The 250,748-nt window shown below is 39.7% G+C and overlaps 1 protein-coding gene and 1 long non-coding RNA gene across 4 annotated transcripts; one reads left to right on the forward strand and one right to left on the reverse strand.

Moving 5' to 3' along the window:
- Positions 1–45,749: 45,749 nt before the first annotated feature.
- Positions 45,750–51,763, reverse strand: LOC144579795 (uncharacterized). Of its 2 annotated transcripts, none has more exons than XR_013528208.1 (3): positions 51,622–51,763; positions 47,478–47,664; positions 45,750–46,685 (listed from the first exon to the last, which is right to left on the reverse strand). It is a non-coding gene; the product is annotated as an uncharacterized LOC144579795 (long non-coding RNA). The 2 variants fall into 2 exon arrangements; XR_013528209.1 differs by lacking the exon at positions 51,622–51,763 and adding an exon at positions 47,889–47,984.
- Positions 51,764–92,757: 40,994 nt separating this feature from the next.
- PAG1 (phosphoprotein membrane anchor with glycosphingolipid microdomains 1) lies at positions 92,758–243,546 on the forward strand. Of its 2 annotated transcripts, none has more exons than XM_035277424.3 (9): positions 92,758–93,284; positions 138,109–138,175; positions 182,770–182,863; positions 220,406–220,610; positions 222,490–222,541; positions 226,690–226,786; positions 229,030–229,631; positions 233,781–233,840; positions 236,868–243,546. In XM_035277424.3, exons 4-9 carry the CDS (start codon positions 220,486–220,488, stop codon positions 237,228–237,230), a joined length of 1,299 nt encoding a protein of 432 aa, XP_035133315.1. In that variant the 5' UTR covers positions 92,758–93,284; positions 138,109–138,175; positions 182,770–182,863; positions 220,406–220,485; the 3' UTR covers positions 237,231–243,546. The 2 variants fall into 2 exon arrangements, with proteins under 2 accessions (XP_035133315.1, XP_002759072.1); XM_002759026.6 differs by having other exon boundaries at positions 92,758–93,235.
- Positions 243,547–250,748: the final 7,202 nt, after the last annotated feature.

The following is a 250,748-nucleotide window of genomic DNA, read 5'->3' on the forward strand; positions in this document are numbered from 1 at the left end:
GTAGTTCAGAAGTCTGGTATGGCTTAACTGGGTCCTCTGCTTAGGTTCTCCCATGCCCAAAATTCAGGTATCAGCCAAGAATTCACTTTCTTATGGTTGTAAGACCAAGACTCCCATGTACTCTCTGGCTATCTGCTAGCATCCACACACTGCTCCTAGAGGCTGCCCACACTCATGTGGTCCCTCCCTTTTCAAAGCAGCAAAAGGAAGCTTCTCATACTTTGACTCTCTCTTGATTCCTGCATCTGCCTTTTAAAGGGCTAGAGTGATTAGATCGGGCCCATTTGGATAATCTCCATGTTTTAAGGTCAATTGACTTGGGATTTTAAATACAACTGCACCACCCCCCCACCACCAACACTACCTAGATAAATGTCTAATTAAATAACCGGGGGAATGGAATAGGGGAAAGGTGATGAGAATCTTGAGAATTCTGCCTACCCTCACTTCTAACTTAACCTAGCTGTATCTGCCCTTAATAAAAAGTGAAAGTGGGAATTATCCCACCTCCTTATAAATTGCTAAATGATAACTAAATGTCATAATTCATATAATATGCCGAACAGAGCTCCTAAGCCTTAGGTGAAATTTAAAATATATTTCCTTTCTCACAAAACTATAATCATTTTCAAAAAAATCTATATTCTTTTCCTATTATCCTTGACTGCAACTTACTACAAACTGTGTGCAAAAATAATCACTTTTTAATAAAGTTGAGTTTGCTTTCCGAAAAATCTGTATTTTACATGAAAAAATGAAGAATTTTCCAATGTAAATTTATATGTGGTGTTTTAAATATCATTTTTGACATATTTTTAATCTTTGGATAAAATGTCCTAGGTATAATTAAAAAAAACAAATAATCTTATAAGCTTCACCACCGGTAACAGATTTTCTAGGAAGCTTTACTGCTCCAATTAATTGTTAATACTTCCTGCTTTCATTATAGGGAAACTATAACTACTTTTGTGGTATGAACTTTCTTTATGCTAGGAACTAATTTCATCTCCTTAATACCTCCCCAATTTACTAAAGAATCTCCCGAGTCTTTGATGTGGAAAGACAAATGACCAACAGCTGTTCTCACCAGAGAGTTCCTAACCTCTGACATGGGTTGAGTGAGTTAATCCATAAAACAGTTGACCTTCTGATGACTAGGTTGGGGGTTTCAATGGGTAAAACACTTACAAAAGAATGAATTGGATATTTCTGTCTCCAAAAATTACCTCATTTTCTCATCAGGCCTTTGGTTCACTAATTACTCTATTTTTCATGTAAAAGGAAAAGACAAATCTCTAACAAGGTAACTGTGCTTTCCTGTTATTCTCAGTCTTCATCACATCCCCTTTTATGAAATAAGTTTGTAGGTCATGAGCAATTTATTTATTTATCTATTAAATGGTGACAAATTTATCTGTTAACTCTATAATCATATAAAATATTCAAGTTAATTTAAAATAAAAATACTAATAATTCACCTGGATTTTTTTTTTAAAAGGACACTTAGTATGCTTACATTGGTACAATTTTAAATAAATTTTCCATTATTTCATTTGGTCCTCACCACAACCCCTGTGAGAGGTCAGATGAATATTATTATCCACTTTTACCAGTGAGGAAATGGGCTGAGAGAGGATAATTAATGTGGCTATCTTCATGTTAGCTGGCAAAGGGCTGACCTCGGCCCTCTAATTTCATCTTGTGTTCTTCATCCTATGCAATGCTGAATTATATTTCAGAACATCTCCAAGTCGACAGGGTCCCCTTTAACTGTACATTATTTAGTCACATAATTTTAAAATTTGTTTTAATTTATCCTATGCTTTAGAATGTAGAAACCTAAAAAGAACACACACTGCAGAAAAACTATGGCATTATGTATAAATGTGAAATTCTAAAATTCTCTTTGTGATATACACTACTATTAAAATACATTCGTTATTATCTTCTCAAGGTAAATTGCAATCGCTGTTTTTTGATTTCCCCACTATATTTTAATTCTAATTTTGACAGCCTGACTTTTCTCTCAAAGTCCAGAACAATAGGTTCATCTTTGCTACACTAAGCATTATCATGTTGTCATGGAGGTTAATGAGAACTAAAGTGAACATATAATTCATCATCTAAACAAGGGCACGTTTGAGAGAAAAAGAAATGTTATTACTAATTGTGCTGAAAGAGCAGGCATCATCCAGGATGGACCCAAGGAAACCCAGGACATATAGTCACTGTAATAATAAACACCCCATCCTTGACATCAAAGATTTTCCATTTCTTCAGTGGAAGAAAACCTTTATCTTCATTACCCTCCACTTAAGCTGCCAACATTTAAGACTGTGCCTTGGACTTTGTTATCACTCAAAACTGCGTCATCTCCAAAATTTTGAGCTCCGAAATGTTCCCTCTCTGCCTGCCTTTCCACTGCCTCACTATTACTGATTCTGACCTTTCTCTTCCAGTTCCTGGAGCACCTCTGTTTTGGCAGCTCATCCAGCAAATGGCACATTTGCCTTGGACATGGATCACTCCCTATGGCAGGGGTTCCCAACCCCCAGGCCACTGACTGCTACCAGCCTGTAGGGAACTGGGCTGCATGGCAGGTCCTGAGCAGCCAGTGAGCAAGGAAAGCCTCAGCTGTACTTGAATCCTCTCCACATTGCTAGCACTACTGCCTGAGCTCTGCCTCCTGTCAGATCAGCAGCGGCATCTGATTCTCATGAGAGTGAACCCTATTGTGAATTGCACATATGAGGGAGCTAGGTTGCCTGCTCCTTATAAGAATCTAATGCCTGATGATCTGCTACTGTCTCCCATCACCCACAAGTTCAGGGCTCCCACTGATTCTACATTATGGTGAGTCATTTTTTCTTTATATGTTACAATGTAATAAAATTAGAAATAAAGTGCACAATAAATGTGAGACACTTGAATCAACCAGAAACCATCCTTCACCCTGTCCTGTGGAAAAACTGTCTTCCATGAAACCAGTCCCTGGTGCCTAAAAGGTTGGAGACTGCTGCCCTATGGGGAGCCATTTCAGTAAACCTCTCACGGAGAGCCTCAGTCTCCTCTATGCCTTATCCTTCCAATGACCCAAATTTTCAGTTCTTTACTCTGAGTATTTCATATTATCTCTTCCCCTTTTATCTTGAGGCTGTTGGGCATTGCTGAAGAAAGTAACAAAACCAAGCTTTTATGTTTTGTGGTTTGTTTTTCAGATTCATCCCATCCATTAGCAACTGGGTCCTCCCCTCTGTTTAGCAATCTTTTCATTTATCATTAATTAATGTCCTTTCTTTCACACTCTTCAGAAATCAATCAGACATCATTTCTGCCTTCAAGAAGAATACGAACAGTAGAACAGATAGATCTGGGTATAAAAAGTATAATTAAGAATTATAGATATAAAGATAGTGATATCTTGGGGTATGGTGGGGCCATAAATAAAGATAAAGAATAGGATGACTTGAGAAGGATAAAAGCAGCCATCGAAGATTGCATAGATGGTTCCTACTTGAAGTAAGTCTTGAATGAATAGGCATTTCTAAGTGGCAAGGCAGTGGGATAAAAGAATATTCCAGGCAGAAGGAGCATCATGATCAAAGGCACAGCAATGTGGAGTAGCCTGATGAGGACTGCAAGCATTTATGAATGGCTGGATTGTGGGTTCCAGTTAAGGCATGAGCTTGTGCAAATTCTTGGTCAGCTTTTCAGGGAACTCAACCTACAGCAGTTATTTAGGTTGACAGAGCTGGAAATGTACCACAGCAGTTATTTAGGTTGACAGAGTTGGAAATATACTATAGCCTTTAAGCCCCAAATAGATGACTGAGTTGGGGTGAAGACATTAACTGAGACCATTGGACTGAATGAGCTCACTTAGAGAGGGCATGTGAAGTGAAAAACAGAAGTTAGAGATCCTTTGGGCATTATTGACATTTAAATGACTTGTCAGGAGAAGACTAACAAAGACTAAGGAACAATGTTTAGAGGGGTAATAGAATCAAGAGAGGGCGCTATTTTAGAAGTCAAGGGACCAAGGAAGTGACCAACAGTTTGAGGGTGGGCACATTCGCTCATGCCTGTAATCCCAGCACTTTGGGAGACTGAGCTGGGAGGATTGCTTGAGGCCAGGAGTTTAAGATCAGCCTGGGCAACATAACATAATATAGAGCCCATCACTATGGTATTCACATGGTAGGTGCTCTATTCATACTTGCAAGGAAAGATTCAAAATGACTCAAACAGGAAAAGAAGTGGGGTATGTTGAGTCACTGAGGTGCCCACCACTGTCATTAAGATGTTATTTTGGGGGAAAAGTTGAAAAAATAGAAAAAGGAACTGTCATCTGCAGACAAAATAAGCTTATAGAACCAAAAGCCAGGCATATTGAGAGCCAGGCAGACTTGACAAGATAGCTTCCAAACTAAATCAGCCTTTTTGGTGAGGAACAAGACAGCTAATTAAGGATGTCAATTGGTCTCCTTAAGCAACCAATGGATGCAACCATTTGGCATATACTGAAGTATTTCATAGTATATGCCAAATGGGATCCAATAGTATTCAGGGTTTTGAAAAAGTTTCTTTGATTAATAAACATAGTTCCTAATAAACTAACATCTGATAATTAATCCTAGTGCATACAATTTATTTGTTATAATTTTCCTAAACCATACCAATTTTCTAGCTGAGATTTTGGTTAAAATTGTAGGGTAAAACTCAGAAAATGATTGTAACTTTAGCTTTCACCACAGTCTTTTAATATTTCCTTTCAAAAGTAAGTTCCAAATAATTGAGAGAGCATAGGAGAAAACCTATTCAGTGTCTAGAATCTCTTAAATATAAAATAAGAGTTAAGGTTGGATTCGCAATTCCTTTGTTGTTTTACTAAAATGTCTTTTCAATTGCTTCATCTCCAAAAAAACGACTCACTCTCTAGGGAAATTTAAATTGTCCATAGGTGAGTTTTCTTATTCATTTTCCTGTTAATGAGAATAAATTTAGAATAATCTTGCAAAATTTGGAGTATTTCACGCTGAGTTAATTTATTAGTGGTTAAATTCCCCTCTCGACTTGATCCTTCTGAGAGAACCCAAAACTTATGAACTTTAATTAAGTGTACATTTCTCCAAGCCAAAGTGGAAAAAATTCATTTTTTCATTTTGTGATTCTCTTGTTTATATCTCTCCCTAAAGAGGATAGCTGACATAAGAATCAAAACAAACATTTCCAATTGGTAAAACAAAAGAGTGATATTTGAAGTAATCAGTTGTGACAGGCCACGATGATAAATTAGGCAGCTAGGCTGTAAAAGAAATCAGTTAGCTAAAACAGAATAATTAGAGATACATAATTGGTGATGCAATTTGCAGATGAAATAAACACTTTTTACAAATCTTTTCAGAAAATTTTAAAAGTTTCTCAAATATGAACTAGAGCCATTTTAGGCTCTAAACCAAGATTTATAATCTTAATTTTGTTTATGATATATAGAGAACACTAATAAAATCAAAAATGATTAATGTTTACATTTTCAGTCTTGGGGGAAATATAACACTTTGAAATTTACTTATTTGAATTAAAATATTTATGAAAGTATAAAACTTGGTATGCATTAAATTTAGCTATAAGATATAGCTGCATGAAATATGTAAAAGCATTTAGTAAATTCCAAAAGAAGATAAATTTGGGTGCTGTTGCTTTACTTATGAGAAGACTTTACTAGAATAATTTAGAGGAGCAACAGTTGTAATAAAGACATGTTATCAGCCTATCTCTCAAGTTACCCACTTAGAGTTAGGTCCAAATTTAGGCTGAAGAAAGGCACCCATCACCCCTCTCTGTCCTCTCCACAAATGTGGAGAATATCTTATGCTAGAGCCACATGGCCATCAGGAACCAGCAACCCCTGCCTTTCTGCAGAGTCCCTCAAGAGCTCAAGACCTAGCTGATTCGAGAACAAATGTCTGTCCTTATTGTAGGACTGAATCATATGGGCAACAAATGAAAACACATTACCTATTAATAAGGTGAGAGAATATGCCTTACGACTAACTGCAAAGCACAGCCTGACTTCTGTGGCATTATGCGTGGGCACTCTGGATTCTTCCAAGAGGGCAGTCTCACGGTGGACTTCCTCTGAGCCCAAAAATTTCTATGCTACCTTACAGGCTGGAAATCCAGAAGGAGATACTGCTCCCAAGAGTCTGAATGACAACAGCTGATCCCTGGGAGCACCAATGGGGTATATTTCTACCTCAACATGGAGAAGTTTGTTCCTACTCTGGCTTCTACCCACACTCTAGACATGATCTCATTACCACTGAAAGGGAGACCTCAGTTGTCTTCCTCTAAATCAGAAAAAGAAGCAGAGATAGAAATGAGCAGGGTAGCAATAGCATTATCTGAGATTTCCATGAGGCCTTCAGAGAGCCGTTTCCTTTTTCTCTTGACTCTGCCTTGTCTTTAATTCCCTGTCAGCTGAGATAACCCAAAATCTGAAGAGGCTCAACCAGCACAAGCATATTTGAATCAACACACTGTAACAATTTTCCCTTCCTTTTTGTATTTCAAAGTTTTCTTGGCTTTTTCCAGTGATTTTTTTTTCCCTTTCTTTATGCAGAAAAATCAGTACCTATTTTTGAAATAAGAGTGCCCGGCATATCAACATTTTAATCCATTCGTGTTACCTTCATGTATATATTTAGTTTTTATAATGTGAATCAATAATCTAGAGTGAATTATATTCCCTAAATCGTATTTATTTTTTCAATGACTCTTTAGAAATTCTACTTCTCATCCTCCCTCTTTTTATTTCCTTATACCTTGAGCATTACCACTGGAAGCCTATAAATGCCCTTCCTCTTCTGTCTCCATTCTCATTCAGCTATTTTCAAATAATCTGTATGTGCACACTCTCATACATGGGGTTTTTAAAATCAATTTTTGTCCCACAAAAGTGGGATAATTCCATAAACATTTTGCTGCATCTTTTTTTTTTTTTTTTTTTTTTTTTTTTGAGATGGAGTTTCACTCTTGTTACCCTGGCTGGAGTGCAATGGCGCAATCTCGACTCACCGCAACCTCTGCCTCCTGGGTTCAGGCAATTCTCCTGCCTCAGCCTTCTGAGTACCTGGGATTACAGGCACGCGCCACCATGCCCAGCTAATTTTTTGTATTTTTAGTAGAGACGGGGTTTCACCAAGTTGACCAGGATGGTCTCCATCTCTTGACCTCGTGATCCACCCGCCTCGGCCTCCCAAAGTGCTGGGATTACAGGCGTGAGCCACCGTTTTTGCTGCATCTTAACTTTCTGACTGAATAATGGAAATTTAGCTTGTTGGATATGATTTAACTTACTTCTTCTTATGGTTACATATAATCCAATGAATGGATATAACGCAATATATTCAATTATTTTTCCGTTGAGGAGCAACTTGCTGACTTTCTTCTTCTACAAGCAATTCTACAGGAGGAGAATTTCTGAGTATATATTCTAATGCATGGAAACTTTTTTTTTATTTTTTATTTTTTTGTTGTTTTCTGTTTTTTTTTTTTAATTTTTTATTGGATTTTAGGTTTTGGGGTACATGAGCAGAGCATGCAAGACAGTTGCATAGGTACGCACATGGCAGTGTGCTTTGCTTTGCTTCTCCCCTTCACCCACATTTGGCATTTCTCCCCAGGCTATCCCTCCCCACCTCCCCCTCCCACTGGCCCTCCCCTTTTCCCCCCAATAGACCCCAGTGTTTAGTACTCCCCTTTCTGTGTCCATGTGTTCTCATTTTTCATCACCCGCCTATGAGGAAGCTTTTATTTTTATGTCATACCTTATAGGAAGAGAATTTCTGAGTTGAAGACTAGTATCTGGTAATAGATATTACCAGATTGCTTCACACTTATGCCAGAAGTCTATGAGAATACTGTTTCACTGAACTCTGTACATGCACTGAATGCTATCACCTTAAAAATTTTAATAATATGATGGATAAGAATTAGTATTTCATAGCTAAAATTGATTGTTTTTACACATATGTATTTTTGAAGTCACTTGGATTTTGGATTTTCTTTTCTATGAATTGTTCATTTATAACTTTTACCTATTTATATAATTAGGTTATTTTTTTATACATGCATATAAGCCCTTTGCTTATATCAATGTTTCTTGCAAATATTTCTCCATAGCTTTTATTTTTGTTTTTAATATATAATTTTCCAAACATTTAAAAATTTTGTGTAGTCAAAATACTTTATTCTTTTACAGCTTTGTTAGACTGCCTACTTTATTTAAATGACCTCTCCTAATTTTCCCAAAATTTGGATTTTTTTTAATATTTAACTCACACAGAATTTATTCTTCCAGATGCATCTAATAATTCTCTGTATTTCAATTGGATTAGCATGAAATATACACCAATTATTTGTTGTAATTGACAAGCTATAAAAATGTGAGCCTTCTCATCCAAAAGTAAACATATTTTTGTTTATTCAATTTTGTCATGTTTAAGGAGAGAAATATATAGTTTTATTCATATAAGCCCTTCCTTCTGGGTAGACTTTTACCAAGATGATTTCTAATTTTGTTTGTATTGTAATTGAGAATTTTTCTCCATTTTTTTTGGTCCAACTTACCATTACAGGTAAATAGAAAAATGGATGGCTTGGTAAATTTATTTTACAATCAATTACCTTAATGAACTCTTTTACTATATCTAATAATTTCTTGTTATTGCTTTCTTGGGTTATCAAAGTAAACAGCCATAGTCTTATAAAATGATAATCTTGCCTTCTTGGATTTCATAATTGTATTTCTTACTTATTTTTCTTGCCTTGTTGTATTGGCAGACTTATTAAAATGCAAATAATGATAGCTATCATTGTTTTGTTATGTGCTTTACGAGCAATGATCATTGTTTAGGCATTAAGCCACCTCTATTAAGAATTAGGTGGACTATTGCTTGAGCACAGCCGGATAAAGAGTTATAGAGGTTCTAAGTATAAAGTTATGATGCTGCCATCCAAAATGCCATCCCAAACAGAAACAATATTACACTGTAAAATACTGTCAAGAAATTCAACAATTTTGTTTTTCCAAGATGACTATTTCAGTTAGTATTCTGCATATACCAAATATCAAACTCTTTTGTTTTCTGTGTACATATTTATTTGGCTTATTGGAATATCCTGCACTGAACTTGAGATAAAATTCTTTGTCATATTAATAAAGAATCTTCCTATTTTAAAATAACTAAATGCTTTTGGTCAGAAATTGATGTCGAATCTTTTCAAATGCCTCTCCAGCATCTATCAAGCTTATCCTTTTTGTCTCTGATTATTGAGGTAATTAATTATGTTAATATATTTCACCAATGCTTTTATAAGCATTATTGCTTCCTCAATAAACAATGTGTAAGCATTTAAATGAAGATATAAATTAAAAATGTATCTTTATATATGTTCAAAGATTCTGTTTATTAGTAACTTATTTAGAAGTTTTAAATTTATATTGTTACAATAAATGACTGTTGGTTTTTGGGAGGCCCTATTTTCTGCAATCTTGTTTTAGCTTTGGTACAAATATTACAGGAGATATTTTAAATGAACTAACAAGCTTTTTATTATGTTCTATTTTCTGGAAACGTTTATATAATAAGTGAATTATCTGCTGATGCTCTGAAATGACAAATTATACGTAATTTATGACCTTTCATTAAAGGTGAATTTTTTTCTAATTCTATTGCAGTGGTAATCTTTTTGACTTTTTATGTTCTTTCAAAGCAGTTTGTAGTTTACTCAAAACCCAACTGTTTCGTTGATATATCTGTTGTGTTATTATCAAATACTTTTAGTATTTTTCTATATTAGGGCTAAATAAGTACTAGCCTTATTTTATTTTTAGGAAGCCATATCATAAATGTATTAATTTTAACAGTTTGTGGTCTACATTTATTAACCTTTATTTTTATTTAATTCTTTCTCAATGCTTTTTAACTTGAACACTCTTGTGTGTAACTTAAGAAGCACCTTTAGAAACTTAAGATGCTTCTTAAGTTTCTAAACTATTTGGAACAGCGTTGCTCTGAGATGTTTATATATATGTACTAAGAAAAAAATTTTCTCTGATCAAATAGTTTAGGAAACACTGAGTGTCATATTCCCTCTTACATCTTCAGAATGCTCATTATCATGCTACAGATATTGAGTGGTTCTCAATGTCTTAGCTTTTTTAACACAGCCTGTTCAAATAATTTTTTCCCCAGGAACACTTTCTATGGTATAATAATAACATCTTGTGAGCACGGAGTCATATAGGATACCAGTTTAGAAAATTCTGGCCTCAAGTCATTTGTATTCCTTTTTGTTTCTTTACTAATGATTTCAACAAAAAGAGTCAAACTCTGTAAAATATTTTAAGATATTAATTCTGGGACAAATATGAGTGACCGTGGCCTGTGATACAATCCTCAGAAGGTCCCGAGAACATATGCCTAAGGTGGTTGGGGTGCAGCTTGATTTTATACATTTTAGGGAGACATGAGATATCAATCAAATACATTTAAGAAATACATTGGTTTGGACCAGAAAGGTGGGACTATTACAAAGAAGGAGATGGGGAGAGTCCAGGCTATAGGTAAATTTAAACATTTTCTGGTTGATGGTTGAGTTTGTCTAAAGCCCTGGGATCCATAGAAAGGAAATGTCTGGGTTAGGATAAGAGATTGTGGATAACAAAATTTTATCATGCAGATGAAGCTTCCAGGTAGCAGGCTTCAGAGAGAATCGGTTGTAAAATGTTTCTTATTGAACTTAAAAGTCTGTGTTGATGTTAAGTTAATGCCAGAAAGATGTAATGAGGCATGTTCAACTCCTACTTCCCATTATGGCCTAAAATGGTCTCTCAAGTTAAATATTAAGAGCCCTGGCTGAGGTGGAAGAGCATTCAGATGACTGTGTTATAGGAAAAGGGTCCCCATCCAGACCCCAAGGGAGGGTTCTTGGATCTCACACAAGAAAGAATTCAGGACAAGACCACGGTACAAAGTGAAAGCAAGTTTATTAAGAAAGTAAATATACTTACTTTCATGCCTCCCTTTTTAGACCATATAGGGTAACTTCCCGACATTGCCATGGTATTTGTAAACTGTCATGGCACCAGTGGGAGCGTAGCAGGGAGGATGACCAGAGGTCACTCTCTTCAGCATTTTGGTTTTGGTGAGTTTGGCTGGCTCCTTTACTGCAAACTGTTTCATCAGCAAGGTCTTTACAACTTCTATTTTGTGCTAACCTCCTATCTCATCCTGTGACTTAGAATGCCTTAACCATCTGGGAATGCAGCCCAGTAGGTTTCAGTCTCATTTTACCCAGCTCCTATTCAAGATGGAGTTGCTCTGGTGCACATGCCTCTGACAGTTGCAGGGGCCTCAGAATTTTATTTTTGGTTTACAATCAAGGCATTTAATGAGATGAATTTGTCTCTGTGTATGTACTTCTATGACAGCAGTCCAATATGATTTAATATGTAATGCTTTCCATTGTCAGCTTCCTGAACTCTTTCATTAAAGAATTATATAAGAGAATTTTTAACGTTCAAAGTTAGCTCTTATTTTATACTTTTGTTATAATAAATAATTTTATTGCATATATAGTCTATATAACTTTTGCTTTAGAGAACTTATTGTGTTTTTTTGTGTGTGTGACCTAATAGGTGATCGGTTTTTTTAATATTCACAGATTCTGGGAAAAATGTATTTACAAAGAGAAAATACACAGCCTGATTTGGTGCAAGCTTCTTGGCATAATATACACAGATTGTATACATTATACACATGTGCTTCAATAAGTCAACATTATTAATTGCATATTATTAAAATTCTCTATATTACTCTTTATATTCACTTGTTTGAATTGTCAAAGAATGAGTAAAATGTATTAAAAATATAATAGAACTGTATTTCTGATTATTTCTCCTTACATTTCTATCAGTGCCTTTTAAAATATATTTAAATACATTACATTTTAGGCAAAGAAATTATTTAATCTTATTAAGTTTGCTTTATGACCTGATAATAATTTGTGATAAAGCCTAAAGGACCTAACCCAGACCTGGCATACAGAAAGCACTCTTCAAGCTATATATTGCCTGACTTTCTAGAATCTTTGAAAGGCTGGAGAATTAATAGTTAAAATTTTGTGTCAATCTTATATTTTGTGAAACTGAGTTTTCCCTGAAATTTATGATCTAGCAAAACTCCAGTCTTGCTCCACAGCAGTATGATTACCCATCAGGCTTTATTAGAAGCTTGCACCAAATCAGGCTATTAGAGCCAAATGGAGCCTTGATGAGGCATTTCCATACCCCCTGCCACTCTGCTCTTGACATCATGTCAATACAAATCTTCCTGCATTCTTTCCTTAACTCAGTTAGGCCCTGGGTTGACATTAGCATAATTGACCTGAAAATTATAGATAATAGCAACAAGAAGAAGTTTTAACAGGCTGGACAGCATTATTTAGTCTTTTACCAGAATGTCCTTTTTATTACCATTATGTCACTCTCCTTATTCTATTTACCACCCATTGTCAAAGCACTGAGGCATGTAAGATGCTATGAAGCTTTCTTTCCCCCAAAAGACAAGACTTCTTGTCTTGTCAATGTCATCACTGCTTACGATAACCTTCAAGGCCAGTGACTTAATGACCTTATGTTCCAGGGGGAAATGAAGACTCTGCATAAGTGCCCTTCCCAGGACAAATCAGATACACAGCTAGAGTCAGAATCCTGCACTTTTGACTCCTGGTTTATTCGACTAGAAAGTAGTGCATCATCCTGCTTTTAATTGTGGCCCGGACCATTCAGAAGGTAAAATGTAGTGTTGCGGTTATGGGCCTGAATTTCAACTTTAATAAATAGGCATGCTTATCATATATAGGTGGCCCCTCATTGGCCTTTGATCTTTCAACTTAGCTACACACTGAAGTTTACATCTGGAGAGAGTCCAGGGCACTGCATGGGATTACAGTAATTATAGGCTTTTTGTCTGGAAGCTTTGAAATTCAGCAATAATGGGAAAAATGCAAAAAGTACACTTCTTGCCATATGTGGAGCAGAATAACCTGGTTAATGAACATGGAGCCTGTCCACTGGCACGTAAGCATCTTGGGCCATAGTCCAAACACATCTTAGTGACTATCCAAGGTCAAGTTTTGTCAACACTTGGTGGAAATCATCCAGAGATAACCCCAGGTGTGGCAAGAGGTATGTTGATGATTCATTAGTTGGCTTTCTCCCTTCTGAGCCAGTGATTAACCCCAGCATGCTATTATTGGCGTTCTGAAGGCTCTGTACTTTGTATGGCTTTAAAACTAATCTCAGTCTATGGTATTGGTCATAAAGGTAGTAAAGAGAAAACAATTAATCTGGTTGGAATACAATTCAGAACTAATTGGCTACATAACTTCTGTTAAATTCTTTAGGATTCTCTATAGAAAACTTGTTTTCCTTAATTTCTCTATAAAATTATAATTTCCTTGAAAAATTAGTGCAGACATTACAGCTGGGAAGTAGCATCCTGACAGTGTTGTAAGAATAGTACTCTCATGCTGGAGAATTACATGAGTTTACCCCAAGAAAGAAAGCCACAAGTGAGTTGTTTGCAACAGAGCAGTAAGGTTCACATACCGCAGACTCTTGAATGGATACATAGACCCTTCTCTATAGTGAAAGGCATATTTCTGAAGAAATAGTGGCTGCAAATATGTATACCTTTTACAACAACATTGTTAGTATATATTCAGTATATTGATACTTACGTTTCTTATTTATACCTTCCTTTTATTGAACCATGAATTCCTGAAGTTTAGGACAATGTTCTCACCACTTTGCCTCTACAGAGGTTGAACGGGACAGCCATAGTGAGTAGCAACAGAAGCACAACCTGGTTTTCTTCCTGGTTCAGCCTCCAGATGATACCTGCTTGGTTAATATGGTCATGATAGTGACCCCTCAAAAGCCAAAATGGCAATTACATAAACTACTCTTATAAACTCAATAATTTAAAAAAATATATCTTAGCTTCAGAGCTAGAAGGGGCTTTAGAAATTACCAAGTTTATATAACTGGGAGCTAAGCTATGAGGATGTAAAAACATATAGAGTGATATAATACCACTGGGACTTGCTTGGAGGTTGGGAGAGGGATGAAGGATAAAAGACTATATATTAGATACAGTGTACACTGCTTAAGTGACAGGTGCACTAAAATCTCAGAATTAACCACTATGTAACCATCCATGTAACCAAAAACCACCTGTTTTCCAAAAACTATTGAAATAAAAAAGGAAAACATAAATATATGAAGCAAAAGTTCAACTATGAATAAGTAAGTATAAGAAATTGTGAAGTTCATACTTGAAGTTTAAGGTAGGCAAATTGAAGGTTTATCTGATTGCTCTTTCCTCAAAGATACTCCCTGGGAAATCATGAAGAGGAAATGAGGAGGGTGTATATTCCTGAGGACTCTTAAGAACAATAGCAGTGAAAAGAGATTTGCTCAGAGATCATAGTAGTCATGATCATAGACTACATGGTAGTCAGACTCTCCTACTGTGATGTCCTCCCTAGATCAGGTTTACCTGGATATTTCATGACCTACATCCCTTGAAATATGCCTGCTCCATCTCCTCTCTCCATCAGTACTGAGTAATAAACTAACTAATAGATTCTCTTTGGGAAATTATTTTAATCGTTAATAATGGCCTAGTATGTTATTTCCCTAATGTTCTATTTTTACAATTGTGATCTGTGTTTAGACTCAATGCTTTTTAAATTAACTTCCTTAAATGAAAAAAAAAATTTTTTAAAAGATGTTTACCTGACTCACATCCCCTTTCCCTCAGCACTAGGTATTAGACAAGACAAAGTTTGAACACGGAGCTACAATTTACATTTTTAAAAATTTCTGATTGCTGATTTTCTGTCTTAACTGGAATTATGTTTTATGATTCTCTAAATAATAGTCACCTTTTCTTAAATGATGCACATGATAGTCTCTTGCTTTTCTAATTCTTCTGAGTTATCTGTGGTTTCATTTGATTTCTTATTTGTAATGCTATTTCCTTGTGTTGACTGTCCATTTTTTCTTGATTTGACTTACCAAGGGTTTATGCTTCTATTCACTTCATTCCATAAATATTTTGGAACCTATTTTACTGTAAGTGGTTGATGCTACACTTTTATCCATTTTGTAATTTAATGTCTGCCTTTACCTTTATTAGTTCTACTTGCTGTTTTCCTTGAACTTAGTGTTTTATTGATGAATTTTGGTTTATACATTATTTTGTTTGATTGTCAATCTTTTTGCCTCTGTAATGAAAATGTTCAGTTCATATATTTCCTCTTTTTTAAACAATAACAGTATTCAACTTTATAAATTGATTTCTGACTCCAGCCCCATACTATACGCTCAGATAGGTAATTGACATGTTGGTCACTTGTCTCATCCTGCACATTATCCTTTTCTGCTAGTGCACCTGCACAGCCTCTAATAAGGAGGGACTTGTACACTACAGTGTCATGATTGGTCACATGAGATCTAATTAGTCTTAACTGCTTAGACCAGGCGGGGCATCTGATTCAACTGGACAAATCAGATTTTTCTCTACTTGAAGACCAGACTTAGAAAACAGTGACTTCGGTCAGTGTCTTATGAACTCCAAATGAGTTGTAAGAATAAAGTCAGGGCCAGGCACGGCGCCTCATGCCTGTAATCCCAGCACTTTGGGAGGTCGAGGCAGGTAGATCACAACAGGAGTTCAAGACCAGCCTGGCCAAGATGGTGAAACCCCGTCTCTACTAAAAATAAAAATAAAAAAAAATAAATAGCCTGGCTTGATGGTGTGTGCCTATAATCCCAGCTACTTGGGAGGCTGAGGCAGAGAATCCCTTGAATCCAGGATGCGAAGGTTACAGTGAGCCAAGATCATGCCACTGCACTCCATCCAGCCTGGGTGACATAGTGGGACTCCATCTCAAAAACAAAACAAAACAAAACTCAGAATTTGAGCAGCCATGCTCAACCCAAGACAAACTGAAATGAAAAAAACTAGGCTATAGATAAACTTGTGTATGAAAAGAGGAAAAACCAAGAGACTATGCAAAGAGAGAGGACAGAAAAGGTAGTCACCTTGATTTTTAGTTTCCTGTTTTTTTCTGCAGTTTTGCTTTCTCTAACCTCTAGTTTCTATTTTACTTAAGCTAGCCAGAGTTAGTTGTCTCACAACAAGATGATCTCTGATACGGTTATTTTATTTCATTAAAAATTATTATTATTATTCTTTGAGACAGAGTCTCACTCTGTAGCCCAGGCTGGAGTGTGGTGGCATAATCTCGGCTCACTACAACCTCCGCCTCCCAGGTTCTTGTAATTCTCCTGCCTCAGCCTCCCGAGTAGCTGGGACTACAGGTGCATGCTGCCACGCCCAGCTTATTTTTTTGTATTTTAGTAGAGATGGGGTTTCATCATGTTGCCCAGGCTGGTCTTGAACTCTTGAGCTCAGGTAATCCACCTGCCTCAGCCTCCCAAAGTGCTGGGATTACAGGCATGAGCCACCATGCCCGGCCTCATTTAAACATTTTAAAATGGCATTTTTGACATTATTTTAATCTTAGTGGGTTTTCAAAGCTTTTAAATAGTGAGTTTAGTACATATGCTAGCCTGTGAGAGAACTAGCCATTTGGTTCATAAACCTGCATCACAGTTTATCTGTAACAGCAACTTGACTTTTTAGTTAGTTCCTGGATTGCTCTGCTGCTTTCAATAACTTCCGTGATTCTTTTCAAGAAAGGAAGTAAGCTTGTAAATGGAAATGGCATATATTAGTTTCCTGTTGCTGCCATAACAAATTAACATGAACCTGGAAGCTGAAAATAACACAAATGTATTATCTTATGTTTCCAGTAGTCAGAAACCCAAAATAAGATTTATGGACTAAAATCAGTGTTGGCAGGCTGTTGTTCCTTCTGGAGGATTCTCAGAAGAGAATCTGCTTCTTGGCCTTTTCTAGCTTCTCAAGGCTACCTGTATTCCTTGGCTGTGGTCCCTTCCTCATCCTCAAAGCACATCACTGAGTTCTGTTTCCATCATCACATCTTCTCTCTGCTCTGATCCTTCTGCCTTTCTCTTATCAAGATCTTTTAAATTATATTGGGCCCCAGATAAACCATCTTGAACTGAATTACACCTGCAAAGTCCCTTTTACCAGTTAAGGTAACATATTCACACATATTCACATTCTGGAATGACAATGTAGACATCTTTGAGTGGGCATTGTTCAGCCTGCCATAAGCATTAGAGTAGGGGCTGTTTATTCACATGCTAGTTCTGTAATCAATAGCTCATTTTTCAAAAAAAAAATTCTCCACACCTCAGTTTCTAAAAGTGTGAAATGAGGGGCTGATACTAAATGAACTTTTTAAAAAATCTCTCTTCCTAGGCCAAAATTCTATGTTTCTAGGTTACCATAAATCACACATAAAATAACACCAAATTGTCAGCATAATTTTGGAAATGGTTATTTTTTTCTGAAGAATATTTTACTAATTTTAACTACTAGGTCTCTTAGTTTCATGAAAGTATTTAAATGTTCCCTCTCATTTGACAAGAACAGCATTCTGCTTCCCACTACATAGAATTATTTTGTTCTTTCTTAATAGCATTGTTCCTCCTCCTATTCAATACCTCCTTTTCTTTCTAATACTTCTCCACACTCCTTCCTGCTCATACTAACTGACTTCCTAAATCTCTTGCTAAAAAAAAAAGAACTTGTAAGACTCACTAATATGCTGTGACTTTTAAGAAAGCTTATTTTAAGTGAATACTCCTTTTCTCCATTCATTTTTCAAAATATATAAAAGTAAAATATGAGGCTTTTTATCTATTCCCTCTTCACCCACTCCCATCCCACAAAATAAAAAAGCTCTACTTAGTCAATAATTTAAGCCTTTTAGTAAAATGCTGTTTCATAAAATAACAACTGTCAGAAATATTAGGATTCACATCTACATTTCTCCTTTCCTTAAAGTTATTGCTCATTTGAAATCAGATGAGGTTCTCTGGTATCTCAACAACATTGAAAATTGGACTGGAGAGAAACCCTGGATCAAACAGAAGAAAGCTGAAGGCAGGTTGGGCACAGTGGCTCACGCCTGTAATCCCAACATTTTGGGAGGTCGAGGCAGACAGATCACTTGAGGTCAGGACTTGGAGACTAACCTGGTCAACATGGTGAAACCCCATTTCTACTAAAAATTCAAAAATTAGCAGGGCATGGTGGCGCGCGCCTGTAATCTCAGCTACTCAGGAGACTGAGGCAGGAGAATTGTTTGAACCTGGGAGATAGAGGTTGCAGTGAGCCAAGATCATTTTACTGCACTACAGCCTGGGTAACAGAGCTAGACTCCATCTCAAAAAGACCAAAAATAAAAAAGAAGAAGCCTAAAGAAATTCATCTGGTTACAAGATTAACCTTTGCAAAGTCAGTTAGAAAGGCAAGCACCCAGTGCTCAAAGGAACTCCTGATCTCAGATGTGACATGCACATCACATTGAGTGGGTCTCCTGGGTGAAGCCTGGTATCCAGCTGTTAGAGAGCAGGCAGAAGATGAGGTCAGGCATAAGGCACACACTGTCCTCATATGTCATGTATGGCGAAAAGCACAGAAGCAACCATTCTCTCCAGGTGGTAGACTGCAGCCAAGGCACAAGGTCGCTATTGCCCTGTGCTGTCCATTCCTAGCAATAATCACACCTGTGTGTGGAGTAGAAGGAATAAGGTCTAGCTCTTTTGCTCTCTCCTCACATTGACCCTCACATTGAAATGATTTATGTATTTCCCACTTTTCAGGATTGATTTGGGAAGAGAAAGGAGACAACAGGAAAGCAAAGACTGACTTTCAGGACTAGCCGTTCATTTCAGAGTGAGCTCCTACCTTCTCAGATCTTCCTTTTAATTCCAAACTGCACACATCACAGTATCCGGAGAAACCAAGAGTACTTAGAGGAATTATCAGAGATTAAATAAAGGACATAAGTGGCAATCTCATGCAGGAAAGAGAATACGCTTAAGTGAATATTTTTTACAATTCAGTTTATTGTTTTAGCCCTGTTGTCAATACCATTCTTATCGACAGAAATCAATATAACTATGCATTTCAAAGTTTGCAAGAGCCAAAATGAGCAACTTTATCTTTTGAAACCTATTTTCGATACTTTCATTATCCTAACTCTAAATTTGCCCTGAAAATGCATTCCAATTAATGTCTAACACCAGGCAACTTACAATGTGGTTATAGACTCCTCAGGGAACAGAATTAAACCATTAAATCCATTTTCTAAGTCTAGGTTGAAAGGTTAATGGATTGACTAAAATGCTAAACAAATTCAAAGTAGTATCCCTCGGAGGAAGAGATGAGGAAAAAAGTCAAGTGCTTGTCTTGCCAAATTTTTTCTCTATTCTTAAATGTTCTAAATACTATCAAAAGAACTGCAGAAAAACTATAGAGGCTAAAAAATTAAATAATGATGAGTCCTTTGTTACTGCCTTCCACCAAGAAATTTTTAGCAACTTTGAGTTTTTACCTTGTTTCCTTGAAGACATAGAATAGTAGGTCAACAGGAAATGTTATTTACATTTAGCAGTTGGCAGAGATGAGACTGCAAGAAAAATGGATACATGCAGCTTCTCAGATCAACAACAAAAAAGAATTATATTCAGAACCTAAGAATCCAGCTACATTACTTAGTACCTGGACTATCCTTTCTTTCTGAGAATTAAACATGTGATATCACAGTTGAATACATAAAAATTATTTTCCTTCTGAAAATCTAAGCTCAACTACAAATGCTGTGAAAGATTATATGATTGCTTAAAATTATTCTTTCTTCCTACCTACCTACCTCCGTAGAAAGAGTGGTCTACTCTGTCTTTGGACTTTGGGCTGGATACTGCAACTTGCTTTGACCAATGGCCCATTGACCGATATGACATCAGCAGGAGCTTGAAATGTGCCTGCACAGTTGTCTTCTTGTGACTTTGCCATTGCCATGAAAAGATTGCTTTGAGTACCTGTTTGCCCCAGGATGAAGACCAGAGCCAAACCTGTAGCTCAAAGTTGAGTTTCTTCGCTGAGACTAGCCCGGATGAGCTAACTCCCACCAACCAGCAAACTCATGAGAAATAAGCACTGATTGTTGAATGGCACTGAGATGTTACAGTTGTGCAGTAATAACCGACCAAACGATGAGAATTGTGTGGTCTACAGTCTAGGGTCTGAAGATAGTAGATTTCCTTTTAGCTCTGTCTCTGAGCTGCTTTTCCTATTTTTAACTCGTGAGCACTAACTCTCCCAGGCTAAGGTGATTTGCTCCAGCTCCCAGCCATTATTTCAATTTTGCAACTACATTTTGTTTAGTTTTCCTTGCTACAGCTGCAATATTTACAACTTAAATTACCATAATATTTGTGTACCATGTTGCTTGACTTTTTATGTTGAAGGAGTTCAGGAAATGCCACCCTGAAATATGCCATTTTGGACCTCAAACTGAGGCCACCTGGGGAACAGCAAATGCGGGACAGGGCTTTCTCTGAAAATCCGTTATCTACCTAAAGACAAATCCTCCATATGAAATGCAAATGTCGTGAATTCCCTGCCCAGAAATCTCATCAACCAGAGAAGCTCAAACTTGAGTTGCAGGTGAGTAAACTGGGTATCAATCCAATGCCCAGACAGATTTTGTCACCTTTTCTTCTGAGGGCCGATTTATCTTGTCCCCAAATCATTTACTGTTTCCTATGTTGTCTACATCCCTCGTCCCCTTTCCCCAGTGAAGAGAGGATATAAGCTTCCATATAGGGGATTTTGGGGTATTTACTTTTCCTTCCTGTGTTGCCCCCATGCACGTAATAAATTTGAATGCCTCTTCTCCTGCTAAGCTGGCTACTGTCAGTTTATTTTATAGACTCAATTATCAAATCCTCAGAGAGTAAAAGGAAAGTCTTTCCTCTCCTACACTGCTATTGCCCAGGGCAATCTGTGGAATCCCTGAGAAAGTAAATGGGCTTAAGGTATTTACAGATTTGGATTCCGCATATTTTTGCTCCTTTGCTGTATTTGGAGGAAGACAGCACTGAGGTCAGTATATCTTTGGTATAGGTTTTATCACTGTAAAAATCTTATTTGCATGTAACATTCAGAGAGTAACATTTCCTATCATTAGCTTAGAAATGTAATGTGTACCAATGTGAATACACAATTATCACTCCTATTTCATGGAATTATTTCCTAGGGTGGCCACGGAACCTTGGTCTAACAGTGCCAAATCAGATGAATGTCTGCCAGACTCTGACATTTGAATAGGGATATTGTACATGGAAATGTTAGAACTGCAAGGGTCATAATTTTATCCACTCTCATGTAGACAGTAAAGATAAAAAGAATCTAAACATCATTAGCTATCATCATTCAAGGAAGAGACAACTTCCCCAGCCTGCAGTAGAATGACCCAAATGAATTAATTTAATGAACACCCTCTCCTGGAAAGGCAGTAAAAAAAACTTTAGGTACATTTTTAAGTTATCATAAAAATAAGGGAAATCTTCATTGTTCAAAAGAATAAAAGCAGTAATCCAAAGAGATAGATAAAGTTGGTCGGCGTTTTCAAAATTTAAGTTTCATTTTTTTATTTTTGTTAGCTGTTTCTTCTTTCAATTTTTAAAGAAATTTTAAAGTTATAATTGATAGATTATATTTGTACATATTTATGTGGTACATGTGATATTTTCTTAAATAAATAGAATGTGCAATGATCAAGTCAGTGTATTTAGGACAATCATCACCATGAGCATTTATCATTTCATGTCTTTTTTTTTCTTTTCTTTTTTGAGATGGAGTCTCTCTCTGGAGTGCAGTGGCATGATCTCGGATCACTGCAACCTCCGCCTCCTGGGTTCAAGCGATTCCCCTGCCTCAGCCTCTCGAGTAGCTGGCTCTTTGAAATGTACAATACATTGTTGATAACTTTAGTCACCCTAACTACTACTGAACATTAGAACTTATTTCTTCTAGTTGTACGCCATTAACCAATCTCTCTTCATCTCCCCCTCCACACTCACATCCTTCCCCACCTCTGGTAACTATCATTCTACTCTGTCTCCATGAGATCAAGTTTTTTAGCTCCCGCAATGAGTGGGAATGCATCTTTACAATGATAGAATTTGGGTAGAATTCTATAAGAAATAAAGCTGATGGGATCTATATAACAATTGCTCTATGACAAGTCAAGTTTCATAGATATCTACTGATAAAATGCACATAATGGGATGTAGTTCAGACTTTCAAATTGCAGGGTTCTCAGTCTTGGCACTATTGACTTTTTTTTTTTTGAGAAGGAGTCTTGCTCTATCACCCAGGCTGGAGTTCAATGGCATGATCTCACTATAACCTCCCAGGTTCAAGCAATCCTCCTGCCTCAGCCTCCCAAGTAGCTGAGAGTACAGGCGCTGGCCACCACACCCAGCTAATTTTGTATTTTAGTAGAGACAGGGTTTCATCATGTTGGCCAGGCTGGTCTCCAACTTCTGACCTCAGGTGATCCGCCCACCTTGGCCTCCCAAAGTACTGGGATTATAGGCATGAGCCACCATGCCCGGCCAAAACAATTATTTTTGTGGGGACTGTCCTGTGCATGGTAGGATGTCTGGCAGCATCCCCAGCCTCTACTCAACAGATGCCAGTAGCACCATAGTTGTGACAAACAAAAATATCTCTAGGTATTTCCAAATGCTTGAGACAAAAGTAGTCCAGTTGATAGCCACTGAGTCAGAGGATGTTGTCCTAATTTATCAACTAAAGATACCGCTTTTCCCTTCTTCTCTATGATTTTGCCAATCCACCTGATCTTCTTTCTCTCTCTCCTCTCCCTACAAAGATAGCATGCTTTATGCAAACCTCTCATGCTTTATAGAAATGTCCCATTACATTAAAGTCCAGTTATAATACAGTGGTAAATGTCAAAGCAACATTTATGGAGACAAACTCTTACATAGACAGGGACTGGTGAACATAGCATCAGTTATGCTAACTTTTTGGTTCCAATATTGTATATTGATACCAGTCTGTATCTGAACTAGTTTATTACATAAATCTAGACATCATAATGACATTCATTAAAGAGATATTTTACCTGTATCTCATTGTTCTCAATTGCATAGTCAAGAGTAGAACATTTTTCTACCGATTTGAAGAAACTTTGTATGCCAACAGTAACAACTAGTCTGGTTCTTATAATTAGATAGTATAAGATTTCTTGCATGCAAACACCATAATCATATTTTGTTTTCAACAAAGGACCATCTGTTTGCTAAAGGATGTGCTCCCAGGCATGCACTATTTCATTTAGGTATTATGGCGCTGCTATATTATCCTTGCTTTGTGAGTTGTATCATTGCAGGTGTGAAGTCCACAAGCCATGGGTTGCAACAAGCTTATCTCCTTTTCTAATGTTAGTTTTGAGGCAGCATGTCAATAGTTTATGCATACAGTGACACAGAAAACCTGGGGAGTAAATAAAACAGTTCATGGTAGAGGCAGATGGTGAATGCCCTTTGACAGTGTTCAAGCACAGGCTACATAGTAAGGGCTGTTTGCTTGGAGTGGGCCATAGGCCTATTTAATGTCCGTGTTCCCTCCAAGTTAAATATTTTATTATTCTTATTTTTTAAACTTCAACTTCAATCAGTTAATTAACACTTAAACTATTTTTAGAAAGTAAATGCTGTGAGCTAAATCCTATAAAATGGGTATCGTCATCTCCATTTCACAGACTGGGAAAATAAGATGTAAAAAGAGAAAAGCACCCCCTTCTAACTCTATGTCAAAGCAGAGATTTAAGCCCAGATCCAGCTGACTACAGCGACTACCCTAAAGTAGGGGACTAGGAGTCAGAGCATATGATGAGTGTTTGGCCAAGTCATAACTTACAAGCCAGAGATTTTCACCACACACACGAAAATTCTTCATCTTTCTTAAAAGTCTGTGCCTTGTATCACTTATGATGAGATCCTATATTAAACAAAAAACTAGGCAATGAAAACAACTCTATTAATTAAAGTGTTCTGCTACAAGTGATACTTTGTTCTCTAGTTAAGTAATTGTATTGGTTCAAAATATAATTAAATTTTCTACACACACAGAAATTCCATTAGAAAGGAACCACAAAGCCACATCACTTTAATTCTGTTATTTCTTTTAAAACTGCATATACCAATTTAGTGAAATGATTTGTGTGTGCATGCCTGTGTGTGCAGAATTTTTAAGAAGTAAGCTTTAAGTCCTAGGTTTCATATTTGCACCATTTTACCCCAGACCATCAAAAAGATTTGTAGAGAAACACAATTGAAAATAGATTAAGAATTTTGTTTATGGTACAACTATTATCCTGATGGAAACCAGAAAATCCTAAAACAAGATGGTTTGCAGTATATATATTTGAAAACAAGATGAGGAAACAAAATGCCAGAAACATACACCAGAAATGCTATTTCTGTATAAAAATAATGAAATGTCAGGATCAAGAGGAATCCCATAAATCAGGGTTATTAGCTTCTGCTTTAGTTTATTACATGCAGCTATGGATCTGAGACCTTTTCCCTGTTAAATCTACAATTGACTAAATTGACACGATTTCACTCTCATAAAAAAGGAGAGTCCTATCTAAATTACATGATTTAGTTTTACCCATTATATGACCTTTCCTTTGCTCATATTTCCTATTTACAGTTTCAATCTTTTGAAAGCTGGCTTGACATACAAAGTGTTTTTCTGTGGCAAACAAAATAAACCAGTCCCTTCAGAACACTTTATTGTATTTATATTCCATCTTGTTTGAAAAGATAGAGAGGATTTACAAAATCATGTATAAGAATATGACAATATTTAAGGAGATAAAAGGTTAGAAATGAAGAAAACAATGAGAGGAAGCTTTATAATGTTATTTACTTTAAAAGAAAAGTTGATTAACCACTTGGTTGCTACTGCTCAAGATTGTAAACAAAATAACCAATGCCAGACGAACATGCTCTGCTGGTTTTACTTTACTAGGCCATTTCTGTTTCCTCTCACTTGTTTCATGTGAGGTCTTTCTGGAAAAACCCCAGGTTAGCATAGTATTAAAGTGACAGTGGGTACCATTTGTTGAGCATCTCCTCTGCACCACCCAAATCATCACTCATTAAATTTGGTCACATTCTAAGCTAAATTCAACTCCACCATCAGACATTTGTGTCCTGTTATTTCATGTTTTCCCACACAGGTATTTTTTATGTGCCCTCTGAGTATAAGTCCCTCAAGGGCAAGAACACGATATTTCACCCCTTTATATTGCTCACAATCCTGATTCCACTATGCTCCCCCAATATAAAAAAGTTTTATTATAATAGAGGTCTATGGGAAGAGCTATCTTTGCCCATCTTGCCTCTGTGTGTGTGTGTGTGTGTGTGTGTGTGTGTGTGTGTGTGTGTTTCTTATATTCTAAACTACTTATTACAGGTTCTGAATCTCAATCCCAAAGTCTATAAATAAAATGTGACTTTGCAAAGAGAGTTGAAGCATGTCCCTCCCCAAATTCACATGTTGAAGTCCTAACCCCCATTACTTCAGACCTTAGTTAGAGGTAGAATATTTACAGCGGTAATCCAGTTAAAAGTGAATTCATTAGGGTGCACCCTAAGCTAATATGACCAGAGTTCTTATAAGAAGAGGATATTAGAATTCAAACAGGAATAGAGGGAAGACAATGTGAAGACAGAAGGAGAAGACAGCCTTTAGCAAGCCAAAGGGAGACCTAGAACAGGGGTCTCCTTCATAGCCTTCAGAAAGAACATAACCTGCTGACACCTTGAGCTCAAATTTCTAGCCTCCAGAATTTTGAGAAAATTAAATTCTGTTGCGTACGCTACTCTCTTTGTAGGTACTTTGTGACAGCAGCACCAGGAAACTAACACAGAAGGTTTTCAGGGTTTTTTGTTTGTTTGTTTTGTTTTTTAACTTGCAGCAGCTAGGTATTATTTGACACTGTCTGAACTCATTGAGATAAGAATCATATACATTTTAGTCCTTGTTTTTACATATAGCAAACTACTAAGACTATATACACAGTGGGATCAATATCAATATTTAGTTCTACTCATTCATTGACTATGCTAAACTTTCACCAGTTTTTCAGGAGAATAGTATGTGTTCTGGTCCAGTCTAAATGACACAAGTTATAGTATCCTCATAATCAACAACATCATATTGAGGTTATACCCTGTGCCTATTACACCCATGTTAAATCTCTTGACCCTCACAAGAGAAAGGAAATGCTACTATTATCTCTGTACCTTACTGTTTTGTATACTACCTCTTCTTTCTTCAGGCCTTTACTGCTAACCACAGAAAGTTTAGCCTTAACTTATTTACCTTAAATTCTTTTAGGACCTAATGTTTGACAGCTCCTTTTCTCAGAAGCCTTTCATTCTATCAATTTATTCTGCCAGATGTTGGATATGAACAGTACAAGTTAATGAAAATTTTGTGTAATAACCCAGCTCCCTGTCATCCTGTAGCTCACCTACTTCAGAATCATCTTGACTACTTGTTTAAAATTCTCATTCCAAGGTCCAATTTCAGACCTAATGAATTAGTTTCTGAAGGTGGGGCCCTGACTACTATATTTGTAAAAAAACTTTTTGGATGATTTCTCTACACATTCAAATTTGAGAACCACGGCCTATTTTGAAAATGCCTTGCCTGGGTGCAGTGGCTCACACCTGTAATCCCAACACTTTGGGAAGACCGAGGTGGGCAAATCATGAGATCATGAGTTCGAGACCAGCCTGGCCAACATGGTGAAACCCCATCTCTACTAAAAATACAAAAAATTAGCTGGGCATAGTGGCTGGCACCTGTAATCCCAGCTACTCTGGAGGCTGAGGCAAGAGAATCGCTTGAACCTGGGAGGCAGAGGTTACAGTGAGCACTGCACTCTAGCCAGGGTGAGAGTGAGACTGCATCTCATAAAAAAAAAGAAGGTGAAGAAAAGAAAATGCCACCTGTGTTTTCACTCAATATTAGTTCAAGTATTTCATTAACTCCTTAATGGAGACCTTACCTACTAATCATATGGGAAGAAACTTTAAAAATTATGAAAGGTTAAATATAAAATTATAATAAAATTGTAAAAATCAATGCAAATTTAAAGCAGATTACATGCACACTGTTAGGAAGACAAGGAAAGCCAGCCTTAATACCCAACAAATGAGCCTGAAAACATCACTAATCCATCTGCTTTACATTCAATGTCTAATTAAGAAGGACAATTTTAGCATATGGTTACTGACCCTGTGGATTTCACCAATTATTCATAATACTGTAATCCAAGTTACAAGTTCCCACACATGTATTGACAATGAAATCTAAAGGACTGGAAAAAAGAAAAGAATTCATTATAAAATATATATTATTCTCATTATTTTCAAAAATCTTCCATCAATTTGATTTGCTAAGAATCAATAACTTGATAGAAAAGCCTAAATATTTCTAAGTTCCTGATTGGTAACAGAAAGAGGCATATTGCATAGCCAGCCTCCAAGATGGCACCCAGCAAGCCTGACCTCCTGGTTTTCATACCCTTGTGTATCCTTTCCCATACTGAATAGGCCTGACTAAACTCACTGAGATAAGAATCATATATATTTTACTCTTTGTTTTTATACATAGCAAACTACTAAGACTATATATGCAGTGGGGTCAGATATCAACATCTAGTTCTACTCCTTAGTTAATGACAGCAACCTTTTACCAGTTTTCCAAGAGAATAATATGTGTTCTGCTCCAGTCTGAATGATAAAATTTATATTATCCTCATAATCAACAACATTTTATTGAGGTTATACCCTGTGCCTATCCATCCAGTAGGATATTGCAAAAATGATTGAGTGGGATTTCTGAGGCTAGATTATAAAAGATACTGTGGCTTTTCTCCTGTTTTCTGTCTCCTATTACTCTGAAAGACTCCTACTGTCATGCTGCAGGGAAACTTAAGTAGCCTATGGAAAGACACTTATGAAGAGAAACTGCCTTCTGCCAACAGCTGGCACGAACTTTCTACTCATGTGAGTGAGCCATCTCAGAAGCAAAACCTCCAGCCTTGGACAATCCTTCAAATAACTGCAGCTTCAGCCACCATCTCGATTGCAAACTCATAAGATACCCTACACCAAAACCATGCAGCTAAGCCACTCCTGAATCACTAATCCACAGAAACTGTGATACAACAAATGTTTATTTTTGATTTTAAATATTTTGTTATGTAGCAATAAATACAAATTAACACAGATATAAATGCAATAATTCCAAAAATGCTTAAATGCTGGAATAGCACTTGATCAAATAATCTTCTCTACGAGGATGGTTTTCAAATCTTTTTTGTTTTCCAGCCCTGAATGTCTCTCCTAAGCTACAATATACAAATGGAAATGGCACTCAAACGTTTCCACATGGATGCTCAGTCAACACAGCTGCAACTGGATTTGTCTTCTTGTCATTAAAATTGATTGTCCTCTTCTGATTTCATATCTGTTAGTGGGACCATTCTTCTCCCCACTGATAAACGATCAAACTAGTTCTCCAACTCTTCACTCATTTTCCCTTTGCTTCCACATTCTATCATTAAATTCTGTGAATTTATGCTTCACAATGTCTTTAAAGTTCGCTGCTTCCTTTCATTTCTGTTACCTGACTCACAACCACTTCCTTGTGATGTGATCATTATAATAACCCCAGGAGGTGATAATTATAGTAACCACTGGATCTATTCTTCTTGACCTCCAGCACATCTTTTCTTCCATCTGTCATGCACACAACTGTCAAATTTGTCCTTCTAGGCATTACATTCTTCTTTCACTGAGAAACTTTCAATGGCAATTCTTTATCCTTAATTAAACTTTCCCAACCCCTTCTCCACTACTGAATTATTTTAATCCTCCTTAACTGAGCTGGAATTTTACTGCCATCCTAACATGTCATAGTTCCACCTCCATACTCCTTGTCCAGTTAATTCTCCACTGGTTAATGACCTCCTTAGTCTCTCTACATATTCATAATATTTAAATCCTTGCCATGCTTTAAACGCAACTCAAGTCTCACCTCTCTAATAGATTTTCTTTGTTCTCTCTGGTTCACAAAATATTGCCAGTATATGTATTCACAAGTATAATAAGTAGAAAAGAAATATTAATATGAAATTAAGATACTATCTATACAAGGTCTGTAATCACTATGATACTTGCATCTTGTTGCATTCATTTAGCAGTAAATAGTGTATACCTTTGTACTTTCAACCAGTGAAGAACTACCTCAAGAATCAGCTGAAATAGAATGACATTTCTGAAAATCTCTAGAAATCCCATAATTTCATCTGGAATTATGAATGCATGCTCCTCATTAATAAGACAGTTCTACCCAAATAGTGCCATAATTTCATCTGGAATTATGAATGCATGCTGGTCATTAATAAGCCAGTTCTACCCAAATAATGCCCACATGATTACATCAGCATAAATGTGTAGTGATTTAGAATAGAAAGCGGCACCACCTGGATTGTTTTCCTTGCCACTGTTCCACATTGTGCTAATGCTCAACTGATTAAATTATACTTTCTATACAACATTTTATTAGTAAGAGTGGGAATTGCTGTATTTCTCTTAAAACTGAACTTATTTTATATGTCCCAGAAATATCTTAAATGCTATTCTTAAGGGCCAAGCCCACAATGGTACTTCTCTAACAGGACCAACATAGCATATCTGCCCAAAGAGCACTACATTTAGCATTATGATTTATCTGACTCTAAAATACTGACAATATTATGAATTTTTTTCATTTTTATGAGTGCCTCCTCCCTCAATAAGTTGCTCACCTCTGGAAGTCAGAAAGCAAGCTCAATACTTTATTCAAAAATGTTTTCTGAATATCAGTTCATGAGGGATCTATTAAAAATTTTGAAGCAAGAATGTATGAGGCAGAGTTCTGAGTTGCAAGCAGCAGAAATACTCTCTGGTCAAATTAAAAAGGAAAGGAAAACAATATATTGAAAAGCTATTGGGTGGCACACAGATTCATCTGCAAGTCAGAGATCCAGGCTCAGAAAATAGCCAGGAACAAAGGACAGCTGGATCATGACATAAAACTGGTTGGGCAAGAGACTGAAGCTTTACATCTGACCTCTGAACACTGGAACTACCACTGCTACCTCCAGCACTGTGCTCTGGAGGCCACTCCTGACACTATTACCTTGGAGACTGGATATTTCTGCCACTTTTGGCTTTGGATTCTAATTCTGTAGCAGGCATATCTGCTTGGGCTATCACAGGTTATGCACCTCAGCTGCAAGAGGCTGAGAAAACAGTGGCGATTCTTGTTTACCTTCAAAAACAATAGGCAAAATAGGTCAATCAGGGAATGAGGTTGAGATGCTAGACAACAAAAATAATTTTCTAAAAAAAGATATATATTGACTACAATGTATTATGATCATTTTGCAGGTTAGAAAGGTTGGTGTTATAGTGATAACACCAATATTGAGAATAATTACAGAGAAAAAATTGGAGTTTCAGTTTGAAGCTGCATGCAAGACATGAAGCAAAGGGGATGGAAAGGAAACAATGGATTTGAGAGAGCATGTAATGACAGAATTGACAGAATCTGGAGACAAATTGCACTTGGTAAGTAAAGGAGGGTTGTCAATAATTGCTGTTAGATTTCTGGCTTGGGAGACCATGTGAATTTAAACAGAAAATTTAGCAAAAGAGTTAGGGGCATGTCGAGTATGAAGTGTCTGTGGCTGTTTAAATGTGGCCATAATATCTTTGCAGTTTTTCTTTGAAAAACTGCAAAAAAGAAAAAGATTCTTAATATAATTTGGATATTTATCCCCGCCCAAATCCAGTGTTGGAGGTGGGACCTAGTGGGAGGTGTTTGTCTTAGGTGATGCCTCATGACTTGGTGCTGTCCTCACAATATTGAGTGAGTTCTCATAAGATTTGGTTGTTTAAAAGTGTCACCTCCCACCCCTCTCACTCCTGCTTTGGTCGTGTGACGTACCTGCTTCCGCTTACACTCCACCATGAGTAAAATCTCCCTGAGGCCTTCCCAGAAGCTGAGCAGATGCTGGCACCATGCTTGTATAGCCTGAAAAACCACAAATCAAAAAACCTCTTTCCTTTATAAATTACCTAGCCTCAGGAATTCCTTTATAGCAATGAAATAATGGCCTAGAATGGAAAATTGGTACTGAGGAGTGAGGCATTACTATAAAGATGCCTGAAAATGTGGAAGCAACTTTATAACTGGGTAACAGGGAGAGGTTGAAAGAGTTTAGAAGACTCCGAAGGAGACAAGAGGTGAGAGAAAGTTTAGAATTTCTTAAAGACTGGCTAAATGGTTATGATCAAAATCCTGATAGCGACAAAGACAATAAAGGCCAGGCTGCCAAGATCACAGATGGAAACGCGGAATTTATTGGGAACAGGAGCAAAGATCACCCATGCTATATGTTAGTAAAGAACTTGGCTGTATTCTTCCCATGTCCATGAGATCTGCGGAAGTTGAAACTTAAGAGTGATGATTTAGGGTACCTGATGGAAAAAATGTCTAAGTCAAAGTGTTCAAGATTTAGCCTGGCTGCTTCCAACAACCTATGCTCACATGTGGAAGAAAAGAAATGACTTAAAGTTGGCATTTATATTTAAACAGGAAACAGAGCATAAAAGTTTGGAAAATTTGTAGCCTCATGGGATCTGGTTGCTTTAAAGTGTGTCACCTCCCCACCACCTTGCTCCTGCTCTGGCCATGTGAGATGCCTGCATCCCTCCTTCTGCTTCACCTTCTGCCATGAGTAAAAGCTCTCTGAGGTGTCCCCAGAAGCTGAGCGGATGCCAGCATCATACTTGTAAAGCCTACAAAACCATGAGCCAATTAAACCTCTTTCCTTTATAAATTACGCAGCCTCAGATATCCCTTTATAGCAAAGCAAGAATGGCCCAAAATTAATCTGCTTCCCCACTCCATGAAATATAGCAGGTCTCACGGTAGAAGTGATATGTGACTGGCAAGTCTCAGCCACAAGTGGTCTTGCAGTTTTCACTCTCTTCCTCTTTGAACATTGTGATCACCAAATGAAGAATTTCGAATTAGCCTGGACAAGGACCACATAGCCACAAAAAGAGGCTCAGCCATTCCAGCCTTCAGAGCTGAGGACTGAGGTATGAAACCTACTAACTTCCTGTAGCCTCCTGAGTGAACCAAGGTGAGACAAGCAGAAGAACCACCCAACTAAGCCCCACCAAATTGCAGAGCAAATAAATAATTGAAATTATTTATTTCAAATTCAGGAGCAAAGAAATAATTGTTTAAAACACTTCATTTTGAAATTGCTTATTGTATAGCAATAGAGAAATCATATATTGCTTATAGAATGTCCTGGAGGAGATGTCCATTTGAGAGTTAGAAATGAGTCTGGAGCAAATGAGAGATAATATGACCATCACGATGTCATGCACTGCATGCAATTATCCCACATAAGGTCATATTGTTTCAGTCATAGGCAAAGGTGATAATTTAAACCAGCACCTAAGACATGAATAGAAAAAAGAAATTAGTGAAGGAAATTGGAAAGGAGCTTCCATTGATGAATCAAGCAAATCTATTAAATAACTAGGAAGTCATGGATGACCTTGGTCAAAATTATTAGTGTTCTTTAAAGAACTGGTGTAAATGCCAGATAATATGAATGGAGATAGGTTTAGAAAGTAAAGAAAAACAGTAAGTCATGATATCTGTTTGAAAATAGTTTTATATGACTAAAAGCAAAATATAGGGTAGAAGTTGGAGGATTTTTTCAAAAGATGAAAAACATATCAGGATGTTTACAAAGTGGCATGAAACTTAAAAGAGATGATGTAACGTCCCCGAAGAAACAGTAGGGGAAGAAATTAGGCATTCTCATGTAAACAGATCAGCATTTTTCAGGAGGAAGAGCTGTACCTTTATGGACCCTGGAATAATGAATGGAAGGACAAGTACCAGAACAGTTGATTTGCCGAAGATGGGCCAATATTTGGGAATGGGAAGGTTCAATCTACAGTAAACTCGTTGCCAGGTAGGAGCAGGAGAGGGAAGTAATTTTTGCCTAAGCTCATCCATTTTCCCTGAAAAGTCAGAGATCATTTATCTTCCAACCATATGAATATATGAAAAGCTAGGAGATCCGAGGAGAGTGGCAAATATTGAAAAAAATAGGACAGAGTGTCTGTAATACAATATGGCCACAAATTCCGTCAGTCCTTCTTAGCAAACAGACTTCTGAAGTTATTTCCCCAACTCTTGAAATCAAGTTTGTTTTATGCCTGCTTTGACCAATAGCACATGGCAGATATAAATGTGACTGGCTAGCCAAATGTTCTGGGTTCAGAGTCTTCCTCTGCCATTTTATTAGCTGTATGACCTTTTAAAAGTACATGTGTTCATCCACTCATTCAGCATCCACTTGTTGAATAGCAAACTCTCCTTTGAGCCAGGGAGCATGCAAAGTATTAGATACATAACAGTAAAAGGAAAAAGATAGCAATATGATCACCAATTTTATGAAGTTTATAGTCCTTAGAAATCACATATGCAGTGTCTCAATTCTCATGTTTGAAAAATATGACTAAGAATTGTAACAATTATACTGTCAACAGCTAACACTTGCTGAATATAAACTATATGTGTGACACCATTCTCAGCCCTTACCTGTATTATGTCATTCCATTTTCCAAACAGCAGTAAGAGGTAGGTACTATTATTTTTCCAATTTTAGAGATGGGAAAACTAATATCAAGAGGTTAAGAGGTTAGAAATAAATACCTTAGTCTGGCTTTTTGGAAAGCAGAGTCTTCTCGAAAGGCTTTTGTGCAAGTACTAATACTTTATTGGAAAGTGTGACATAGAGGAGGAGGATGAGGGATAGAAAAAAGAAAACAGAGGAGAGAGAGTCAACACAAAATGCCTTATCAAGTTATACATGGCTACAGGCCCCACCAATTAACACATAATTGTTCAATGAAAATGCTACTGTCTCCCTACTGATTTGAGGTGACATCTCTCTTCTATGCTAAATTCCCTTTTTTATGTTAGACCTATTTATGGCCTATTGAATCCCATTGATATCTTTTTATTCAGGTATCACATTATTTTTATTTATTCTTTTTATTTATTTATTTTTTTATTTATTATAGTTTAAGTTCTGGGATACATGTGCAGAATGTGCACGTTTGTTACAAAAGTATACATGTGCCATGGTGGTTTGCTGCACCCATCAACCTGTCATCTGCATCAGGTATTTCTCCTAATTCTATTCCTACCCTAGCCTCCATCCCCTGACAGGCCCTGGTGTGTGATGTTCCCCTCCTTGTGTCCATGTGTTCTCATTTTTCATCTCCTACTTATGAGTGAGAACATGTGGTGTTTGCTTTTCTTTTCCTGTGTTAGTTTGCTAAGAGTGATGATTTCCAGCTTCATCCATATCCCTGCAAAGGACATGAACTCATTCTTTTTATGGCTGCATAGTATTCCATGGTGTATATGTGCCACATTTCTGTACTTATTCTATCATTGATGGGCATTTGGGTTGGTTCCAACTCTATTGCTATTGTGAACAGTGTGGCAGTAAACACACATGTACATGTGTCTTTATTGCAGAGTGATTTATACTCCTTTAGATATACACCCAGTAATGGGATTGCTGGGTCAAATGGTATCTCTGGCTCTAGATCCTTGAGGAATCGCCATACTGTCTTCTACAATGGTTGACTAATTTACACTCCCACCAACAGTGCAAAAGCGTTCCTATTTCCCCACATCCTCACCAGCATCTGTTGTTTCCTGACATTTTAATGATTGCCATTCTAACTGGCATGAGATGGTATCTCACTGTAGTTTTGATGTGCATTTCTCCAATGACCAGTGATGATGAGCTTTTTTCATGTTTGTTGGCCACATAAATGTCTTCTTTTGGGAAGTGTCTGTTCATATCTTTTGCCCAGTTTTTTTTTCTTGTAAATTTGTTCAAATTCCCTGTAAATTCTGCATATTAGCCCTTTGTCAGATGGCTAGATTGCAAAAATTCTCTCCCATTCTGTAGGTTGCCTGTTCACTCCGATGACAGGTTTCTCTGTTTGTTTGTTTGTTTGTTTGATTACTGTGCAGATGCTCTTTAGTTTAATTAGATCCAACTTGTCAATTTTGGCTTTTGTTGCAATTGTTTTTGGTGTTTTAGTCATTATGTCTTTGCCCATGCCTATGTCCTGAATGGTACTGCCAACATTTCCATCTAGGATTTTTATGAGTTTTGGTCTTACATCTAAGACATTAATCCATCTTGAGTTAATTTTTGTATAGGGTGTGAGGAAGGGGTCCAGTTTCAGTTTTCTGCTTATAGCTAGCCAGTTTTCCCAACACCACTTATTAAATAGGGAAGCATTTCCCCATTGCTTGTTTTCTTCAAGTCTGTCAAAGATTAGATGATTGTAGATGTGTGGTGTTATTTCTGAGGCATCTGTTCTGTTCTATTGGTCTATACATCTGTTTTTGTATCAGTACCATGCTGTTTTGGTTACTATGGCCTTGTAGTATAGTGTGAAGTCAGGTAGCGTGATGCCTCCAGCTTCGTTCTTTTTGCTTAGGATTGTCTTGGCTATGCTGGCTCTTTTTTGGTTCCATATGCAATTTAAAGTAGCTTATTCTAATTCTGTGAAGAAAGTCAATGGTAGTTTGATGGGAATAGCCTTGAATCTATAAATTACTTTGGGCAATATGGCCATTTTCACAATATTGATTCTTCCTATCCATGATCATGGAATGTTTTTGTTCTCTCTTATTTCCTTGATGGTAGTTCATAGTTCTCCTTGAAGAGGTCCTCCACATCCCTTGTAAGTTGTACTTCTAAGTATTTTAGTCTTTTTGTAGCAATTGTTAGTGAGAGTTCACACATGATTTGGCTCTCTGTCTATTATTGGTGTATAGGAATGCTTATGATTTTTGCATATTGATTTTGTATCCTGAGACTTTGCTGAAATTGCTTATCAACTTAAGGAGTTTTTGGGCTGAGACGATGGGGTTTTCTAAACATACAATCATGTCATCTGCAAACAGAGACAATTTGACTTCCTCTCTTCCTATCTGAATACGCTTTATTTCCTTCTCTTGCCGGATTGCTCTGGCCAGAACTTCCAGTACTATGTTGAATAGGAGTGGTGAGAGAGGGCATCCGTGTCTTGTGCCTGTTTTCAAAGGGAATGCTTCCAGCTTTTGCCCATTCACTTTGATACTGGCTGTGGGTTTGTATTAAATAGCTCTTATTATTTTGAGATATGCTTGATTAATACCTAGTTTATTGAGTGTTTTTAGCATAAAGGGTGTTGAATTTTATCAAAGGCCTTTTCTGCATCTATTGAGATAATCATGTGGTTTTGTCATTGGTTTTGTTTATGTAAGGATTACGTTTATTGATTTGCATATGTTGAACCAGACTTGCATCCCAGGGATAAAGCCAACTTGATCATGGTGGATAAGCATGTTGACGTGGTGCTGGATTCAGTTTGCCAGTATTTTATTGAGGATTTTCACATTGATATTTATCAGGGATATTGGTCTGAAATTTCCTTACATCACAAAATTTCCTTTCCATTCACAACATTTTTTGTTGTGTCTCTGCCAGGTTTTGGTATCAGGATGATGCTGGCCTAATAAAATAAGTTGGAGAGGAGTCCCTCTTTTTCTATTGTTTGGAATAGTTTCAGAAAGAATAGTACCAGCTTCTCTTTGTACCTCTGTACAAAGAGGCTGTGAATGTGTCTGGGCCTGGGCTTTTTTGGTTGGTAGGCTATTAATTACTGCCTCAATTTCAGAACTTGTTATTGATCTATTCAAAATTCTTCCTGGTTTAGTCTTGGGAGGGTGTATGTGTCCAGGAATTTATCCATTTCTTCTAGATTTTCTATTTTATTTATGTAGAGGTGTTTATAGTATTGTCTGAGGGTAGTTTGTATTTCTGTGGGATCAGTGGTGATCACCCCTTTATCATTTTTTATTTTGTCTTTTGATTCTTCTCTTTTTTCTTCTTTAATAGTCTGGCTAGCAGTATATCTATTTTGTTCATCTTCAAAAAACTGGCTTCTGGATTCGTTGATCTTTTTTGAAGGGTTTTTTTCTGTCTCTATCTCCCTCAGTTCTGTTCCAATCTTAGTTATTTCTTGTCTTCTGCTAGCTTTTGAATTTGTTTGCTCTTGCTTCTCCAGTTCCTTTAATTTTGATGTTAGGGTGTCGATCTTAGATCTTTCCCACTTTCTTATGTGAGTATTCAGTGCCATAAATTTCCCTCTAAACTGCTTTGGCTTCTTCCCAGAGATTCTGGTACATTATGTCTTTGTCCTCATTGGGTTCAAAGAACATCTTTATATTTGCCTTAATTTTGTTAATTACCCAGTAGTCATTCAAGAGCAGGTTGTTCAGTTTCCATGGAGCTGTGTGGTTTTGAGTGAGTTTCTTAATCCTGAGTTCTAATTTGATTGCACTGTAGTCTGAGAGACCATTATGATTTCTGTTCTTTTGCATCTGCTGAGGAGTATATTACTTCCAATTATGTGGTCAATTTTATAATAAGCACTGTATGGTGCTGAGAAGAATATATATTCTGTTGATTTGGGGTGGAGAGTCCTGTAGATGTCTGTTAGGTATGCTTGGTCCAGAGCTGCATTCAAGTCCTGAATATCCTTGTTAATTTTCTGTCTCATTGATCCGTTTAAGATTAACAGTGGGGTGTTAAAGTCTCCCATTATTATTGTGTGGGAATCTCTCTCTGTAGGTCTCTAAGAACTTGCTTGATGAATCTGGGTGCTATATTAGGTGCATATATATTTAGGATGGTTAGCTCTTTAAAGTCTGTTTTATCAGAGACTAGGATTGCAACCCTCCACCCCCTCTTTTTTTTCCTTTCCATTTGCTTGGTAAATTTTCCTCCATCTTTTTATTTTGAGCCTATGTTTGCCTTTGCATGTGAGATGGGTCTCCTGAATACAGCACACTGATGGATCTTGACTCTTCATCCAATTTGACAGTCTGTGTCTTTTAACTGGTGCATTTAGCCCATTCATATTTAAGGTTAATATTGTTATGTGCAGATTTTATCCTATTATTATGATGATAGCTGGTTATTTTGCACATTAGTTGATGAAGTTTCTTCATAGTGTCAATAGTCTTTACATTTTGGTATGTTTCTGCAGTGGCTGGTACCAGTTTTTCCTTTCCATATTTAGTGCTTCTTTTAGGAGCTCTTGTAAGGCAGGCCTGGTGGTGACAAAATCTCTCAGCATTTGCTGGTATGGAAAGGATGGTATTTCTCCTTTGCTTATGAAGCTTAGTTTTGCTGTATATGAAAATCTGAGTTGAAAATTCTTTTCTTTAAGAATGTTGAATATTGGCCCCCACTCTCTTTTGGTTTGCAGGGTTTCTGCAGAGAGATCCACTGTTAGTCTGATGGGCTTCCCTTTGGGGGTTACCTTGCCTTTTTCTCTGGCTGCCCTTAACATTTTTTCCTTCATTTCAACCTTGGTGGATCTGATGATTATGATTATGTGTCTTGGGATTATTCTTCTCAAGGTGTACCTTAACTGTGTTCTCTCTATTCCTGAATTTGAATATTGGCCTGTCTTGCTATGTTAGGGAAGTTCTCCTGGATAATATCCTGAAGTGTGTTCTCCAATCTGGTTCCATTCTCTTCATCACTTTCAGGAATGCCAATCAAATGTAGGTTTTTTTCTTTTCACATAGCCTCATATTTCTTGGTGGCTTTGCTCATTTCTTTTCACTCTTTACTTTTTTTTCTCTAATCTTGTCTTCTTGCATTATTTCATTGAGTTGATCTTCAATCTCTGATATCCTTTCTTCTGCTTGACTGATTCACATATTGATATTTGTGTATGCTTCATGAAGTTCTTGTGCTGTGTTTATGTTCTTCTCTAAACTGGCTATTCTACTTACTATTTCTTGGAATCTTTTATCAAGTTTCTTAGCTTCTTTGCATTGAGTTAGAACATACTCCTTTAGCTCAGAGGAGTTTATTACCCACCTTCTGAAGCCTACTTTTGTCAATTTGTAAAACTCATTCTTTGTCCAGTATTATTCCCTTGCTGGCAAGGAGTTATGATCCTTTGGAGGAGAAGAGGCATTCTTGTTTTTGGAATTTTCAGCATTTTTGCACTGGTTTTTCCTCATGTTCTACCTTTGATCTTTGAGGCTGATGACCTTTGAATGGGGTTTCTGTGTGGGCGGCCTTTTTGCTGATGTTGATGTTATTGCTTTTGGTTTGTTAGTTTTCCTTCTAACAGTCAGACCTCTCTTCTGCAGGTCTGCTGGAGTTTGTTGGAGTTCCATTCTGGATCCTTTTTGCCTGGGTATCACCAGTGCAGGCTGCAGAACAGTAAAGATTCATGCTTACTCCTTCCTCTGGAAGCTTTGTCCCAGAGGGGCACCCACCAGATACCAGCTAGAGCTCGACTATATAAGGTGTCTGTCAACCCCTGCTGGGAGGTATCTCAGGTCTGTTCCAATCTTAGTTATTTCTTATCTTCTGCTAGCTTTTGAATTTGTTCCATCTGAGGAAGCAGTCGGTCTCTTACCTCAAGTGCTATGCTGGGAGATCCACTGCTGTCTTCAGAGCCCATGGGCAGGAATGTTTAAGTCTGCTGTAGCTGTGCCCACAGCCATCCCTTTCCCAAGGTGCTCTCTCCCAGGAAGATGGGAGTTTGATCTATGAGCCCATAATGTCTTTCTTTCAGAGGTGCCCTGCCCAGAGAGGAGGAATCTAGAGAGGAAGTCTGACTACAGCTGCTTTGCTGAGGTGGGGTCCACCCTGTTTGAACTTCCCTGCAACTTGTTTTATACTGTAAGGGAAAAACCGCCTACTCAAGCCTCAGTAATGGCAGATGTCCCTCCTCCCACCAAGCTTGAGCACCCCAGCTCAACTTCAGACTTCAGACTGCTGTTCTGGCAGTGAGAATTTCAAGCCAGTGAATCATAGCTTGCTAGGCTCTGTGGTGGTGGGATACACTGAGCAAACCCACTTGGCTCCCTGACTTCAGTCTTCTTTCCAGGGGAGTGAATGGTTCTGTCTTGCTGGCCTTCCAGGCACCAGTGGGGTATGAAAAAAACCTCCTGCAGCTAGCTCAGTGTCTGCCCAAACAGCTTCCCAGTTTTGTGCTTGAAATCCAGGGCCCTGGAGGTGTAGGCATGCAGGGGAATCTCCTGGTCTGTGGGTTGCAAAGACCATGGGAAAAGCATAGTATCTAGGCCAGATAGCACCATCCCTCATGGGACAGTCCCTCATGGCTTTCCTTGGCTAGGGGAGGGAGCTCCCTAACCCTTTGTACTTCCCAGGTGAGGTGACACTCCATCCTGCTTCTGCTTGCCCTTTGTGGACTGCACCCACTGTCTAACCAGTCCCAGTGAGATGAGCCAGGTACCTCAGCTGTAAATGCAGAAATCACCCACCTTCTGCATTGGTCTCACTGGGAGCTGCAGACCAGAGCTGAGATTTAAAATGTGTTTAAATGTGTGAAGAACCTAGTTCTCTTTATGATTGCTTTTCCAGATTTTTCTTGGCTATTTTTTCTTTTTATTTTTTCATTTGAACTTTAGTATTAGCTTGTCATTGATTACAAAATAAAAATGCTGTTGCTGTTTTTATTGAATCAAATCTTTGTGATGTTGACTTTTCTTATCTAAGAAATGATATACCTTCCCATTTATTCATCTTATTTTGTGTTTTGTGGTAGCATCTTAAAATGTTCTTTATATAAATCATGCCCATCTCTGACACTTATTCCTAAGCACTTTATCTTCCTTGTTGAATTATAAATAGTCTCTTCTTCTCTTTTTTCATATATATGTATATAATTGACTTCTGTAGATTGCAAACCCACAAACTTACTCAGTTCTCTGATTCTGGTTGGTTTCTTTGATTTTTTTGTCATGAAATCTGACCTACATCTATATTGAATCATAGCTTTGCTAGATTTAATGTGCCTTGAAGTAAAGAGCTACAAAAATCCTTTGCATTTGATAAATGATACTATTTGAACCCAGGTCACATCTTCTATAAATGCATTATTTCATCCTGGTTTTGGGATATGAAGCAATGTTATGGTCAATGTTGATCTGTTTGCTTTTCTTCAATATTTAAAACAATATCCAGCTGTTGGTTTTTTATCGTTATCAAGTAATCCATGAAAGTCTTGGGAGAGCATTTGCTGTAATTTTGTACTTTATCAAAAGAGGAAATATGTGGCTTTTATTGCTAAAAGAAATAAGTTTCAATTATTCTGGAATATGTCTTCTCTCTTACCATGAATCATTAAACTGATTACCCACATGGGCCTCACACGAGACCAAGTACTTCTTTAGCAGCATAGTATCAGAAGTACCAGCTATTGGGAGCTAAGGATGTGAATACTGAAGAAAAGCTGGAAAGATCAAGGACTATCAATGATCCAAGCTAAGGCAGGTAGGCAAATTGATGTTAGCATGCATCTATATGTCACAATAGTCAGAAGCCAAGCAAGGAGACAATAACTGGTGGGTGAAGTTGGTGGCAGAGGGTGATTTTTAATAGAGCATGAAAAAAATCAATATGTAACTCATGAAAGACCAAACACAAATTGTCTAACAATAAAAGAAAAAGCTATAGAAAATATGTTAGGCTATATGCAGCTATTAAAATTATAACTCTGATTATTAGGTAGAAACATTGAAAGTATTTAAAAAATGAATCTAAGTAAAGAAAAAAATGATAATAACTACATATTCAGTATTTATTATTTCTAATTTAGAAATCAACTATAAAGGCAAAACAATGAAGACGGCAAAAATATCGGTTGCTGCCAGAGGTCAGAAGGGAGTGAAGCACAGAGAATTTTAAGAGCAGAGGCACTACTTTGTATGATGTACCCATGCATCACTTAACAACAGAGATACATTCTGAGCAATGTGCCATTAGGCAATTTCATTGTTGTGCAAACATCACAGAATGTACTTCTACCAATCTAGATGGTGTAGCCTACACATACAGCCTATTGCTCCTCCTCTACAAACCTAGGCATCATATTGTTATGAATGTTATACGCAATTGTAATGCAATGGTGAGTATATGTGTATCTGAACATATCTAAATATTGAAAAGATACAGTAAAGTTACAGTATTATAATTTTATGAGACCATTCTTGTATATGCAGTCTATGGGTGGCTGAGATGTTTATGCAACAGATATGATTGTACCATAATGTTGGATGTATTTCGAAATACATTTATCCAAACCCATAAAATGTACAGCACCAAGGGTGAACCCTAATGTAAACTATGGACTTAGGATGATAGTGCTATATTGATGAAGATTCATTAATTGTAATGGATGTAGCATTCTAGAGGGGAATGTTGATCATGCGGCGGGCTATACATGTCTCAGGGCAGGAGGCATATGGGAAATGTCTATACCTTCCACTCAATTCTGTGATCTTAAATCTGCTCTGAAAAATGAAGATTTTATTTTTAAAAACTTAACTATGTGTGGATAAATTTTTTGAAATAATATGAAGAAAAAACAGAGAGATGGGATTATGTTGTGATTTAGAATATAGACTTTTTGTTGATTTAACAAAAAAATTAATTCTATTATCAAGATATGAGCTTAAGAGAATGGGAAAAGTGATGACAATAAGAATACCTCATAACAAAGGCTGGCATTTGCTTTAATCAAGCAATGGTATATGACTCCCATTGTTATCATTAATAAGAGCTAATATTTACATATTATTTCCTGTATGCTGAGTCCTTAAAACAAAAATTAGTCCTCACCTATGATTAAAATCCACTTGTACATACCTTCTTTTTCATTCCTGTCCGAAATGGATAAAATGAAAGTATGCCACTGCATATGGAGAAAACAAGAGACATAGCAAAATAAAGGCATTTTTCTGCTGCTCACTATATAAGGATACAAGAGAAATATATGAGGTAACTCCTGCCCTCAAGGCCCTTAGAACTTAGCTGAGGGAAATTGTACCTGAAATAATTGGCAATAAAAGATATTGTTTTCTCTTGCCTCGAAGTGCAATAAAATATTTTAAAAAGAAAACAAATACATAAATACAACTCCACCAGTGTTCCTCAACAGAAGTTTTGTTAGAATTTGTGATATTTCTTCAATTGTGCAGAACTGTCTCATGCATTGCAAGACTGCTTACATCCCTGGCCCCTATCCTTTAAATGCCAGGTGTTCCCAGCCATTGTGTCAAATAAAAATGAATTTAATTTCAAATGCCCCTCACATTTACTTACAAATTAAGACTCTTTAGACCAAGCATTTTCAAACTGTAATATTCCAAAGAATCTTAGGTGCTTTGGTGCATTTTGTTCAACTTATCAATATTGAAAACCACAGTAAAAATAATAATGATAACATATGTAACCAAAACCCTTAGACATCTTTGACTTTTCTCTTCTCTCATCTTCTACATCAGATCAATCAACACTGCTCTATGTACGTTTAAAACCCCACTCATAGTCCAACCACTTCTGTCTACCATACCGCATTGTGCAAGCCGTCATCATCTCTCACCTGGATTATTGCAGTCGCTTCTTGTTGTGGACTGAATGTTTATGTCTCCCCATAATTTATACGTGAAGTCCTAACCCTCAATGTGCTGGTATTTGGAGACGAAGCCTTTGGGAGGCGATTAGACTTAGATGAGGTCATGAGGGTAGAGCCCTGGTACCATGGATTAATGTCCTTATTATAAGATTCACAAGACAGCACTCTCTCTTTCCCGCCTCTCTCTCTACCTCTCCTCATTCCTCCCCCCACCCATGCACACCCATCAAGGGAAGGCCATATGAACACATGGTGAGATGGTGGCTACCTACAAGCTAAGAGAAGAGGCCTCCCAATGAAGCTTACCTCGCTGGTCCTTTCATTTTGTACTTCACAGCCTCCAAAACCGTAAGAAATAAATGTCTGTTGTTTAAGACACACAGCCTGTAATATTTTGTTTTGTCATCCAGAGCCAACTAGTACCCCTCTCAACTACTTGCTAGATGTCCCCTTAGCCTTGTTCAGCCCATTCTAATGGGCTGATGTAATCTGATTTGCATTTTCATTTCATGCTGATTTCATTTCAGCATGGTGAGAATGATCCTGGTGAAAATGCAAATCAGATTACACCATTTTCTCCTCAGAACACATCCCTGGCTTCTTTCCTCATGAGCATTACAAAAAAAGGTTTTACATAACCCTTATGACTTGAGACTTGGGCCCTGTGAACTTTTTGGCATGGCGTTTTAATACCTTCCTCACCCACCTCATCCAGAACACGGGCTTGCTTGTCTTCCAGTGTGCCAGGTCTACTCTCTCTGCAGGGCCTTTGCACAGTCTGTTCCATCTCTGGAGAACTCCTCCTCCCTCACTCCCTCGACCATGAAATTTTTTATTCAGATGTCCATGGTCACTTTAGCTACTACTGCCAATGCCCTTTCATGCCACACATCCACTTCCTATCTCCTTCCTTTAATTTACTTTTCTCCTTGTCCTGTGCTGCTGTTTTTCTTTCCATAGCCCGTTATACATCTTACTGATTTATCTTGTTTGTTGTTAGCTCATCCCCGCCATGAGAATATCACCTCCATCAGGACAGGGGTTTTCTTTTCCATGTTGTTCCTTGCTGTTTTCCGGTATCTGAAAAAGTGTTCCTCATTATTTTTTTCATTATTTCTCCCCTAAGACGTTTTCAGACATCTTCTTTCCTAATCACCCCCCCATGAAATTTTAATGCCACAGATAGGCTGTATATATGTTTACATTTGAAGGGCCACACACCATTTCAATATATAACATTTTTCACCCTCAATAACTAGTATTTTCTCCCTTGGCATATTGAAGGTACATGATCTAGAATAAGGCCTTGGATGTAGCACATGGTAAATAACTATATGTTGAATAAACGAATGATTTAAATATATACACATCAAATTTATCACTGAATACCATCAACATATTAAATTATGCACTATAAAATAATTTATGCAAATTTCAGAACGTTTTTTCTATTGTTTCTGTATAATAGAAAATTCTGAGATTGAGATTGGGCATGGTGGTTCACATATGTAATCCCAACATTTTGGGACACCAAGGCGGGCGGATTACCTGAGGTCAGGAATTCAAGGCCAGCTTGGTCAACATGGTGAAACCCCATCTCTGCAAAAAAACAAAAGTTAGCTGGGCATGGTGGCCCATGCCTGTAATCCCAGCTACTTGGGAGGCTGAGGCAGAAGAATCGCTTGAACTCAGGAGGCGGAAGTTGCAGTGAGCCAAGATCCAGCCTGGGCGACAGAGTGAAACTCCATCTCAAAAAAAGAAAATTCTGAGATTAAAGAGTGAGCTGCTAAAAATTGTTAATAATTATAACTATTTGACTCTATGAATTATAGTTTTTTTAAGTACTAAGTAACCATAAAAAAATATGACATAAATTGCATGTTGAGGCTAAATATAAGACTACTATACTTATCTATACACCTTGATTTCCAACTTTATATTAATTGAAACATTAAGTCTCACTAGCTTGGTAGTTAAACTCTGTAAATTCAAATTTATATCTATAAGATTTTGCATGAGCACATTACTTAAAACTTTAAAAAGCATTGCATTCAACTGCCTGCTCCCAGAGGCAAGAGGGACTATGATTATCTGTCTTCATAATTCCACTGCCCTGTTGAGTACCTGGCACATAGCATGTGCCTAATAAAGACTGTTTGAATGAATATAGGCTGACTCTATTCAGGAGAAGTTTATGAAGAAGCTAGAACTTGAAAAAAGGCTAAAAACATATACTGAATTTACATAGAGAAAACATTTCTTATTTGAAAGAGCATCAGGAGGAAAGACTGTCAGTTGTACATTTGGGAACACAGAGAAGTCCACTTGGGTATATACAAGAAATTCAATTATGAAAAGCCTTGAAAACATGTCTGCGGAGTCTGGACTAAAAGCAAAAAGAAACCATTATAGGAATTTATGAAGTGGAGTTAAATCACAAAAGTTGTCTTTTAGAAAAAGTTACCTGGCAACAGTATGAAAGGTGAATAAGGAGGAGGAGAGAATGAGAGGGTGTAGATCAGTTAGGAGGTCATCAGTGATTGGATATGAATTAAAGAGATGAGGAAGAGTGGAGAGACTGAGGCTGCTTTCAGAGGACAAGGTAGACCCTTTTCCTCATTAAGAGCCTTGGGCTGCAAGTAACGCAAATGAGATTGAACAAGAAAAAACATTGGGTCCTACTGCTGGATATCCAAAGGTAGTGTCCTTTCAGAGACAGGTTTACCCCAATTTTCTTCCAGTTCCATTTCTCCAAGATTCATTTGACTCAGTGCTTCTCCATTTGTCAGCCTCATGCTCCAGGTGGCCTGAACCTGGTGACCTCAGTTCCATCGCATCCACACATGAACATATCCTGAGAAAAAGCAAGAAAAAAGAGAGAGAGAGAGAGAATTACTCCTGAAAGCTCTTTCAGAAGAGCAAGGAAGAACTTCCCTAGAATCACTAACAAATCTTTTCTTGAATCTCAGGGACATTAACTGGTTTGCATGCCAATTGCTAAACAAATGTGGCATGAGGAAAGGAAATTCTCCTTGGACCATCCTACTGCCTTCTTGGGCTTGGGAGGGAGTTTGATTTCTGAGCCACACGGGCTGCCTAGGGGAGGATTTGCATATAGTACCAAAATTGGACTTTCTTTAAGAGAAGAGGAAAGAGGTAAGGAGTGCTGGATGTGCAACTAACAGTGCAATAAAGAAGAGAACAGAATTTAAGATGAGGCCTGGTGTCTAGCTACTCGGCAGTATGACAGGTAAGAGAGGCCAGTTTGAGAGTCAGAGATAAATTTAACTCCATTTTTAGAGGCAGCATATTAAACTGCAAAATGCTACTCAAAGATACTGTTGCTTCCTTTTTAGTAATTGGATAGTCAGTGGAGGATGGCCTGAGCCCTTAGGGATATCTCAGAGCTGGAAACAGAAATTTAGATGTCATCCAAACAGAAGTGAATGAGCTCCCCAGAGAGTGGTTATAGAAAAAGGACCCATGATGAGTCTTATCCTCAGATTGGAGGAAGGAGGAAAAACAGATGTTACGAGATTAAGGAAAACAAAGAGCTGTCAGAGAGAGATAGAAGGAATGGTATATGTGATGTAATCATGGAAGTTGAAAGGAAAAAATAATTCATGATGAAGATATCAAATGTTACCTACAAAATATGAAGAAAGAGAGCTGACAAAGCCAAATTTGGGCTTTAAGGGAACAAGATGTATGTAAGGAAATCATTGAAAAGTTCATGAAAGATTTCCAAACAGCAGCAGACTGAATTGAAATTCCCAGCATAAATCTGCAATAGGCCAGGTCAATTGAGTCCCTTTCACAATCCAATATGCCTTCTGCATAGGAAAAAAAAGAAGAGTGATCTGCTCATTAAAGATGTATAGCTGGTTTGGAAAAAAATAAAGAGGTGAGAGAATTTAGAGTCATGATAAAGCAATATTAAATCATTGGGTATGGAATTTACGCTGTAGAGGGAATCTCAGCCAAAGGATGAGAATGGACAAAAACTCAGCCTTTGGTTCTGTTTCCTTGGATTTGCAATACAATGTAGCAGACTTACTAGCTTTGTGTCTTGGTTTGAGCTCCCTTGAAAGCACAGCTTAAACTAAGAGCTTGGGTACCGGTAGTTTATTAGAGAGGCAAGCCTAGGAAAAAGAATATGAGGAGTAAGACAGGGACGTGATAAAAACTGATCAAGTGGCCGGGCACAGTGGTTCATGCCTATAATCCCAGCACTTCAGGAGGCTGAGGCGGGTGGATCATGAGGTCAAGAGATCGAGACCATCCTGGTCAACATGGTGAAACCCCGTCTCTACTAAAAATACAAAAATTAGCTGGGCATGGTGGCATGAGCTTGTAGTCCCAGCTACTCAGGAGGCTGAGGCAGGAGAATTGCTTGAACCCAGGAGGCGGAGGTTGCGGTGAGCCGAGATCGTGCCACTGCACTCCAGCCTGGGTAACAAGAGCAAAACTCTGTCTCAAAAAAAAAAACAAAACACCCTGTAATCCCAGCACTTTTGGAGGCCGAGGCGGGCAGATCACAAGGTCAAGAGATCAAGACCATTCTGGCCATGGTGAAACCCTGTCTCTACTAAAAATACAAAAATTAGCCAGGCATGGTGGCACACTCCTGTGGTCCCAGCTACTCGGGAGGCTGAGGCAAAAGAATCACTTGAACCTAGGAGGTGGAGGTTGCAGTGAGCCAAGACTGCACCACTTCACTCCAGCCTGTCAACAGAGCAAGACTCCATCTCAAAAGCAAACAAACAAACTGATAAAGTGTGTTATCGATTTCAGCCAGCTATTGCAGACAGTTGAAAGTCTGCAATGTAGTTGCTGGAATCCCACCTCAAGCTCATGTGATGATGTCTGTTTCTCTGGCACAAAGCTTTCTTTAAAGCTCAGTAACAACACAGCCTGAAATTGCTGAGGTGTTAACAACTCTAGACAACCCTCAACCAGTGGGAGAAGGCAGGGTGAATATGGGTCTGCTGTACCAGTCAGTTACCACTGTAGGCAACTGAGACTCAGCCCCTCTGGAGACACAAAGACCAATTGTGAAAAAGGCCCTCAACATGGTCCCATCAAATAACAGGGAGGTTGAACCTTGGTTGAAGTTTCCCCCAGCACAACCCCATGTTGCACCTACACAGGTGTTTCAGAGAAAGCCCTAAGGCAGAAAAGCAAAGAGCAACTAACACATGGGCTTGAAGTGAGACACTAGTAATTGCATGCCACTGTCACCACAGCTGTCCATCACAGCTGTCCACCACAGCTGCTCAGAAATCAGTAGCCCAAGAAGCTGTGACATGGGCATCATACACAGCTGCTACACCAAGGTTTCTCCACCACAACACTACCGACATTTTGGCTTCAGTAATTCTTTGTTGTGGGGGCTGGCATGTGCCTTGTAGGATGTTAAGTAGCACCCCTGGACTTTCCCTATTACATGCCAGCTGCCCCTTGCCCAGTTGTGGCAATGAAAAATGTCTCTAGACATTGCCCAGGGTCCCTAGGGAGGCAAAAATCATACCCAGTTCAGAACCACTGTGCAACACTATGTAACCTTGGGCAAGTTGCTTCACTTCTCTAAATCTGTTTCCTCTTTCTTTCTTTCTTTCTTTCTTTCTTTCTTTCTTTCTTTCTTTCTTTCTTTCTTTCTTTCTTTCTTTCTTCTTTCTTTCTTTCTTTCTTCTTGAGAGGGAGACTCACTCTTTTGCCCCGGCTGGAGTGCAGTGGCACCATCTCAGCTCACTGTAACCTCTGCCTCCTGGGTTCAAGTGATTCTTCTGCCTCAGCTTCCTGAGTCTCTAGGATTACAGGCTTGCACCACCACACCCTGCTAATTATTGTATTTTTAGTAGGGACAAGGTTTTGCCATGTTGGTCAGGCTGTTCTCAAACTCCTGACCTCACGTGATCTGCTCTCCTTGTCCTCCCCAAATGCTGGGATTACAGGTGTGAGCCACCATGCCCAGCCCTCTAAATTCGTGTCTTATCATAAAATGAGGATAATAATACTACTGACCTCAAAGGTTTCGGAAGATGATTAAATGAAGTGGTGAATATTAAGCAGTTATCAGAGTAAATGGACACTTAGCACATAGTATGTGTTTAATAATAAGATAATAATAATGGCAGTACTGTAAAAAATAGTGATATATTTTTATGGCTTGAATGAATTCAAGGTTTAATTTCCCCTTATTTGATTAAAATAATAAAATAAGATACTCATTAAAAATAAAAATAAGGTATTTATTCCTAATATCTATTTCAGCAAATGAATCAAAGGCAGAATCTCAATGTGGATAAATCAAGTGAAAAAGTTTGACATCAGTCACTTTTCATCTTCTTTCATTACAAACATTAATTATGTTTAAGCATTAATTAATGCTCTTAAGTTAAACATGACCATGTATCATTTTGTTGTAGCTAAGTGAACTCAAAGTGTGAAGGAGATAAAAAGAACTCTGCTTAAAAAGTGAATAGGAAATTTGAATGCTGTGTATTTCAGAATAATCTTGCAGAGTTTACACCTCAGTATTTTATAAAATACAGATTTAAAACATACATTTAGTAAAACAAAATTTTTTTAGCATAGTCTGAGTCTGCAATCTCAGACTTAAAGACATGAATATTTTAGGTTTATTAGCATAAACTGAATACCAGCATGCAAACACTGAAATGAATTTAAGGAAATTGTTAATGATTCATTACATAGAGTAATTAGATTTTTGTATGATTGGAATAAATGCATTAGCAAAAACAATTATGCACTGACACCACTGATACAGTGAAAAACCACTCTCAGGAGAAAAGTCAGTGGTGTAATAAAAAAGACATTTTTGCAGGGCTCCTCCTGTACTTTCTTGACTGAATCACAAACAGCTGTTGCCATCTGCCAGGGTGAGCTGCTGGAAGAAAGGCATGACAAACCTCTGCCAAACCCTGGTCTGTTGAGTGTCCACCCCAGAGCTCTTAGAGACTGAGTATTCTTAAGAGATAGTAAGTGAATCTCCAGTGAAACTGGCTTATGTCATTCTTAAGGGACTATAGGAAAGCAAACAAGATAAGCAGAAAAAGCACATTTGTGAAGAATTGCCTTTGTGGCTTTGTTACTGTTACTTTAAATCTTTTAGAGGGTATACGCTTTTGCTCACAATGGAATCATTGTTCAAACTTACTACATGGTGTTAGTTTCTTAATGTGCATTAAACTGCTACAAGTGCCAAGACATTGTCATCTTTGTATCCCCAAGATCTAGCACAGAGCAGGCACTCAGTGAATAAATGAATAAAAGAATTGGTCCAGTCTGGGTTTGGTGGCTCACGCCTGTAATCCCAGCACTTTGGGAGGCCAAGGTAGGTATATCACCTGGGGTCCAGAGTTCAAGACCAGCCTGGCCAACATGGTGAAACCCCTGTCTCTACTAAAAATACAAAAATTAGCCAGGTTCAGTGGCTCACACCTGTATTCCCAGGTACTTGTGAGGTTGAACCGGGGAGGCAGAGATTGCAGTGAGCCAAGATCTTGCCACTGCACTCCAGCCTGAGCGATGGAAGCAGACTCTGTCTCAAAAAATAATAATAAAATATATACATATGCATACATATATATACATACATACACAGCATACATGTGTATTTTATATATGTTTATGTATGTGTATATATACATACGTTAAATATACACATTATATATCTGTATATATATGTGTGTATGTATATGTGTGTGTGTATATATATACATACACACACACACATACATATATATGTGTATATAGGTCCAGCTCACCGTGACTGCTGTACCAGGCTCCAAGATCAGTTGCAAATTTCAAATATCAATCTCAGCCTTTACAGGGGTATCTTAAGTACTGTACCTCAGAACCACTGAACCTTCTTATCATGTCTCAGCCTTCCTGGAGTAGACACAGTCTGAAGTGGCAGGAAATGAGGCAATGAGAGCCATGTGACATAGGCCACATCTACATCCTTGAAGAAAATAAGTTAGGCAATCTTCTAGATCATTGAGACAGAAAAGATGTTTGCCAGGAAATGCCAGACAACTCAGGCCAAGTGCCTTTTTTTTTCCTGCTTGATTTAATAGTATAATTGCCTCAGTTCTCCATTTGTCTATTTTTGTTCAGACATAGCTTCAGATCAAATAATTTTCAGCAAGGGGTCCTAGGGGAATAAAAGAAAAGGAGCCCAGAAACAAAGGAGGAACCTTCCAAACTAGTTCAACTGTGTCACAGAACAGCCTGAATACATCCAGGTGGCAGTGTGGAAATTAGGAAGTGAAACTGGATCTACGCAAATGATGAGGAAATGCTTATTTGAATTTCACAAATAAGAGCATTAGTATTTTCACAATGCAAAGCATGTGATTTTACCTTAATGTGTCAATATTTCAAAGGCAAGTCCTTGTAGATCAATTGCTTCTATTTCTTTTCTGTGGATGTTGACTGCAAAGAGGCTTTTCTATAAGAATTCACCTAGAAAAGCTCAAAAGAAATAGTGGTGAAAAAGAAATGGTTTTAAAAACTAAACTTAAATAATAATACTGTCTCCTAGGGAGTGATTTTGAATAATAATTTAAAAAATCAAATTAACTACTCTGAAGCCCTGGCTCTGAGATCACGCTAGAGGTGGAATCATATAGGAATAAGCATCTTTTGGGGCTCTCATTATCATTCTCTGTTATATTTCACTCAAGACAATTTATCTGCTTTTGCCCTAGCCATTTTTGTAGCTTCAAGTTTTAGATTATTAGTGATCACAACAGAGTTCTAAAGTCTGACAGAAAAGTAAGCAGGCACCTTATAAATTAAAATGCAATTAGATAAAGAAAGCTTTGTAAACTGCTAAACACCATGCAAATCTGTTATTATGGTACAGAAGGCTCATTGGAGCCTTTTGTTTTTCCTTTTAACAAAATGATGTGACTAATTATGAAGATAAACCTCATTAAATCTTTTAACCTGATTTTCCTCTCTAATTATTGGAAGCTTATATATTGTCTGAGAGTAAATTTCTTTTCTGAAACTAGAAACTAGCCTCTCCCCGCTTTGATTGGATTTCACAGGGCCCACTGTGATACATCACCTCTGGAACTGTTTGATTCAAAGGAAGATAGGATTAGTCTACCTGCATTACAGGAATTCACCATGGAAACCACGGAAGAGGAAAAAATGAGGAAGAGAAAAGCAAATCAAAATCACCATGACTATTGAACACAGGTAGTTAAAATTACAGTAAGGGTTCCCCTGCTTAGTTGGGATTCTATTCCTGAGCCTTGAAAAGAACTCACAGACTTTGAGTAAGACTTGGGGCATACAATGAAATAACTTTTATCTTAAGCTAAATGACCTGCACGATAATTTTATTTCCCTTCAGAATTAATTTTTTTGCAGGTGTAATAGTTTAAAGGCAATTTGTAAAATTGATATAAACTTAAACATAAAATGATAAATTCTCACACATTAAAAATATTAGCTCCAGAAGTAGTATCAATGAGACGGTTGTGAATGACATTGTACATCTAATTGTTGATGATATTCTTTGTTTGAAGTTTCTTTTTCACTCTAAAATTTTTTTCCCTTCAATGTTTGCTGCTTGGGAGAGGCAAAGGTGTACTTTTAGGCATCATCAGGTTAAATAACTTTAATCTTAAACTTTTTGAACAACTGATCTCCAAACTTTTAATTGTGTCTCCCTTTAATTTAAAAAGAGAGATCCACAATAGCGCTATATAAAAACATTGTAAAACAAAGATATTTTTAAAATGCTTTAGTAAATGTATTTCATCCTAAGAAGAGATAGTCAACCCCATGTCTCAGATATTTTTCATAATTACCTTTGATGGACTTAACAATAACACGTGCTATGTGGCCATTGCTTTGTTACTTGTTTTCTTTTCCTTCACCATGCCCTTGGGCTTTAATCACTTCTTAAATTGCTTCTAGATGCCTGTGTTGCCATCCTGAGTCCCACAGGGGAGATTCTCATACTTTGAACACATAATGATGCAGTTTGCAGCAATCTGGTCTCAGTAGAGGTCAGTTTTCCTAAGCAGGATCTAGTCAAATTCAATTTGAACAAAACTTAGTGGATTAATCAAATTCTCTTGACTACAATTTTGCAGAATTAAATATTATATAAAATGAGTGGTCTATTATTACATACTTAAATTTCTTTATTCAGAAATTCAATATTGCTCTAGTAATGTGTACTTGATAATATTATATCATTCTCACCAGTTTAATTTTTTTAAAAAACTTTAATCAGCAAAAAGATCAAAGAACCCACTATTATATTGATACTGGCGCTACAGATCTAGAAAAAGAAAATATTTTTAAGATGGATAATAAGGAGGACCAGAATTGAAACATTATCTTCTTTGCTATCGTTGTTGCTTTTTGGCACTTTAAACCATATCTAATAAAATAAATTCACTGAAAACCATTTATACAATGTTATGTGTCATTACAATAGGAAATAGTATGGGAAAATAATATTTCAAAATGATTCCAAGTGATCTCTCTCTCTCTCTTTCTCTCTCTCTTTCTCTCTCTCTCTCTCTCTCTCACACACACACGCACACACACACACACACACAGTGTTCATGATGTTTTTCCGGAGCCAAACTAAGAGGCTGTAGTAAGCTAGTGGTCCTACAATTAAGTTATCTTAGTAAGTTCAAAGGACTTGAATGAAACCTTTCATTCACATATGATTCAACCTCTAATCTCTGCTGTGAAAATGTATATAACATATTTTTTAATCCAGTAAAAATTACTTTTAAAGTCATGCAAACATTACAATGTTAGCTACATCTCACCTCCTTTTCCTTTCTGTGGATAACCAAGACTTGACCATATTTCTGATAAGTTTAGTTGGTCATATTAGTCAACAATTCAACTAAAACTTTTCAATACTTAGTCCTTTTAACTTAATGAATTGCTTTCCCTTTAAAGTTTTAGTAACAGCTGAATGAGGTGGGTGTAGCAGGGGGGCTTAGGTGTCACTCTTGTAATGAGATCATTCTTTCAAATGTTCAAATGTGCCTATTATTAGGTTTTATTCTAATTTAATAACATTAAAAATTAATCTTCTCTACTTTTTAGAAAAGTGGAAATTTTAGACAAATGATTGGAGAAAAGATGTATGTGCATATTTAATTATTTAATTATTTATGTCGGTCACTGCCACTAAAGCTGCAAATCAGAAAAAATGAGGTTTGGTGCCTTGTGGCATTTGCAAGTGATGAGGCATTTGCAAATCTGTAATGGGTGCTATAAAACACCGGTATTACCCAACATCTTTATCATAAGCAATTTCCTAGGGCAAAGGGAAGCCATCTTGGTAAAGGTATTTCATAGGCCTTTTGCCACAGCCAGTTTCATAATTTATTACACCAGCTTTGTTCATAACATGCCAAATATTTCCCTCCCTCCTTACTAACCAACCTCTCCTGACTTACGAAGAAGTAATCAAGGGAGATATCTCATTTCTTTAATTTCATCTGCTCCTCACCTCCCTTCTCCTCCAGCTCACCACCTCTTACAAGATCCTGCTGATACCTAACTACAGGCCTCCTTAGCCTAACTCAGAAAGCTGTTCTTGAAGTACAGGGAATTGTTCCCTTGGGTAGCCTACCCAAGTTCAAAAACACCCTCATCTACACAGTGGTCATACCTGAAATTCCACAATGATCTTTGACAGCATTTTCTCCCTCCAAAAATATCTTGGTGACTTTAGTAAATTTCTCAGAGGGAAAAATCTAGATTGGAGTAAACAACCAGAGATTAAAAAGCAGAAGTAGATAATCTGGATTAGAAAAATTACAGCTGCTGACCACCACATGACTGAATTCTCAACTGTTCCTGAGTAAATGGTGATAAGAAAGGTCATAAAGATTAATCATTTCTGACCATGAAGTAGGTGCTTTCTTTATTGGCAGCCAGACCCTTGTGTAATTATTTTCCTCCTCCCTTCTTCCACATTCCTATTTAAAAAAGAAGACATCCGAAGGGACGGACTGGGGCAGGGGCAGAGATGAGACTAAGTATGAAAAAGCTGTAAATTTCACGTTCTCATTCCAGCTGTCAGTTTTCTGTGTTTCTGTTGTCTTTCCCCAAACACTTCTCTATTTTACTGTAAGGTCGAATGAACTGGAACATCCTCTGGAGGATCTTACCTACCTCATAGGGCCTCTCTATAAACAGAAAACACTTCATCGTCATACAAAATAAGTATCAGTAAGATGATCAGGCTGTATACCTTTAACTTAAACTTTGTGACTTTGAGGGGCTTTGCAACACCTCCTCCAGCTGCCTGCTAGATTTTGTCTGATTGTTGTAGTACTAGTTGTTCATCAGAACAGAAGAAGATCATACTTCATATTCATTATTCATAGAAAATAATCATGGGGTGCCCTATTTATAGCTCAAAATTGTTGCTCTGTAGAAGAAAAGGGAAGAGGGATCATCTCATGCCAAGACCCTGAATCCAAGCAAGAGATGATTCTGTGCCCAATAATTCCAAGGATGGCATGATCGGCTGCGTGACTCCTTCCCTAATTATCTCGATTCATTTTGGTTGTCAATTCTGTCAGGAATTTTTGACAGAAAACCAACGCATCAGAGATAAGACTAAACGAATTAATTCTGGTCCTTTAAGCCTAAAATATTAACATAGCAACCAATCTGATGGAGAGGACTCAGTGGAGGAGGAGGGGATGATATCACAGCTGCACAATTGCATGTTGTAATCACTGCTGTTATCTTCTGTGCTTTATATTCAATAGTTCTCTGATAGTTCTCTGTGCTGAGCACTGCATATTGATTTGGAGAAAAGTAAATGAGTTTCTGAATACATAAAGCCTTTCTGATATACTTAGAACAATTCATTTCCCTTTTTATTCTTCTCTGATTTATTTTCTAACTTCAAAGATCATATGACTCTCTTATTTTTAACTTTTTTTTACATAATTTGTTAGGCAGGATAATTATTTGATGGAGTAAACATGCCAAAAAAATTTAAATTAAATTATAAATGATTTTCTTCCTAACAAGAATCCAGTTTAAACAGATTTAAAAGTTCTACCACGATGTGTGAAATATTCATGAAGATCTTCCTATGTAGACATCTAGAACGTACAGGAGGGAAGTGCTCTGATTCCAACACAAGGCCCTTCAGTTGTGGGGAAACCTCAGTGTTCTCTGATAAGAGATTTCAGGTGCGGACATGCCTCGAGATAGTGAGGGTTCCTGCCGGCTGCTACTCACGCCCCCTGACAGTTCTGCTCTGGTGCCAGACAAAAGGCTGGGTGGTGGGGAGTATTTGTCTAATGAGGTATTGGGTGCCCAACTCTCCATTAAGAGGGCTAGAGAGCAGGGACCACCTGTCTTGGGGAGCTCTTGTGCCCAACCCTTCCAATCTGGGAGGATACGATGGATGAGTGTGTGAATGTGCCCGAGCTTAAAAAGAGCAACTTAAGAGCTAAGCGCTCTCCTCTGAGATGGTAGGTAGCTTCCATATATTGAGTGCTAAATATGCCAGGCATGACATAAGAAGCCCATTCAAAGCTTTAACAACTCTTTGAGGCCCATTTTATTATTATTCTCATTTTAGACGTCAGGAGACTGAGGCTTGGGAAGGTGAAGTTACCAGCCTAAGTTCCCATGGCTGGAAAGAAGTAATGCTGATGTTCTAACTCATGCTCTTCCATAGACGTAACCACTGCTGCTCTTGACTGCTCACCAGGCTGCCTCCCACATGCTGCCATGTGCTGAGAAGGCAAATGCTATCAAATGGGATGACCCCAACATTTGTAGTCAAAGGCCTTCCTTGGCCACTTTCCAGTATGTGATCAATGTGTCAAACTGTTCCTTCACCCTCTGCTGGTAAAATGGGGAAAATTAGACTTATGGGAAAGGATCAATATAAGAAATAAATCTGCTTTCTAAGCAGATTGGTATATAACCAGTGCTCAATTAATGTTTGTTGCAATTGATTCTTGTATAATAAATATATATATTTGATAATAAAAATATATGTATGTTTTATATAGCTTCACATTAAATAGCAACTTGATAACATCTCATTTCATCTGTAATAGAAACTTGATAAAATCCAGGGTTGAATTTAAGAGTTTAATTCTTTACTTTGTCTTATCTTGTACATAGATACCCATGCATTTGCTTCCAAATTTAGAGCTCAGTTTCTCAGCTGTGCATGCACGCATACGTTGAGGAAGATGTGAGCACCTGGCCCGGAGCCCCCAGAGCAGGAAACTGATGGACAGGTGGTTGAACTGAATCTCAGGCTTGGCAGAGAACTATGCTACACCCATTTCCTGCTGCAACCTCTTGTCCACACAGGGTTCCTGCTCTTAGCTGTTGGGGGTTCCTCCCACTTACAGCCCACAGCACTTTACCATACTCACCTTAAGAAGGAGAAAGTGCTGCTGGCTGTGTAGCTGGGTGGGAAGATAAGTTGTATAGGTCCACAGGGAAAAAAAAAAAAAGCAGCAGCAAGAATCGAGGAGAGAGAAGAGGTACAGTGTGGACCAGAGAAAACCTTGGCTTCCCGGATATGGTGGGTCCCTTTGGATACAATGGGGTGAGGTATGCTTGAGTGATGCAAGATAGGGAACCCTGAGAACATCGCCAGCCTGAAACAGCTGCACACAATGCAGATCTCAAGACCTTCGCACATGCTCTTGCTCTTTGAGTGTCTTCTCTGACTTTTCTACTTAAAATAGTCACCATCATTCCCATGATATTGTAGCATCTTCACAGCACCTATTATGATCTGAAAGTAAATGATGTATTGAGTTACTTATTTTCTGATTTATCTTCCCCTTCAAAAATGTAAGCTCCTGACTCCTATCCCTACAGTGGTCAGAATAATGACTGACTGAATGCATATTTATCAAAAGAATGAATATTACCAGTAACACTTTACTCCCTTTTAGGCTGTTAATTTCTTCCTATTCCAGATCTCCACTCAGATATCTCATTTTTATTCAAAACCAAGCCTTAAAAAGTGGGCTAAAGTTCTTCTATTCGGTTCCCCAACAAGCCAAAATATTTTCTGTCTTGTGCTTTCGCATGCTGTTTCCTCTGCCTGGAACATCAACTACCTCCACACTCTCTGCTCCTCCTCAAATTCTGAGAGCAGAGGCTCTTAGAATGTTCAGTTGCTTCTCATCCAAATTCAGTGTCATTCTCCAGAAAGGATGTCCCTTATTGGTCAGTCATCTCTACAATTTTTTTTTTTTTTGAGATGGAGTCGCACTCTGTCACCCAGGCTGGAGTGCAGTGACACGATCTCAGCTCACTGCAACCTCCGCCTCCCAGGTTCAAGCGATGCTCCTGCCTCAGCCTCCTGAGTAGCTGGGATTATAGGTCTGTGCCATCACACCCAGCTAATTTTTTGTATTTTTAGTAGAGATAAGGTTTCACTGTGTTGGCTCACATTACAGGTGTGAGCCACTGCACCCAGCCTCTGCAGTATTTTACATTAGAGCAAACTAGGTTTCTTTTTTGATTTTGGTTTTGGTTTTCAGTTCAATCACTTACCTATTTACTTGTTTCTGGTCTGACTTCCCCACTAGGCTATAAGCTTCACAAGGGCAGAGACTGTGTATATTTTATTGTACAATCCATGCTCAGGGTGTAGCACAATGCCTAGAACACACTGGGTACTAAGTAAATTGTCAAATAAATAAATGAATCAATTGTTTAAAGTCATTCCATCTGTATTTAAATTTGGAGGTAAATCTAACTTACAAATTTTTTTATTAGTTGTAACTCTTTCCCTCTTTTAGTTTTTATTTAGATTATCTCTCTGTTAAAAGACAAGTTTTCACTTTGCCCATGAGGCTTCTCTAAACATTGCAGTCAGTCTCCTTTCCCTTCACTAGACCCTCATTCATTTCATTTACAAATGTGTTCCTAGCACTTTCTAGTGCTAAGATACATTGATACGGTCCCTGACCTCAAGGAGGTCTGAATATCTATCACACACTTTTAAACTTGACTCTAATTCAAATATGTCAAGTGAATAAATGAATGAGTTTAATTACAGCTTTGTTGACATCTCAACTCCTTCTCCTTATTCTTCGTGATATTAAACACAAATGTGTAGCTTCTTCCCATAATCTTCCTGGGAAGACTCAAGAAAGGTCATTCTTCCAGAAGAATCAAAAGAGAGTGATCTATTCCTGGTACAGACTAGAAGCTGAGAAATAAGTCGATTCTCAGCATCTCTAAGTCTGACTTACACTCTATTAATTCACTATAGTTAAATGGGCTTCCCAAAAAGAAACACCCTCTTGTTTTTCAATGTAAATATGGAAACATTTCCTAAGTCACAGGTACAAGGATTTTAATTAGCCATCTTAAGACGTGACTTTCTCTCATTGGCTCAGATAACTCTACAGTCGATATCCATGGGGGATTGATTGCAGGACCCTCCTCAGATACCATTCTGGGATGCTGAAGTCCTTTATGTAAAGTGACATAGAAGTTGCATATAACCTGCACGCTTCCTCCTATATATTTTAAATCATCTCTAGATTACTTATAATACCTAATGCAATGTAAATGTCATGTAAATAGTTATTATCCTGCATTGTTTTTACTTATGTTATTTGTATTGTTGGATGGTTACTTTTGTTCTTTGGGGGTTTTTCCAGATGGTTTTTATCTGAGGTTGGTTGAATCCAGGAATGTGGAACCCAAAGATACAGAGGGCCGACTGTATTCATCTCTTTTCCTTTTTCTCTTCCTGGTTTCCCAGGAGCATATCTGGCAGTATTGTAACGAGGCCTCACCAATTTGAAAACAAACTTGAAATCAAATTCAGGTTTTTTTACTTTGCTTCATCCATTACATCCGATCCTTTTTAAAAAGTTTTGTGTATGTAGTATACAAGCAAGTAGCTAAAACGTGGGAAATTGTGGGAAAATGTTGGCTGTGATATTTGCACAATGCTCCACTTAGGTTTAATGATTTTTCTCTGTGTTTGATAAATGGAGCTGGTTTTTGGCAGTATCTTGGCACAATCAGTATGCTACCAATTTCCTTTAACATTTCTAAGCTTTATTCTTTCGAAAGCTACTTTTTTCACTCTCAAATGCAGGCTACTAGAACTGCCTGTTTCTCCTCCATTCTGCCCTGCTTGCCTCAGCCACAGTGATCAAATTCCAGTACCGTTTTTACTGATAACCTCTAGATCAGTCTTCTTCACTATCGCATTGACTCAGACTTCTGAGTCAATCATCATCCTTCCTCATCATCCTTCCTCATGTATTATAACATTCTAGTTATTTTTCTACTTAACTAATGCAAATCTGTTCATATTTTCTATTCAACTGAAGCAAATCGCCTTCTGCCACTGACTTCCCAACTCAGTCGTTCAATTTCCTCATTAAATCTATCATCCAGACCTATAAGTTCTACCTCCCTAATATATCTGAACTCCACGCACTTCTTGCCATGCTCATTGCTACAATCTTAGTCTCATCTAAGACTGTATTTTTTCTATACCTTTATAACAGACTCCTTGAAGAGGCCTCTCTGACTCTTTTCTTAGACCACCTTCTGCATATTAACTGCAAGTGTGTAAAGCACCTTCTAAAACATAAATCAGATCATGGCACTTCTCTGCTTGTAATGTTGTAGTGGCTTTTCTTAGAGACCACAGTAAAATCCACGCTTCCTACCTTGTCCTGCAAGGACCTGTGTGATATGACACCTCCAACATTTTCACTTCTTGCTCTGTCCATTCATTCAAGGCACATAGGCCTCTTTGGCAAAATACCAAGTTCTGAGGGCCTGTGTTTCAGTGCATTTGAACCACTATAATAAAATACCTGAGACTGGGTTATTAATAAAGAACAAAAATTTTGTCTTACAGTTCTGGAAGCTGAATGGTCCAAGACTAAGGTGCTGGCAGGTTTGGTGTCTGGAGAGGGCTGCTCTCTGCTTCCAAGATGGTGCCTTGTTGCTGCATCCTCCAGAGGATGAGGAACACTGGGTCTTCACATGGTGAAAGGGGGAAGGACAAGAGAACCAAATCCTTCATAAAGCCCCTTTTATAAAGGCTTTGATCTGATTTACAGGGAGAGAAGCCTCATGACTTAATCACTTCTGAAAGACTCCACCTCTTACTATTATCATATTGGCCATTAAGTTTCAATGCTTGATTGAGGAGATACATTTGAACCATAACAATCTATGACTTGCTCTTTCTTTTGCTGTCTCTTCACATGGTTTCCTCCTTCTCATGACCTAGGTTTCAGTTCCAATGTCATTTTCTCAGAGAAGCCTTTCCTGGCTCCCTTGTTAAGCAACATCCCTCTTCTCTCTATATGATCTATCCACAGTGGTTATGTTCTTCGCACTCATCAGTGTGTGAAACCATCACATTTACTTGTATATTGAATATTGTCTATCTCTCCCCTTAGAACATATGCACTGATGAGTGCGAAGGTCACTGATGTGCTGCTTAAGGTCAGGTTTACTGTGGGTATTATTGACCAGCATCTCATATTTATCTCCAAAATCTCATATAGTTTAACATGCATTTCTTTCATTCCTTCCGCAAATACTTATTTAGCAACTACTCTATGTCAACCATTGTCTTGGGCACTAAGATATAAGCTGTGAATAGAATTGAAAAGATGCCTGTAATCCCAGCACTTTGGGAGGACAAGACAGGAGGATTGTTTGAGCCCAGGAGTTCAAGGTCAACCTGGGTGACACAGTGAGACCCTGTCTCTACAAAGAATAAAGAAATCAAAATTATCCAGGTGCGGTGGCAGATGCCTATAGTTCCAGCTACTCAGGAGGCTGAGGTAGGAGGATCACTTGAGCCTGGGAGGTTGAGGCTGCAGTGAGCCCAGATTACTACACTGCACTTTAGCCTGGGGCAACAGAACAAGACTTTTTCCAAAACAAAAAGAGAGAAAGAGAGAAAAGAAAGAAAGAGAGAGAGAAAGGAAGGAAGGAAGGAAGGAAGGAAGGAAGGAAGGAAGGAAGGAAGGAAGGAAGGAAGGAAGGAAGGAAGGGCAGAAAGGAAGGAGGGAAGGAAGAAGGGAAGAAAGGAAGGAGGGAAAGAAGGAAGGAAGGAAGGAAGGAAGGAAGGAAGGAAGGAAGGAAGGAAGGAAGGAAGGGCAGAAAGGAAGGAGGGAAGGAAGAAGGGAAGAAAGGAAGGAGGGAAAGAAGGAAGGAAGGAAGGAAGGAAGGAAGGAAGGAAGGAAGGAAGGAAGGAAGGAAGGAAGGGAAGTTTTTGTTTTTAAAGGGTCCATGTCATATTTGGGTGGAGCAGTGCATACTTCAAAAAAAGCAAACTTGTCAATAAACAACTAAATATATATGATATCAAGTGATAATAGGTGCTTTATAAAGTAAAGCAGGAAAGAGGAATAGGGGATGCCAGCAGACACATTCCCCGCCCTTCAAATAATAAACATGGTGAATTACTTTCCTTTGTTTCCATAGCACTTTAGACACACTTTCAAAATATCACATTTATCACATTTTATCATAGCAACTTGAAGAAAGTGAATTCATTTTGCTCTGAGTTCTAACTTAGTGATGGTGTTATACGTATCGGTCTTTGCATCAGGCATATAGGAAGACCCAGTAAGTGCAATTAAATGAAAGAATATGTGAATTAACAAATGTTTATATTTCTATTCTTACCTTCTTGAATGTCTTCCTTGCAAAACTTCCTGAAAGAGCACTCATAGGAGACCTGCAGAAATATTTGATCATTTAACCCTTCCTGTACACAACCAGGGCTGCATTTGGTGTCTCTGAGCATCAGTAAATAGAAGGACCACCCCATAACTGTTGTGTGTTTTTAATTTGTGAAGTGATTATCTGATCCTGGTCAGACTAAGATCTGCCCTTCTTTCCTTCAGCCCACAGCAGAGGGCTTGTGCTCAGTGGCCCTTCATGTGTCATACACTATATTTATTCATATAAAGCAGATACATGATACACATTATCACTAATTTGTTCCTTTGTTACATAGAATACAGTTACAGAGAAGATAGTGTGTATTTCGTACTTCTAATCTGGGTGCTTGGCGCCAAGCCACTCATCAAGGAAAAGTCCAATTTTTCTACAGAAATACTGTGATAAATTTGAAGTGCTTCTCTGCAATGACATTACACTACTTCCTAGATAAGCAAACATCTTTTTTCAGTGTTTCTAGTGCATTTCCATGTCAGAAGCAATAATGTATATAAGCTCATTTTTATTTGCAAAGAATTGGTTCCCAGTTTCCATCTATAGCATGGCTGAGGAAACAGTAGATAAAGAATTTAATGAAATCTGATACTATATCCATATGAGGAATATTAAAAGGAGAAGTAGGTTTTTCTCAGACACTTTAAATGCTGGAAAAGTACATAAAGAGAGCAAATACTTGAGTATCAGCGAAGCAGTTCATTTCCTGATAAAGGATACCTCATGTGCCCCTATAAGAAAGAGAAAAACAAAAGACCTATTTCTCTACTAAAAGAATATATGACTAATGTCAGAGGATAAAGAAGAAGAAGAGATAATTGTGTTGCATATTATTCAGGATTATAGGATTTCAAAATGCATGTGGTTTCCTGCCAGAAACGAAATTTCCAGTCTTGCTTTCCAAACTATGTAGACTGGGCCCTCGTTGACTTCCTGTGTCCCTCTCTGATAGTATACATGTAAAAATAGAAAGCAGGAAGAAAACACTTATCAGCCAAACTATATCATTTGTGTTTCAAGTGTCAACCAGCAGGAAAAAAAAAAAAAAAACTACATCATTGGTTAAATCTCTACAATGTGGTGGAGGTTTTAGTTTTTACATTCTGTCAGGGTGTGTCTCTAATCGCTATTGGTGTAGGGCGCTGGAGGCCCTTTGGATTGAGCACCAGTTTGGGAAGTGTGATCCACATACCTGGAGAAGCTCCACGTGTTGCAAAGCAATCAGAGAAAAATCAATGCAAGCGTGTCATCTACATAGGAATTGGTACAGAATCATTTTTGTTTAAGGCACTAAAAGGGCTACCATTTTATAAGGCCTGAAAATGTAGGTCGTTCATGCCAGTCTGACACTGGTGTGGGAACCACTGATGAATCCAGTGAATCATGTTTTAGCTGGCTTATAAATGGGATTCTTTGGAATGCTTAGCAAATAAAGCTTCCATTATTTATCCATCTTTGGCCATTGTCCACAGACCACATCTTGCTTGCTGTGCCTATGAAAAGAGGTTCTTAATGATGAACACTATTGTCAGTAATTTTTCATGTATTTGAAGTTTTAATTAGTACAGGTGTTTGGAGAAAAAAATTCTCAGATGTAGGCAATTATTTTTCTGCTATTCTATAGGTTAGATGGGATGCACACATGCAGAATGAAATTGCATCAAATCAGATTGGAATGTTTTGACAGCAAGCTACAGCAAATGATTAGGCTGGTATTATAAAGCAGGAGCGATTAACAAGTGATTTACAAATGGCAGCAGAGGCACAACCTTGAATTACAATGAACAGAGAGAGCTGAAATATAGTGGTTAGCAAAACTGCATTTGATCAGATGAAGATTTGGGGGGTTAGTTCTAATGAGTCACAGATAATAGTTCTAATACAAATGATTTCTTGAATGCTGATTTATCATACCCACTCGTTGACCCGTCCTACAGGCATATGTATAGCAGCCCAATAGAATTCAAACAGGTAAAATTGTAAAGAGAGCCCATGTCCATTTACATCAGGAAAATCCTGATTTAACAGATGTGCTTTATGTAATACCCTGAGGGACAACAGGTTCAGATTTTTCTGAATCAAAAGAAAAAACATTACAAAGCTTTGCATTTCTTTATTAAACTCTCTTACTCTCAGTCCTTAACTAAAAAGACAGTTCGAATAATACTATCTTAACTCAGAGTAAGACATCCTTCCTTAAGCCTTTAAGATGGTTGAATTGCAGTCTGAGAAAATGGCAGGCATGTGCTGCTTTCCCTGTTTTTAAAATGAGATGTTTTTAGAGGGACGAAAAAGAGTGCGGGTGGGTGTGATTATGTGTGAGATCAGATCCGAGAGGACGTCATTTGTAAAACAAAAGAAAATGAAAGTAATTATGATAGGGGGTAATGATGTTTTCAGAGTATTTTCTTTTTAACATTCAAGGTATCATTCGAAAGAAAAGGAAGTTTTATTCCCACTTTACAAATTGAAAATCAGATATTTAGAGGTAAAAAGAAACTTTATAAGTGAGTATAATGATCAAAGATTAGAAACAGTGCTTTCAGAAGTGCTTTTGTTACCCTTCAAGCATTGGCATTTCCTTCCAATAACCTTGATCATGAAATGTTTCTGGGTCAGCTGTAGAAACAGTCAAAGTGCTGTTCCGATGTCCCATTCACTCTGTCCCAACCCTCCCTTCAACCGTATCCATTCTTTCCCTGCCACTCTCCATCTCTACTTCCCATATTAGGCATTATGCACATGTGTAAAATTACAAAACACACAAAACAGTGTAATGGTTAAGGGGAAAATACATTTATGTTGATGTATTTAAGAAACATTTATGGTAAAGTCAGTAAAATGTGAAAAAGATCTTCATCTTCAATAATAACTCGAAAAATGCAAAATAAATGAGATACCATTTCCCCACTATCAGAATAACCAAAAATTTTTAAATTAAAAACTAGTTTCTGCAAAGATATGAGTAAAAAGGAGCCCTCATATCATACCCTGGCATAAGTATAAATTGGCGCAACTGCTTTTTGTCAAAATTTTGCCTCTCTCTCTCTATACACACACACACACACACACACACACACACACACACATGTGTATATATATTTTTGTAGCACTATTTTCTATGGAAGAAAAAATGCACAAATATGAAAAGATCATTTTCTTAAAAGATTGTTATATTTTTAATATAAAAAGTTGCAGAAAACAAACAGCTACATATATATGTAGTTGTGTACACATACTATACATATTATATATATGTATACACACGTATATATATATATATACATACTAAAGTGGTAATAGCAGTTATCTTTGGGGAGAGGGTTGTGAAGAAATCTATAATATATTTTTTTTCATGGTAGAATGAAAGTTAATTTTAAGTTCTTTGCATGTGTTCATATATTTCAAATTAAAACACAAGCACACAAACCATATTATGTCTTTAAAAAGTATATGTGTCATAAATTTGGGGATCAGACAGGCATAATTCAGGTACTGGGTTTACCACTTAATCATCTTAGATTCCCTCAACTTTCGTTTTCTCCAAAATTAAAATAAGATAAGAATCTAAAATAGGATTTTATTTTATAAAGGTGTAAGGATTAAGGAGATAATGCAGGATAATTTATAAAAATGATTACTATAGTAATGGATGCATTAAAAGTTTAATAAATATTAAACATTATTATTATTGCATTCAAATTCCAAATTCATCTGGCCTCTCGGATAAATGTTAATCCCTGCCTGTTCCTAAACCAGGTAAGGTCCTTGTCTCCCTGTTCTTTTAGAAGTTTGCATTTGTTTTTACATTCCATCTAGTTCTCCCCACCAAAAAGCTGCACTTTCCTTTGCCTTGCCTCTCCACCGGAAAGCTCTTGCCTGGAAAATTTTCCCAAAGTTTTTCAGGTAGAGCCGCCCCCATCAGCCTCTACTCACCAACTTCAGCTGATCTCACTGGAATTTTATCTAGGCCAGAACTCAAAACCATTCCACTCCTACTGCCTCTCTGTCCTTTGCCTCCTAACTGAATTCCAAGTCTTGCTTATTTTTTTATTTTAATTTCTTGGGTCCATGTGCAGGATGTGCATGTTTGCCACAAAAGTAAATGAGTGCCATGGTGGTTTGCTGCACCTATCAACCCATCGCCTAGGCATTAAACCCAGCATGCATTCGCTATTTTTCCTGATGCTCTCCCTCCCACCCACCGTGACCCTGTCCCCACCAACAGGCCACAGTGTGTGTTGTTCCCCTCCCTGCATCCATGCGTTCTCATTGTTCCGCTCCCACTTTTAAGTGAAAACATGCAGTGTTTGGTTTTCTATTCTGCCTTAGTCTGCTGAGGATAATGGCATCTAGCACCATCCATGTCCCTGCAAAGGACATCATCTCTTTCATTTTTGTTGCTGCTGAAGTTTTGCTTTTTTAATGAAGGGATGGGCCCAGCCATCCCATTATTTCCAAGAAAAACTTTTCCCTATGATAGCAATAACATGGAAAGAAATATTACTTTTCAAAAATTGCACAGAAAGCATCAATGTGACCATAGAAACATTATGCTCAGGTCCCATGATGGACAAATCAGCTATTTTTGGAGGACAAAGGGAGAGGTGGATTCTATTTTAGAAAATATTTTACTTTGAGTGTGTTCCTTAAAATATTTAATAGGGCAGTTTCACTGGTAACTAGAACACAAAACTAAAGTCTCCCAGTCTCTGCTGTCCATGGCAACTTAGGTGATCACAGGAATTGCCGCTCTTCCTGACTCTGCACGTAGACATTCTGTGCTCACGGGGAAAGAGCCAAGTGGGGATGTGAGGAAAAGTGCTTTTTAAAATCAGCAGACTTTTAACACTTTTGTTCTTCTGGACAAAGAATATTCTCTACAACTAATGATTTATCCAATAATTATCTCAGAAACATATGAGTTTTTTAATTTTCCTGGAGTTAGTAACTGGGTGATGTACAGACAAACACGTTTGCCTCCTGACTGTAGCAAAGAATAATCTCCTGATATGAAATAGTTCTTTTTACAGCAACAAAAAGCAAGAAAAGCAGGGCAGTAAGATGATGCTGTTAGTAGTTGATGTCCCTTAAGACCTTTAAAGGTAATAATCATTCTACCTTCCATTTCCGTAGTGCCTGATGGTTTGCAAAGTACTTTCACATATATTATCTTTCTCAAGGAAAAGAAATACATATTCTATAAGGGCCATTCCTGAGAGAAAATAAAATGTCAAGCAAATGTAAACTATTCCTAGATTGAATAATTCAGGCAGCTGCACTATCAAAATGGTGAACCACTTCATGAGAAACAGAGGAGACAAAAAATAAAACAAAATCACCATCACTGGCATAAATATGAAATGTATGGGGTTGACTAACTTTTTTTCATTATGTTCTTGATACAGGGACTATAATTTGTTTCATTTTTGTCAGAATTGGAAATAAGATGCTAAATAGGCATCCTAGCTCTTAGGTACCCTGTGGAATCTCAATGCCTTGCCACCTAAGGCAAAATACACACACACACACACACACAGACACACACACCACACACACACAGACACACACACCACACACACACACACACACACAATTTTGCAGTGTAATAACTTTCTTTTACCCTCTGATTTCACACAAATTTCCCTGCCTTACATGACACCTGCCCCACCGTTCTTGTTGTGTACCTTCTGCTCCAACCAGGCCAGGGTCTTCCTTTGACAAAAATGTACACATTGCTGCCTCTAAGCCTCTGTTCCCCACACCATTCATTCAGCAATGATTTGACGAAATCTGCATATGCACAAGACTTCGTGCTAGGTACTGGGAATAGAGCAACGAAAAAGACAAATGAGATCTCTCCCCTTAAGGAGTTGGGAACATTCTGGGTTGGGGGACAGATAATAAACACATTTTACACATTTTAGATTCTGCTAAGTGTTATAAAGCTCTAGAACAGGGTAATATAAAAAGCTGGCTGGAGAGGAGACTGATAGCTTAGTTTGGGGAGTAGTCAGGGAAAGCTTCACTGAGGAGGTGACATTCAAGCTGGGGCCTGAATGACAAGAAGGAGTCAGCCCTGAAAAAACAGGGGAAACAGGAAGAAGGGTGGTAAAGAGGAGAGTAAGCACAGGGAAGCATGCTGAGAGGCATGAAAAGAGGAGCTGAGAGGCAGGCAAGAGTTAGACCCTGCGTGGACTTTGGCTTTTACTTTAAGTGCACCGTGCACCCAGAAGCACGGGAGGGTTTTTTGCAGGAGAGTGGCAAAACAGGATTTGTGTTTTTTGAAAGATCTCTCTGGCTACTGGTCAGAGAATGGACTATGAGGGTACAAAGTTAGAATGAGGCAGACCTGTTAAGAGTCTATTACAGGTCCATGGGAGACAAAAAAGGTGGAGAGTTTGTGTGGGGAATATGGAGAAAAGTTGACAGATTTGGGGTCTCTTTTGTACATGAAGTCATTCAGACTCATGGGTAAGTTAAATGTAGCAGGGGAAAGAAACTCGATTTCATATTCTACTTTGTCATAATTAAACAATCCCCTGTGTGTTGTACATGCATTTCAACTAAGTTATAAATATAGAAATCAGTCATATTCTTCTACTTTTTTTTACTCAACTACAGAAATGTAGAAATGAGCACACAATAAAGACTTGCTAACTTGAATCCAATGAATATTTCTACTTCTATTGTGGGTCAAAAGTAGTCTAGTCCAACTGATCGTTGCAAATCCAAGTGTCTCCCTTCCATTTTCTTTTCTTCATCCTGCCATCTGTCCTTTCACCTCCTATTTTTCAGTGACTGTAATTCTCCCTGTGATTTCTTGGCAATCACCCTCTGATCATCAGATTTCTGCTTCCTCACTCATTTCACACCACCATTCATTCTGTGCAGCTTGCTCCAGCCCACTCCCTGTCAGGCCCTTGCCTGGGTCATGGGGACCCAAAGGCAAACATCAGCAGACATGAGAAACTTCACAGTATAATCTTCACACAAGAACTAGGAGGGAGAATCCTGGACCCCACAGATGAACATAAGAAAGAAAGGGAAGAATTATTCAGGAAAACACAGATTTGATTCTCTCCTTTACAGCTGGGCTCTCTAAGAGTTCCATAAAAGGAAAGACATCCTTGCTTCCCTGCCCCTTATCTCTCAAGCCTTCTGGCCACTCTATGTTTCGAGTTCCAGGAAAGGGAATCTTCAGTCTCTCCTTGAGAAGCAGAGGATTCCGTGATAATATGCCCAGAAATGTCTCTGAGATTCCTTAGATGATTCCATCTTTCTTCTTGCAACTCACCTCCTCACAAACAAATGTCTTCTCCTGCATTTAAGTTAATTTATTTTCAGTAAACATTCATCAAATGGCCACCATTTTACTAAGCACAAGACCTAGCAGGCTCCTAAAAATATAGTTCCTGTCTTCTAGACCTTTGAAGGAAAAACATAAAGTAAAATGAAATTCACACCAAATAGACATCTGAACCACAGAGTGTTTGAACACAAAGGTGATGCATTCTGAATAGATGGCTCAAAAAAGACACCTGCCTGAATATGGAAAGGAGGGTCATATTTTGAGAGGCTCAGAAGAAGAATACAGAGATACAGGAACAGAGTGGGGAAAAGGTCAGAGGCTTCACACTGCATTGAAACTCCAGACTATGGTGGAAAGTTGACTGGGGCTGGAAATAGAGATTAAGGAGAAATATACTGAAAATCAAGGTGTAAATGAAGCCGAGGTCAAGCTTTCAGAAATCTTCGATGCATGTTGGAGCACTGTTCTCTGGCCAAAAAGGAGTTTCTGAAGGCTTTTGAATAGAGAAACAACATGATCTGATCCAGAAAAAGGAAGATAATGCTGATGTGGTGGCCATGGGAATGTCACGCTCGGGCCTCCTTCAGGGGAATCCTCCCTAAGAGGAGCAGAGCTGACGAACAGTCTCTCCAGTAGTTACTCCTTTGTGACCACAATGGTATTTATTCCAAAGCTATCCTTTCTGGCCAGCATGGAACTTCTTAAGTAGTAAACTTCAGTATCTTAGGGACTTCCCGTTGGCTTGGCCAAGACTTTCGAAACTGCTGCGATCTGAGACTCTCTGTATGCAATTCTTCTTTCTCCTTCTCTTCTCATAGATGTCAGATCTGTAGAGCAGTCTGAAGCCTGTCTCTGTGGACTCCTACTCCCTCCTTGCATTCTCTACAGACAATGCCCCAAGTAATCCTCTTGCATGCTTGGCATCGGCTTCCCAGAGGGCCCAGACTGACACAGCTGGTAAAGCAGAAAGGATGACAGCCCTGACCCTCTTTTGGAGTAATATGCAGGGCAGCACAGAGTGCTCAGTACCAGCAAGGCAGAATTGGGACAGACAAGGGAAGGGAGAGGGAAAGGGACACTTTTAATTAAAAAAAAAAAAAAAGAGCAGGTTTTGTTTGATTATCTCCAATATTCTTGTGAGAGAAGAGATTGTGCCAATTATTTTGAAATCATCCAGTCGTCAACGGATTTTTCATATATGGTGAGGCAGGGTAATGGATAAATATTGGTGTTTTCTTCATTGCTGAGTCTTTGCCTATGGCATTTTTTCCCTTTTGTGTCCCTCTAGGTATGATAGAACTAGTCACTCATGTCAAGAAAGTTTTCTAATGGCAAGTTAGGAACATTTATGCCCTTTTTTTTGCTATCAATAACAATATTAAATAACATTTAATGTGATCAAAATGTTCTTTTTAAAAAATTCTAAAGCCATTTATTCATATGCTATGGGGCAAAACCTGAAGAGTAACTAAAGAAAAAAGAATATAGTTTGACTCACAATCTTCTTACTAATATTTCCACATAAGAAATTATGGCTTTACAATGGTGCTTAGTTTTTTAAGACAGCAATAGTTTATTTATTAAAGTAATCCTCCTCTATTATCTCAAAAGATTTTTAATGTTTAATAAGAGAATGATCATTATAAAGCCAGTCCATAATGTCCGAGCATTCTCTTGAGGTCTACGACAAGTCACTTTTGGTGTTTCACTTATGTAGGGTTTATGCTGAACTTCCTATTCTGATTTTCTATGTTCCAATTTATCTCCCTACTAAACATAAACATATCAACATATCAGAGTGAATGAATGTGAATTTGTAGATAAACTAAATATGGAATATTTAGCAGTAGTTCAGAGCTACTCTGATTTGATGTGGACAAAAAATATTTTATATTTAAGAAAAACTAGGCCAGGTAGGGGGGCTCTTGCCTGTAATCCCAGCACTTCAGGTGGCTGAGGCAGGCACTTGAGGTCAGGAGTTCAAGACTAACCTGGCCAACATGGTGAAACCCCATCTCTACTAAAAATACAAAAATTAACCAGGCATGCTGGTACACACCTGTAGTCCTAGCTACTCAGGAGGCTGAGGCATGAGAATTGCTTGAGCCCGGGAGGTGGAAGTTGCAGTGAGCCCAGATTGCGTCTGAAACTTTGGGTGACAAAATGAGACTCTGTCTCAAAAAAAAAAAAAAAAAAAACTGTATGCAACCATAAACATTATGGCCCATGGGAGCTGTATGACCATCTAATTAAAGATGTTTCAACATGCATAATAACTTGATAGTAATTATACACGTTTCTGTGAACACGAAAATTTATTTTGACTAAAAAGGATTTGTTTGTTCATCTCTTATGATCTGTTCTAAACCATGGTATGTAAACTACTTTTATAACTTGTTTTCATCTCCACATCCTGTGAAATGATTTTGTTTATAAGATTCTTTTTGAAGTCAAGGAAAGCTTTACAGATGAAAGAGATAACACAATCTTGTCCTTTCATATTATAAGGCAAGTAAAGCGAGTTGTTCATTTGATCAGTAGCTGTCCCTCTGAAACAAGCTTCCACCAAGTCCAGAATCTTGGAATTATCTGGGAAAGAATGGCCACTACGAACAACCCTTCTAAACCATAAAGAAACTTGCATGTTTACCTTTGGTATACTAGAAAGTCCATGTTCCTCAGCATAGTTTACAAGGCTGTTCCAAATCTAACTCACAAAGAGATGGCTTCAGCAATCTCCTAATATCTACAACCCTCTTCTTGCTTAGAAGAGCCTGGATTTTGTGTAGGAATCTGCATGCCTACATCCCAGCAATGGTCATAGTCAGACTAAGCCAATTATGCCATTCTGTTCTTTACACTTTTATCTTCTCTTGCAGCTAGTGGTAGCCAGTAAATGGCAACAGAAATCTGTTGTTGGGGCTTCTGGGAAAGTTTTGCCTTCCTGTGACACAGGCGCAGATGTCCTGCCATCGCTGTTTCTTCCTTCCTCTTGGCTCAAATGCAGATGTGACACCAGATACAGAGGTAGCCATTTTGCCACCATGAGAAAAAAGCCAAGAGAACTGCAGAGACACTGGCCCTGACACATTGAGCCACTGAACCAATCCTCAGCCTCCCATGTTTAGACATTCGTTTCAGAAAAATAATCCCCTACTTGTTTAAGTCATCATTACCCACTTCTGTAACTTGCAATAGAAAACATTCTTAACTGAAACAGACTGATGTCACTTGCTTTCATGTCCTGTACCCTATTCCTTAAACTACAAAAATCTATTTATCATTCTACTAATCTACTGGGCTACTTAATGACTGACACAAAAACACTCTTCCTCCAAAATCCTTTTCATCAAAATAATTCAGCTTAAATGAGAAACATCCCCCAACTAATACCCTCACCATCACCCATGCTCTTTAACCTCTGCACTAGCCTGCTGTTTGGCTGAAGGAGCCTGAGGCACTATTCCCAGTACCCAGCACAGTACCAGGAACACCAGGGAAAATATGTTATCTTTGTTAAATCTTACGTTTTCTAAACTACTTGAAGAGATAGCCTTGGTCTCATCTGCGACTTTTCACTGACAGGGTTTCCTTTGGTTCTAAGTGAAGCTGAATTCTCTCGCCACTGGGCACTCCCAGATAAGGGAGTCTGTTTCAGTTTCAGTCTGTTTCAGTTAAGAATGTTTTCTATTGCAAGTTACAAACATACTACAGAGGTCTTCCGAAGGACAATTTTGTAGTAACAATTAAAATGTTAAAGGTGTATAATGTTTGATCTAGCAGTTCCAGTACTAGAAAGTGATACCAGAGACTTATCACAAAAATGGCCAGAGATAACTATACCTAACTACTGATTAGATCATTGTTTATAATAGCAAAAGTTAAAAACAGGCCTTATGTCCACCAATAAGAGACAGGTTAAATAAATTATGGCACATTCATTTAAAAATTAAATGCTATGCCATTGTTTAAAAGAACCAAAAAATCTACACATGGTGACATACAAGGTCAGGGTACATCACTAAGGAAAATAATCCAGTTATAGAAGATTATATTTTATTCCTTTTCCATTAAAAAAATTATATCTAATGAACAAATTGAGATAAACTCTACTTGAAAATTAGTGGTTAAGTCTGAGGCTAGGACTTTTATTCTCTTAGATATCAGTTTTATAATCTACAGATTTATGTAATCAATACATGTACAATATTTATAATCAGAAACAAATTACTTAAAAAACAGATTTTCCCTGATATTTGTTTTCAGTAATGGAAGGAGGCCAGGAGCATCTGCAGAGCTGCAGCCCCTATGCAGAAATAAAGAAATGCAGAGACAATTTGACATGCAGCGTAGAAAGAGGCTAGAGGTGAGACAGTAAGACTGGAGGTTCAGGGAAGAAGAATACATGAATGAGTGAGCACATAATTAATCCAACTGTGCAAGCAAGAGATCTAAGAGTCTTCCTTTACAGCTTTCTCTCTGTCATTTTCCTAAGATTCCTACAACACATACACTTTTCTCCATCTCTACCAACACCATCCACATCCAGCTAACCAACTTCTCTGGCTTGAATTATCAGAATAACTTACTAATTGTATCTGTTTGAAGAATTTTGGACCCCAGACCTTTGCTCCTGATGTCACATAGGTAGATAGCTTAAGTTCCATGGAAAAAGGGACTGTGCAGATTTGGAAGAATGCTAGTCAATTTAACATACTCTCAGTTTATCATTAGAATAGGGAAAGTAGCCTGGAACATCCACATGAGCCCAATGTAGTCAAATGAACCCTTAGAAGCGAGCTGTCTCACAGCTGAAGGCAGAGGAGGAAGTAAGGGAGACATGACAGAAGGAGAAGTTAGAGAGATTGAAAGTGTGAGAAGGTCTTGACCTGGGTTTGCTGCCTTGAAGATGGGAGGGGCTTCATGAAAAGCTGGGGAAGGAAATGAAGTAGGCCAACCACCAGTGAGCTCAGATGAGAATCACAGCCCTCTAAAGCCATACCACCCTGAACATACCTGAGAATCACAGCCCTGGCTGACACCTTGATTTCTATCTTATTTAACTCTAGAGAGAGAACCCAGTTGATCTTTCTGTGCTCAGATCCCTGACTTACAGAAACTGTGATGTTTTAAGCCACTGAATTTGTCGTACTTTGTTTCAGCAGCAATAGAAAACTAATAATGCAACCCTTGCCCACCTCTCATCTAATCTTGCAACTATAATGACAGTGATATTTTTTTTCCAAAATACAGATCTGGTCATGATACCTCTGTTTACTTACAGCTTCCTAATGCTCTTTGGAAACACTGCAAACTCCTTAACATAGACTTCAAATCTTGCTTTGTCTTCAGCTGCTGTGAACCTCCCAGCCTCATTTTCCCCTACAGGTCCCTAACTACAGTTCAGCCACTCGAACCTTCTTACATTTGCTCATACTACTGTGCTTCCTCTTGCCTCAGAGCCTTTGCGCAAGCTGTTCCCTCTGCCTAGGATGTCCTTCTTTTCCTTCTTCAGCTTCTGGACATTACCTTTCCTCTTTCTATTTAAGTCCATGCACCTTCCTCCTGGAGACGTCTTTCCTGACCTCTCTGACTAAATTAAGCATGGAAATTATAGGCCTCTGTGGAATCATGTATGTTTCCTTCCAAGCAATTGTCAAGATTACAGTGGTTCATGTGATTACTTAACAATTATCTGTCTTAAGCTCCATAAAGACAAGATGATGTGTACGTCTTTCCTCACCATTATATCAACCGTTCCTAGTAAAGAGTCTGCAACATACTTAGTTCTCAAAAAAATTTGCTGTCTGAATAACTGAATGAATGAGTCACATTGAATTACTGAACCAGTGAACTGGTACTCTAGGAAAGAGTAGATGAGAAAATACCAGTCACCAGTAGAAGGCTGAGTCAAGTGATCAAAAGTTATCATACCAGTTCTCAGACTGCACGATGCTAAGCACTGTGTGCCCATGCAAAATTTGATAACTGTATTACCCAGAGAACCCTGTTTATTCCAGTTAAAATAGCTGCCAAAACACTACTTCATCACCTATATATATATATGTTGTCTTATGAAATAAATGTGATAAATATTTAATGAGTAATGATCAAGTGAAACACACTGTGTTACATATCCCAAGGGATAGAAACATGTCCTTAAGTATTAATATATTTGATTTATATATTAAACTTCATGCTTTATAAAATATACTTTTTCATATATTCTCTACTCTAACCCTCACAGTAACTTTGTAAAGTATTTGAATATTATTATAACTGTTCTCAATTCAGCACAGATTAATTCAGAGATTTCTGGCTCAGAGATTAACTGACTTGCTCAAATTTAAAACATCTGAAAGTGACAAAACTTCATCTCAGATTTTCACTCCATGTGCAGAGAGTTTTAACAGAATCCTAGATTTTCTCTGTAGAACCAAACCTCAGGATTCCCTATGTACACCCCTTCTCTTCATCCCTACTCCCTGGGATGTAAGAATGACCAATCCTGGCACCTCAGAAGTGGTCTGGGCAGGTGTCCCCAGCACCCTTAGGGTCATGTCTATCTAACCTGCCACTACACTTCCCAAAGATGAAAAAATGAAACAGTTGGACAACCAATAAACATTTCTTGAGTAGATAGTCTACTTTATCCTCACTCTTCACACATACACAAACCAACAATTATTCAAGTGTTAAGCTCCTCAAGTTTGAGAATATAAATCTCTGTGCGAGAAGCGTTCTATTAATTACTTATTATTCTTTTATTGGCTTGAGAGTAGGCCTCTTTTTAAATAGTTAATAGCTGGAGGGGAAAGTACTATGGAATTTCTGAGAGATGCACGTTTTTCTATGGATTTCCGTCATGATGCCACAGATTAGTGTGAAGCGGGCCTTACCAAGAAGGACTGGAAATTGGTTCATACCCAGATCAGCTCAAAGATAAATGTCTGCTTAATTGGAGTGGGTATAAGATTCCAATGATTTTGCTGAACACACTTGAAAATCCAGAGGAATTTCCAAAAACTATTAAATAATCTTTACTGAAATAAGAGTATAGTCTCATCTTATAATTACATTAAAAGAAATTAGTCTCATGTGCATCCTTTTAGTATGTTTGGTTTTTAAAAAGAAACCTAAGAGTGAAATTAATAAATCAAAGAGTACAAACAACTTCCTTACAAATTTAATTTTTTTCTTGTTAAATCCATGCTTATGTAGAAAGTACATAATACTATCCAGAGAGATATATACAATTTAACCTTAATGATCATTGTGCTACCTTGAGGCAAATATTAACATCTTGACACTTTTATCTCCACCATTTACCTATTTATTTTTCTTAGTTGAGATGTAGTCTATTTTTTCTACTTAGCATTTTGCATTTTTTTTCCACCGATAAAGCATTTGTTTCAGTGCTTTTAGTTAAAAGTACTAATTCTCTGTGTTACAATTCAAAAGCTGGCCCTGTTGATGTAACTACTATACAAATTTGGTATAAACCTTCCTTACTTGTTCCCTACCTAAACAACCATATACAGTAAGTAGATATATATATACAATTGCTGCTATTGTTGTTTTTACAAAAATGGAATCATACACATAACTCATTTTTTTCCTAATAAATCATTACATTTTCCTAAAATTTTGCTTATAGGCCTAGCTCATTTTATTAAGTAACTGCATTAGTATTCCATAAAGTGAACATACAATTATTTATTATACCATCTCCTAATAATGGACATTCAGATTTTTCCCCTTATTTTTTCCTATTCTAAGAAACATAGCAATAAAAACCATAATACATATATTTTTTAAATGGCACTTTTAGTTTTAGAAAATATATATATTTTTGCTATCGATTACTTATTTAACTGAAAAATACAATTGGGTTTTTTCCCATATTCTCCATGGAGGTAATATCTGCCTAGTGTATTGCTTTTTTACCCATACGGCACAGACTGTGGCATATGGAAAGTTCAAGTCAAATTTATATTTTTTAAATTGAACTAGACAGACAGCATTTTTGTGGGAGCTCTGAATTTACAAGTAGTCAATGTGTGATTTATGTCATGTGATGAATGTTGAGGGAAGGTACCAGAAACCGGCTTAACTAGGACATTCACAAATCCATCATTTGCATCCAGCTTGGCTACTAATGGGTGGTGTAACTTTCATCTCTTTTCATTTCATTTTTTTCTTTCTTTTTTTTTAGGGAGGGAAGGAGGACAGTAGGGAGGAAGGAAGGGATGAAGGAAGGAAGGAAGGGAAGAAGGGGGGAGGGAGGGAGGGAGGGAGGGAGGGAGGGAGGGAGGGAGGGAGGGAGGGAGGGAAGGGAGGGAGGGAGGGAGGGAAGGGAGGGAGGGAGGGAAGGGAAGGAAGGAAATCAAGCAATGAGAGAGACATTGCCGACCTGGATCTAGAGGTTTACAAGTTGATTTCTTTTTTTGAGAGAAGGAAAGAAAAAAAAATAAGTAAAGGAGAGGAAGAAAGAGGAAGAGAAAGAGGGAGAGTAAACGGAAATATTTCTTTATTCTGAAAAAAATTGGGTATTTTCTTTCTTATAAACTGGTTAAGCAGCATGCTCCTCATGTTGCATAGACATTTCCCATTTTAATATGCATTTTATTTTTGTCATGTGTCTGATAGTAATATAATGCAAAAGGGTTCATTTTAACATTAAAGTGATATATTAAAATTTCATGTTTGTAATTATGAGAGTATTTATTGACATGTTTTTATGGATTATTTCACAGGCAAAGGATGAAATGATGATTAAATTAAATTCTCTCATTGACTCAGCTTTAAAATATTCAGAGTCAAAGTGGGAATTTGTTCCACTAGCACATAGTCACCCTGAAAAATGCATGACACCATCAGGAGTAAGGAAAGAAGGCAATGCAGATGAATCAGTTTAATAAACCCATCTATTTGGGCAGGGAAACCAGAGGCCCCTTGGGGTAGTCAACAGCTTCTTGAATGTTGGAAATCAAGGATACTCAGTAATTAACACCTTTTTTTCTCTCACTTGTGTTACGAAGAAATTAAGACAGGAGATGGAGTTAGGCAGGTTGGAGGCCACAATATGGCATTTATCACCAATAAAGATGTTATGGTAGGATGTGACAACACATCTATGGGCAAGCCAGCATGTCAGCACAGCACCATAGAGTTAGGCAGGCTCTTCTTCTCTGCTGCAGGGAGTGCTGCACCAAGCCGTGTCTCTCTCTTCAGGAGCAGACCCAGCTCTTTAATGCAAACAGGAGAGAAGGAGCACTGTAGAAATGAGAAGAGGGGGCTGAAGGCTGTACATACCCTGTTTTTCCTTTCAACCCAGCCTATTGGATTGAGTCACCACCCTCCTGGGTAGGAAGGAGTAGGCAGGAGAAGAGGCTCCATGCATTTTACGCTAGTCAATACCATTTTACATGGAAGAAGATATCAAGTATGGAAAAGCAAGGCTTCTTCTCTTTTTGCTTGCTACTAAAAAATATATTTTATTTATTTATTTTGCTCCTATACATGTGACTGCCTTTTACAGAAATTTGGATTTTGAGATAGCAGCCAGCTTGTAGTGCAATTCTTGGACATCTTCACAAAAGACCTCACACAAACCATGCATGAGTACGAACACATCTTCCGCCAAAAGCACATGGTGAGGGCATTTCTGCAGATTGTCAGTTAAAAGGGGTCTTAATTAAAAGTTTTTGTTTGGTGTCTATATTTTAAATCCTTAACCAGTTGACAATGCATATTGAAATCTAACATCTTTCTTAGTTATGTTGAAAATGGAGCAAGAAAATTAGTTTAGTCCATGATTCCATTACGGTTTTAAATTCTCATAGTGTTATATATTTTTCTTGCTGATATCCCTATATTTTTTCTTTTCAATCATGTATTTATTGAAAGCATTTGTTGAATACTTTTAGGAATATTTCCGAGTGCCAGCAATGATCCAAATCTCATGAGGAAAGTATTATCAAGCCTATTTTACAAACGAGAAAATTAAGATGAAGATAATAATTTGTCTAAGGAGATACACAGTTAGGAAATAGAAAATGATATTTGAACCCAGGTCTTCCCAATTCACATAGGTGTTCCATCATGGTTACTTACCCAGTTGCCCGCCATCCTAGATAAAAATTCCTTGTGGCTGTGACCATGGCTTCTATTTATTCATTTCTTTTTCTGTCCACAGCAAAGAACACAATGCTCTGCACTTAGCAGGTATTCAGCAAGTGTTTGTTAAGTTTAAGTAAATACACTCCATTGTGCAACTCTAGATATGGAAAATGCATGGAAATATGCCAGTTTGAGTCTGGCCTTTTATGGTAGGAAAGTAAGGCCCAAAGAAAATCTCAAGTTTACCTAGCTAGGAGAGTACCAGAATCTAAGCAAAAATGTATCCATCCATGCAGAGTTTTGGCCCTTCCTGCTACCATTTCCCCCTCACCTTGGGAATCATGAGAGTGGCAAGTGGCTTGGTGTGGATCACAGTGGCTCACTAAGAGGAAGAGTCAGCTGCTGCTTTTCCTGGGACCTGAGGGAGCAGAGGTCATCGCTGTGTCACAGAGTTGAAAAAACTGACAGGAAGGAGAACAATAATAATAAAATATTATACTTACTTACTGGACAAGCAGCAGCAAATGGTGACTCAGTACATGACCTCAAGCCACATGGCCTGGTTAAAATGTGTAGAAGTAATCTACTTATTAGCTGTGTGATCTTGGACCGGTTACTTGCCTGTATGTGTCTCAGTTTCTTTATCTGTAAAATGAGAAAGGGTGCATCTCATTCTGTCTTTGTGAAAATTGAAGGAGTTACAGCTATAAAGTGTACAGAAAGCACCTGGCACAGGCCAAGTACTATATAGTGATAGTGAATTGAACATTTCACAGGTTCCAGAAATTATGCCAAGTGTTTAAAAACCATTAGGTCTATGATTAGCATATGTATTTTGCATATTATTAAATACTAAATAAGATAAGCCATTGCTACATTTTAAAACAAGGACTCTTAAGATATAGAGAGGATAAGCAACTTATTTAAGATACTAGCACCTGTCAGAGGAGGCATATAAACCTAGGGCACCTTCCACCAGAGCCCACATGTTGACCGTTGTGCACAGGGCTGAATCTCATTATTGGCTTGCTTTCTTATGAAAAAAGAAAACTATGCTTTGGGGTTCTTATTGAAGCAGATACAGGACTCCCTAACCAAGGTCACTCTTTTTCCTAACCAAGCCTCCTTCAATTCTCCTGTGGCCCCAGGAGGGTGGTCCTAAAGTGAACCATATCATCCCTAATCCAGAAGAGTCCAGATTGGCTAACAAACTGTTCTGGAAATCAGGAAGTTTATAATTACTATAGGTGGATCTCAAAAAAGAATTTATCTGGACTTCCCTGAAATTAAATGCCCTTGAAATAATCAAAGTCAGGCCAACTCTGAGACCTTCTTTTGAAAAGTCAAGTCTGTCTCTCAATCAAGAGCATACATGTACCAGAGCTTGTATGGAACAGTTGCACGTCAACATCTACCTGGTGTCTTTTGGAGAAAAAAAAAGCCCCATCCAGAGATAGAAAAGAAGGACCATGACTATTTCACTTAACTGCAAAAAGGCCACAAAAATCACCTGCTTTGTCTCAGAGAATGCATCCTGAATACGTGTAAATTTAAGACTTTGGGAAATAATAATTTCTGTCAGTGTTTGCCATTTAGATAAAGTATCTTGGGAAACTTGTTGAGAATCAGTCTATCAACACATATTTATTATTGAACTTATTATGTACTCAACACTGGGTTAAACAAACTGAAGTTTCCTATCACACGTTTGAGGGGAATTTAAAGCTAGCTCTTAATGGACATGATTACATATTGCCAAATAGAATGTTGCAGTAATGACTGTTCTCTAATTTAGTTGCTGTCATTTTTGGAGATTTGTCAGTAATCAAGTAAAAGTTTGGTATGTTAGAAAAGCGAGAAATTTCTTCTGAACAGTAACATTAAATCAGATAAAATAAAACGAGATTTCTCTCTCTGTTTTCTTGTCTGAAATAAATTGTTGGCTGTTATCCCCCGTAGTCATTACAAATGCCTCTGGTTGCAGAGTTACTATTTCAATTCTGATTTATGGAAGATTCAAAGAGTGAGTCCAGCTACAACTCAATAGGGCTAGTTACATTTTAATCTGCTGGATAAGTAACACAATTATTTTTATACTCAAGATGTCTTCTTTAAAAATGTTTCTTGTTTCTCTTTTTGTCAATGCTTTAAGTCTATTTTTTTGTCTTTTTAAGTGAGCATATCATAAATTAAGTAAGATTTCTAACCTTTTCTATCAGCACAAGTGATTCATTGGCTTAATTTGGCAAGAAGATACTGGGTTTAGCTGCTAGCACAAACATAAGCTAAAACAACTCTAAGATGAATGCCAAAGTACCTCCATGCACACCATGCATAATAGAACCTGATTCTGAACCTCAATGGCTGCTTCACTCTATCATCTTCCACATGGTGGTCAGGACCAGGCATGACCAGTAGTTCTTGATACTTAAGGAGGGTGTGGCAAGCTAAGTGATAGGCTTGGAAACACAGGGGAAATGGATTTTTAAATGTATGTCCAGTCCTGACTTTCTCTGAAATCCTAGGCAACACACTTAACCTATGGCTTAGCTTTTCCTGTTTGTGAAATAAAGAGACAAAAAAAAATTACTAATGTCCAGAGATATAAGACTATTCAATAGGCATGCAATGCAAGTTGAGTATTATAATTAATAAGTAGTTATTTGCATATCATCATATCAACCTTAAAACATTTCAGTAGTACTTAGGATTTTTGAAGACAATTCACAAGGCATAGATTGAGGTAAAAAGCTGTGGAATATGTAGGCTTGACTCCCAGAAGCTTGCAGTCCAGTTGGAGAGAGAGGGTACATATATTACAATTTGTTGATTTCTACATTCACCGTCAACTCACACATACAGATTGACTGGTATGAACCTAATCACCTGATATAATTGCTCTCTTATTCATCTTGAGATGGTGATGCTATTTCTGCTCTGTGTTAATCACACTGCAAATAGATGTTACAAAAACATGGTGTATTTTTAAATGCACAAAAAATGAAATGTTGTGTTCCAACATCAAGTCCCTCACACCAACTAGATGTCCTACAATTCAGTTCTTCAATTCTGACAGTCACTACCCGGTGTGAGAGTCAGGTCCCACAAGTTAAAGGGCAAGGTTCCTGATGAGACTACTCTTAGTTCGGACACCAGTTACACGCAGGGTCCCCAAACTACCTGCACTTCTGCCTGACTTGGCTACAAATTTGGGGATTTTCCCATGACCCCTCTTCAGTTTCAATAATTCACTAGAAAAATTCACGGAACTCAGGAAAGCACTATACTTATGATTACTGTTTTATTATAAAGGATACAAATGAGCAGCCAGATGAAGTGATACAGACAGCAAGGTCTAGAAAGGCGCTGGGTGCAGGAGCTTCTGTCTCTGTGGAGCCAGAAGGACACATCACCTTCCCAGTATAGCAATATCTTCACCAAACAGGAAGCTTCCTAAATCTCCATGTCCTGAGTTTTTTATTATGTAGGTATAACTGATTAACTAATTGGCCCTGTGATTGAACTTAACCTCTAGTCTCATTCCCTCCCCAAAAGTTGGGGGCAGGGTCTGAAAGTTCCAACTGCTAATCACATGACTGGTTTTCCCCCATTCATTAACATAAACTCAAGTACAGTCCAAGGGGGTTAATTATGAATAACAAAAGACACTCTTATCACTCTGGAAATTCTGGGAGTTTTTAAGCTCTGCTAGGAACCAGAGACAAAAGCCAAATATGTTTTTATTATATCACAAATGAATATGAATATTGCTTTATCAATCCTTAATAATAGTCACACTTCATTTCTACTCATTTGTTCTATAAACATTAATTGAGCAATATGCTAGATTTTCTTCATCTTACAAGGATCGGGAAATGAAAAGGAAAATTTACTTAAGGATATGAAGGGTCTGGAAAAGCATTACATTGGCTGGAATGTTCTATCTCTCTTCCACTGGATCTCTGCCTCTCCCTGTGTATCTGTTCCATTTTCCTCCCTAGACTGTTCAATCCATTCCATATTCTCTAGTCTATATTTCAGAGAAAGCTAGTTCTATTGGTTCAGCTAATTACCCCTACCCCTTAAGCCCTTTGCAGGTCACTCTTAGGATCGAGTGACAGCCCTGGTCCAATCAGTGGCCAATGTCAAGACTCAATGCAGCCTACAGTCACTTTCCTGAACAGGGAACTATAAACAGGCATAGGGAAAAAAGTGGTACTGAGATAGGCAAACGCAATGACTGACAGGACACTTTTCATGTCAAGCAACCTGCTATGAAAGGCATTGTAGCAAGAAAAATGTCCCACCAGACTTTCTGCTCTCCTATCATTTCTGCTTTCATAGATGAGCACCTTTTCTCCAACAATAGACTCAGTTTTTCTCCAGGCCTTGGGTTCAATCCTGTCCCTTGTCAGTGGGAGGTGGATACTGAAGAATCCTTAGCCCAGAATTCAATATAAATTAAATCTTAACACAAATCTAGTTCACATCTCATGCTTCAATTGTAGTAATTAGAATTCAATTTTTGCTCTTCAGATCAAGCCCTCACCCTATAATTCAAATGCAGTTAAGTATTTAATACATAACTATATAAACTTAGACAATCTGCCCAATGCTGCAATCCAAATGAGACTAGGTGCTGAATCACTGTTGCTCTGGGTCACGCCCGACTGACGGCTGCTGAGGACACCACGATGATGGATGAACACACGTCCATCAGGCAGGGCCAGGTCCAGGCACCCATGAGGAGGGCCTGGGAGACAGGCCCTGTGGCCCTCACATCAGCCCCTCTTCCCAAGGCCCTGATAGACCAGCGCCTCAGGTGTGGCTCTTACCGCATCCATCCTGAAGATGTGCAGCTGTCACTGTCACCTGGAGTCCTTTTGTGGCCAAGATGTGTATATACCCAAACTGGTGGGCATTCACTCCCAAGCAGGGGCGAGGGTGGCCTAGCTCAGGAGGCCAAGAAGGAGGGCCCTGTCTGCCTCCACCTCTGGGCACACCCCCTGCCCACCACCCTCCCTTCTAAAAAAAAAAAAAATTTTAGACTAGGTAAGTAATCACAGATAATTAGTTATGTCTTCCTCCACAAATCTACGCCTCTCTCTCCAGTCAACATGCTCATTATCAACATTATAAGCATGGACATGAGTAGAAGTCTTATGGCCACATGCAAAATAACTAGAGTTAAGGAGTGGGAGGAGGAGAGAAGACACAAAGAAGTGTAAAACTGAGTGCCTGCCTTCAGGAGCTTGCCATTTCATTGAACAGCAATAGGTATACTGATGTCCATAAGGCAAAGCAGTTTAGGAGAAGCGCCATGTGGATGATCCAGACAGCAGGTGTTACAGATGTTCCCAGGAGGAGACAATCTTTCAGCTAGGAAGATTAAGATCACCTTCATGGATGTGATGAGGTATGAATTAGGCACTAGAATGGGTAGTATTCTGAAGGATACATATGGGAGATGAGGACTTGAATTAAAAAAAAGTCGTGAAACAAAAGCAAGAAAGGACAAAGGAAAATGGATCTTGGAACAGTAAAACAGTTTGACCAAAGAAGAAGATTCAGGATGGTGTGTAGCGAAAGATAGAGTCGATGGCAATCATTCCTGTATGCCCAAGGGCTCTTTTAATCAAGAAGTCCAGTCATGTATTTTCAGAAAAAAAAATCCTAATTATTAATATGAACAAAGCAAACTGCTATGAGCTTGCCTATAACTGGGTTCAAAATGGAATAGTCTAGTATTTTCTGAAAAAAAAAAAAACTTTAGAATGTCACTGTGTTTGTTTGGATACTGAACATTCCTTGAATAAATTATTTGGACTAACTGTGTCAAAGGAAAAGATAAAATATTTTAAACTGCTGTTTTTGGCTCTACAGCTCAAAATAATGTCTCTTGGACTCAGCTGTCCCCTTGTATATATAAACAAAACAACCCTTACACTTTGTTTCTTTTCTAGCCAAGAGCAGTCAGGTTCCCATGGCTTCAGACAGCTGTCATGCCTTTTCCCGACTGCCGCCACATGTGCGTTAGGCTCTGCGGATCATCACCAACACTAACATCTGGCTCTGCTTGCTTTTTTTCAAAAAAGAGTTTAATTTTCCTCTAAGTTTCCAGAAACAGGAAATACCATGTGCACTTCAGTAGAATTTGGGATTAAATCTTTCTAAAAGCAACTGCTGTTTTTATAAGGCCTTTTGGAGTGATAGCTTATTTTATGGCTTTTACCTCTGCAAGTTCTTTTTTCTCTTTGAATTGCTATGAAATCTCCAAGGTCCCTTGACTTTCTATCAGGCTGCAATTGTGCTTTTATTCATTCCCTGAAGAATTTGTTTGAGACTCTGCTGAGGGTCTGACCACCAGCCACACAAGAAACATCTCAAACACCAGTTTTTGTTACCTGTTCAGATCCATGGGTTTGACCACTGGCAAGTGTACGGAAACTTTAGGGAGCCTGCGCGCTCACTAGCCCTCACTGGTATTGACCATCGACTCACTCTAAAAGGTATTCTCTTCTTTGGGAGTAGAGAACAAAAAAGAAGAGAGTTCAGCAGAAACTGAATGCTCTCCAGAGGGAAGCAGGAGTAGGTAAATGGCTGACTCTTTTACAAAATAATTGTATTATTTTCTGAATACTGATAGTATTTTCTGATACTATTATCCTCATTTTTCAGGTAAGGAACCTTATGCAAACAGAAGAAGAAAGCCATGTAAACAATGCATAACCTTCCACTTCTCAATGGGCTTGTGGCTTAAAGAGAAAGTCACTTTCTGCTGAATTTCCTCTTCCTGTCATCTGTTGTAGCTATATAACAAGAGACAGCTTCCATTTTAGGGTGACTGCAAGACAGAGAGCAGAAAAGTCAATTTGCCGAATAGGTATTGAGAGGGTGGGACTGGAGGGAGATGTATAACAGCAAAAAATGACAGAAATGCTTCAGCCACTACCTGTCTTTCACATCTTTCTGATGTTGGAGATGGTACAACTCACTTCTTTTGGAATTGAATTTCTCATTAACTTTATAAATCTTCCTTTCTTGATAATGAAGTTTTGCTTGTTGGAAGGCAACTGGTTGGCTGCTAAAGAAACGCACAGTTTTCTCTGATGCTTGCTTAAAATATGTTTATAAAAATTGTAGTATATTGAAGTGATAGAGGCAGAAGAATTAAAAGTCAACTTAAGGAATCTCTACCCAACATTCTGAGTATCTACATCAGTTTTACAGGCACAAACCTTGAGTGTTAATGTCAGAATGGAACTTTAAGGAATGTGTAAGGTCAGGTTAATAAAGGACAATGGCAATGTCCATTCTTTACTCTGTAATATAAAGACATGTCTTTAAAAGACTCTGTTTTCACTTTTGTAGCGACTGTCTCTAGCCACCATAATTTCTTTCTCCCAGTAGAAAGATCTGAAAGTGTCAAGTCCTTAAGCCTTGCCTTTTCCTCCGCAGTATAGTGTGAGGCCACAGAGCTACATTAGTAGGCTTTGCCTTGATCTCCCGTGAAAGCCTTTTCTACATGATTCACTTGTCTTCAGAGGAGCCCAAACGTCACTCTTAAGTCTTCTTTTGGAGAAGGAAAGTATTCTTGAAAACTACAGTCCATCATGGTTTACATTAAAATGATAAAATAGACATTAAGAGATGTCTAGTCTCAGATTTTAACTCTAGCAGAGATTCTTTTTTGTAAAACCCACCACTAAAAGCTAACATATTCAGAAGCTAATATATGCTTGAAGCTCTTGCAGCTACGTGATTACAGCTGATGGATGGAGATGCTGAGAGCTGGGGCCAGACAGCCTATGAGGTTCACACTGTGCAGCACGGACTCTCCCTCAGCTGCACTCTCCATTTATTAGTGGGCAATTTGGTTGGGAGAGAGGAATAAGTAACTCTTAGACATTGAAATTGAGTGCATATTTTGTAGTAGTTCTTTAAAGCATCTATCATGGGTTTTAAGGAATGTATAATCTATTTCTTAACCTCTGGTCCCTCTTTCCTACAGACAAAGTCACACATGAAATCCTCAGCACTTTAAGTTCAGGTAAGCTGTGAGTTGCCACAGGAGTCTTGACTGCTTGCTCTCTATTCTTGCTCACAGGCTATTGCCCAGCCTTCTCTCAGAAACTTCTGATACTCAGTCTCTCCCAGTCTTTGCTCCTCAGCAACCAAAGTCCACTTCCTGCCTTCCCTTTTCCATCCCTAAATTCCATCCTGTCCCAGCCCCTGACTCCATTCCTACCTTAGTCCAGCATCCTTACCCATCACCTATTTCTTCTCAGGCTCAGGGTGACAATTAACTTTCTATTAGCTTTTTTGTTAATAGAGGCATAAAAAACATGGAGCTAGCCTGAAAAATCCAGATTATTTATTATATTGACTGCTCTAAATTCTAGATGAGCTAACTTAGACATGAACATTTAAAATGCAGGCACTTCCTAAGTTTCCTGCATTAGGGCAAGAATTGGGCTTTCTAACACTTTTCCAAAGTTTTTCAGGAAAGAAGACAGGATGCTAATCTCCCCCGATGCCATCTACATCAGGAATTCAGTTAGAGTTTCCAGTGATCAGCTGCTGCATGTATTCAAACAAAGCAAACTTTGTAATAAACCGTGTCTGCAAATCAAGCACAACTTACACTAATTTTTATGGCAAGCTTATTTTTCACCAAGTGGATATAATTCCTTTCTCCCAACTGTCTCAGTCTTGCTAGTCACCTTGGACTCCCCACAGTTCTCTTATCTGGACTGTGTTTATGAAGTAAGTGAAGATTTTCATGTCAAGGAATCCCTTTGAGTGAAATGGATGAAGAAATGTAATTAATAAAGGTGAAGAATTTTTAGCCTAGGCTTTCCAGCTCAGTGGTAAGCCTGTAATTTTTAGCAGAAAGAGTTTAATAAAAATCTATGCTAGGTACAGCGTCTGAATGAGAGAAGAATAGGTTCAGTGGAGTCATTTGTGTCTATACAATCAAACATCTCACCACTAGGACTTTTAGAGGCATTGAAGGAAGGAATTCTCAGCCAAAGAGTAGGCCTTGCTGACCCATAAGGAATACAGAGAAAAAGATGCAGCTGTGATTCCTGCCAGACAACAATAGCAGCTGATGTGAAACAAATTCTAAATACAGAAACAGTCAATATCAAGGCACAGTCAATAAAGTATCAAGGCAATATTATATATTTCATGTATTTAATGCCAATACCAATGCTTCAAAATTCAATAGCAGTAGGACACACTAGTTATTGATAACTTTTTATTTTATTAAATCTTGGATTTCTTGAAATCAATACACAAATGAATTATGTAAATATTTTTATTGGAGTGTCAGGCACCTAAGAAAACAATGACAATGTTGGGTTTTTCTAAAAATGCCAACATTATTATTCTGCTACCTTCATATTTTAAAAGATATTTCTTACTAAAAACTGAACTAAGTTTTACAACCTGTGATGTACCAGCTCCTCCAGAGAATTCTCTTTTATTAGGAATTAACTTCATAATCACACTGAAGATTGGCTATAATGGAAGAGTTAGATAAGAAGTAAAGATAGAGGCAGGTAGAACATAGCTGGCAATATAGTATTCCTAGTCAAACCTCTGGATTTGAAGACTGTATATAACTATCACACACTTGCTTCCAAAACATTTCTCAGGCCAGGAGTATAGTCCATAGCATCTACCATAAGCATAAGAATTGATCCTGACATTTTTTGCTTCTCTATCAAGGAGTGGCTTTGAAATACATTTGGGTTCCAATTTACTGATGGCAAATCCTGGTATGAAAAATTTGGAAATGAAAAACAACCCTCAGCATGTTACTTGGTGAAAAGAGAGCAGAGGAAAAGCACAGAGGCCTGAGATCAGCTCCTGCCTGCATTAGTGAATTTGTCTAAATCACTTAGCTTCTGAGCCTGGGTAAAATGAAGATGGTAATTACACTTGTCACCAGAAAATGTGTCACCACCACACTCCACGATGAAGCCTGAACTGTGTAAATGCAATGTCCTAAGACTGGGTTACTCTTAGAACATTTTGCAATCCCAACTAGTGTAGCTGCAAAACTGCAATGAAGACACAAAATTTCCTTCTCATAAGAATGAAACCCTTCCTAACTCCAAATTTATGTACAGCCTCTAAAAGATGTAACTAGTAAACACAGAAACCATTTGCTTTGTAAGATCTGAATTGTCCTCTTCTCCAGTTATAGAAGCCAAGTCCAGCATTAAGATCGCTACTTTTACTCCAGTTCCACCATGAGTCAACTAATGTCCAGGGTGTCCTCTTTAATGTGTAAAATGGGTACACTTTTTAAATTCAACTTGAGACCACTGTGGAATTTCAATGAGGTAGTGTCTGTGACATGTTATACTCCATAAGCTCTTACACACCTGAGTTTTATACCATGCTCTGAAGCAGGAGGCCAAGTCTGATTCCTGGGTCCTGTTCCCCAATGTGATTTCCAAGCTCTAGGCTGAGTTTAAACTTCGTTTCCTCCCACATACCCTTCCGTCTGTGACACACTAACATCCTTTACTCCATCCCTGTCTTCCTTACTCTCTCTGTGATGAGGTTTATTCCCCAGCCAACTTTAAGCTCCCTTTAATATGTGTAACAAGTGTCCAATAGAGCGTATGTATGTATATTTAACACCATATATATGTTTTTTCCTGCTAAGTAATGCATCATAATTGTAGAAATTTGGGACTAGTAAGATAAAGCACCCATTGGTTTAGAATCCCTGACTTGAAGTCAGATGTCCTGAGTTCTAGACTTGGCTTGTCTCCTTGTAAGTGCAAAAGTCTATCTATTCCCAATTCCAGCTTGCTAGGGTAAACTTCAAGTCTGGTCCAAACAAGACCCCTATCAGATTTATTTTTAGTACTTATGCCAAATGGAATTCTAGAAGCCCACCTTTGCCCAGGGAACTGAACCAGAACCACTACCACTGGGGGTACAGCCTGGCCATTTGCTCTGCATTTTTTTTAGCCCCTTGGGTGACTGTTAGACAGTCCAACGTTTCAGAAGCTCTGCTCCAGGCTCTAGACCACACGTTGAGTAGCAAGAATGGGGGTCCGGACCTGCAGTATTGGCATCCTCTGAGAGCCTGTTAGAAATATCTCCCCTTCAATATCCCAGGCCTATCGAATCTGAATCTTGCATCTCAACACAATCCTCAGGAGATTGTGTTACACACTGAGGGTTTGGGAAGCACTGCTGTACCTCGGTGTCCTTCGATATCTACTGGTACCTGGGCCCCACCCAGGCATTGTCCTGTAATTGCTCTGGGATGCGGCTGGGGCAACGGCTCTTACAAGCTCTCCGCGTTATTTCAATGCGCAGCCACAATAGAAGAGTCCCCCAAATCGCAGCTCTTTACGGTTAAGCTGTAACCTGAGTTAAATTGGCTTTTGTGAGCTCCCCAGGGACCTTAAGACCGCTTAAACAGTGCTGTTTAAGGGACAATGGGCTCCAGAGACAAGTTCAACCTCAGAGCTTTGGGTTCCTAAAACCCGGGGAGGGAGACCTCCTGCATCTTCCCGCGAGCAAGCCAGGCGCCGCGCCGGGCCTCACCCGCGTGCACCCCCAGCCCAGCCCGGCCCGGCTCGACCCCTCCCGCGCCCGCGGCCCGCCTCTTCTCCCCCGTGACGTGCCGCAGCGGCCGGGATCATGCGCACTCGCGCCTCGCGCCCGCTGCCGCTGCTCCGCCTCGGCGCCTGTCATTCTCCGCGGCGCGGCGGCGAGTGCTGACTGCGGTACTCGCCCGCTCGCTCGTCCGTCTGCGCGCCCGCGAAGTGACCGACCGACTGGGGGCGGGCTGGCGGCTCTGCCTGCGGCAGCGCATCGGTTTTTCTCGTGCCGGGTCTCTTGTTGAGCCGTGATTCCCTTGGAGCCACAGACACGCACCAGGGGCTCGGAGCGCCGCACTCCGGGGCTGGAGGCAGCTGCAGCGCTCGGGTCGGCGCGGCCGGTTGCAGCAGCCTCAGTCGCCGCCGCGGCCTCACCGAGTCCTGTGCCCTGGCGAATGCCCGGCGCCCGGCACGGCTGAACCGAGGCAGCTGGTGCAGAGCGGCGGCGCCTGCTCCTGCACTCGCCGCTGCCGCCGGGCTGTGCCGGGGCGGCGGCGCTGCGCGCCGGAGTTTACAGAGGCTGCTTCCGAGCGCGGTCCCCCAAGAAGACTCCCTGCCTCCTGAGTCCCAGTAAGTTGACTGTAGTTTCTGAAGTTGGAGGGAATCGTGGAAAGGAAAGGTTCGTTTTTATCTTCTTGTGGGAAGCCGAGGGTGGTACCTCTTGTTAGCAGAGTTCCAGCTTGAGGAGGGAGTGCAGGGTGCCAAGAAGGGGACAAGGCAGCGGTAGGGTCTGGAGTCCAGGGGCTGGCTGGCCACAGCATCTCACGAATGTGCCAGTTGGAGATGTATTGGGAGACGACAGGTGTCCTAGGGTGTTTCGCCGGCTGCTTGCTAATTATTCAGTCTGAGCTCCTTGTCTCTGTGTGTACGTTGGGGGTGAAGGGGCTGGGCAGGTTCTTGTCACCTCCATCCTAAGACCTCAGGGGAGTGTAGCCAGCACTGCGAGGGATCTCTGGGCGAGCCATTCCTTTCAGGCCTGCAGGCTTCCCGCGCATCCCACTTTTCTCTTCCCTTAGGCAGAAGTTGCTAACCTTTTCATAATTGGAGCCCAGTCCTTTAGGGAATAAACAACTTATATGTCGACTCGGTGTTTTATGCCCTAAGGCAAATAAAACGAGCTCTGTGCGTGTGATTTCATAGACTTTAAGAATGTGGGCAAGTCCCGAGAAATAGGACTCAAATGATGACACTTGGGTTTCACCCTGATTGTCCTGCACCTCTTATGTAAGCCTCCAGGCTGGATAACTTTGTCTCTGCAGTGGCTGCAGCTGTGGCTCTCCATTCCATTTGTTTAAAGTCCGGCTTGAACAGTATTTAATGAAAATGCTGACATGATATAGTGGCCTGTGGTCTGAACAGAGTGCACTCTTCAAATTGGAGTGTCTTCTCCTAATAGGGAGCAGGGGAGGAACAACCCGTATATTTTTCAAGGCAGCTCCAGGAATTAGACCCATAAATCATGTTTTAAAATAGCATGCATTGTGTGGAGACCATGCAGAGGACCGCTTTTTGAACACATCCCCTTTGTTTTAGAAAAAGTGGAAATTGTTTATGCCAGACAATTGTTGAGTCTGAAAGTTAAGTGTACTGATGGGCCTAATTATCTTAATAAACAAAGAGCATGATTTATAGGTATCTGCAGTGCCCTACTTTGAAGGATAGAAATCTTTAACCTTGCTTTCTCAGCTGTCCCCAAGAGATTCCTTTTAAGCAGAGCAATGGATTATCATCATTGATGTTTAATATCTGAGTTGATTAAATTGTAAAAGGAATAGTACTTTGAAATACCATGAAGTACTGTTGTGTGCCTATTACACAGTGAATATTATAAATAAGAGGAAAATTTGGAGTATTGAGTATAGATGTCATTAGTTTAACAAAATAGATTATATTAAGACTTCCCTGCTAAATATGTATACACATACATAAATGTTTAATTTGGACTTGAAGTTACTGTTTAAACCAAAGCTCAGGGGTGTGTTTTAATGTAAGATTTATTTACACAGTCTTTAGAGAGAGAAGTGCATTTATTTATGGTATTTCAGCATACAGAACAAGATGAACTAGTTATAGACACCTTATTTAAAATGTAGAGAGGTTTTTTTTTAGGAATTCTAAGAAAATACACAAAATGTTATTTCAGAAGTTGAAAAGTTAGTCACATCAACACATTGCAGTTTGTGAGAGCATCCAGTGCTTATCTCTAGAAGAGATTACATCCAAGCATGGAGACTCAAACAGATAGACCCAGTAAGCACTATTGCATCCTGGTTAAGAGGACAGGCTGTGGAGCCAGGCTGCCAGCTCTGATACTATCTGTTTGAATCTAGGCATGTTACCCAAAGTCTGTGTCTCAGTGTCTTCATCTGTACAATGGGGGTGACAGTAGTAGTACCTACCCCACTGAACTGTGATGGTGATTAAATGAGCTCATAGACATAAAGCTGTTGGAACAGTATCTGGCATATTAAGCTTGTTCTGGGGAAAAAAATTTCATTGTTATGAAAGGAAATGCATCTTTGGATACTATGGACATTGACTTGCTGCTGATGAATGTTAACAGAAGCAGTTCATGTGTATAATAGGAGAGAGGGCATAAACATTTATTGGGTACGACCTAGCGATACAGATACCAACTGGTGTTTAACACTGTCTTGCTGAATTCCTCACCACAGTCCTTTGAGGTAGGTGGCTTCATCTGTACTTTAGAGATGAGAAAATGGAAGCTCAATGAGATCAAATAGAAATTAGAGCTGGCATTTTAACCCCTGTCTGTCTGTGCTGAAGCTGTGCTCTTTTTGACCCTGCTGCCTCACCTTGCAAATGTAGTCATGCATTATTATCCTCAATTTACACATGAAGAAATCTAAGCTTAAGGATTAAAGTATGCGAGGTGCTTAACAGCACCCACAACAGAAATGATCGTAATTGTTAAATAACTTGCCCATGCTTCTATAACTCCTAGTGTGTGGTAGAAGTACCAGGTCTTTTAATTAGATGTGGATTCTGTTGCTTTTTATTTTTCTATTCATATGTTCAGAGAGTCAAAAAAAGAAAAATTGGTATGATGTTAAGAGTTTACATACACTGGAGGGTGGTGTTCTCCATTTGGTTTCCTGCCTGCACGTGTAGCTGCAGCAATCTACACAGTCAAGGAAACCACCACAGCAGTGGTAATCAGTCCACGAACAGCATCATCCCTGAATATGAGTTCAGTCCCAGCTGGAGAACTCCCTTGGGCAGAGAGAGACCTTGCACTTTGCCTCATATTAAACTGCTTGTTCAGAAATAGAAATCATTTATCCTTTTCATTAAATAAGCATGCTCCCTTCAAGCCTTAGTACCACATGTCCTGGGAAGCAGATTCTGGGATCCTGTGTGAGTAGTACTTCCTTTAAGGTTTCCCTAGCTTGTTAGACATCTCACCTGGGTTCTGGAGGTTGGGAATAATTGAGAGGCCGTGGTATTTTTGTGGCTGTCTCAGGTAATCACCCAAATACTAGATAGTGTTCTGGCCTTTTGTAAGTCTTGTTTCTAGAGATTAAAATCTAATCGCTGTATAGGGCAAATAGATCACAGACTGTTCACAGTCTGATTTAATTTAAATAACAGACTGATTTAATGTTTAATGAAAGCTCTTAGCTAATGTATGCTAACACTGAAAGGTACTTCAATACAGATGCTCAAAGTTGGCTTGGAAAAAAAAAACAAAACTCTCCAAGAGTAAGCTTCCTGTAGGCTGCCCCCATGCACCTGGGGACACAATACCATAGTTGCAAAGTGCCCAGAAGAGCCCCTGCCACCGACCAAGTCATCTCACATCTCTCTGAATACCTTCTGTCTCAACTTTAACCCTCCTTTTCAGAGAACAGATAATCCTCTTTGCTCAATTAATAGTTTATTTCAAGTGTTCCCCTGCTCTGGGTTATTCTATAGTAAAAATCTCCCCTGATCACTTTTGTGACTTGAATGAGGTCCATGATTTATTATTCACTAACTCCTCAGAATAATCCATGTAGTTGTTTTATTTCCCATCTGTGTTATCTGTTATCTATTTAGTGGCTTATCTGTTTCACTTTTAAATCTCTGAATAATTTTCTTCTGATGTCCATCAGAAGATAAGTGTAAAAGAAAAGTAAACTAATTTTAACACGGATATACGTGAATGAAGATCATTGACAGTTATATGTACTGTTTTGAACTTCCTTCACTTTGGGCTTGGGGAGTTGAGAGCTGATATTTCTAGAGCTCCTGCCTCATGTATTGTGAGAGGTGCATTGGGAGGTTATACAAGTTATACACGCAAGCAGTTCATGTGCAACCCTGCAGAGACAGCCCCTGTGGGCTCGGTCATTGCTGAGTTCAAGGGCAAGGGGTAAGTGGGAGGGGAAGTATGCACAGCTCTGTGCATGACTTATGTGATCACATTTCTAGTCCTTATTGGTCCTCCTTCTGGATAAGAATTGGAATGAGTAGCTTACAGAGAGCATTACTGTGTGTTGGCTGCCATCCTAAGAACTTCCCTTCATCCGCAGTCACCTTGTTTGGTAGTACTTTATTCTCCTCTTTTGCAGAAGTGACAGCTGAGGCCTAGAAAGGTCAGGGCACTCGTCCAAGGTCACACTAGTGAGCTTCAGAGTAAAAAAGTGGAGCCCAGAGCTGTGCAAGGAGGCTGGTGATACTTATAGAACATTCTGCTGCCTCTGATTTTTGAGCCTTTGTGATAGCTAAACTCTATTGCATAATATAGGTAGAGTATATTATGCTTTTCAAAAGAATCCTATACTATCTTGCTTGGTCCCCAGGTGAAGGAATGGTGGGAAGACACATGCCTACCTTCTTACCCACCGCCAGCAGCAGGAATTGATGGCACAGGAAGTATCATCTCCATTATCTTTGTAGAGGAAGAGCTTAAGCTTAGTTCATGCAATGAGCTCAAAAAAGAAAACCACATGTCCGCTTTGTGAAATAGGAAGCATAAAGCCTTCAACTGTTAGTGGAACACAGTGGGGAGGCATGTTAACTTTATCTGTGTTTAATGGCACATACTTGCATCATTCTCATTAAAAAAAGAATTGTGGAGACCTGAGATTTTCTTGGGTGATTTAAAAAAAAAAAGTTTATTTAAATCTAAAAAAGTATCAGCATTGAATTGTCATGGGAGAACCACATTACTATAGCAGTGTCATGGGTCATCCCATGAGACTAAGGTTTTTAAAGGAAATAAACACTTACGTCTAACCAGTAATGCTTAAACGTGTTATCTTTTAGTAAGAACATTGCATCCAGTCTTCCGTACCTGTATCATATAGCCTAACGCCAGTCAAAATGGAGTTCAAATGGAATTTTAAAAGGACAGTTTTAAAACCATCTTGTAATATTTTCAAAGCCTTTCCCCTGAGCCCTACCTCCTCTGTGTTTTCTCGATGTCATACTGGAGCCAATACTTGTTCAATAAGTTATTCATATCCCCTGGAGTTTGAATTATAAAGGAACTATTATGATTATAATATTCTGGCATATCCTGTTGATGTTTTATTCACCCCCATCTTTGACGTTATAGGACTATATGATTTCTTAACCTGAGAAATGATTTAAAAAATAGTTTTCTAAATATAGACTGTTTATTGCAGAGGACATGGAAATTGGCCTGACTGGGACATTAGCTAAAAATAGAGAGCTCTTGAAATCCCGTGAATCTTATGGAGTAAGCAAGTAAAAAGAAAAAAAAAAAAAAAAACAGAAGAAGAAGTAGTTTTAAGATTGGTCACTAGGCAGAGTGCGGTGATTCATGCCTGTAATCTCAGCACTTTGGGAGGCTGAGGAGGGTGGATCACTTGATGTCAGGAATTTGAGACCAGCCTGGCCAACATGTTGAAACCCTGTCTCTACTAAAAATACAAAAGTTAGCTGGGTATGGTGGCATGTGCCTGCAATCCAAGCTACTCAGGAGGCCGAGGCAGAAGAATCACTTGAAGCCAGGAGGCAGAGGTTGAAGTGGGCCGAGGAGATCATGCCACTGCATTCCAACCTGGGCAACAGAGGGAGACTTTGTCTCAGAATAAATAAAACATAAACAAAATTGATCGCTAGCAGCTTTGTACTTTCCTCTCCCATTTCATAGATGTCCCTCTAATCCAATCCCTAGGTACCATATCATGTATTCATTTGCAAGTAATCAGGTTCTCTTGATTTTCTAAAAGTACCAAAAGGTGTGACTAAATCAGTAGTACTGTCATCTGCCATCTTCGTGTTGAGAGAGCCCTAGGTTTGCATATGTAAGCTTTTATGTGAATTTATTCTTTGAGGAATGAAGGTTGATCAGATAAGTCCTCAGGCATTTCGTCTCACTGTGTTTGTGACTCCATCATTACTATTAAAGTTACACTTCCGCCCACTCCATCCTTTCACCCCCAAACCACACCCGTTCCTTCATCACTCCCATTGTGGTGGAACATGGTGAAACTTCTGGGAAACTCAAGTGTTAAGGAAGCTTATGTTCAAAGTCAGAGGAAAAAACACATAACACAATAATTTTTTCTTTAAAAAAGAAAAGCCAATCCCTAACATAGCTATACACAAGAACACCTCACCTTCTGCTTTGAGCAGTTGAGAATCGCAACCAGAGTAGCCTTCTTAATTTTTCCCTGATGCTTTCTAAGGAGGGCTGTGAGCCTCTAATTCACACATAATCAATCACTAGGAGCTTTGCTGTGTTTTGAGTCAAATTTAGTCGGGGTGATATTTATTCATTCATACACCAGATATATATTAATTAATATATAATAACAGGCACATTATTAAATGATAAGACCTCAAATACAAGAAAATCCCTCTCTCTGCCCTCAAGAATCTCAGGTTCATGAGGGAAGGAGACACTGAGCAGCAGTTGGAACCGGTGCTTAAAGCATGCTGGGCTCTGTCAGGGGTGCCTGACTCCAAGGGGATGACTTTCCCTAAAGCAGCAGGGCTTGATAGAATCTGGAAGAGCCAGAAGGAGGGTACCAGGAGGCTGAGGGTGGGTGTGGGCAGGGATAAATTATTCTGAGAGAGGGAAAAGGGAATATGGTGCAACAAAGGTACCGGAGAGGTGGGTTGTGGAACAGCTGGTCATTCCATGTGTCTCCTCCCTGGTGCACAGTGAGGGTGGGAGATGAGGCAGGAGGTGTAAAGCGGAGGCTGGAGCCACTTTTGGAAGGGTCTTGTGGGCCATATTTAGTCTTGTAGATGAATTTGAGGACTTTTTTAGAATGATCACTCTGGGTGTATTACACAAAATGGATGGGGTAGGGGACAGAAAAGATAAGCAGTGCAAAAAAAGGCTCTTGAATCTTGGTGTGGATTTAAGGCCTGAACGCCCACTGATAAGCATGGGGACATTAATGGGAGAAGCAAGGAGGGGATGATGACTTTAAGGATGACTCCCAGGTGTCTGGCTTGGATAACTGAATCAACAGGGGTGCCATTGGAGATAATGGTGAATACAGAGGATGGAGCAGTTTGCAGGAGAAGATGACAAGTTGTGGATTTATGCACTGTGAGGCTTCAGAGGGACATCCAGGACCTGAGGTACAATTAACAGTTGTTCAGCCTGCAGTTCCGGAATTGAAGATGGAGGCTGAACTGGAAATGTAGGTTTGCTAGTCCTCCGTGTATTTGAAGTTGTTGTTTTGGTTGTGATCTGCTTGTGAGAATGTGTGGACTAGAAAAAAAAAAAAAAAGAGGAAGGCCAGGGTGGCTGTCAGAAGAAAAAGAGATGGCATAGTCGGATTAAGAGAGAGAAGTTTTTGACAAGTGCTTGGACACAAAGTGGCAGAAGCCAGAGGCAAAGCAGAATGAGGTGCTTGACTGAATGGGAACCAAGTGACAAAAGAAATGAAATTGAAATAAAAAGAGAGCAAAGGAACAGGTCTGATTGTTAACTTGCTTTTATCGACACAGATAATGGTGGCTTTTTCTCCTAGAGTTTTCAGTCCTGGTCAATAAATATTAAGACCTACTATGGAAGGTGGGTGGGGAAGGGGAAGGGGGAAGGAATAAAATAACAAAGCATGATTCTGGATCTCAAGAAGCTTATAGAATTGTTATTTCTTATTTTTCTTTTCCATTTGTTTTTTTCCTTCATTGACAGCAGGGCACAGGCTTCTTGGGAGAATGGGGAGAGTGAAAGAATCACTTTGCTGGTGCTTGAAGTGCCTCAGTTCCCCATAGCAGGCATATCTCATTGTATCCACAAAATAACACACTGAAAGAGAAAGTGATAAAGGACTCATTATTTGACAGATTATAAAAACTAAGCTTTTATCATGGCCATGATGTTATTAGAGGGTTTGGACCTTTGAACCAATGCTTATATAATTATTAATGAGACTTTCAGCTCACTGGATTATTTGAGGTATGCTGAGTACAATATCCTGTAATTTTCACTTACCTTATAAAAATAGGACACATTATATATAAGACTAACTAAAGTGTTTGAAGATGATGGAAATAATTACCATATGTTTTAGTTAAATATCATGCCTTTCAGTCCCCAAATGTTTGTCCTTTAATTTTGACCTGAAGGCAGAATCACTCAAGTTATACAGATGAGGAAACTGAGGTACAGGGTTCAGATGGCTGGGTGGAGGTAACACAGCTAGTAAGTAGTAGAGTTTCTCAGATCCAAAATGGGGTGTCCTGGGTTCACACTCCTCCATCATGTTGTTTGCATTTTTGTGAATAACTACTAAAGAATAATTAGGGGGTCATGTCAGTTTAAGAGATTTTCTTTATTAGTCTGCTCAAAGCACCACCAGTAGAAATCAGCTTCAATTTCTATATTTGATGGGCCACAGGTTATTTATGCAAATATGTGATTAAGTTAGACTGGGGAAAAATCTGTTTTTTGGGGTTGTTTTTTGCACAAAATGAACATCTTTTGCTTTCATTATCTCAAGAGTGCTAAAAAAGAATCTGAGTATAAATGCAAGGAATCAGTATTTTAACTTATAAAATTATTGTAGTTAAGCCTATTTGTGATACAGTGGGAATTTGTTTTTCAGCAATTGCAACGACTGTTGTCCGTAAGAGGCATTCTGTGTGTACACATATCTGTGTGTGCATGTATGGAATATAAAATTCAGCTGAATTAATTTTAAACTATTGGTTTTCCTGTTGTAATATTTTTGAATTCTCCAGATACGTTAAATGATATCTTGCTTGCTTTGTCTTGCCAAAGCGACTATTATGTTACTCATTTAATGCCAAAGTGTTAAAGCATTTGTCTTCTGTAAGCAGTGTAAAATGATGCAGGATGAATCTGAGGGATTTATTTTAATGTTACAACTTGTACTTTGGCTCCTGATAGTCTAAAATTTTGATTAACCTAATTTTGCTATATATTAAGGTGGATATTAGCTATTAATACACAGTAATATTAGAATCATGAAAAGTACATAGAATGTCATGGCTGTTGGAAAAAGTTTATGATGCTGCATTTTTTTCTTTCACAAAAAATATCCAGGAGGCATACTAAATTGCAGTTTCCAAATGAAAGCAATTTCTAGCAAGTAGCAAAATGCTTGTGCTAATGCTTATCCCTAAATCTCAATTTCAAGCTTCATGGTGCCCATTTTACATTTTAGCTTCTGTAGGAAAAGTTGAATCCAAAGGGGCTTATGCCTTTGTGACATTTGGTGGATTGCTCTTTTGTTATAGGTGCTGATTTTGTAAAATAACAATACATTTGTAAATTTAAAAAACGTTAGGCCACTATCTTAGTTCTGAGTGATCACTACACATGGTGTTTTATAGTAGCCTTAGTCCAATGTAGTTGAAAAATTACAATATAGGCATGTGAAAATTTAAATAACAATGTAAATTAATACAGTATTTTGTATTTAATTTTTATTGCACTTTATAATAATATGTGAGGAAACTCAAATGAGGTAAAATGAAGATTAATTTGGTCATTTCATGCCTCATGTGTCCCAATTTCATCCAAATGCAAATATGATAATCCAGGGCATAGAGTTAGTATTCTGTTCAGGTGATTTGACACTGCTGAATTTATCACTCACTACCAAAATGAACAATTAAACTGCATTTCCTACTCATCTTTCTATGAGTATATATTTTAATGTTATGTATTAGGAGTTTTCATTTTCTAAAAAGAGTGATTGCATTTTCTTCACCTCATTTTTCTTATTCTAACTGAATTTTATTCAGACATTTTTATGTCAGTATATAGTCGACATGATAGAACATGTCTAAATTAGTAATCTAATTTGAATACCATAATTATGTGTACAGTTAGAGCTTGATTGAATGGAGTGCTTTTGCACATCGTGTATGTTCTTTCTCTTAGTGGATTTAGGAATTATGTGCTTAATATTAAAGAGTCCTGAACCTGTTTATGTTTACCAGTAGGCACACAGAGCAAAATGTAAATATTTTTCCCGACAGAATTGGAAAGATATGCTTCCTTTTCAAGTGTTAGGAATTAACATGTAACTGTCTATGGTGGTTTTTTTCTTATGAACAGATTGCTAAGAAATATAGAAGTGGCTGAAAACTGGATTGGTGTCATTCATATTGCCTAAATTATTGGTGTTGAGCTTAGAAGTGCACTCCTCTGTTTTGCTAAATAAGAAATTAAGATGCTTTAAAATATTTCTCATAAATCCTAATAAATATTTGTACATACTTAGATAGTGTTGAAAAAAAATTCCTTCGCTTTATTACATAATGGTCACTTTGCTCAAAATGTACATCTTGAACTTTAGTATGAAATGCTCAGTGTGTCCAAGGTAGAATTGAAACCAAAACATTTGGAGTCCTATTAAAAAATAGAATATGGATTACAGCTTTTTAGTCTTTGGGCTGAGATATTTGGAAGAGGATTGCTAAACACTGTGGTCACTGAGAAAAATAAAATAAAGCACTGATGTACTAAACTTACACTTAATTTAATGGTTTCTGCTCCCACCGTCCTTAACCTTTCCAACTGGCTGAGTTATTTGCTAATAGTGGCATGTCACGACCTGAATTATACATCTTTCCTTTTAATACATATTCAATAGCATTTTCAAAATGTTCTCCTAGATACAATTCATAATAAACAGCACAGTGCTGGCAACAAGCATGCTTCTTTCAGACTGTTTTATAGCCACAGGCTATTTGGCATTTGGACACTTCTCTTATGTATTTCTACAGCTCCACATTTCCTGAAAACTGTCAGCCTTATATTAGAATTAGCCTTTTGCATCTCCACAGTTACATGGAGAATGAAAAGAATTTCTCTCCCTGTAATACACCAAGGCCTGTGGTCAGAGAATCATAATTTGCTAGTCATATGCTTTTTCTTTCTTGATGTTCTCATTATCTTTAGAAGCCATAGCATGAAAGGCATTGTTGAAATGCATTCACGTCAGTTTGGTTTGATCCATCTTAAACTTTTTCTGTCTAGAGCTGTGGTTCTTAACCCCTCAGAGGACATTTGGCAATGCCTGAAGACATTTTTGGTTGGCACAGCTGGGGAGGGGGATGCTACTGGCACCTGGTGGGTAGAGGCCAAGGATGCTGCTATACATTCCATGATGCACAAAACAGCCCTCTCCATGGAATAGTTTTCCACCCCAAAATGTCTATAGTGCTAAGCTTGAGAAACCCTGATTTAGAAGGTAGGGAATGTCTTTTGATGCAATTGAAAAGTGATACATGTTTCCGGTGAAGAAATCATTGCATTTAACATAATCATTTATTCAATACCTACTAGGCTCTGAGAATACAATGAAGAGTGTGACATGGTTCTTGCCTCAGGAGTATACCCTCTCTTTGCCAAAATGATTAGTAAATAAAATCAAACTGTTCGACATGATGCGTGCTGTGAGGTATGCATGGCATGTTAAAATAAAAGTAATTTAGATTTTACTAGGCAAATAGAATAGAATTTCTGGAAAGGATTGTTCTCTGACTAAATGTAGTATCAGTCATTTGTGGGTATAGAATTTCTCATTTTTCCTTGGTAATGAGGAATAAGTTTTATTTGTTGTCTTTTTACATTTCAGCTAGTATTAATTTGCAGTGTCAGGAAAGAAGGGAAGGTGTTGACATAAAAAGTGTTACTTTTGGAATTTAGGGAATTCGTTTTTTACCATCTTCATTGGCTTTTACATGCCATAAAAGTCTCCAATTTCAACTGAACAATTTGCTGATTTTTAGTAAACTTTATAGAGCTAGGGAACTGTGACCACAGTTCAGTTTTAGGACTTTTCTGTCACCCCAGAAAGCTCCCTTGTGCTGGTGTGCAGTTAATTCTCATTCCCCCTGCCAGCTCCAGGCAGCTACCAATCTTTCTATTACTTTCCTTTCTGTCTTTATACATTTGCCCTTTAGCAAATCTCTGGACATTTCATTTGGGATATTAATATTTACCAGTAAAAATGTAGTTTCTATCTTCTTTTTCAAGATCAGCACCATCTTGTATTTTTCATATTTCCTGTACCATACACAGGCTACAAGGCAGGTTCAGGAACTCCGAGTTATCAGAACTCTCAGACTAATAAAGTGAAATATGCAGCAAAGAAGAAGATAAGCATGCGTGTAAGACTGGAAGGTGTGCCTGTTTTTCAGCTTTGTCTTGCTCTGTCCCTGGGTCAACAGTGATCACCCCTCTACTACTTTTGTAAATCTATCTGTAAAAATAATGCTATAGAAATAATTGCAAAGCTGAAGTCAGATAAATACCTGCAAGATGGGAGGAAACTATAAAAGGATTAAATCTGGAGAACACGCCTGTTTGGGAGCTGTATTCTGGTCAACCATTACTTAGCCAAACCCTTTGGGGCCAAATTCTTTTCAGAATTCAGCCTTTAGAAAGGTAAGACAGTGCATACATTGTGTATTAATGTAATACCCCCATGGGATCCAGGCAACACATAGTAATTTTTGTAGCAAAGTGAATGAATATTCACATTTAGTTAGACAGGGAAAAACTCACCTCATGTCAGTTGAGGTCAGTTCGGGGAGCAAATTCATTTCATAGCAAAATAACAAAGAAATTATATTTTCAGAAATTTCTGCATTTCAAAATTGTGGGTAAAGGTTTATGAGACTGTCTCAGTGAATCCCAGGATCTTGCTTTTCAAACTATTTTATTTCAGCCTCTTTCCAGCTCCCCACCTTGCAATCCCCTCTCCCATAATCACACTTCATTTAACTTAGCCATGGATGTATTTGTCTTTCTTTTTTATGTTAACTTCCGATCAGACTTGACAAAACACCAAATTAGCTGTTCACTTTTGATGGATAAAAGCAAGATATGAATGTGTTATGGCCAGCTAGGTTTGTGGTTTGTGGTTCGCCTCTCTGCTAAAGGCCTGGATTGTAGCCATGTTCATCTGTTCCAGCCCGTGGGTTGAAAAAGAATAACATAATTTTTTGGGTCAAAAAGACACCCATGGAGAAAAATCCAAAGGTAGCAATGGCAGCTGCCATTCCAGGTAGCCCCAGGCTCATGCTCCATAGCCCTCTCACTTATCATGAAATCCTAGGCAGTGAGACTAGACAGCTATAGGAAGAGAGTCAAAGCAGGTAAGAGAATTCACTAGAGTAAATTTTCTTGAAGGAAAGATATTTCGAGTTCAAGGAAGATAAAGACATGAAGAAAACTATATGGGATTCTGTATTGGACCCACGGCTCAGAAATAGGATGCCATTCCAAAGCAAAACATTGAAGACTTGTTGCAAACTATTGAATTTTGCATAATCATCTTATGTAATTTGCCTAATGGTTCTTAGCAAACCCATTAGTCTTTTAATCATAAACCTAACATCTGTGTTAATTTCCAGATTTCCAGTGGTGGTACTTAGAAAACTATAACTGCAGGCCAGTGGGTCTTAACTGGTTTCCTGTGGCACTTCTGGGTTGCTATAGACCCATCATGAATCTAAATGAAGACTTTGATGGATGCGTAAAATTTGCTTTCTTACAAATAAAATGCATATTCTTATGGCAATATTAGTTAAGAAGAATATACTCTAGATTTTAGGACTCATTTATAAGCAAGGAGATCTAATTTCTGCAAATTATAAGAAAGGGCAGAGTATAATATTGCACCAGCATCAGATAAAACATTTATAGGAACATTTTCTTCTAAGGACTCAAAAGCATCATCAAGGCAGTACTGAGTTTTCAAAGAGCAACGTGATGCTTAAGGTCTACATGGGAGTGAGGTGGTAATTCTGGTTGCTTTTGTAGACACTCAGAAGCATGTACCAGGGAATACATTGCTACTGTTTATTACCTCTTTTTTTTTTTTTAAGTTCTTAATTGATTCAACTGTGCCACCAAAATCTCTGTCTGCAGGTGAATCATCAGTATGAAATTGAATCATTGCTGTTTGGTTGTGGAAGTATGTGCCCCGCTTTTCCTACCTGCAGACTTCTTTCGTAGGTGTCTTGGTGTACCCCCACCACTTCCTCCAGCCCCTGCCAATAATATGTTTTCAAGTCTTACAGGCTCTTTGCAGATATCATTTTTTCTTTTACCTCCCAGCTTTCAAGAGCTAAACTTGTCCTGCCTTAGTACTGCACCTGCCTCCTCTTACCAAGTGTCTTTCTGAGTTTGCACACATTCCTTCTTTTTACCACACTTCCTGTTGGTAAAAAGCTGACAGCCTCGCCTTGTTGCTGCTGCACCCCCTTCCACATTTAACGACATCCTCCACCCCTGCCCCTCCCCAGCTCTGGTGATGCTTTTTAGAGGGTGGTTCTCCATACTGGCTGTGATGAACGTCATCTGGGGAAGTTTCACATTTACCATGACTGATTACCAGGGCCCATCCCTAGTAATTCTGGTTAAAGTACCCTGGGGGTGGGGCCTCAACCTTGGTAGTTTCTGAATGCTCTCCCTGGGGATGCAGCCAACACTGAGAACCACTGGTGCATAGGGTGTAACACCTGTCCATCGTAGGTAATGAGAGCAATTGTGGAAAGTTTACCAGAAACTTTTGGAAAAGGATGAGAGGAGATTAAAAAACAAACAACTCTTCCTCATCCCTCTGTTTGCTCTCAGTTTCAGCTCAAAGGAATGAGTTCTGGTAAGTGGCGCCTGTGCCCACCTAACTGGTGTGACTTCTTCCCCTTGGGCCTGTGTTTTCATCAGTAAATTCCTGGCAGCCATGTGCCTCCAGCAGGCCAGAAACCATTCCAGGAAAGGCCTGTGCTTATCTCATCGTGAGGCAGCCTACCAGGGGCCTGCTTTTCCTTTCTTAACTGAGCATCCTATCCTGCAACCTAGTATTTTCATTTTTCCTTTTTGCAAGGCTCTGTAAACCAAAGTCATGCACTCTCCCAGCTCATCTGCTGTCAGTTCACTTGAAACTCACTAGCCCGAAGGACACACACAGCAGAACCCATTAAAGTTCTCAAGTGGAGATTTTTCACTTCACTTTTCACTTGCGGGAAAGATGGATGGCAGAGTCTTTGCTAGAAAACTATTGTGTAGAATATAATTTTGCTGAATTAGAGAGGGGAGGCCACAACCAAAATTAAACTGTCATTGTTTTTGAAGTTTTCTTTTCTTCTTAATACATCTGTGGGCCTCTAAAATCTCTTTTTATATATTATTAAGTCCAGGAATTGTGCAGAGATTCATTTGAACAGCCTTCTTTATATAGCAATCTTTGTGAAGTCTCTTCTCTAGGCTTTCTGGGGTCAGAATGTGTGTTCCTTTTCCAGAGGGCAATACACAAGGGCCATTGGCTGTGCTCCATGGCTGCAGAGTTTCTAGAGGAGCTGAGAACACTTACAACATGAGTGCTGTACAGTACTCTCTGGACCCCACTGCTTAATTATTATGGAATTATTTTTTTCCAAAGACAGTAATTTTATTTTTATTAGTAAGTAGGAAAATTTAAGTGAGGTGATTTTGGTATTAATAACAAGGATGCAGAGATGTTTTAAGGAAATCCAGTGTAAAATTTATGTGAATATCCAATTGTACAAAAATTAAGACAAAAGTGCTTTACTTGACAAACTTCTCCATAAGAGTTATATAAATGCCAGTCATCTTTAATGGAGTCTGTTTACAAAAGTTCTGTTTATTCATTCATTTTTCTTGAGCACAGATACTGCACAAAGCAAACACCACCCTGCTGTTGTCCTGTTGCATGGTAAGAAATGCAGCTTTTGTATTTGTCAGCCTTACACATATAGTATAAACCTTGCCAAGACTGGCAGTGGTGCAGTGCAGGCCAATAATTAATTAAGGGGGCATGCAGCATACATTTGTTGAGTACCTACTGTGTACCAGGCACAGGGATAAGTAGTACATATAGAAGTCTATCTACCCTTACTTCCTAGTGGAAGGAGACAATCACATAACCAAGGGATTATCAGTAGTAGATGTTTGGTTTTAGCAGAGAGTAAAATATATGTAGTCATTAGGAGTGGCTGGGAGGCTAGAGAGGGTCTCCCTGAGGAAGTGACATTTAGGTGAAATGTGACCCTAGCAACCAGGACTGCCATGAATTGAGACCACCCTGGACAGTGTACATGCAGGCTGTTGAAGGAGGCCAGAAGGGCAGAGTAGGGGTTGGGTGCCTGTACTCAGGATTGGGAAGCAGCATGGCCAGGTTTGTATTTTAGGAAGATAACTCTGGTAGTAGCACAAAGGGTGAATTGGAACCCAAGACAGGGATGCTGGGAACTCAAAACCAGGATACTTGCTGAGAATAGAACAGGCAGTGTGCTGACTTGATGCTGAAATGCTGGGCTCCTCTTTTGTCCTCTATTCAAACCCAGATTGGACCTCACAGCCCCGAGAGTACACTAGCCTTAATTAACTTGTTAAAATGCTTTTTAAAAGTGCCAATTTCTGGACCTGGTCCTCACCTAATGATATGAACTGGCCACCAAAGACTTCACTAAACCTTTGAGTGACCTGATACAGGGAGTTTATGGACCAATCTTTGAGAAATATTGTGCTAAAGACTGTACTTTTACTTCAATATTCCATTTAATTCTCAAAACAACCCTGTAAGAGAAGCGTATTTTTCTTAGCTTCCAGATTAAGAAACATGCTCAGTGTGATTAAGCATCTGGCTCAAGGTCACACAGCTGGTGCGTGTCGTGGCTGGCAAAGCAATCTGCTTCTTTTCATAGAGAATCCTGCCTGTGTGAAAATGGTAAGAAGAGCCCTGCAAAATTCAGAAAACCTTTGAGGGTTAATTGTTTCATGAGTGAACATGGTCCATCTCTCAGATACAGGACTTTATATATCCCATCTTGGGATAGAATCAGAGTGTTTATTTTTGCCATATTTCCATATTTTCTCTTTTCTGAAGAAGTTTAATTTTTTTTTTTTTCCTCAAAGCTAGAATTTTAAGTTCTAGGGGAAGTATATATATATTGCAAAGGAGAGCTTGGATCTTAATATTGGTGTTTCTGGGCCTCTTTTTCCCATAAAAGAAGTTGAGAGGGTCAAGGAGTAACATATTTTTATCACCCATAGCCGGAGAAGCCCAACCATTAGGCCTCACAGAAAATTATCATGCTTTCAGTTGTCATGAATCATTTATTTCTTAAGTGGCTCTTGAACCAAGAGTTGCAAAAATGATGTTGAAGAGGTGGAGGAGGGTTGCTGAGTGAAAAGCACACTGATAATTAGAAATCTTGTTTAAAAGCTAGCTTGAAAACACGTTTGCTTCAATAAATTACCTACCTGCCCCCATTCGAATGTGTGAGAAAGGTCCTAGCTTAATTTGCTCATGTGGACAAGGTATTGAACATATTTATCTGGAAGACTTAATTTCATAATAAAGTTTAGCCTGGTCTGACTTATAGGAAGCCATCCCTCCTAGGGTATAGGTAGAGAGGAAGAAGCTGAAACAACAAGACAAGAAAACGTTTTCTCAGGGTGGCCCCTGCTCCGCCATACGCTCTCAGCTGGGGAGAACTGCAGGGAGCTCTACCGCAGCATCCTCTAGAATGTCAGCCCCCGACCCCACAGCAGACTCCAGGGTGTGAACTGCCTGTCTCTCGCATGAACCCACTTTGAATGAGATGCCAGGAAGTGATAGAGGGACTGCACCTCCCCCTGAAGCCTGGCCATTATGTCCTACAGAATTGACTGGGGTGAGGCAGGCCTTTTTGTTTACAGACGTCATCACAATTGTCACAGTGTAGATTGCTGCTTTGATTATTTCAGAATGTTGGATGAACAAACCTTTCTGAGGTTATTTTCATCAGCAACGATCAAATTCAGTTGCTACTGTGTGTGGCTGATCGTCCAGAAAGGGTGATTTTTTGTGTACAGGTTTCCCTAGGAGGGGGTTGTGCTGCTTGGTCTTGGTGGTCAGGCTCACTTGCCACCATTTATGGCGTAAGGTGAGCTCAGGGCCACATCTGGGGTTATGGCATATAAGACATGATCATATTGTAAAAGCAACATGTTCCCCCCTTGTCTGTGCCCACATTTGTGTCTAAGTAAAAGAGGAACCTCCGTGACAGTCTTGAAAGGAAGACAGTTAACTGCCATTTTAAGAATGATGGATTTGCATGGGGGAGAGACGTTAGCTTTGTGATTGTAGTGAAAGCATTTATGTGTTGATTGCATTGATTATTCATAAAGTCTGGAAACATCTATGTTCTAGAACATATTATATAAAGTAAAATGAACCTACCACTAATTATACATGGGTCTTCATTGATTTCTAGACGACCCTCAGACTTTTAAAAATTAATCATGTTAGATTATCTCCCCAATTCCAGTTGCATCCTGGATTCATGGCTCATCCGCTGAAGGTAGATAGATGCCTTACCTGGGACAAATTCAGGTAGAGCATATAGTCATTCTGTTCTCTGTGCAGCTGATTGTGATGGTGCCAAGAAGGCTGGATGCCGTCAGCATACCGTTTTCTCTATTTTGTTGTTATTGTTGTTTTTAGCGTATGTCTTCACTTACTAAACATTTATTAAGGAACAAGTATTTTTTAAGCACAGCAATGTGCCTCAATTTCTACTTTGTAAGGGAGGAAATCTAGTTGAAGTGGTTGTATGACTTGCCTATGTCATGCAACTAAGAAGCTTTTGAGTTGAGATTTAAAGAGGGAGCTGATGGAAGTTGTGTTTTATGCTTTCCCTCTCAATTCTTACATGATTTCTCCTGTTAAAGCTCACCACCACAAAAAGTCGACATTAATTTTCACATCAGTTAGGGATTAAGAATGAATTATTGAATTAGATCACATGTCCTTTTGACATAGGTAAAATGGTATTATACACCGTGAACTTGAGAAACAATTTTCATTATTTTTTCCATATGATGTTGAGAAAAGCATCCTGCTCAATGAAGAACTTAATTTTAAAAGTTGTAATGCTGTTTCATTTGTTGAATCAGTTCCATAAAGAGGGATACAATTTTGGATCAAGCTAATAAGGCTGAATCTGTAGAGGAACATCGACATTTGATGGTTGCTTGGTTGACATTTAGAAACCCCTTCATTCTGAGATGTAAAGATTCTATGGATTTGTCGTATTTAACAGAGATCAAATTATATTCAGGATAAATGTCTTTCTTTACTGCTTCATTATAGAAAATGATATTGTCATTTTAATATTCACAAATGGATTTTTTTTTTGAGACAAAGTCTTTCTTCGTCACCTGCATTGGACTGCAATGGAGCAAACACAGCAGCTCACTGCAGCCTTGACCTCCCGTGCTCAAGCAGTCCTCCCTCCTTAGCCCCTCAAGTACACCAGGGTGCACACCACCCCTAGAACTACAGGTGCACACCACCATGCCCAGCTAATTTTTCCTTTTTTTGTAGAGATAAGATTTCACCATATTGCACAGGCTGGTCTTGAACTCCTGAGATCAAGCTATACACCCTCCTCAGCCTCCCAAAGTGTTGGGGTTACAGGTGTGAGCCATTGCACCCAGCCTGGATTTACTTTTATTCAGACAGATGTCTACACTAATATTGTCCAAGTTTTGTTTCTGTTTTGTTTGTTTGTTTTGAGACAAGGCCTTGCTCTGTTGCTGAGACTGGAGTGCAGTGATGCAGTCATAGCTTACTACAGCGTTGAACTCCTGGGCTCAAGCAATTCTCCTGCCTCATCCCTTCAAAAGATTATAGGTGTCAGCCACTGCACCTGGACAGGGTGTTTTTTGTTTTGTTTTGTTTTGTTTTTTTCTTCTTTCTTCATTCTGTGACTTAGGATGAGTTTATTGTAAATCCCATTGATAAAACTGATTTTTGACTGCTTGTTGAAGCTTTCATGGACTTTAGCATTTATCAAGTCTTGGTGTGAATTGTTTATTTATATATGCATATAGTCAGGCACCACTTACCAACATTTTTGTCAGTGATGGATCACATATAAAACAGTGGTTCCATAAAATTATAAAACCCTATTTTTACCTTATGTTTTCTATGTTGTGTTACAATGGCCTTAAGTATTCAGTACAGTAACATGCTTTACAGGTTTGTAGCCTAGGAGCAATAGACTACCCCATATAGCCTAGGTATGTAGTACACTATACCATCTAGGTTTGTGTAAGTGCACGGCATGATGTTCACATGATGGAATTGCCCAGTGATGCATTTCTCAGACTGTATCCCCGACATTAAGTGAAACATGACTGTATTCTCTACTAGATTGTAGGGGAAAAGAATTGTGTTTAGTGCATCTTTTGGAGAGTCCCTTAGGTGCCTGATAAAAAATGAATTTTTGCTATGTGATACTCTAACTCAGCATGTGCAAATAACCAGCTTGTCAGTATGCCCCAAGATGCTTCCCTCTACCACATCTTACATCTTTCTGTAGTCTTTGCCTTAGCATCTCCCATTCAATAGATGAGGCAAGTAAAACAGGAAACCACTCTTGATGCCTCTTCATCCTTCAAGGTCTATATGCTCTATCTGTAAAATATTGAATCTGCTTTTGATTTCAAGTCCTTCAGCCATTCTCTTAGTTTAGACCCTTATCATCTGGATGATATATGTTCCTGTATTAGCTAGTCTCCATTCTGCCAGATTTGGCTAGGACTGTATTATTAATATTTTCCACCCTCTGCCAGGGAGAATTTTCTAATATGCCAGTTTGCTCAGGTCATTCTTTAAAATCCTTCATTGATTTTTCTGAACATTGTCTCTAGGTGAGAGATCTAACTCCTTCGTGTGGCAAAGAAAGTCTTTAGTGATAGACCCCTGGTGGTCAGTCAGCCTCATTTTTCCTGCACTCTGCTGTGTGATCTGTGTTCTAGTTGTATAACTAACTCAGAGTTCCTCATGTGTGGCCCGAGGCTTTCAAAAACCACTTCCTTTAGTTCCTCAGCCTAAATTTTAATTGACTTCCCTCTTCAGGTATCCTATTCTCGGAGAAGCTGATCCTGATTGGCCAACCACCTCAATCTAATCTGGTTTAAATGTCCCTCATTTGCATTCCCACATGCTCTACTACATCCCCTTCAAAGAGCCTTTCACAGTCTGCTGTAATTGCTGGTTAGTGGTCTCTCTTCCAGTGGACTATGAGCTTCTTGAAGGCAGATGTCACATCTTAATGTTTATTTCCTCAGTGTCTAGCATTGAATCTAGTCTGTAGGAACCAATCACTTATTTGTGGTGTTGGGCAAGTTACATATCCTATCTTTTTAATTGTCTTCATCTAAATGACAGAATTTGTCTTACTGGGTTTTGTGAGATATGAAAGTGCTAATATATAGAAAGCATCAGGACAGAGTCTGGCACAGAATAAGAGCTCCATAGATGTGTTCCTGTCTTATAGTCCATCCCAGGGACATAGAGTACTCATTGAATATTTGTAGAATGCTATGGATTGATAAAGCCAAGAAAGAGTTACACAAATCACCTGAGAGAGAGTTTTAGAAAAATTGTGGGATATGTCATGGTTGCATTCCTATACACCAGGAAATTAGATAATTGTTTGAGATTGTTTTAATTATATAAAAATAACATTTACATTAGCAACAGAAACTACTCATGCCCCTTGGAGAATCACAGAACTATTGAAATGTATAAAAGAGCTAAGAGTAAATGGAAAGATATAGGCAGAGTTTATGGATTTTTAAAAATTAGTCTATAATTCTAATGCAGCTTCAATCAAAGTCTTCCCTCACAGGTTTGTTTTTGTTTTTTTAAATGAGTGGGCTGGGAAAGCGTTCTTCATGGTCTCTCACATTTCTGCCTGTTGTGTAAGCAGAGGCACTAACAACCCTTTTGTTCTGAACTGTCTTTTCAAGGATGTTTGCAATGTAGCTGTAGAAGATAAAGCTGTAGAAGCTAAAGATAGTGTTTCCCTCCAGAGCAAAGGGTAGGTTTGTTTACTGTCCAATCCAATAAAGATAATGTCGCCCAGCAGGGCAGGGCTCCATTATGAACAGTTCAAGTTCCCTAAACTCAGGGTTCTTTAAGTATGATACAGACCAACTACATGCACAGCATCTGCTACAAACCCACTACATGCACAGCCCCTGGTATTTGGGCACCAAGCAGAAGTGACTGAACATGAAACTTAATGCTATTAACTATCATGTAAGTAATTAAGTCCTTTGTCTCAGACCCAGGAGTTTTGTGTCTTCTTCTAGCATCTGTAAAAATGTTCAGGCCAACTTGTTAACTTGTAAGTTGGGTGAAATCTCAGATCTTTTACAGTTCTTGACAGAATTGTGATAAATCTCCACTTGTAAAAATCATTTAGCATATTGAACTACAGTGGTGAACAATAAGAATGTGGTACTATGGTTTCTTAAAAAGCTAAAGACAAATAGATCAGCTATTATTGACAGGAAAGAAATTGATTTACCTTTTCTTTCCTTAAGGATGTTAAATGAGCACCTTCAATTTGTCTAAAGCCTTTCACTTTGATATTTTCCATAACAACTTTCCTTTGCTCTTGTTAGAGTTGAGCATTTCTAGATCTTTCTACTGGCATGTTAAGCTAGCATCTTTTCTGAAGTTGTGTGGTGGGGTTAGCTTTCTTGTTTGTTCAAATATTTGTTTGTTTGTATTAAATAGACAAGGCAGATTTATTTGGGCTCTTTTTTGTGACTTAGTACTTTCCCACTATTTTCTAGGTCTCCTTACCCAGCTCTCTCTGATTACACCAAAGGATATTGTAATTATTTTGCTATTTGTCTATTTTGCATTATAGTCATTTTGATATTTGTATTATAGTCATTTTGATATTTGTCCTAACCTTATTTCTAACCTTAACCCCTGACTGTAACAAGGATAAACACATTATGGTGTTAAATGCAATAGAAAAAAATAATAATAGGAGAAGTGAAAAAAATCCCCAGTTAATGAAGATTATGGAATGCTTATTTTAGTGCAAGGAACAATTCTTTTGAAGGGTAATGGATTTTGGGAGATTAAAGATCGTATAAATAGCATTGATAACCAGTTGTAAATCTAATGAACTACTGTTGAAACACAATGCTCCACTTGTGTCTGGTACATTTTTTTCATAAACACGTAAATGACTCAGGTTGCTTCAAATCCTTTTAGGAAGGAGTTGAGACGTAAATAATACAGAATCAAAGCAGCACACCCAGACTGGAAGCTCTCTTGAGATAATAGATATTGAGGAGTCTTTTTGATTAAAAAAAATGAGGTAATTAGAGAGCACAAAAGTATTTTAAAATGACAGTAAATTTTGGTTCTGAGAAATCTTAAGCTTTAATTCAGTATTTTTTCCCCAACTGATCTTTGATATATATTTGGGAGGAGCCCAGTGATGCCTCAACTGCCTTGCCTTTCCTAAAATTGTCAAAATTCTTAAAATCATAGTGGACAACGTCCAACATGGCTTATTTGGGTCTCTGGCCCCAGTGCACGGTGTCTGGCCAGCCCAGGTGACCGACAACAGTGTAGCCTTGCAGCTGAGGGTTTGTTCTCCTGCAGTCACTGTACACCTATCCCTAAAACATGAGCTGGGCTTGTTCTATAACTTTGTGCAAGTCGAGTCCTACTCAGTGTGTCCTGTGACTTGCTTCTTTTGCTGAATCATTGTTGAGATTACAGTATGTTGCATCTAGCTGTGGTTTATTTTCATTGCTGAATAGGGTTCTGTTGTATGATTATTCCACAATTGACTTATTCACTCTCCTGTTGATGGACATTTGGGTTTTGTCATTCTGTTCTAATATTGACACAATGCAAATATTCAAGAGTTTCTTTAAGATGGGTCACCAAACTTTTTCTGTAAATGGTCAGGGAGTAAATACTTTAGGCGTTACAAGGGCACATATGGTCACTCTTGCTGCTGCTGCTTCAAGAACTCCTTAAAAATGTAAAAGTAATTCTTAGCTGGTGGGCCATGGAGCAGGGGTTGGCAAACTGACCCCTGCTCTCAGATATATACCTTAGAGTAGGAGTGCTTAACATCAGTCATGGACATGTACATTTTAAAGGGCAACGAGAAACTTTTTTCAATGTGGTTATATCAGTTTACTATTCCACAAGCAGTACATGAGAGTACCCCAATGCGCCTCCACACCATAACCTAACATTTCATTTTTTAACTTGCTAGTCTGGTAGATAAGAAATGGCATCTTACTATGGGCCCCAGTTAGCATTTCCCTGACTGCCAATGAGGTAGTCTTTTCCTACAATTATAAACAATGTGTGCTTTCTCTTATGAGAAATATTTGTTTGTATCTTTTGCCTGTTTTTTGTTTGTGCCGTTTGTGTTTTTCTTATCAATATGTAGGTATTTTTATATATTCCAGGGACTATTCCACTTCTGTATGTTTCAGATATTTTCTCTTTTATGTCCTGTTATTGCATCCTTTTGTACACACACACACACACACACACACACACACACACACGCATACACAGACACACACTTCTTTCCTTCTTCCCTAACAGTGAAAGTAAGAACTACTCATGTTCGCCCTGAACTACTTTAACATGCTCCTGTCTGAAGACGAAGAAAATGAACTAGATGACTTCTTTTTACAGTACTCTCAGCAATAAATTCTGATTTAGACTAAATATTCATTATTAAATAAGGTAAAATTATATTATGAAATAGCCTGTAAAAACAAGCCACAGTAAAAGTGTAACTACCTGCTAGAAGAATTAGAATTGTATATGAAAAAGATTCTAAACCAAAAAAACATAATTGACCAAAATGCATGCTATAGTGTTAAGCATTCGAAGACTTCAAATATTGACTGTGTGCTTAGGTTTACCTGACTATATTAACAATTCAGTTTTGCACATGAAAGACTTACTCTGACCAAACAAAACTCAGATTTATTCAGCATTATTTCTAGGTCTGAGGCAGCTGGAGATAGTATAGCCTTTGCTATATACCTCATCTCTGTAAGGAAGTGTCATGTGTCCTTTTCACATAAAGGGAAAATAAGTCCTCACAAAATCCTACATATTACTCTCTGTTGGTAAATTTACTTCTGTGGAAATAGGGTAATGCAGTATTTTTCTTTCCTAAGCAGATTTCACGGTGGGCCAGTGGGCTGTTTTGGACTTGCATATTGAATACAGAATGGACTCTTGTTATTCTAGTAATGGGCTTGGTTGATCACAGAGCACAATGCACCTTTTCATGATTTTAATGCCTGAGTTATTTAATTTTTTGTGCTACTTGTCACTTCACTGTTTAGTTTTCTTTCTAGGGTGCTTTTTGCTGGATTGGCTGTGAGTCAAGCTGGTTGATGAAGCTTAATTTTGCTAAATCTCCAGAATGGCTTGTTAATCCTTATTTTACATTTCACTGAGTACTGTACCATGCAGTTTCCTTCTGTTCAACGACAGAAGAGAAAATGGCTATACGAAGCAATAATGTGATGAATTTAGAGTCTAACCAGAGGAATCACCATTTACTTCTAATTGGCACATGGAGCATAGAATCAGAGCCCTGATTTTTCTAAGAATTATTTCAAGTAAAGGCCCAGCAACCATCTTAATTCACAGCTACTCCTAGATTGTTTTAAAGTGGCTTCATCAATTTGAAGAGTATTTTTATTTATACATTTCTTGCCATTTTTTGTATCTTATTTGACTCTGATGCTTTCAAATTTCTTAACAGTAACTTTTCATGTTGAACTGTAAAAAAAAGAAAATGGACTTCATCTTAGTGTATTTCACGTAGATTTCCATTTACTTTTCACTATGTTTTGTCTGTACATTTTACTTACAACAGAGTGTTGATTAAAGGAAAATAGATGTAATTTTTGGAGCTTGTCTGCTCTGATACAGTGACTGACACTCATAATGTACATTCAGTTCTCTTAAATCCCATAAAAAGCCATTGGGGAGAAAACTTTTGAGATAATATAAATATAATCATACATAAGACCTGTGTAACCACTTCTTATAGACAGCTTAGGAAAGAAAGAAGCCTTCAAATAATTACCAAAGTAGGAAGAAAACTAAAAACCTCTGGTATTAAGGGTAATAATTACAAAATGGCACCCACATAGAAAAATTCCCTTCCTTTCATTTTCTTGAAATATCTTGAAGCAAAAAGTTAATGAACATAATTTGGGTACTTTTAAAGAACTTTTAAAATACATTATTTTAAAATTGACTTTCTTAAGGGTTAAATACATGGTTTTGAAGTTTTTCTCTAGCTACTTTGAAAGTATTTTAAATTGATTTTATGTACACTTTTGCTACTATTGGATGTAGCCTTTTCAGTATAGCAAATGCAGTGTTCTCCATTTTGAGGCTTACTAATTTTAACCTCAAAATGAAATGAAGAATTTGTTTTACTTCCAGGTAGATGGAGTAGACATACTTTTCCCTGTTCTTCCCACTAAGTACAATTAAAATACCTAGACATTGTACATAAAACAAATGTAAAGACTCTGAAAAGTAGAGGAAAGATGGCAGAACATCAATAGACCTCAAAACCCAAGCAAAACGCAATGGGAGTTACCTGGCTTTTCTCCTTTTTGCATCATATATCACAGAGCCTGCATATTCCTTTTTTTTTTTTTTTTTTTGATATGGAGTCTCACTTTGTCGCCCAGCTGGAGTACAGTGGCACCATCTTGAGTCACTGCAACCTCTGCCTCCCAGTTTCAAGTGATTCTCCTGTCTCAGCCTCCTGAGTAGCTGGGATGCGCCACCATGCCCAGCTAATTTTTGTATTTTTAGTAAAGATGGGATTTCACCACATTGGCCAGGCTGGTCTTGAACTCCCTCAAGTGATCCACCCACCTCTGCCTATCAAAGTGCTGGGATTTCAGGCATGAACCACTGCAACCCGACTGAGATCCTGTATATTCCTGACGAAGAAGGCAGCAAGCAGCAAATACCAACAGACACAAATAAAAACAAATAAGTGAAAAATGAAAATCTGTTCTTTGTAACCAGAGGACCAGAAAAGGTAGAGCCTAGCAAAATGGAAAACTTAGATAATAAATGTTGTACTCTAGCCAAGCCCCACAGAAAAAAATGTGGCCTTGCCCTGCCAGCAAAAGCTGATAGGGAAGCCTAGACTTTCACCCTTGCCAGCTCTAAATTGAGGGCTGGGGTGCCTCAGGACACCTCCCCGCTGAGTAGTGTCACAGAAAACCGAGTAGGGAGCCAAGGCTTTCATTTCTGCTGCATAGTAACAAAAGCCTCCACCCCAACTCCATGTAAGTAGAAATCACATGTGGAACCTGGTTTCTACCCTCCCCAACTCATGACAGTAATGAGGGGTCCTTTTCCTCTCTGACTGGGGTGGTGTCAATGGACACCATGTGGGAACCAGTAACACTCCTTCTCCAAGCCAGGAGGTATTGGTGGAGGCCTGGTAGAGAGCCAAGACTCCCACCCATACCTAGCAGTAAGAATGTATCACCCTCAGGTATCAAGGGAGGTATAGTGGGGAACCTGATTCTACGCCAGTAATCAGGCTGACCCAGCAATAATAATACAGTCTCCCTTTCCCTTGTTGAAGTGGTAACAGAGGAAGTCAACTAAAATAGAAAGTTTAAGTAAGATCCAGAGTCTCACAGCATAATACTGAAAACGTCCAGATTTCAATGAAAAAAATCACTTATTATACCAAAAACCATACTGAATGAAGAAAAAAAAAAAAAGGAGGTCAACAGAGGCCAGCACCAAAATGGCAGGGATGTTAGAATTGTGTGCTAAGGATTTTAAAACAGCCATTGTAAAAATGCTTCATTGAAGAATTCTGAACATGCTGGATGCAAATGAAAAAATGGAAACTTCAGCAAATAAATAAGAAACATAATGAAGAACCTAGTGCGCATCTTAGAACAGAAAAATACAGTAACCTAAATAAAAATCTCACTGGATAAGCTGGACAACAGAATGCAGGAGACAGAGGAAAGAATCAGTAAAGAAAGAACCATCAAAACTATTCTGTCTCAACACTGGAGAGAAAATAGAATATAGAGCGTCAAGAACCTGTGGAACTATACTTAACATCTACCATGTGTGTCATTTGAGTCCCATAAGATGCATAGGAAGAGGGAGGGGCTGGAAAAGTATATGAGAAATCATAGCTGAAGACTTGCCACATTTAACAAAAGACTGTAACCTGCAGATAGAAGAAGCTGAGCATAGTAGACCGAATAATGGACCCCCAGCCAATCATATCTTGATTCCCAGAACCAGCGAATCAGGTTCTTTTTTTAACGCGGTAAAAGGGATTTTGCAGAGGTAAGTAATATAAGGATTTTTTTTCTTTTGAGACAGAGTCTCACTCTGTCATCCAGGCAGATTGTGCAGTGGCACAATCTCAGCTCACTGCAACCTCTGCCTCCTAGGTTCAAGTAATTATTGTGCCTCAGCCTCCCAAGTACCTGGGACTACAGCATGTGCCACCACACCTGGCTGATTTTTCTATTTTTCTTAGTTAGGGTTTCACCATGTTGGCCAGGCTGGTCTTGAACTCCTGAGACCTCAGGTGATCTGGCTGCCTCAGCCTCCCAAATTGCTGGGATTACAGGTGTGAGCCATCACACCCAGACAAGGATTTTAAGATACAGCAATTGCACTCCTCAGCATTTAATCCCAGAGGATTGAAGACACATTCTCACAGAAACCTATTCATTAATGCTTATAGCAACCTTATTTTTAAGAGTCAAAACTGGAAATAACCCAAATGTCATTTAATGGATGAAGGCAAACAAACTGGAACATCCATATCATAGAATACTACTCCACAATAAAACAAAGGAGCTATTGATACGTGTAACAGCTAATGTGAATTTCTCAAGAGCCATGCTGTGTGAATAAGGCCAATCCAAAATGGCTACATGTAACATGACTCCATTTATATAACATTCTTTAAATGATAAAATCATACAAATAGAGATGAGATTTGTGGTTGATAGGAGTTAAGGATGTGGTAGGGGCAGGTGGGAAGTGTGTGGGACTACAGAAGGGCAACATGAGTAATCCTTGGTGGTGGAAATGTTCTGTGTCTTCCCCTATCAATGTGTATACCTTAGTTGTAATATTGTACCCAGTATTGCAAGAAGTTACCAGTGAGGGAAACTGAGCAGTGGGTGCATGAGATCTCTCTTTATTATAAGTAACTGCTTGTGAATCTATTGCTATCTAAAATTTTAATGAAAACACAATGCTGTATCATACTATGAAGAACTTTGCATATCCAAGTTCAGAAAGATGTTGGTACGAAGTTGCCACTTCTAAAGTCTAATTTTTTGTTATTTGCTTGGGAATTGGGAAGGAAGGCAAGGGATTCTATTTTATCAATCATATATGTTAGAAATAGATAGTATTTGTTTGACTCCTAAACACCCTGTGAAGTCAGCATTGTTGTAAAGAAGAACACTGAGACACAGGGAGGTGGAATGATTTGCCCTGATGAGTAGGGAGGTCACATTTGGACTGGACAGTCTCGTTCCAATGGCTGCATCCTCTCTTAGTGACTATACCCTTTGGCCTATCTGCAGAGGCTATTAGTATCCAAGTACCTTTCCAGAGCAGGACACTCACCTCAGAAAGTTTAAGCACTTTTCCTAGGTCACAGAGGCATAGATCTGGGACTGAAATTCAAGACCTTTCCTATCAAAATCCCATCCTACTTCCACCTGGAAGAAGCCATATTCCAAATGACCCTTAGACCTGATCCTCAAGCATATTTTGTTTGCCCACTTAGTTCTGGACAGTAGATTTTTCTTTTTAAATTTACATTAGCAGCATATACTTAAACATTGTGAGATATATGAAAATCTAGGTTTTTAGCCTCTCAGGAAAAATAAGAAAATCTGCCAACACTGGATTTACATTCTCAAATTCTCCCAAAGATATAGGATGTTTAGGGAATGCCCTGTTAGAGGAGGTTGCCTTAGTCCTTACCACTCCTTACCCAGACACCATAGCCAACCATAAGCTGGTTTTTATTATTGTGCAGCACTGTTGTTTTTGTTAGAGTAGAGGAAAGGCTTCTACCCACCTCAGTACTCAATCATGGCTTTTATGTTTTACCTTTTACCTTAGCAGTGTGTGTGGTTGTATTCTTCCTGATTATAAACTACTTAAAGTTATATTTCTGAAAATCTCCATTATTAGTGGATTTGCAGTTGTGCTTAAGACCCTAATAGAATTGGAGGTGCTGAAATCACTAGTTCATCCATGAGAGCTAGGCACTAAAACGAAATAGGCATACATGAAGTAGAATACGTCTCCTTCAACATTTCTTAAATTAGAAACTATGAATATTGTGCAGTCACTCTGTTCATCGTTACAATTAACTTTAACATTCCTTTCTAAAGACTTCCTAGTAATTTATCTAGAGATTCAATGAGGTGCTTATAAATTGATTTTGTGCCAGGTGCAGTGGCTCATGCCTGTAAGCCCAGAACTTTGGGAGCCCTTGGCAGGAGGATCACTTGAGCCCAGGAGTTTGAGACCAGCCTGGGCAAGATGGCAAAACTCAACCTCTACCAAAAATTAAAAGAAATTATCTGGGCATGGTGGTATGTGCCTGTAGTCCCAGCTACTTGGGAGGCTGTAGGTGGGAGGATCACTTGAACCTGAGAGATCGAGGCTGCAATGAGCCATGGTCATGCCATCCTACTCCAGCCTAAACGACAGAGTGAGACCCTGTCTCAAAAAATAAATTTTAAAAAAAATTGATTTTGCTTCATGACATGTGGTATGCATAATAATAATAATAATAATTTCTTCTGTGTTTGGCTTTCTACTAAGTGTTTTCAGTTCTATAATTCTAGGCCCCTCCACCCCTATTGATCTCTCTCTTAAGGAGCCCAACTCTGAGTGTCTCTCCTGAGTCTCTTATGCTCAGTCTGAAAGAGTTGACCAAGTAGGAAGTGGAAGTTAAGAATTTCACAGAAGGGGAATTTGCCATGAGGGAAGGGTTAATAAGTTTTTCCTGTTGATGGCCTTCGCGTCGTGCCAGCACTGCGAGTAGTTACAGAGTAGACATCCAGAAGTGAAAAGATTGTGTCTGATGTCAGACTCCTGAGTAATTTGATATTGTCTGAGGATAATAGTTCTGCAAATTATATTACAGTCAGAAGTGTTTTTGTTTTTGTTTTTTTCTGCGTCAGTGGTGTTAGGATGACCTTCCAGGCTGGGCGTGTGATTCCTGAAGAAGTGGTTACTTGTTTGGCCCCCATATTAATGCAGAAATTAGTGTTTGAGCTGATGGGATATAAGAAGGGGAAATCAAGGAATGGAAAGGCTGCTTGGGATGGAATCTGTAGACTCTTCCTGTCTGACCTCTGGTTGCTAATCTATGTTATCTTTACCAGAAGGGGAGGCCTGCGAAAGCTGAGTCCTGGGTGGGATTTCACCAGACAAGGAGATCAGTGACTTCTTAGCTTATAATTCCACTGTAGATGGAACTCTAGCATTTACAGGCAAGTTGAAAGATAAGGAAGTGAGTGAAAGGGTGAAAAATGAAATAAAGATTGAATAAAGCACCTGTACTCTGGAGCCAGACTATGTGTATTTAGTTTCTGCTTCATTCTGCCAGCCAACTGTGTAACCTTGAGTAAATAAGTAACCTCTGAATGCTTCAGTTTCCTCATGTGTAAAATGGGAATAATAGTATTTACCTCATAGTGTAAACAGCCAGTAAGTAGCAGCATCTCTGTACTGGAAAAAAAATTTGTTTGTCAGTTGCTCCTTTTATTTTGTACCTACAAAGTCATCCTAAATAGCCTGTTCCTTACTGTATGGAGTCAGGAACCTAAGAAGAACTTTAGAAAAAATAAGGAAGGATAAAGGAATAGTAAGCAAGGATAAGCAATTGCCTGCATTTGAAACCTTTGTCAATGTGTGTTTTCACCAAAGAAAATGTGTCTCTTTAGAGAACCCATTTCCAACCTTAGGTGATTTTTCAGATTCAGTCCGTGCACTAAATCCAAATCTTCTCATTTCCAAAGTAAATCTGTTCATGACTTACAATATGTTAGGAAGGTCTTTGGCCATGGTGGAGAAAGCCTTAGTTCTTATCCCTACTTAACTAGGGGATAGAGAAGAAAAACCTTCAAATTGCAATGAAATCAATTGACCTCAATTCTTTTGAGATATTTTCTGCAAAATATCTATAGTAATAGATTTTAGTACTTTTGCAGTTGATTTTATTAAACAGATTAAAAGTATAAGCCCACGTATCTCAATAAACATGTACACAAAAAGTCACATACAACTAACTACTTCAAACCCAAAAACTCTGGCACTGAAGGAGAAGAGCTAGCAGACACCTTCTATGTATTTTCCTACTTCTGTACCTATAGACATTTTCTGAGTACATTTATAACAATGACCATGTCGGAAATAATATTTTTGAGTTCCTGGATTATTATTATTATTATTATTTTTTTGCGATGGAGTTTTGCTCTTGTTGCCCAGGCTGGAGTGCAATGGCTCAATCACGGCTCACCGCAACCTCTGCCTCCTGGGTTCAAGTGATTCTCCTGCCTCAGCCACCCAAGTAGCTGGGATTACAGGCATATGCCACCATGCCTGGCTAATTTTTAATATTTTTAGTAGAGACGGGGTTTCACCATGTTGACCAGGATGATCTCGATCTCTTGACCTCGTGATCCACCTGCCTCGGCCTCCAAAAGTGCTGGGATTACAGGTGTGAGCCACCGTGCGTGGCCCCTGGATTTTTATTGATCCATTTCATTTACATGGGTTTGATTACTGTGGGCTGGAGAATGGTAGGCAGAGTAATACACAAATTGAACAACATGGGAGTCCTGTTTCAAGGAGCTGCTCTTTCAGCCCCTGACGTGGCTCTTTGAAATGGATTTATGGATGTGGGAGGAGCAGAGTGAATCCCGGGAAGGATTCATGTGGCTGAGGGGAAGTTTGGGACTGTGAAGAGGGCATGAATGAACAAGAGGGTAACATCTCTTGAAACAGCAGAGTGGCATGAGGCTTGCCTGCCCCTTGTTCTTCAATACCTTTTCCCCACCTTCCCATTCTTTCAGCAACTGCAGACTTTATTCTGAAGTGGAGGATTATGGCGGTGGCTTAGGAAGGGATAAGGGAAAAAGGATGTTTCTTTCTCCTGCCTATGCCTCTTTCTCCTTACTTCTGATCCCGCCTTGTCACATGGAGCTGACTTGCCCTCTGGATTGCCAAGTGGAAGCCAAGGAGGAGAGTTCCAGAAGTACCAGAAGAAAGTGCGGCGGCTTTTATTCCTTCATCTTTTCTGGTCTCCCTTACCACTTACTGCACTTCTTTCTAGGTCCTGCGGGGAAGGGGAATCTGCAGGAGGAAGGTGCAGGCTCTTTTCTTGGTCCCTTTCACATCCCCTTCCTCTCTGTCTCCTCCTCCAGCAGGAGCCCCTTCTGCCATGCTGAGGTGTGTGTAGGGTGGTGATGAGGGCTCCAAGAGAAAGGAGGTTGAGAAACTGTAGCTGGATGTTGTGAGTGAGGGAAGGCCTAAAATTATGAGAAGGGTGATCAAAAGATCCAGCCCTTGGTCTAAAATGATCTATGGTTGAGAGAACCAGTTTTAAGATTTTTTTTTTTTTTTTTTTTTGGTGACCTAGTTTCGCTCCTGTTACCCAGGCTGGAGTGCAATGGCGCGATCTTGGCTCACCGCAACCTCAGCCTCCTGGGTTCAGGCAATTCTCCTGCCTCAGCCTCCTGAGTAGCTGGGATTACAGGTGCGGGCCCCCGTGCCCAGCTAATTTTTTTTGCATTTTTAGTAGAGATGGGGTTTCACCATGTTGACCAGGATGGTCTCCATCTCTTGACCTCGTGATCCACCCACCTCGGCCTCCCAAAGTGCTGGGATTACAGGCATGAGCCACTGCGCCCAGCCTGTTTTAAGATTTTTATACACAAATTAATAAAGCAGTAGATTCTGACTGACTGAGTGTGCCTTGAAGGATGAGTTGTAATTGGGCAGGTGGGAAAGGAGAAGAGATCCTGGTCCCAGCAGAAGTGACAACTTGGTAGCATCCAAGGCAGGAGCCATAGATTCAGATGGGACCCATACATTAGTGAATTGAGCCTGGGGATCTCTAAGCTCTCTTGGAAGATCAGTGATTTGGGAGAGAGGTGTGTGAAAACAACAGTGCTGTGCAGTGACGAAAGATAGCTGGCACTTGGCTGCAGTATAGGAGACAGTAGGGAGTGGTAAGGATTGTGGCAAAGAGAGAGCACATGCATCATCTCAAGAGGGAGAAGTTACTGCTTTTGGAGAATGTGGGAATGTGAGCCCAGTGCTGGTAGATTTTATATTCCACTTCCCACATGTTAAGCCCTATTCTAAGTGCTTCATATACTGACTTAACAACCGCAAAGATGCAGTAAAGGTTTTCCAAAATCTGATGTTTCACCTAATTCATGTTAGCTTCCATGGTATGAGTTCAGCAGCATATTCTTTTTCACTTTTCCCCAATGATGGGATGATGTTGTCTTATGAAAGCCGTGCTTTGAGACATGGGAGAGTGCTTTTAAGTAAGCCTGTCCCCTTCTGGCTCTCTGATAGGGTGGTCTCTCCCAAGGTTTATTTAGGAAGTGGTAGAACACAGGTCAGTCTGTCCTTATCTCTAACCAATCTAAACATTTCACTTTCAGCAAAATTTTTATATTCTTTTCAAACCTTTACTCCACATCTTGCATTATTGATTTGATTAATCTTTGCTGTTTTTAAGGCATATCTTCTTCAAGACAGCATTTTTCTTTTATATCCAACAAATTCCTTTCAGATTTCTAAATATGGAAAAAGAACTAAGTTGTAGACAAAAGTACAGCCAATCTCTTTACACCTGGAGGGGTTGTTTTTTCCATAAAAGTCACCATATGTTAGGAGGGTGACAGTTGGTATTTAAATGTGAGTGAGGACAGTATCTGCCATATACAGACTGATTAAAGTACATGTCAGCCCTTTCTGGCTTTGGAAAACATTGAGGGTACGACAGTGATGAAATTGTAATATTTACTACTAACTACTTTTCATGGCTGAAGTCTAGTGGAACATGCTCATAATCTAATTTCTCTAATTTCTCTAATTAGAAATTAATATGTCCTATTCTGTGGTAGGAAGTATATAATGTGGCTGGACTGGCAAGGTGTGCATGCAGGGAACTGGTTTGAAAGATGCAATGAAAAACCAACCAGTGAAAGATGCAGTATCAACAGCAACTCAAAGAAGTTTTTAAGAGTTTTTAAAAAGGTTCTATTTTTTTTTCTTGGAATACATATCCTTGAGGGTTTGTATTATATTCATTTGGCTGGAATCTAGAACTCCAAGGCAGAGCCATATATAAACCAGGACTAGGAAAATTTAATGAAGTAGGGAAAGAGGTCAGAAGTGAACAACGGCCGGGGCTGCATCACTCAACTTGAAACGTGCAAATACACAGGGATCCAGAGCTCAACTGAAAAGCATAGTATCCAGTCCAGCATGCCATCACAGCGTGTTCTCTCATCTCTGGCAATGTGCAGTGAGCCAGCCCACTGCTGTAATATCTTTCTAGATTTTTGTGGGTGGCATCTTATAAGTATATTCAAAATGTGGAAAAAATAAAGACCTCTGAGGCAAACAAATATTACCAGTATTGCAGTGTTTCCTGTGATCTGTGGGTTGTTATTAGTTACAGTTTCATTCCTACTGGCCTACAGAAGAGAATGCAAGGAGGAGTACTCCTGAAATAGAAGTAGCTGTAGAACAGTTTCATTCCTACTGGCCTACAGAAGAGAATGCAAGGAGGAGTACTCCTGAAATAGAAGTAGCTGTAGAAGGTTGGAGTGGAGAACAATGAACCCCAGGTCAGGATATGGACAAGCTGACAAGTCACTTCGCCTGTCTGGGTCCCAAACTTTCTCAACTGTAAAATGAAGCAGTTGAACTTGATGATTCTCTAGTTGGTGCCTCTTAGACTTTAATGTGCAGCCTGTTAAATGTGCAGATTCTGACTCAGTAGATCTGGAACGAGGCCCAGGGTTTGCCTTTCTAACGAGTTCCTGGGTGATGCCAGTGCTGCTGGTCTGCAAATCAAACACTGTTTAGCAAGCTCTGCACAATTTCTAAGCTCAAGCTTCCATTAGCTCTACGTTTCTATGAACATGCAGTCATCTGACATTTTAGAAAAGACAGGAAGGTTTCATGAAACATGCCTACCATGGTATTAATTGTTCTCATTCTTCATAATCATCTTCATCAAAAACTCTTTAAGTGTCTAATTATGCATAACAGTTTCCCATGCTTTACCAAAAGAGCTAAGTAGATTTGGTCTTTGCCTTATCAGACTTGACAACTTAAGACAGAGAAATATGTATAGAGACAGTAATAAATATTGAGGCAGTAATAAATATTGGGTGATAAATGTTCATCCAGATACAGAACACATGAAAATAAAAAGACTATATATTTAGATGGGCCCTAGGATATTTATTTTCTTACAGCTTGTCTTCCTTTCAAAATCTGGGAAACCGAAGAAGTTGCCCTATAATTTTTACATAAAAGCAAAAGGTTTCTCTTTTTTTTGCACATGGGGGTTGGAAATAGGAAGATCAGTTTCTGAGGCTACCTTTAATGTTGTTGTTTGATTTATTTTGGCCTCACTGACTTAAAAAGAAATATTTTCTCAGCCCTGAATGCCTAACCCTGATTACCATATGCAGGTGCCTTGGCTTGACTTTATGCTTCTTGGCACTGTGTGTGTACATAGGCTTATTAAATTAACCTGATCTCCTCCTACCCAAGGATCTTAAGCCCATCTAGTCACCCTGACAGTATCCCTGGGAAGCAAAGGAGGCAGGGCTAGATGTTGTTATCTCTGAATCATGGGCTGTGAGCTGATGCCAAGAAGGAAACTTGTGTGTCCAAAGCCTTGTGATAATTCACATGGGAAGCTTTGGATTTGGTTCTCTTTCTTCTGTGCACATTTGTGTTTGCTGAACTGACCTGAGGACTTGATCTGCATTGGTGTGGGAAAGGATCAGATAAGAGGTCATTGCCGGCATTTTCTTCTGATAGGAGAACAGGTTCTATTCCTGGAGGCCAAGTCACCAACCAACAGAGAATGTGTTCATGTACCCATGGTAAGGAGCCAGTTTGTTATAACCATATCACAGGTTAGCAGAATAATGCCAGGATGGCTGATTTCACTGATTACTCTAGCTTAGCAAGAGCTACAAGAATTATCACAGATATAGAAAATGGTCACGTCTAAGCAAGGGTCTCTGTGTCAAATATTAACCAATAGTGAGATTAGAGACCCTTGTTTATACTTTCTCGATTCAAGTAGGCACATATAATATTTAGTCATGACTACGTGTATGCTCGGAGATGCAGGAATCCAGAGGGAACTGTGTGTGCCACGCTCTCGGGCTTCAGCTCTGTGTTATCTTGTGTGTGCATGAGGAGCCACTGTGGAATCAGGTGCACTTGGCTTTGAAACTTGGCTCCACCACTTATTGCTCTATTACTTCATCTTTCTAGGCCTCAGTTTCCCCATCTGTAGAATGAGCATAACAATAGTATGAATCCCATAGAATTCTTATGAGTATTGCATGAGATGAGGATGTATGGAATGTGTAGTATGGTGTCTGCAAATAGGACTTGATAATTATTGTTAATCATAGTAAAACTCATACGTGACAGCATCTGAAATCATTTGTCTTGAAAGAAGCTAAAGATTCTAAATTAGACCGAATGATCCATGATGGCCGATCGCTAACATCTCAGGATTGCAGCTCCCAGTGAAACCTCAGAGAACAAGAGGATGCCACACTTTCAGACAAATTTTGGTCACTCATGGAGCAGAAGATTCCCAGTGGAGGAGCTCCACGGGTCGTCAGCGCGACTCTTGTGGCCGGTGCAGCAGCTTCACCGGCACCTCAGCGTGGCAGCTCTCGGTGCAAAATAAACGGGACTGGTTCCCCTTCTGACCAAGGTTTGGAGGAGCCACACAGGTCGCCAGCGCAACTCTTATGGCAGGCGCAGCGGTTTGCCAGCACCTCAGCGCAGCAGCTCTAGGTGCAGAGTAAACGGGACTGGTTCCCCTTCTTACCAAGGTTTGGAGCTCCGGGAAAGCATAGTCACCTATTACAAACTCGGAAAGGCAGAGTTGCCTATTACGGATTCAAGAAGGAAGCCAGACTGGAGATTCCAGGGCAGAAAAGCACCATCAGTCTTAACGCTGCTGTTTTGGCCAGTGCAGTGGGTTGCTCATATTTCAGCCCTGGGAATTAACTTGGTCATCCACTCAGAGACCTAATTTGAAAGTTGGTAATTACAAAGACGACAGGTGGATAAATTTACAATGATGGGAAGAAACCAGCGTAAAAAGGCTGAGAATACTCAAAATCAGAATGTCTCTCCCTCTAAAGAGGATCACAGTTCCTCATCAACAAGGGAACAAGACTTGATGGAGAACGAGCGCATCCCAATAACAGAATCAGGCTTCAGAACATGGATAATAAGAAACTTCTGTGAGTTAAAAGAACATGTTGTAGCCCAATGTAAAGAAACTCAGAACTTTGAAAACAGGTTTAACAAAATCCTAATGAGAATAGACAACTTAGAGAGGAATATAAGTGAATTAATGGAACTAAAGAATACAATGCAGGAACTCCAAGAAGTATGCACAGGTTTAAACACTCGAATTGTTCAAGCAGAAGAAAGGATATCAGAGGTCAAAGTCCAACTTAATGAAATAAAACGAGAAGACAAGATTAGAGAAAAAAGGATAAAAAGGAATGAGCAAAGTCTCCAAGAAATGTGGGACTATGTGAAAAGACCAAATTTACATTTGATAGGTGTACCTGAATGCGACGGAGAGAATGAATCCAAGCTGGAAAATATTCTTCAGGATATTATTCAGGAAAATTTTCCTAAACTAGCAAAGCAGGACAATATTCAACCCCAGGTAATACAGAGAACACCACAAAGATATTCCTCAAGAAGAGCAACCCCAAGGCACATAATCGTTAGATTCACCAGGGTTGAAACGAAGGAGAAAATACTAAGGGCAGCCAGAGAGAAGGGTCAGGTTAATTACAAAGGGAAGCCTATCAGACTTACAGCAGATCTCTCAGCAGAAACTACAAGCCAGAAGAGAATGGGGGCCAATATTCAACATCCTTAAAGAACAGAACTTTCAGCCCAGAATTTCTTATCCAGCCAAACTAAGCTTCACAACTGAAGGAAAAAGAAAATCTTTTATGAACAAGCAAGTACTCAGAGATTTTATTACCACCAGGCCTGCTTTACAAGAGCTTCTGAAAGAAGCATTACACATAGAAACAACCAGTATTAGCCTTTCTAAAAATATACCAAAAAGTAAAGAGCATCAACATAAAGAAGAATTTACATCAACGAATGGATAAAACAGCTAGTTAACATCAAATGGCAGTAATCCTAAATTTAAATTGACTAAATCCCCCAATCAAAAGATACAGCCAAAACCCAACGGCTTGTTACATCCAGACCCATTTCACATGCAAGGATACACAAAGACTCAAAACAAAGGGATGAAGAAAGGTTTACCAACCAAATGGAGAGCAAAAATAAAAAAATAAATAAAAAGCAGGAGTTGCAATTTTCATATCTGATAAAATAGATTTTAAAGCAACAAAGATATAGTGGTAAAAGGATCAATGCAACAACAAGAGCTAACGATCCTAACACCCAGATACATAGAGACTTAGACTCAATGAGACAGAAAATTAATAAGGATATCCAGGACTCAAACTCAGATCTGGAACAAGTGAACTCAATAAATATTTATAGAGCTCTCCACTTTAAATATACAAAATATACATTCTTGTCAATACCACATCACACCTACTCATAGGTTTAAATGAAACATTGATTGGCCATTATTAATACCCATTTTTTTTAGAATAAAGTAACATTTCTGTTCTCTTTTCCTCTTCCTTCCTCTCCTTCACTCCTTTTTTCTTTCTTTCTTTCTCTCAAAAAAAGAAAAAAAAGAAATCAACTTGTAGACCTCTAGATCCAGTTCGGCAATGTCTCTCTCATGGTTTGATTTCCTTCCTTCCCTTCTCTCCCTCCCGTCCTCCCTTACTTCCTCCCTCCCTTCCTCCTTTTCTTAAAAAAAAAAAAAAATTCTAAATTATTTCACATTGCAAGTGTTTATACAGGAGGTTGTGTCTGAGCTAATGAAAATGTCGCACTCTGATTATTAGGAATAAAGCTGTTAAGAAGGCAAAGCAAGCCTCCCTTAACTAGAATCACCCTCATCTTTCACTCCGTAATGTCATATACAACTGTTTTCTCTTTTTTATAAATTATAAAGAGGTAAGTCACTCTACTCATACTAAAAGATACAAAACCCCAAACACTTATTATAGCAGGAAGCTAAACTTCTAAAAAGCCACAAATGGCAGAACTATACATTTTGCATTCATGTCTTGAGATAGATCTGTATGGGCACATAGAATTACACAGGCTTTACTGAGGACCCTAAGTATCTGGTTGCCTTCTCTCAGGAAAATTAGAGTGGAGACAGGTATCTGGAACCTGGTTGTGGGAAGTAAGGAGATGCTCTTTGCCTACAGACAGGGAGAGAAGGCTAACCAACACTTGAAGGGTCAGTGTTCTTTGGGAAATGGAATTTTAAGCCTGCTAACTATATCATAAGACTGCAAGGCCGGACAGAACTAGAGCATGAGACAGCCGAATGGAAACCCAAAAACCAAATGAGCGATTTAAAGTAGAGCTGTTTGAAGGGGAAGCAGAGCCCCAGGGAATTTCCTAATCTCAGAAAGCTATTCACTAGCGTTTTTTTTTTAATAGGGTGTCTGTGGCTTCTGGTTGCCTGCAAATTGAGCCAGCATGGTGCAGATGTGATAGTGGTTTAAGGCCGTTTTCCCCCAAATTTAGTGTGAATCACCTGGGGATCTTGTTAGAATGCAGAGTCTGATTCAGTAGATCTGAGGTAGGGTCTGAGATTCTGCTATTTTTAACAAGTCCCCAGATATTGCAGAAGCTGCCTGTCCTGGGGCCACAGTCTTAAGTAGCAAGTGTCTAATCCACTCTCTCCCCAACCGTTCCATTCTCTGATCACCACTTCCCATCATCTATCCCATGTACCCTAACTCTAACCATTCATGGCCCACCAGTATTCACCATCCAGTGATCTTACTAATTTTCATGATCTGTCACCCTTTCCTGTTCTTTTTCCTAGTTATACAGCTTAGATTCCATGATCTCATGTTATAATTTTTCTTTTGCATCCATCCTTCGGTTCTTTTCTGCTCCCTCTTTCCTCATTATCTTCACTGGCAAAACCCCACCCTGCATAACACAGCTCTCTCCCCATGCCACATCTTCACCTACACTGGTGAATGAGGCTGAAGGAGTACACGTCACCGTGTTCACAGGTGTCACTTTCATCTCAATGGACCCCTGTGCCACTATTCTGTTCACTCTTCCTCTCTTCTGGATCACCTTCTTGTACCCTCTCCTCATTATCACAGCTGTTCTGCCAGATGATGGGTTTGTTTACTACCTCCACTAGGAAGCTCCATGAGGGAATTTTGCCTTGGTCAGTATCGGAACCTCCACCTAGAATAGTGGCTGACACATGGATATTCTCCTTAAATAAAGTATTTGGATAGATACTAGCATGGGAGGTGGGATTATGTTAGGACAGAATCAGAAAAAGCCAACTAGGAAGAACTGCATATCCATACATGTATTTAAAAAGCCACTCTGGGTCTTTTTGAATAGAAAAGGCTAAGTAAGATCCCTTTTGGGGGATGCTTTTGACCAGAATGTGCTCAATTTACCAGAGATTGCTGAGCCCACCAGGCCCTTTGGGGATCAGGAGGGGAAAGGACCAACATCAAATTCTGTCTGAGAATTCCTGTCCCTTGTCTCATTTGATGCTCACTTTGGTAGTGTAAGTCAGGATTTAACTTACAGACACCTCTCTGCACTCCAAAACTTGTCATCCTCACTTAGGACAGTAGCAGAATTGTAACTGGTTGCATTTCACAAATCTGCAGGCTAACTATGCCTGATTTGCTGTGGTTTGAGGAAAAGAGATATATCATGGCCATGCCTGGGACTCCATGTGGGCCAGTCATGGTGAAAAGAACCACAGGACTTTTAAGTTGTCAGTGGAAATGTCCTAAAACGTCACAGAATGAAGTTGATTGCCATGAAAATGTGCTGTGCTGGTCATTCTCAAGTAGGGGAAGAGTCAGGTATTCAGTCTACTTTTGGAAAGGTGTGGCTAGCAATGCTTATTTTTATTTTATTGTGAAGAGTTCTGCTTTTAATAACATTGTCAGCATGCACTCAATCATTGCCTCTCAAGGTTTTGAACAGCTGTGACACAGAGGGAAAAGCACAGGGTGTTTTGTGAGTGTTGGATAAAATAACTGACCTCATGTGAGGCCAAGAATACAACAGGGACTTTGTACATGCATCCATTCCCTCATCTATGCCCTTTCCAAGGGTCCTCGTCTGTACTACTGTTTTTCTGCATGGTATGGAAGTTAAGATACACACATGAGAATATGTGAGTATGTGTTTGTATTTAAGAGATGCTCTCGCTCTGACACCCAGGCTGGAGTGTAGTGGCACAGCACTGTAGCCTCAAAATCCTGGGCTCAACCAGTCCTCCCACCTCAGCCTCCTAAGTAGCTGGGATCATAGATGTGAGCCATGATGTTCTAATTATTGTGTTTTAATAAGTCATCATTCATCTTAGACCAGTGATTTTCAACTTGGGGATGATTTTGCTCCTAAGGGAACATTTGTCAAAATCTGGAGACATTTTTGTTTATTATAACTCAGGGCAGGAGACGCTAGCCCCTCAAAACAAATAATTCTCCAGCCCCAAACGTTAGCAAGGCCAAGGCTGAAAGCCCTGTTTTAGCACATGGCTTTCCACTGGTGTTTCTAATTATTTCCTATTGGTCTCTAAATAAAGGAAGGAGAGGATTAAGAAGGATGTGACTGCCTGCTGACACAATGGGGCAGGAGGTTGGGACAAGTTGGAGGACCCACCTATCAGGTGCCAGGATTCACCAGCTCTTTACAAGCATACTACAGTTTCCAGCTTAAAAACAAGTGCTTCATTAGATATTTACAAGCACACTAAAGTTTTCAACTTAAAAACAAGTGCTTTATTAGATATACTCACTAGCAAAACCCAAGCCCTGCATAACCCAGCTCTCTCCCCATGCCATATCTTCACCTACACTGGTGAGTGCAGCTGAAGAAGCACATATCTCAGTGGGTCCCTATGCCATTCTTTATTTGTTGCTTAGCCTGTAAAACAGACAGGGTGGCAGAGGCATGGAGGACTCAGGAGGGCAGTGAGGATGATGGGATGACACTGAACAGGTTGGGCACATGATGGGGAAACTGTCACAATGCCAGGGGCTTGGGTTTTATCCCAAGGGCTGTGGAGAACAGCACGGATGGGGCCCTCCAGAACCAAACTGTCCTGCTCTTTTCTGTACTTTATGCAACCTGTTCCTACTCTCCCCTGATTCCCTATGTCTCTCTGTATTGTGCTACTTACTTGTAACTTGGGCTCCTTAACTGGGACTTATTATCTTGCCTCTGTATACCCCTTGTACATAGTGAGGAGATTTATCAGTAAGTGCTTATTAAACAGATTTGGCAGTGTTTTAGACACCACTAGCAGCCTCTCAAAATAATTGTTTCTCCACTTTTGAACGGGTACTATTCCCAAATACTTATTTCCGATGCAGTTATTTAGAGCTTGCAATGCATTCTCCTGGTTTTGTAAATGATAGGTTTCCAGGCTGGTAGGGAAATTTCCCAGCACCCATAGTGTTGTTGAGCCGTAATGTTTAATAATTTTCCTAGCAAAAGGCCAAGAAAAGAGATTTTCCATTGCCTTTCTTTGTTGCATGTGGACTCTTGGCAAATGTATTCTTTACCATTTTACTGCCCTTCCTGGCATGGAACTTTCTCTCGCCTTCTACTGCACTTTTCTCTTGGTAATTGTATCCAAGTGGCTCTTAGACCACATGGGTTAAGAGTCTGGGGATTCATGTCTTGATGGCCACTGTGGAGTTTGGTACTGGAGCTTATAGAAGGATTATCACCTTGCTTGTTGTCAGCTTGACTATTTGGTCTTTCAAATGTTGCTTTGCTTTTTATTTCTTCTAAAAAATAGCTCTTTCTTCTCTCTTTTAAACTTTATCAAAAAAGAAAAGAGAAAAGAGGATGCACCAGTTTCCCTTAGTGGGTATTTTTCCTGAAAAAATCCAGTCTCATTATTAGGTTCATTCTCTACCCATGCTTTTTACTTCCACTTAGCACATTTTCAGATGTCTACTTAAATCTACAGTTCCACAAAAACAGAATTTTCAATTTGAGATTACATTCCTCAAATTCTAATCACACTTATTCTTGGAGAAGTGATCTATATAAGTGATAATTTTATTTTTAAGCATAAGAAGCCATGCTTACAAAAATACAGCATATTTCAAGATGAAGACATTAAATAATATAGCTAAATATAACAGTTATCACGTCTATACAATTTTGTTTCACCTTTTTTTTTTTTACTGACAACACTGTCATCTTCTTGAGGCATGCAACCAATTTTGTTTTTGCTTAATCCATGTACATTGCACATGGGCTCTAGGGGTCTGTGTTTGGGGTGTGCAGGTGCAGTGCTGGTGATAACCCCAAGTCACTGTCAAAACTGGTGCAAATGAGGTAGAAGGCAGCAATGAGTCAAAGTGTGAGGATAATATATTATCACATTGATTCATGTTATCATTTTTACTTTTCTACATGTATAAAATTAGGGATAGCATATAGTTCTGGGTATTTTAAGAGCAAGTTTTAGCTTTTGATTTTTAACATTCTTTTCTTATAGTATTAAGGCAGTAAAACCTAATTAAATAACTGTTTTTCAGTTGCTTACTATTGGCCAAAACTTAAATAAGTAAATGAAAAGATTATTATTTTAACCTTAGAATTTTGAAATTGTTCTCTCTTGTGTTTCTTTTCCAGAAAACACGAGGTCGTTCTATTTTGGCAGTTGGGCACAACTTCATTGCTGAGAAAGGGTGACTTCAAGGTATTCCTTTATCTGTTTTTTTCTACATTATTACTCATTCAACCTGGCTTTTAGTTTAACTTTGCATGTATCAGTTGTTGATTTGGAGACTCTGTTTGGGTTCAGTCTGCAGACACACAGCTTCTAAGCTGAGAAACATCCAGGGTATGTGCTAGTCTGATTTGAATTTAGCACCTGAGGTCTCCAGCAGTAGAAATCAAGATGCCAGTGGGTGTACTTCCTACAGCATGGTGTTTCCCTTTGATTGGTGGTAAGCCGATTGTGGCTGAGTTTTGTAAAACCTCTGTGAATTGGGCTAAATGCCTATACTCTCTCAATCTCTTTCCTCATCTTTGAGACAGGGATACTAATTAGATAGCCTCATGGGCTTGATAGAGAGATTAATGGGATACACAGTGCTCACTGCCACCACCACCAAAATGATAGGAGGCTATGTTTTTGGTTATCATTATTCATGGTATTAGTAATCTCATTTTGTGCTGATGATACAGTTATGTTAATAATTCCTTAATGACCTTGAGTCATCTTCTGTGAACAGACCAAACACAGAAAAAAAACCATTCAGACTAAATGAGCAGGTTAACACAAAGACATTCTGCATTTGATTTTAGCAATTAGTTTACCACAGTGGTTAGCATTTTTTATAATGAATCCTGGACTTTGAAGCACTATGTCCACCCATTTGAAAGATTTATTTTACAAACCTCAAATGTCATGGTCTGCCCGACTCATATTCATTTTAAATCATTATCCAATGCCTGTATGGCCTGGAAAGGAATTCGTCTAAGCTTTCCCAATCTCTTCACCAAAGGAATCATGTAAAATAGGCCACTGTCTTTTAATTAAACCTTTGCTTCAACTTACTGAGAAATTCCTTCTCTTGCTAAAGTAACCCTTTCCTCTTAGGAGAGCAGGGAGCTATGTCAGGGTTATTTTGGTTCCCCTCTGAGGCCACAGTCTTTCTAAATATAACTGCAGATCCTGGAAATCAGCCTGCCTTTTGTTAGTTAACGTAGGCTAAAGAATCAGTGCATTAAGAGCTTTGATTATCCACACTCTAAAAATGCCTTCCTCTGATCTTCTAATATTTGACAAGAATCTCAATTCAGGGATTAGACATTTTCTCTAATGCATTTCCATTTCCACTAGAGCTGCTTGCCTTACACACATTATTATGGCCTAAAATGTAGAGCATTTTCCAGTTGGGGGTAATTAAGATTTAATTCAAGAGTCCATGCATTTTAGAATAGGCATCACATGCTTCTGTAATAGAACCACGGTCCTCCCAATTTCTGGAAAGCATTGTGTGGTACTTTTTTTTTTTATACATGGCTGCCTTCTTGAGTTTTACTCCATCTGACCCTTCTATAGAAGCTAAGCTTGAAGGCAATGTTTGTATCTTATTTTAGTACTTACTGCATCTAATAAATGCCTGAATCATAGTAACACACAGTAGATGCTCTAATTTCTTTAAGTGAATATATCTCTGACACTGTAATAAAGAAGAAGATAGAGGCTGGGCGTGGTGGCTCACGTCTGTAATCCCAGAACTTTGGGAGGCTAGGTGGGCAGAGCACTTGAGGTCAGGAGTTCAAGACCAGCCTGGCCAACATGGTAAAACCCCATCTCTACTAAAAATACAAAAAAAATAGCTGGGTGTGGTGGCCCATGTCAATAATCTCAGCTACTTGAGAAACTCAGGCAGGAGAATTGCTTGAGCCCAGGAGACAGAGGTTGCAGTCAGCCAAGATGGTGCCATTGCACTACAACCTGGGTGAGAAGAACAAGACTCCATCTCAAAAAAAAAAAAGAAGACAGAATTCATGAAAAATAGTTTATCTCAAGCTGTGCTTTTTTTCTGACTAAATGTAAGCATTCTTCTCAACAATAATGCTTTGCTTGTTATTTTTGCTTTTAGTAGCAAAACCCATTTATGTCCCCCTTCCCTCTTCTGCTGAGATCAGAACTAGCATGGTGGCTGCATTCTGTTGTAACTGTGTATCATTTCCACAGTGGAAGTAGATTCAGACTGTATCCACACCAACTTTAGTGATAATAGTAGGTACTTTATGATGTTTGAGTTTGAAATTCAAAATTCAAAATTGCCCCAACCCATTTTCAGGCTTCTAATGTGTCTGTGCCTTGGAAATATATTTCAAATATCCAGAGTTGTTCTTTCCAATTACTAGAAATACAAGCAAAGCAGGCAGGGTGCAGTGGCTCATGCCTGTAATCCCAGCACTCTAGGAAGCCAAGGCGAGCAGATCACTTGAGGCCAGGAGTTCGAGACCAGCCTAACCAACACGGCAAAACCCTGTCTCTACTAAAAGTACAAAAATTAGCTGGGCATGGTGTTGCATGCAATCCCAGCTACTTAGGAGGCTGAGGCATGAGAATCACTTGACCCCAGGAGGCAGAAGTTTTAATGAGCCAAGATTGCTCCCAAAAAAGAAAAACACAAGCAGAGAACACAGAATCAGCAACTGTCCAGGGAGATGTGCACCTCTAAGCCAAATTAACAAATAAGTGTGATTTCTTAAGAGGCCAGAGTTAACACAATTAGTGATGGACTGCATCTTTGAAGAGCTAGGGGAAAATAATGGGATTCATTTTTAATTCAAACCAGCTCTAAGCAAGAGCCTTGGCTTTCTGGAGTGGCTTTGTAATCAAAGGTTACCGCAGGGCTTGTCAGAACTTTTAACAACTGTCTCCACTGTGAAAATGGTCTTAGGTTGTAAGGTGATTGCAGAGCTGAGGAAATGATGACTCTAGCCAGCTTTTGTCTCGCATTTGATCTTTGGCTCACAAAGACAAGGTTAATTTCAGCATAAGCTGTAGCTTTAATTTTTAAATCAGTCAATTTTAATAGCAGCCTGCTTATGCCCTGAGAAGCATCCAAGAGCAGTCAGAACGAGTTGGCCTGGAATATAAATAAGTGTTACAGTATAAGTCTTAGCTCTATCTAGGCTAGTAGTCAACACTTTGCAGTCAGTCTAATTAATCTTTCTTTTTCTTTTTTACTATCTTCCCTTATGTTTATTGTGTGTGTGTGTGTTTTCTGAACTATAAAAACATATACATATTCACTATATTCACTATAGTTGGAAAATTTAATACTCTCAAGGAAGAAAAAAGTTTCCTTGTGAATCCATTACCCAAAGAGAACCATTGTTAGCATCTTGGCTGATGTTTTTCCTTGAGATTTTGCCAAGCAAACATACATTATTTTTAAATTCCTTTTGTTTTTGTTTTTAAAGACAGAGTCTCACTTTGTTGCCCAGGTTGGACATAGCGCACTGTAGCCTCAAACTCCTGAGTTTAAGAGATCTTCCTACCCCATGTAGCTAGGTATACAGGTACACACCACCATGCCTGGCTAGTTTTCTTTTTTTTTTTTTTGTAGAGGTAAGGTCTCACCATGTTGCTCAGGCTGATCTCAAACTCCTGGGCTCAAGCAATCCTCCCACGTTGGCTTCCCAAAATGCTGGATGGCAGGCATGAACCACCATGCCCAGCCTCATACTTTTAAACTGCTCATGATGAAAAGTTTTATGCACACAGGACAGAATCACTGAGTCCTTACATACTCACAATCTAGATTCACAAAGTATCAAGCTTTTGCCACCATGGCTTCATCTGTCCCTTTTTTCTTTTTCCCTTTCTCTTTCCTCTTTTGAAATATCAACTAAGCTTCTTTTAAGAGGAAAAGAGGACTCTTGATATTCTTAGGACTACAGAAAGCAAGTATTTGCCTGCCAATTTCACACACTCTCATTTATCCTTTATTAGGAAGCAAAAAGTATGGTTTTACACTTCGTATTGTATTGTACTTTGGGAATAAGCTGCCTTAAAGCTCAAGTCTACTGCATGCTAGATGGGTATTGATTTTTCCTCTTAAATCAATGTTTCCCTAGAGCATAGTTTTATTTATTCATAAAGCGAAGATGATGTCTGACAGGAGTTACAGCAATGTAAATCTGTGGTGCAGGCACAATAAGAAGAGCTTTTGTAAGACTCAAAAATCCATGTTCTGATGCTAGAGGGCATCCTCAAAAGCCTGAAAAAGTGCATTTGTGATGTTTCCAAGTGTAAAAGGAGCATTGCAGCATATGGTTAAGTTTTACTCCTCTGTTCCCTTTGCTACTTTGCAAATGGACCTAACTGCATTGCAACTGAAGCCAAGCTATAATTGTGTCTGATGCCAACCCATTATAGGAACAGCAGGCTGGATAGAATCAAAGCTTCAGCCACAGTCTCTTGTTGACACCAAATGTCAGCTTGCTCTGGAAGGATGTAGTGACCCTGTTGATCTGTCCCCTGCAATTCTGCTCCCTGGCCCAAAGGATGGGCACTGATGTCCAAGGGGCAGTTAACATGGGAGTACTCACTTTGGGATATTTCATTCACCTTGGAATATCTCTGTGTACTTGTTGGTATGTTATAATACATGTAACAGCTCTCTGTGTAGCTGGGCCATGTAAGTCAAGTGTAATCCTAAAAGTGGACTCCTTTTGTTGGTGTGTGCGTGTGTGTGTGTGTGTGTGTGAGAGAGAGAGAGAGAGAGAGAGAGAGAGAGAGAGAGAGAGAGACATAGGCTATTTTCTTTTAAAAGTGTTTATGATATGAAAATTATTGTTAGACTTTTTTAACTTAGATAAAATATGCCCCAGATTTTCTCTCAACATTAACTGATTTATTTTTATGGTTGAAAATGCTTCTAATGGCTAGAATGGCACCATTTGGAATTTTAAATGTCCAGTTTTTTATTGGCGGTCTGATCTTCACACAGTACAACTATTTGGAGAGTCAAGTGACCTAAAAGCTAGTTTCATCATCCATTCTTGGCTGCTTTGTGACCTAAGGCGAGTTTCTGAACTTCTCTGGAACGTTTTATTTATGTTGTTGTGTTTTTCCTAATTTAAATAACAGTGAGTTTGTGTGAAATTGGCAGATATTTACTTCTTGGTTTCCATAGACTTCCATACATCAGGATTCTTCCGTTTGAAAGTTGCTATTTAAAAAGAAAAAAAAAGGAAGTGAAAAGAGAAATAAAAGCATGCAGAAGTAAGGATTATTTCTTCATGAAGAATAAGGTTCCTTCCAGTTTTAAAAGCCCACGACTTTCTGTGAAAAGATTTCAGATGATTAACTCAGCTACCAGGAGCCACACAGTTTTCTTAGAAATTGTGCCGTCGAGGACACCAAGGGTGCCAGGGAGGACGCAGCTCCAGTTAGAGGCTGGGGCCTTTAGCCCCTGCCCCTGAGAGCAGCTGGTGCTCTGCCAGGCCTGTGGCTCCCAGGATGCCCAGATGCCTTGCCAGAGGTTTGGGAGAGGCCTTGAAGGTACTGTCTTTTGGATCTCTGCTGTTTCCTCTCCACTGGCAGCTATGTTGGGAGCTTCTTCAGAGGAGGGTTCTAGGAATTAGAAGGGAAAGCATATAAATGGCATTACCACACACCTGTTCACTGCTGGTCAGTTTCTCCTTTGCCACATCAGCCACAGGCATGGAAATAACCTAGTGGCATGTCAGTGTCGTCAAGTTTTTCACATGAAGCTCCAAGAGCATTGATTGCTATTCACTTCATGAGTGGATGTCTGAGAAGACTATAGGAACTGCTTTTGGAGGACCAAGGCTGAGGTCTCTGCTTCAGTAGAAACCCGAGCTGTCTGACATGAAAATCACACGAGAGGACCTATTTGAAGAAGAGAGAGTTAGCTGTTTGGAATCTAACCATTTATGTTAAGGTCTGTGTGTTAGGTTTTCAAACTGGCTTTAGCTAAGTCCTCCAAAATCTTATTTTACATTCCTCCAGTATAATCTGCTTTTTACTCTTTAATACTGTGTTTTGCTCTTTTAGCATTAATTATGCACTCCTCCAGGAAGCTGATTAGGAAGGCTTCCTCCTTGACCCTGTGTTTGGTTACTTTAGAGCATGAGTTTTCACCTTTTGGAGGAACCAGGCCACACAGCAGGAGGTGAGTGGTGGGTCAGCCTCCTGTCAGATCAGTGGTGGCATTAGCTTCTCACAGAAGCGTGGACTCTGCTGTGAACTGCACATGTGAGGGATCTAGTTTGTGTATTCCTTATGACGATCTGAGGTAGAACAGTTTCATCCTGAAATCATCCCCACTCCCCTTGTCTGTAGAAAAATTATATTCCGTGAAACCAGTCCTTGGTGCCAAAAAGCTTGGGGACTACTGCTCTAGAGGTCCTCTTGGCTCCCCAAGTCAACCCCAGTGTGGAAACTAAAGTAACTCCAACTTGTAAGCTAATCTACCATGTTGACTTCTTTTGAACAGTTCCAGGAATGCCTCTGAGATTTCAGTGTATCTGTCGTTCCTTGTGAAAGAGCACATACCTACCATAAATCCTGCCCTTCAAGCAGCTCAACCTTGATACTTACTGTAAATCCTTGGTACTTACTGTAAATCCTGCCCTTAAATCAAATTCCTACTCATTTCTTCTGGAGCATGTGTACCCCTTCTCTGGGTATATAATCCTTAGGTCTGGGGGTCAAATGACGAGGAGATCCACCCGTCTTGTGGTTACCCAAGACCATGCTCCTGTCCATAAGTTCCCCAATAAAATCACCCTGTAACAATGAGGTGGACTTGTCTGTCTCATTGTTTGGTTTCTTGACTCCTTCTGTGTTTGGGGATCACTTTGAATACATGGCCTTTTCATGAAACACCTGATCATTAATGGAGTAATAGTTTCACAACCAGATACCTGTCACATCCAAATTACTAACATAAGGTGATTCTGAATGCTGGACTTCTAGGATCAACCACAGGTTTTGGTACTTTACAAAAGTTTTTAAAAAATTTTTTAGAGACTCCCACTCTGTCTTCTGAAAGCTCCATCCTCACCAGTGAAGAATTTCCCTATTGGGTGCTTGGGTATTGCAGGTGACCAGGGAGGCTCGCTGAGGCCTCTCCTGTTTAGTAGAGCTCCAGACCAGCCTCTTGAGCAAGGTTTAAAGAAACTGTGGCTGCTTTTCATATTCCTTTTTCATGTCATGAAAAAAGATATGTTTTATGGGCCTGCCACCTTAGGAATAAAAACCCTCCCTCAACCCCTTAGTACCAATATCACCCTAAGAAGGAAGCACCTGGCTTCATGGCCTTATCTGAGCCTCACATAGCAGAGACCACATGGGCTAGAACGGCCCTGCCCAGCCCCACCAGGAGAGATGTTTCAGTTCCAAGTAGGGTTTTCATTTTAGATGTTTAAATTCCAACTTTCCCATAGTTATTCATGACTAAGAAAAGGGGCACCTCTGAACTATTTCTCTACTTACATATTTTCTTCTTTTCACTTTTTTTGCCTTCTCCTTCTCCCTTTATTTAGATTTTTATAATAAACAAAATGCTATGTGGCATAGCACTTTGCCAAGCAGGAAACTCATAATTTCATAATATTTTCTAAAATAGATTTTAGACCAGCCATGGTGAAATGTAATCACAGTGCTATTGTGCTTCTGAAGATTCCTGATAAAAGACTTATGTCTGTAGTCCCAGCCACTCAAGAGGCCAAGGTGGGAGGATCACTCCAGTCCTGGACTGAGGCTGCAGTGAGCTATGATCACACCTCTGCACTCCAGCCTGAGCAAAGAAACCCCATCTCTTAAAAAAAAGAAAAAAGAAAGATTTTTGTTGAAAGGATAAAGTTAACCCTGTCTCTGGTGGCTTTAACTATGAAAAATCAGCCAGCAGTAAATTAAATAAATAAAAAGTTTTTCTAATATTTTGTATAAGGGAAGAACCAAAAGATTGAGAATTATGTGAAAAATGAAAAATGTCTGATAATGGGATAGCTAGAAAACTTAGAAAATGAGAAATGGGATCGCAATTTCATTCATGTGATTCTTTGCCATTGCCCGTCTGATGCCCATAGCCCGAAGACATGCTGCCAATATGAATGTTTACATGTATTTTTTCATAGCTGAATATATATAGTTTATAAAATTTATATATACCATTAAGATGTTGTTAGACAAGTATTAAGCCAAACTGGTTATGTTTGCACGAAACAAGTGTGAATGCAAGGAGTTTAGTGTGTTCTTAAACTTCTGCTAACAAAAGATCTCCCATTTACTTTAACCGAGAGAAGTCTGCCTTCTGAGTATATGAGAATGTGGCATAGACTACAAATGGCATCTCAGACTTGATGTGAACTGCTGGTGACTATCGGGATGAGTGTGGGTGCTTTTATAGGTAACTGAGGTGTTGTTAGCTGAAGTATAGAGAGTGGCTGGATTGTAATTATTATTATTGTTGACTCATTTTAAATTGCTTTTCTTTATAATCCCTTAATATAATCTAACAAATACAGTAATATTTGAAAATATGCCTCCAAGACACCAAAAATGATGAAAACTGCTGAATTATGAGACTTAACTGCTCCCTCCCATTTGCTGTCTATCATCCTTTTCCCATAAAAGATGGTTTTTATAGGTTGAAGGCATACAGGTTCCTTCTTGTCATTCAGATCTCTGCTTAAGGATTACCTCCCCAGAGAGGACTTCCCCAAGCATCCATGCTCAGGAAACCCCCAAGACACTCTCACCTTTCCTTTTTTACCTTTTAAATGTTCCCTGTCTGAAACTTTGGTGTTAGCCTTTGTCAGTCTTCACCTTCAAGGAAGTAAGCTGAAACCCCATTTGTTTTGTTCACCCTGTGTCCTGAGTGCCTGGAGTTGTGCCTGGCATTGAGTAGGCATTCGTCAGATGTTCCATCTACGGGCTTTCTCCTTTGGACCTACTGCTGTGCCCAACCTTGAGACCATTTCATCATCATTGCCTCGAATCAGCCCTTGTTTTGGAATCCATGGTACTGTATTCTCTGAATTTTCGTCATTAACCAGCATTTACTCCCTGGTTGCAGCATCTGATTAGTATAATGATAACGCATCTACTGTACATCAACACAATAAGCATTTGTGGCAAGTGAGTCCTATCAAATTTTCCAACCACAAGATAGCTTGAGAAAAGGTTTTGAGAGAGAAACGTATAGACATTTAAGTCTTTCCTATGCTAGTGTTAACACTCAAGATCAGTTGGCCAGAATGTTCTGCTCTGATGGTAGACCTGAGGAATAGCCTACTGTAGCTTCAGTTTTTGGTACTGTTATTTAATTTACCCCTCCCCACCTCCCCCTGCCCCCCCTCACCGCCCCGCCCCGTGAGTACTAATATAAGAAAGAAGGCTTTCTTTTAGGAACACTTCACTTCTCATCCCCCCACTTCCAGCCCAGTAGCCTGAGTCTAATCTTGTTATATCTGGGAACAGAATTACTAGATTTTCTGCTAATGGCTGTATTTTACATGATAATGAATCCAGTCTTTCCTACGAAGTCTACTTCATTTATGCAAAACAGATATAATTTGGAATCTGTATGAATGAAGCTATTCTTTCAAGGGAGCAGAGAGCCTGCTGTAGAGTCTGTTAAATACAATTTTATGGGCCCTCATGTCAGGTTAACACAAGCAAATGTTGGTTCTGTCGTCATCAAAGTAAGGCTTATTGGATGGTTTCAGGTAAAACAAAAAACAGCTGTTGAATCTCAGGGCCTTGTCTACTTACTCCCTAATTTAAGCTCAACTTGTTTTCAACCATCTTTCACACTTTGAAGTAGTGACCTCTTATACATTGGTGGCTTCAAAGTATTAGTAAGACTTCTGCTCATTGATTTTCAATAATATGGAGAAGGTATTCCCAACTGGTCCTGGCTATTAACAGAGCAAAGGCAGAAATTTCAATTAGCAGAGGGATATATCAAAAGCCTTTTGTAAGTGCCATAAAGTCTCCAAAATCTAATCCCTGAGAGAAATTTATTTTGTTCTGGAAAAAATAGCTTTCTCTCCTAACAGATGCTAAAATGCTTTTCATTTATTAAGAGAATGAATTATTGCTTGTGAATAGAATAACAGGAATTCTCAATCCTTTAATTTTGTCATCAACTTGTGGTGGTGTATCTCAAAAAATAATCAACCTGTAAGAAAAACATTCATGGGCTGTTCTGCTCTTTGACTTTTAGGTAGAGTTAATTGCATAGATTAATTTAAAAATTAGGTATACTAATTAATAGTCACACATTTCAAAGTCCTTAGCTCAGGGTATTTATTGATTTTTGTCTTTTTTTGAGCTTTATAAAAAGAGATCTAGATGCCTGAAAACACTGAATTGTTTTAAAATGCTAAGAGAGAGTAACTCTGCCTTCTTACTAATGGACAAAATTTTGATTTTTGGATCTACCACCAGTGGTCTAGTGCAGAAAAACAAATATTTACTTGCTTAATTAGGATGGATAACCAGTTTTTTTATTTTTATTTTTTCAGAAGCTGGGGGTTAAAAAAATACTTAGGCTTTTTTTTTTTTTTTTTGAGACGGAGCCTTTTTGCCCAGGCTGGAGTGCAGTGGTGCAATCTCAGCTCATTGCAACCTCCACCTCCCAAGTTCAAGTGATCCTTCCGCCTCAGCCCCCGAGGAGCTAGGATTACAGGTGTGCACTTCCACACCCAGCTAATTTTCATATTTTTAGTAGAGATGGGGTTTCACCATGTTGGCCAGGCTGGTCTGGAACCCCTGACCTTAAGTGTTTGGCCTCCCAAAGTGCTGGGATTACAGGCATGAGCCACCATGTGCAGCCCAAAAAATACTTAGCCTTTTTAGGCAAGATAAATGTGCTTTCGGGAGACCTGTTTTCAGAGGCTGATTTAGCTTTAGGGAGATAATAGACTCCTTCCAGAAGCTAATGATTATTCTAGACTGTCTGAAGAAAAACAGTGTGGGAGTAGGATCCAAGATGGTGGATTAGACACAACTCCAGCGCACAACACCCAACTAGAGAGATGCAGAAACCCAGACTTCTCCTAGCTTCAACTGAGGTACCAGGTGCATTTCAACGGGTCTGGTCCGAGGGTGAGCAAAGCCCACTGAGGGCAGACTGAGGCAGAGAGGGGTGCTGCTTCACCCAGAAAGTGCATCTGACCGGAGAGTCAGAGGCTCCACCTCTGGAGCTCCAGTCCAGATCTAGCACTTCCCTCAAAGCCTCAGTAATACATAGAACAGGGGATGTTTGCCAGTCAAGCGCCACCTGGAATTACAAGTGCGGAGTTGAGTAAGAGTCTGCAGACTGAGCTATCGAGCTATCGCCCCTTTCCCCCACCCAGAGAGAGAGGGAGCTGTAAGCAGGAGCAGCTGGGCGGCCCCTACCCCATGACCTGAGAGACAGAAAGCTGAAAGGGGGATACTGCCGGGTGCGGCTGGGTGGGTCCCTACCATCCCCCACAAACCCCAGAGGGCTGAAGCTATGACTCTAGTGGGTTGTGTAGCCAGTGCCACAGTCTGAGATGAACCCTGAATGATCCAGCCTAGTGGAGGAAGGGCACGACCCACTACTAGAGGGATGGGACTGGGCTACATGGTTTTTTTTTTTTTTTTTGAGATGGAGTTTCGCTCTTGTTACCCAGGCTGGAGTGCAATGGCGCGATCTCGGCTCACCGCAACCTCCGCCTCCTGGGTTCAAGCAATTCTCCTGCCTCAGCCTCCCAAGTAGCTGGGCCTACAGGCATGCACCACCATGCCCAGCTAATTTTTGTAGTTTTAGTAGAGATAGGGCTTCATCTTGTTGACCAGGATGGTCTCAATCTGTTGACCTTGTGATCCACCTGCCTCAGCCTCCCGAAGTGCTGGGATTATAGATGTGAGCCACCGCACCCAGCTTGGGCTACATGTTTTAACAAAAAACACAGGAAGCCTATGTAGCAACAGGATGGCGTTCTTGACAACCCAGCAGTGCCTACAGGTCCGATGAAGAGGTGGACCTAATCTCCCAGCATAAACAAAAAAGACACAGGAAACTTCCCTAGTAACCTGAAGGAGTCTCTAGAAACCCAGTAGCACCCCCACAGGCAGACAAGCGACCTCATCAAGCAGCTCTCTGACACCACAGTCAGGTAAATCCACAAAGATGGGGAAAGAAAACAGCGCAAAAAACGGTGAAACCATCAAAGACCAGAACACCTCTTCTTCAAGGGATCACAACTCCTCAACAACACAGGATCACAACTTGACCAAGAAGGAGTGCGAAGAATTGACAGAAACAGGATTCAGAAGATGGATAATAACAAACTTTTCAGAGCTAAAGCAACACGTTCTAACTCAGTGCAAAGAAACCAAAAACCTTGAAAAAAGGTTAGACAAAATGCTATGTAGAATAACCAGCTTAGAGAAGAACATGAACGACTTGATAGAGTTGAAAAACACAACACGAGAACTACATTAGCTTTCCTCTCTGGGTGACCTGACTTTTGCATTTTTCTCTAGCTGCCCTTATCATTTTTTCCTTCATTTTGACCCTGGTGAATCTGACGATTATGTGCCTTGGGGTTGCTCTTCTTGAGGAATATCTTTGTGGAGTTCTCTGTATTTCTTGAATTTGAAATTTTTACTGCCTTGCTAGGCTTGGGAAGTTCTCCTGGATAATATCCTGGAGTGTGTTTTCCAGCTTGGATTCATTCTCCCTGTCATATTCAGGTACACTGATCAAGTGTAGATTAGGTTTTTTCACATAATCTCATATTCAACACAAGTTTTAATAACCAAATCAATCAAGCAGAAGAAAGGATATCAGAGATTGAAGATAAACTCAATGAAATAAAAAGAGAAGATAATACAAGAGAAAAAAGAGTGAAAAGAAATGAACAAAGCCTCCAAGAAATATGAGATTATGTGAAAAAACCTAATCTACACTTGATCAGTGTACCTGAATATGACAGGGAGAATGAATCCAAGCTGGAAAACACACTCCAGGATATTATCCAGGAGAACTTCCCAAGCCTAGCAAGGCAGTAAAAATTTCAAATTCAAGAAATACAGAGAACTCCACAAAGATATTCCTCAAGAAGAGCAACCCCAAGGCACATAATCGTCAGATTCACCAGGGTCAAAATGAAGGAAAAAATGATAAGGGCAGCTAGAGAAAAATGCAAAAGTCAGGTCACCCACAGAGGAAAGCTAATCAGACTCACAGCAGATCTCTTGGCAGAAACCCTACAAGCCAGAAGAGAGTGGGGGCCAATATTCAACATCCTTAAAGAAAAGAACTTTCAACCCAGAATCTCATATCCAACCAAACTAAGCTTCATGAGTGAAGGAGAAATAAAATCCTTTATGGACAAACAATTATTGAGAGATTTTGTCACCACCAGACCTGCCCTACAAGAGCTCCTGAAAGAAACATTAAGTATGGAAAGGAACAAGTACCAGACAATGCAAAAGCAAACCAGTGGGCAAAGACCAAAAATGCAATGAAGAAAATGGGTCAACTAATGAGAAAGAAAACCAGCCAGTAGCAAAATGGCAGGATCAAATTCACACATAACAATATTAACATTGAATGTAGATGGCCTAAACGCCTCAATCAAAAGACACAGACTGGCAAACTGGATAAAAAGTCAGAACCCATTGGTGTGCTGTATTCAAGAAACCCATCTCACATACAAAGACACACAGAGACTCAAAATAAAGGGATGGAAGAAGATTTACCAAGCAAATGGAGAAAAAAAAAAAAAAGCAGGGGTTGCAATCCTAGTCTCTGATAAAATGGACTTTAAACCAACAAAGATCAAAAGAGACAAAGAAGGACATTACATAATGGTAAAAGGATCAATCCAACAGGAAGAGCTAACTATCCTAAATATATATTCCCCCAACACAGGAGCACCCAGATACATAAAGCAAGTTCTTAATGACCTAAAATGAGATTTAGACTCCCACACAATAATATTAAGAGACTTCAATACTCCACTGTCAATATTAGACAGATCAACGAGACATAAAGTTAACAAGGATATCCAGGACTTGAATGCAGAGCTGGACCAAGTGGATCTAATAGACATATACAGAACGCTCCATCCCAAACCCACAGAATATACATTTTTCTCAGCACCACATTGCACTTACTCTAAAATTGACCACATCATTGGAAACAAATCACTCCTCAGCAATTGCAAAAGAAAAGAAATAATAACAAACGATCTATCAGACCACAGCACAATCAGACTAGACCTCAGGATCAAGAAACACACTCAAACCTGCACAACTACTTGGAAACTGAACAACTTGCTTCTGAATGTTGACTGGATAAGCAATGAAATGAAGGCAGAAATAAAGATGTTCTTCAAAACCAACCAGAATGAAGACACAACTTACCAGAATTTCTGGGACACACTTTAAAGCAGTATTGACAGGGAAATTTATAGCAATAAATGCCCACCAGAGAAGAGAAGAAAGATCTAAAATCAACACCCTATCATCAAAATTGAAAGAACTAGAGGAACAAGATATAAAAAAAAACTCAAAAGCTAGTAGAAGACAAGAGATAACTAAGATCAGAGCAGAACTAAAGGAGACAGAGACACAAAAACCCTTCAAAAAATCAATAAATTCAGAAACTGGCTTTTTGAAAAGATCAACAAAAATAGACTGCTAGCCATATTAATAAAAAAGAAAAGGGAGAAGAATCAAATCGATGCAATAAAAAACGATAAAGGGTATATCACCACGGATCCCACAGAAATACAAACTACCATCAGCAATTACTACAAACAGCTCTACCCATATAAACCAGTAAACCAGGAAGAAATGGATACATTCCTAGACACTTGTACTCTACCAAAACTAAACCAGGAGGAAGCTGAAACCCTGAATAGACCAATAACAAGGGCTGAAGTAGAGGCAGCAATCAACAGCCTAACAACCAAAAAAAGTCCAGATCCAGATGGGTTCACAGCTGAATTCTACCAGACGTACAAAGAGGAGCTGGTTCCACTCCTTCTGATACTGTATCAAACAATACAAAAGGAGGGAATCCTCCCTAACTCATTTTATGAGACCAACATCATCCTGATACCAAAACCAGGCAGAGACTCAACTAAAAAAGAAAGTTTCAGGCCAATATCCATGATGAACATCAATGTAAAAATCTTCAATAAAATCCTGGCAAACAGTTTGCAACAGCACATCAAGAAGCTTATCCATCACGACCAAGTAGGCTTCATCCTGGGGATGAAAGGCTGGTTCAACATACACAAATCCATAAGTGTAATTCATCACATAAACAGAACTAAAGACAAAAACCACACGATTATCTCAATAGATGCAGAGAAGGCCTTTGATAAAATTCAACAGCCCTTCATGCTAAAAACTCTCAATAAACTAGGTATTGATGGAATGTATCATAAAATGATAAAAGCTATATTTGACAAACCTACAGCCAATATCATACTGAATGGGCAAAAGCTGAAAGAATTCCCTTTGAAATCAGTCACTAGACAAGAATGCCCTCTCTCACCACTCCTATTCTACACAGTATTGGAAGTTCTAGCCAGAGCAATCAGGCAAGAAAAAGAAATAAAGGATATTCAATTAGGAAAGGAGGAAGTCAAATTGTCTCTATTTGCAGATGACACGATTGTATATCTAGAAGACCCCATCATCTCAGCCCGAAATCTTCTCAAACTGATAAGCAACTTCAGCAAAGTCTCAGTATACAAAATCAATGTGCAAAAATCACAAGCATTCCTATATACCAATAACAGACAAACAGAGAGCCAAATCAAGAGCAAACTCCCATTCACAATTGCTACAAAGAGAATAAAATACCTAGGAATACAACTAACAGAGGATGTAAAGGACCTCTTCAAGAACTACAAACCACTGCTCAACAAAATAAGGGAGGACACAAACAGATGGAGAAACATTCCATGCTCATGGTTAGGAAGAAACAATATTGTGAAAATGGCCATACTGCCCAAAGTAATCTATAGATTCAATGCTATCCCTGTGAAGCTACCTTCTTCACAGAACTGGAAAAAAACACTTTAAACCTTATATGGCATCACAAAAGACCCCACATAGCCAAGACAATCCTAAGCAAAAAGAACAAAACTGGAGGCATCACACTGCCAGACTTCAAACTATACTACAAGGCTACAGTAATCAAAACAGCATGGTACTGTTACCAAAACAGAGACATAGACCAATGGAACAGAACAGAGACCCCAGAAGAAACACCACATGTCTACAACCATCTGATCTTTGACAAACCCAGCAAAAACAAGCAATGGGGAAAGGACTTCATGTTTAATAAATGACGTTGGGAAAACTGGCTAGCCATGGGCAGAAAGCAGAAACTGGACCCTTACCTGTCACCTTACACTAAAATTAACTCCAGATAGATAAAATATTTTTTTTTTTTTGAGATGGAGTTTCGCTCTTGTTACCCAGGCTGGAGTGCAATGGCGTGATCTCAGCTCACCACAACCTCTGCCTCCTGGGTTTAGCAATTCTCCTGCCTCAGCCTCCTGAGTAGCTGGGATTACAGGCACGCGCCACCGTGCCCAGCTAATTTTTTGTATTTTTAGTAGAGATGGGGTTTCACCATGTTGACCAGGATGGTCTCCATCTCTTGACCCCACCTCAGCCTCCCAAAGTGCTGGGATTGTAGGCTTGAGCCACCATGCCCGGCCCAGATCAAATATTTAAACATAAAACCTAACACTATAAAAACACTAGAAGAAAACATAGGCAAAACTATCCAGGGCATAGGCGTAGGCAAGGACTTCATGACTAAAAAACCAAAAGCAATGACAATAAAAGCCAGGATAGACAAATGGGATCTAATTAAACTCCAGAGCTTCTGTACAGCAAAAGAAAACATCATTAGAGTGAATCGGCAGCCAACAGAATGGGAAAAAAATTTTGCAATCTACCCATCTGACAAAGGGCTAATATCCAGAATCTACAAATAACTAAAACAGATATACAAGAAAAAAGCAAACAACCCCATTCAAAAGTGGGCAAAGGATATGAACAGACCCTTTTCAAAAGAGGACATATATGAGGCCAACAAATGTGAAAAAAATGCTCATCACCACTGGTCGTTAGAGAAATGCAAATCAAAACCACACTGAGATATCATCTCAAGCCAGTTAGAATGGCAATCATTAAAAAATCTGGAGACAACAGATGCTGGAGAGGATGTGGAGAAATAGAAACACTCTTACACAGTCGGTGGGAGTGTAAATTAGTTCAACCATTGTGGAAGACAGTGTGGCAATTTCTCAAGGACCTAGAAATAGACATTCCATTTGACCCAGCAATCCCACTATTGGGTATATACCCAAAGAACTATAAATCATTCTACTATAAAGACACATGCACACGTATGGTCATTGCAGCCCTGTGTACAATAGCAAAGACCTGAAACCAACCCAAATGCCCATCAATGATAGACTGGACAAAGAAAATGTGGCACATATACACCATGGAATACTATGCAGCCATAAAAAAAAGATGAGTTCGTGTCCTTTGTAGGGACTTGGATGAATCTGGAAACCATCATTCTCAGCAAACTGACCCAAGAACAGAAAGCCAAGCACCGTATATTCTCACTCATAGGTGGGTGTTGAACAACAAGAACACGTGGACTCAGGGAGGGGAGCATCACACACAGGGGACAGTTAGGGAGATAGGGGAGAGACAATGGGGGATGTGGAGGGAGTGGAGGGTGGGGAGGGATAACATGGGAAGAAATGCCAGATATAGTATGCACCTAAAGTAAAATAAATTTAAAAAAAAGACAAATGCACAGAAAATTTTTCATATAGTTGCAGGTAGTTTACAGACCCCTCTGAAAGTTGGCCAAGATCTTGTTGCCATCTATCGATAGGACTCCAGGTAAATACGATTGCACCATTGACTTACTTCTTCCAAGCAGGAGGCATGTTTAATTTTGTGCTGTAAATACTGGTCTTTGAATTTCTGGTAGTAACATAGTACCCCAGGTATATTTGAATTTTATGCAATGCTGTAATGTTTTTATCTAAACAGAAACAACATTTACAGTTGGCTCTCTGTATCTCTGGGTTCCGCATCCATGGATTCAACCAACCACTAATTCAAAGTATTCAAAGAAAAAGAAAAGGAAGGCTTGCATCTGTACCAAATATGTACAAACTTCATTTCTTGTTATTCTCTAAATAATGCAGTATATCAACTACTTACATAGCATTTACATTGTATTAGGTATTATAAGTAATCTGGAGATGTTTTAAAGTTTATGGGAGGATGTGCATAGTTTATATGCAAATACTATGCCATTATGTATATATATCCTTAAATATATGTATTTAAGTGTCTGGGGATTTTGGTATCTGAGTGGGGTTCTGGAACCAATCCCCCAGATACCAAGGGACAACTGTATTTAATACTTTGGCAATGAAGTATACATTTAAGATGCTGACAATTATTAAAGAAATAGTTACATAGAACACTTATTGAATCAACAAGATGCATTTTTTTGTTTTATTTTTCAAGACAGGGTCTTGCTCTGTTGTAGTGCAATGGTGTAATCATACCTCAGTGTAGCCTCCAACTCCTGGGCTCAAACAATCTTCCTGCCTTAGCCTCCCCAAGTAGCTGGGACTACAGGTGCACACTGTGATGCCTGGCTAATTTTTTTATCTTTTGTAAAGACAGGGTCTCACTATGTTGCTCAGGCTGGTCTCAATATTCTGGCCTTGGATGATCTGTTTACTTTGGCCTCCCAAAGCACTGTGATTACAGGTGTGAGCCACCATGCCTAGCCTGAGTGTCTAATACGAACTTCAAAATGTCTGGCCCTGGTGCCCAGGTTGGAGTGTAATGGTATAATCATATCTCAGTGCAGCCTCCAACTCCTGGACTCACGTGATCCTCCTACCTTAGCCTCCTACAGGCTCACACCTGCAGGGGGTGTTAGGAAAGAAAATCGTATCAGCTTTTATTATCACTGGCATTTTTTGTTTTCTCCAAGTATTCCTAGTAAATTTTGGTTTATTCTCCTTTATGTACACACATTGAAACCTGCAGAAGGATGGGTTCTTTTCTTTGTGCTGCTATTGTTCAAACCTGCTATAAGAAGCTACAGGTTCCTTTTTGGGTCCATGTTAGATTATGGTTTAACAAGCATTTAATTTTAGTAGGAACGGATTAGGATTGCAGGAAAATGAACACAGAAGTCTCTCACTGAACAATGCCTATACACCCACTAAGGTCAGCTCAAATCTCCCCTCCTCTGAAAAAATTTCCCTAATTCTTTCTATTTCACTTCTCTTGGCAAGTTTTTGATACCTCCCTTAAGGCAGTATTTACTGTTATCAATTTATATAGTCCCTTCTGCTAGACAAGGAGTTTGACTAATGGGACTGGAGTTATTCTCACTTTTGTTATTGATATGTAAAACAATGGCTACATTTAAGAAATGTAATTAACTTAAAAAGAAAAAGGAATTTAAGTTATAAGTAAAAGACTGGACTTTCATATTCTAGTATATTTTACCGGTGATACTATTTTTCCAAACATTTATGAAAAATTTAATAATCACATGAAACTTACTCCACTGTTAAATTTATTTAACTATCAATTGTTGCTAAGATGCAATTAAGTCAGTTCTTAACTTTTCAAATAATATGAACCTTGGGATGAATTCATTCATTTCATTCATTGACCAAATCAAATTCTTCAGATGTTTATTTTATACCCTGATATCAGTTCATCTTCCTGAATTTCCTGTCCCAGTTAATGGCACTACCGTATGGGCAACATAGTGAGACCCTGTCTCTACAAAAGAAATTAAAAATTAGCCAGACATGGTGGTGTATTCCTGTAGTCCCAGCTATTTGGGAGGCTATTTGCTTGAGCCCAAGAGTTGTAGGCTGCAGTGAGCTCTCATTGCACCACCGCACTCCAGAGCAAGACTCTTTGTCAACAACAAAGAAAGGAAGGGAAGGGAAGGGGAGGGAAGGGGAGGGGAGGGAATGGGAGGGGACAGGAGGGGAGGGGAGATAAATTAATTCAGTGATGAGTTAGTGTCTTGGACAGGAACTGACCTTGGCTTAGTCATTGTATCCTTTAACTATTGATGTCCCTCGAGGTTAAAATAATAATAATAATAATGGCCACATTGGGTTTTTTTCTACATACTGAGGGCAGTGATAAAAGTTTCCCCCTTCTCCCATGCAGTCTTAGGAGCTTTTGAAATGCAGGAATGATTGAGAGTGAGGGGTATAGGGCTGACTGCCTGGGCTGGAATCAGAACTCTTCACAATTTACCAGCTGTGTCACTTAGATAAGTTTTCTGGCCTCCTATGCCTCAGTATGCTCACCTATAAAACAGATAATAGTATCTTATTCTGAGGATTAGTAGAAATATTAATATACTCCTGACCCCTGTGCCTTGTATTAGCTGTTAGAATTGTTATCCTCATTTTGCAATCAAGGCATCTGAGTCTCAGAGGTTAAATAAGTTGCCCCATTTCACACACTGTCAGTATGAATCAGAGCCTGGGTTTTGGAACCATCTGTCTGACTGCAAGCCTTGTATATGGGATATATCCTTATCGAACTGAATGGAAATTCACGATTACATGTTTTCAGATTTCATAGCATACAAATTTGCCTTACATATGTTCTTCCTGGGTGATCTTATCCATTCCAAGGGCTTCATTTTCCATCTAATTCAGGATTGGAAACTATCACCTGCAGGCCAAATACATTCTGGCACCTATTTTTGTAAATAAAGTTTTATTGAAACATAGGCACACTCATCCTTTAGCTACTATTAATGGCTGCTTTGGTGCAACAATGGCAGAGTTGAGTAGTTGTGAGAGACCCTGTGGCCTGCAAAGCCTAAAATATTTACTCTCTGTCCCTTTACAGAAAGCATTCATATACACTGATCTTGCTCACTACTTTCAGCCTTTCTCATGAGATCTTGATTCCTAAATTTAGCCACCCTCCAAATTTCTTCATGACCCATATCTACCTTAAAAATCGACATTTTCTAACTTGATTTCTTCAAATGTCCATTTCCCACCCGGAAATCAGTTTCTCTTCTTGAATTCCCTATCCCGGTTAATGACACCACCATCTGCCCAACCTGTATCTCTCCTTTTTTATTGCTCATGCCCAATCACTTCAAAAGGCCTGTTCATTGATTATCCTGAACACATACACTTTCTGAAGACAGTAATCTAGGCTTTTAAGTAATCAATGCTAATCATTCTAATATTCTCAGGCCCCATGTGTGATTAGACCAGAAATTCCTTTGACAGTCCTTCAGAAGTTGCTTTAAGGTATATTCAATGAGAAATAACTATGGTCTGTCTCCATCAAGTACGCCATGGAAATGTGGATCCCTTTCTCAACTTCAGATACTATTTCACAAGTAAGAATTAAAGAATGCTAGAAAGTTAGAATATTGTAAAATTTGTAGTCATTACTTGAATATGTGGGAAAAAGAGGTATATGATTTATTAAGTTGTCACTTGAAAGTGATTCATCATTAATGTTTTAAAATTAAATCTCTATTCTTTACTCAGGCCCTCATTGGCTGGCAGGGTAAGAAGTTAAAGTTCTAACATCAGATTATCATTTTTTTCTTGTTCATCCAAAGAATATATTCAGATAATGCATTCATGTTCACCCTCATCAGTATTACTTGAATATTATTTCAAAGCTCATATTATTAACTCTGCATTCTCTTTTATGAATTTACAATTACAATTATGCTATAATAACTGATGAAGAGCACTGAAGAGCATAGTAAAAATAAATGAACTTTGAAATATAAAAGGATTAGTGGGGATAATAAATATCCACTCAGTGTCTTTGATCTTTGATCTTGGCATTTGTTCTATGTAGCAAATATTTTCATAGTACTTTAATTTCAGTTTCTTTATCTGAAAAATTATGCAGGAGCAGCCTTTGTTTTCCAAGAACAACAGAGATGTTTATAGCATTTAAGTCAAAAGCAGAGATAATAAATTAATTCTAATCCTCTGAGCAAAGACATTAGCCTTTGTGTAGCACAGGGATTTGGGTTTGTTTACACAAAATAATCCCAAGAATAATAGTTCCCTGTGCTTACAATGATCTTAAAGATTAATATATTTCTGTGGTTAATGATTATGTAATACATTAATAAGCTTCTCCAAATACTTCCTGAAATTTTAATTATCTGTAGACTTTTAAAGATATATTTTGATCAGACATGTAAAGAAGCAGTGTAGCTCAATCACTGTCAGATTAAGGATGATTTTACATTCTGCTTTAGAGAAAAATGCCACCCACCATCAGTCTGCAAAATAGCTGAAATGCTTAGAGGAAAAAAAAAGTGGTTAAGGTTGATAAGCTAAAATACTGTCTCACTGCTGTTTTTGTCAACTAGCCTCATGCAGTGGTGGAGGCTGCTAAACTTATACGATTTCACCCTGCCTTCTGCTGGGAGTGCAGGTGCCCCTGGCCGACCTCCCACCTAAGCTGGAGGGTAGCACTGATAGTCTCGACACAGTCTCACGTAAAAAATCACTTTCAAGTCTTTAGTGAACAGATTTTAGCTATGAAAATGAAAATTTGGAAACTACTTGCTTCAACAATGGGGATGTGACTAAGGATATAAAAATGTTATATAAAAATATTACTTATATGTAATATATAAAAAACGTAATTTTTTATAGTCTAAAAATGATTTATGCAGGTTATTTTGAAACATAGAAATGCATTTTGACATAACTGAAAATTATACATGACACAGTCTTTGCTGATGGCAACTTGCTAAATATTTACATAAAATTAAAGATCAAAGGAAACGTTAGAGTACAATTGAGTTTAATATTCATTGGTTTCTCTGTTTTCTATAAAGTTGTTTAACTTTATAAAAATTGTTATTACCTATTTGTAAAACCCTCCTTTTCACATCGTTCTAATGAGAAAGTATGTTCAGTCTTCCTAATGACTTAAAGATGAATTTTTGGAGTAAGCTCCTTTTATAAATTAGGCCTCTTCTGATGTTTTTCTTTTTCTGGGTTTCCAGAATCTTATGTATGTGCAATAAGCTAAAAGAAGGTGGGAAGATGAACAGCACATTTAGATTTCTAATTAATCCAACACAAATAGAGAAATGCCTAAGTAGATGTGTCATGCTATAGAAATTGATGTGACAGTTTGGGGCTGATGGTTTCAAAAATCTTAAGTCATTTTTAAAGGGCACCTGGCTATGATTCATATAAATTAGGAGTTCTCTGTTCTCATTTTTCTATTTCCTCTTATCACATCTAACAGGGACACTAATGCAGTAGTGCTCATTTTACATTAGAGCAGTCTTCAGGCTTACCTTGGGCATGTGATAGAGCTGGCATCGCATCATTCAGCCAACACTCAGTATCAGAGACAGGTTACAGATGGATGGAGAAAAACCCACTGCATAAGAAATAATGCTGCATTCATTAAGAGACATAGATGTGTATAAGTTTTATCTCAAGAAAAGTAAAATGTAAGACAAATGTAAAGTCATAACCCTATAGAGAAAGAGAGCAGTGGAAGAATATGGGCAACTGAAATTCACTTTGGCCGTCTTCTCTACTTGTTCAGTTCTATAAGACTGATGATTCTAGGAGGTGGAAGGCAGTGGGTTTGTGTTTCCTTTGTAATGAGCACATGTTCGACTGGGTTCTGCCAGCTTATGCAGCAGGAATGTTAGGATGTGACTGGGGAGTTGACTTACCAGCTGATGGACTCAAGCACCTACTTTTCTCTTTTCATTGCCTCATTGGGTTTCTCTACATATTGCCTCACTGGGTTTGCTTTTCTGTCTGTTTTCCTATCTGGAAGGAATCCAAATGCCTTAAATCCAAATGTTTTTACCACACATGAATTAACTTATGGGCAAATATAGATAGAAAGCACTGTGAGTACCATTTTTTTTTTAATTTCAGGACTAAGCTTTGATCTCTCTCCCATATCTTATGGCGTTTTATGACAGCTACTCTTATGAAGGGGTAACTTCATACTAAAACTGTGGCTTGAGAACTACAGCATGGTACTGGAATCTCAGATCCCTGTGATTTTAGATGCATAAAACTCAAAACTGAATTTCAAAAAAGGTCTTCTCCAGACACATTATTACCACTCTTCCAGTGAATGTTTAAATCTAAGTTTGCTTTATTAGATAAATTCTGACATTTGGGTATATGAATGAAGTAGACTAAGTTATGTGATTAAATTCTCATTTGTTTGATAGAGGATTAAATGCCCCATTGCAAAATGCCAAAGGATATTTTTAATTTACAGTCTCAATTTTAATTGAAACACTTTCATTCTGTTTTGAGCATTGAGGACTAGCTGTGAAACATGTGCTTAAGTTATAAAGTAATGAGTAATGATTGTGTTGTATTAATTTTAAGGCTGTTTTCCCTAGTTTGGTTTTTATAGGAAAAATATTAACAAATATTTGTATAATTTAATTGAACAAATTAAATTTTGTCCACATATAAAGTGAAAATGGTACATTAAACATGCCATCCGTGTCAAATGGGGCAGACTGGGTGAGAGAACAGGAGAGCAGGGAGGGACCTTCTCCATCCTCAGGCCCAACATGGGGTTTGTTATATGGTAGGTACTCAGTACATATTTTTTGAATCTCCAAATGAATGATTAACTACTGGGAGTTAGCAGTCTAGACTGGAGTACCTGCCCTGCTAGTCCTCAGTAGTGTCACTGATCCTCAGTCTCAGTTTCCCCATTTGTAAAGTAGACAGGGCAATGTTTACTGTTGTTTTAATGGAAGACAGTGAGAACAAAGGGAAAATGTGTGGCACGTCTTAGAAAACTGGAAAATGGTGATCTAAGCAATCCTTTCTCACATTATTTTGCTCTGTGCTGCTCGTTAGTACCCTGTGTTTGTTAGTATTAGCATCGAGTTAACATTCAATGAATGCATATTTAAGATAAGCTAATGCACTGACAGTAAAGTTGAGGACACATTAGTAATTTATTATAAATTATTTGACTTAGCATTTTTCATACCCAGTATTTATGGAGGCATAATTGTAATTCCTTTATGTACTTAGTTTACTTTTGCATTTCTATAGGTGGACATTGAAAAGCATACGTATTTAGACAATGAAATCATTTCTCTACAGGGTTGTACATTAGTAGCTTTTTGTGTACATGCGAATAGGAGTCAGTAAAAGATAACGTAGCACATAATACAAAGGATTAAGATGTAAGTAAAGGAGAAGCTGGCTTATTGCTGTCACAGCTTTGGAAATTAGATTAGGACATATAACACATAAAATTCACTTTTAGATACATTGTGAAGCTGATGACAGGGCTTTGTTAAAGCGAGAGCTTGTGGGTTTTGATGAAGACAATCAATTGGTATATGCCTTATCTTTTATTCTCTTTTCTTGCTCATTGTGCAATTGGATTTGCTCTGCAGGATCACAGGGTAGAGCATATTAATTTTATATTCACCCAGCTTATAATGATTATATGCTAGCACTTCTAAGTAATACCAAAAATGCATTAATAAAGTCATGACCATTAGCCAGAATCACAAGTGTTCTAGTCCTAACTTTTGCTTTATTTTCTCTGTATATCCTTAATTAGATGACATATTAATGATTGAGCCCATTTGAGTTTATTTGCACTGTATATTATATATTGCAATGAAACACTGGGCTGCAAAGGCTTATGAAACATGACCCAAAACTTTGTCCAGGCAGGGAGATGGGACACAATCTCACATCAGCTTTTAAGTTCATCTAATAAATATATGTATGCCTATATATATGAATGATGCTGGAGTCACTGATGTAAATCATAATAATGACAACCACCTTGAATTTCCCAAGTTCTGAGAAAAACTAAGAGATAGGATAAAATCATTGGCAGATAAGGCTCAAACATCACCCTTATTATCTATAAAGGCCAGGCTGCAGGACATGGTTTGTTTGGTCTCCTGATATGGAACCCAGGAATTAAGCTCAGGCCACAGTGGCTGGGACAGGCCTCCCTGAGCCCAAAGAATCAAGTCAAATTTGCTGGAGGATCAGAGAATTCATATTCTTGGATGGTAGCCCTACTCCCTACAGAGAGAAGGCAAAAGCTGAGTCCAGGAGATGCTTCCCCAAATTGCCCATTATACATGTATGTCACTGAACCTCTCCTTGGGTAGAGTAAATGAAGAGATGGAAAGAAAGGTGTTATATACTTGAAATGTGCAGGGAAAAAAGAACTCTCCCCCAGTATAGGACAGATAGTATAATACTTGTCAAGTGAACTGGGCAGAATCTAAGGGCAGAAGAAAAAGAGGAAGCCTTAATAAAAAGGACAGTCAGGACTTAGAGATAAGTGGTCAGGGGAGAAGAGGGAGGAACATTCCAGGCATGAATGGTATGAGCAAAGACACAAGCAGAGATGGTGAGTTTATGTTGGAAAGCAGTCAAGGCTGGTGGATCAGGATACAGAGGGCTGGAAAGTTCTAACCACAGGAAATAGGGAGTACCTCCTTACCCAGGGAGCTTTCGGAAGTGGTGCATTTGAGTACTTCTTTGTGAACATGTGTAGGAGAGGTTTACTTTTTCTTTATTGTATCCCAGAACACTGAACTCTAAGAATGGTTTTCATATATTTGCATGATTCTCTCTATAGTTTATCTTGGCTAATTACATTTAACTATGGGCTCTCCAATTATACGTTGAACTCAATGACTAATCATCAGATTCCGATAGCAAAGAGCCTTTAATTTTTTGAGTGTATGACCTATGTAAGGACATGTTGCAGAGGGAAGCTACTTCTTTTACCATGGTAAAAATTTGTTTGGGGTAACAATAGAAGCTACCTCAAAAAGACATTTAGCTCTGAGATATTTCTAAAGCTGAAGTTTGTTGTATGTGTCCACCCGAGTGGACCCTGTGGAATCCTGCTTACCGAGTCATCCCCAGATGCCTGAGATAAGAGCCTGTTGATGTTAAAGGCTTCCGTTTCTGTTTAAGTGATTATAGTATACATTCCTCCAAAAGAAAGACTTTTCTCAAAAGAAGACATGCCCAGTCTATCATTGATGGGCATTTAGATTGATCCTGTATCTTCAACAAACATGAAAAAAAAGCTGAAAATTGCTGATCATTAGAGAAATGCAAATCAAAACCACAATGAGATACGGTCTCACACCAGTCAGAATGGCTATTATCAAAAAGTAAAAAAACAGACACTGACGAAGTTATAGATAAAAAGGAATGCTTTGCCCCTGTTGATGGGATGGTAAATTAGTTTAACCATTGTAGAAGACAGTGTGGTAATTCCTCAAGACCTAGAGGCAGAAATACCATTTGACCCAGCAACCCCATTACAGGGTATATATTCAAAGGAGTAAATTGTTCTGTTATAAAGATACATGCACACATATGTTTATTGTGGCCCTGTTCACAATAGTGAAGACATGAAATCAACTTAGATGCCCATCAATGATAGACTGGGTAAAGAAAATGTGGTACATATATACCATGGAATACCATGCAGCCACAAAAAGGAACAAGAACATGTCTTTTGCAGGGATAGGGATGAAGCTGGAAGCCATTATCCTCAAGAAACTAATGCAGGAAAAAAAAAAACCAAATGCCATGTATTCTCATTTATAAGTGGGAGCTGAATAATGAGAACAGATGGACACATGGGGGGAACAGCACGTGCTGGGGCCTGTCAGACAGGTTTTGGAGTGGGAAGAGGGAGAACATCAAGAAGAATAACTAATGGATACTGGGCTTAATACCTAGGTGATGGGATGATCTGTGCAGCAAACCACCGAGGCACACGTTTACCTATGTAATAAACTTGCACATCCTGCACATGTACCCCTGAACTTAATATTAAAATTGGAAATTTTTTAAAAAGACCTTAGAAATGAGGCTTCAAAGAGTGGTCACAATCAATTATGAGATTATTACATAGATTTTGTTATTCCATGCATTAAATTATGTTTGCCTAAAAACAATGTTACTAAAAAGAAAAAAACATTTTAATATGAAACTCTGCTATAGGTCTATCCTGTACCCATAAAGCAATTGTTAACTCTTTGCTGAATGCTTTGAGTGTCAAATGGTGATAAGAGAAGGGGAAAAGGGCACATCAGCTGCCTTTCCTGTCATCGAGGAGTTTGAAATTTCACTGGGGAGATGTGATAAGCATTCACATGATAAGTGGTAAATACTGAACAGTTTATGGATAAGCATCAGGATGTCTGCTTTTAGTCATTCAATGCTTCATTTATTCAGAAGGCTTACTAAACAGTTTGCAAAGCGTTAGAGATGCGTTCCTTTGCCTGATACACTGACAGATGTTACTGCCTTGTGCAGAGATCATTGGATTCACTCTGTAACTGATATCCTCTCCAAGACCAAAAGCTTGGTAGATTTTTAGGGTTCTCTTCTTGGCTGTCATTTTGTCATCTGTAAAATGAGGGCTTTGGAACCAATTGAATGTCTTAATTTCTTCCCAGCTCTACTATTTACTGACTTAAGAGTATCCTTAATGACACAGGGAAGAAGAAGAGATAATCAGGATAATTAAGACAAAAGGAAAGTTTGAGGTTGAGTTATGCTGTTACAAGCCCAATGCTGAAGCAGTGGGATGGTTCAGAGTAAATGGGCCTGGCATGAGATATCCTCGTCTATCAGGGTTTCTTTTAGATGCTGTAAACATTACAGGCTGCAGTACATTTTTTTTTCTTTTTTATTAGTGCAGAAGGTCTATTTTGTTTTGTCTGTGTGGATGTTTGCTTATAAAATAATTGGCTTGTTTTAACAGAAATCCTTGTAGACTGGGCTGGATTGAATGAGCCACTCTTTTTTAAAGAACAAACTTATTGAGATATAATATCTTTCACATACTGTACAGTTCACCTATTTAAAATATACAGTTCAGTGGCTTTCAGTATATTCATTTGAGCAACCATCACCACAACTAATTTTAGAATATTCTCATAACCCCAGAAGGAAACTCCTCACCCCTAGGCTGTCACCGCACCTCCAATTTCCCCATCTCCCACTCCTCCTCCCAGCTTTAGGCAACTACTGATCTACTTTCTGTCTCTAATGAGCTGCTCTTAAATGAAGGAGACAGTGAGTGGACATCAGAGACTAAGCACCATAGTGAAACTTTATCCAAACACATACATTTAATGGATACTGGAACTGTAGAGTTTGCAATATTGGATGGAAAAGGCTAGTTTCTAAATAAGACTGACTGGAAGAATGAATGTTACCAAAAATAAAGCCTGAAAATAGCCATAAATTCAGTGCTTAGGAAAGTACTCTTCAGCCATTATCAATGGCGTGCGTCAGTCACTGGAAGACCTGTTTAACAAAATAAAAAATTAGGATACATTGCTGATAGCTGTTATATTTTCATGGCACTGGTGTACAGTTCACCCAGCAAAATTCCACTTTGGCCATTGTGTGTATGGTGACTTTGCTAGGAGACATTGAATGGTTTTATCTTAGAGGAGCTTGCACTACAGAAGTGGGTGATAGGTGTGTCTAAACAAGCAAGTGCAAAATAACATTAAAATACTCCAGGTGCAGCACAGGGGGTACTCACAAGGACAGCCAGTTATGCCCAGGGAGACTGGTTGGGAGGGGGTGCCAGAAACAGCTTATGGAGGAGGTGGCCTTGCAGATAAGCAATGGAACATTAGTGATGCTTAGGGAATGGGAGAAGCAAATTTAGGTAGAGGGACCGGTGTGTTCAAATGCACTGACATAGGAAGCATCCTAGAGCCTTTGGATGTGAGCAGATAAGGCAGTAGGGTGTTTGCAGGAAAGGTTGTGAGGAGGATTCTGAGGCTGTGTGTCAGTGTGTAAAAGGGGCTATGAGAGTTCCCTAAGGAGTTGGACTTGTTTTAGTTTCCTGTGGCTGCTATAACAAAGTACAGCAAACTGGGTGGCTTAGCACAGCAGAAATGTATTCTCTGCCAGTGCTGGATGACAAAAGTCCAAAATCCCAGCCCTTGCCTTTGGATTCAGATGGCATTTCCCCTGTGTCTCTTCACATCTGCTTCCCTCTAGGTACAGCTGTTTCTGTGTCCAAATTTCTACCTTTTGTATAAGGACATCAATCCTAATGGATTAAGGCTTATCTAATGACCTCATTTTCACCTGACTACCTCTGTAAAGACTCTATTTCCAAAGGAAGTCACATTCTGAGGTACTGGGGGTTAGAACTTTTAACATTTTTTAGGGGATACAATTCAACCCATAACTGTCTCCAGGCGTTCAGGTGTTATTACAGGGGAGTCAAGTGTTAATATTTGCATTTTAGAAAGTCACTTGGACAACTGTGTGGAGGATCAATGCAAAAGCGGCAAGAGTAGTTGAGAACCTGTTGGCCTTGACCACACAAGAAGTCTAGTGGGCTGTTATTTTATCCTTCATGCTCCAGATTCTTCAAGTTTAAAAAAAAAATAAGAAAAAGAAATCCACACATCACAGCAGTACTGGAAAGTCAGGGAGAAATACCATCAGTGGAGAAGGGTATTAAGAATTCCCAGAAGGTGCTAAAAGAAATGAATCTGAGTGGTGAAACCCAGCAGAACCGAGGATTATATTCCCTTTTACAGGTTCTTACTATATATTAATAAAACTTTGGTTTTGGGGTCAGTAAGGAGCAGGAGAATAAAATGAAAAATATGCACGTCCTTTGACTCAGCAACTCCATGTCTAGAAATCCTATCTATACTCACTCATGTGCTGAGATATATATATGCAAGACTAATCATTCTAGTATCATTTATAATTGAGGAAAACCAAAAATAATCTAAGCATGCATTGGCACAGAATGCCCACTTGCAGTATAACCATACCATTCATTGAATATTCTATAGTTATTAAAAAGAATGAGATAACCCTGTATGTACTGACAGGGAACATTCTCTAACATGCAGTAAATGAACACAATAAAACTGTTGAACAGTGACTAGTATAGGGTACTATACACATAACAAAGAAAGAAAAAAGTATTCTTAGATTTCTGTATCTTTCCAGACCTTTTTAAAGTATTGTATTGAACTCTAGTAGTGCTTACCTATGGGATTATACAATATAGTGAAAAGGAACGTTCTTTTTTTTATAAATATAATACTCTATATCCTCTGTATTCTGTGAACTTTTTCAGTGAGCATGCAGTATACTGAAACTGGACATTTACTATAACATTTAAGGAGACAGATTCCATGAGACTTGGGACTTGGCCGGTAGCTGACTGTGGTAAACAGCAGGGTGGTAAAGAGGAAAGTATAGGAGGGGTGGAAGGGATGGGGTAGAGGGAACACGAATTCAAAACACGCAGAAGCAAAGGGGCAACATTTTAAAGGGAACTATCTTTAAAGAAAGACAAAGTATGTATTTTGATGTAAAAGGGGTCTAGGAGTGTTAGAGAAACAGAAGGATTTATGCATTTTCAACTACAATTGGTGGAGCCCATCCATCAGCTGAGAATGTAGAAACAGTGCCCTGAGATGAGATCCAGTTGCAGAAATTAATGCCATTCCCAGAATCTCTTCTGCTAAAGAGAGTATCAGCCACCAGTACGGCCACCAGTGACTTATTCCTTGATCCCTAAATTGCAAACAAAGTAACATGCAACCTCAGGACTAGGTACTTATCTCTGAAATGGGAGGGAAAAGTTTACTCCTTCTCTTCACTAACACCGTCACTTGTTCCTCTCTCTCATTTCTCTCATTGTTTGACTTTCCTTTTCCTCCTTCCCTTCCTCGCCCCTCTTTCTCTTTTACACTTACATATACACATGAACACCTACCCACCCTGTGATACAAATCTGTTAGCCTGAGCAAAAAGTTAAAGAAAGGGAATTCATAGAAGAAAATGATGTTCAAATCAGATAAATGTCTCCAAATGATAAAGAGGAAAGAGATTTTCTGCTAAAGTTACCATGTGAAAATTGTCATAGCCTACTTATTTTATCATTTTAAAAAGTGTGTTAAAAGTAATGTTAACATAGCAGAAAGCTTAAAAAACAAGTGACAACCATATTTCCAAATCAGTTTTATATGCCTAGTGTTTTACAGTTAGTGACCAAAATGATTTCATTATCTTGTTTGAGCCTCACACTGACCCTTTGAATGAGGTAATGCTTCCATGTCTTTATGGAAGGGGACACTGAATCCCAGAAATGGGCAAAAGCCTTGACTGGTGAGGCATTGGCTCTCTGTTCTCTATGACACTCCGTTGCCTGCCTGGCCTCAGAAGAATATAGTTGGTACCCCATGGATTTGTCTCTCAAGCTGAACCTTTCAGGCTTTATCTTCCAAAATCATGTTCTGTCAGCTGTCTTAATCTTGAAGAATCACAGAAGTTAGCAAAGTATGTTAATCCATGTTATTTATTTATAAATCAGGGTGGTCATTTGAAAAACAAGAAGTTTGGTAGATAAAGGGGATAAGATTTGCCCTTTGGGGGAACACCAACAATAGCTTACAAAGTAAAAAAGCAGAATTTAATTTCAAAAATAGTGTTACTTCCTCATTCATGATACTAACTGTGGATATTATTGTGAGCCATGAGCAATGGAGAAATGGCCAAAGAAATAAGGTTTTCAAACACCACATGTTCTCACTCATAAGTGGGTACTAAACAATGAGAAAACATGGACACAGGAAGGGAACATCACACACTGGGGCCTGTTGGGGAGTGGGGGGCTAGGGGAGGGATAGCAGTGAGTGGAGAGATAGGGGAGGAACAGCATTAGGAGAAATACCTAATGTAGATGACGGGGGGATAAATGCAGCAAACCACGATGGCATGTGTATACCTATGTAATAAACCTGCACATTCTGCACATGCACCCCAGAACTTAAAGTATAATTAAAATAAATAAATGAGGTTTTGATCCCAGCCAGGCTCTCAGGTATTTACTGGTACCTGGCCTACAAATATTGGTGATACTTGTTCATAAGAAGAATTAGCTATGAATTATATATTTCACCAACATGTAGCATGCAATCCTGAACTTCTCTATCTGAAGGCGGGAAAACAGAGAAATTATTACTAAATGTACGACCTAAGAGAGGTAGAATTACAATCCAGGAAGTCATTCGGTGATGTGTTTACTTTTTAGAAGTTTCCTGATATAACACTACCCAACTGCAACTTCCCTCCACAAAGTCACCACAGAGCTGAAATGTACAGACGGGAATAGGGATATAATGTGGAACCTAAAACAAAGGGAGGGCCACAGCAGCCCCTCACAATACTTCCCTGGCCTTGGTTCCTCCAGGGACCATGGTCTGGGCTGACACCTTCTCTCCTTCCAGCATCTCTTTCAAATAACAAGAAGATCTAGTAACTGGCCAGTCAAGCCTCTGGCTGCTCATTGCGGTAGGTCTGAGGTTATTTTTGCTATAACACATCTTTCTTATTTTGTCCCTCTGTTGTGGTTTTGTATAGATTTTCTTGCTTCTACTACTTCTTAACTACAGGATAGTTACCATGGCAACACCTGTTGATGGCAGACAAAAAAATATGTGATTCCACAGGGAGAAGACTGCTCCTATTTTTATTGATCTTCACTCTCATGGTTAAGATTCAAGGGGTGTTTTTGTTTCTTCTTTCTAAGTCTTGTGGGTGACACCAGTTTTCTCCATTTTGGCAGATTGATGTGGAAACTGCTGTCTGCTGCTTCAGTTTTACATGCAAAGATGCAGCCATGTTACCCTCGGGAGCATTTGTTGTCATGATTTTTAACAACTGTAATAGACATCGTGTCTTTGTACAAGGGAGTTCACAGTCTTTCAAGTCTGTCTTTTCTTTCTCCTTTCCTCTTATTTCCTTCTTCTCTTTCCTCTTCCACCCTTACTTGATCAATTAGATGGGCCCACATTCCTTCTTTGACCAGACTGCCAAAGGTCTGCAGTAGTAAGGTCTAAATTTCATATCTCCCTTAAAATGCCATTAGTCTGGTTATCAAAACAACTAATAAAGTAAAACATGGGCTATACATAATGCCAATTAGTTCTGTAAACAATCAGGTTGAAAGAAATATATTCTAGAGAGTAAATAAATGGAAGAGACTTAAAAAATAATAAATGTGCTAAAGAACAGCCACATATGATAAGTAGTCTCTTCTTACGCAGATGTAGTTATATCATAAATATTTCATATTTAAGCAAGCATTTTGATATGCCTCATCATATGCTTCTGCAATGACATGCCATTGCAGAAGAATCTTTGGAATGAGGGTTTTTGTTTGTTTGTTTGTTTTTTGGCACCTGCTCTAACGCCAAATCACCTGATCAGCAAAGGTGATGTTAAGTGAAACGGCTAAGCCACCACAGTGGAGGTGAAGGTAGTGAAAAGTGGCCTGAGTTTTGTTTGTGGCTCAGACCTCAGATAGTTGCGTGATTACAACCGGGCCTCAGTTTCCTTGCCACTAAAATTAGAGATTGAGCAGAAATATCATGGAGTTTGTTTCTAATTTTAAAGTATATTAATATAACTCTGAAATATACACAAGTACTAAACAATAGAACAGAAACATTATTAGGTACTATGGGCTGAGGAAATGTACATAGAGAACCAGAGCAGACTCATGAGCATGAATTTTGAGTGACTTTTCAAAGACAAGGCAGAGCATGAATTAACCAAGAGGGGAGTCTAAGAAAATAAGTGATCTAGCGTATCAGTCTTAAGATACTGTGTCCCAGTAAAGCAAAGAAATTTCCAGGAATTTTGGTCAATACAAATTCTTATGGAGCCCTTTAAAATTCTTCCTCACAATTAAAACAGTTATTGAAAGCTTTCTCATTAATTATGTTGCATATTTTTTGGTCATTCATCTCTCAAGCTGTTGCTGGGAAAAAAATACAATTGAAAATGCAGGTTCCCTCTTTGAAATTGTATAATGAACTGCATGAACTTGACTGTTATTTTGATGTTCATCTGAATTTATGTGATTAAGAAATAACTATATAGCAGCTGGGATGATATGTAAACTTTCTTGATATGAACTATGGAAAGTAATAAGAGTTACCTTTCTTACCCTTATCTCTCTGTGTCTTTAAGTCAGGACTGGAATATTAGGTAACTTGACCATCATTTTATTCACTGACTCTGTATTCAAGGGCTGCCATAACAAAGCACCATAAACTGAGTGGCTTAAACATCCAGAATTGATTGTCTCCCCACCCTGGAGACTGGAAGTCTGAGATCCTGGCATTGGCAGGGCCGTGTTCCCTCTGAAGGATCTAAGCCAGGATCTGTTCCAGGTCTGTCTCTTAGCTGCTTGCATTTCCTTGGCTGATGGCAGAATACCTTCAGTCTTCACATGAGATTCTCCCTGTGTGGGTGGCCCTGTGTCCAAATTCCACCATTTTATAAAGATACCAATTACATAGTATGGTGGCCCATCCTACTCTAATATGACCTCATCTTAACTACTTACAGTATATCTGGAATATGCTATTTCCAAATAAGGTCACATTCTGCTTTCCTGGGGTATAGGACTTAAAGATGTGAATTTTAGGGAACAAAAATAACACCTAACAGGCTCAGAAAAGCATCACATAGGCACATGTATACACACACACACACACACACACACACACACATACACGAGTAAAAGATTCTCTAAGTGTGGCCACCCTGCGAACATGGACTCTTACTAGGGTATATCATGAATACCTGTAGTTCTTCTAAACACCATGTTTTATCAATCATACTATAGCTAACATTTACTGAGCACTTAACAGTTGCAAAACTCTTGTTAGAATGCTTAAGCATACATTAGATCATGCGTCATTTCCCTTGAAGTGAATCTCCTTGACTATCTCCGTGAGAGTGAGCATTACATCTCACTGAATGTCTCAGAATTTCCCTAAAGTTCCACTTAGATCATTTAGTAGTAACTTTCTGTCATAGAAACTAAATGTCATACATGTGACAGCATCTCTTAAAACCACCCTAGGTCATCTCTTAAAACCACACAGGGGCACATTATCGATGGCAGATATCTGCAGGCAGCATTGAAAGTCTAAGATTGAAGTGGTCTAATGTGTGTGTGTTCTCTCTCATACACACACACACACACACACACACACAATTAGTATATATATGTTTATGTATGTGTGTCATGAGTATACATTATATTCGTCACATATATATATGAGAGAGTGTGAAGAAGCAAGGACACTTCAGACTACTTTATCCCATATGGTCCATCTATAAAATGCCAGCCTACCAACCCCCAATTCACACACAGCCCTGCATACCCCTCTGAAACTCAGGCATTTTACAAACAACAATCTTTCAAAATGTGGAAGCTGCCAGGTGAATAACCAGAGCTTAAATGCCTCTCCTGTGACCCCACAGGCAGAGCCGTTGCCTCAGGTCAACACAAACAACCCAGCCAGTTCTGCAGAACCCCAAGAACGGAGGTAAGGGTTCTTTCTGTGGCTGGGGAGTTACCCTGGGACTGGGACTTTTCACAGCAGAGGAACTTCACAGCAGATTTTCATGAATGTTTGGCATCTCAGACTCACAGCTGGGCAGACCTCATGTTAGTTACTGACCCCACACCTTCCTTGGCTTCCTGGGGAAAGGGAAGTCTTTCTTACATGCCTCTCCCCACTCACATGCATACCCATTCACACAATTTCTGCTGGGGCAGCAACCCTCCAACCCCTAACTCCTTGAGCGATCCCAATATTAGATACCTCAGAAGTCAGAGAACTGTTTCTCGTCAGGAAATGCCTGAGGCAGACCTGAGGCTCTGTGAGAGACAATGCAGTGTTCCAGGTGGCAACCCAGTGAGGTGCCCATGATGTAGAGTGGCAGGATAGGTCATGTGCATTAAGCCAAGACAAGCCAAAGCTCTATAAAATGGCAGCTGAAGTCCCAGTCCAAAAGAAAGTTCCTAAATGTGCAGAGTGGAAGGGACTGGAATAATATTTACTTTTATCCATTTTATTCATAAGCAAGGAAATAACATTGACAGGTGAATAAAGAAAATGAACAAATGACTGAATGGATATCCTCTATAGTTGTGCTAGTTATTATCTCGTGTTTACTTAAATTGCCTAAAAGAAAATGTTTTAAAATCTGTATTTTACTATCAATTTATAAACTAATAATTAGAGGGGTCAATTTATATGTTTTCTGTTCACTAAAGCAATATTTAAGTCCTGCAGCTGATCTTGCTTTGCATTCAGATGCCTGAGAAGCAGGCTGTAGAACTTCTCTTAAATACATCGTGCGGCATACTACAAACTATTCCATTCTGTGCCAAGAAAGATTTCTTTTCCTGTTGAACACTTTTGTCATTTTGATTATTTCTCTGCTGGTATTGAAACTGCAAGGAATTCATATCCAAGCCACACTTGGGATGGATCCATACAGATAAGGCTTATACTAAATCATGGCATTTTAAGCCTCTTTCTAGGTGGCGTACTTAAAAATAGAAGATTTTTGCTAATAAAATGTCATTTTTAAAAAACTCAGTGTATGTATTATAACCGTATCTGTCTTACCTGGGTCCTGTATATTGTAGATAGTGTAAGGATAACATGTTTAAGGATTTTTATCATCAGCTGCCTAGAATTCAAGAAAATTATGTTTCTCTTAGAAAGGAGATTACAGCGTTTTCATTAAACCACACCATTGAAGAGGATTTTCAGAAGGACCTGTTTTTCCAGTGTCATACTTAAAATCTTCTTGATGCCTAAAGAAATCTGATTATTATTATTTTTTGCCTTAATCTTATCTTCACAGCGGCCTCTCTTTGGCAGCTCTGTGAACTACCCTTTCTTGCTGCTTCCATTTTTTCTGTACTCAATGAAAAAAATAAAACCCAGAAAACCCTCTTTTGATGGACTGCTGCTTTGCATACATCAGGGATTTCAGCTGTTCGAGTGTGCGAAAAATGAAATAGAAGACATCAGATGGCATGAAGACTAGAACTGTTAACACAGTAAATACCAGGAAGGCTAAAAGTGTGAGCCACAGCAGCTGGGGAGTGGAAAAAACGAGAGGCACAGCTGGGAGAAGCAGCAAGAAAAAGCAGCCAGGAAACACGAGGGAGCTTAGCAAGGGGAGAAGAGCAGCTGATGAAAACAAGAATTCTAGGATAAGGGAGGCAGAAGCATTAGTAGTTATGTTTCTCCAATATTGCGCAGGGCATCATAGCCCATATGCATTGTCTTTGGCTGGTCTTTCATTGCTATGTCATTGAGCATATCTAATACCGTTTTCTTGCATGATTACTGTGGACTGAATATGAAATGTCAATGAAATAGCTATGCTTTGAAGTTGATCTCTGTTATATTGATCATGTAGAAGACAGACAGGTTAATGAGAAATATTATGCATTAATTTATGGGTACGTTCTGAGTTTTTTTTTAAACCAAAAGTGTATCAAATTGCTAACATTTAGTATTTGGACAAATAAGGAATGTGTGTAATTAGCTGGATTAATAACTGGTTTCATAGGTATATCCAGAGAAAACTGATTAATACATTTCTCTCTTCCTGAAGAGAAGTTTTTGATATTTTAACCTTATTCAATCTTAGTACATGTTAAGCCTCACATGAGTAAAACTATATAAATGCATGCCCCAAAGTTGGGGGAGAGAGCAGATGTAAAAACTGATGGAAACAGGATTCAGGAACATCTTGACATTTAACATAGCACCCAAGTCTAAGAAGCAGAAATGTCACAGGGATCAATGTAAGCACGCTGCTCCCTCAGTTAAATTGCAAAAGGACAGTAAAGAGAGATGAAGCTTAGCAACATTGTATTTCACAGAAATTCCGATTTTAGTCAAATATAAGTATATATAGAGGTGTTAATATGTGTATATAACATTATATATATGCATGTATATATGTTAATACATATATTCACGTGTGTGTGTCTGTGTGTGTGTGTGTGTGTGTGGCAGGGCTGGTAAAAAGGTTTCTGTGATCTTTGGCCTTCTAAATAATGTGGGTGTACAGAAATAAGAGTCCTGTTCCACTCTTCACTGATGAAATGCTTAACCTGGAGAATTGCCTTTGAGCTTGATCTTTTAGAAGAAAACATCCAGAAAATGACAATGCCAGTCCCCATCCCCCAGTACATCTCCTGCCTTTCCTGTTTCCTCACTATCTATTCCTCTTGCATTCATCACTGTTGCCCTCCCCAAATCTGAATGTGTTCTGACTAAAGCAGAAAACACTTAAGATATTTAAACCTACCCCATAGTCCACTGGAGTCCATCACTAATTATACTCTCCGTGCCTCACCCACAGTAGCATCTTGCCCAGTGCCAGCTGTGCTTGTTTTTGAATGGTAATTTCCCATGTTGAGATGGTATTGCCCCAGTGAACACTAGGATGACTACATCGCATTCCAGTGATTTTATGGCCATGCAGATGTAGGCTCTGGTATCCCAGTAATGATTCTCAGGCTCCTCTGATCCTTACTCCTTGGCCTTCCAAGTTTCAGCTCTTTCTGCTGCTGTGTAACCAAGGGTCTGGGACTGAAGATCTTTGGGTCTCATAGTCTGTGTTGGTCTTGCCAGGTGGTCTTCTTGAGAATTGTGGCTGTTACTCTGAGTCACTTCAGTGGCCAGATTCTGTGGCTGTGACTAGACCTCCAGGATGGTCATGGACCACCTTCCTGACTTCACCAACTTACTTACTCTTTGCTGATAGCTTTGCCTCCCTGTGATAGATGGACCCCAAAGATCCCCAGCCACCCCCACCACCAAAACCCAGGTAAGGGTTATTTCCTAAATTAGGTCCACATTGCCTTGTCCCTTGGACATTGTGCTTGGTTGCTGGCCTGCCCTCTCAGGTTGGGCTTTGTAGCTGGAGCAGGCTCTTCACCCACTCCGCTCTCGTGGGCAGACCTGGCCAGGGACCTGCTCCCTTCTGGCAGTCTTTGTGTTCTTTTGAGTTATGACAGGTGATACATAAAACCATATTCTTTGGAATAGAGGAGGAGAGGCTCAAGGGCAGGAGAAGAGGGACTTCTTTAAATAGGTATCTTCCAGTGTTTGAAGGGTTGCCATATTGGGAACTATTGGGCTTGTTCTGCATGGCCCTAGATGTTAGAACCAAGATTCACACTAGGTTGAAGCCACTAAGCCTCTGGAGCACAGAGGCTTTCTTTCTTACTTACTCCTAGCTCAAATTTAACAACACTTCCCAAAGACAGAAAGGGATTCCTTGGGATGGAGGAAGCCCTTTGTTATGGAAGGGAATTCAGCATAAGTAGATTAGCAGGTCTAAGTTTTGTTTATTTGGTTTATTTCCATTGCAACATAGATAAAGTATTGTGTTTACTGGAGTGACGTTTACATGTGGGAAATACTGCCTCAGTGATATGCCAGTCATGAGCAACCTGTAATCCTACTCTCTTCTCTGTCTTCAAGGACTGTGAGGCAGAGAGGTTTTATTACAGCAACATCCTGGAGCCTACTCTGATTTCTTAAAATTAATTCACTCAGTCAGTGAATAACTATCGAGCAGTTACTATATTCTAAGTATTGTGATTCATTCAGTGCTTGGTATGTTGAACTGTTTAACCAAGTCCTTTTGACATTGCAGTTACAGATGAGATGTCACAGAGGTCGTAGAAAGGATTCAGGTATCAAGTGGGGTTGATTCATGAATGATCTTTAAGTTTCTTTTAAATTTGAGAATCTACAATTGAGCTTCATGATTCTAGTCTCATTCTGAGTAGATATCTTGCCTCCAAGTATAGTTTTTAAAAGTCAAACGTGAATTTGGAGTAGATTGCTGAAGTTCGTTATCCTCAGTCCCCGTATTTGTCTACCCAGATAGCAGGGAGACTGCACTCTCAACATGATTACTCCTCCCCAGAAAAGACTGTTAGGATATAACCTTGAGAAAACGCTCCTCTCCTTAGACCCTCCTCCAGCACTGCAGCAGGGGCTCAGCCCCAGCCATCTGTCGGGTGCACATCTCATCCATCAGGGTTTCAGTGTCCCAGAATTGCACTCTGTTTCGGTTCCTCTGAGCGGCTTTAGCCAGAACAAGAGTTCAGGTTAGTTTGGTAAAAATACATCCTGAACTCTCGGAGTTCACTTGCTTGGGCCTTCTTAGGAATGTCATCATCTGTGTTAAGAAGCTGCTAACTACCCTTGTGAAAACTGTCAGGGGGCCAGGTGTAGCAGAAACTGCTGAGCATGGCAGTCCATGGACAGGATATGTGGGTTTTGGGGAGAGGTCATATTTGACTTAATCATCAGTATCAGAAGTCCTAAAATTCCATTTGGTGGAAAAAGGAATCAATATTGAAGGCACAGGATTTCTGTTTGATTGGGTCAATAATCATTTGCAGTGATTCACCTTATTATCTCTATACCCTGATAACCTAATTATCTCTATCACCCTTGGAAATAATCAGCATAATGAAAGGAGACCTGAAGGAGCATTTGGTCTATCAGAATTATACTCAAGTTGTCCCAGTCAGGGCATGATAGTTTGCAGTGGAGCTCAGTCATCTACTTAGTGTAACAACTCTCATGATTCAGCTAAAATTATTTTGGGGTTTGCCATATTTTTTACGATTGATCTGGAAAATAACTGATGCATATAACATCCAAATCCTTGGAATATTAGTTTTGATAAGAGCTTTATTTAGATGTAGTTCACATACCATACAAGTCACCTATTTAAAGTGCAACCATCAATTCTAGGACATTTTCATCACCCCTTCTTCCCCAGCCCTAAGGAACACAAATCTACTTTCTATGTCTAGGTATTTACCTATTTTGGACATTTCTTATAAACATATAGTCATGTAATATCATATCATATGTTTTTTTGTGACTGGTTTATTTCACTTAGCATGTTTTCAAGGTTCATCCATGTTGTAACATGTACCAGTGTTTTATTCTATTTTATGGCTGAATAATATTCTTTTGTATGGATATACCACATTTTGTGTATACCAACTCATCAGTTGAGGGGCACTGTTTCTCCTTCTTTGGCTGTTATGAATAATGCTTCTGTGAATATCTATGTGCAAGTTTTTGTGTGGTTGTATATTTTCATTTCTTTTGCTATGTACCTAGTAGAATTGCTGGGTCCAATGGTAACTCTCTGTTTAAGATTCTGAGGAACTACCAGACTGTTTCAAAGCAGCTGTGTCATTTTACATTCCCATCAGCAGGGCATGGTGGTTATGATACCTCCACATCCTCTTAACACTTGTTATTAGCTTAGACATGTTTGTTATGGCCAAGTGCAGGTCACTAGGAAAGTATTAAGTGGTATCTCATTGTGGATGATTTCCACTTCGTTGTTGGCTACTAATGTTGGCATCTTTTCATGTGTTTTTTGATTATTTGTATATCTTTTATGGAGGAATATCTCTTTGGATCCTTTGCCCATTTTTTGTTGGGTTATTTGTCTTTTTATTATTGAGTTATAAGGGCTATTTATATATTCTATATGTAAATCCCTTATCACATACAATTTGCATATCTTTTCTCCCATTCCTTGGGTTGTCTCTTTATTCACTTGATATTATCCTTTAAATTACAAATATTTTTACTTTAATAAAGTCAAGTTTATCTGTTTTCTCTTTAGTTGGCTTGTGCTTTTGGGGTCACGTGCCTCTGCCAAATCTGAGCTGATGAAGATTTATCCCTTTGGTTTTTTTCGAACAGTTTTGTACTTTTTGCTCTTACCTTTAGGTATTTGATCCATTTTGTGTTAACTTTTTCTGTGGTCTGAGTTTATTCTCTTGTATATGGCTATGTAGCTGTTCCAGAACCATTTGCTGAAGAAGGCTGTTTTTTCCCCATTGAATAGTCTTGGCACCCTTGCCAAAAACTTGATTGGCCATATAGTTGAAGGAATATAAATATATGGGTTTATTTCTGGATGCTAAAGCATTGGGCTATATGTCTGTCCTTATGATAGCACCACAGTGTCTTGATGACCTTGTTTCCTTGGAATATTTTTAAGCTGCAAAATGTATATTCTGAAAATATAAAACTGTGTACTATTTTTGTATTATTAAATTAACTGTCAAATCTTGTCTCTAATTTTCAAATTAGGATCTTATTCATATCTGGTAATAGGGAAAGCACATCCAAACATTATTTTTAATACACATTAATAAAATTTGACATTTTTAAAGAAAATCATTAATTCTTTAAATTTTACCTTAACTGTAAATATTTGCCATTAAAATTGCAGCAATTTGATTTAGATAATTAAATCTTGCTCATATTTCTGACTAATTCAGGAGAATTCCCTGGATTGACCATGAGGACATGGAAAAGTGGAGAGGGTTAGGGTTGGAATCCATATCTCAATACATCTTCATGGCAGGGGTTCAGAAGGAGGCTTGTCCTGAAGTCTAATAAAGGAGTGGCACGATAGCTTGGGAACTCAATTGTCTATCAAGCCCTGCACCCAGTGAAGCTGTCTCCTAGTTGGTATGATTGACAGCAGAAAGACCTGGAGTTGGCTTAGAAGATGGCCCATGATTGTGTGTCTTGTTCTGATCTTTTTAAACTTATTAAAAGAAAATAATAATGTAGCTGAATGCCATGGCAAACAAAAGGCAGCAGCTTCTCACTTTCTGTCAAGGAAATAATAGATATACCTCAAGATAATATAAATTTTCTGCTGACTCTGCTATGGGAGAAAGCAACACACAGTCTAAGATGATAATATATGGTTCTAACAGAAGAACATCAGTAGATGCAAATCTAGAAGGCTCATGTTCCACTCAGTTTGTTATACTGGAAATCAGGAGTTATGCCTCAGTTGGTTAAAATGATTGAGATGTTCTGAATCCTAGTCAATAGCCAGGATATTCTCCTTAGAGTGTGAACACAGTCATTCTTTCATTTGTTCGTTCATTCATTAATTCATTCCATCCCTCTTCCTTCCTCTGTTTCACACTGCACTTGTCATGGTATCTTATGTAAAGTAAGTGTTCAATATGGGACAGACTTATTTGAGGATGGAAAGAGAAGTAGAGAGGAAGAGGGGCAGAGGAAGGGTAGATATGAAAAATAGAGCAAAACCACAGATAGGATTGGGGAACTGGTGAATCAGGAGGGACAGCAAGGGAAGTTGCCCATGTAGCCTCTCCTTTTCTGTACTTCTTCCCCATTCCCACAGCAGAATACATGAAGGGATGGCTTGGGGCTAGGTCTGCATGTCATCCAGGTCACACTGTTCACTCTGCACCAAAGTTTCCTTTTAATAAGAAATTTTCTGAACTGAATCACAGCTTACCTTACCAAAAAGTGTAAATCCTCTTTTTAAACAAATCACTTGTTTTATTTCAAATTTCAGAAAAGAGTTATTTGGATTTTAATATCACTGTAGTAACACAGAGATTTACTTGGCATAAACTAGGAAAAATATGGAAAGAACAAGTAAATTGATTTGTATTTGATTAGCACTGACTTGATTTTTTTTTAATAAAAATTTTTTGGGGGATGGGGAGATAACTTTTCTTTATTGAAAATGTTTTATTTAATTATTACTGTCTACAGTTATGCCTCTATTTGCCTTTTGCTTTGTTCAGGAAGGAATATAAGAATATATAAAGCTCAGTGTTTGATGTAGGAACACTAGCATTTTTACAGTGAACTGAAAAAGTGTCTTTCACAGTGTATACCCATCTGCCTTTTCTCTAACTTTCCTTCTCTTTGGTTATAGGCCAAGAAAGAAGAGAGAACTCTCACCACAACATTTCAAAGGGGATACATTGCCAGAATTTGGAATACTCTTCTGGAAAAACGTTTTCTCCAAGGTAAATATTACCATTGTACCAATAACGGAGCACATCATTAGAATTTTCAAATGGCAGCGGTACAGCACAAAGTTTTGATTGTTTAGTCTCATACAGACCTAGAGTGATATGAGAGAAAGAGAGAGAGAAGAAAGCAGTGCTGTTGGGGCATCCTGCAGCCTCTTCTAAATGTGTTACTAGGAGAATGCCATCAGAATCTGGGAGCTCACTGGGTGGACGAAAAATGTGTGGGAAATGAGGAAGAAAGGAGACGCTGGTCTTTTTTCTTCATGTTACAGGTACTTGTGAACACAAAAGCCAATGGGGTTTGATTATAAAAATAACATTTTATCTTTAATGAGAAAAAAATGAGTTTCCTTTAGAGGTTAAAATAAAATATATGCTCTAGTCATATCACAAGAGGGGAAAGACTGAATCATAATATTTTGCACCAACTGAGACAAGTATGAAAGATTTTAAGGAACTCCATGTTCTTCTATGAAAATACTTGCGAAGTAAGTCTTTAGAAAATCTTTCATTGGTTTGTGAGAAATGCTTTATGTAGTTCTTGTTTTGGAAATCGTATCTTTAATGCCTCTTGTGGGGAGGTGTGTGTGTGTGTGTGTGAGAGAGAGAGAGAGAGAGAGACCAAAGAAGAATCTGTCAGCATGATACTCTGTGTTTCACAGGAGTAACTCTAGGCGCTTTCTTTATGAATCATGAGCTCAGTGGGAATAAAGGCTTAACAGAAGCAACTGAATTCATAGTCAGCTTCAGCATTCATGAATTAGCTGCCAATGTTTTAGCACAAATTGCTATGTCATTTCTATGAAGTTCCCTTTCGCTGCTCAGTCTGGAGCTAAAAGCTGTTTTATTTTATCTGATGAAATGCCTCCTAAAATTTTATCTGATGAAACACCTCCTTCTTTCCTTATAAAGATATTTGTGTAACACACAGACACAGAAATGCAAAAACATATGATCTCATTTAAAAGAAAATAAACTTGTCAACTTTCCCTGTTTAGAAGTTAATATGATATAGTTGGCACTACTTAACCCTTAGTGTTCTAGAAGGCAGTTTCAGACTGACAAGGGGAGAGTCCTGTTTGCCTCCTCGGTCCTCCTCCTGGTTATTCTCCTCTGAAGGGCTTGGGGTGAGGGGAATGTAGGCTGTACATTAGAGGAGAATTTTGTGATACTATTCATTCTCTGTTCTGACAGAGAGGACATTGTTTGTTCACTGTAACAGGCTTGGCAGGAATCTGTGCTGTGCGTACAGAATGGGAAAATAGTAGAGCAGTGGGAAATCTCAAAATTCTAAGCAGCAGTTCAGCTTAGAGATTTTTCAAAAACCTATTTTAACAGCTTCTCATTACTGTAGATGTAAGTCATAATTTGGGGAAACAGTTTTCCTTTCAGTGATAGTTTTCTTCACATTGCATTTTGCCTGTGTTACATGAAAAAAAGGTCTCTAAGATGACAGAATGCCTATCCAAGTACTGTAGTAACAAGAATTAAAATGATGGAAGTTTAGAAATACTTGATGAACTCACTAGACCTGCTTTGATACTGCCCGTTGTATGTCAGCATTCACATTGGTAGATATGAAAATTAACCTATGTACGTCATCTGTTGTTTCACAGAAGTGAGTGTGTGCTGCCAAAGATACATTTGAAGATGTGCCTTGAGGTAGAAGTGCACTGCTAGGGAGAGGGAGCCATGCCCCAAATGTTCAGAACTTTAAAGGCAACAACTATAAAAGCAAAGGCTCAAAGCAGCGTGCAAAATCGGAATTAAAAACTGAACTGGCCATGACTGAGGCCTGGTGTTTCTGCTGCTTGAGGCTGTGTGTTTCCACCTCTCCCTGAATACAAGGACTCGGCAATATGATGGTCCCTGATAGCCCCAGGTGTCTGGGACTTTATGTGTGTGCATGTGTGCTAGGCTACTCTGTTCACAGGCAGTGTGTGAGCTAGAGGGTGGGAGAGCTTGCCACCAGCAGCCCCAACAGCAGGTGTGGGTGACCTCATCTTTACACTTACAGAGAAATTTATCATTACTTCTCAATCTTGGCCTATATTTTTAAGAACAGCTCCCTGGATATTTTTTTAAAAACTACATGATATAAATTATGAGACTTCTAAAATTATATCTGTGGTAGTATCAGTATACAGTAGAGCACTGGATTACTTTTTATGTAGCCTACATAAGGGTTAATCTTACATAACAAAAGCAGGTCCTTCACTCCATCACTAGTGACATGATTCACATATACTATGTGCTTTGTTGTTTTTAAGTTTCCTAGTCTTTTAAAATAAATTTGTTAGACAATCCTTTTGATGGTGCATGTTTGTCTTTTAAAAAATGTATAGAAATTGGCTGGCTGTGGTGGCTCATGCCTAAATTTTCAGCACTTTGGGAGGCTAAGGCAGGCAGATTACTTGAGTCTAGGTGTTCAAGACCAGCCTGGGCAACATGACTGAAACCCCATCTCCACAAAAATTAGCCAAGCATGGTGGCATGCACCTGTAGGCCCAGCTACCTGGGAGGCTGAAGTGGGAGGATCACTTGATCCTGGGAGGCAGAGGCTGCAGCAAACTGAGATTACACCTCTGCACTCCAGTCTCGGACAGAGCAAGACCCTGTCTCAAAAAAAAAATGTATAGAAATATATTTACGTGATGGTACTTTCAAGTACATTACAAAGATAGCAAGAAAGAATAACCAAGGCTAATATACTCTTTCCCTTTCTTGTTTCTATTTGGTACATTTTTTGGTCTGTTTTTCAATTAGTTTTTATTTTATTGTTTTTCACAGCTGAGTTAAGGATTACCGAGGGACGTGAGGTTGAGGCACGGCCAGGCTCGCCTGGTCCAGCCAGGGGCTCCTTGGAGGTGCTGCCTGCAGCAGCAGGCCCAGCAGGCCCCTGGAAGACACCGCCATGTGCAGGGTAATTGCTGGCCCATCTGTGACTCTGCAGGCACACCTCCTGTCCTGCCTGCTTGTTCCTTTTCTGCCGGGATCTCCGGTAACCCCCAAGGCCTGACATTTACAACACACCAATGGCAGCTGGCTCTTCATAACATGTGACCACACCTTGCCAGAAAGCTGGGAGAGCCTACAGCAGCTAAGTAAGCATGAGCACGGGCCTCATTGTGTCATCACCACGGCTTGGGCAGGATGCCCCAAAGCACAGCACACAAGGGCCTTGTTTCACCAATGTTATATGTCACCATCATTTACGAAAGAAAATGTTTATCTGTTGAGGGAAATTGGAGTAAACACTTAATGACACTATTTTATTTTGGGTTTTGTTTTGTTTTGTTTTGTTTTTCTGAGACAGAGCCTTGCTCTGTTGCCCAGGCTAGAGTACAGTGGCGCCATGTGAGCTCACTTCGACATCTGCTTCCCAGATTCAAGTGATTCTTATGCCTCAGCCTCCTGCGTAGCTGGGATTATAGGTGAATGACACTATTTTGTTTAACAAACACTTAAATTGTACCTACAGTGAGGCAAGCCCTAGTCTAAGCACTTTGCAAATATTCCTGATCACCCTATTACTATTATTAACATTTCTGTTTTACCAAAGAGGAAACTAAAGCTCAAAGAAGGTAAGTGACTTGCCAAAGGGTAGAGTGACTTGCCATTGGCATCTACTCCAGGATCTAGGCATTAGGGCTCCATGGGTCCAAACACAGGTGTCCCTTGGACCATAGCAGAGCTTGCTTAACTGTCAGGCCCCTTTGGGCTCTGTACACACACACTGCCCTCACAGAGGTACACACACCATGCTATGTTGTCATTTTTGGAACTCTGTCCCCACTGACTGATGGCATTTGCTCAGTGCTTTGAAGAATAATTCATCATCCCTGTCTTTCTAGAATTCACAGTGGGTGCAGACTAATGTTACATGGTAAAGAGGATTCCAGGCACCTCCTCCTGTGGCTGTCAGGGTGAGCTGCATCTTGTGGCATGCCTGCGGAAGAGTGCCCAAGCAGCATGCAAAGAAAGGCCTAGGGTACTGGCCTGCCCTCCTTTATAGCTTCTTCACTGGGGGTCCCAGGCCCTTTGACATCCTGTGGCCCTGGGCACAGTGCAGTGTAGCACCACCTGCCAGCGTGGAGAGCAGATGCTCTTCAGGATGGACTTTTGACCATTCCTCCCTTCCCGCTACCGTGGGGATTTAGACAGTTGCTCCTGCAGATCTGTCTTAACCCAGAACTTCCCAAAGTGGAATCTGAGGAGTGTTGATGAGTGCAGCTCATTCTCATTTGGATGCCCCCACAAGAGAAAAGAAAAAATGGTTTATTAGTGGTTGGATATGTTTGGGAGACATGGATTCAGCAGAATGAAATTGATTTACTTATTGCACAGAATTTCTCAGAATTTTCTTGTGACTCTCCAAAGCAACATGTAGAATGCAGAATTGCCTAAATTTTATATTGCCTCGGGTCAGTGAAAATGTCTATCAACATGCCTTGCACAGTGTTGTCTTAAGGAGAAGTAAAAAAAATAAAAATCTAATGTCACAGGAGGCAAACAGATATTGAGGGAAAATCAGTCAGCTATATTTTGGATCTCTAAATTCCAGTCTCTTTTTAAACTGATAGCTATTGGGACCTTAGTGCCTGAAATTTCTCATTTGTAAAATACAGAGGATGGAACTGAATTTTCTCTAAGCTTTTTTCTTCCTTATAACTGGTGGCTGTTTTGTTCCAGAAGAGTTTTAAGAATAAGATGCAATATACAACACATCAAATGGAAAATTGGTGAGGGTAAAATGAGACACAGAATATATAAGGTAGAAAACATGGGCCAGGCGCGGTGGCTCACACCTGTAATCCCAACACTTTGGGAGGCCAAGGTGGGCAGATAATGAGGACAAGAGATCAAGACCATCCTGGCCAACATGGTGAAACTGCATCTCTACTAATAATACAAAAATTAGTCAGGCATGGTGATGAGCGCCTGTAGTCCCAGCTTCTGGAGAGGCTGAGGCAAGAGAATTACTTGAACCTGGGAGGTGGAGGTTGCAGTGAGCCACGATTGTACCACTGCACTCCAGCCTGGCAACAGAGCAAGACTCTGTCTCAAAAATAAAATAAAATAAATAAAAAGATGGAAGAAGGAGGGAAGTTATTATGGAAAATATGTTCTGTGAAATCCTTCATGGTTAATATGATAAAACCAAATTTTGTTCTGTGCTTTCTAAGAAACAGTTTGAAAAGGGAACTATGACCATAATAACTTCCTAATTAACAGAGTCCTAATTAAAAACAAACATTTTTCTAGAAGAAACAACTGTTCCCAGTTTGAACAAATTTTTCCCATGGCCTTTAATGCTATGGTATTGTCCTTTGGTCTTTTAGGTAGAAATTTCAGCTCTGTGGCAGAATGGCACCAAGATTTGGAACCTCAATAGATACACTTCATAGGTACCAGTGGATACATACACATTATATACATCATCCACGTTTACTGAACCATTACATGTTGTGGCCCAGCCCAACTTGTGTATATGTGGAGCTGTTTGGGTCTTAACTCTGGACTCTGGAGTTTCTCCAGATCCTGGAGGGGCTGTATGCCAGGAGCCTGGGAGTATCAGCCGCTCTCCAGGTGGCCTCCTTTATGCATCTCCACATCAGTTCTCCCTCCTGCATCTCTAACTTAGCTTTGACCAAGCCTGGATCTGCATTTCCCAACAGCCTCTTCACAAAATCACTGCGATGCAAAGGTGTCCCAGGGGTTTTACTCTGTTCCAGTAGTAAAGGTTCAGACCTAGGTTCCATGTTTAAAGTAATTATTAATAAAGAAAATGATTACTTAAATACATTTAAGAAAATAACACTGCTTCAGGACTTCTTAAAGTATGTGAAGCTATTAGTGCCAGTCAGATGAGTGAACATGCTTATGACTCACATAAACACTGCAAGCCCCCATGGTGGCTTAAATTAGTTTTTATAAGTAGTCATGTACTGTTACTTTATACATATACATGGATAACTGATTAAAAACAATAAGCAGAGGAAGCAACTGATGTGATGTTTATAACTGCAGTCATCTGGTCAAACTCTTACAGACTTTTCATAGTGTAGATAATGTTTTATTTCCTGAACTGGGTGTTTATTTCTAAACATGTGTTTATTGCATTATTTTTTTAATCTTAAATATCTTAATATATTTGTAAAGTTCTATATTAGCCTATTAGGTCATTTATATGATATAAAATTCAATGTTGAAAAGAGAAAAAGTAATGATAATCATATATAATTTGGTTTATTTATTAGAAATAAATATTACTCTGTCCCTCTTTCTTTTTTTCTCACTCTCTCATTTTGCTCTCTCTCTCTTTCCTTACATTGTTTCTGATAAGCTGACAACACAGTCAAATGAAACACAGTATGTATATTAACTGCAAAGAACTGTGTGCAAACAGCAGCCTAAACCTTTTTTTATCTTGTCTCATTATTTTATAATTAAACACAAAAATTATTGTAGGTTGATTATTTTTTTCCATAATGCAAGATTACCAAATATTCATGAATGAAAACAACTTTTATCTGTTTATCTATCATGACATATTAATTGTAGCTTGAAACTTATGTAATTGGTCCTAAAACCAAGTATATGCCCATTCGTCATTTCAAAAATTTGTCTACAAGTCATGCATTTCATTACATGATTAACTTAAAATAGACTAAGCAGCACATCCCTATTAAATAAGAAAAAAGTCAAATTAGAATTAGTAAAGTTTGCATTTAAATGAACTTGATAATGTAACCTTTAATAATTTACTTAAAATCAAATAATTTTACTTGTTACTTCTTACATGCCATAAAATTTTAAAATAATTAAAATATCTTCCATAGTGGTTTGCAAAGTTTATACAAATCAAAACATACAAAACCTTTAAAGAAGTCAGGAAAATATGTTAAAATAATTATTTGTATTCATTTTAAAGAGAATCTTGCTGTTCTCGAGTAGATTACTGATAATCGGATAATGTGAGGTCTGGTCAGTAGCAGAAGGAATATTAAAGGCCAATGGGGCCGGGCGCAGTGGCTCACGCCTGTAATCCCAGCACTTTGGGAAGCCGAGGCGGGTGGATCACGAGGTTAAGAGATCAAGACCATCCTGGTCAACATGGTGAAACCCCGTCTCTACTAAAAATACAAAAAATTAGCTGGCATAGTTTCATGTGCCTGTAATCCCAGCTACTCAGGAGGCTGAGGCATGAGAATTGCCTGAACCCAGAAGGCGGAGGTTGCGGTGAGCCGAGATCGCGCCATTGCACTCCAGCCTGGGTAACAAGAGCGAAACTCCATCTCAAAAAAAAAAAAAAAGGCCAATAGGATAGTCAGCTGATTTGAAGAAAATGTTATAAAGCAACTCTTGCTGTGCTTTGCCCTGTGCACATCATAGAAAAATCTGTTATAATTCCCTGTCCTAGCTTTCAGTGAAAATCAAGGATTACCTCTTCCATTGAATATTAACCTTAAATAGTTATACAAAACCCTATACTGTTTTATTGTTCTTTTTATTTATTGAAGGTATACATAGATATTGATATACATAGATTTTGAAATACCAATTATAAATGAGTACCATTTTCCCAATAATATATGGGCATTATTGTGAAATGAAATACCTTTTACCTTTAATTAATTGATTGATGGGCATTATCGTGCCCATATATTATTGAGAAAACATATGATAAGTAAATTTTACATCTACTATTATATACAAATGTGGCTAACAATTCAGAATGATTTAGAGATGAGCATGATTATTTTCCAGCAATATTGATGTTGCTTGGCTGTTCCAATTGTTAATTTTTTAAAACCCAACTGTCATCAGACTAACTATGATTTAGTAAAACTTTGGTAAATGTCTAAAGGAGGCTTTCAGTAAATATGATCTAAAGAAAAGGAAATATACAGAAATGAAATAACTTTTACATTGAATTAATTGAAGTAAGTTGCAGCATTTTTCTGAATTACAGCTAGCTTTCATTTTCAGACTTGGGAAGAACAAGTCATTTGTAACAGGAAGTAGATGGTAAAGCACTATGTTTGGCAACTTAGGGAACATTTTTAGCATTTGAATTTCCCTATTTATAGTACAGCATCAGGCATAGTAAAATGTTTGGCATTTCTATAAGGGATGCAAATGCCTTAACATTCACTGTTGTGATCTAACAATTCATTTCAGAGTAAGATGAATCAGTCTTGTTTGGAAAATGTTTTACACAAATACTGGCAAGGAAACTATCACTGCATTTCTGTGGATTTAAAAAATGCAGACTCCTCTAAACTAAATGATGACAAATTGCACAATGTTTTTTCTTTCTTCTGCATTACTGTGCTTCTATGTGAACTGACTTTTATTACTCCAAATTCTCACACTACTCTGCTCCATTCTTTGCTTTTTAGATTTTGTTAATCCATGCCGGAATCAGAAACTCTGTTTCCAGGCCCTTCTAAATGTCAAATTCTTTTTAGCCTAGGCTTCCTTTAATCCACAGTGTTTTTCCCATAATTGAAGCTACAGATTATTTCATTAACATATGCCCTTTTCTTTTACATTAGAGAACATGAGAATTGTAATTTTTAAGATTTACCCTTAATTTGCTGCATAGAGAAATATTCATATTCTCTGTCTTTCTCTATCGCATACACACAAGCGAACGTGCGCGTGCGCGCACCCACACACACGCGAAAAATGAGTAGACTAAATGTAATGCAGCATCCTAGATGGGATCTTGGAACCAAAAATAAAAGGATCAAGAAAATCTGAGTAATAATAATAATGTACCGATATTGGTTCATTAATTGTAACACATGTACCATACTAATATAAGATGTTAATAATAGACTAGAAAAAATACAGCAAATGCATTTATAACTAATGTATTAAATAACCATGGTTGACTTCAGCCTGTTTTGTGATAAGAAGAATTGAAGTATAAAAAGTGATAATGGTATCTCCTATTGTCAGTGTCTTCTACTGAACATAGCCATCTATAGCAGAGGCTGGCAAAATCCAAGTATTTGGCAAAAGCTGGGGATCAAATCTAGCCCCGCTACCTGTTTCTGTGGCTTGAACGCACTTCACTGTTATCTTCCAGATACCCCTAGCAGGGCAAGAGGATGCAGGTTCAGATGTCCCAGCCATTTGGTGTTATGGGTATTGTTTGACTTGTTTAATCTTTCTGGATGTCATTTTTCATATCTGTGAAGTCAGAGGGTCAAAACAGATTTTTTCGGAACCTGTGGTTTAGAGAATTTTGATTTTGAATGTGTGTTGGAGCTCCATTTGTGATTACAGCATAGAGTTTATTGAAGATTAAATTTTGGCATTAAAGCAATTTGCATGCATTATATATGCACTATATAGTTTATAACATAAGATTACCCATCACTTTTCAGCACTTTTGAACTCTACCAAAAAAGCAGTAATCACAAAAAAGAACACTATTGCTGTGTGTATTAGTCGGTTCTCATGCTGCCTATAAAGACATACATAACACAGGGTAATTTATAAAGGAAAGAGGTTTAATGGAATCACAGTTCCACATGGCTGGGGAGGCCTCACAATTATGATGGAAGGCAAAGAAGAAGCAAAGGCACATCTTATGTGGCAGCAAGCAAGAGAGAGCTTGTGTAGGGGAACTCCCATTTATAAAGCCATGAGATCTCATGAGACTCATTCACCATCACAAGAACAGCATGGGAAAGACCCGCCCCCAATGATTCAATCTCCTTCTACCAGGTCACTCCCACAACATGTAGGAATCATTGGAGCTACAATTTAAGACAAGATTTGGGTGGGGACACAGCCAAACATATCATTCTACCCCTGGCCCCTTCCAAATCTCATGTCCTCACATTTCAAAACCAATCATGCCTTACTAACAGTACCCCAAAGTCTTAACTCATTTCAGCATAACTAAAAAGTCCACAGGCTAAAGTCTCACTTGAGACAAGGCAAGTCCCTTTCACCTATGAGCCTGTAAAATTAAAAGCAGGTTAGTTATTTCCCAGATAGAATGGGGGTACAGACATTGGGTGCATACACGCATTCCAAATGAAAGAAATTGGCCAAAACAAAGGGGCTGCAGGCCTCATGCAAATCCAAAATTCCATAGGATAGTTATTAAACCTTAAAATGACCTTTGACTCCATGTCTCACACCCAGGGCATGCTGATGTAAGAGGTGGGTTCCCACTGCCTTGGACAGCTCTATTCCTGTGGGTTTTTAGGATACATCCCCCATACTAGCTGCTTTCATAGGTGGGTGTTGAGTGTCTGTGACTTTTCCAGCATAGTGCAAGCTGTCGGTGGATCTACCATTCTGGGGTCTGGAGGACAGTGGCCCTCTTCTCATAGCTGTACTAGGCATTGCCCCAGTGGGGATTATGTGTGAGGCCTCCATCCCCACATTTCCCTTCCACAGTGCTCTAGCAAAGGTTCTCCATTAAGGACCAACCCTTGCAGCAAACTTCTGCTGAGACCTACAGGCATTTCCATATGTCTTCTGAAATCTAGGTGGAGGTTCCAAAACCTGTTATTGACTTCTGTGCACCCATAGGCCCAACACCACGTGTAAGCCACCAAGTCTTGGGGTTTGCACTCTCTGAAGCAAGGGCCTGAGCTGTATGTTGGCCCCCTTTAGCCATGGCTGGAACTGAAGCAGCTGGGATGCAGGGCACCATGTTCCGAGGCTGCACAGAGTAGGCAGGCCCTCGGCCTGGCTCACTAAACCATTTTTCCTTTCTAGGCCTTCAGACCTGTGATGGAAGGGGTTGCTGGGAAGGTCTCTGATATGCCCTGGAGACATTTTTCCCATTGTCTTGGTGATTAACATTTGGTTCCTCATTACTTAGGCAAATTTCTCCAGCCAGCTTAAATTTCTCCCCAGAAAATGGGTTTTTCTTTTTTGTCACATTATTAGGCTTTAAATTTTCCAAACTTTTTGCTCTGCTTCCTCTTGAATGCTTAGAAATTTATTCAGCCAGATACCCTAAATCATCCATCTCAAGTTTAAAATTCCACAAACCTCTAGGGCAAGGGCACAGTGTGCCAGTCTCTTTGCAGAGCAAAAGTGATCTTTACTCCAGTTCCCAAGAAGTTTGCCATTTCCATCTGAGGCCACCTCAGCATGCACTTCATTGTCCCTATCACTATCATCATTTTGACCAAAGTCATTAACAAGTGTCTAATAAGTTCCAAACTTTCACACATTTTCCTATCTTCTTCTGAGCCCTACAAACTATTCCAACCTCATCTGTTACCCAGTTCCAAAGTCCCTTCTACATTTTCAGGTATCTTTATAGCAGCACCCCACTCCTGGTACCAATTTACTGTATTGGTCTGTTCTCATGCTGATAATAAAGACATAGACAAGACTGAGTAATTTATAAAGGAAAGAGGTTTTATGAAATCACAGTTACACATGGCTTGGTAAGCCTCACATTAGTGGTGGAAGGCAAAGAATAAGCAAAGGTACATCTTATGTGGCATCAGGCAAGAGAGCCTGTGCAGGGGGACTCCCCTTTATAAAACCATCAGATCTCGTGAGACTTATTCACCATTATGAGAATAGCAAGGGAAAGACCTGCCCCCATGATTCAGTCACCTCCAATTGGGTCCCTCCCACAACACATGGGAATCATGGTAGCTGCAATTCAAGAGAGATTTGGAGGGGGACACAGCCAAACCATATCACCATGTGAGTCACTTATGTACTAGGAAGGCAAGACCACAGTTTTTTGAAATGCCCATGTTGAATCTGAGCTCAAAATTATGTTAATATATTAAATTGTACTTTAATTTGTGATCAAGTGTTACATCCAGATGATAATGTACACTTTCAGAAAGAAAAATTTTAGGCTAATGTGTTTTTAGATTGTACACTTAAATGCAACTTAGCTTGAATTTATTATTCAGTATAGTGAATAATATTATGTGGTATTTAATTTAGGCCAATAAAATTTTGAATACCTAATTATGTTAAGACCTTTAAGAAAGTTAAGACTTTGCCAGATGTTCATATTATGCTTGTTGAGTTAATTATCAGGAAGTTACTTAGCTGATCATTGTTTCTTAATTTCTTTTGAGCCAGTCATTGTCCATTATAAGAAATTATTTTCCAGCTATATAGTATTTCAGTGCTGGGTTTTGATTATAGACATATCAAAAAGGTTTATTTAGGACTGCCTTTAAAGTTGAATCTGATAATAATCATTTGACTAGTAGAGGCACTCCAGGAAAAGGTTGAGTAGTGGTTCTCCACTTTGGCTACTCAGTAAAATTACCCAAGGGACCATTTAAATTCCCATCTGCAGGTCTACCCCCAAACTAATTAAGTCAATCTCTGGAGGCATTTTTTAAAGTTCCCAAGGTTTTTCTAATATGCCGCCAAAGTTGACATGTACAGGCCTTGAGAACAAGCAAGGAAAGCCTCCTGGGGAGGTCTTTCTATAGCATAATGCTCCTGCTCTTTGTAATTTGGTAGCTTGAGTAGCTATGAAGTTATTTAAAGAAGTTTATTTTCAAAGAGAAAGAAGCTTGCCAGTATCTGGAGGGGGCAGAAAGCACATGTTGCTTGCCCTAAATCTCCATCCTACAAATACCAGAAGAGTTTGTCCTGATTTTGAAAGGATTTGGGAATTAACATCCTGCTTGTGTCAATGCATGGTGTTTGCTTTAACTTTTCTTTGGCATCTTATTTCACCTATAAGATCAATGAAAGTTAACATTTATTGAGCACACTTGCTAAGTATTAGGCCCTGTGCTATAAAAATCACTCTGTCTCATAGTCAGGAAAGATAGAGTTATTCACTTTGGAATAAAAAGTCAGAGTTCTATTTTGTTAGAGATATCTTACCTCAGAGTAATTGAATGTTTAGTCATTTATTTATTCATCTGGTGATCTTTGTTGAATGCATATGCTATTCAAAAAAATATGTTTAACATGCCCAAAGACTACCAAGAAATTGTTCATTATCTGTTGCTTTATAACAACCTTAGTAGCTTTAGATGAACGTGCACTTTACTCTTGATTCTGTGATTGATAGTTTAGGCTGGGCTTAGCTGGGCAATCCTCTCGTCGTGGCTAGGCTCGCTCATGCAACAGCTGTGGTTTGGCTTTGCTGATCCTGGTGGAGCTCTCTCACGTGTCTGGGAGCTCTAGTTGAGGTAAGCTGGCTGACCGAACTCTGGTCCTTTGGCCTCTCAGCCATCAGCAGATTTGTTGGAATATGGAGTTAGGGTTTCCTACAGAATGCCTGAAGTATGCAAAGCACCTTAGGCCTGGTATGAGAAATGGCACACCATCACTTCTGCCACATTTCCTGGCCAAAGCAAGTCACAAGCCCAGTCTAGACACAAGGAGTGGGGAAAGAGATTTCATTTCTTGATGGAATGTACTAAAAAGTCACATTGTAAAGGACAAGGAGAAAGGAAAGAGTGAGCAATTATGGTTAATTTTGCAGTCAACCACAGGTAGAAAACTTTAATTCTATTTTGGGACATTAAAAGATGTTCCTGAGAAATAGTTACATTTGAACAGTTTTCAAGGGTAGAAAATATATTTCAGGTAGAGGCAATAGCAAAAGGAGAATTGTCACATTGTACTTTCATTAGTGAAAAACAAAATGGAAATAGTAAGTTCCCTAAACATAGAAAATGTCTAGCCAACACTGAGCATGTGGAAGGCACTCAGCATGTACTTTATCATTTACATCAAAAGGCAATGAAGTGACTAAGAGTGTAGGCCCTTAAAGCAGGTGTAATAACCAGATAGCCTTACCATTTACCATCTAGTTGAGCTGGAGCAAGTTACTTTACCTCTTTTGTACAATGAGGACAATAATGCCTCCTATATCAGGTAGCATTTGCTGCATAACAAACCACCCCATGACTTCACAGCTTAAAAACAATAGCCATTTTCTCAGGTCCTCATTCTACAGTTTTATAGTTTGGGTCATCCTAGGTGGGAGGTTCTTCTGGCCTCAGTTGGGCTCATGCCTGTGTCTTTGGTCAGCTTGCAGTTAGCTAGGTGTCTCTGCTTCTGGGGATGACTGGGTATTGGGGGAACAATAATGACAACTGGACAACCACATTCTCTCATCATCCAGCAGGCTAGTGTGGGCTTATTCACATAGAGGATCAGCAGGGTTTTAGAGTGAGAGTAGAAGCATTCAAAGCATATGGGCAGGATTCAGCCTTGACACATCATTGCTTCCACTGAGGTCCATGAGCTAAAGGGAGTCACAAAGCCAGCCCACTATGAAGAGTAGATAAATAGACAGCATTTCTTGCTGGAAGGAGCTACAAAGTCATGTTGCAAAACGTGAGGATACAGGGAAGGGAAGACTTGTGACCATCCAGGGAATCTTTTATACCTATCTATAGCTCACAACACTCCTATGAAGGAAAAGTTAAATGTAACTTGATTTTTCTAAGTGAGGCTCCAACCTAAAACTACCAAGCTAATCATAGATATTCAATGTATGGATTAAATATCTTTTTCCTGTAAAAATTAGAAATCAGATTTTAAGCCCAAAACTTTAATTGCTTACTTTTATAGAATATCAGATGAGCCTCCAAGTGTTTCTTACAAAGGTTAAACATTACACATTCTTTCCCTATTGCAGAAAGATAACGTAAGTGGGGAATGCTCACTGCCTCTGATTATGTGTATATCTAGGCGTGGAGTACAGGTGCCAACACCTAAGGAGGCTGACAGAGCCTGGCAGCTGCACTGTGTAAAAAAAATATGCTTTCTCAACATAAAGGGTCAACTCAGGAAAAGAACCAGAGATGGTAAAGTACGGTATTTCAGCTCCCAAAATATTTAAGGCCTTTTATAATGGGTAAGAACTCATTTCAAAACCTATGCAAAGAACAAAAACCTTAATAAATTGCTATTGATTTTTTTTCACTGTTACAAGTATTTTCATAAAACCAGCTAAGCCTCATATAGTTCTAGATTGATCCATACATTGCTTTAGGATCCCATAAATTGCATTCAATGGAGATTTATTTAACTAGCAGCTAGAATACCTCTAATCAGTAATGTGAACTGGATGAAAAAAATACCTATCCTCTTTGAAATAAATAGAACATCAAAGGGTATTCTTTCAAGAATGTGTAGTGTAGAAATATGGCAAATGTGCATTGAGGGTGGTGACTGCCTTTTTATGATTATGGAACTTCTAAGCTCCTTAAAGGCTTAAAGGATAGAGATCAGATGGTCCTTGGGCTCTGCCTCCTGATTCCAGCCTGCTTTACCCAACCCACCACCTCCAGAAGCTTCAAGGCCCCCAAAAATGCCCTCTATCTGCCTGATTGTACATCATTCGCAAACACTGAGTCTCCATTATACTGCTGTTCCTCTTATGATTTTACAAAGTCTTAGTAGGGGAGTGATTAAGCACTGTGGCTCTGATCCTCATGACTCTCATTTTCTTCCTCTCTGAGTGACAAGGGAAGCTTCTAAAGCTACAAGCCTTATTTCCTTAACAGTGGTCATATGAAGACATGTTTACATGGTCATTCTATCATATTTAGAGTCATTTGCTCTTAACAACAACACAAATATTGAATCCCCAACAATTTCTGTCACCAGAAAAGAAAAAAGAATATAAATTAATTGACATTTTTAGGAGAGCCCAGCATCAGGTTTGCTGATGGTCTTGCTTTGGCTTTCAAAGCCTGTTGGTCCCTGCCTTGCTCTATGGCACTGGAGTATGGGTCACTTTCTGGAACGGCTTCAGCGCATTTGCTATAAAGAGTAAATAGTTTGTTTTCAACTCTCAGTTTGTTTTTAAAGTAATGTTTTATGGGCCATGTAATGAAGTACCTAACGTAGTGCCAAGCACATAGCAATAACTATTTGTAGATTTGATATGTCTGTCTGTGTGTGCCTGAGAATGATTTCCGGTTTATAAAATTTGTGTTGTCAAGGAAAGCAGTTTTTGTTGCTACTGATAAACCATCTGGGGCTTGATATTCTAAATTTGATGACTCTACTTATGCATAATATCTTTAAGGGAGATTCCATATTTTTGATGTTTGTTTGCCAAACTAGAGTTATGTACTAAGTTGTAAGCCCAAAATATGAGAATTTTACCCTGGCAAACCCTACTAATATTTTTAATTACTGCAGTGATTTTTTAGTAAATAAAATGTAAATGCAAATTTGTGGGACTAGATTTCAGAGATCCCTGAACATTCTCTGGTTTTTACTACTGGTACTATAAGGAATTTATATTTATATTGAACATGTTATATGAAGCATATGTCTTGAGGCTGAGTGCAGTGGCTCACACCTGTAATCCCAGAACTTTGGGAGGCCAAGGTGGGCAAATGACCTGAGGTCTTGAACTCCTGTTCAAGACCAGCCTGGTCAACATGGTGAAACCCTATGTCTACAGAACATACAAAAATTAGCCGGGTATGGTGGCAGACACCTGTAATCCCTGCTACTCAGGAGGCTAAGGCAGGAGAATCACTCAAAAAAAGAGGGCAGAAGGAACTTGATATTGAATTAGGTATGGGAGGAAACTGAGAGGGTGGTAAGCAAGGAGGACTTGGGATTTGATCTTGGGCAGCTGCTGAAGACAGCACTATTTCCAGAGAGAGGAGCCCTGGAGGATGACCCCTGGGCAGGGAACAATGGAGACTCCAGCCTTGTGCACACTGAGGTGGAGGGCTTGGGGGACACCCAAGCAGAGAAGCCCAGGTACAGCTGGATATGGAATGGTGGCTCAGAACAGAAGCTTAGGCCAGAGATACAATTCTGGGGATCACGGCAACCTAATGGGAATTGAAGGCATGGTTGTGGATGACATGTCCTGGAATATAACATGCAGCAAAATCAGGGAAAGGGCCCAAGACCACACCTTAAACAACTGTGGTATTTCACAGCTAGGGAGAGGAGCCGGCTTCCTGGGGTGTTTTCTCAAATGTGTGGTTACCATAGTTTGTCATCCTCCTTTGACCCATACCTCTGCCTTTTAAATTGGCATGTGGATGATAATGATTCTGGATACTTACACAATGTCTGAAATTTGATCTGATATTTTCTCACAGAAACTCATACACAAACTTCTGTCTTGTGGATGTGAGTTGACTGACATGGGTAAGCAAAATTCTTGATGGCTATTTGATGATTTAAGTGATAGAAGTGAAAATGTTTTAAAAGTTCTGGTAGGTCGATTTAGAGGCTTGGTTGATGCAAGTTTACATTATCGTTAGACTTACTAGCTAGTGCCCAGGATTTCCTGTTGCACCACACAACACAATGCCTGGTTGTGCCTCTTTTCCTGACATTAAGATTCATCACTGGATTCAGAAGAATCTGCTTCTTTTAAACATTCAATGTATATGTAATATATTCAAATGTACAGCTGGTGTCTGATTATTTCTCTATTTTAGTTACAGCTGCATTAAATTCATTTATAAATTATAAATCATAATAGCGGAATCAGCTGCTTCGAGTGCAGGAAGATGCAGATTCTTCTTTAAGTATGTTTTTGAATAAAATAAGATTTTGCTAAACCACCCAAGGAAGCAGCAAAAGGAATTAATATTTATTGGGTGCCTACTCTGGGCAAGGGCACTGCACTATGCATGTTGCGCGAGATAAAAGTGGAGCTGATTTTGGTAGGGGTTTCAAATCTACTTTCTATGCCGAATGGCAATCTGAAATACTGAAGATACTGAATGGAGCTGACATGCAAACATAGGCACATGTTTGGAAGGCTGGCCGAGTACATTATCAATATGGCTTAAAGCACTAGTCTAGACCAAACAGAAGTGCCTCAAAATAGTGGTAGTGCCCAACTGTCATTCCATATGTCAGAAGGATTTGTCCTGAAGATATTGCAGCTGACTCCCTGGCCAGTACTCTCAGTATCATGTGGTAATAATGGGAGGATAAGATTACAAACAAAAGATCCCAGGCTCTAATGAGTCCACTAACATTAAATGGATGCTTTCTGCAATATACTTCCCATCTCAAGACAACATGTATGGAAATGAACAAGAGACCCAAAAACTTTACCATGGCAGACTGAGAACCCTATGCCAAATAAACATGGTGTTACTCCCAATAAAGTGATCTAAAGAAACCTCAACACATGATTGGAAGTACAGTTTCAGATATTAATGTCTAGCCATCTTCTGCTGGAAACAGAAAGGAACAACTAAGATTGCAAAATGTGCAAATGGAGAAGCCCTCTCTAGCAGAAGCTTAGAGCCAGTCAGAGGTCAGCAAGGCACCGGCTGCAAAATGCCTTCTCTGCAAAAGTAGCTGGCACTGTGAATCTAATTAAAATCCCAACATGTGCATATTGCATGAGGGACTGTGGCTTAAAATAAAATTGCAACTGTACACACTTGTTATCTTAACCATCAGTAGTTACAACCTTAAAGAATACAGGACTATATTTGGTACTATTCTTAGTAAGACTGCAAAGATATGCATTCATTCACTCCATCAGTATTTACTAAGCACCTGCTCTGCTGTAAGTGCATGTGTTAGTCAATTTTCCTGCTGCTGATAAAGAGATGCCCGAGACTGGTAATTTATAAAGAAAAAGAAGTTTAACGGACTCATAGCTCCATGTGGCTGGGGCGTCCTCTCGATCATGGAGAAAGGTGAAAGCTATGTCTTACATAGCAGCAGGCAAGAGAAAATGAGAACCAAGCGAAAGGAGTTTCCCCTTATAAAACCATCAGATCTTGTGAGACTTATTCACTACCATGAGAGCAGTATGGGGGAACCACTCCCATGATTCAGTTATTTCTCACCAGGTCACTCCCATAACATGTGGCAATAATGGAAACTACAATTCAAGATGACATTTAGGTGGGGACACAGCCAAACCATATCAGTGCCTTATTTATAGCTACAAAAACAAACAGGGAGTTTGTGCTCATGAAGGTTCTATTCTAGAGGTTGCGCAAACAACAATAAACACAAAGGCCGATAAATGATATGCTTTCAGATAAGGATAACAGGAAAGGACAGCAGAGTAATGGGATGAAGGCTGAGTATAGTAGAGTGGAGCGGAGAGCTTTCGAATGGTTGGTCATGCTTTTCTGAGAACATGATCTTTGAGCAAGACTGAAAAAATAAGGAGGAACCAGCTATATGATGACCTCAAGGAAGATCATTCCAGAAAACAAACAGCTAGTATAAAAGCTCCAGGTGAGGGGAAGCGTGACATGGTCAAGGGCTAGAAAGAAAAAAGCACATGAAAGGTCATGATCAAGGAGACCAAGGAACCAGCTGAGGCTGGGGTGGTTGAGTCCACCTGCCCCATGAGAATCCATCAATTAATGTTGGTCAAACTGAGCTGTACAAATGTACTGTGTCTATTTAAACAACGAAGGTCAGTAGAAAAGCTAGAATAGCCTAAATCATAAAGAAAAGTGATTGTCATAATAATGTATTGATTTCTAGGGTATTCTTTCCCTCTAAGAATTATGGATCATTTTGCAAGTGGATAGAGAAATGTATTTTAGATCAGCTTTGACATACAGCCTAAAAACAGTGGTATGTTACCCTCAAACAAGGAACAGGCCAAGAGATTTTATATATTTCTTGTTGAAATTTTTATATTTGAAAATACTTTTTAAAATACTATTTTAATTTCTATAATAAATTACAATAACCATATAACTTTTAGGTTATTATGAGGGATACAGAGTATCCGTTATTCAGAAAAATACATAGACATAATACAACAAACAAGCAAAAAAACTATGGCTCAAAATCCCTATCTTCTGAATCTGAGTCTTTATGTTATGTGAGTTCAGGTACTACCTTCTGGAATAGATAAAAAACATGATCTGTTTTGGCCTGGGCTTTAAGGATATGCATGTGCAAAACATTGGTTTATGTGAAGCCCAGCGTAGACTCATTGTGTGGGAAGAGGAACAGTGAGCTGTATCTGTTTTTTATTGCCACGTCCTGATTCTGACATATTCCAGTACTACAAGAGAAATAAGATGACATAGCATCTGCTAGTTAAGGGTTTAGAAATATGAACAAATCATCTATATACTCACTGATTCTCAGCCCCAACCATATATTCAGATGCCCTGGGGACACATTTACAAACATCAGTGTCCAGGTCCCATCCCTGACTTATTAAGCCAACTTTGAGAGTTAGACCTGGGCATTCGTGTATTGTAAAAAGTTTGGGCTGGGTGCAATGGCTCACACCTGTGTGTGATCTCAGCACTTTGGGAACCCAAGGCAAGAGTATCACTTGAGGCAGGGAGTTTAAGCCCAGCCTAGACAGCATAGCTAGATCCCATCTCAACAATAAATAAATAAAAATTAACCAGATGTGGTGGTACATGCCTGTAGTTCTAGTTACTTAAGAAGCCTAGGTAGGAGGATCTCTTGAGCCTAGGAGTTTAAGGTTACAGTGAGCTATCTATGATCAAACCACTGCATTCCAGCATGGGTAATAGAGAGAGACACCGTTTTTAAAAAAAAAAAAAAAAAAGTTTACTGTGGATAGCAAGGGTTGAAAACCACAGGTCTCATTTAATCGGTCACCATAGTCTTTAGGATAACATTGGTTTGATTTTAAGCATCTTACTTTTTGTATCTCATATGTTATCATCTGGGTAATACTTAATTCATTATTTTTTTAGAGATCAGAACTTATGGTCCCTAAGATTAGTTTGATGGGAAAGTCTTTCATTTCTTCCTTCCTTTTTCCTTTTATTCTTTACTATTTTGAAAATGTATTTTTCTTCTAAAGCATAATCTGGACATTGAGAACTTTTTAAATCTATAAAGGAATAGTCCATGGCAATTAAACATCAAGTTTCACCTATCCATTATTCAGAAATTAATATGTGCTTCTAAAAATATTGAGGTTGTTATAATAAAGATACTTACGGGTTTTTTTAAGCATATGAAATAAAAAACTTGTAATTGGCATTGGTGTAGAGAGAGGAAAGAAAGAGCTAGACGAAGGTAATTGCTATAATTAAAGATAATTACAGCTTTGAGCATCCAGCCAGCCATGTGAGGGGAAAAGAAGAAAGGAAATATGATTTTTGTATTTGTAGTTTATCTTTTATACAAAAAGGCAAACTAATTCATCAGGACAGAAGGCCTTCTTCTAAGAACTAAAATCTCTAAGAGTTTATCATGCAGACACATAAAGCTTTATGTTCCACACAATAGAACAATGTCATTCATAGCCTTATAAGAAATGCAGATAAACAAATCAAGATAATTTCTTATATTAATATTTTATAGAAGCAACTTTTATGACCTTAATTTGTCAACAGTTTCAGCTGCTACCTCAGTCTCCAGCTTGTGACAGTAGGACTGTGCCAGCTGCAGTCCTGGAGGATGCTAGTATTCCGGTGAGCTGTGGCGGGCGGATGTCCTTCAGGTCATCCAAAAGCCATACCAAGTCACAGACTAGAGAAAGCATAGGGCAGAACACCACTCTGTTAGGAAATGTGAGATTGGAATTTGATCTGTCAAGTTCACCCTACCATTTTAAATTCTTACTGTGGTTTGAGAACTATATTGCAGTCATATACCTTGGTGTCTTAGATAGATCCTGGCTACAGATTCAGAGAAAGACATATGATAGATGAGTGGCTACTGAAGAACACCTTACATTGTTCCTTTTTTTTTTTTTTTTTTTTGAGATGGAGCCTCACTCTGTCACCCAGGGTGGAATGCAGTGAAGCAATCTCAGCTCACTGCAACCTCTGCCTCCCGGTTCAAGCAGTTCTCTATGCCTCAGCCTCCCAAGTAGCTGGGACTGCAGGCACGTGCCATCACGCCCAGCTAATTTTTTTGTATTTTTAGTAGAGACAGGGTTTCACTGTATTAGCCAGAATTGTCTTGATCTCCTGACCTTGTGATCCACCTGCCTCTGCCTCCCAAAGTACTGGGATTACAGGTGTGAACCACTGGGCCTGGCCCAACAGTGTTGTTAATTCTGTTTAAAGGGAAGCAGTGTTATCAGTGACTACTAGTGGGCTACTTACCCCTAAAGTGTGTTTATTCCTGAAACACTATAACATGACAATTTATTAAGAAGTACAATGGAGTACATTTTTGAAAGTTTGGAGAAAGGCCTACAATATGTGATGTGAAAAAGACTTAATTGTTCTTGTTTATGGCATAAAAGCATATTGTTTTACCATTCCTGTCTAGAAATCACCTAACATTACAAATAGTTGTTTACAAAAAGAATTAGAACGAAGCCACATAGCTTATATTATTTAATCCGATGGACAAAATGATACATACTAACTTCTTTTCCCAATAGCAGTAACTAGATGTCAGTGGCTACCTTGATTTTCCTAGATGAGTTTTCTTTTTGTCCTAAAAATACATCTTCCTGTCATATTTTATAAGTATCTTGTTCTTGAAGTTGTCCTGTAATAGAGGCATGAGAAATAAGCACACAGTGACTCTCCCTGGACCAAATTCCACTGTTATATTTCTCATAGTATGCACTGGCAGGGCTGCTGCCACAGCTATATAGTGCAAACCTCAGGCCTCTAGGAGGTTTGCCACTCACAGAAGTATAGTCTATGCTTTTAGCATAGCCAGACCTCCTCAAAGCCTCAGTGGCAGAGAAGCTTGAACTCATATTCCTGACACCATGCACGAGAAGTTCTTTGAACTACCATGTTTTATTTTTTAAGTTCTTTTTTTTTTTTTAAGATGGAGTCTCACTCTGTCCCCTAGGCTGGAGTGCAGTGGTACGATAATCTCAGCTCACTGCAACCTCCACCTCCCGGCTTCAGGAGATTTTCCTGCCTCAGCCTCCTGAGTAGCTGTGATTACAGGTGCCTACCACCATGCCCGGCTAATTTTTTTTTTTTTCTTTAGTAGAGATGGAATTTTACCATGTTGGTCAGGCTGGTCTCAAACTCCTGAACTCAGGTGATCCACCTGCCTCAGCTTCCCAAAGTACTGGGATTATAGGCATGAGACACCTTGCCTGGCCTATTTTTTAAGTTCTTAATAGAACTTTGTACTCCATAAAGATCTGTGTTTCTTTTATGATAAATTAACTGAAAATCAAGTGACTTCCACATTTCTAGATGTTTTGGCACCTTTTTCCTGTACTTCCATAACACGTCTCTAATCTATGCCTGTCCCTACCTGTAAGCCTTGCTGCTTTATCATAGGCCACTCTCTCTCTGCCTCTCAACTGAATGCCTTTAAAATGCCCCTTCCAGAAAAGGAGTGAAAACATAGCACGAGAAGCAAAGTGGGCAGGGCTCTTAGAGCCATACCGTGATATTCACTCTCATTGTACAATTTGAAGACTTTCCTTGCTTCCTACTTACCAAAGAAAGTGGAAATTGGGAGTAGTGTGGCCATATTGACTGCTTTATATATAAAGGGCTTTGAACTCAGCTCGGGGAAGGGCTGTCTTTAAAATGTTAGCTTAATGAATCCATATTCTAAGGCCTCTCCAAAAAAGTTCTTAATACTGTGGCATATAATACATATGATTCTTCAACTTGAAAACCACCGTGACATTCAAAACATAAAACTCTTCTCATTATACTCCAAGACTTCTCATAAACATAGCCTCAACCCATAGCTTCCATTTTATTCATGATTTCCAAATAGAAAAATAAAATAGAAAATCTTGAGAAGACAGCATCATTTTCATTTAGAATTGTATTCTTTCAGCGCATGAGGTCTTGTAATCACATTAGCTCCATGGCTTTCTAAGGAGGGTCAGTTTTCTGAGTTCTCTCTGTGGACTTCTGGAGTTTCACTGCCTCCTCCCATAGGACCCAATATGAGATTAGATTTTCACTTTCACAGGATGAACCAGGGACACAGTGAGGCTTGTCTACAGAAGCAGTGAGATGGAGAGGGACAAGGAAGAGGTGGCACACAGGAAGAGAAGTGCCCACATGGGGAGAGAAGGGGTAGAGAACAGAGTCAGGATTGGGCAGTGCAGGATTCACAAGCTCCAGACCTGTGTCCTTCAAACGGTTTCCAGTTAATGACCTACTTGGGAATCACTTAGGATGCAAGATAAAAATGCAGATTCTTGGCTGGGTGTGGTGGCTCACACCTGTAATCCCAGCACTTTGGGAGGCTGAGGCAGGCAGATCACTTGAGGTCAGGAGTTCGAGACCAGCCTGGCCAACATGGTGAATCCCTGTCTGTACTAAAGATACAAACGTTAGCCGGGAGTCATGGCACATTCCTGTAATCCCAGTTACTTAGGAGGCTAAGGGGGGAGAATCACTTGAACCCAGGAGGTGGAGGTTGCAGTAAGCCGAGATCCTGCCACTGCACTGCAGCCTGAGCAACAGAGCAAGGTTCTGTCTCAAAAAATAAATTAATTAAAATTTAAATAAAACTTAAAATATAGATTCTTGTGCCCCTCTCCAACTCTGTTATATCTGGGCCTCAGCCATTTAACAAATTGCCCATGTGTTACAAGGTAGGATGGGAGAATGTCAAGGAGTGAGGGATTCTGGAGGGCATCCTTGCCTGGGAAGGACAGCAAGTGAAGCTGACGAGGCCGACAGATGGAGGGGCAGGTGTGCTGAAGGGACCTGCAGGCCATGCGCTCTGGTACAGATGGAGGCTGGGTATTCTGTAAGGCCACAGTCACACTCATCACTTAAGTTGACAGAACACACACTTGCTTAGGAATGTTCTGTCCCACTGTTGTGTCTCTCCTAGGGGCCCTCCAGTTTTCTCCATATTGCCTTTTATATAGGATCTGAAGTCTTTTTGGCTCTGCAAGGTATTAGCAGCCTTTGAAATGAACAAGAACCTCTTCCAAACAGCATGACTGATTCTGGTCACTGAGTTCCACATTCAGCCGTGTTAGACTGTGAAAGTACAGGATCCACACCGGTGTTAGGTGTTACTGTTCTGTTGTACCAATTTCCCCCACCTCTGTTGACTTAGCTTTATCTTCCCTGAATTAGACAGTGGAGGAGAGGGAGATCGATGTATTGGAGTACATAAACATATACATACATACACACATATATATGTCATCCTCACAGAATTCCCTCTGGGTTAGGGCCAGCCACAGGCAAAGAAGTAAAGTGGAAAACATCTGCATGAAAAGCCCCCCAAGTCTGTTCCCCCATGTCCTGTCTCTCTCAGATAAACGAAGTCCCCACATCCTGGCCTCAGCCCTGTTATCCTTCTCCTTCCCCTCTTTTTCTCGCCAGGTGACTTGGTCTGTTGCCAGTCACTCGTGCCTTGGTGTGATTTTGAATGCATGCATCACCTCTTTCATGAATATTTGCTTGTTTAAGCTTTTCTTTAACTATAAAGTGAAAGCAGTTTTCTTCCATTGAGAAAGTTGGGAGAGGTAGGCTCTATACAGCACCTTCCTGATCCCCGGGATCCAGCCCATCCTCAGAGGCTGAATGGCCCTGGCTGTGGTCAAGTGCATGCATGGGAGGCAGTCCTTTCCACCCTCTGAACATGCAAAGGCTGTCTTTGGAATCTACCAGACACATTGGGGACAGTTCTCAGCTTGAAACAACATCAGTCCAAGGGCACTGCAGCTGCATCAATGCCATGGAGCCTCTGCCACCAGGCTAAACAGAATCAAGCAGCAATTATTGTGATTAAATGTTGTTTCTAGTAGAACATGGTAGAAATGAAAGGACATGTGCTTTCTTGTTCTGATTGCCCAAGCTTGGAGTTCAACAATAAATGGCTTTTCATTTGTGGTCAAAATACATTTCGGAATTAGGAACTAAATCCTAAACAGTTTTTACCTCTTGTAAAGTGTGTAGTGGTCCAATGTCATCTCACATTCATGGTGTGATTAGAAGATGAAATTGGGTCTGGCACATAGTAGGTATTTATCAATTCTGTGTTTAATGTATGACAGGGTGTCAGCAAATAGGAAATACCATCCGAGGTGTTAGTCAAGAAACCAGTGAAACCAACCCAAGGTGCAGACTGTCTGTAGTAATAGAAACAGAAGAGGTCTCCGGAGTCTCTCATCACATTTGGAATCTCAAGCGTATCAAGTCCTGATATTAGAAATTAGATAGATCCCTTTCCAACTTGCTTTCTGTGTAAGACTTTCAAAAATTTGGGCTTATACCTGTAAACAGCCTGGAAGCTTCCAGAAGTGTTTTCTTTCTGCATTACCTGTCCATGCGCCATCTGCGTGTTTTGGTTCTGTCTTTGCATTTTGTTGAAAGGCTACTCTAAATCTGAATTGTAAATATGTCCATATGCCAAGTTCATGTTAATGAAAAAATAAAGAGACTCGTAAGCCAGCCCTGCAGCCGGTGTGCAACGGTGGTGTTGCCAGAGAGCAAATGGTGTTTGGAAGAGCTGTCAGGAGTGATTCCCGGCACTGCACGCTGACTGAAAAGGCCTCCATGGTTTCTCTTCCTGACATCCACTTAACTGGGATGGCCTCATCAGGTTTGCCTCTGAATTACTAAGACTGTGCTTTCTGGGGAGTTGAAACTATTGATCACATTGAGAATTTAAGGTTCTTGCTGGAGCATTATTGGCTGTTGTGTGGAAAGCCCTGAATTTTTGTCTTAGACTTTAGGAATCACTGGCAACCTTTATAAAAAGATAGAAGCTGAGAGTTCGAAAGAAGCCTTAGAAATGACTGCATTTGTCAGAAGAGGAAACTGAGGCATGGGGAGGCTTGGACTTGCTTCAGGCTACACAGCAATTCAGTGGAAAAGAACGGAGCAGAACGTGGTCTATGCTTCTACATAGCATCTATATACCCACTTGCGCCATTTTACCAGACTCTGGAGTGGGAAAGAGCTGCCTTTATGGGAATCAAGAGGGCTGCTAGGAAGCAGAAGCTCTGACGTTATCGTCTCACAATCTTTGAGTAAGCTGAAGGCCAGGCTTCAGCTCCAGGGATCCGGCTGTATAACCTTCAGCATCTGCACTACTACTACTTCAAATGTAGTTTGCAGACCAGCAGCCTGGACATCACCTGAAAGCCAGTTAGAAATGCAGAATCTTGAGCCCCGCTCTAGACCAGCCATGATAGAATCTATACCTCAACAAGATCCCAGATCACCATATATGCATATAGCAGCTCTTCTAGAACAATCTTATCAAACTTCGGGGTACATCACCATCACCTGCAGGACCTGTTAAACAGAGGTTCTGGGCCCTACCCCCAGAGTGTCTGAGTCATAAGTCTGGGGGTTCGTCCAGAATTCTGCATTTCAGCAAGTTCCCAGGTGCTGCTAACCGGACCACCCTTGGGGAAGTTCCATTCTCCAAGAACCATGACCCCATCCCTTCCTCTGCAAGCGCGTTGGGAGTCATACCCCTTGAGTCATCTGCCTTCCCTGCCCTCTCCTGGCAGAAAGCCGTGAGGATAAGCTCTGAACATATATTTTCAAATACAAGTTCTGACTTTCTCTAATCAAGCTAGTCTCTCTTGAGACATTTCCCCAGCCCTAAGTAATTCACAATAACACCAGTAAATAAGTTGGAGGGGTGTGTTTTGAGGATTTTGTTTCTATTTTTTATGAGTCAAGAAATATTTTTGCCTGGCTATTAATATTTTTAAAACATCATACAGATAGCCATGATTGAAGCACTGGGTAATAATCTGAGCCACATTTTTGCCAGTGCTGGGTAAAATACTAACACTCCTTGGTTAAGCCAGTAGTCCTTATGATGGCAGTGCATCCGATGGTGTGGTAGAGACCACAGGACGTGTCCTCTAACTTGGCACTAGCTCACAGTGAACTGGTGTTACAGACTCCTCTGTTGATACTCCCTTGGCGTATGAAATGATCATCTGCTCTTAAATTCTACTTCACCAATCTTGAGGGTTTACTTTTCCCAGATCAAGCATCTTTTGCTGTGCAGTCCCAGTGAGGTGGTAGCTGTCTGCAGAAAGGGCGCATTTGTAGTTAGCCCAGGCTAAACAAGTGCTAAAAGGAAGTGGATCTTTTTAATATCATGAGCCACAAGTAGGGAATTTGATCGAGAGGCATTTGTGTCAAGCAGTACATTTTTGAACCTCTCGGCAAAGAAACTGAAGTTTGTTTTTTGTTGAGTCTTTTATTATGGAAAGAAAATAGGTGGCTGAATGACTGTCCCTCAGAAGCCAAATAAAAACAGCGCAAAGCAATGCTTAACGGAGTGTGACTGCAAATAGTGCTGGTCTCAGTAAACCAGCCTGCCTGTAAACACCACATCCATCACAGCAAAGCTGGTGGGATGTCTGCAGAGCCCTCCAGATCCCTTGGAAGGAGCTTTATGATTAATGCAGGGCTGGGAGTGAGCAGTGAATGAACCAGACGGGAGTGAACATTCTTCTCTCCAGCGCTAAAACAAGTCCTGATAGAGTGAAGTTAAGACTGCCAGGGAGATGGGTGTGGCTCCCACGTCCTCACCTGTCTGCTGCTGTTCCAGACAGGCCAGACACCTGGAGGTAGTGAATACATGGGGCTGAGAGCGTGCTGGGTGGTGTTAGAAGAGGAAGTGCTGGGGACAGAGTCTGGGAAGCTGTAGCTGCATAACCCTAAATAAGACACTTAATCTTGAGCCTCAGTTTCCTCATCCATAAAATCGATCCAGTAACGTCTACCTTAAAGGGTCATGAGGACAAAATAAAATAACCCCCAGCAAAGTGGCTGGCAGGCTCACGGTCTCTGCTTATTTCCTGTTTTCAGTGTTTCTTATGTCAAGCCTATGAGTCAAAACTGGAATGTAGTGAGCCTCTTGGGGACCCTGTAGGGAGCTTGGGAAACCCCACGGTGATCAATTATGTGCAGGCAGGAGTACTATGGAGATCCACCTGCCCTGGTCAGGTGGTCAGGTGGTCAGGTGAGCAGGCTTTTGTAGGTCTTGTGCCCCCATCAAGTTTCAGCATCACTTGAGAGGACTAAGCAAAAGGGTTTCTTCCAGCTCTTACCACCTTTGAAGAGCAATATGCACTTGCATCCTTTTCTTCCTCTTAACTGTTAATTTAGCCAGTAAATATTAATTGCCTACTCTATGCCACACACTAGGGCTACAGTTATGAACCAGATAAGTCTCTTCGAAGTTCCTCCCTCTTTGAGCTTAGCCCAGCAGAAGAGACACTTGAATCGCTTCGTAATTTCAATTTCAAGTAATGCTAGGAAGGAAAAACTTTCGATTAATGCTAGGAAGTAATACTAGGAAGATGGGCCTCAGCTATACCCGAGAGGTGGGAGGATTTCAGCATCAGGAAAGCTGCCCCAAGGAATTGAGACTCATGGGATGGTTAGACTCGTCAGATGAAAAATGTTGGAAACAGAGTCAACACTGTTTAAGGCTCCTGTTTCCTTTGAGAAATGGAAGATCCAGCGCCCTTGAGGCTTGTGTCAGGAACCTAGGAGCTAGAGAAGGTGTGAAATTGTCATTGCAGGGAGGGGTTGGAAGAACACGAAGCGTGAGGACATGGTGAGATCCTTGAAGTTGAGAGGCCTCCCACAAGGGATAAAGACACCTATATTACAGTGCTGTGACTTTTCTCAGGAGATGTTCAGCTGCTTCAGTGATGACACAGAGAAGCCAGTGGCTGTGTTCATTCCAGAGTGAAGGATTTGCCTTAAGGTGGAGCGCAGTGACTCACACCTGTAATCCCAGCACTTTGGGAGGCCTAGGCCAACAGATCACTTGAGGTCAGGGGTTTAAGACCAGCCTGGCTAATGTGGTGAAACCCCATCTCTACTAAATTACAAAAAAATTAGCGAGGCATGGTGGCACACGCCCGTAGTCCCAGCTACTCCGGAGGCTGAGGCAGGAAATTGCTTGAACCCAGGAGTCCTTAAAATTAATTCCTTGACATCTACCCTAAAGGGTCATAAGCTGAGATCACACCACTGCACTCCAGCCTGGGCCATAGAGCAAGACTCTTTCTCAAAGAAAAAAAAAAAGAATTTGCCTTAGGCACACTTAGCTTATTTTTTAATTGTTTGCTTAGTGCTCCCTATTATTCTTCTCTCCCGCATGCATAAATTGTGAATTAAACTTGCAGTTTGAGAATCCATTTGGGAATCATTCTTCCTACAGAAACATGTATTCAGTAAAAACTCCTGACAGGCTCCTGTTTCCCAGGTCATAGCGGTGCTGGGAATATGGTGGGAAATGAGGTGGAGACATCCCTGCCCTCAAGGGAATTAGATTGGATGAGCCAACATGCAAGGTAGGAAGAAATAGAACCTAAAGCCCAAAATACGCAGTGTCTGAAACGTTCCATGAAGCCTCCTTGTGCAAAGTGAAGCCCCATTACCCATGTTCCTTAGGCAGCCAGTGTAGAACATATCATATTAGCCCAAATAGAAGTGCATATCAGGGTTATCGGAGTGCTGTAATCTGTACTTCTGGAAGGACTATGCTCCTGTACTCTGCCTCCCTCCCTCTCTCTCCTCTCTCTTCCCCATTAAAAATGAACCTTTACGATTGGCTTCCAAGTCAGGATTTGGGAGAAAGCAGCCTTAGAAGTCATTCCTTACCCATCAAATTCACTTGCCTTTTGACTTCTCTGAAGGCAAAAGTGTTTATAAACAATAAACTATATTATTTCTGTGATGTGGGTTTAATGTATTCTTGAAGACCGGTGACAGCCCCACATACCTCTCCACCAAAAGGGTCAGCTTTTCTGTTTCTGTGCAGATCGATAGGTCTGGTATATACGAAAAGTGATTAGGTTATGCTGACAGTCAGCCATCAGGATTTATAGCCTGCTCTTAGGATGAGTGCTGGGCTCTTTCTCCCATGAGCAGTGAGTCCTGAGAGCAGGGTCGGTGTGGTCTGGTGATGTTAGGGCGTTGCAGGTTTCTTTCATTACTCATTCTTAAACTGCTGCAGAAAGAAATGTCAAGATGTCACTGGGTGGGAGCATTAGAAAAGAATTCAGAAATCTGTAAACAAGAGAAGCTTATCTTCCACCACCCTCTGCGCTTTGGGTGTATTCTGCCCCTGACTCAGCGAAGGATCAAAATAGGGAGATCTTAGTAACAGTGGTATGTAGGCAAAGCCTTTGTACCTTGCTGGGATGGAACAGTAAACATCTGGGTAGGTGATTCCCATGTGTTTCCTACAGACACTCCTCTGTGCAAAGTTCAGTGTGGCAGGATTGTCTGTAGCACAGTCCCTGTTACCTGAATGGAAGACTACCTGAATTTACGCACTTTAGCTTAAAACTGTTTCAGGGGGCTTAAGGATTCTGTTGAGAGGTTTATTTCGCCTTAGCCTCTGTGCAGCTGTCAGCGTGCTCACAGGACCAGGGAACCCACCAAAGAGTCTGCTTCCTTCGCCATCGTTAAATCTGGTTAATTTGGAGCCCATAAGGTGTCTTTTTACTGCATGGTTCTCGTGCCTGGTAATGACCAGGAAGAAAGAATTCCCACTGGGATTAGGCCCTTGACCTTATTTCATCCAACAGTGAAGGGTCATGAGTGCAGGTGGTTTCTGTCATGCTTAATTATGTGTCAACTGCAACAGCTGTAAAAAGGTAATGACTATCATTACTGACCTAGACCTGCTTCAAAGGAACTCTAAAGTGTCTGTTCCCAGAGCTAATCTCACTGGCCATCCCAACTCGACCAAATTATTATTTATAGAATTTGCTATGATCAGAGAACCTACCTGTTAAGGATGTTTGGCTAAAGAAATAAATTACCTGTCATTTGGTCTACACCTTTCATTAATTTTTGTGGCGTTCTTTTCTGTTGGAATTGATCTTGGTGGCTAATAGTGCAGGCTAATGAAGACAATTCAAATGCCAAGCATAAGGCACCAACAATAATTGAGCAGCTTTCCTTAAAAAAAGTGCTGCATAGGGCTGAGAACAGAATTATGCTGCCACCTTGTGGTTAAAAGTGACACCTGCTGGTCCGACGCGATGGCTCACACCTGTAATCCCAACACTTCGGGAGGCTGAGGCGGGTGGAGCACAAAGTCAAAACTTCGAGACCATCCTGGCCAACATGGTGAAACCCCCGTCTCTACTAAAAATACAAAAATTAGCTGGGCATGGTGGTGCACACCTGTTGTCTCAGCTACTCGGGAGGCCGAGGCAGGAGAATCGCTTGAACCCAGGAGGTGGAGGTTGCAGTGAGCTGCGATTGCACCACTGCACTCTAGGGTGGTGACAGAGTGAGACTCTGTCTCAAAAAAAAAAAAAAAAGTGACACGTGCTGTTAAATTAAAAGATCAGTGGTTTCTCTCGTGATTAAATCACTTATTCATTAAAATGAAAAAATGGATATTAAGGGTAAGAGATTATGGATCTTTTGGTCCAAAATAATTAATCAGACAAATCTTTGAAAGAATTCCCAGTGAAAGTCGGGTAACCATAAGCTCTGACCTTTCTCAAGGCTAAATGGCAAGTTCTCACAGTAGTTCAAAATCATGTAAAATTGGGGTGGAGATTGAGGTAGTACCACTGCCTCTTTTACAGCAACACTATATGCTTGTATTATATTATGGTCTCCAGCCATGACTTCACATCAGTGTAGCCAATAATGAAGCCTTTTCTATAGCAAACAGAATGAATGTACAACTGTTCAGCCAAATCTGTGATTACATTAATATTACCATCTTCCGTGGCTCAATGTGTAGGATTCAGGTGCCAAAAGTAAGTGTTAGTAGATGTACAATTAAAATAATTGTCCTTCATTGCCCCATGTTTAATAACTCAAAGAATATTTACACATGTGGTCTGAAAAGAGAGTATTTTTTAAACTTTGAAGAAATAGGCCAGGTCCAGTGGTTCATGCCTGTTAACCCCAGCACTTTGGGAGGCCGAGGTGGGAGGATCACTTGAGCCTAGGAATTCAAGACCAGCCTGGGCAACACAGGAAGACCTCATCTCTACTAAAAATCAAAAAAGTTAGCCAGGTGTGGTGGCGCATGCCTGTGTTTCCAGCTACTCAAAAAGCGGCAGTGAGAGGATTGCTAGAGGCCAGGAGTCAAGGCTGCAGTAATCACAGCACTGCACTCCAGCCTAGGTGACAAAGCAAGACCCTGTCTCCAAAAAAAAAAGCCCAGGTGTGGTGGTTCATGCCTGTAATCCCAGCACTTTGGGAGGCCAAGGTGAGTGGATCATGAGATCAGGAGTTCAAGACCAGCCTAGCCAACATGGTGAAACCCCATCTCTACTAAAAATACAAAACTTAGCCAGGCATGATGGTGGGTGCCTGTAATCCCAGCTGCTTGGGAGGCTGAGGCAGAGAATTGCTTGAACCCAGGAGGCAGAGGTTGCAGTGAGCCAAGATCACACCATTGCACTCCAGCCTGGGCGACAGAGTGAGACTCCATCTCAAAAAAAAAAAAAAAAAAAAAATGAGAAGAAGAGGAGGAGGAGGAGGAAGAAGAAATAACTTTCCATGGTTGAATGCAAGTTTATTGAGTCAAGTAAAAGAACAGGATTCAGAGAAACAGAATTAAATGTTTTCTTGAAAAAAAAACCATGAGAGATGCTGCTCCAAATGGTTCAGATATTTCTGCTGGAAGAGGTCATTCCTGACAGTCAAGACATATTTTACTTGATATTGAATTGGCCAAAAATAAGATGGTCCTTGTGGACCTTAACCATGTCACAGGACAGCACTGCCTTGGGTGGTGGCTTTTCCACAGGGAGCCCAGTTGGCACAGTGTAAGGTCTGGAAATGCCACGGTTGCCACAGGGCCCTTCCTGTTCAGGGTAACTCTTACTATCCTTACGCTACGCCTCCTACCACTCTCTCTCTCTCTCTCCTCCATTACTCACCCTAAGAAAAGCCTCCTGGCAACTTGAAAGGACACTGATTTCCCTCCACCTTCCCCTCACTCAGAAGAACAGAACGCGGACCCCCAAGCACTGCACTGAAGGACAGTAAAACCAATGCATGAGGGTCCAGCGTAGGGGCAGAGCACTGGACCTTCCACATGATGCCTCTACCCTCAGCCGCTCCAAGAAGGTGAAACACAAAGTGATCTGTGTGCATCTGCACACATGGGGAGGGCAGAGCTGGTCCACGCAGACACATTTCCCGGGAAGTCCATCTAGACATGTAAGCAGGAGGGTGAGCAGGAGGCAGTCTTGGCTCAGTTGTAGATGAGCTGCCAAAATTTAAGGAGATAGCCAGAGAAGGCATGGGCAGCGGAATTTTGGAAACAAACATCCAGGAAAAAAAAGAGAGAGACCAAGAGAGAAAAATAGCGGCACACAGATCTTCTCCAAAATGGGAGCCGTCCACCCAGGACACCTGCTGTCAAGGATTATGTTAGTCTAGATTCCCCTCAGCCACCACACACACACTCTGCCAGGCCCCCAAAGAGGAGTAGGTGGCAGTTGCTGGTGCAGCCACTCTTGACCCGCCAGCACTGCCATGACCACTGGGACTGGTGTCCCACAGTCCTGCAGAGCAGCACCAAGAGGGTCCAAGAGGAGGAAGCTGCCCCCGCAACCGGGCCCTTTGTCCCTGGGGACTGCAGTGCATCTGACTCAGAAACGTGCACCCGACGATGATCTGTTCACTGTGCGAATTTGTCCACAGTAAGAACTTTGGAAAAAGTCTTTCAGTGGCTTTATAGAAAATTGTAATTGAAGGGGAGTGAGCCAGGAGTTTTGATACATTTCCTCTTGGTTCTGTCCTTTATTCAGCAGCTTGTAATAATCCCCTTTCATCCTCTTTCTCCCTGCACTGTTCTAATAGGCTGGGCACCCCACATCTCTCATCATATTCTGTCGACCTCCTTCTGTTAAGAGAGAGAAGAGAGAAAAGAGAAACATGTACAGAAAAGAGAGAGGTGCTAGCAATTCCACACTAGGTTTCATAGATGGATCTCTGGCTTTTGAATAACTCACACAGCAAACTATTTTCTAAGAACATGGCGTTTTATAAATAGACATCAACTAATCTGTTGTATGAATGAATGAAGAACAAACAGATGCCTGCACAGGAGATAGATACCTTTTGTCTGTGCTTCCTAAAATGCTTTACGCTTTGGACCTGTGTATAAAAATGTATTTTATATATTTTCACCAGTCACCATAATTTAGGTGTTTGCTTGAATGAATTTTAAAACCTATTGTGGTGCCAATTTGTAGTCTGCATTTAAAGTGAATTATTCTTTGCATCAACAAATCACAAGAGAAGTGGTGGTTATTTTCATTTGGTTATAGCTGTCTGGGGGCAAATGTACAAAAGTAATTTCACATGTTATTACTGTATGCCTGTAGTGCTTACAGGCGTAATATACAATCAAACATAGGAAGAAAGTTCGGCACTATGCAGGAAGCCCTGCATTTATATAATTATCGAGCCTCAGAAGATGTTCATGTTGATTCAAAGATTGAGGAAAACAGCTTCCTCTCTCAGAACTCTCTCTCTGCATACATTGTAGGTAAAAGTCTCTTTTTTTTTTCAGCTTTTGGATATTCTTTAACTTTGGCCAGGCGCGGTGGCTCACGCTTGCAATCCCAGCACTTTGGGAGGCCAAGGCATGTGGATCAGAAAGTCACGAGTTCGAGACCAGTCTGTCCAATATGGTGAAACCTCATTTCTACTAAAAAATAGAAAAAATTAGCTGAGTGTGGTGACTCAGCCCTGTAGTCCCAACTACTCAGTCGGCTGAGGCAGGAGAATGGCTTGAACCCAGGAGGTGGAGGTTGCAGTAAGCCGAGATTGTGTCACTGCACTCCAGCCTAGGTGACAGAGCAAAGGTGGTCCGATTGGACCACATTATCTCAAGGTGAAACACTGTCACATTTATTTGAATATATTCTTTAACTTTTAATATTCAAATAAATGTGACAGTGTTTCACCTTGAGATAATGTGGTCCAATCGAACCACCTTTGCCACAATGGCTTTTATTTTCCCCATTTTAGGAGGCACCCTGGTTTGTTATGAAGCCCCTCCCCACCGTCTTGATGTCTGTGCTCAGGGACGGCTGATTACAGTCACAGCTTTATCACCGAAGCAAATGAAAATGTAAATACTGACAGTCTTTTTGAGGAAAATATTGCACTATCATCAAAAACCAAAAGTATTTGCTTTCTTTGTGACACTTAAGGCCAGCTTAAAGGCTATTTTTTTCATTTCGAATGTTCTAGAATTGAGCAAAGCCAATGTTCTTTAAACAAGGCCTCTGTGATGACAGATCATTTGATATATGACTCCATTTTTAAAATATCCGTAACTCTTAAAATATTTTGCACAAGGAACCTGACTGTTTCTGTTTGGAAGCATTGGGACAGGGTGCAGTGACCCCTGTGAGTCCCAGCATCCCCACTGTGACAAGGAGCTTCCTTGATGGGTGCAGAGCACAGGCTTTGGAGTCTGAGACAGGCTGGACTCATCCCTCCCTGTCACTTAGCTCCTGTGACACTTGGGGGAAGTCACCGCTCTGCTGGGATTTAGCTTCCATCTCTGTAAAAGGGGGATTAACAGTGCCTCCTACACAGGGTGGTGACAGCAATTAAATGAGGAAAGCGTTTAGCAGAGTCGCTGGCACATACCAGTTACGGAAATGTACAAGGTACAGCTCTTACGCTTCTCTTGCAGTTGTTTATAAATAGGTCTTATTTATTGCTAGGGATGTATTCTGAGCACACACTTCATTCATTCACTTGAAAATGCATTTATTGGGTGCTTACAGCAGGATAGTGAAAACATACTTGGAATAAATAACATACTCAGAATAAATAAATGCAGGTGAATATAAAGACATTCTGTTTCATTAGTTGCATTGACCTTAAACCTTCTCAGAGAACAGTGGGTTAGGGAAATGAGAGATGGCAGTGGCGGGGTGGGGGCAAATGATGAGTTGCATTTTTGTAAAAACTGTATAAGTATTATTGTATACTGTTGTGAATTTTTTAATGGGCCCAAATGAGCATTTATTATTTGCTATGGAGTACTTGAAATCTTTACTTATAGACATTAAGAATCCATCCAGGCCAGGCACAGTGGCCCACTGTAATCCCAGCACTTTGGGAGGCTGAGGCGGGAGGATTGCTTGAGCCCAGGAGTCCAAGACCAGTGTAGGCAACATGGTGAGACTTCATCTCTACAAAAAATAAAAGTATTAGCTGGGAATGGTGGTGCGTGCCTGTAGTCCCAGAAGTTGGGGGTGAGGGGTGACTCTGGAGAGGATTGCTTAAGCCCAGGGAGGTCAGGGCTGCAGTGATCCATGATTTCCATGATTGTGCCACTGCACTCTGGGCAACAGAGCAAGACTCTGTTTTGAACAAAGAAGAAAAAAAAAGAACAAGAAGAAGAAGAATAGAATAGAAGAATCCACCCCCAAACATACCAAGGTAAGACATCTATTGCTTCAAACACGGGCCAGGCAGCTGTATGTTCCTGCTTTCGTTTTCAGGTAAAAATATAAATAAATAAAGGCCTATACCATGGAGCGGACTTGCCCAGAGTCTGATTTCAACTCCAGTCCAGGGCTCTCCTCAGCATCCAGCACATGCTTCCCTGACGTTGCGCGAAGGGCTCACTTTAGACAGGGACCGGATTACAGATTCTGCCACTTTACCCTGGAATTATTCTCCACACACACTGGTCTCTCTACAGGACGCAGCTCTCTGCCCCCATGTCGCCACCTTTGAAGGACTGACTGACTTTCTCGGATTGTGCCAGTGCCTGCTGCCACCATGGGGCCCGCGGGGAGCCTGCTGGGCAGCGGACAGATACACATCGCCCTGTGGGGAAGTCTGGCCGCGGTCGCCATTTTCTTCCTCATCACCTTCCTCATCTTCCTGTGCTCTAGCTGTGACAGGTGAGAAGCAGAGTGTGTATACTGGTGCCTAAATGAATACATCCCCTGTACCCAGAAGCATTTATGTGAAAAGCCTGTTAGGAACTGAATCCACCGCAGATCCATCACAGAAACTTGTGTGTTAGGTTTAATTCCCTTCTCTCTGCTGCAAAGCATCCCAGGACATTCTTTATTCACTTAAGGAAAACCCACATTTGATTTTGCTGGGGAGCAACTAGAAAAGCCCTTATATTTTAAACTTCCCAGAATGAAAGTCTTGCTGTGCTTTTGAGCACACCCTTGTCAAAATGGATTTTGTCTTTTTTTCATTAGTAGGCATTTTGAAATTTTGTGTGGCTTGTATCTTTTTGCTACCATCCCGCAGAAGTCACTGAGAATGTTTGCTGCTATGTGGCTTTGGAGGGATTGTTTATGATTTAAAATGTGTGGTGTAGACCTTCAATTTCTTAAGAAACAGATTAGCCAGACACAGTTGCTCACATCTATACTCCCAGCACTTTGGGAGGCTGAGGCCAATGGATCCACGAGGTCAGAAGTTTAAGACCAGCCTGGCCAAGATGATGAAACCATGTCTCTACTGAAAATACAAAAATTAGCCAAGCATGGTGGCAGGCACCTGTAATCTCAGCTACTTAGGAGGCTGAGGCAGAGAATTGCTTGAAACTGGGAGTCAGAGGTTGCAGGGAGCCAAGATCGGACCACTGCACTCTAGCCTGGACAGCAGAGTAAGACTCCGTTTCAAAAAATGAAACAGATTAATTTTCCCAGGAGAGAAACATGCTGTATATGAAATAATCATCAGTGTCTTTTTTTGAGTTATACTTCTCTCTCTCTCCTCTGTCTCATATAAAATGTCGGTACCCCCACCAAAAGAGAAATCTTTGCTCAGAGAGAAGTTCTTTCTAACCAGGAGTGATTTTTCAGGACATCCTAGAACTGTCATAAAGCTCGCAACCTTCTGATGGGCGGGATGCCACCAGAGGCCCGTGCAGACCAGCTGACCGTCAGGCAGCCCTGTCCAAACCCTCCCTCCACCATGGAAGCAACTCCAGGAGTGTCACTTAAAATTCTGAAATGGCTTCCTACCCTAAAATCTGTCAGGAGGAGAAAAGCCAAGACTCTCTGAACCCAGCCAGCTTCCTAATCCCTGCCCAGGTTGGACCCAGACCTCTGTGGCTGTAACAGAGTCTGAGTCGCTGGGAAGATGAATAAAGAGGCTGCCGAGCCCGGGCTCCCTTGCTGTTACTCATATTCCCACTAGGTGTCACCCTTGCTTTATAGAGAATGTGGATGGGCCACGTATTCCCTACAACTGATGGCCTTTTTTAGACTGTCCCGAGTAAAAACAAATTCTATTTTTACTTGACAGACTTTCCCAGAGACCAGAAGTACATATGACTCATCCTGAGAGCATGTACCCTTCCTGGTGTGCCAAAATTTGTATTTTCTTTATTTTCTCCATCCCGCTGCAGTGTGTGACTGTGCAGAGACTCAGATAATTGTTGTATTTTTTTTTAAAGATAATTTCTTTTAAAACAAAAAAAAGGCAGGGGGGTGGGAGGGCGTAACTTGTTCTGCTAGTTTAGGTATAAACAGTTTCTACTCAGGCTCAGGCCTCGGTCCTCTCCTCGTGAACGTGTATGTTTTTTCCTAGAAGAAGGGTTCCCAGGGGAGGTGGACAGTCCCTAGCTGTGGTTTGACCTCCTCTTACCCAACACCTGCAAATGGGCCATCAAGCCACTGTCTGGTTTTGTCTTTGTTGACAAAATAAATATTGTTCTTAAAATGAGAGATTTAAAAGCTGATAAGAATTGGGCTAGTATGCGTTTGATTTTAGGGGGGCACATTTGACATTACAGCATTTCACTCTTCACTTCAGGGAAAAGAAGCCTCGACAGCCCAGTGGGGACCACGAGAACCTGATGAACGTGGTGAGCCCACTCATGTCTGTCTGCCTGTCAGTCCATGCCTGCTCCAAACATCAGCTCCTTGTCTCAGTGTGCTCCCACGTGCTTGCAACCCGAGTAGAACCCACAGAGAGAGCTAAGCCTGAGTTAAACCGTGGCCCCCTCTACTGCATCCTCTTTCTGTAGGTCTGTGGCCGCCATGGCTGGAGGCCCATGCAGTTCCCACGCATTCGCTGGGAGAGCTTCTGAAATGGATGCAGTAGTGCTGCTGCTGGAATGATCCTTAGATGGCTCCAACCTACGGCAGGGATGTGACTTTTTGCCTCTATTAATTTGCTAGGGCTGTCATAACCAAGGACCACAAACCGAGTGGCTGAAATAACAAGTTTGTTTCTCAGTTCTGGAGGCCAGAAGTCCAAAACTCAAGGTGTTGGCAGGATTGGTTGCTTCTGGGGGAGTCTGTTGCAGGCCTTTCCTGGCTTCTGGTGGTTTGCGGCCAAACATCGGCTGTGGCTTGCCTTGCAGAGGCACCACCCCAGTCTCTGCCTTCTCTTCCTGTGGCAGCCTCCCTGTGTTTCACATCACCTTCCCTCTATGCCTGGCTGGCTGTGTCCAAGTTTCCCCATTTTAGAAAGACACCAGGCATATTGGACTAGGGCCCGCCCTCCTCTAGCACAACCTCACATTAACCAGCTTCATCTGCAATGACCCTGTTTCCAAATGAGACACATTCTCAGGTGCTGGGGGTTAGGACTGGGACATGAATTTTAGAGAGACACAGTTCATGACCCATAACAACAGGTCATGAAGCTGGTGGGAGCCTGGGACCCACAGCACCCTAGGTATAGCCTGGCCTTGCTGGCATTTTCCCAGCTCTCAGTATCCTGCAGGGTCCTGATGATCCCGAGGCCCTCAGGGATCCACCCTGGTGAGGAACAGCATGACAGTCCTGCCTTGTCCTCTCTGACCCAGGGCCGTGCTTTTGAAGGGCTGAGCAATCCCAGCCACTAGGGAGGGGCCCATCCTCGCATTAGCAAGACAGAGTTCAGAATCTGCCCTGGGTCCCGGGGCAGTGCTGAGACAGAAGGTGCTTCTTGTTCAGGACATCAATTTTCAAGGTCTAGCAAAAATTGGTTGGGAGGAGAGGGTGCAAAAAAAGGAAGCATGGATGAACCAAGGTCTGGTGTAAAACCCGCAGCCAGCAGACGTATACAGAGAGGACCCGGGGCACCTCCAGTCTAGGCTTCCTGACCTACCAATTCTCGGGACTCCTCTGGCCCAAGCAGGCAGGAAGTTGTCAGGACTCCGTGTTCCTCCTGGGACCCCCAGGATTTTCCTTCCCTCCCCTACACGTGCACACACCCACCTCACCCTTCACCACTCTCCTGGGCTCTCATTGCTGCTCCAACCTTTACTCTTTTTCTCACCCAGTTCCCATCTCTGGTTGTCCATGTTTTCCCCACTTCTCATCTGTGCCCAGTGCCTCTGCTCTGCCTGGTGATTGCTGCTATGGTGGCCTCAGCAGGGAGGGTGGGAGGGATGGAGGGAATGCCCCACTGTTGCTTCTCCCCATGGGGACTCCAGGCCCCGGCCTTTCCTCACTCCACCATCCTCCCCGTGCCAGTTGGCTGGTGAGGTGGGGTGGGCTGGGGAAGAGCTCCCACCACCATTCCTCACTTCTTTCTAGAGCAGGGGTTCTGCGGTGCGGCCTGGACCACCGTTAGCAGCAGCAGCACCTGGGAGCTCCTTAGAGGTGTGAATTCTCCTGGGGGTGGGGCGCAGTGAAAGGTTAACAAGGTGATCGCCCCAGGTGATCCTGCTGTAAGCCCAAGTGCGAGAGCCACTGGCCTATAGCTTGGGTTCCTGCTGTTCTGCTCAAGGTTCAAGGTCAGCACAGCCCTGGCTGAGATAGAGAGTGGCAGGTGGATAAAAAGAAAAAGCTGGCTCCCCACCCCCACGCCTTCTTCCTCACCCACCATATAATTCATTACCGCCCCAACCCATAGCCTCACTTATTTGTGTATGAATATCTGTGAGTCAGCGTGCGCACACAGGGACACATGCTTTCATGGTTACTGGCACCCATGTACACACGCTCGCCCACCCAGCTCTCTTTAAGAGCTTCTCAGCTCCCAGATCTTATCCCTCTGGTGGATTCTTCATCTCATAGAAGCAGATATTAGGAATAGTAGTTAGAATCTAGATTATGGTAACTTCACCTGTGATCAATTATGCTGTTATGGACCCACCGGGGAGTCTTCCTCCCTCACACCCATGCCTGCCCATTTATCACATCATTTCTGGGATATTAGCACCTGCACTGCAAGTTCCTGGCAACCTAACACAGTAACCCATCTCACTGAGGGCTGATCAGATATGAGTGAGCTGCATTGGATTGAAACAGCTGACTCCCAGTACACTTTGGGATCATGACACGGCATGAACTATCTACTGTCTATTATTGGCTTCCAGTCAATAGTCAGAATTTGTGAGGCCAACTAGCAAAGATTCATGTGCTGTTTACATCACAACTTTCCGGGTAGAATCCTGGAGCATGATGCGGCCTCTTGGAACATGCAGGCCTTGAAAAGGATAAGGAGCAAATCACATTTGCAGTGATTCAGACTGCAACCTGGGACAAGTTGGGTATTTTAAGAAATACTTGAACTACCAACTTGCTTTCTGACAACTCTTAGCTATAGCTGAGCCTTGCATATTGTTCCAGGTAATATCTACACATTCTAACCCTGCAGAAAACCAACTGTTGATGCCATTCTTCCCTCCAAATGTCCTAAGTTTATTTGTGAGAATAAGAAAGATTAGCAGGGCTGGGCACAGTGGATCATGCCTATATTCCCGGTACTTTGGGAGGCTGAGGTGGGCACATCGCTTGAAGCCAGGAATTCAAGACCAGCCTGAGCAGCACAGCAAGATCCCATCTCTTAAAGTTTGTTTCAGATTAGCCAAGTGTAGTGGCACATACCTGTAGTCCCACCTATTCCAGAGGCTGAGGCAGGAGGATCTCTTGGGCCCAGGAGTTTGAGGCTTCAGTGAGCTATAATCATGCCACTACGCTCCAGCCTGGGCAACAAGGTGAGACCTCATCTATACAAAAAAAAATGGTTTGCAGAGCTAATTTTCAGCATATTATTGTTTCTGTGAACCTAGAAGCCAGAGGCTTGGCTGGTTCTAAAATAGTTTCGGAAATCAAGAGCATTATCTATCTTTGACCAGATTTAAGTCTGTTCCCTTCACATGACAAAGGGTGATGCCTTTCCACATTTCTCATGGCATGGCACACTGTTACCAGTAATGATTTACAACACCTGTGTTGTAAGGATGAGGCTGCTGTCGTCTTTTTCAACCATCCCCTTCCCTGCCTTGAGCTAAGGGAACTGGTATCTCACAACCTGCCTGTAGCCCTGTGTAGATCACCAGGCAGGAAGCTCTGCACATGGCCTTGGAAGACTCCCAGTGCTCCTAAGGTCTGGGACAACACTGTCTACTAGAACTTTCCGCAGTGCTGGAAGTGTTCTGTGTCTCCTATTGGATATGGTATCCACTGGCCACATGTGGCTACTGAGTGCTTGAAATGTGACTAGTCAACAAGGAACTCAATTTAGTTTCTTTTATTTTACTTAATTTAAATCTAAAAACAGTAGCTCCCCTCAGTCTGTGGTTTTGATTTCTGTAGTTTCAGTTACCCACCTTCAACCACAATCCAAAAATAGGTGAGAACCATGCAAGATATTTTGAGAGACAGCACAGTCACATAACTTTTGTTACAATATAATTGTAGTTACTCTGTTTTATTATGTTGTTACTGCTAAACCTCTTACTGTGCTTAACTTGTAAATTAAACTTCATTGTAGGTGTAATATATATGGATAGGAAAAGACATAGTCTGTACAGGGTTCAGTATGACTCACGGTTTCAGGCATCCACTGGGGGTCTTGAAACGTGTTCTCTGTTTACACCGTGCTTTTGCCAGAGGTAGGAGGACATCCTGTTACCCCTGTTTGCTGATAAGAAAACTGGTGGGGGACTACTGGAGGAGATTCTGTTTTCTGTTTCTGCTGTTTTAATTTCTTTTTAAGCCATGGATCTCCTCTCCTCTGCAGTCCCGATTCTTAGAATGTGATGCATGTATTGTTGCTGTTGTTGTTTTTCAGCCTTCAGACAAAGAGATGTTCAGCCGCTCAGTTACTAGCCTCGCAACAGATGCACCTGTCAGCAGTGAGCAGAATGGGGCACTCACCAATGGGGACAGTAAGTTCTGCAAAAATACCAGCTTTCAACACGGGCCTCATCACCTATGAAAGTCCAAGGTTTCAAAATGTGTAGCTCAAAAAGTAGGAAATGTGTTATTGCTCACTTTTAGTATTACCAGCAGTTTTAGCAGAACACCTCGTTTGGATGGATAATACTACTTATTCATCCACTTCTGTGTGCCAGGCGTGTTCTAAGACTTGTAGGTGTCCTAATTCCTTTACCTTAACCCCATGAGATTACTGTTATTGATAATAATATCAGTACCTTTTAAGATAGCTATTATTACTATTCACAATTTAAAGGTGACAAAACTGCGCACATTGCTGCTGGAACAATATTACACAAGCCTCGTGCCTTAAAATGACAAAATGTGCTTGCAATTCCGGAGGTCGGGAGTCTGAAATGGGTCTCACCGGGCTATGGTGCATCATTAGGCCTGCAGTCCTTCCTGAAGCCTCAAGGAGAATCCATTGGCCTCTCCCTCATTCTCCATATCCTTCTCTGACCCTCTCCCTCCCTCTTACTTATAATGACCCCTGCGATTACATTGGACCCACCTGGATCATCCGGGCTTCCCTCTCGTCCCAGAGGCATCTAATTAGCAGCCTTCCAGCTGTAACCCTAGTCCCTCCATACCCCCACATAACATGACACATTCACAGGTTCCAGGAATTAGGAGGCAGACGTTTTTCAGGATGGTTCTGCCGTCCACAGAAATGTTGCTAATTTGCCTGATATCATAGAGTTAGTGGGCTAAGGATCTGTCATTGGAACCAGGCAGTCTGAGCCCTGGGCACACACTCAGCCACTCTGCATAACATGTACATCATGCATTGTATACTCTTGCTGATAGAAAGAACAGCTACATTTGCTTCACACTTTAGAGTTTACACTGTGCTTTCACCTGAGGTAGGAGGGCGTCCTGTTACCCCTGTTTGCCCATGAGGAAATGGTGGGGTAGTCAGGACACCAGTGCCTGTTCTCTGTCCACCATGATATAGACAATAGAACCAGAGAGCAAAAGTTCACCCCTCCGAAATGATCAGGGATTTCCAACACACATGAGTGTTGGTAAGTTCAGAAGGATTGGGGGATGCATTGTCATTTCTTCATGTACCCCTTGGAGACACTTTTCTTTTTTTTTTTTTTTTTTTTTTTTTGAGATAGAGTCTTGCTCTGTTACCAGGCTGGAGTGCAGTGGTACAATCTTGGCTCACTACAACCTCCACCTCACAGGTTCAAGTGATTCCCCTGCCTCAGCCTCCTGAATAGCTGAGACTACAGGTGTACAGTACCACGCCTGGCTAATTTTTTGTATTTCAGTAGAGATGGGGTTTCACCATGTTGGCCAGGATGGTCTCGATCTTCTGACCTCGTGATCCGCCCACGTTGGCCTCCCAAAGTGCTGAGATTAAAGGGGTGAGCCATCATGCCCAGCCCAGAGACACTATTTTTAATTCCCCCAAAGTGAGACACTAATGGAATAACTTGCTTGCTTTGTGTCCACATCCTAAGGGCAGGGCTTTCTGTTGCATTGAGTGATGTTCTGCGCACTCTGCACCATCCCTGGCAGGCACTCACAACATAGTTGACAAAGGGACAGCTGAATGGCTCCACACAACAGCATATCTGTGGCTGGCCAAGAATCTCACATTTGGTTTTTTTCTAATTTGAGGTAGGAATCTTGGTGGCAGGGTGAGATGGAAGAAGGGTATGAAGTGCCAGTCGCTTTGTGCTAATGGCTGAAGGGTACTGTTTGCCCTGTGATTTCCATTATGTCTGCCAAGCAAAAGTGATCTGTGTGAAAGGGGTGGCTACCAATAGTTCCCTCCACACAGGCAGGGGCCAGTGGGGCTGGGGAGTGTGGTCACTGCACGTGCCCCGTTTCTGGAGTCCAGCATCCCATAGTTTGGCTGCTTCAACCTGGTCACCTTCTGGTCACATTGGACACTGCCTATAAGACTCTCATCAGGAGTAGCATTAACTAAGGAAAGTAACTGTGAACTACATTTATACCCAAGATAACTTACGAAATATTGTATTGGGAGAGATATAATGGACAGCTTTATTTTAAGCTGTGATTAAAGTAGGATACTAACTGACGGTCATAACAACTATAATTTGTGCCAAAGACTTAAAAGAATGCATCTTGATTTAACCTAACTTTATATTACCTGATTCTCGGTAGTGATTATTGAAAGACTTGCCTTTCTCCACTTTTAATATGTCTGCTGCTTTAGTTCTTTCAGAGGACAGTACTCTGACCTGCATGCAGCATTACGAGGAAGTCCAGACGTCAGCTTCAGATCTGCTAGATTCCCAGGACAGCACAGGGAAGCCAAAATGTCATCAGAGTCGGGAGCTGCCCAGGATCCCTCCGGAGAGTGCAGTGGATAGCATGCTCACAGCGAGAAGTGTGGACGGGGACCAGGGGCTGGGGACAGAAGGGCCCTATGAAGTGCTCAAGGACAGCTCATCCCAAGAAAACATGGTGGAGGACTGCTTGTATGAAACTGTGAAAGAGATCAAGGAGGTGGCTGCAGCTGCACACCTGGAGAAAGGCCACAGTGGCAAGGCCAAGTCTACTTCTGCCTCAAAAGAGCTCCCAGTGCCCCAGACTGAAGGGAAAGCTGAGTTTGCTGAATATGCCTCGGTGGACAGAAACAAAAAATGTCGCCAAAGTGTTAACGCAGAGAGTATTCTTGGAAATTCATGTGATCCCGAAGAGGAGGCCCCACCACCTGTGCCGGTGAAGCTTCTGGACGAGAATGAAAACCTTCAGGAGAAGGAAGAGGGAGAGGCAGAAAAGAGTGCCACAGACAGGACCAGTGAAACTAACAAGGTGAGTGCTGGTGTTTTTGTTTTGCCTTTGTGGGCTCCAGTCCTGGTTAGGAATCTAGCTGGTTCTGGGTTGTTCTGGGAAATATCTGCAAACACTTTCCAGTTTGTTGAATGATGAGAGCTGTTTTCATGGAAGCTGTGTTTGGCTTTTTCCCCTTCCAAGTAATAAAATACCAAAAACTTGCATTTATCACATATTTCTCTCTCAACACCTTATTTGAATATTTTCACGTTTTTTCCATCATGTCTAATTAGGGCCAAGTCTCATTTGCTAAATAGAGAGACTGACTCATTGCCCACAGATCTCACGTATTCTGCTTGTTGACTACCTCTGCAGCATGGTGACCTTTACCCTTCCAGGATCCCCAAAATCAGCATGCATAGCAACAGGTACCACGAGAACCAACTCGCAGGCACCCATGGTTATGTCTGATTGTATAAACTTTCATATAAATCAATAGAAGATCTTATTTTATGACCATTTCTAAACTATAGTCTGTACTTCCTAAAGTTAGATATTCAGCAAATCTCTAAAATGCATTAGCAATCCACAGCCTTCTGTGCACATCTGATAGCTTGATATCTGCACCACAGCGAAGTTCACATCCCTAGTTGTCAAAATCTCTTTGGGATTTGACTAGCCCCATCTACTTCAGGGAACTAATATCTAATTTCTATTTTCCACACACAAAAAAAAGAGCAAGGTTTTCTCCTCTATTTAGATTTTAGTAGATGCAAGTAGCAGGTTAGCCAGTCACTAGTAGCCTTAAAAACCTTCCATAGTTCATGGACAGAGGTGAATACTCTGTTTGTATAGTTAGACCAAGAAAGTCATTCTTTTTGCAGTTCTCTGAATGGATTTCAACTGTTTGTAATATCCATGAAATCAGCTGTTGAGAGCACCACTAAAAGAGTTTATGAACATGTTCATAAAATGCAAAAATGCAGTCCAATTTTTTGCCCTTCATATAACCAAAGACAATAAACCTGATGTGAAGTTCACACTGCCTAAACCAGATAAAGCTTTTTACTTACAAGCATATAAGAAGGTGAGTTGTCTAACCATTGCTCATAAACAATTTTCCCAGATTTCACATTAGAAACTGGAAATACTCATCTAGAAACAAAATTCTCTTTCCACAATATAGTAAAAAATGAGTAATCCATCATCTTTATATAAACAACCCCAATTTTAAATGAGTTGAGAGTTTGAAGTATTTAATATTCATTCATTTATTTAACAAAAGATCTTAATGAATACCTGCTGTGTGCCACACAGTCTTCTAGGTGCTGGAAACAAATCAGGTACATGAACAAAATCCCTGCTCTGTGGAACTTATAATGGGAAGAGACAGACATTAAATTTAAAGTTTATAAGAGAAAAAATTAGAACTGAATAAGGAGGACTGAGAAAACAGGTAGGGAGTACAGTTTTGGATAGAGTGGACAGGGTCTGCCCAGCTATGAAGGTGACGGTGACGTCTGAGTTAAGGAGGTGAGGAAGTGAGGTTTGTGCTTTTGTGGAAACAGCACATGAAGCAGAGGGGATGACCAGTGTGAGGCCCCTGAGGCTAGAGTTTGCCTGGCTTTTTAAGGGAAAAAGAAGAGGACTGGTATGGCTAGAGAGGGAAGAGCAAGGACAACAGTGAAGAGAAAGGGAACCAGGGCTCGATCCTGGGTGGCCTTGGCTTATAGTCTGAATAGTAATAATGTCACTAGAGTCCCAAGCAGCAGGATGGCACAACCGGCCTATGTTTTCAAAGAATCCCTCTGGCTCCAGTTTTGAAATAGACTATAAAGGGTGGAAGTGTGGAGACCAACTGGGTGGTGATGCTAATAAACCAGCTCAGAAATGGTGGTGGCCTGGATCAGGGCAGAGGCAGCAGAGGTGATGGGAAAAGCTAAGCCAGAGCCAATAGATTTGCCAATGGATCCTATGTGTGGTGAAATGAAGAAGAGGCAGTGACGAGTACAAGGCTGGGTCCAACATACAGGAAAGATGGAATCGCCATTAACTGAAATGAAGAGGATACAGGCAGAGCAGGTTTTGTGCGGAGATCCAGCATTCAGTGTTACATATGTTTAGCTTGAGATACCGATTGGACTTCCAAATAGAGCTTATCAGATGGTAGCTGGATTGATACGCCAAGTTAAGAGGAAAGGCCAGGGCTGGATTTGCTGATGTGGGAGTCATCCACAGAATGTGGCTTTAAAAGCCAGGAGATTGGATGAGGTCACAGGAAAGGCGAATATAAAGAGAGGCTGGAAGAGTTCCAACAGTAGAGATCTGGAAAAGGAACCAGCAGACGAGACCAAGGCAGGAAACAAAAACAGGAAAGTTGTAGAGTCCTGGAAGCCAGTGAAGAACGTGTCCAGGGAGGAAGGAGTGGCAGGCCGCTCTGCTGAGTGGGGCGGGTAGGGCAGGGAAGATGAGTCCCGTTGGTCCCTTGAGAAGAGCAGTCTCTGGGGAGTGGTAGAGGCAGAAACGTGACCTAAATGGATTAGAAAGAGAATAAGAAGAGAAAAATTGTTTGGCTGACTTTTTAAAAGATTTTGCTATAAAGAAGTGAGACAGGCTGGTTGCAGTGACTCATGCCTGTAATCTTAACACTTTGAGAGGCTGAGGTGGGTGGATCACTTGAAACCAGGAATTTAAGACCAGGCTGGGCAATGCAGCAGAACCCCACCTCTATAAAAAATACAAAAATTAGCTGGGCATGGTGGTGTGTGCCTGTAGTCCCAGCTACTTGGGAGGCTGAGGTGGAAGAATGGCTTGAACCTGGGACATCATGACTGCAGTGAGCCAAGGTCACGGCACTGCATCCCAGCCTGGATGACAGAATGAGGCCCTGTCTCAAAAAAAAAAAAAAAAAAAAAGTGAGATAATGAGTAGGTAGAACTTCAGAATAGGACTGGGTTTGTTTTATTTTTAGAATGAGAGAAACAACAGCATGTTTGCATGTGGTCTGGAATGGTCCCACACTGGGAGAATTGTTGGCACAATTTAACAAAGACAAAATAGATGAATGAAGAAGCTGAGGGTAGGGATAGGAGTTCATAGAAATTTCTTATGATTCCTTCAGTTTTCTTAGCCAACTAGGAAGCAAGGTCATCTGCTCAGAGTGAAGATGGGTGAGAAGGTGTTGGAAGTTTGGGGCAAAGAGGGGAAGATGCAAAGTAGACTTTGAGTTGAGCAGAGACCGGGTGTATTGGGGAAGCATCGATGATACGAAACTGCTGTAAGGGCTCACTAGAGGGTTAAGTTCACATATCATTGGCAGTTGACTATGGAGCTTAAGCTTAGTAAAGCAGTGAAGGACACCATGGAGAAGAGCAGGCGTTGAAAACATGAATGGGTCCCGGTGGTATTGAAGGAGCATTGGAACTGGGTTATAGGAGTGAGCTTTGACAATGAGCGCTGCTCTGAAAGGGTTGCAGGGAGTTGGGCTGGTGGAGAGGCTGTGGTTTAGAAAGGCCTGGTGTGCAGCCATGAGGGTGCCGAGGCCGGGGGTGGGCATGGACAGGGAACACAGATAGAGCACAAGATCCGTGGGGCCAGGGCAAGTCAAGGAACTAAAGGGTGGGAGTTAGAAGGATACACATTTGTTGAGGTCACCAAAAATTAAGACAAGGGATGTGTTAGAGAATCAGTAAATCAAGAGCCAAAATCATTGAGAAATCAGATAGGGGGCAAGACACAAAATGGGAGTGCATTTCACCATTAGCTTTGACATTTCCAGATGACTTAAGGATCTTTCTGATGACTGCTAACTGTAGAAGTATAAAATTCAGCCATTTAATGAACACCATGTTTTTAAATATTAGTCCTCCATGAATGACCAATCTTTCAGTGACAATTAGGAATTGAAACAACAGTATAGATAATTATTTTGGCTTATTTGTACCCACAGATCCAAATACAAAATGAGAGGACATTTCTCTAAGGATGATGCTAGTAGATATCACTGAACATTGCACATGTAGTAATAGATTGCTTAAGTGTTTGTTTCTCAGGGCTTCCCATAACTTCTTTGTGGTTCCCTAAAAATCATTTGAAGACATTTTTAGACAGATAAGAGAAAACATGTGCAAAAGAAAGGTCAGATGTTAACGTCAAACTGCTTTCCTCGGCTTGTGTTCGTTCCCACAGAGATTTAGCTCATTGTCATACAAGTCTCGGGAGGAAGACCCCACTCTCACAGAAGAAGAGGTAAGTTTCGTTTCTTTTTAAAAAGAGAAAACTCCTGTAGTAAGGAATAGAGCTTCTCCTCTTGAATAAATGCACTGTAATGTTACCCTTTGAAAGAGCTGAAATATTCTCTACACCTACGTTTGGAGATCAAGACTTGGGTTGTTGGTTTTATAATGGCTCGGAGAGACTGATGGGCAGGTTGTAAGACCAGAAGGATGCTTAGGAAAAGAAACTGAGCAGGAAAGCAGGGTCAGGGTCAGGAAAAATAGAGAGGGCAGGGGAGGAGAGCAAGAAGAGAGAAACTCCACATGGGAGCAGTCAGCCGTCAGGCAGAACATATCAGAAGGAAATGAATTGTGGGTTGGAAAATTTGGGAAATTAGAATAGGTGGGTGTAGGGAATTTGCTCCTGCCTAGGAGACAGAAAGAGGAGTCTCTGTGTGGAAATCTGGATGCTGAGAGCAGAAAACTTCAGTAAGTACCATTCCACCCTGAAGGTAGGGTCAGGCATAGCAGCCAACAAGAGCAGATCACATATTCCCAAGCATCAGGGAGCAAAATCCACAGGTTAGATTTTCGGTGAAGAGTTCAAGTTGTTAAAGCCAGTAAATGTATATGTATGTGTATATGTTAAACAGTTCAGTCTGAAACTGAGATCTGAGCTTTATGTACTATTATCCCAATTTAACAGAATGTTGTGGAAATGATTGATTATAAAAAGAAGAGAAATGGGAAAAAGGAAGAGGGTAACATGAGAATATAGCAACAATTTACAGACTGAGGAAAGAAGATGAAAGTTCTAAAGAGAAAAATTGAGAAGCTAAATAGTAAGGGGACTGAAAGAGAAACCTGTATACAAAATAAAAATAGTAGTCATAGAAAACAAATAATCAAAAGGAATATTAGAAGACTCAAGAAGCTTTTATAAAAGTCGAAATGTACAGTGAGACCCTCTACACACTAGGTTCATTCCCAGAGTCAATATTATTTTGCAAGTTAATAAATGAGGACAAAGGCCAAGAAGACCAAGTGCTCTTACAAAGAGTGAGGGGCCTTAATGGCAGGGACCATGGGGAAGAAAGCTGATGGAGCGGCAAACGGCGGTGAGGGGCGGGCTCATTGTTGTGATCTAGGTCAAGGCACGTTTGTCGTCCTTGATGTTACCTTTGAAAGTGAGGAATAAACTGGCATGCCGTCTCCCCTCACCACTGTCATCCACTGTTTACCCTTTTATAATCTGTCCATATATAATTTTTGGCTTGGACCACCATTTAGAGAATAAATTCCGTGTTTGCACTTCATTATAAACAGCAGTGAATTTTTTTTATTCTCCTTAAATTCAAAGAAATTTCTTTGAATTATAATTCTTCTATTTTGAGAGCAGTTTTTTAATTAAAATCTCTAAGGTGAGAATATTAATAATTTAATATTCATTAGGATAGTCAGATCCACATGGCAAGAGTTTTCCAAAGACTGTTTTTCTGAACTGTTACCCTTGGATCACGAAGGCCTAACCAAAGTGAGCCAGCCACCAGCCTGTATTGAAAAGTTCTCATGCAAATGACCAGTTAGCATGTGGCGAGCCTGTCTTAAGAAGCTTTTGAGGCCAGCTGGAACTTCACCCACAGTATGTGAGAAAAGTGAAAGCAGGAAAATGTCCCTTGGCACTTGGGAAGCCAAGCATCTGTCAGGAAGCATGTTCATGTATTTCCTGGGTATTTGAATGAATCAAATCACTGTGTTAAAAATAAACACAGGTATAATGAAGGGTATTTTTACTTATTTCCAACCATGATTTTTTACAATAAAATAATACTCCCCAAAAGTTTCCTAATCAATACATTTAACCTTCACCATCTCTGTTGATATCAGAGGTGATACAGGATTTATTAGTGAGACTGGGAGGGTGTGCTTGGAAAACCACTGGCTCTTACCATAGGAAATAGTATCCTGTAAGTTGTCATTTCTGACTTGGCTGGTTGCAAGCAAGAATGAGTTTTCCCACCAAAGAAAACTAGATCTGGACTGTCAGTGTCTGTTTACCCACTAATATGCAACTAAATCAGAAAATAATGGCCAGGCGTGGTGGCTCACGCCTGTAATCCCAGCACTTTGGAGGCCAGGATGGGCAGATCACCTGAGGTCAGGAGTTCAAGACCAGCCTGGCCAACATGGTGAAACTCCATCACTACTAAAAATACAAAAATTAGCCAGGTGTGGTGGCAGGTGCCTGTAGTACCAGCTTCTCGGGAGGCTGAGGCAAGAGAATCGCTTGAACCTGTGAGGCAGAGGTTGCAGTGAGCCTAGATCCACCATTGTACTCCAGCCTATGAGAAAAGAGTGAGACTTCATCTCAAAATAATAATAACAATAATAATAATAGGAATACCCTTTCAAATATATGTGTGCCACCAATGAGCATCCAGCCACTGCTCTTGGAGACTATGTGATGCAGGAAGCGTAGAGTAGTCTAATTCAATGGCGCTCACACTTTACTGGCCCTCAGAATCAGCACCAGTTGCTGGGACCCCACTCCAAGGTTCTGATTTGGGGACTCTGGGATGAGGCCTGAGAATTTCCCTTTCTGACAGATTCCCAGATCCTGCTGCTGGTGGTTTACTGCCTACACTTTGAGAATCACTGGTCTACTATGTGTTTTCCGTCCTCGTTTGTAAAGCAGTGGGGCCCTTTTTTAGGCAAAATATCATTCTGATGTAGAAGTGAAATAAAACAATGCTGTGGTCAGGTCCCCTGGGGCTTGAGGAGCTTCCCACTCCGCCTCTCCTCAAATTCCTCTGCAGACCCAAGAGAACTGAGTTTTCATGAAATCAAGGGAATATGACTGATCTAGTTAACACAGTTGAAGATAATATGTATAATTATTCTCTAGTAATGTGCTCCATAATTAGTACGGATAAGAAAGAACAAATCTTTAAGGAGCACACACACGCAGAAGCCCGGGAATGCTCAGTATGTAGCTTGTCACTAACAAGAGGGAGAGGGAGTCACAGCTGGAAGTTTGTTCAACCCTCCCTTTGTTTCCTAGATCTCAGCCATGTACTCATCGGTGAATAAACCTGGACAGTTAGTGAATAAATTGGGACAGTCGCTTACAGTACCAGAGTCCACCTACACCTCCATTCAAGGGGCTCCTCAGAGGTCACCCTCCTCCTGTAATGATCTCTATGCTACTGTTAAGGACTTCGAAAAAACTTCAAACAGCACACTTCCACTAGCAGGGAGGCCTGGCGAGGAGCCAGAGCCTGATTATGAAGCGATACAGACTCTCAACAGAGAGGAAGAAAAGGCCACCCTGGGGACCAATGGCCACCATGGTCTCGTCCCAAAGGAGAACGACTATGAGAGCATTAGTGACTTGCAGCAAGGCAGAGATGTCACCAGACTCTAGCAACCCAGAAGATAGCCCTGGGTAGCCTGTGACGATCAGCATCTGGGGACGTTTCTTCCATGGAAGAGAAGAAGTGACACAGACCTATACTTCACATGCTGCTTTAGTCACCTGAAGCTGGTTGGAGAGGCCCTGACTGTTCTCCCAGTTGTTCAGTTTCTGAGACAGAGAGATACAGACCAGGTGCACCTGAGAGTGTGCCCCTGCCTGCCAGACAGACAGGCACACCCAAACGTATCTCCCTCCTGCACCCTCACTCATGAGCTGTCAGTGGTCTCATCCTATTAGTGAGGAAAGCCAGGCTGTATGGAAAAACTGCACCCACCGAGGACCACAATGCCCCCCGCCTAACGTACTGCCATTTGGAAGAGCCAGGTTTTTCTTCCTCTCTTTCCTTTTCTCTGTCTGCTATTGATTTTAAAATGTAAAGCTTTTCCCCCTCAAAATGTCCAGATTTCTATGGTTCATTCCAAGGAAATTTTCACACGAGGCTTGGCCTTTGCCTTCAATGGAGGTGTCTTAGGGTGGCAACAAACTGTGGCTGCTGCTTTCTGCCCAGCTCACCGGTCCTGGGGATCTGGACCCTGCAGGTGAATGGGACTGCGGAGGGACGTCCCTGGAGTCTCTTCCATCTTTGTTTCTTCTTATTTTGGCACCTTCTATCAGCAGCCTCTCCCCAAAGTACTTGAAGTCAGTTTTAGATGCTTTATTTTATTTTTCTAGTCAAAATCATTTTCCCCCAATGTTTGAAAACTCATTCAAGCCTTTTCAGTATTTTCCATGAGTATTGTGGTACTTCTATACTAGTTTAAGCCCGGAGCTCATTCCTTCAAAACAGAGAGCCTTAATCTTTATGTTGGGACCCAGACCACATATTTGGACGGCAGCCATACATCCATCTCTGAAGGGCTGTGGACATGAATGTGTGTTTCCCACGGTCTCCGCTGCCCACACTAACAGTGTGGCATCTTATAAGTTAACTGCTACCCTAAGGTCATCTAAGATTAAAATATAAACATTTATTTTTGTTATGTAAGTTTATAAGATGTTTTATGTTTAATGCCTACTTTCTCAAAAGTGCCAGAAAAAAATGTATATTAACTATTTTGATTTTAGGTACAATGATTTATACTCTACTTTTGAAAAGATATTATAAAGCACATAAGCTAGGTCATTACAAGGAGCTGTTATCTTTTTTCTAATCAGATGTTTAAAACATTGACGGTTTTTAAAGACAGCTTTTTAAATGGTACTTGGAGCTCCTGATCCAAATTACCTAGACCCCTAGAGAAATAAATGGTATAGACATAATCGTTTTCAGTGGTTTATGGTGGGCAATATTGAATTATTTGAAATGGTAAATGTGGAAAGAAGAACAAAATATATGATCAGAGATGGCTGTGAATTATAAATCTCATAAAAGTGTCATAATTCCATTAAGGTTTAATTACATTTTTTCAGAAAACAGTGATGAATTCTGCAGTCCAGTGCTTACCAATGCAAATTGTCTATTGGAATCTTTTTCCTCTATTTTACAAACATCAGTGGCTGAAATAACTCGGATTAAGAGCTCAGCCTGGTTTGAATCGAATCATCTCGTTAGCCCTTATAAGGCCAGCATTAGGAAACTTGTTCACTTTTCGTTTTCAAAGGAGCCTGGTTGAAGTGCTATTATGAGTGTGGGCGACGGAAAGGCAGCTTTTCCTACACTGATAAAGAAAAAAATGAGGAAATTACTGCATCCCATTGTGACGTCTGTGACTTTTTGGATTTAATAATATAGCTGTTTTTCTCCTTTATGACAAAGCATATAATTGGGAGGATGAAGTGTCTTAAAAATTGTAGAGACCAGCTCATTGGAATGTTTTTCCATCCCTGTATTCATGGCTTGACTTTGTGACTGCTCTACGTTGCATTTCTGACATTGTGGGGTGAGCTATGTTGAGGTGAGCTGGCTGGCTGTCATTATTTTTCAATCATCTTGGTCTCTCCCACTAAGAAATCACGTGCATAAGCACAATCATCATTGATTAGAAGATCATGGCAGAATACCCTCGGATTAGAGAGAAGTTTGTACCTTGCATTTCTCTGAATTCCAGTCTCTGCTTTTTGCCTGGTGATTTTCACTCCTTTGTATTAATGACTTTGACCCAGCAATCTCTCATGTGACCGGGTTCTATAGTACATGGTAACAGCTGAGTCATGTTACACACCTAGCATTGTACATGCTGAATGACATCCTTTATAGGCACCTTACAGCTCAAAAATTTCATTTCATAGCATGCCTTACTTATCACCAGGAAAGGGGTATGATCTCTAAAGTAAAAAAACTCTTTTAATAGAAAGCTCATAAATAATTATGTCACTTTACAATTTCATTACCAAAATTTCACCCAGAAGTTTTCAAATGTTAGTTCTGCAATGGCCAAATATACACTGAAATACACCTCTTAACTTGAGAACAAGTGGTTAGAATAACTTGTGATATAAGCATTTTCAGTGGACTTTTAAAGGAACTCTTTAAGGCCCTCCAGCCAAAACGCTAAAAGAATAACTGGTAGCACAGGCCATGAGGGTTGGGAGAGAGAGAAGCAGAGTAAACCTTAGTAAGATTGCTCAGCTCTTTGGAACACCGGCTATTTTACTGAAGTATATTTACTTCAATATATAAACTTCATATAAATGGTGAGGTATCATCACCGTTTTGACTGTAGAGTATAGTTTTTCATAAATTTCATCACATTTACTTTGTTCAGAATCTGTGCTTGGATCTTTGAGTTGGACAAAAGCCTATGGCTTCTTTTAAAAAGTTTCATCTTGAGCTAATACTACAGTTTAAATAAAATGTATGAAAGGTAGTCATCAAAACAATATATTTAAAATTCTATCTTGACATCCATTTTTACAAACAATGATAATAGGTTATGTGAAGTTTAAAAATAAATTTTAGGATATGTTTTTATCTTATAAGTAAGAATTATAAATCTATCTCAGTTAGAAGTAGAATCTTTGTTTTTATTCAGGTATTTTGAAAGTTTAGAAGCATTTCGTATGCTGTTTTTTGGTATTTCTTAAGTATAGTCAACAGGAAAGGGTAACCTGTTTTATGTGAAATTTTTTAATTTGTCAAAATTTTTTAGTATGTCTACTTTCTGAAATCGTCGCAATATCCTGTCTGAATCCTAGGCAGATAACTACAGAAGAACAAAATGCTATATAGAAAAGAAAACATTTGAGGAAATCTTAAATTCTATAAGAAAGCAATTCTTGCAAGAATGTTGGCTACATATACTTTTTCTGTCCTGAATGAATTACATCATTATGTCTGCTAAAGCTTTTGAAGCGAGCACTATTCTTTCTGGGAAAAAGGCTAATTACTGATTTATCTGCCCTCAAAATCCCAGAGTTAATTCTAATTGAGTACCAAATTAACAGTGAGTAGTTAGCACAGAGAACTAAAATTTAACCACATTATGTCACTACATATATTTCTCTTGATTTTTATTTTGCCAATTACAGCATTTACTTATCTTAACCAATAACAAACTACACACACACACATATACACACATACATACATGTGTGTGTATATACTTGACTCTGACACAACTCTGGTGCTAGATTAGGATATGTTCTATTATGTATTTTGAATGTTTATCCTGCTAGTATGATGAACTTTTGTCAGAAAAGTAGCATTAGAAGAAACAGTTTTTAAATCATTTTCATTTGGTAATTATGGGAACATCTTGAGTTGCTCTCATTTAATTTTTCCAATTAATACATTCAGATGTTAAATTGCATCCATAATTCTCTTGGCTGAAAAACAGTGGGATTTTAAGACTATTTTGTTATATATGTGATTGACTTCTGACTCAACCTGAGAGGAGGAAATGTAAAGAGGGTACTTCTCAGATAAGTGTTTGAGAAGAGATTTGGCCTAAAGAGAGTGGTAGCCTTGAGCCAGGATGAAGCCAGGGCAAGGTAACTCCCCAGGAGCAGGAGCAGAGGTCGGTCACCTGTGGCATTCTGTTTCATTCCCTTTTAAAACTGTGAGCTTTTACAGGCAGTGTGAAACATCAGCCGGTAGCAGTGTGATAGGATGTGCACAAAAGCTGGTCTGATACCATGGCTATAATTACACAGCTTTAGTTCAATTAGGATTTTGAATTCAGATTTTGTAAATGAGCAAATGACCTTTTTTTTTTTAGTGCTCCTTGTAATAGTTAATATGAGTCCGTGCAATCTTGTGATGCCATTCTTCTGAAGCTGTTGATTTACGGTACCCAGCCAGCTTAGCTTTGGCTGCTGGAAGCACAGTAGGTACTGATGGTTATTTCCTGGAAATCTTGACAGGCTTATTGTACTGTGTAATGGGGAAAAGTTGAAGTGTAGTGTTTGGTGTTAATAAGCGACTGATGTGAAAATAGGAACATGTGTCTATAATATCAAATATGGCTTTATTTGCAGTGAAATCTAAATTCCTTATTCTACGGTACTATTTCCATGCCCTGTGTTGTATCTTCTCCTAAGCACATTTTTCCTGACAGTGGCTTTAGGCAAGTTTAACACACTCAGACTGAAAGTGTTTAACTTAAAGAGATCAGTCCAGAAACCATGATGAATTAGAATCTTTATCTGGAATTACCAAAGTAAAATTTAAAATCATAGTCCAGAAGAGAACAAATATTCATGCTTGTTTGCATTATCCTACTGCTCATTTTTAGGTCTGTGTTTACATCCAGTCTCTACTATTTGTGAGGTATGTTATTTATTTTCTTCAAGTTTTTCTTTGACTTAACTGAAAAATAATATTCCAAATTCTTCTTAATGTAATATGAAAAGAGAAATACAATTTTTGTGTAAAAGACAGTTTTAAAAAAGCATTCAATTCAGTAATCATTCCTCCTAATGCAGGAAGATTTTGTTTGGCTTGCTAGCTACATACTGTGGGTATTCTGTTAACTGTGCTGTGCTTAGGTTACCTCATATCACCTTGCATAATCATGTGTGACAGAGGTTGCTAATTGTCATTTCTCAGATGACCATATGTTACATTGGCAGCAGTAAAAGGTTTTCATGTTGTTACCTTTTCAATAATTGTGTTGTATTAACATGCCTCATATTTTCTGGGAAAACTTGAAGTATAGCTAAACAAAAAAGGTCTGTTATAAATAGGAATTGGCATTTCATTGTTAATACATTTTTTCCTCATAAAAATATTTATACGAAAAGTGATGTATTGTCTATTACATGGGCCCAATCAGTATTAAAGTACTCCCCTTACTCAAAAATGTTTAAAAAAATAATTCATGACCACTTAGTAGCATTTTCATTCGTTGTTTCAAAAGGTCTTTGTAATGGTCAAATTGTCCAGTTCACAAAAGAGTGAGAAAGTTGTTTTCAGTACTGGGAATTTGTAAACCTTAGTTTTAAGTCCAAAAATATTTCTTATTAGCTTAAACATTTTTGCGATTACTTTTCCCTCCTCAGCTCTAGTCCTTTGAAGGAGTAAGTCTAAAGAATGAGGCCATGAAGTCACTATTTCCTCTCACCTCAGTTTGCCTCCTGGTACTTAGCTGGACTGTCACTCCGTACAGCAATACCCCTGGCTGGGTCTCTTCTTCACTCAGCCCTCTGAGTCTACTATTCACAAGACATGCCATTATGTCTTTCCAGTACTGATCACAATGCTGCCATATCTCAGACTCTGCCAGCCGGCATAGAACCATGCCTCATCACAGCGGGGTGAGCAGACAGTTCTGCCCAACTCACAGGCTGCCAGGATGAGGCCACAGGTCCACCTAGGGCGGCAGGTGCTAGTGCTATTTGTCATGAGTTTTGCCAAAACATGTATACTGTTTCTCACCTCTTTTGTAAGAATGGTTGACACTGAGGGGCCATGGAAAAGAACTTTTAAAAAATTATGTGGTGGAATCAAACTCACAAAGGCAGAAACGTGAGTGCCATGCTCTATCCAAGTAAGCTCAGTGTTCCCCTCAGTGCTTTGTATCTGGCCTGGGTCTCCTCAAGTTCCAGGGAAGCAGCAGCCCCCACTGTCCAGCGTGTGGAAGGTAGATCCTTATGACAACAGGAGACCTACAGTTACCAAAAAGAAAAAGGAAGCTAAGGATTGTGAAGGGGAAGAAATCCTTCTCATAAGAAGTAATCATTTTTAGGCCAGGTGCAGCAGCTCATGCCTGTAATCACAGCACTTTGAGAGGCCAAGGCAGGTGGATCACTTGAGGTCAAGAGTTCGAGACCAGTCTAGCCAACATGATGAAACCCCACCTCTAGTAAAAATACAAAAAAAAAAAAATTAGCCAGGCATGTTGGCACGTGCCTGTAGTTTGAGCTACTCAAGAGGCTGAGGCAGGAGACTCACTTGAACCTGGGAGGCAGAGGTTGCAGTGAGCTGAGATTGCACCACTGCCCTCCAGCCTGAGCAACAGAGTGCGAAAAAAAAAACCACAATTTTTAAAGTAAACCGAGTGTAAAATGTTTTTGCCATGAAGCCATTGCACCCTCTCCCCCAGGAAACAGTGCCTAAGGATGATGTCAAGTTACAGCAAGTTTGCTCTGCTCTCCCAGGTCCTAGGAAAACTGAGTACTTCAGCATGCAAAGTAGAGCTACCAGATATGGAGAATAACTTGGCCATTTATAGCAAAGTGTCTGATTTTAGAGTGAGAAGCCAAGCACCTTCTAGGTACTGGGATAGGTGAATGGGAGCTAGCTGCTGAAGTTCTCGTTTTCTATGTGCATCAGAAGCCAGGGTGTGTTTCGTTGTGGTTTTTTAAAACTTTGCTGTAAGTCATCACAGTTAATTCTTTGAATGGATATTCTAGTGCGTATTTTTTTTTAAATTAGCAGAACAGATATTTCTGCTCATTCTCTTTATACATTTAGTTTTTTAAAGTTTACCTAGTATACCTGTTGGGAACCCTAAATAGGACACAGTCAAGGCTAAAAGAAGGACCAGTTGGTCCCTGGAAGCTGCCGTTCCAAATGGTCTTGTTGCAATGTCCTGGTTTGGTTTGGTTTGTTTTTTAACTCAACAAGTTGGAAACCGTGAGTTTAAAGCAAACTATTTCCTTTTCCTTTCTTAAGCTTAAAGAGATTTTTTTTAATCTTTAGCTCCTCATTTAGGTAGTGAAGGCTTCCCTGAAAGACAGCAGTGCTTTCTCTAGAGGAAGAGACTAGGACCAACAACCCGACTCTGTGGGTTGAGGATTTTGAACATTCCTTTGACAAGCTTCTATGTATTTTTAATGGAAGACTCATAAATGAGCCTGATGTGGTGTTCACGACCCATCCCTTAAGCATGCTTGCTTTTTTTAACTTCGCTTTTTGAATGTGGACTTGTCTTTTTTTTCCTGGGGCCATGCTGGGATTTAATTCCTGTTGCTGCTCCACCACAGCCGCCCTGTCCTAGAAGACGGCCATACCTGCAGCAGTGCTTGGGTCTTGAGGAGAAGCAATGTGAAAAGCGGCAGGAAAGCTGACTTTACATTCAAGTCAACAAACATTTGTGAGCATTCTAGTATGCTTCCAACCTTGACACTTTTTAAAAGTTACCTTTTTTTTAGCTTTGAATATCAACCATATAGTTGACTCTGTAGTGGCAGAGGGAGTAGGAATTAGAGCAAAATTCCAACTTCCTGCCCTTATGTGTCTCAGTTCTCATGTCTCTCTAGGAAATGTATCCACCCAATTCCCTTGTCTGCCACTCTGAGTCTCTTAAGGAGTAACAGTAAATGTGTGTAAATGAGAAAAAATATCTCAAAGATTTAGCTTATCGTTTAGATTGTTTCTTATTTTTAAATTCAGGAATACACCTGGTTTGTAGATTACATAATATGGCTACTGGAGCTGTAATTGGGTAGGTGACTAGAAGCATTCTTTCAAATATATTTCTTGTAAAGACATCTATTTTGTTTTAACTAGGAAAAGAAACTCCTCATATTAAAATAAAATAAACATTTCTATAAGCTCTTTCTAGAAGAGTGTAGCATCCGTCTACTATCCATCCCAGAGTGTTTGTGTCTTGCTCATAGTATTTCAAAAATTGTTATGGGTGGAAAAAATGCACATTTTTTTATTTATTGGAAAAGTGTATTGGGTTGTTGAATTAAATTCTCATATAGGACAATTTAATCTAAAGAGAAGCATTGGTTTTGCAGACAACAGCACAGGGCTGTGTTCCCTGTTCTAGTGTTAACTTTACTGTGTGACCTCAAGCAAATGATTTAACTTCTCTGTGCCTCAGTTCTCCATATACTGAATGGGGATAATGATACCAACCATTGCCTACCTCATAGAGATATTATGGGGACAAATGAGAAAATAGAGATAAGCACGAATGCTTTCTACTCTTTGGAAGAAAGGTGCTATATAAATTGAAGTTGTGTTTTTAATGATCCAATTATTAATTATGTTTAGGGTTTAAGTAAAAATACTGTTAGTCATGTTGTGAGTAAGTTTTGTTTTGATACATATTTCCAATTCTCTTCTGTGGCCAGATCTTGATCATTCAACCAGTAATGGTACCTGAGGAACCGAAATGGGTATTTGTTTTCTGTGTGTTTCTGCCAGTAGTATTTTAATTCTGAATATCCAGAAAAGACTGCAGTTTAACTTGTAATATCTTATAGTTTACATGTAATAAAACTTATTCAAGCTATATATAAAAGTATGATTACATGTAAATAGCAGGTATGTTGTAATTAAAGGCACTTATCAAATTGTCTTTGTTCTTTTTTTAATTGTAATAAAAGTCAGTTTTATATAAATGCTTGTTAAAATTTATTTGGTATCTGAAAAGGTCAAGAATGGCTCATTTATATACCTTTCATACATTAACAGGGTGTTGGGATTCCAGCAGTTAACTCACCACCATAACAGGAAGCAGAATGTGCCTGATGATCAGACCAAAGTGTGTAGAGGTTAGCATCAAAGAGTTTGCAGAAAAGGACCTGAGTTTGAATCCCAGCTCCATGATGACTGTGAGGAAGCTGCTGGACTTCTCTATGCCCTCCTTTCCACATTAGGAAATGGGGAATTATAGTATAGAAGCTGTTAATGGAGTTGCTTGGGAATTAAATGAGATATCAAGCATGGTACCTGACAGTTGTACTCTGGACATGGTACCTGGCAAAGTGCTAAGTGCTGTGTACACACTAAGAGACCCTCTTCACAACAAGGCTAGGAGATTTTGGATGGCATGTACCCACACTTGCCAAGCATGCCTATGAAGATGTGCAACCGGAGAGCAAATAATTCCCCAGGCCAAAAGGAAAACCCATCTGCTTGTTGTGTGAAGGGGATGCAGCCCCAGCAAGATGTCTCAGAACAACTGACTTTAATCAGCATGTGGCCTGGCTGCCTCCCCGCGCAATCACTTGGGACTGACCTTGGGGCCAAAAGGTGGAGCAGTGAGAGTCTTCCTTGGCATGCTCTTGCCTCCTTTTTGTCTGGGCCCCATAACTACAGGACACCCCAAACCCAACAGATTGCCTCTTTAAGACCCACCACAACCCAGCCTCCCTTTCTGAGATTTTTCTATGCTTTCTCCTTCTGTTCCACCCCATCTGCACCATTATAAATACCCACTTTGTTTCCTGTTTCTCCATGGACTGGCCCGCTTATTTCTACCCAACTTATCTTCCTGTACAGCAAGTGAATACCGCTCCTACTCCTAGGACTGTTTACAATTTAAGGAGCTTGCTGCCTATCACAGTCTTGAGCAAAACCACCCTTCACTCTCACGAGCATGGCAAACTCATGAGAGACTGCTGGGAGTGTTTGTGCATAGAGAGAGCAGAGGCCCCCGCAGATCACACACCACATCCGCAAATACTTGCAAAGGCCATGCCTGCAGCTCCCTATGTCAGAGAGTCTCGTCTTGCTCTAGGACTTTGCTTCCTTCTGCGTGATATAATAATGGCAGCCTAGAGGCAGACGTGGAGAAGGGCCTGACCATCTTGGTTTCAAACCCTGACTTCATTTCTCACCACATGTGCAGAACTTCCTTTCCTTTCCCAGAGTATTAATCACAACTCCATTCTGTGTGTGAAGGCTCGGAGCTAAGAAATGTTTGTTCTGAGCCTTTGGATCACAGATCCTGGTTTTCCACCTGGGCTACCTGGGGAAATGGAAGCTCCAGAGCTCAGCAGTTTGGTAGGTTCTCTGTCACCTGCAGAATGGAGTACTCTACACTTCTGGCAGAGGTGGACTGCTGATTCTAGGACATAGACATTTACCAAGTGCTCACTAAGAGGAGTGGAGAATTCTGATATGCTAGTTAAGGTGAGCCAAACAGTCCACCTTTTTCTTTATTGTTTCTTTTAAATTTTTCTCCTTGGGTCCATCTTTCTCCCTCTGTGAATACAATCTGCACTATTCTTTTCATCTCTGAAGAATTATTCAGAACCCTGCTGTACTTTTGAGGTTGCCATTTTGAATGTTTGCTCTCATCCTAGATGAGTCTTAAAATCTCAAGGCTGGACCTCAGCACTTCAAAGCAAACTGTCTCCTAGGCATCACATCTCTTTCCAAGATGTCTCCATCCATATGTCCCAATGTAAATGTAGTGGTTCTGAAGTGGAATCACCTTTCCCAGCTGCCTTGTCTGCTCTGAGGTCACATTTAACTTTGAAGTATTCCCCGTAGCATATATTAACAATTTCCTGCACACAGCAAGCACTAAATAAATGTTTGACTTGATTTGAATTCTCCTACCTCTCTATCATCCATTATCCTACAAATCTGTCTTGAAATAGTGCCTATCAAATCTTCAGATTATATACTTGAACTCTTCCACCAATGAAAGCTGCTCTGTGACTGTGAATTTCTGAAGAGATATCAGGTTAACAGGGTAGGGATGTCTGCCAAGTCAAACTAGCCCAAAAAGAGGTGGTACAGGGAAGAAGGCAGACATCTGACATGCAGATAAACAGCACCACAATCTGGCAGAGTATCTTCTAAAACACACACATTATTCAAAACAAATAGCTTTAAATGTTTAGGCACAAAGGAAAAAAAATAAATCATCACAACATCAAAGAAGGAAAGCAAAGTTAACAGGAAAACAAAGGAAGCCACAGAAAAAACAAATATTCATTCATTCCATAAATACTCACTGAGCATGTACTATGTGCCAGGATCTGAAACACAGTGAGAGAGAAGAGAGAGAACTCCAGCCTCATTGGAGCTCACATTCTAATGGCCTTAGTGTCTACCTTTAAATGTTTGCAATGTACATTGAAATTCTCAGGGTATTCAGTATCTCGACATCTCCACTGATTGTACCAAGTCTCTGGATATCCACTTTACAGAGAGGAACCCAGTAAGGCCTCTGTGAGCAGGTTACATTTGATGTGAGACTGAAATGATAAGCCAGCAAAAGAAATTCCAGGCATGGTACACAGCCAACGCCAGGGCTCCAAGCTGGGAAAACCTCCATCTTCTCGCACAAGCACACATTAATCAACACCATCTCAGCCTGCCAGCTCTCCTGCATGTCTTCTTCTCCACCATTCCCGCCCTTGTCCAGCCAGCCCCCATCCTAAGTCACTCTGTAGCACCTCAAATCAACCTTCCATACTGTCTCCAGTGTTATCCATCTAAAAAGCAAGCCTGTTTACATCAAGAGAAAAGTACAAACTACCCACTAAAGTAATTATTATCTACCATTTCCTGGGCACCATTCTAGATTTTGAGGATACAGCAATAAATAAAACAGCCACGGGTTTCTGTTCCAATGAAGCTTACATTCCAGCAGGGGAAGAAAGTTGATTAATCAAAACAAATTTCAGATCCTAAGTGTGATGAATAAAACAAGATGGAATAAAGTAAATGAAATGATGATAAAATAGAGAGTGCCTTGGTTTGTTAGGGCAAGAGGAATGATACCTTTTCTATTGGGTGGTCAGGGAAGGCCTGAATCACCTGGGGAGAAAAACATTCCAAGAAGAGAGAAATAGCAAGTGCAAAGGCCCTACAGAGGAAGAGACGCTGGTATGTTCCTGGACCACAGAGGAAGGCAGGGTGTCCAAACCACAGAAACAGAGTGGTAAAAAAGGGAAATGTGAGAGACAGGCAGGGGACAGATGCCACAGAGCAGAGTAGATCAAATAAAGAATTACACTGTGGTTGTCCAGGCACAGTGGCTCACGCCTGTAAACCCAGCATTTTGGGAGGCCAAGGCAGGTGGATCACTTGAGGTCAGGAGTTCAAGACTAGCCTGGCCAATATGGCAAAACCCCATCTCTACTAAAAATACAAAAATTAGCTGGGTGTGGTGGTGCATGCCTGTAGTCCCAGCTACTGCGGAGGTTGAGGCCAGAGAATGGCTTGAAGCCAGGAGGCGGAGGTTGCAGTCAGCCAAGATCACACCACTGTACTCCAGCCTGGCTGGCGTAGCAAGACTCTGTCTCAAAAAACAAACAAAATTGTACTGTGATACTAGGAGCAAATAGCCACTGAAAGATTTTAAACAGATTTGGCAACAATTGGCTTTCCATATGAAACATAACACTTAAGGCCAGGAGTTCTAGACCAGCCTGGGAAACACAGGAGACATTATCAGTACAAAAATAATTTTTTTTGAGACACAATCTTGCACTGTTGCCCAGGCTGGAGTGCAATGGTGCTTGATTCACTGTAACCTCCACCTCCTGGGTTCATGCGATTCTCTTGCCTCAGCCTCACAGGTACCTGGGATTACAGGCACACACCACCACACCCAGCTAATTTTTTATATTTTTAGTAAAGATGGAGTTTCACTATGTTGGCCAGACTGGTCTCGAACTCCTGACCTCGTGATCTGCCTGCCTCAGCCTCCCAAAGTGCTGGGATTACAGGCATGAACCACTGTGCCTGGCCATAAAAATAATTTTTTTTAAATTGGCTGTACATGGTGGCACACATCTGCAATCCCAGCTACTCGGGAGGCTAAGGTGGAAGAATCACTTTAGCCTGGGGAAGTTGAGGCTGCAGTGAGCCATGATTGTGTCACTGCACTTCAGCCTGGAGGACAGAGCAATGTCTCAAAAACATGCACACACAATAATAAAAAAGAACATAAAATTCAATTTTCAGCTTATACCATAAATGAAAATAAATTTCAAATGGATTAGAGAAAGAATAATAAGAAACAAACACAATAGCTATAATAATACAAGCTTACTATTGATGAGTTACCGTTCTACCGGCATCTTGTTGTATTAGCTCATTTAATCTTCAGAACAACCCTAATGAGTTAAATCATAATTCTCATGGTAATCAGTGATATCACACTGAAGCATAGAATAGTTAACAAATTTGCCCAGCTTTTAGTGGCAAAATTTGAACTAAATTACCTGAGATTTGAACTCAGGTAATTTTATTTCCAAGCCTGAGTTCTTAATCAAAATTCTGCTGTGAGAGATATTTATTATGGCTTTATTATAGTTTAGAACAGAAAGATTTCTTAAGCAATGCACAAAAGCACAAATCATTCAGGAAAACACTGATCTGTTTGA

The sequence above is a fragment of the Callithrix jacchus genome, chromosome 16 (assembly GCF_049354715.1).
Source record: "Callithrix jacchus isolate 240 chromosome 16, calJac240_pri, whole genome shotgun sequence".
Taxonomy (NCBI): Eukaryota; Metazoa; Chordata; class Mammalia; order Primates; family Cebidae; genus Callithrix; species Callithrix jacchus.

Coding starts and splice junctions, on each gene's coding strand:
- PAG1 (XM_035277424.3), top strand. CDS start 220,486: ATGGGGCCCGCGGGGAGCCTGCTGGGCAGCGGACAGATACACATCGCC. Junction 220,611..222,489: donor CTGTGCTCTAGCTGTGACAG/GTGAGAAGCAGA, acceptor TCTTCACTTCAG/GGAAAAGAAGCCTCGACAGC. Junction 229,632..233,780: donor GGACCAGTGAAACTAACAAG/GTGAGTGCTGGT, acceptor TCGTTCCCACAG/AGATTTAGCTCATTGTCATA.